Source organism: Aquarana catesbeiana, linkage group LG12 (assembly GCF_042186555.1).
Source record: "Aquarana catesbeiana isolate 2022-GZ linkage group LG12, ASM4218655v1, whole genome shotgun sequence".
Classification (NCBI taxonomy): Eukaryota; Metazoa; Chordata; class Amphibia; order Anura; family Ranidae; genus Aquarana; species Aquarana catesbeiana.
In genome coordinates this window covers 169,044,048-169,332,405 of record NC_133335.1, presented here as the reverse complement: position 1 = coordinate 169,332,405, position 288,358 = coordinate 169,044,048, and the positions used below count along the sequence as shown (strand labels likewise).

General features: G+C 44.2%; 1 protein-coding gene across 1 annotated transcript; it reads right to left on the bottom strand.

Moving 5' to 3' along the window:
- Positions 1–186,561: 186,561 nt before the first annotated feature.
- CYGB (cytoglobin) lies at positions 186,562–266,179 on the bottom strand. The gene is made up of 3 exons (XM_073606203.1): positions 265,795–266,179; positions 196,034–196,265; positions 186,562–187,729 (listed from the first exon to the last, which is right to left on the bottom strand). The coding sequence occupies exons 1-3, from the start codon at positions 265,938–265,940 to the stop codon at positions 187,565–187,567; spliced, it is 543 nt and encodes a 180-aa protein (XP_073462304.1). The 5' UTR covers positions 265,941–266,179; the 3' UTR covers positions 186,562–187,564.
- Between the last annotated feature and the right edge of the window lie 22,179 nt (positions 266,180–288,358).

Below are 288,358 nucleotides of genomic sequence, written 5' to 3'. Positions count from 1 at the left end.
ACTGGAGCACTAGTGTGGGACCCCAGAACACCCTTTTTATTAGGGGGCCACACAGGTGCTCCAGTGTATACTATAGGGGGGTCTCCATCTGTGAAGCTTGTACTAAACAGGTAAAGTATTGCAGCTTGACAAAGGCCAATAAAAAATATACATCTTGGAACTCTGCTAAAATTGACAATTGTACCCCACTTCCAAGCAATGTTTCCTATTTCTAGTTCTGCCATCAAATATCTGTGTGCTAAGTATACCATTTTTGTTTTACATAGGGGAGAAAAGACTCGGAGGACACCCCTCATCCCAGGAGACCAGAGACCCCCCACCTCTGGAAGAAGGTGAAAAACCGCAAACCCAAGAAGAAGAGCAGGAGGAAGAAGAAGATGTGGTGGAGATTGGCACCACAACAGGTGAGTGTCTGCGACCACAGGCTCAGGTAAAAGAGATGGATGGTGGCAGATTTTTGATACCTATTTTTGTTTTCTTTATCTCTTTTTAGGTGATCATGATGTGAGAGAGAGAGAACGCTATACTTCTGAAAGTGCCCAGATCCTGATCGGGGAGATCATGGGGTGTAATCTCGAATTGCACAGCATACAGCAACAAATCAGTGATGTTATTAAAAAAATAATAACATCATTGATGTTTTGGGGCGAATTTAAAAGGCCACAAAATCACCTTTTTGGATTGTGGTCCAATCTTTAAAATATTTTTGCAATGTTTTGAAAAGCCAAATTTGGAGGATGCACACAGTGTGCCAACATGTGCTATCTGCCATCACGGGAGATCAATGGACGCGTTTTGGGGGTGCAACACCTTCCTCAATTATAAAGTAGCGGTGAGGAAGGGCTTGCTCCCCCAAAACACGTCCCTTGATCCCCCCTGATGGCAGCTAGCACATGTTGACATTCTGAACTTGGTGTGCATCTTCCAAATTTGGCTTTTCCAGGGGTGATTTCCCCCCATCTGAACGCTATATCAAACACAGTTCCTAAATACTCATGTCTGATATAGCCTTCAGGTTTTACCATATGTGAACTTTGTAAGTTCAATTTTTTTGGCTTTCTTGTTGGTTTTACACAGGCCTGTTTTATCAGAAAAGGACATTTCAATTTTTGATAATGCTACAGCAAAAATTGTTATACAACAAACATGTTGGTTCGTTTTAAAAACCTTTGGTAAATGCACATGTGATTGTGCAGCTATAAAAAAGTTGGTTACTCAAGAATGTGTGGACTATTGTCTCAACGCTACAACACTTTTGGGGTGATGTAATTGCTGTTTTATGCAAACATGGGGGTTATTTCCTAAGGGCAAATACACTTTGCACTACAAGTGCAGTTTCAGTGCAGTTGCAAGTGCACTTGTAGTGAAATGTGTTTTTGCATTTAGGAAGTACCAGCCAACAGTGTTTTTTATAAGGTTACCCAATCACGACATTTTCTGCGCTCAACACATTTCTGTCAGGGTCAGCTAAAACAAACACAAGCAGTAAATGTCCACAAAGAATTTCTTTTGGTTGTTTTTTATTTGAAAAAGGTTTCACAGATTGTCTGGCATATTGATAGCCCCCCTACCCGCAAAGAACTCCAGGTATCGTAACCGGACATCACGGGCATTCAGGGAGGGCAAGCCAGGACGGCCACTTTCAAGCCCCATCAGTGTTGATGGATTTTGGATTCCGGCCTCAGGCCCAACTGAGCCAGCATAGTTGGCTGAATGTTTTCTTTAAAAATTATGGAGAACACAGCAGGCAAGTATTATATGGTTCAGTTTATACTCCCCCATATGGATGGGTGTCAGAAATAATCGGAACCGGCTGGCCAGGATTCCAAATGTGTTCTCCACCACTCTTCGGGCTCTGGCCAGCCGGTAATTAAAAACCCTCTGTTCCGGGGTGAGGGTCCTGACGGCCTATCTAATTTCTTGAGACCCTAACATGCCAGAAAAGTACAAATACCCCCCAAATGACCCCTTTTTGGAAAGAAGACATTCCAAGGTATTTAGAAAGATGCATGGTGAGTTTTTTGAAGTTGTCATTTTTTCCCACAATTCTTTGCAAAATCAAGGTTTTTTTTTTACTTTTTTTTTTTCCACAAAATTGTCGTATTAGCAGGTTATTTCTCACACACCGCACATGCATACCACAAATTACACCCCAAAACACATTCTGTTATTACTCCCGAGTACGGCAATACCACATGTGTGAGACTTTTACACAGCGTGGCCACATACAGAGGCCCAACATACACGGAGCGCCTTCAGGCGTTCTGGAGAACCCAGGCCAATTCTGACATTTCTCTCCTACATGTAAAAATCATCATTTATTAGCTAGAAAATTACATAGAACCCCAAAACATTATATATGTTTTTTTAGCAAAGACCCTAGAGAATACAATGGCGGTCGTTGCAACTTTTTATCCCGCACGGTATTTGCGTAGCAATTTTTTTAACGCGTTTTTTTTGTGCTTTACAAAAACCAAAACAGTAAAGTTAGCCCAATGTTTTTGCATAATGTGAAAGATGAAGTTACGCCGAGTAAATAGATACCCAACATGTCACCTTTCAAAATTGCACGCGCTTGTGGAATGGCGCCAAACTTTGATACTCAAAAATCCCCATAGGCAACGCTTTAAAAATGTTTACATTGACCACTTTTATTCCTATTACAAGGAATGTAAACATCCTTGTAATAGGAATATGGCATGACAGGTCCTCTTTACAGTGAGATATGGGGTCAATAAGACCCCACATCTCACCTCCAGGCTGGGAAGCCTGAAATTTAAAAAAAAAAACAAAAAAAACGTTCCTGGCTTCGATCGTAGCGGTGAGTCGGAAGAAGCGCGGGAGGGGGGGACATCCCCTCTCGCCTCCCGTAAGAACGTTCAAGCAGTGGAACAGCCGCTATGATCGTTCTTATGGTGTAGGGAATTGCCGGCTGAAAAAGCTGATATCTGAATGATGCCTGTAGCCGCACAAAGTCAAGGACGTTGTATGACGGCCGGCAGGCGGGAAGTGGTTAAAACGCTTTTTTTTTTTTTTAACACAAAGTTGTCCATTTATACAATATTTCTACCACATAACATGTACATACCAAAAATGACACCCCAAAATAGATTCTCCTACTCCTCCTGAGTATGGCAATACCACATGTGTGAGACTTCCACAGCCTGGCCACATACAGAGGCCGAGTACAGCCGAGCATGGCTCAGCATGGCAGGGTATGGCTGGGTATGGCGGGGTATTGCGGAGTATGGCAGGGTATTGCGGAGTATGGCGGGGTATTGCGGAGTGTGGCGGGGTATTGCGGGGTATTGCGGGGTATGGCGAGGTATTGCGGAGTATGGCGGGGTATTGCAAAGTATGGCGGGGTATTGCGGAGTATGGCGGGGTATTGCGGGGTATGGCGGGGTATTGCGGAGTATGGCGGAGTATGGCAGGGTATGGCGGAGTATGGCGGGGTATGGTGGGGTATGGCGGGGTATGGCGGGGTATGTCGGAGTATGGCAGGGTATGTCGGGGTATGGCGGGGTATGTCGGGGTATGTCGGAGTATGTCGGAGTATGGCGGGGTATGTCGGAGTATGGCGGGGTATGTCGGAGTATGTCGGAGTATGGCGGAGTATGGCGGGGTATGGCGGAGTATGGCGGGGTAATGCGTGGTATTCCAGGGTAATGTGGGGCTTTGCAGAGTATTGTGGGGGCATTGCAGAGTAATGTGGGGCTTTGCAGAGTAATGTGGGGTATTCCAGGGTAATGTGGGGCTTTGCCGAGTATTGCACAGCATTGCAGAGCATTATGGATGGCTAAGGATGGATGGATGGATGGCTGGATGTCTCAGTGCAGCGCTGTGGGCACTACACACCCAGCCCACAGCGCTGCAGCCATCCATCCATCCCCCTCTCCGCTCACAGTGTACCGATCGGTACACAGGAGGGGAGGAGAGGAACTGGCGTCATCAGATGACGCCGGTCTGTTTACATGTGATCGCGACGTCATTTGACGGCGCGATCACATGGTAAACGGCCGCGATCAGCGGCCATTTACCGGGATCCGTGATGCGCCGGGTCCTCTGGACCCGGCGGTCACGGATGTGTTCGGGTGGAATTCTGGGAGAACGTCATAGTACGCCCTCCCAGAGTTATCCAACCGCCCTGCAGCCATCATTCGGCTATGGGCCGGTTGGTAAGTGGTTAAAGTGTTTGTAAAGCCAACTTTTTTTTTAACCACTTGCTGACCGCACTATAGCCGAATGATAGCGCGGTCGGCTAGTTCTGGGAGGCCGTCATATTATGTCCTTCCGTGATTGAGCCTGCTGCAGGGCACGGGTGGCACGCTCTGTGATCACAGTATATGGAGGACACTGCTGATCACAGATTGAGGTAAAGAGACAATCATAGGCTCTTTACCATGTGATTAGCTGTGTCCAATCACAGCTGATCATGGATGTAAATAGAAGCTGGTTATGAGCACTCCGTTCCTAATGCTGACAGCATGAGGAAGAAGAGAGCCGTTAACCGATAATCAGGGCACTGGTTATCAGTGTACTGATTAGCAGTGCAAACCCTATAGTGCCCACCAGTGCTGCCAATCTGTGCCCACCAGTGCTGCCAATAAGTGCCCATACGTGACCCCTCATCAGTGTCACCTATCAGGGCCGCCTACCAGTGCTCATCAGTGCTGCCTATCAGTGCCCCTCATTGCCACCTATCAGTGCCGCTTATCAGTACCACCTATCAGTGCCCATCAGTGTCGCCTCATCAGTGCCCATCAGTGCAGCCTCATCAGTGCCCATCAGTGCAGCCTCATCAGTGCACATTTTATAATTTAAATTTTTTTTTGGTCTTTATTAGTTTATTTAGCAAAAAGCAGTAGTGATTAAATACCACCAAAAGAAAGCTCTATTGGTGTGGAAAAACAATGATATGGTGCATTACTGCGCAATTGTCATTCAAAGTGCGACAGTACTGAAAGCTGAAAAATTGGCCTGGTCAGGAAGGGGGCAGGCAAGTGGCTGAATAATAAACATGTCATACTTACCTGCTCTGTATATTGGTTTTGGAGCACCGAACCTCCTCTTTTTTGGCCCCTCGTTGGCTCTCTGGGCCCGTCCTCCCTGCTGAGTGCCCTTATAGGAAGCCTCTTTCTATGGGGGCACTTGTGCATGCTCGCTCAGCTTTCTGTGTCCATAAGACCCAGAGAGCATGGCTCAGCTCCGCTCTCGCTCCCTCCTCACTTGCTGTGATTGACAGCAGCAGGAGCCAGTGGTTCCTGCTGCTGCATCTCAGCCAGTGAAGAGGGAAAAACCCAGGAGAGCATCGGCTCTCATGCACATAGTTGGATCGGGATTGGGCTTAGGTAAGTATTAGGGGGAGCTGAGGGAAAAGCTGCCCACTGAAGGTTTTTTACTTTCATGTATAGAATGCATGAAAGTAAAAAAACATTTAGCCTTTAGAACCACTTTAAGATGAAATACATTAAAAAAAAAAAATCAAGGTATAACAAGAGAGATCACAACCGCTTGTATTCATATCCTTTAGTAGCAATGACAGGAGAACAAATGATCTAATCTTTAGGTTAACATCTGTTTAAATGCTTTTTTTTTTAAATTAAATTCAAACACACATATGATGAGAAACAAATCTTATGAAGTCTATCTGGAAGTTCTAAGCCCCTGAAGGCCTTCATATGGCTCCAAGCATATGCCCACTTCAAGGAAAAATGTGCTAAGCAAGGCACATCAAACATGTCATTTCCACAGAAGTGGTTGCTGCTTTTCTAACAATGAGCCAGGTTACAAACAAGTTACCCAGTGAAATTTCATGGCTCAGAATTGGAGTTCAGTAAGAGCTCTTATCATTTAAGCAGTAAAAATAATGGAATAAAGACACGATAGAATTTCAGGTGAAAAAAAACTCTTTGCCCGTCAAGCCCAATCACTCCCAATTTGGTTCTACTATATATATCAGTTTAAAGCCCTGTATACAAAAGTGAATCCTTGGAGTGTATTCCTTGTGCATAATAGGTGACACTTGGTTGCCAGAAAACAGAAAAATGTATAACCACCAACTATCCATCATTTGGCAGGACTTTCCTTCTTTTGTGTAGCCTGGTCTGCAGAACTGGCAGAAGAGTAAGTTCACGGACCCAGGGCTGGGACATGGGGTGGGCAGGAGAGACGGCTGCCCTGGGCACTGTGGTATCATATAGGTGGTAGGGCGTTGTGAGGAGATTGGGGGGGGGGGGTTGACAGAAGGGGGAATTTGGGGGGGGGTAAAGGGTAAGGATTGTTCTAGGAGGGGACATTTTGATGGTGTGTGCTAGGAGTAATTGGGGGAGTTTGTGCTGGGGGGGTTGTAGTGGGCGGAAAGGATGTTTTTTTGGGAGGGGGGCATTTGTGCAGGGGTTTTTGGGGAATGGGGGGGGCAAATATTTGTACTGGGAGATGGCATCTCAGCCAGAAGGGGATGGAGTTGTACTGGGAGGAGGGGCCATTTCTCTTTAGAGGTAATCATACAGATTAGTGCTCATTTTTTTTTGGGGGGGTGAATTTTTGCTGACACACAATGCTCAAGCTTCTTGAGTGGTGGTGGTGGGGGGGGGGGGGGGGCGCAGTTTGGCATCTTTGCCCTGGGGTCTAGATGACATTGTCCCAGCACTGCATGGACCTGACTGTCAGTTTACTGTTTACAATGCTGTTCTTGCTCATGACTGCAGCAGAAATGGCTGCTATTACAGGACATAGAGCAACCAGTGTTAAGCCTGCCCTCCATTCACTAGGGGGTGCACTAAGGATGTGGACTGCAAGAGAATCTAGAGGATTGTAGGAGTTGTAGTTTGTACAGACAGAGTTACCTTCAGACTCTAAGAGGAAAGGACTTCAGCTCCCACAGGCACTGGAGCGGAGAGTAGGAGGAACTGTGTCATTTTCCTGGGCTGAGAAGAGGGGATAACTTGTGGAGGAACTGGGGTTGCGAGTGAACCGTTGCACCTGAAAGAAATGTAGACATAGTGGCCAGGGCCAGATTAAAAGCAACATGGGCCTGGTGCTAAGGATTTTGGTGGGCCTTTTTATGAAAATAAATAAAATGAAAACGCAAACAATTTTTTGTTGAATTAAATTAAAGAGAGAGATGGGTGTGAGAGAGAGAGGGGGGGGGGGTGATAGCGAGATAGGGGGCTGAAAGAGAGGGGATGAGAGGGAGGGGAAAAGAGAGAGAAAGGCATTGAATGAGAGAGATGGGGACGAGAGAGAGGGGGTGAGAAAAAGGGGAATAGAGAGAGGGTGAAAGAGAGAGAGGGTGGTAGGAAAGAGGGGGTTGAAGGGGGCGAGAGAGAGAGAATGGGGGATGAAGGGGGTGAGAGAGAGAACAGGGTGAAAGAGAGGGGATGAGAGAGAGAGAGGGGGGTGAGAGTGAGGGGGTGAGTCTGTGGGGGGCACAGCATAGTACATTACACAGGGGGAATAGCACAGTACATTACATGGTTGGTACTACACATTACATGGTGGATACATGGATATAGTACATTTAATGGTGGGCGAAGCACAGCACATTACATGGCGGGCACAGCATATTACACTGTTGGCACTGCCCAATACAGCACATTACAAGGTAGGCATAGTACATTATATGGTGGACACAGCACATGACATGGTTGGTACTGCACAACATAGCACATTGCATGGTGGGCACAACACAGCACATGCACACGGTGGGCACAGGACCTTATATGGTGGGCACAGTACATGACATGGCGGGCACAGCTGAGCACATTACATGGTGGGCACTGCACATTACAAGTGGGCACTGCACAGCACATTATATGGTGGGCACAGCATATTATATGGTGGGTACTGCACATGGCATGGTGGGCACTGCACAGCACATGACAAGGTGGGCACTGCATGACACCACATGATATGGTGGGCACTGCATGACACAGCACAGCACATTACATTGTGAGCACAGCACATTAATTGGTGGACACCGCACATGACATGGTGAGCCCTGCATAGCGCATTTCATTGTGGGTACTGCACGGCACATGCCATGGTGGACAATGTACAGCACATTACATGCTGGGTACAGCACATTACATGGTAAGCACTGCATGGCGCAGCACATGACATGGTGGGCACAACACAGCACGACAGGGTGGGCACTGCACAGTAATTTACATGGTGGGCACTGCACATGACACGTTTGGCACTGCATGGCACAGCACATTACATGGTGGGTACAGCGCATTACATGGTGGGCACTGCATGGCACAGCACATGACGTGGTGGGCACAGCGCATTACATGGTGGGCACTGAATGGCACAACACATTACATGGTGGGCACTGCATGGCATAGCACATTTCATGGTGGGCAATGCAACTGCACATTACATGTTAGGAACTGCACATGACATGGTGGACACTGCTGAACAGCCCAGCACATTGCACAGTGGGCAAAACACACTACATGCTGGGCACAACACATGGCAGGGTGGGCACAGCACATGACATGGTGGGAACTGCACATGACATGGTGGGCACTGCTTGGCACATCACATTACATGGTGGGCACTGTACATTACTTGGTGGGATCACTGCATGGCACATCACATTACATGGTGGGCACTGTAAATTACTTGGTGGGATCACTGCATGGCACAGCACATTACATGGTGGGCACTGCCCATTACATGGTGGGCACTGCAATGTACAGCACATGACATGGTGGGCACTGCACATTACATAGTGAGCACTGCAATGCACAGCACATGACATAGTGGGCACAGCACATTACATGGGGCCACTGCAATGCACATGACATGGTGGGCACAGCACATTACATGGGGGCACTGCAATGCACATGACATGACATGGTGGGCACAGCACATTACATGGGGGCACTGCAATGCACATGACATGACATGGTGGGCACAGCACATTACATGGGGGCACTGCAATGCACATGACATGACATAGTGGGCACAGCACATTACATGGGGGCACTGCAATGCACATGACATGACATGGTGGGCACAGCACATTACATGGGGGCACTGCAATGCACATGACATGATATAGTGGGCACAGCACATTACATGAGGACACTGCAATGCACATGACATGGTGGGCACTGGGCACAAGAGAGCACATTACATGGGGGGAAGCAGCAGTCTTTCCCCTAGCACAATAAAACACCTCCCTAACAAATGTACTAACCTTATCTCAACAGCATGGGAGATGTCCTTCCTCCCGGGCTCCTGCTGGTTAGGACATCAGCGCCCCTCCCCCAGACAGCTCCCAGACACTGAGGATCTGTGTGAGTGTAACAGATCCTGTGATAGGAGTCAGGCATCGGCAGAGACAGGACTGGGCTGCAGTGACTAACACTTGTCTCTTCCATGTGTGCACAGAGGGCTCCTCTTCCTTCAGGAAAGCACACAGATATTAATAAGCCACTGCCATGGGCCTATATTGAGGGAGGGGCCTGGAGCTGCAGCTCCACCAGCCCCTATGTTAATCCGGCCCTGATAGTGGCAGCCATTCCAGAACATAGAAGGATACCCTGGATACTGATTGAGTTTACTGTTTAATTGAGGAGCTACTGGGGGATACTTTTCCCAGTAAGCAGTAGGAGATCTCCTGCTGATACAGAGTTGATGAGAGTCCACTGGCCAACCCAGCACTAAAAGGGGAGAAGAGATGTCTGTAAGAAACACAGTGTGAGTGTCTACATCAGTTCTTAACAGTGGCGTCACTAGGGTTGGTGTCACCCGGTGCCAAAAAAATTGGTGTCACCCCCCTCCACCAACTACCTCAGTACAGACCCCCCTCCACTAACTACAGACCCCACTCCATCAATATAGCCCCCCTCCCTCAGTACAGACCCCCTTCCATCAATTTAGACCCCCCCACTAAGTACAGACTCCCCTCCCTCAGTACAGACCCCCTCCATCAGTACAGACCCCCGCTCAGTGCAGACCCCCTTTCCTCAGTATAGACCCCCCACTAAGTACTGACCCCCTCCCTCAGCACAGACCTCCCATCAGTACAGAAACCCTCCCTCAGTACAGAGTCTGCAGACCCCCCCTCCATCAGTATCAACCTCCCACCTCAGTGCAGACCGCCCCATCAGTACATACACCCCCCCCCCAGTGCTGACCCCCATCAGTATAGAATCCCCCGTCAGTGCAGACTCCCCCATCAGTATAAAATCCCCCCCTCAGTGCAGAGCCCCCCATTAGTATAGAATCCCCCTCAGTGCAGCGCCCCCCATTAGTATAGAATCCCCCTCAGTGCAGAGCCCCCCATTAGTATAGAATCCCCCTCAGTGCAGCGCCCCCCATTAGTATAGAATCCCCCAGTGCAGAGCCCCCATTAGTATAGAATCCCCCTCAGTGCAGCGCCCCCCATTAGTATAGAATCCCCCCCAGTGCAGCGCCCCCCATTAGTATAGAATCCCCCTCAGTGCAGAGCCCCCATTAGTATAGAATCCCCCTCAGTGCAGCGCCCCCCATTAGTATAGAATCCCCCTCAGTGCAGCGCCCCCCATTAGTATAGAATCCCCCTCAGTGCAGCGCCCCCCATTAGTATAGAATCCCCCTCAGTGCAGCGCCCCCCATTAGTATAGAATCGCCCTCAGTGCAGAGCCCCCCATTAGTGTAGAATCCCCCTCAGTGCAGCACCCCCCATTAGTATAGAATCCCCCTCAGTGCAGCGCCCCCCATTAGTATAGAATCCCCCTCAGTGCAGCGCCCCCCATTAGTATAGAATCCCCCAGTGCAGCGCCCCCCATTAGTATAGAATCCCCCAGTGCAGCGCCCCCCATTAGTATAGAATCCCCCTGCACATGTCCACCCACATACTGTATGTATAAAGTTTACAGACCTCAGAACAGTGCGGACAGATGCACACAGCCGTGTGTGTCCCTCGGGCTCCTCCTCCTCCTGTGTGAAGTAAACAGAGAGGAGGGGGAGGCGGCTTCAGTCCGCTGTTCTGAGGGACACAGCACAAGCCGCAGCGGGCAGTGTATCGGTGTGTGCCGCTACCTACGGGTGTCACCCCTCTGGCGGGTGTCACGCGGTGCGGCCCGCACCCACCTAACAACGCCACTGGTTCTTAAAGAGACACTACCCTGAGTTCTCCAACAAAAAGGTTGGGCTTCAGCAAGCTGGCCAATAGAAGAAATAGAGTGGTATATTACTGACTGCTGAACTGTTATTGTGTTAGATTTTCTCCTAGTTAGGGTTGGCCAGTATAGGATTTAGAAGGAGTTGTGCTTTATAACAATTATTATTTGTGCAGTATATTTCTCCTGCTGTTTAATCAGTATTTCTCCCCTACTGTTTATCCAGTACTGTATATTTCTTCTATTGTTCACCTTATTACAATATACTCCTGCTATTGCTCAACCATTTGCTGTGTCATTCCGGCATTTATACACCTTAAAGACTGAGTAGTTGACTATATATATATATATATATATATATATATATATACCGTATTTATCGGCGTATAACACACACTTTTTTCCCCTTAAAATCAGGGGAAAATCGTGGGTGCGTGTTATACGCCGATCCCCCACGGATTGTGACACTTTTGGTTGTTCTCGGTGGCTTTTGGCCGTTCTCGGCGGCTCTCGGCCACTTTCGGCCACTCTCGGCGGCTTTCGCCGTCTCTCACAGTCCCGCTGCGTCTGAAAGCTGCCGAGAGCGGCCGAAAGGCGCCGAGTGCATCCAAAAGCCGCCGAGAATGGCCGAGTGCGTCCGAGAGCCGCCGAGAACGGCGGCGCCATTTTTAAACGACAAGTTTGAAAATGACACAGGGACAAGGCTACAGATGGACACTGACTACACTGACACAGGCTATAGATGGACACTGACACTGGCTACACTGACACTGGCTATAGATGGACACTGACCCTGGCTACACTGACACTGGCTACAGATGGACACTGAAAAGGCTGCATTGATGGGCATTTAAATGTAAGTTTTTTTCCCTAAATTTCCCTTCTAAAACTTTTTTTCCTTAAAATTCCCTCCTAAACTTGGGGTGCGTGTATTACGCCGGTGCGTGTTATACGCCAATAAATACGCAGTATATATATATATATATATATAGAGATATATATATATATATCTCTATATATATATATATCTCTATATATATATATATTGAGATATATATATCTATATATAGATCTCTCTCTCTCTCTCTCTCTCTCTCTCTCTCTATATATCTATATATATATATATATATATATAGATATATAGATATACATATATCTATATATAGATATATAGATATATGTATATGTAAAGTACAGCTTGCCTATGTACCAATTAATTAATAATGCACTTGCCTTTCAGAAATGAAAAAGCTTTCCCCATGTTCTAGGGCAGACTACACCTCAGCTTCCAGTTTCTTCTTTAGAAAGGTTATTGACGACTTCCTGGTATCAGTCCTGCAAGATGTGAAAATGTGCATCCTCAGAACCTGTGTTCAAACACCCCTCCTCCAACCCACTATTTAGCAGGGGTGCCAGAGTTTGTGGTGCTACTTACAGAGTTGTGGGCACAGGAACAGAGAGACCCGAGAAACAGCAGCTCCTTTGAGGGTAAGTAAATGTTATGTAAATGTTATTTACATCTGACCCAATTGCCTTGACCCCTATGTAATATAGATGAAGCGACATGGACCTTAGACAGGTGCAGAATGGAAAAATTTGTTCCGTTAATTTTGGATAGATTTGTTATGTTACTAATTTTGTTTCATTGATTAGTTTCGGAATTCATTTAGTTTAGTTATGTTTTGTTTAATTTTGTTTTGTTTATTAATTTTCTAACGAATTCCAAATCTTCTGAACAATTTGAATTCGGAATAGTCTAAAAATGATCAACCAATTTGATATCTGTGTAATGAATAGCTGGTTGTTAGGGTGCGGACCGGGAAGCCGGCCGTCATGTCCTTAACAACTGATGACTCATCAGCTGTCAGCGGGCTTCCCCACTGACAGCTGAAATGTAAACAAAAGAATACCAGGAATGAAAATTTCTGAAAAAAACAGCGTGGGGTCCCCCCCAATCCATACCAGGCCCATCTGGCCTGTGTTTTGCCTCAGACAAGAATGTTCTTATGGTCAGTCAAAATGAGGACCGTCACAGTGATACCCTCTGGGAGATGCCTCCATTTCTCTTTTTTCTTTTTTTTTTTTTTTTGCCACATCAGCGAGATATTTTTCCAGGAGTAGTCTTTCAATTATTTAGAATTCAGATTCTTCCCATCATTTCATCACATCATAGTGGCAGTTTTATCTGCATATTAGCATGACAGAGATAATCCAAACAATATTTGTTATACATATTTCCAATTAAGTCCCTCCCTAGACGCCTCCTCCTCCCCTATCCCGACCCCCCCCCCCCCAGCCCCGAGACCATACCTAACTTATTTCTCCCCCCCTCTTCCCCTCTAGACTCCTCTTATCTACATCCATTTCTGGTTCTCTATCCTCTTTCTCTCCACAGAACGACGACCCCTTCTCTAGGCTAAGTAGTCCATATCTCGGAGGCTCTTAGGGATTCCTTAAATTCTACTCATGCTTTCCACTTAGTTTCAAAGGCCACCATTTTCATTCCTTCACTAAACCTTAGGTATTCTAAGCTATAGATCTCATTAATGTTGTTAAACCAGTCTCTCAACTTGGGTCTTTCTTTCTTTTGCCATTACTTAGGTATTAGACTTTTGGCTGCATCGGTCAAATGTGGTAAGAGCGGTTTCAGATGTTTTAGTGGGCATTTCACTCATATGGAATAGGCAAACCCAAGGATCATCGGGTATGTCGATTATAGTGATATCTTTAATATATTCCCTCACTTCCCTCCAAAATATCTTGATTTCCGGGCAGAACCACCAAATATGGGCCATTGACCCTAGTTCTTTACAGCCCCTTCAGCAAAATTGTGGAGATTCGTTTTGAAATGTATGCATGCGATCCAGAGTCAGGTACATTCTAGCCAGACACTTAAAGTTTAACTCTAGTATTTTACAGTTAACCGAAGTAGCAGAAGCTCTCCTCAGTATCAGTGACACTTCTGGGACTGTGAGCTTTCTTTCTAATTCTTTCTCCCATTTCCCAATAAAAGCCGGGGCTTCTGTACTCCCCAGCCCTATTAACGCTTTGTAGATCCTAGAAAAAAACCCCCTCCTATCTTTATCAATACAAATTTTCTCCAGTGGGAGTAAGTTATCTGCTAATCTAATTGGTTGCGGTAAGGAATCTATTAAGTGGCTCAGTTGGTTATACCGCCATATATTGATGACTAACAGATTTTTTCTATCTTTGAGCTCCTGGAATGTACATATCTTATCCTGGCGCATTACATCTTTTAGTTGTATGTTCTCCTCCAATAACCACCTACCAAACCACTCCTCTTTCCCTGGTGCAAAATAGTCTGAGCCCTTAAGTGGAATTAAAGGTGAGTTGAACCCCCAGTGCTCCCTTTTGTGCAGGGTGTCCCATATGTTAAGTGCATGTCTGGTGATGTCGTGTGTTTCAGTGCTATATTTTCTTAAGTGGAGTGGGATCCATATTATTTTATTAAGTTTAGTGTCACTAATTTTATTTTCCATTTTTACCCAGTGTTTATCTACATTGTTTTTAACCCAATCTATTACCCTAGCAAGGGTGATAGCTTCGTAATATTTATGGACATCTGGTGCTCCCCATCCCCCTTTACCTTTAGGTTTTATCAGTTGCGTGAATTTTATTCGAGGTGCTTTTCCTCTCCAGATAAATCTTATTAACATTGAGTGTAATCTTCTAAGGTATGTTTGTGGGAGTGTTATTGGAAGCATTTGCATTTTGTATGTAATTTTTGGCAGTAATACCATTTTATAGATATTTATTCTCCCCGCCCAGGATAGCTGTCCATATGTAATTCTATTTAGTTCTTGCTTTATCTCATTTAATATGTAATTTGCTTGCAAAAGATTTTCTGTTGATGTAGTAATTTTGACCCCTAAATAATTTAATTCTTTTTTCCCCCACAAGAGAGGGAAATGCTTTTGATATGGGTGGTCTCTAGTTTTACTCATGTTAATTTCTAGTGTTTCAGATTTGGTCTGATTAACTTTGAAATTGGATAACTTCCCGTATTCTAATAAGGTAGACATAATATTCGGAAAGGGAGATCCTCGTGCGTGTTACATAAAGCGAGATATCGTCCGCAAAAGCAGCTAGTTTGTATTCATCTTTACCTATCGTTACCCCACTAATATCTGGATTCTGCCTGATCTTGGAGAGGAGGGATTCAAGGGCTAACACAAACAGCAAGGGGTAAAGTGGACACCCCTGTCTTGTGCCATTATACATATCAAAAGATTCTGGCAAAACCCCATTTATCCTCACTCTCACAGAAGGTCTAGAGTATAATGCCCCTATCCATCTGCGAATCCTATCCCTGAGGCCAATCTCCTCCAATGTGCCCTTCATGAAGTCCCAGTCTTCTCTGTCAAACGCTTTTTCCGCGTCGATTGACAGAAGTAGACCTGGGACTCCACTCTTTTTGATTTCCTGTACTGCTAAGAGGGTCTTGATACTGTTATCGCGTCCCCCCTGTCCCGATACAAACCCGACCTGGTCTGGGTGTATGGTTCTATTTATTATCTGTTTCAGTCTTTCCACTATCACTTTTGCGAATAGTTTTGTGTCCACATTTAAGAGGGAGATAGGCCTGTAGCTGGAGCATAATGTACAGTCTTTGTCTTCTTTAAGAATAAGAGTTATATTAGCTGCTAATGCTTCTCGCCTCATTACCCCTTTTTCCCCAATGTCGTTCATAAAGGAATACATTTTTGGTATTAGGTAGTCCTGATATTTTTTATAATACAGAGCCGTCAGTCCATCAGGGCCTGGGCTCTTTCCTACTTGTGTCTACTTAATCGCCTTTCTTACTTCGGCCTCGGTAATAGGGGCCTCTAAGGAGGTTTGTTCCCTTTTGGTAATTTTAACCATTCCAATATCTTTTAAATAATTTTTTATTTTCACTCGTTTTTGTTCCCTCTCCTCTATGGTGTCGTTTTTGTTTATAGCATATAGTCCCCCATAGAATTCCTTGAAAGTTGTTGCAATATCTGTATCTTTAAAACTGATCTCTCCTGTTTTGGTTTTAATTTTGTCGATATATTTGTTATTTTTCTTTTTGCTTAAAACTTTTGCCAGGAGTCTACCGGGTCTATTCCCGCCTAAGTATCTTTCTTTTTTTACGAGGCTGTATACCTTTCGATTTTCTTGTTCAATTAGCTCCCGCATAGCCTCTCTACTCCTATATAAGCCCACCAATATCTCTCCATCCCCTGTTAACTTATGCTGTTGTTCTACATCATGAATTTCTTTCTGTAGGGCAATTTTGTCTCTGAGCTGTTTTCTTTTTTTCTCCGACCCCACCATCATTATAATACCTCTGATATAAGCTTTGTGAGCCTCCCAGACTATAGCTTCTGATGTCTCACCCAACGTATTAGTTTTAAAGTAAAATTCCAGTTCCTCTTTAATGCGCTTGTCAGTTTCTTTATCCTGGAGAAGGTCTTCATTTAATCTCCAATTGTAACAAAGATTTTTACGTTTGCCTAATTTCATCTGTAAGCTCACAGGTGCGTGGTCCGAGAACGTCATTGAGCCTATATTTGTGCCCTCCACCTCCTCCAGGAGCCAATGCTCCACTAGAAAAAAATCTAGTCTAGAGTACGTCACGTGTACGGGGGAATAGAAGGTATAATCTCTTACATTAAAGTGTTGCCTCCTCCAGACATCCACCAATTGGCATTGGCGCAGCTTCTTTTTGAGTTTATTCATCCATACTCCTCCAGTCCCCCGGGCACGCAACATAGTATTTTTCCCTGGCTCAAGGCATATGTTGAAATCTCCTGCTATAATGGCCCTCCCCTTCTTAAAGACCTCAAATTTTGAAAGAATTCCCAATAGGTACCTGCCAGGGTTAATGTTTGGGCCATTACACATTTGCTAATGAACACTCCATCCCGTTAAGTTTACCCTTTAGGAACAGAAAACGTCCTTCTGGGTCAGTCATTCTTTCCTCCAACGTAAACCCAACATTCTTTGCGAAGCCAATCTCAACTCCTTTTGCTACCCTTGTCGGGGAGTCCCCGTAGACCCACGTCGGGTATTCTCTAGAAAATATTCTTTGGCTCTTACCAAGGTAGAGGTGCGTCTCCTGTAAGAAAACCACCTCTGCTTTAAGGAATTTCAATTCGCCCATTATGTTCGCTCATTTTATGGGAGAATTAAGACCCCTTACGTTGTATGAGATTAAATTCAACCCTGACATCTTGTTTTTTGTACCCTGAGGAGGGCTTTGCATATCTTTACATAGCTAAGAAATGGGGAACATAGGGGTATATACAGATCTCCCCCCCCACCCATCCCACCCCCCTGCATCTCTCTCTCTTCCTTTCCCTCCCCTTTCCCCTACCTGCCCTCCCCCCTCCCACCCCTTTGGGGGGTACTAGGCCAGCCCATGACCTAAAAAACCATGGCCCCACTCCCTCCACCTGACCCCTCGGTTAACCCCCTGGAGGTTGAGCTCAGAGGGGAAATCCCTGGCACCTATATCCTCTCCTGTGATTAGGATAAAAACCTGCCCGGCTCCTCCCATCTCCCCCCCCATCCCCACCGACCCCCACCCTGCCCCCGTGCTCCCCCCCAGCACTTCCGATCAATACTTTTTTATGGCACATAACCTATAAATTTTATAAGTCTCGTTGTGACAGATTATTCTTTTTATATGTGCCTTTCATCTTAAAGACTGGTTTCCAAGCAAGTGACTCCTCTGTCTGGTCCTGATTTACATTTCTTTCACACCATCCCAGAATTTCCACAAGTGGAACATCCAGGCGGTGACAAAATTTCAGCGTCTCTTGGGGAAATCTCAATGTAGCTGAGCAACCTTCTTTACGGCCAATTAGGCAGGCTGGGAAACCCCAGGAATATTGAACGTCATTAATTTTGAGTTGGGCCAGTAATGGTTTCAGGATTCTTCTCCTGGATAACGTCTCCGCTGCCAAATCAGGAAAAATCTGCAGATTTATCTCACCGAACCTCACAGGTTGATTATTTTTCATGTTAATCTTAATCTGTACCTTATCCTGGTAGTTATTGAATCTTACAATTACATCCCGTGGGGCATCTTCGCTAATCTCTACCGGCTTTCTTATCCTGTGTACTCTCTCCAGTTTGAGTTTAGGGTTGCTATCATGTGGCTTTAACAAACCTCCAAAGATTTGGTCAATTTTTTCTTGTAAGTTCTCATTTCCACCCTGTGTCTCTGGGAGGCCCCTGATCCGTAAATTCTTCCTTCTATTACGGTTCTCCTGGTCCTCCAGTCTGTACAGAAGGTTTCTCTGTTCTCGTTGAATTTCTTCGATCTGGTGTTTGAGACCCTTTATCTCTGCCCCTTGCCTATCCATCATTGTTTCAGCCTCTTCTACTCTTTTTAAGATATGGCTCATATCTTCCCGCACTGTTTTGATTTCTCCTTTTATCGATGTTTCCAGCTTTGCAAACATTTCTGCCATTTCACACTTTGTTGGGAGTTGTTTGCCTTGCTGGGGTTCCATTGGTAAAACCTCTATTATCTCAGTGCTTTGAATATACGTATCGATCTCGGCCAACTGACTTCTTGTAGCAATTTTAGGTGGGCACTCTGGAATTTTACTTTTAGTCCCGGCTGCTTTTCCCGGGGTTTCTTTGCCGCTATCATGGACCATGTATTTTTTAATCGCACCCGGGCTTACACTTGTTCTGGGAGGGTTTGCTGTGGCCCCTTTCCCTGACTTTCCCCTCATTTCCTTCCCCCTTCTCTTTTTCCTTTACGGGATTACGCAGAGTTGTCCAGAATTATTAGTCTCTTAGCAGGGTATACAAGTGCCGTTGTATGTTATATGATATAAGAGAGAAACTTGCACAAGTAGTTAGTGCCCAAGCTACCCGATGGCCTTATCAGAACTATTCGAGGATTAACAGCTACAGTCACACTTGTCCATTCAATCTGCATAAATAATCCTTGATATCAGTCAGCGGATTCCTAGAAGTTACTTCCCACTTTGGAGATATAAGGACTCGCAAAGGAGCTTGGCTACACTGTACAGGGAGGTCTTTCCCCTCGGTTACTATAGCCATGTGTGTTGGGCCATGTCCACCTTGCATATAATGTTCACTTTGTACATAGAGTGTGATTGTGTAGGAAGGTGCAGGGGCTTGAACAGGTTCCTAATAGTGGGGGGTTTTCACAAAATCTTTTGACCATTAATCGTCTGGATGTTCTAGGAGCGAGTATAAGGATAGGATGGAGAAAAAAATGAAGGATGCCGTAGGTCGCGTGATCCAGCAAACCCTCACAGGGTACCTCGGCCCCTAGGCTGTTTTACAATGTCTTGTCTGTGTGAGCAGATTTCAACACACCTGTAGACATACAGTGCTATGTACTTTGCACTGTGTGTCATATTATCATTTGTACCAAACCTTCAAAGCTCATTTTGTACTGTTTAAGGTATAATATAGGAAGAGAAGGGGCAGAAATACCCGTCAGTCCTCCTAGTACTTCTCCCACGGCAAACAGTTATATGGCACACTTACCCCCTCTGACGGACTTGCGCGCTTTAACAAACCTCTCGCTCATGCTTTACAGCTTTTGATTTACAGCTTTGCGCTCCTCCGGTTACTTCTTATACCTCCCACTACTATGGACGCTCAGTGGTTCAGGAGATGAGCGGGGTAGTGAGCCCCGCGTCGGCATCCAATGCTGGGTGTCTGTGCCCGTAGGTCCCGGTGTTAACCTTCGGGGCGTTAGGAGAGCAGAGTCGGGGCGTTCGTCCAGGGCTTGGGTCCGCTTAAGAGGTGTAGCTTCCTTGCCACTGATATATTCGCTTACTTCCATCACACAGGGGCCGCAGAGAGAAGCCAAACTTGGCCCGAGGGTGCCCAGGGGGGGCCGGAGGCAGCAGATCGTGGAGCCCGCAGGGAGGACAGGGAGGGAGGGTGGTCTGCGCCTAGGCAAACGCCAGGATCACGGAGGGAGAGGAGCCCCGCATCCCAGGCTCAGCACAGATCCCAGCTAGACACCCACATCCGGCTCCTGATGCCTCCATTTCTTAAGAGCTAAAATGATAGCTAACAATTTTCTGTCCCCAATATCTTTATTGCATTCTGCAGGAGACAATTTCTTAGAAAAGTAGCTACAAGGATGCATATCGCTCTCAGAGGTAGGACGTTGAGACAGAAGGGTGCCTACTCCAGTCTTAGACGGATCAACCTCAAGAATGAAGGTTAACATAGGATCAAGATATGCCAACACAGGACCTGAAACTAAGGCAGCTTTGAGAGACTCAAAGGCTTTAAGGGAATCCAGAGACCAATTCTATGGTTTACCATCCTTCCTGATCATATCAGTTAGGGGTTTGACCAGAGAAGTGAAATCACAAATACATTTCCAATAATTGGCAAAGCTAAGAAAACGTTGTAGCGGATGTAAACCTGGGTCAAGGCCAGAAATTTAACCTGTTTACGATGGAACTCACACTTTTCCAACTTACAATATAGGTCATTATCTCTCAACCTCTGTAGTACACAGGAGACATCTGTGTGGTGGCTCTCTAGGGATTTTGAATATATGAGAATATCATCGCGATAAACCACCACACATTGCTGCAACATATCTCGGAGGACATCATTGATGAATTTTTGAAAAACTGCAGGAGCGTTGCAGAGACCAAACGGCATTATGAGGTATTCGTAATGTCCGGTCCTGGTATTAAACTCAGTTTTCCATTCGTTGCCCTCCTTAATCCTCACGAGATTGTATGCTCCTCTCAAATCGAGCATAGTGAAAACCGTTGCTTCCTTGAGCCGCTCAAATAATTCCGTAATCAATGGAATTGGATAAGCGTTCTTAATTGTGATACAATTGAGACCCCTATAATCGATACAAGGTCTCAGTTCACCACTCTTCTTTTTCACAAAGAAGAAGCCAGCACTGACAGGAGACCATAATTTGTGAATGAACCCTTGAGAAAGTGAATCGGCAACATAGTCCTTCATGGCTTTATCTTCTGAGACAGACAAAGGGTAGACCCGGCCACAAGGGTGCAGGTCAGTTGCGCAATCGTACAACCTAAGTGTGGAGGCAAAATAGTGGCTTGACCTTTGTCAATGACATCGCTAAATTTGCAATACTCCTCTGGCATGGAGGAAGAGGTGTTTAGGACCTTAACCACTCTGAAAACATGTTTTACTGCACTGTGGCGACCAGGAAAGAACCTCAACACAATGCCAATCAAAAGAGGGGTTGCGCATCTGTAACCAAGGATAACCAATGACCATTGGGTAATGAGGTGAGGAAATTACTTGAAATTGGATTATCTCATGGTGAAGAGCCCCTACGGCCATGGCCAACAGAGCAGTCTCATGAGTCACATGGGCAGGTTGTAAAGGTCTCCCATCAATAGCCTCAATGGCAAGTGGAGTGGCACGAAGCTGCAGCGGAATCAAGTGCTGAGACACAAAGGCACTATCTATGAACAGGCCTGCAGCCCCAGAGTCGATTAGAGCCTGTGTATCGATGGACGATCCAGACCAAGAAAGGGTAACTGGAACTAGAGGCATAGGCTTATCCTTTAGGATAACTGGGGATGCAACAACGCCACCTAAAGTCTGTCCCCTACAGGACCTCAAGGTGCGGGCGCTAACTGGACGGGTAAGACAAGACTTCAAAAAGTGACCTGCCTGGCCACAATAAAGGCAAAATCTCTCCCTCCTCCTACAGGCCCTCTCCTCTGCAGAGGGACGTGTGAAGCCCAACTGCATGGGTTCTACTATACTGGCGGACTCGGTACCAGGAGGCATGGGAGGTGAGGGTAAAGCAAAGGTGGGAATGCAAAGCTTGGAGCCAAACGTACAGGAGGCTTCCGCAAGTGCTCCTTAAAGGAAGATCTTTCTTGGACTCTAGAGTCAATGAGAATGGCAAACGTGATTAACTTCTCCAGATCAGTAGGTATGTCTCGGGCTGCTATCTCATCTTTAATGTTATCGGAGAGACCATGAGAAAAAGCAGCCACGGGGGTCTCATTGTTCCAAGCAACCACTGCTGCCAGAGTACGGAATTCATGGCGTAATCAGCAACAGTTCTCGTACTCTTACTATGTGGCTGGGTGGTCCTCAATGTGATACAGCACCTCATCCCAAAAAATTTAATGATAAAGTCAGAGGAGGGGAATGTAGGGATTATGACGGTGCCAGGAAAAACACAGTATATTTTTTTAAAATAAGTAATTTTTATTAAGACATATCATGTATATAAAAAATATAAACAGAAAGATTACAAAATCAAGGTGTGCATAAATGCTAAAAACATATCTGTAGTGAACTTCACAGGGCTTGGCCTCATGGGTGTGACGGCCAATGCGAAGGGTAGGTATTTTAATTATCCGACATGTTTCGCCAGTGTTGGCTTCTTCAGGGATAGGTTGTTAATACCTAGAACGCTACAATAATTCTGTGAAAATAACATAACAATCAGTAGATGTAATCGAATAAATGATACAATAGAAAAAATATCATTTAAATATATATATATATATGTTTGCGAGCTGACAGTATAGACTGACCTCCACCACCACCCAAAGGGCACCAAGAGAAAGTCCCCACACAGCATCGGACAGCCCAGAGGTCCCCATCATGAAACAATCACCCAACCAGACATTCTATAGATGGAAATGAGATACCTGCAAGTCACCAGGGGGGGCCCCCACACACCTCCAGCACTAAACCTCCAGCCAAGATCACAATGGGTAGCTGCAGGGGGCAGTAAAAAGGACCTGGCCAAGTATGTATCTAAAGAGGTATAAATTATTTAGAATAAGATCATTTATCATAATGTCATTTTTTTATAAAGAAGTCATATAAGTTCCAATAGTTGGTGGAGAAAATTCATTGTATGGGACTAAAGAGTCTCCAATTAATGTACTTACAAAATAGTGCTCTTTAAAGTGAATGGCAGGACACCGATAAGTCCTTCAGCTTAGAGAGAAACTTTAAACAACAACAGGAGACGTATCTCTATGATTTGCATAAACAGGAGAAGAGTTTATGTGCCACTTGTAAGATTATCTAGGGGGGAAAAGGTATCCCCCCTGGTGACTTGCAGGTATCTCATTTCCATCTATAGAATGTCTGGTTGGGTGATTGTTTCATGATGGGGACCTCTGGGCTGTCCGATGCTGTGTGGGGACTTTTTCTTGGTGCCCTTTGGGTGGTGGTGGAGGTCAGTCTATACTGTCAGCTCGCAAACATATATATATATATATATATATATTTAAATGATATTTTTTCTATTGTATCATTTATTCGATTACATCTACTGATTGTTATGTTATTTTCACAGAATTATTGTAGCGTTCTAGGTATTAACAACCTATCCCTGAAGAAGCCAACACTGGCGAAACATGTTGGATAATTAAAATACCTACCCTTCGCATTGGCCGTCACACCCATGAGGCCAAGCCCTGTGAAGTTCACTACAGATATGTTTTTAGCATTTATGCACACCTTGATTTTGTAATCTTTCTGTTTATATTTTTTATATACATGATATGTCTTAATAAAAATTACTTATTTTAAAAAAATATACTGTGTTTTTCCTGGCACCGTCATAATCCCTACATTCCCCTCCTCTGACTTTATCAGTTCTCGTACTCTGTTTGATGGACATGAGGCTCTTGGCTGGAGAAGTGGAGCGAGCAGGAATGTCAAATATCCTTTTAAAGTATACCACAAGCTCAGGGTAACTCAAGACAATGGGTGTTTGCATCTCCCATAGAGGGTTTGCCCAGGCCAAGGCTCTATCAGAAAGCAAAGAAATGATGAAGCATACTATGCTTCTGTCCGTGGGGAACGCCTGGGGCAGCATCTCAAAGTATATCCCAACCTGGTTGAGTAACCGTCTGCATTGAACTGGGTCCCCCAAAATCGCTGGGGAAGCGGAGCAGAACCAGACATTCCTCTTACAGAGGTAATATTCGAGGTGGGTGCCTGCACAGAAACTGGAGCAGCAGCAGGGACAGCTGCAACACTGGTTGTACCGGAACAGCCACAGTGGGAGGATCCAGGTGAGCAGTGTGAATCAGGAGCTTCTGTAACAATATGGCAAACTGATCCATGTGGTAGTCCTGCTCATTCAATCTGGAAAAAATATTACCACTAGGTGGATTGCCTGCATCTTCTGAATTCATGGCCTTCGCCTAATGTTAGCAACCATGAATCAGACTGAGACAGAAAATTCAGTAAAAATCACACCTTTTAATGTAATGGTAAAAATGGTACAGATCAGTAAACATAGTCAAAATATAGCCAGGGATTGGAAGCCAATGCGGGTAGTCAGACAAGCAAGTAATCAGGAAACCAGAGATCAGAGTAGTCGAAGGCAGAAGAACAAAATCAACCAGAAGGGGATGGCTATAGCCAGGACTGACGAGCAGGAGGTGTAAATCCATCGCCAATCACGACGCCCGCTACACAGCTGGACCCGAAAAAAAGAAAAAAAGACTTCTGGTCTCGCGAAGGCTCCCGCCATCTACCTGCTCCGCTGTCTGACATTTCTTAAAAAAGGGGCTGGGTGATCGGTTACAACGCCCCTTGTGACGTCATCGACCCAGCATGCTCCGGTCGATGACGTCACAAGAAGGATGGCGGGGCCAACCGGTAAGAGTTTTCTCAGCTTCCCTCCCTTAGTGCAGCTCAGAGAGGCCACACTTGATGAAGTAGAGGTAGCTGGGCAAGTGCTCTACAACCAGGTGAGAGGACCTGCATTGTCAGAACCAGCATGTGGGAAGCTGGGCAGGATGGGCTGCTATGAGCAGCTACTATGGGCTGCTGCTTCCTGATTGGTAACAGACTATTGCATTTCCATTGGGGTTTTGCTTGGTCCTGGGATCCCTTCAGCTGTTAACCTGTGTTACCAGAGTTACCCTGGACTTCACTGAGAGGGATGCTGTCTCTCTGCATATCTCTTGTCAATCAACAGCTACAAAAAAATATTTTTACACACACAGTGACAGACTCCCCCAAGGGGAAGTGTGATGGATAAAATTGCAGCGCATGCACTGCTCTCACAGCCAGAGTGATGGGTCCTGGAGCAGCAGACTCATGGAGATAACTGTCCATCTATAAATATAAAAGGTCCAGTGCATTTAAGATATTTACGGGGGTTGTCCCATTCTCAGGCATACTCTTCTGCTGGTATGTCCCTAACCAAGGACATTTTTGCTCAGCAGTGTCATGTTTATGCTTTTTCCATGGAGACGGACAGGGAAGGTGCACTGCAGGCCCTTCCAGCGCAGGTATATCTTGTGGTAAACAATTGAAATTGGACAGGACTTCCAACTGACCACAATTTTTCCTAAACAGAGAAGTATTCCTGCCTTTAGTTCTACTTTAAGTATTCATTAAAAAAAGTGTACTTTTAAATTCAACTACGGTAAAAAAAAATACTTTTGTCATTTGCACAGACTTTAAGAAGGAGGAGAAGCACTAGTGTTGTATATATGTATACTGGCAAGGAACATGCAGGCAGGTGCAGTCTACTTTCTCCATTACAGGTGCACTCTTCCGCAGCGGCACGCAGCGGAGAGGAAGTCAAGAGGAACGTAGTTCCCCTATGTTTTCCTGGGTCACTGGGGAAGCATCCAATTGGATTCTGCCGCCTCATGTGACTCTGGCAGCCATCTTGGGTGAGACATAATCTATTTAAGGCCCTGACTCCCAGGTTTGGCGTGCTTTAGGCAAGTGGGCAGTGCAGGGAAAGGTACCCCATCTGTTAGGAACAGTGAGTAGGAAAGCGTAGGGTCGCATCTCTTCTGGACATCTTTCCCATTGGGCACAGATGGCCAGGCCGCATTCTGCCCCTCTCTACAGACGCTGTCATTCTTGCTGGGGCCTGCTCTGTGTCCGTTGTGGTAACCATGAGTGCAACTGGTTGGGCAGTCTTCCCACTGGGATTTTTGTAAACTGATTGTAGCGCCCCGGGGTTTAGTCAGAGAGCTCCTCACCAAATTCCTTGTCAGGGGTAGCTACCATAGTTAAACTGTTTGAGATCCATTGATTTCTCCTTAAGTTTGGCCTTGTTGTACTTTTCTCTTCTACCACTAGGTGGCTGGGCAGTAGGTGGCATTAGATTTTAGAAGGACAACTCAAAGTCATAGTTATGGGTATATGGGGTGTCTCAGGCCATGGGCAGGGGTTTTCTTGAATCCCTTGGCCTGCTGGAAGAGCCTATATATTTGGGTGGAGTCGGGTGATCTGTGTTCTGTGCCACCCGGACTGCCGTCTGGGTGGACATGTGTCGTCTGACCCAGGCTGCTAGGCTGAAAATTGGGCCTATCCTGGGGGCATCTGGCTGCCAGGCTGTGTGAGGGCCTATCAAGAAGTAAGAGGGCAGCGCAGGCTTTGGACTGTGACTTGCAGTCCAACTAAAAGTGACGGTTCTGCCGGCCGGAGAACCTGACGTGTTCGGAGGTAGAAGGGACCAACCACCTTTACCAGGGACCACAGTGAGTAACTGAAGCAAGTACCGGAGCAGTATTCTTACTGAACGGGCACGGTGGAGAATCGGGAAACCTTAGGCGGTAATCAAGTCAGGGACCCAACCAGCGGAGGTGACGCTTGCAGAGCAGCCTTGTGTGTCAAGATGGGAACCGAGCCGGTCAGCAGGGGTAAAGCTTGAAGGTGTCCGAAGTGCCAAGCTAGGGACCCAGCAGGGAAGCGTGGGTGACGCTTGAGGGAGATACCACTGCAAAAGCCTTGAGGAGCTCACAGGATTCAGAGTTAGTGAATCAGAGGGTCCAGTGAGAGACCAGGAGTTCAAGGGGCTGAAAACTACAAGTAGAAGTTGTAGTAAAGCTGAGAGAACTGTTACATTTGAATTAGAAACTGTTAAGTACTATAGCCATAGGGGACAGCAAACCTGCACGTGCAGAAGTGGCACCTTGCTGGGGCCTTTCCCTGTACGGCTGTCCTCCTATTTAAGTCTCTGAGTCTGCATATTGAAATTGCAACTACTTAAGGGTGTCCTGGCCCTAACCCTCTTTCCCTTGCAAAATATAAAAGGACTGTTAAAAGAAATAAAACCTCTTTTGCATCCAAGAAGTGTCTGGCGCTCCCAATGACTTTTTTGCCCCCACTATGCCTTACAACCCAGTACATATTGAAGGATGTCAGCGGTCTGTGGCCTCATTAGGTTCTCATTAGACTGGAAGAGGTTAGAGATTCTGCTACATGATGCTGCATAGCTTCAATACAAGTTTATTATTGCACCTGACTGCGTGAATTACTGTCACTGCACCACATTGGACCCCACCTACAAACATGCTGACAAGATAAAAAAGCAGAGAGATGACCTCATCAATCTTCTACTGCTCCTTCTCTGTACAAAGACAGGCTGGAAGTGGGCAGTGGGAGGAAGTGTGACCTAGCTGTAATAAGTAACTGGAGCAGGGAAACATAAGGTAATCACCCAGGCTGTACTGTCTGGTAGGATTTTGTATACCTCGGGACTAGGAGGACAGAAATGTAAAAAAAATAACTTTATATGTATTTTATTTCTGTATTTATCTGTTTGCATGGAGTTTTAACTTTAAATCTATTTCAGGCAATAAATATTCAGTTAAGAAAAAATGCTACCACGTGATAAACCATGGTAATTTTCATCCCAGAAGGCATTGCTGCTTATGTAACCTTTGTTCCAGTGACATGTAAAAGTTAATTATCTGGCTTCCGCACTGTTTTATCTACAGTCTTGTAAGGAAATTCCAGATGATGAAGGATTCATTACTGACTTTGCTGTGGCTGTTTGAAGTGCTTGTCCTGGGTTCTCTCTTATCTCAGAAATTGGCATTGACAGAGCTACATCGAGTGCCAGTCATCTCTGTGTAGAATTTCAGGGTCAAACTCTAGTACATACCAATGTGAGTGCAATATTACCTTTTATTACAGTATTACTATTCTACATGCAGACCATACAAGCACATCTCATTAATGAATACTTCTTTCTCTTGTACCAGGTTTAAATTATGTTTATTACTTTTTGTCACCATTTTTTGGTTTACTCTTAAGGCTGCATACACACTGGGTGTTTAGCCTGTGTGGAACCGGAGAATGTATTAACATTTCTGCAAAACAAGAGCTTGTGGTTGTGGCGCATAAGTCAGATTCAAAATTGCAGTCTTGCCTGAAATCATCATTAATCAATTAAAAAAAACAAAAAAGCAAACAGAAAAGAAGAGGCATTAAGGAGACTGCAAAATCACCTCCTAAATGCATTGAAACTACAGCTAAGCCACACTCTGAAATGCAATTTGCTTTTCAGATAACGTTGTGCTGTGAACCTAGCCCAATGGAGGAGACAAATTTTTGAGAAAAGGCACTTAAGAACTGAATGCTAAAGCTGGGCACAGATGACTATTTTTTTTTTTCGATCAGCCAGTGTTACCTCCGCAGGAGCTACTGATATTAACTGGTTCTTTCCCAAACAGTACAGGGGCTACCAGTCACCCCAGCAATAGTCACTTTTACTCCAATAAATAGCTTAGGGGTTGTCTTTTTGTAATTTATTGCTTGCAGAACTTGCAATAAGAGAGTGGTTAGGATGGTATAAGATACTCCAGGAACACTGAGTAGTAACAGGAGGACACACTTCACTAGGCCAGGCCACGCTGAACAGTCTTTATGCCAGAGACAAAAGTTAAAGTACAGCTATACACTTTCCAGCTTCCACTGGGCACATCTCTGTAAGCTCTCCAGACTAGATCCTTCGGTGAAGTCCCTTAGCTAGCCCCAAAGATACTTAGGAATAGGTCCACCAGCTCTGCCACATCTAGGACCTCAATGAACATCAGCAAAACTCCATTAGGGCTGCCTCAAAGAGGCTGCAGCCACTGAGGCTGTGGAGCTTCTCCAGCAGGACAAGACCCTGGCTTTTTCAGACCCCAGCCTATTTATATTCTCCTCATTCACCTTCTGGACACACCTCCCCAAGGATTGGCTGAAGCACAATAAATATTCATGCTGCCCGTCTGACTCTCCAAGGCTTATGTTTTGAAAAGAAATATTGGAGAATTGGAAAGAATGCACTTTATATGCATACTTTAAAGTAAGGTTTTTCCATATACAAATTTTATTTATAACAAATATATAGGACATAGACAAATAAAAAACATATAAATCAGTGAATGTGACTAAAACATGATCTTAGTGACCAACTGGAATCTTCCAGAAGGGAGGGGGAAGCAGTCAAACCTGTAAACTGTGAGATCTAGAACAGCCCAAAGAAGCCAATAGCTCATCCAATGAGTACAGAGGAGCCAAAAGAACTACTTTTTCCTGACATCCCAACAGCCTATCTAAGAGGCTGAGAGAAAGCCTTTAATACCTTATCCTGGCAAAAAAAATCAATTCACTCTGTGCATGTGGGGATTCAAAGAAACATTCTAAATTGAATAACAGCATGGTACTCAACCTCCTCCACTTCCACATGGTATAATCAGAGTTCCAATCCTCTCCATCGCTTACACTTACGCAACTACAAGGACATCAGGGGCCTACAGAGAGCAGGTTTAAACAATAAAATGTCACTTTTTGCTCATGACATCTTTTTCACTATTACCTCACATATCCTTGTCATGTCTCTTTGAATCCCATGAGAAATTTGCTGCCTTCTCTGGTCTAAAAATTAATCAACTGAAATCGGTGGCTATGGAGTTATCTCTGTACCCTTCCACTCTATCACACCTACAGAAGTCCTTTAGTTTCTCGTGGACTGCTCAACTCTTAAATCTTGGAATACATCTGACATCCACTTTTGCCACTTTATATCAGGCAAACTATCCTCAGCTCATTCGTAAAATTGCCACTCTTTTGCACACTTGAAGCCAATACTAAATCTCCTGGCTAGGTAGATTAAATGCCATCAAAATGGCATTTTTTCTGCAACACCAATATTTCTTGCAAATCTTACCCATAGTATTGTTCCTACGTTATTATTGAAATTTATATGGAATACGTCTTGAGTTAACACAACTGTCATCTACAGACATAAAACCAGCAGTGGTCTGGGTATACCTCTTCTACTTAATTAGCCGCTGATGACGTCATATGTGACAAAACGCATAGGGTGGAGCTAGGAAGTATGTCGCACCACACATGCGCGATATACTCATAACCATTTTGGAGACTGTCAATCGGAGCTTTCCTCTAGTGCATTGTATATATACTATTATACCCATATACTATTCTGAGAATTTTTCAGTTGTTCCTTGAACTTTGCCATTTACTTCTGTTTTTATGCACTATAATTTAACCACCTATATGTATATCATTTTTTGGGGTTTATTGTATGTGAATTTGTTTTTTTTCTATGAGGTTCATGTTATACATGTTCATCTTTGGAATCAATTTTTATTTTCACTGTGATATAATTTGTAGCACTGCACTTTTTGTTTTTCCACGCTGTTATACTTTATACCTCAGTATTGTGCTGGGAGCTTTTTCTAGGATCACGTCGCCATAGCGTGAAAGATTCTCTTTCTTTCTTCTACTTAATTACTATAGAGCTGCCCAACAGTGGCGGCTGGTGCTCCATTTTTTTAGGGGGGCGCAAACAAAATCCCAACCAACCCCCCCCCCCCCCTCCTTAACGTCACTCGCCCGTGATGGGGCCTATAGACAGACAGAGGGATAAGATAGATAGATAGATAGATAGATAGATAGATAGATAGATAGATAGATAGATAGATAGATAGATAGATAGATAGATATGCAGTTATACAGATAGAATAGAGAGAGAGAGAGAGAGAGAGAGATGAGATGATAGAATGCACAGCATGACTCTAGGACGCAGTGCTGGGAGCCCCCGTGATATATGAAGGCTCCAGCACATTTGTCGGGTGAAGGGCTGGAGCAGAGGTTGATTCCTGGCAGGGCAGAGGTGAAGCACGGCTCCCTCCACCCTCCGATCACAGACTGAGAAGAATATAATACAGACAGGCTGTCAGTAACACAGTACCTTGGCTTCTCCATTCACACAGAGCCGAAACAGGGAAGTGACACGCCGCCGGGAGACAGCACCGCCCAGACAAGAAGACATGAAGGAGAATACCCCAATCAGCGTGAAGAGGCGCACTGCACAGCGCCACAGGGCATCAAAAAACCCCGCAAATGAAGCATCTTGCCTGCAATCACGGGATTGCATTGGCATGACACTTCTGTAGTGCACCGTGTCCGGCGCCCGCCCGGAACACGGTGCACTTAAAGGAAGTTTTTTTTTTTAACCACTTCACTACCGTATAGTCATATGACGTCCACAGATGGGATCTCCCATCCTGGGTGGACGTCATATGATGGCTTCGGGTTCCCGGCCGTCTAGGGGGCGCGTGCGCCCGCCACATTGCTCGGGACCCGGTGCGTGTGCCCGGCTGCCGCAATGTCCACCGGGCACCTGCGATTGCCCGTTAACCGGGCCGGACCGTGGATCCACGTCCTGTCAGCTCAGAGGAGAGCGATCTGTGTTCCCAGACAGCGGAACACTGATTGGTCTCCGCCCCCTACAGTTAGAAGCATTCCCTAGGAAACACATTTAACCCCTTGTGTCCCCCTAGTGGTTAACCCCTTCACTGCCTGTCACATTTACACAGTAATCAATGCAATTTTATAGCATTGATCGCTGAATAAATGAATGGTCCCAAAAATGTGTCAAAAGTGTCCGATGTGTCCGCCATAATGTCGCAGTCACGAAAAAAAATCACGATCGCCGCTATTACTAGTAAAAATAAATAAATAGATAGTTTTTTTTAAAAAATACCATAAATCTATCCCGTATTTTGTAGACGCTATAACTTGAGCAAACCAATCAATGTACTCTTATTGCGATTTTTTTACCAAAAATATGTAGAAGAATACGTATCGGCCGAAAATGAGGAAAAAAATAGTTTTTTAAAAAAAAATTGGGATATTTATTATAGCAAAAAGTAAAAAATATTGTGTTTTTTTCAAAATTGTCGCTCTTCTTTTGTTTATAGCGCAAAAAATAAAAACCGCAGAGGTGATCAAATACCACCAAAAGAAAGCTCTATTTGTGGGGAAAAAAAGGACGTCAATTTTGTTTGGGTACAACGTTGCACGACCGCGCAATTGTCATTTAAAATGTGACAGTGCTGAAAACTAAAAATTGGTCTGGGAAGGAAGGGGGTGAAAATGCCCCTTATTGAACCGGTTAAAGGGACATTTTTTTTTTTTTGGGGGGGTGGCGCCCATGCGCCCCCTATACTGCTGCCCAAATAGCTCCCCTAACTCTCTTATTTGATGCTATCATTGTAATGGCACTGCTACCCCCACATTGATTTGGCTTACCCTTAACCTCAGATTGTCACATCTTAGCCCCTCCTTGGAGCATTCACTCAAAGTCTGGGAACTCAATAAACTACTTTGGTGGTCTCTTCTCCCCTCATTTACTATTATTAAATTTGGTAAGATGTCCAGTGTTCCCATCTGGACAGGAGACCCCACCCAAAATCGTGGACTGACATCTACTCGTTTCTCCTCTCCAATGATATAAAGTTGTTTGACTATATTCTGGAAAATATGGAACTTTTTTGTTATATACAGCTCCGACATTACGTTAACTCTCTCTTGCCAAACACGACTCCGTCAGTTCCTATGAGCTTTGAGAGCAGATGTTGTTATGCTTCCCAATCTCCTGGTCTCATTACCCTCATACAAGCATCTTTAAATTCCTCTAAGATAAGCCATAAAGTGTGGTATATTACATGCTGGGAAAAATAATTTAATATACAATCATCCCGGAAGAAGACTGGAAGGATCTATGCTCCTCCCAAAAGTTCTATAAACATCTTAGCATTAGTAAACTCCTATAAAATCCTCTTATTTTTGGTACTTAACCCTTTCTCATTTTTATATATGTCCCTGATTACTCTCCCATTTGCTTCTGAGGCTGTGGACAAGAAGGAACTATGTTACATACAGTTAGGTCCATATATATTTGGACACAGGCACAATTTTAGTTTTTTCAGGTGTTTACCAAAACATATTCAAGCTATAGTTATATAGGTTTAATTTGAGGGTATGTACATCCAAATCGGAGGAAAGGATTAGGAATTACAGCTCTTAAGAATAGCCAACCCCCTTTTTCAAGAGACCAAAAGTAATTGGATAATTGAATCAAAAGCTGCTTCATGGCCAGGTGTGGGCTACTTCTTCATTATTTCTTCATCAATTAAGCAGGTAAAAGGTCTGTAGTTTCTAAGTGTAGTATTTGCATTTGGAATTTATTGCTGTGAACCTACATCATGCCTTCAAAGGAGCTGTCCATGCAAGTGAAACAGGCCATTGTAAAGCTTCAAAAAGAAAACAAATCCATCAGAGAGATAGCAGCAACACTAGGAGTGGCCAAATAAACGTTTTATACATTCTAAGGAAAGAAGAACGCATTGGTGAGCTCAGCAACATAAAAAGACCTGGGCGTCCATGGAAGACAACAGTGGTGGATGATCGCAGAATCCTTTCTATATTAAAGAAAAACCCATTCACAACATCCAGACAAGTGGAGCACACTCTCCAGGAGGTGGGTGTATCATTGTCAAAGTCTACAATCAAGAGAAGACTTCACAAGAGCAAATACAGAGGGTTCACCACAAGGTGCAAACCATTCATAAGCCTGAAGAATAGAAAAGCCAGATTAGACTTTGCCAAAAAACATCTAAAAAGGTCAGACCAGTTCTGGAAAAGCATTCTTTGGATGGATGAAACTAAGATTAATCTGTACCAGAATGACAGGAAGAAAAAAGTGTGGGGAAGGCTTGGGACAGCTCATGATCCAAAGCAAACAACGTCATCTGTAAAACATGTTGGAGCTTGCAGTGTGATGGCATGGGCATGCATGGCTTCCAGGGGCACTGGGTCATATGTGTATATTAAAGATGTGACAGAAGACAGCGGCAGGATGAATTATGCAATGTTTAGAGATATACTGTCAGCCCAGATTCAGCCAAATGCAGCAAAGTTCATTGGACAGGGTAGGGATGAGCCCGATGTTCGAGTCCAACGTAAGTTCGACTCGTACATCGGGTGTTCGCCGAACAGCGAACAATATGCGGTGTTCGCGGCAAATTCAAAAGCCACCGGAACACCGTTAAAGTCTATGGGACACTAACATGAAAAATCAAAAGTGCTCATTTTAAAGGCTTATATGCAAGTTATTGTCATAAAAAGTGTTTGAGGACCTGGATCCTGCCCCAGGGGACATGTATTAATGCAAAATTTTTTTTGAAACAATAAAAATGAAATGTTGTGTCTGGGGGGTATATATAGTATGCCTGTAAAGTGGCGCAGTTTTCCCGTGTTTAGAACAGTACAACAGCAAAATTACATTTCTAAAGGAAAAATTGTCATTTAAAACCGATCGAGGCCCTTCAGGTCTGATATGGAAATTAAGGGGAACCCTGTGCCAAATTTTTAAAAATGGCGTAGAGGTCCCCTCAAAATCCATACCAGACCCTTATCCGAACATGCAACCTGGCAGGCAGGAAAAGAGGGGGATGAGAGAGCGCCCCCCTCCTGAACCGTACCAGGCCACATGCCCCCAACATGGGTAGGGTGCTTTGGGGTCTGACCCCAAAGCACCTTGTCCCCATGGTGATGGGGACAAGGGCCTCATCCCCACAACCCTTGCCCGGTGGTTGTGGGGGTATGCGGGTGGGGGGGTTATTGGAATCTGGAAGCCCCCTTTAACAAGGGGCCCCCCAGATCCTGGCCTCCCCCTGTGTGAATTGGTAATGGGGTATATCGTACCCCTACCATTTCACAAAAAAAGTGTCAAGAATGGTAAAAAAGACAAGAGACAGCTTGGGACAAGTCCTTTATTAAAAAATAAAAAAATGAAAATGTCCAGCGACGGACCGAGAAAGAAAAAAAAAAAAAGCCTCAACCGATCCGCCTCCATGGGAGGCTCCCGCCGACTGACGCGTCTTCTCTGTGACAGTTCTTATATAACTGAGGGCGGGGCCACCCGGTGACGTAAATGGGTGACCCCTGCCCCCTCTGATGCCAGGGGGAAACCCCTGTGGCGTCAGAGGGGGCGGGGTCACCTGTTTCTGTCACTGGGTTTGTGTGTTTGTGTGCTCTGCCGAATTTTTTGCCTGTTTGCATGTTCTGCTGCAAACCGAACTGGGTGGGTGTTCGGCTCATCCCTAGGACAGGGCTTCACAGTACAGATGGACAATGATCCAAAACACACTTTAAAAGCAACCCAGGAGCTTTTGAAGGAAAAGAAGTGGAATATTCTGCAATGACTGAGTCAATGAATGAATATATGAATGAATGATTTGTATAGCGCTGCAAATGCGAGCTGAATCGCCTCAAGGCGCTCGATCTCTCCTGTGTTGTCCAGCTTCTTAAAAGAGGTAGGTCTTGAGTTTCTTCCTGAAGGCCTGATGGTTTTCTTCCATGCGGATGGGAGTAGGTAGAGCGTTACATAACCATGGTCCTTGGACTGCGAATCTTCGTTCTCCTTTTGTTTTGTAGCGGGTTTTTGGAATAAGGAGGAGGTTTTGGTTTGAAGATCGAAGACTGCGATTGGGTGTATAGTGCTTTATTTTCTCATGTAGGTATTGAGGAGCGTTTCCTTGTATACATTTGTGAGTGAGGCAGAGGGTCTTGAAGGTAATTCGGTTCTTTACGGTTAGCCGATGTAGGCTCCTCAGGGAAGGGGAGATGGATTCCCATGGTTTTTTTCCTGTTAACAGTCTTGCCGCCGTGTTTTGGATGAGTTGCAAGCGCGCAAGCTGATATTGGGGTAGTCCTATGTAGAGGGAGTTTGCGTAGTCGAGTCTGGAATTGATGATTATTCCAAGAACTGCTGCTTTGTCCTCTTCTGGGACGAAGGGGATGAGTCTACGTAGCAGGCGGAGGAGATGGTGAGATTGGCTGACTACTGATCCTATTTGTGCATCCATTGACATTTTGGAGTCAAAAATGACTCCGAGACTCTTGGCTTTGGTGCTTGGAGAGATGGTCTGTCCAAAGATGGTGGGTGGTGTCCATGGGGGATCAATCACCTGATCTCAACCCAATTAAGCATGCATTTCACTTGCTGAATGCAAAACTAAAGGCAGATATACCCACAAATAAAGAACAACTGAAGACAGTTGCAGTTAGAGCCTGGCAAAGCATCAGAAAGGAGGAAACCCAGTCTTTGGTAATATTCATGGGTTCCAGACTTCAGCCAGTCATTGCCAGTAAAGAATTCTCAACAAAATATTAAAAATGAAAATTTTATTTATGATTATATTTATTTATCCAATTACATTTGAGCCCCTGAAAAAGGGGGGACCCTGTATAAAAATGGTTGTAGTTCCTAAGCTTTGTACTTGATATTTATGTTCAACCCCTTGAATTAAAGCTGAAAGTCTGCACTTCAAATTAATTTGTATTGTTTCTTTTTAATTTTATTCTGGTGACATACAGAGCCAAAAGTATGAAAATTGTGCCTGTGTATTTGGACCTAACTGTATATGGTGGATGTGCTGCAAACCATGCAAGACTTTGGATTAGGATATATTCCCTTTACGTATAGTTCTCAACTGCAATTTGCATAAAGACCCAATCAAAGTCTTATAATACAAACTGATCCCAAACATTAGTCCTAAAATGGTGAGAATGATTTATATTCCGTGCCGCTAATCAAACTATAGTCCAATCCTGGAAATCTCCTTCATTAAATTTTTTTATAAGTTAAAACCCTCCTAAACGACACAATGATTAATGACTAATTAATGACAGCCATTTGGGAGGATAAACATGATACATTTCTAAAGATATAGATACCACAGAGAACATACTCTCAAATCAACCAAAGCATATTGAACCTCTAATTTACAACCTCTCATGTGCAATAGAGCGTTGATCTACTCCTGGTGATAGGGACCTGTACCCATTTTCCTTTTCATTCAAGTGTCCTTTACCCAATTCCCCCACCCCTCTGTCTTACATCTCTTCTGCACTTCTTTTCTGTATACTTTTTTCTTTTTTTTAAACTTAAGTAAACACAACACATACTTACAATGATTTTACTCATAGCCTGCAACAAGCTAGTCTGTCACGTACCTGGTAGGTAGAGCCCGGAATGCAGGGAACGGCCTCTCGTATACCTCTGACTCGGGAACCCCTGGTAGTGATGACAGGGGCTCGGGAGTGTGAAGGGGCACAAGTGCCTGACTGGAAGGCTGGAGCAGAGAGCTGAATCAGGTAGTCAGCTGGGAGGTGTCCTGTAGTCCGGCAGCAGGATGTGGACAGCAGGGAGGTGTCTTGTAGTCCAGCAGCAGGATGTAGACAGCTGGGAGGTGTCTTGTAGTCCAGCAGCAGGATGCAGACAGCAGGGAGGTGTCTTGTAGTCCAGCAGCAGGATGCAGACAGCAGGGTGCAGGCAAGCCGGGTCAAACACAGACGGGCAGATCAGGTACAGAAGGTAAATCCGGGAGAATAGTCAAAGTCCAAAGCCGGAATCAGGGCAGGCAGAAACAGAGTAGTCAAAGTCCAAAAGCCGGGATCAGGGCAGGCAGCAAACAGAGTAGTCAGGAACAGTCCAACAGCTATCAGGTAGCAAATGCAAGTAACAGGGCACAAGGGGTCTTCAGGAACGCTGTAGACCAGACAGCAAGGCAGCAGTGGAACAGTCCTCTTTAAATAGCCCCTTTGGCGCCAAGTGCTGTCACAGGGCGCCGCTATTGGCGCTATTGCGCATGCGCGTACGCACGGTCGCGCTAGTGGCACTATTGCGCATGCGCGTACGCACGTTAGCGCAATTGGCGCTATTGGCGCTATTGCGCGCGCGCGAGCGCCGGATGGCGCTTCTGTGCACAGGCATTCCTTTAAACTTTAGTTTGCTGGGATATTTGCAAGAGGGCTTTTCCTGACATAGTCTCAGTCTTAAGTCTTGACGTTTTAAAAGCAGTTATTTAATAAAAACAAGTGTCAAGGCTTCTACACACTTTTTATGTAAATGTTGAAAAATATTTTGGAAATTCCTCTTTCTTAACGCAGACCTTATACTAATATACAGTCAGGTCCATAAATATTGGGACATCGACACAATTCTAATCTTTTTGGCTCTGTACACCACCACAATGGATTTAAAATGAAACGAACAAGATGTGATTTAACTGCAGACTTTCAGCTTTAATTTGAGGGTATTTACATCCAAATCAGGTGAACAGTGTAGGAATTACAACAGTTTGTATATGTGCCTCTCACTTTTTAAGGGACCAAAAGTAATGGGACAGATTAACAATCGTCCATGAAACTTTCACTTTTTAATACTTGGTTGCAAATTCTTTGCAGTCAATTACAGCCTGAAGTCTGGAACGCATAGACATCACCAGACACTGGGTTTCATCCCTGGTGATGCTCTGCCAGGCCCCTACTGCAACTGTCTTCAGTTCCTGCTTGTTCTTGGGGCATTTTCCCTTCAGTTTTGTCTTCAGCAAGTGAAATGCATGCTCAATTGGATTCAGGTCAGGTGATTGACTTGGCCATTGCATAACATTCCACTTCTTTCCCTTAAAAAACACTTTGGTTGGTGTTGCAATATGCTTTGGGTCATTGTCCATCTGCACTGCGAAGCGCCGTTCAATGAGTTCTAAAGCATTTTGCTGAATATGAGCAGATAATATTGCCCGAAACACTTCAGAATTCATCCTGCTGCTTTTGTCAGCAGTCACATCATCAATAAATACAAGAGAACCAGTTCCATTGGCAGCCATACATGCCCACGCCGTGAAACTACCACCACCATGCTTCACTGATGAGGTGGTATGCTTTGGATCATGAGCAGTTCCTTTCCTTCTCCATACTCTTCTCTTCCCATCACTCTGGTACAAGTTGATCTTGGTCTCATCTGTCCATAGCATGTTGTTCCAGAACTGTGAAGGCTTTTGTAGATGTTGTTTGGCAAACTCTAATCTGGCCTTCCTGTTTTTGAGGCTTACCAATGGTTTACATCTTGTGGTGAACCCTCTGTATTCACTCTGATGAAATCTTCTCTTGATTGTTGACTTTGACACACATACACCTACCTCCTGGAGAGTGTTCTTGATCTGGCCAACTGTTGTGAAGGGTGTTTTCTTCACCAGGGAAAGAATTCTTCGGTCATCCACCACAGTTGTTTTCCGTGGTCTTCCGGGTCTTTTGGTGTTGCTGAGCTCACGGTGCATTCTTTCTTTTTAAGGATGTTCCAAACAGTTGATTTGGCCACACCTATTTTTTTTGCTATCTCTCTGATGGGTTTGTTTTGTTTTTTCAGCCTAATGATGGCTTGTTTCACTGATAGTGACAGCTCTTTGGATCTCATATTGAGAGTTGACAGCAACAGATTCCAAATGCAAATAGCACACTTGAAATGATCTCTGGACCTTTTATCTGCTCTTTGTAAATGGGATAATGAGGGAATAACACACACCTGGCCATGGAACAGCTGAGCAGCCAATAGTCCCATTACTTTTGGTCCCTTAAAAAGTAGGAGGCACATATACAAACTGTTGTAATTCATATACCGTTCACCTGATTTGGATGTCAATACCCTCAAATTAAAGCTGAAAGTCTGCAGTTAAGGCATATCTTGTTCGTTTCATTTCAAATCCATTGTGGTGGTGTATAGAGCCAAAGAGATTAGAATTGTGTCAATGTTTTAATATTTATGGACCTGACTGTATATATACATGTACTGTATATTACATACTGTATATATTCTGTTTTGTATTGAAAATGCCAATAAAATACATTGAACAAGAAATTCTTAAGTGCTTTCGAACATTTGTCAAGTCATTGAATGTACTGAGAATTTTCGTACGTATATTTGTACATACAATCATTTGAAAATCTACAAGCTTAAGGCTAGCCAGTCAGTTGAGGTTTGAGGGAGGTGGCAAAAAACAGTTGGCCTAATGGTATGGGGAACAAGAAGTATAAGTGATAAGGTCATTATCATAAGCACCAGAAAAGCAAGAGGGTTATTGTGAACTGAAGAGAGATTGTAAGCCCTAACTCAGTAAAGAAAGTGTTAAAGTTGGTCACCCTTACCCCTTCTAGAACCCAACAACCATTTTAGATAAATAGGCAAAAATACATTGAGGCGCTGTTCTTAAAAAGCGTAAAGCTGATAAAAGATCAAGAGGCAGATGGTGGTAGAGATGATTTCTGTAACAACAAAGCCTTGCTTTGCACTGTGAACTGTTAACACAAGCTGCAGGCTACAGCTGACCTTCATCTCTATTTCTGCTGTAGAAACATTTAAAGATGTATCACATGTACTACGTGAGCTTCTATTTCTGTTTTGATTGAACCCTTTTGCTGCTGGAGCTATTTTAAAATTTTTTGCACATATGTTAATTAGACCTAAAGATTATGTAAAACCGCTCAAATCATTGTATATTTTCTGAAAGCAGGGGCCCTGTAGAATAAAATGGTCTTATATGAAATTTCTTATGTCACACAATATTAGAGCAACTGTTTATAAGACCATAGTGTAGTTAAAAATAAATAAAAATTTTGGTAAAATATAAAAGATGGGGTTGCATTGAGTAAATGGATGCCAAACATATCACACCTTAAAATTGTATGCACTGTGAAACAGCAAAAAAGTACCCAGAATTGTCCATAGGTGATGCTTTAAAAGCCTTTACAGTTCATCAAACAGGAGTTAGTGAATGATGGTCATAGAACTATTTCTCTCACTCTGGCCTACATGGCGATAGCTAATAGGTGTGGTGCAATAATAATTTTCCTATGCAAGCGCAACTATAGGCATGTTTGTGGGGATGGAGGGCTTTTAAAACTCATGCTGCTGGAGGACTGGGCTTTACAGTGAACTTGCTGCTTTGCCCTGCTTGGGCACAAGTTTGCTGTAAAGCCCAACTATTTTTTTGTTGTTGTTTAAACTTCTCCCATAAGGTTTTTTAAAAAAATCTGTAGCCCACAATATGGAAAGGTTCCAAACAGTACCTGTACTCTTAATGCATTGATATCATCCATTCAGGGCCACTCTCAGCATCATCCAGGGTAGCCCAGGACTCAGGATACCATGTGAACAATCTGAAGACATTAGGAAATGGTAGGTATGAAAGGCAAATGGGAAAGGATGACCTCTAGGGTGGGGACGGAGTTGGGCTTTAAGCCTAAACTTGAGACTTCTTTGACCAACTCACAGCTCTTATTGTAAAAAACATTTGTATGTACAGAAGAAAAACCTCTTTTCCTGCAGGTGCAGGAGTGCCCTTGTGGACAACTTGCCACCAAGTCTATTATATTAACTATATACTCTATGTACTGTAACAGACAGATAGTCTGTCATGGTACTTTGGTACTATGTGATCAGGTGCCCACAAATGCACTGCATTTGTAAACTGTGTTTAAGGTGCAATAACAATGTATTGGCACCCGCAGACAAGGCATTGTGTACACAGTGCAGAAAACTAACACAGAACGTGCCTTTTTTGAACCGCGTTATGGTGTGAACCGGCCCTTAGGGTTTATTCCTGCGGTGAGACCGTCATCGACCAGGTGTGGGACTGATTGGCAGGTGTGTGTTGGCCTACAAAAGGCCGTCCTTCTGTCTGGTCAGGAGACCGTTATGCTGCAAAAGTTCAAGTAAAGTGTGCATTTTATGCTAGGAATTACTTTAAACCCCCAAACAATTATATATTTTATAAAAGCAGAGGCACTTTAGAATAACTCAAAGTCACCAAATTCTAGTACCAAGTGACTTTACAGGGCATATACATAGTGGCACCATACACAAAAACCAATTATATAAAAAATATCAAGTTTATTATATAAATATTAAAACACATATGAATGCCATGTCTAATAACCAGGTTATCCTAGATGATCCGCATCAATATATGTTATAAAACTTCATGCTGATCGCATTTTGAATGATAATACATCTTCATCAGGAGAAAATGTGGATGAAATGGTAAACCCATTCACTAAAAACCAACAGTATATGTAATTTCTCCAGAATAAGGAGTAAAGACCAGCATTTCCCCAGCAAGGACAACATCAGAGAGTGACAAGAGACCAAAGAGCATCCAGCTTGTGCAAAAGTGATGCCAAGGGAGGGCCGCCAAGCCCAGGGGAGTAAAGGAAGGTGCCCAGGTTCCATCAATGCCAGTATATTAGATCATAGCACATTCCAAGAGGGGAGTCCCCTTCTTAAAGAACTGAGATTCAGGGCCCGAAAAATAAAATCTCCGTAGATGGTAGTTCTCATTGATCAAAAGCTACAGCCATGATGTCCCCCCAGCAGTCCCCTTGCAAAATTAAAAAACAAACCAGTTTATACTTACCTGCTCTGCCCCGAACCTCTTTTCTCGAGTCCCCCTGCCGGTTCTCCTGGCTCCACCTCTCCGGTGAGTGCACCCATAGGAAGCCGCTTCCTTTGGAGGAACTCATGAGGGCTTGCTCCCGAACCCCGCTGCCTGCATCTATAGACACAGACAGCAGGGCTTGGCCCTGCCCCCCACTCCCTCATTAATAGCTTTGATTAACAGCAGCAGGAGCAAATAGCCCCCACTGCCTCAGCAAAGCCTGTGAGACCAGAAAGCTGCTGCAGACGAGCACAGTGCTGGATCAAGTGAGGAGGGTAAGTATAAAAGTATAAAATTGACCACTTGCAGACCAGGCTTTAGCCGAATGACAGCTACAGCATGGCCGACTAGTTCTGGGATGCCACCATATGATGGTGTCCCGTGATCGCGCCCGCTGTGCTCTGTGATAGCAGTGTCCTCTGGACACTGCTGATCACAGATTGAGGTAAAGAGTCAATTAGCGGCTTTTTAACAAGTGATCAGCTGTGTCCAATCACAGCTCATCACGGATGTAAACAGAAGCTGGTTATTGACACTCCTTTCCTCATGCTGACAAAATGATGAGAGGAGAAGAGAGATAATAACTGGCTTCTCTATAAGGGACATGTACACTGATAATCAGTGCCCATCAGTGCTGCCAATCAGTGCCCATCAGTGCCTCCTCCTCAGTGCCGCCTACCAGTGCCCATCAGTGCCACCTATTAGTGCCCATCAGTGCTGCCTATCAGTGCAGCCTAATCAGTGCCTCCTCATCAGTGCCCACCAGTGCCGTCTTATCAGTGCCCATCAGGGCAGACTATCAGTGCAGCCTATCAGTGCCCATCAATGCAGCCTCATCAATGCCTCCTCATCAGTGCCCACCAGTGTCCCCTCATCAGTGCCCATCAGTGCAGCCTCATCAGTGCACATCTTGAAGAAGAAAAATTACCTGTTTGCAAAATTTTCTAACAAACTATGAAAAATTATCGGTCTTTTTTCATTTATTTAGCAAAACATTAAAAACCCAGTGGTGAATAAATATCACTAAACAAAAGCTCTATTTGTGTGGAAAAAAAGTTAAACATTTTGTTTGGGTACAGTGTTGCATGAACATGCAATTGTCATTTAAACTACGCCAGCACTAAAAGCTGAAGATTGGCCTGGGCAGGAAGGGGGTAAAAGTGCCCAGTATGCAAGTGGTTAAGGTCAAAAATGTTTAGGCTTTATAACCATTTGAAATCCTGTGAGATTTGAGCAGCCATCTTGACCCATAAGTGAATAAATGCAGGTTCTGCATCAATTGATGATCGCAAAGTGTGGGAGTAGGTCAGGGACAGAGCCCCACTAGGAAAGAGAAGGAGCAGTAATAGGGAGAAGTACCTGCCGAGGAGGGAAAAACGGAAAATTGTATACTCACCTTTCCGTAATTTTCCTTTCCTGACGCATCTTCATGGCAGCACACACTGGATTGTGACTCCGCCCCCACAACCTGACAGGATTGGTTAGCTATAAATTTGAAGGGGAGACACCCCGCTGCATTCTCTGTAAATATATCACCATAAAATGGGGTGGGAATCTGTGTGCTGCCATAAAGATGCGTCAGGAAAGGAAAATTACGGAAAGGTGAGTATACAATTTTCCGTTTTCCTGACGCCTTCATGGCAGCAAACACTGGGAAATAACTCTCCAGTCAGGTGGGTGCAAGAAAATAATATTTATTCCTTATAATGCGGAAGAATTGACTCTAACAACGGATCTACCGAAGTCTGCCATAGCCAAGTGAGCACAGTCCACTGTATAGTGAGAAATGAAAGTGTGTCTGGAGGACCAAGTCGCTGCTTTGCAAATCATCTCCTGTGAGACCCTGCAATATGCTGCCAAGAAGGTAGCCACTGCCCTGGTCGAGTGAGCCCTGATGCCTTCAGAAATTGCCAGATGGCGAATAGGGTATGCCTTCTTGATGAATTTGACTAACCAGGAGGCGATAGTATGTGAAGTAGCCTCTTGACCCCGTCTGTTTCCATGGGGAATGACCATGAGGGAATCCGTCTTCCTGAAAGGAGTTGTAGCCGCAAGGTAACTAATGATGGTTGTTTTAACATCCAGCGGATGAGGTTCACCTTGATCATTAGTAAAGGATGGTAAGACAATGTCTTGGTTGTAGTGGAAGGAAGTTGCTACCTTCGGGATGAAATGGTCTGAAGGTCTCAGTACCACTCTATCAGGGAAACATACTAAGTAAGTTTCCGATGCCATCAGTGCTTGGATTTCAGATACCTTCTTTGCTGATGTAATTGCAATGAGAAAAGACAATTTCAGAGATAGATCCCACAGTGAGATTGATTCAGATGGAGTAAAAGGAGGATTGGTGAAGGCATCGAGGACTACTGAGAGGTCCCATGATGGAAAAGCTGGTTTCTTGGGAGATTTGATCTTCAGACAGGTTCTCAGGAATTGGATTACCAGAGGATGTAATGCCCATCTAGTGCCTGTTTTGGCCGACAAAGCGGATACTTGTACCTTAAGGGTACTTGAACTTAAGCCTTTGTCAATTCCTGACTGGAGGAACTGTAAAATTTGAGGAGGTTCTGGAGAAATGGGGTTCCATCCCCTCTGCTGTGCCATGGAAAAGAACTTACTCCAAATTCTTGTATAGGTAGTGTTGGTGGTATTTGTCCTGGCTTGCATCAGGGTTGATATTACTTCCTGAGAACAGCCTTGTTCCCTTAACCTAGCCCTTTTAACTTCCAGGCCGTCAGATGCAACTTGTCCGGAGCTGGGTGTAGGAATTGGCCTTGAGATAGCAGATCCGGGGTTACAGGAAGAGGGATTGGAGGCTGAAGGCTGAGTTGCAATAGGGTCATGAACCACGGTCTTCTTGGTTGAAGATCTCCGGAGCCTGGACAGGAACCTTGCAATTAACGGGGTTGGAGGGAATTTGTACCCCAACTTGAAGTTCCATGGGTGAATTAGACAATCTATTCCCTCGGCTGATGGGAATGACGCTCTTGACAGGAACCTCCGACACTTGGTATTCGCAGGTGTAGCTGCTAAGTCGACCTCTGGCATTCCCCAAGTTTCCGTAAGAAGGGAAAAGGCCTGGAGGCTCAAGGACCATTCGTTGTTCGAGAGAGTCTCTGGACTCAGATAGTTGGCTAACATGTTCTGTGCCGCAGGGACATATACTGCCCTTAAGCCTGTTAGGTGTGCCTGTGCCCATTCCAAGATAGGATGGACTTCCTCCATCAGCGTGAGACTCTTGGTACCCCACTGCTTCTGGATATAGGACACTGCCACCCTGTTGTCCATCTGGATAAGCACATTCTTCCCTCTCAGGACTGGTGCAAATGCCGTGAGAGCCTGGAAAGCTGCCCTGAGCTCTAGTATATTCGATACTACACCCTGGGCCTGGAACTGCCATCGGCCCTGAGCTGCTTGATCTTGAAAGAGTGTACTCCAACTGCTCTGACAGGCATCCGAAGTGACTATTTCCAGGTTTGGAGGAACTATCGGCCTGTATCTTCTGAGGTTGCCCAGGTGTGTCCACCACCATACCGATTGCTTTATCGATCTGGAAATGGGAATGGTCTGATGCATCGATACTTCATCCCACTGCCTTAGAAAGGAGTTTTGCAGGACTCTCATGTGCCATTGTGACCACTGCACCATGGGTAGAGTTGCAGACATGGACCCTAGCACACTCAAACAGGTTCTGGCTGGTAGATGCCTTGCTGACAGTAATCTCTGCATCTTCTGTATTAGAGGCTGAATTTTCTCCTGAGGGAGTTCTACCCTGTTCAATTTGGTGTTCAGATCCGCTCCCAGAAATACCATATTTTGCGTGGGTTGCAGACTGCTCTTTTTCCAATTGACTAGCCAACCGAAATCCTGGAGAGTCGTGAGTAGAATCTTCCGATGACAGAGCAAAGTTTCCTGATTTTCTGCTAAAAGCAGGATATCGTCCAAATAATGGTGAATTCGAAGTCCCTTTCACCTGAGGAGTGCAACCAAGGGTAGCAGGACCTTGGTAAACGTCCTGGGAGCCCAAGAGATGCTGAAAGAGAGGCACTGGAATTGGAAGTGGCATTTGTTGATGGCGAATTGGAGGAACTTTTGAAAGGCGGGATGAATCGGGATATGTAGATAAGCATCTGATAAATCTACTGATAGCATCCAGTCGCCCAGGTTCACTGCCAGAAGTATGGACTGGAGGCTTTCCATCTTGAAAGCCTCTATTTTGATGTTCCTGTTGAAATTTTTTAAATCCAATACAGGGCGCAAGTTTCCTGTCTTCTTCTTTACCAAAAATAAGGGGGAATAGAAACCCCTCCCCTTTTGACATGATGGAACTTCTAGAATCGCTACTTTTTGCTTCAATTCTACTACATATTTTATTAGTAACCTCCTTTTGTTTAGCAAAGAAAAGGGAATTTGGGACTTTATATGAAGCAATTGAATAGTGGAGGAAGATTGGTATAAAGTATTTTATTGATCTCAAAACATTAAATCACAGTTCATTTCATATATATATATATATATACATATAGAGCGTGCAGAAGCTAAGCAATATAAATAAAAGCAGTACATACATAACAACGCATGATCAGAATTGTAGATGTATAAATAAGTAGAAAAGGGGAAGCTGGTACATACACGTGCCACAGGCACCATGCCCACCGCTAGCACATGCATCCACAGAATATCTGCCTATCTATAAATAAGTATAAAAACATCGTAGAGTAGACTGGTGATGTAAGATTGAGTATTGGTCCGTATGGAATGTAGCTGCGGCATCAAGTAAAGCTCTACGCGTTTCGTGGGTTTTCCCACTCGTCAGGAGCGGATGCGGTAAGTAATGCTATGGAAAATGTGTATAGAGATTGTAAGAAACTATATTTTAAAAGGAAAATATCTCAAAAAAAGTGTTGTTCGTAAGTATAGATGATTGTCCAGCAAACTCACCAACCCGGACAACAAATGCAACGCGGGGCAGTTGGCACAGGGCCGGCCGAGAACACGGGCCTCCCACGGGAGCTGAGGCAGCATAGTACAACGATGCAACATCAAAGGGTAAAGAGGGCGTACAAGAAATGGATAGGAACTCCATGTGGCAAAAAGTTGAGGTGTATTTCATAGAGCAGGAGTATCTAGGAGCGAAATATTAAATATATATATGATTATAACAACAATATACTCTGAGTAATAGTAGTAGTTGAGTATAAGTGAACCTAGAAAAGCTCCAGAAAAGATAATAATAATAAAGTGGGAATAGTGCCTAAAAGTATGGGAATATCTATAAAAAATGCATGGGTCTATAAAAGGGTGTGAAAAAACCTAAAATGAATAAGTGGCAAGTAGAAAAAATATTGAGCAAGAAATTAACTCAATTAACTTTATTATTATTATCTTTTCTGGAGCTTTTCTAGGTTCGCTTATACTCAACTACTACTATTACTCAGAGTATATTGTTGTTATAATCATATATATATTTAATATTTCGCTCCTAGATACTCCTGCTCTATGAAATACACCTCAACTTTTTGCCACATGGAGTTCCTATCCATTTCTTGTACGCCCTCTTTACACTTTGATGTTGCATCGTTGTACTATGCTGCCTCAGCTCCCGTGGGAAGCCCGTGTTCTCGGCCGGCCCTGTGCCAGCTGCCCCGCGTTGCATTTGTTGTCCGGGTTGGTGAGTTTGCTGGACAATCATCTATACTTACGAACAACACTTTTTTGAGATATTTTCCTTTTAAAGTATAGTTTCTTACAATCTCTATACACATTTTCCATAGCATTACTTACCGCATCCGCTCCTGACGAGTGGGAAAACCCACGAAACGCGTAGAGCTTTACTTGATGCCGCAGCTACATTCCATACGGACCAATACTCAATCTTACATCACCAGTCTACTCTACGATGTTTTTATACTTATTTATAGATACGCAGATATTCTGTGGATGCATGTGCTGGGCATGGTGCCTGCGGCACGTGTATGTACTAGCTTCCCCTTTTCTACTTATTTATACATCTACCATTCTGATCATGCGTTGTTATGTATGTACTGCTTTTATTTATATTGCTTAGCTTCTGCACGCTCTATATGTATATATATATGAAATGAACTGTGATTTAATGTTTTGAGATCAATAAAATACTTTATACCAATCTTCCTCCACTATTCAATTGCTTCATATAAAGTCCCAAATTCCCTTTTCTTTTGCATTGATTACCGGGATGGAGGCACCTTTGAGTGCTTCATCTTAAAGTCCCAACTCCCCCTCCATTGTACTTTGATACCGGGATGGAAGCAATTAAATATTTGGGATTGGCAGTGTTTCCCTACCATCCCTGCGTGAGGTTACCCTCATTTATAGGGTACCTTTGATTAAGGTTTATATACTTATATTTTGACAGTATTAACATTTTTTCATACTGTTTATTATTATCTGTGTCTATGAGTAGTGCACATAGGAGAAGTCACATGCATCATTCCCAACTCTGGTTCAAATATGCCCACACTAACTGCTTCCACCTAGATATCCAGCACACTTTCCCTGCCTTGGGCTGTCTGCTGTGTGTGGGTTGTTTAGGCGCAGGGCTTTGGCTGAGGTCCTGTCCTCATTGCGGGTGCTGCGATGCACCCAGTGGACCCTTCCCCCCCTCCCCTGGCATGTATTGTGCTCGGGAGGATCGGGCGGGTGCCCCTTCGTGCATCGGCGCCACGCCTGTCATGCTGCATGTGTGACGGCAGTTACGCCGTGCGCGTGACGTAAGTTGTGACGTCACGGCACCGACGTTCAGCCTTAACATCGGGTGTTCCTGTATGGGAGAGCTTTCGCGCCGGCGGCTGAGTGAATACTCGGGTCAGGTGTGGTTTCGTTCTCCCCATTGGTCCACTGGCGTGGCGTTGGCGGCATTTATGTACACTCCCCATTGCAGTGAGCTGATCTATTGACCAGTCTCCCTCTGGGGTCACTGCACACCAGTCACGTCCACCTCCTGGTGGAGCATCCATGCAGCATTAGGGTAAGGCCCCCCCTTTTTTGTTTCTAGTATTTTTTTCACCTTTACTCTTGGAGTTAATTTCTTGCTCAATATTTTTTCTACTTGCCACTTATTCATTTTAGGTTTTTTCACACCCTTTTATAGACCCATGCATTTTTTATAGATATTCCCATACTTTTAGGCACTATTCCCACTTTATTATTATTATCTTTTCTGGAGCTTTTCTAGGTTCACTTATACTCAACTACTACTATTACTCAGAGTATATTGTTGTTATAATCATATATATATTTAATATTTCGCTCCTAGATACTCCTGCTCTATGAAATACACCTCAACTTTTTGCCACATGGAGTTCCTATCCATTTCTTGTACGCCCTCTTTAGCCTTTGATGTTGCATCGTTGTACTATGCTGCCTCAGCTCCCGTGGGAGGCCCGTGTTCTCGGTCGGCCCTGTGCCAGCTGCCCCGCGTTGCATTTGTTGTCCGGGTTGGTGAGTTTGCAGAACAATCATCTATACTTACGAACAACACTTTTTTTGAGATATTTTCCTTTTAAAGTATAGTTTCTTACACTCTCTATACACATTTTCCATAGCATTACTTACCGCATCCGCTCCTGACGAGTGGGAAAACCCAAATGCGTAGAGCTTTACTTGATGCCGCAGCTACATTCCATACGGACCAATACTCAATCTTACATCACCAGTCTACACTATGATGTTTTTATACTTATTTATAGATACGCAGATATTCTGTGGATGCATGTGCTAGCGGTGGGCATGGTGCCTGTGGCACGTGTATGTACCAGCTTCCCCTTTTCTACTTATTTATACATCTACCATTCTGATCATGCGTTGTTATGTATGTACTGCTTTTATTTATATTGCTTAGCTTCTGCACGCTCTATATGTATATATATATGAAATGAACTGTGATTTAATGTTTTGAGATCAATAAAATACTTTATACCAATCTTCCTCCACTATTCAATTGCTTCATATAAAGTCCCAAATTTTCTTTTCTTTTGCATTGATTACCGGGATGGAGGCACCTTTGGGTGCTTCATCTTAAAGTCCCAACTCCCCCTCCATTGTACTTTGTTTAGCAAAGATGGCAGTCTGGTTAATTGGAAGTGATTTCCGAGAGTCTGCCCATAAACTTCCATTTGTGTTAAAATCTAAATGTGGATAGTGTCCACAGATCCTTTACATGGCTTGACCAGATCTGTACAAAGTTTTTGAGCCTGGCGCCCACCTGTGCCGGGTGGTCAGGCAAATCTTCAAAAGGACTTCTGCTGCTCCCCTGCCGGGGTAGTCTTGGACTTCTGCATCCTCATGAAGGAAGGTCTTGCATTTTTCCAGTCCCTTCTAAACTCCTTAGCGGGACGGTAGGATTTAGCTTCCTTGTATTTATCGGGAAGGTTGCGTCTGTAGGACGGACCCTTTTGGGCCTTGGGTCTCCTATCGGAGGGAATTAATTCCGACTGCCCTCCTGTTACCTTGGAGATGGCGGCGTCTAATTTAGACCCGAATAGGTTTGAGCCATCGTATGGGATTCTGCACCAGTTCGTTTTAGATGCAGTATCGGCCATCCACGGTTTCAGCCACAAGGCCCTTCTTGCCGTGACTGAGGCTAGCATTGATCTTGCTGAAGACCTTATAATATCGACTAAGGCTTCTGCCACAAAATCGTCTGCCAACTTAATTTCCTGAAGAGAGGAGATTATTTTCCCTAATTCAGTGCCGTCTTGAAGGTCTTTCTCCACCCTGGTTTCCCATCCTGAGATGGCTTTAGCTACTGCCGCTGTGGTAATCGCTGGCCTGCAAGCGCCCCCGGCCGTGTAATATGCTTTTTTCAATTCTAGATCCAATTTCCGATCAAGAGCGTCCCGAAAGGAAACTGCGTCCTCAATTGGCAGAGTGACATGCCGGGCAAAACGCATCAAGGAGAAGTCAACGACGGGAGTGTTAATCAATGAATTGACTTTAGACTCTTTCAAGGGGTACATCTTTGCCAGTCTGTTGGTGAGACTGGACCGCTTATCAGATCTTTCCCACTCATCTTTAATTAGATCTTCCAGTTCACCTATAAAAGGGAAGTATTCTGGATCTTTTTTTTAAATTTGGGAAATATTTTCGAACTTTCTGCGGTTCCACTTTATCTTCTTCCCAGCCGATCGCTTCCTTAACTGATTTTGCAAAAGGTTCAACTAGGGAAAAATCGAAGATGCTGACATCTCCTGATCCTCATCTCCGGAGGAAGAGTCTGACACCTGGGGTTGATGGAAGTCTGCTGATGATGTTCTGGGAGCAGGCCTATCCGTTAGTGGTGCCGTTGTCTCCATTATGGATTCTCGTACAGATTCTCTTATGAGCTCCGTAGCCACCCTTGCATCTAATTCTTTTTCCTTTGTTGCCTCATTGAAGCATGAGCAGCAGGCTAGTTTATCTGGCAAGGCCAGCGCGCCGCATACCCAGCAAGCGTTTGCTGCAGGACGGTTGTGGCGGCTCTGGCGGTGTGATGAAGGTGACCATCTGCGGTGTGAACTACTCTGACGGGAGCGGCTGTGGCGTAAGCGGCTATGTCTTCGGTGGCGGGAGGAAGATCTTGAACGGCTTCTGCAGGACCTCCTGCTTGAAGCATGACTTGATCTTCTTCCATGTCTGGAACTTGCGGCTCTTGACCTGGTAGGGCTGCCAAAATGCAGCGTTAGCGGTCCGGCTCTCTTTTTTCTCCCCTTCTTCAATACTGACCATGACGGACGGCCTCTTACCTAGTTTGTTGATGGTGGTCTGCGCGGGCAGTGGTCTCCATAGTAATAGTGACAGGCAGCTTGAAGGAGAATAAAAGAAAAAAAGGAAAGGCTGGAAAGAGCCTGGAGCAGTTGGTATGACTTACCTGAGTTGATAAGTAAGTTTTGCAAAGTAGGAGCAGAATTCAGTTTTCCTGGGTAGCTACAGCAAAAACACAGGAAAAGCTGTGTTTTTAAATCTGGTGCCGCTGTCGCGGCGCAGTAGCGTTCCGAGCGTCCCGCCGCCATCTTGGAGAAGGGCACAGCCTTACGTAGGCAATAACCTGACTCTGGACACGTGCAGAGCGAAGGAGGAGCGTACGGCGGCCAAGACGGCTCCCCAGGCGGGGGACAACAGGGACCAGCAATCCCCCAAGCAGGGGAAAAACACTAAACTGGAGAAAGAAAAGGACAGGCAGGATAGAGAGGAGACCACTGCAATATATGAAGCTTCTTTAAAGCTTACTGTGCCAGACATCCAGACACCCCCTGAGACCACCAGAACAGGGGTTCCCTCCATAGAAGGTCCTTTAGAGACTGTACAGGAGGGACTTCCAAACAGGAGAGGCTTGAACCTGCTGGGGCGAGTGCGGTAAGAGGCTTTTTCTTTGATCTTGTAAATAGGAGCAACCTTGTTCATCCCAGTCTGTCAGGTGAGGATAAAAAAGAGAATGCAGCGAGGTGTCTCCCCTTCAAATTTATAGCTAACCAATCCTGTCAGGTTGTGGGGGCGGAGTCACAACCCAGTGTGTGTGTGCTGCCATGAAGGCGTCAGGAAAAGTAGTTTTTCCCCTACAGCTTGTCCTTCCAGCTTCCTAGAACTGTCACCCATCAGCAGCCAGATAGCTGCAAAGATTCTGAGAATTGCAGGATGACCCACTAAACTTTTACCTTTTCCAGATGCTTCCTGGCCATTTTGTAGTCTGTAGGCTCATTTTATATCACTATTGAGTGATAAGTGCCTTGGTAACAAACATTATCTTTTCATGGCTGAAAACATGCCTTATTTCTGTGATCATTCAAATTCTACAATATAATCAACGTTTAACATATGTAGGTGAGATTGGTATATTGCATACATGAAAAGCAATAAGTGTGGATCAACACCTTTGACTTCTCATATCCTCCTTCCTCATAGTTGCCAACATTGCAAAAAAAATATGTGGGACACTTTTTTGGCTGTAGGCGGAGCCGTACAATAATTAGGGGGCGGGACATTCATTTGTAGGCATGGCTTCACAAAAAATCCAAGTGCAGGGCGCAGAGCGCGGCGCGGCAAAAAACGGGCGTGGCTTACGCGAAATAGCGGGCGTGGCTTAAATGGGCGTGGCTCAAGAGGGTGTGGTTAGAGTCTGAGATGAATGAGGGGGGGAGAGGCAAAGGGGGAGAGGGGAATGACGGGACAGCAGCCACAGATCCTACACAATAAAAATATGTGTATTCTAGAAAGTTTAACAAGCAGCAGATAAAGATACTCCAAACACCTGGTGTTAACGCTTCAATCATCCCGGCACCATGGTTGTTATGGTGTCAGGATGATTGAAGCGCATTATTTCTATTATTACATTGTAATATAAAATTAAATCATTCAACTCACCATAATGCCGAATCAGTGGGATCCCTGAGCGTGTCACTAGCCACGTCGCCGGCCACCAGCAGAGTCTGTCCTTGCATCAGGTGCCCCCAGCAGAGTCTGTCCTTGCATCAGGTGCCCCCAGCAGAGTCAGTATAGACCCCCTCAGTGCTGACCCCCCTCCATCAGTGCAGACCCCCTCAGTGCAGACCCCGTCCATCAGTGCAGACCCCCTCCATCAGTGCAGACCCCATCAGTGCAGACCCCCTCCATCAGTGCAGACCCCCTCTGTGCAGATCCCCTCAGTGCAGACCCCCTCCATCAGTGCAGACCCCCTCTATTAGTGCAGCCCCCCCTCTATTAGTGCAGACCCCCCCCTCAGTGCAGCCCCCCCTCTATTAGTGCAGACCCCCCCTCAGTGCAGCCCCCCTCTATTAGTGCAGACCCCCCTCAGTGCAGCCCCCCCTCTATTAGTGCAGCCCCCCCTCAGTGCAGCCCCCCCTATTAGTGCAGACCCCCCCTCAATTAGTGCAGCCCCCCCCTCAGTGCAGCCCCCCTCTATTAGTGCAGGCCCCCCTCAGTGCAGCCTCCCCCTAAGTGCAGAATCTCCCCTCGTCCAGGAGCGGCCGGTGTCGTGTTCTGCCGAGAAAGTTCCCCTCGGCAAGTAAGGACCCCCTGTACTGCGCAGGCGCCGCGCCTGCACAGTACGACTCAGCGGAAATAGCCGAGCTGGGGAACTTTTCGGCAAGACACGGCGGCGCCGTGTGTTCAGTGGAGAGGGGAGGGGCCGTGCAGCTATAGAAGCCGATTCATTGGCTGCACGGATCGAGCCCCCTTCCTCTCTCCACTGCACACTAGGGGGAAGATCGAGCGGCGACGCCGGCCGCCATTTTGCTGGAGCCAGCTGATCCAAAAATGAAAAAAAAACAACATTCCCGATTTTCCTGATGGAAATCCCGATTCGGGACAGCCTCTAATCGGGACGAGGGTCCCAAAATCGGGATTGTCCCGGGAAAATCGGGACTGTTGGCAACTATGCTTCCTTTTCCATGGACAGAGGGTAGAGTAAACTGGTTGAATTCTGCAACAAAAGGCATATCATCTTTTTCAAGAATTTTATCTGAAACAATCTCCTTTGTAAATACAGACTTGAGCTTGGCAGTGATGGTGTAAGACATTGATTGGTATTTCAAATATTTGTATGTTTCAATTTTTAAAAAACTCTACACTAAAGGGATTTTTTTTCTGAACATTCAAACATTTCTTATGCCATGGTATCTCAGGTATGTTATGGGATTGCAAAGCCTGCTTATTTGTAGGGATGGTCCCGATGTTCGAGTCGAACGTAAGTAGAACACACAAACATCTGGGGCACAAGTTCGCCCACCGAGGAGTGCCCCATAATGAACTGCGAGATTGCAGTGCATTGACGGCTGCTGATATGCCAAAGCATGCTCCTGACCTGTATGCTTTGGCCAATCACAGCGTGATGTGCTGCGATAGCCATGATTGGCCAAAGACAGGGTGCCTTTGGCCAATCATGGCTCAGGGACTAAGACCACGCCCCACACTATATAAGGCTGCTGTTTACAAGGCAGCCGTATATAGTGAATGAATAGAGATTAGGCAGGTAGTTAGTATAGTGTGCAGTTAGTGTAGTATATATAATACAGTTCAGAGTATATAGTGCAGTCAGTGTAGTATATATAATACAGTTCAGAGTATATAGTGCAGTCAGATTAGTATATATATATAATACAGTTCAGAGTATATTGTGCAGTCAGTGTAGTATATATAATACAGTTCATATTATATAGTGCAGTCCATGTAGTATATATAATACAGTTCAGAGTATATAGTGCAGTCAGTGTATTATATATAATACAGTTCAGAGTATATAGTGCAGTTAGTGTAGTATACATAATACAGTTCAGAGTATATAGTGCAGTTAGTGTAGTATATATAATACAGTTCAGAGTATATAGTGCAGTTAGTGTAGTATACATAATACAGTTCAGAGTATATAGTGCAGTCCCTGTAGTATATATAATACAGTTCAGAGTATATAGTGCAGTTAGTGTAGTATACATAATACAGTTCAGAGTAGTATATAGTGCAGTTAGTGTTGTATATATAATACAATTTAGAGTATATAGTGCAGTCTGTGTAGTATATATAATACAGTTCAGAGTATATAGTGCAGTCAGTGTAGTATATATAATACAGTTCAGAGTATATAGGGCAGTCCCTGTAGTATATATAATACAGTTCAGAGTACATAGTGCAGTCTGTGTAGTGTATATAATACAGTCCAGAGTATATAGTGCAGTCCGTGTATTATATATACTACATTGGAGAGTATATAGTGCCATCAGTGTAGTATATATAATACATTGCAGAGTATATCGTGCAGTCAATGTAGTATATATAATACAGTGGAGGATATATAGTGCAGTCCGTGTAGTATATATAATACAGTTCAGAGTATATAGTGCAGTCAGTGTAGACTATATAATACAGTTCAGCGTATATAGGGCAGTTCGTGTAGTGTATATATAATACATTGCAGAGTATATTGTGCAGTTAGTGTAGTATATATAATACAGTGGAGAGCATATAGTGCAGTCAGTGTAGTATTAATAATACAGTGCAGGGTATATAGTGCAGTGCAGGGTATATAGTGGTGCAGAGTATATAATACAGTGTATTGAAGTGGTTAAGGGGAACCCTATGACAGAATTAAGAAAAAAATGACGTGGCCCCCCCCAATCCATACCAGGCCCTTTGGGTGTGGTATAGATTTTAAGGGGAACTCCACGCCAACATTTTAAAAAAAACAGCGTGGGGTCCCCCCAAAATCCATACCAGACCCTTATCTGAGCATGCAGCCTGGCAGGCCAGGAAAGGGAGGGGACCAGCGAGCAAATCCCCCCCTCCTGAACCATACCGGGCCGCTGATTTAACCGAGTGACCCACCCCCTTTTGTCAGGAGCAGGGTCATCCGGTTATGTCAGCAGGTGGCCCCACCCTTGACTATATAAGAGCTGTCAAAGTCAAAAGACAGCAGTCGCCGGGATGCCTCCCATGGAGGCAGAGTTTTTTTATTTTTCTCTATTTTTCAGGTCCGTTGAGCGGCGTGACTGACAATGGATTTACATCGCGGGACATAGTTACATATAGTTACACAGTTAGTCAGGTTAAAAAAAGACACAAGTCCATCTAGTTCAACCATAAAAATAAATAAATAAATAAAAAATAATATCAAACAATACCCACAGTTGATCCAGAGGATGGCGAAAAACCCCAGCAAAGCAAGATCCAATTCGCTACAGCAGGGGAAAAAAATTCCTTCCTGACCCCCAAGAGGCAATCTGAATTTCCCTGGATCAACTTTACGTATAAATGCCAGTACCCACTTATATTGTGTACATTTAGGAAAGAATCCAGGCCTTTCTTAGAGCCCTTTCACACTGTGCCGCCCCGGGCGTCAGCGGTAAAGTGGCACTATTTTTAGCGCCGCTTTACTGACGTTTTAGCGGCGCTATTCATTAAATCCGCCTGCAAAACGCTGCTGCAGCGGCGTTTTGCCGGCGGTATAGCAGCGCTGCCCCATTGTTTTCAATGGGCAGGGGCGCTTTAGGAGCGGTGAGTTCACCGCTCCTAATGCGCTGCAAAGAAGCTGCTTGCAGGATTTTTTCTGACGCCCTGCCAGCACAGCACCCCAGTGTAAAAGCACTCAAGCTTTCACACTGGGTTTGCAGCTGAGGCTTCTTTTGGGTGCTTTACAGGCGCTATTTTTAGAGCTAAAGCACCTGAAAAACGCCTCAGTGTGAAAGGGGTCTTAAAGCAATCTACTGAGCCGGCCAGAACCACCTTTGGAGGGAGTCTATTCCACAATTTCACAGCTCTCATGATGAAGAAACCTTTCTGTATTTGGAGATGAAATCTCTTTTCCTCTAGGGACACCTTTTTTTCTTTTTTTTTAATAAAGGAATTGTCAAAAAAAAACTGTCTATTGTGGTTTTTACTTTTTGACACTTTTTTGTTGAATGGGTAGGGGCACAATGTACCTGATTCCCACTCACATAGGGGGCGGGATCTGAGGGCCCCCTTGTTAAAGGGGGCTTCCAGATTCCGATAAGTCCCCCGCCCGCAGACCCCGACAATCACAGCCCAGGGTTTTCAGGAAGAGGCCCTTGTCCTCATCAACATGGGAACAAGGTGCTTTGGGGTGGGGGGGCACAGAGCCCCCCTGCCCTAAAGCATCCACCCCCCATGTTGAGGGCATGTGGCCTGGTATGGTTCAGGGGGGGCACTCACTCGTCCCTTCCCTATCCTGACCTCCAGGCTGCATGCTTGGATAAGGGTCTGGTATGGATTTTGGGGGGACCCCACGCCAATTTTTTAAAATTTTGGCATGGAGGGCAATTTTTTTCTTTGATTTTTTCATCAACATTAAGCGAGAGCCGACAATACATTACAGCCGCGAGTTTAAATTACATTTGTTCCATTAGAAATTTCAATATTTCTGCGGTATGTTCTACACATCGCACAGATGCACCACTTTACAGGCAGACTAAGGGGACCCCCCAGGCACGATATTTAAAGGAATAGTTAATTTTTACTGTTTCACTTTAAGCATTATTAAAATCACTGCTCCTGAAAATACTATCTTTTTAAAAACTTTTTTTTTTGCATTGTCCCCTAGGGCAGTACCCGGGTCCCCATACAATTTTTATGGCAATAACTTGAATATGAGCCTCAAAATGAGGACTTTTGATCTTTCATGTTCCTGTCCCATAGACTTTAATATGTTTGCATGTTCGCTAGAACTTTTTGCCTGTTCGAGGTGTTCTGGTGCGAACCGAACCGGGGGGGGGGGTGTTAGGCCCATCCCTATTTATTTGGTTGACAGGTCTGTTTTCTTGACAGACATGACACAGAGTTTACACCAGTGGCGGTGTGTCCATAAGGGGGCACGGGCGCCGCCCCCTCTCTCCAGCCACCCCCTCTATCACCAATAGATATGCATTGCATGAATCTATCCATGGCCGCCACTGCCACCCCCTATTCAGGCGCCCGGCCCCTTTTTGGGCACCAGGTGCCTGAATTACAGAGGCAGGGGTGCTTTTGAACCACCTGATTAGAGCCATAGGCTCTAATAGGCGTCAAAAAAGGTAAACAGTGAGGCCATACTTGGTGCTCGCAGTTCACCCAGCTGTGTTAGAAAAGCAAATGAATATTCGCTTTCCTAACACTGAACCGCCTCTCTGCCAATCAGGTGCTCGGGTCTGTTACCCGTCACCTGATTGGCTGAAACGTCAGGTACTGTGATTGGAGGCCTATCAGGCATCCAATCATAGGAGAGGATGGGAGGAGAGGATGGGAGAAGAAATCAAGGACATAGAGGAGCATGGAGGACACCGTCCGCCGCCAGTGGCAGAATTCGATGGGCACAGTGGCAGCATTTGATGGCACAGTGGGACCATTTGATGGCACAGTGGGAGCATTTGGTGGCAGCATTTGTTGGCACAGTGGGAGCATTTGATGGCACAGTGGCAGCATTTGATGGGCACAGTGGGAGCATTTGATGGGCACAGTGACAGCATTTTATGGGCACAGTGGCAGCATTTGATGGCACAGTGGGAGCATTTGATGGCACAATGACAGCATTTGATGAGCACGGTGGCAGCATTTGATGGCACAGTGAGAGCATTTGATGGGCACAGTGGCAGCATTTGATGGGCACAGTGGCAGCATTTGATGGCACAGTGAGATCATTTGATGGGCACAGTGACAGCATTTTATGGGCACAGTGGCAGCATTTGATGGCACAGTGGGAGCATTTGATGGCACAGTGGGAGCATTTGATGGCACAATGGCAGCATGTGATGGGCACATTGGCAGCATTTGATGGCACAGTGAGAGCATTTGATGGGCACAGTGGCAGCATTTGATGGCACAGTGGCTGAGTTTGATGGTACAGTGGCTGCGTTTGATGGCACAGTGGCTGCGTTTGATGGCACAATGGCTGCGTTTGATGGGCACAGCGAGGCTGCAATTGATGTTTTTTTTTCAGTATTTTTCAGGTTGTTTGCGCCCCCCCAAAAATTTTGAGCACCAGCCGCCACTGGTTTACACTTTCCAAGAATCAGGCCATTCTCATTCTTGCTTTGAAACACTGCAACTCCTTAACTGGCTCTTTTTAGCATTGTATGTCAGTTTCCTTTTGAGATGATAGCCCCCATCCCCAGAAATAAGTACATAGAAGGAATAAATGAAGCAGTTGCCTAAATTCTTCTAAGTCGAAAGGGACTTGTTTTACTGAGTGGGCCATCCTTTCTTGTTCAGCTCCTTAACTGCTGCCAAATGACATTCTTTCAGGTTTCTGGTTTAAGATCTGTAACAGTTCAGAGCTTATTAGTTATCTTGACTGCACTGAGTAAATTGCAGTACTTTCATCAGAAAGTTCCTTTCTATCATCCATGGTTTTTGTTTCATCTACCATGGAGTGTGTTTGCAATGGCCATCAGTTTCCAGCTGTATACTGTGTGTTATGAATCCATGTGATCATGATTCTTGAATTGTATGATTCTCTGAAGATTCACACGTCACTGAAAACAGAAGTCCACTTTTAGTTTCTGATAGAAACCTCTATACTCTTGTGTGGGAATATAGCACATAAAGTAATAAATAGGTTATTAAATACATATTACACTAGCAATGTTGGGATAGAAAGCCAAAGGAAAGAGGAAAGGAAAGAATTAAGAGTCATTGATGATTTCAAGTAATTGTATATGACAGCAAACTAAAATCTGTTTATCATCTTCTGGGAAAACATTCATGAGATGCAACTACAGAATCAGGTTATTTTTTTAACTACAAAAAAAGGAAAAAAACAAATAACAGGCACATTTTAATAGTTGTGTTCAAAATGTATTCTGCCTAAAAAAAATTCTGTCTGTTTCTAAATGGACACATAAATGTTCAAAGTAGTCAGGGATTCAGGTGGAATGCTAGAAAATCTATTATGAATGGACATATCAGTGAAAGTTTCAGTCCACCTAAAAGTGATGTTTAGAGATGAGTGGATTGGTATAGCCAAAGTTAAAGTGATTTTAAAGCTTTAATGTATCTTTTAATTAAAATAATAAACATGTCATACTTGTTTAGCCCTGATCCACCTCTTCTAGGGTCCTCCGCCGTTGCTCCTGGCTCCTTCTATTCAGAGAGTGCCCACCGTAGAATGCTGTTTTCTAGGGGGGGGGGGGGGCACTTGTTCTGGCTCGATCCTGAGCTGTACTGTCTGCGTCTATAGACACACAAAGTGCAGCTTGGCCCCGCCCTACCTCCCTCATCCCCAAATTTTACTGACAGCAGCAGTAAAGAGCAGCTGCTCTCGTGCACAAGGCTGGATCGAGATTGGCCCAGGTAAGTATTAGGGGGATCTTTTGGCACAGAAGATTTTTTACCCTATTGTTACACAATCAGGTGGCTCCTCACCTATTCCAGTGGACCTCACACAAACCCATGTATAAACATCAGAATCATCCGTGGATTAGCACATAGGAACAAGGAGGAGCTTATAGTTTGTACCATTCATTTATTATAACAAATTAAATAAAACCACATTTACATTGCAACAATTAATATCAACTTGTAATACCCAAATATATCAGAATTAAATCAATCTGGTGGCTGCAGAGCCACTGTGTTTCTTCCCAGGTTGATGACATTACTAGTCCCGCCTCCCCGATGCATTGCGTCCCTATGGACTTTATCAAAGGATGTGAAAAAAGCTACCCTTTGATAAAGTTCATAAGGATGCAATGCATCAGAGAGGCGGGACTAGTGATATTTGTGTGAGAACCTCTGGAGCCAAGCTGAGAGCTTGCTGGGATGAGCATCACTGTTAAAGGATTATAATACTAAGCTGTTGTTGACCTTACCGATTAGTGAGGTCCACTGGAATAGGTGAGGATCCACCTGATTGGGTCACAGAGGTGTACAGTATGAAGTGTATGCACTTGGGATGGTGGGCTTCTTATACTGATATTTGATGCATGATATTGCATGGTATCAGTGTTGATCACTTTATTGTTTTGGACTTAAATGGACATTTTTTCAATATGCACGATTGAAGCACAAAGAAACTTTGTGGTTTATTAAATATATATTTATTTATTTATGATTATTATATATGCTGGTTTCAAAGAGCGCTGCATGTTGTTGTGTTTTAGTGATTTCACAGGGGTGTTTATCCGCTTTTTATACATATTTTTAAGATAAGTATTTATTCACATTTTTAGTAGTGTGGGGGTATTTAATTTAATAGTCTGATCACTGAGGGACACTTGCGGTTGGGATGGAGGGGGCAGTAAAAATAGGCAGTTGAGTCTTGTTTTTACTGCCAACTGCTCCGTCTTAAGCTGCAAAGGCAGCGGGATGTGGATGTACATACAGACAAAAAATAAACTCAGCGCTTGTTTGAGGAGAGACCCTGTAGGTGTACACAGATCAAATAAATGTGATTAAAAGAGTCTCTCAATAGGAGGGACAAAGTCCATAGCAACAGTCTCTAAGATGAAGAGGGAGAGGAATCTATGTACCAGCACTAAAGGCACCCAGTGTGAAGAGCTAGAAGCAGTCTCTGCAATGCAACAAAGGAAAAGAAATACAGTGCCTCTAAGTGCAGTATTGGTAAACCATTTAATGATGAGTCAAAAGTGAAACTACTCACAAAGGGAGCAAAAACACAAGCATGATAGTAATCCTGCAGCAAAATCCGGGGGTGGTTTTCTGGTGGATGAACATATGCCTTGATGCTTCGCATCGGGACACAGCAAAAATGATTCCGCTTGTCACATTCGGCAGGCATAAACATTGCCTAACACGACATATTCAAGTGAATAAAGCCATGGTGCAGCTGCAAGCCACAAGATAGGCTGATGTTTGTGGCTCAGTATTCTCATTCAAACAGCCTGTTCAGCTGTAAAAAAAAAAACCCAGGCATTCAGGAGGTGACAGTATTGCCTCCTGAATGCTGTCAGCTGAGCTTGCATCTATCTTAGGGCCCACTGCGGAATAAAACCCACCTAGGGACTGAGCCTGGAACCACATGTGTGAAGGCCTTGGGAATTAAGTGTAGTGGCTCCATTCTTTTCCTTCAGGCTGGGCACAATGAAGTGTACAGTGTAAAATGTGAGAAGAACTGGTGTCTCCGTAAAATTTCTCAATAGTCAGTGCTGGGATAGATGTCGCTGGCAAGGTAAAGTACGTTAGACTTCTATATGTTGGGTCCTGGTGATGTAGTTTGGCCTCCGGCCATGAGGTGGTTCTGACCCACATGTGAATTGCACAGAGCGGCCCCGAGCCTCCTCTTCTTGGGTGCCCCGCTGGCGCTGCTGGCTCCTACTCTCTGTCCAGTGCCCCCACGGGAAGCCTCTATTGACACAGACAGTGGGACTTGGCCCCGATCCCTCTTCTCTCGTGACTGGCTTTGATTGGCAGCACTGGGAGCCAATGGCTCCCGGTGCCCCAGCAAAGCCAGTGAGACATGGAAGTGAAGGGAGGGAACAGCCGCACACGTGCACAGCACTGGATCAAATGAGGGCTCAGGTAAGTATAAGGGGTTGAGGGGCCAAAAACAATGCTAAACATTCTTTACCTTTAAAGTGTTACTAAACCCAGGACCCTGCATTCACTATATATGGTCTCCTACAGTACACAGAACATAGAAATGCAATTATTTTAGTAAATATTAACTGCTTAATACCTTTTCTCCTCAGCAGTACATAGCAGTCTTGAGACTTGTAGGAGGAGTTTTTATTCTCCTCTGACTGTCCTATGAGGCTGCATGACCCTGACTTTCTGTCTGGAGAGTGCTGATTGGCCCTGTGATTATCACACGCACCCTCCCAAAAAATAAACTCTCTAGAAATACATACCAAACTGAGCATGTGAAGAGTGCATCCTACGGCTCTGTGCTATCAGGAGATGGATTGGGGACAGTAAAAGGAAGAGAGAATCAGAGTAGATCAAACAGCCTTTTTACACAATGTGAAGGATTAACTCCTTAGGTTCCACAGTGAGTGTACCAAGCATGCTTTACTGCATATACAAATGGATTTTACTGTTGTGGGTTTAGTAACACTTTAATGCAAGGAATGCATTAAAGAGGAAGTAAACCCCGATGGGTTTTACGTCCTCTTTTGCTCCCCGCAAGGCCTGCAAATTAAAAGCATAATGGGCTAGTATGCATCGTATACTAGCCCATTATATGACACTTACCTGCAAACGAAGCCCATGCTGTCCCCTGTGCAGCCCGCATCCATCATCGCCCATCTTCCTTCTGGGGCCGCGGACTCCGGCTCTGTGACCGGCTGGAGCCGCGTGACGTCACTCCCGTGCATGTGTGCCAGAGCCGTCAGTCACGGCACATGCTCCGGAAAGAAACAGCACAGTTGTCCGTTTATTCACAGCGCATGCGACGATGACGACATTGACACACTACAAGTTAAATATCTCCTAAACGGCGCACGTTTAGGAGATATTTCCACTATCTATAGGTAAGCCTTATTCTAGGCTTACCTATAGATAAAAGTAAAACAAAAGGGTTTACAACCACTTTAAGGTAAAAAAAAACAATTTTAGAACCAATTTAATCTGCCCTGCCTACAGGGAGACAATACTGCAGTGATTTTTCTTCAGAATGAACAGCGTTGTCACCCTGCCAAAGGAAGTTGAGAATCAAGTGATCTACTGGCAGGATCAAAATCTTGCAAAACTGTTATTGTCCTTTGGCTGTAGTTCTGAATCAAGGTCTACTGAAGGTCTTGTTTCTTTAAACGGGACTGAAAGGGTTTATTTCTAAGAACTGTCAAATGAATCCTGTAAAGAAACAGCACATGGGCCCTGTTTGTTCAGAAAAAAATCAGACTACATTAATAACCAGATTAGCAGACCTTGAAAGAAAGGCAGCAAGTCAGCAAACTTGAAAATGAATTTGGATCTGCTGAATGCACATATACTGTACATGGAAAATAGAATAATATTTTTTCATAAACAGAATAGTATACTTACCAAGCAACTATTATACTTTACATATAGAACCACTGTATGTGTATCAATATTTTATTAGGACATAAATCGTGTGTGTATAAGACAATGAAAACACTGTGTACTATGTTGGTAGAACTAGACATACAGTATATTGGTTTATAGGTGGAATGTAATGTACATTTAAATGGACATGTGCAGAACGGAAAAATTTGTTTAGTTTCGGATAGATTCGTTATGCTTCTACTTTCATTTCGTTGATTTATTTTGGAATTCGTTTAGTTTCGTTTAATTTCGTTTTGTTTATTATTTCTCTTTTCCTACTTTTATGAATTCCAAATTTTCGGAACAATTCGATGTCAGATCGATCGAAAAATGATGGACTGTTTCAAATTCTGTGTGAGGAATAGCTGATTGTTAAGGAGTGAGCCAGGAAGCCAGCCGCCGTGTCCTTAACAACCGATGACTCATCAGCTTCAGCAGGCTTCCCAACTGACAGCTGAAATGTAAAAAAAAGAATGCCAGGAATAATAAGTTCAGCGTGGGGTTCCCCCAAACCATACCAGGCCCTTTGGGTCTGGTATGGATTTTAAGGGGAACCCCTTGCCAAATTTTATTTTTAAAAATGCTTGGGTTTCCCCCCCAAAGTCCATACCAGACCCTTATTTGAGCATGTGAATGAGAATTGGGGAACGTAGTACTCCTACCCATTTACCAAAAAAAGTGTAAAACGTGAGTAAAGACACACTGATCGGACCCCCCCCCCCCCCGGTGCCATAGGCGGTCGGCTCTCGTTCGTGGGCGATGAGAGGTGAGGGGGAGGCCATCCATTGATGGCCACCCCCTCCCGATCGCTCCCAGCGAATCAAATGCTTCCTCTCCCTCTGTAATGTAAACAGAGGGAGAGGAAGTGATGTCATCTCTCCGCGAGCCGGTCTTTTCGATCCGGCGCCGAGGAGAGAAGACATCCAAGTAAGTTGCACCAACACTACACGTTCAGTAGAACACGCAGGCACACTTTTCACCCCCCGATCACCCCCCTGTACCCCCTGTCACACTGACACCAATAGCAGTTTTTTTTTTTTTTTTTTTGCATTGGTGTCAGTTTGCGACAGTTATAAGTGTTAGGGCAGTTAGGTTAGCCCCCTTTAGGTCTAGGGTACCCCCCTTTAGGTCCAGGGTACCCCCCTAACCCCCCCTAATAAAGGTTAACCCCGTGATCACCCCCGTCACCAGTGTCGCTAAGTGATCGTTTTTCTGATCGCTGTATTAGTGACACAGGTGACGCTAGTTAGGGAGGTAAGTATATAGGTTCGCTGTCAGTGTTTTATAGCGAAAGGGACCCCCATATACTACCTGCTAAAGGTTTTAACCCCTTGATTGTCCCCTAGTTAACCCTTTCTCCAGCGATCACCGTATAAGTGTTACGGGTGACGCTGGTTAGTTAGTTTGTTTTTTATAGTTTTTATAGTTTATTATAGTTTTAGGGCCGTTTATTACCTTATAAAGGTTTATCCCCTAATTGCCCGGCGATGATATAAGTTACGTTTTTAGGGTCAGATAAGGTCTGCGTCGCCCCAGGCAGCTTCAGGTTAGCGCCAGTACCGCTAAAACCCACGCACGCAGCATACACCTCCCTTAGTGCTATAGTATCTGAACGGATCGATATCTGATCCGATCAGATCTATACTCCCCAGCAGTTTAGGGTTCCCGGAAACGCAGTGTTAGTGGGATCAGCCCAGATACCTGCTAGCACCTGCGTTTTGCTCCTCGGCCCAGCCCAGGCCAGCCCAGCCCACCCAAGTGCAGTATCGATCGATAACTGTCACTTACAAAACACTAAGCACACATAACTGCAGCGTTCGCAGTGTCAGGCCTGATCCCTGCGATCGCTAACAGTTTTTTGGTAGCGTTTTGAATCAGTCGCTAACAGTCAGGAGCTTTTTTGCCTGTGAGTCTCACTAGTGTACCCCTAAATTTAGAGCCCAAAATGGCAAATCGAAGGTACACTAGTGAAGAGGCCTATACGTTTCTGAGCATGACAGATAGTGAAGAGGAAGTCACTCATGTGTCAGATTCAGGCTCAGAATACGATCCTGTAGAGGACAGCGGCTCCATGACAGATAGCTCTGACGACGGAGTTGTGGTCCCTGCTAAGGTCAGGCGTACCAGACCCCAATCTTCTTCTTCTGTCCTTGAAGTGCAAGAACCGCAGGGCTCTCGTATGGAGCAGAGAAGTACTAGTGCCGCTATTCCTTCTGGTGAACTGGCAAGCACCAGCGGCCTAGTACACCCTGGTCGTACATCCAGCACTGCAGTATCACGTGGTGACGTGGCAAGTCCCATAAGTGCAGTTCAAGCTGGCGAGGTGGCAAGCACTAGTAGTGTCCCGCTGCCACCAAGAAGATGAACACAGGCCCGTCGTGCCCATAGTGCCCTTCCTGCTGCATTTGCCAATCCGAATTGGGTACCCACCACTTCTGCAGCACCCGTACTTCCCCCTTTCACTGGCCAACCCGGAATTCAGGTGGAAACAGTTGACTTTATGCCACTGGATTTTTATTCGCTGTTTTTCACCGAAGATCTCTATAGATCTATTGTGGACCAAAGCAATTTGTATGCTGGTCAACACATCGCCGCTAATCCCCAGTCCTCCCTTGCCAGAGATTGAATAAAAAGAGTGAGTTGCGGTCATATTGGTCCACTGACCCAATTTACCATTCGCCCTTGTTCTCTGCTTCCATGGCCAGGGCACGATACGAGCAGATTTTGCGGTTCATGCACTTCAACGACAATGAACTCTGTCGTCCTCGTGGAGACCCTGGATGCGATCGGCTCTACAAAATTCGGCCCCTCGTAAACCACTTCAACCAACGTTTTGCAGACTTGTTTACTCCCCATCAAGTTGTCTGCGTTGATGAGTCCCTGATTACATTTTCTGCCCGCTTGTCATTCAAACTGTACCTTCCCAGCAAGCGTGCCAGATACGGGGTCAAGATGTATAAGCTCTGTGACAGGGCCACAGGCTATACATGTAGTTTTATGGTTTACGAGGGCAAAGATAGTCACGTAGAGCCGACAAACTGCCCTGACTACATAGGAAGCGCTGGCAAGATAGTGTGGGACTTGGTGTCACCCTTATTCGGAAAGGGGTACCACTTGTACGTGGACAATTATTACACGAGCGTGCCACTTTTTAGCCACCTTTTTGATCATCAGATTGGAGCATGTGGCACCGTGCGACCTAATCGCCGGGGCTTTCCCCAGCGGCTTGTAGATTCCCGTCTTAGGCTGGGGGAGAGAGCCTGCTTGCAGTGTAATAACTTGCTCGCTATGAAGTGGAGGGACAATAAGAATGTTTTCGTTCTTACCTCCCTTCATGCAGACAGGACGGTCCAAATTCCTACGGCGACTGGTGTTGTGGAGAAACCCCTCTGTGTCCAGGAATATAACCTTAATATGGGAGGGGTGGACCTCAACAACCAGTTGTTGGCGCCGTACCTAATTGCCCGTAAGGCCAGACGCTGGTACAAATAAGTGTCTGTTTATTTATTTCAATTGGCTTTGCTGAACGCTCATGTGCTATACAGAGCTTCAGGACAGACTGTATCCTTCCTTAAATTCCAGGAAGAGATCGTCAGAGCCCTTCTGTATCCAGACGGTGCTCCACCTCACCATCCCCAACCAAATGCAGTAAGCCGGCTGCATGAGAGTCATTTTATTTATGCCCTCCCGAGTACCCCTACCCAACGAACCCCCCAAAAAAGATGTCGTGTCTGCAGCAAGCGCGGATTTAGGCGTGACACCCGGTATTATTGTCCCCTCTGTCCTGGCAATCCTGGTCTTTGCATTGGTGAATGTTTTGAACGCTACCATACACTAGTGGAGTATTAGCGTAGGGTACAGCACTGCACAGACTAGGACACACTTTCACAGGGTCTCCCAAGATGCTGTCGCATTTTGAGAGACCCAAACCTGGTACCAGTTAAAAAAGTTAAAGTTACAAAAAAAAGTGTAAAAAAACAAAAAAAACAAAAAAAAGTAAAAAAAAAGAAAAAAACACAAAAAAAATATAAAATAAAAAAACCAAAAATAGTTGTTGTTTTATTGTTCTCTCTCTATTCTCTCTCTATTGTTCTGCATTCTATACTGCAATGTTTTATTGTTATGTTTTTATCATGTTTGCTTTATAGGTATGCAATTTTTTTATACTTTGTTTTTTTATTGTTAACCACTTTTTTGTTTTCTGGTACGCCATTCAGCTGCAGAGCGGATTTATTTATCTTGACAGCAACAGAGTTTGCTCCCACGATACATAAAGCCGTGACTCCAGCGCTGTCGGAGGTGATTTCACCACCACAGTTACATACTTCAGCATATATGCCGAAGCGTGGGGGCAGCAGTGGGTGGAGGAGCGATTTGCTCCTGCCTTTTGCGGGAGGATGCCCCCATGCTTCGGCATATATATATTTTAGGTAGGCACAGGTTGCGTTAAATGTTTTATTTTTTACTATGTTTTTTTTTGTATTTTGCTTTGCAGGTATGGTAAGTATTACTGTTATACTGTAATGTTACTTTGTTTTTTTGTAAACCATCATTTGCTTAGCAGGTACGCCATTCAGTTGCAGCGCGGATTTATTTATCTTGACAGCAACAGCGTTTGCTCCCACGATACATAAAGCCGTGACTCCAGCGCTGTCGGAGGTGATTTCACCACCACAGTTACATACTTCAGCATATATGCCGAAGTGTGGGGGCAGCAGTGGGTGGAGGAGCGATTTGCTCCTGCCTTTTGCGGGAGGATGCCCCCATGCTTCGGCATATATATATTTTAGGTAGGCACAGGTTGCGTTAAATGTTTTATTTTTTACTATGTTTTTTTTTGTATTTGCTTTGCAGGTATGGTAAGTATTACTGTTATACTGTAATGTTACTTTGTTTTTTTGTTAACCATCATTTGCTTAGCAGGTACGCCATTCAGTTGCAGCGCGGATTTATTTATCTTGACAGCAACAGCGTTTGCTCCCACGATATATAAAGCCGTGACTCCAGCGCTGTCGGAGGTGATTTCACCACCACAGTTACATACTTCAGCATATATGCCGAAGCGTGGGGGCAGCAGTGGGTGGAGGAGCGATTTGCTCCTAACTTTTGCGGGAGGATGCTCCCATGCTTTGGCATATATATACGGTGCATATATGCCCATCATTAGAAGTGGGTAGATGAAGGGAGGTATTCTAATGGTGGGCATACCCACCGATCAATATCTTTTTTTCGTTCAGCCCACAGGCTGCATGAAAAAAAAGTTTACAATGTATGCCCAACAAGGACCAGCAATGTACTGGTATGTTGCTGGACTTTGAGTGGTTATACCAGAATGATGTCTGCAGGTTTAGGTATCATCTTGGTATCATTCTTTTCAGCCAGCGGTCGGCTTTCATGTAAAAGCAATCCTAGCGGCTAATTAGCCTCTAGACTGCTTTTACAAGCAGTGGGAGGGAATGCCCCCCACACCGTCTTCCATGTTTTTCTCTGGCTCTCCTGTCCCAACAGCATAGGCGTGCGCACAGGGTGTGCCAGGTGTGCCTGGGCACACCCTAATGCCCAGGCACATCCAACACACCCCAGGGCTTTTTTGCTGCTAAAATGTGTATGTGTGAGAATTCTTTTTTTCTAAATGACACTGCTGCGAGTTAGACTATTTGTCATGGATGCGTACAACTCCTGTGGGAACTGCAGCCACTGGCTGCGGAGTAATCAGTCAGTCAGCCGCATTTTCCGATGCTGACTCTGTAGTTCCGGCTACAGCATCCCTGTCAGCTGAATATCACTCCGCCGCCAGCTGTCAGAGATAAAGCCTGTAAACTCCAGAGAGTAAGGATGAGCTCCGGCGTGTTCGCATGGTGCACGTGCCGAGCCCGCCAGGAAGTCGGCACGGCGCAGCGCTAATCACAGGCAGGGAGACATTTCCCGATCTCTGCAGCCGCACATCGGGAAATGTCTCACTGCTTGTGATTAGCGCTGCGCCGTGCCGACTTCCTGGCGGGCTCGGCACGTGCGCCATGCGAACACGCCGGAGCTCATCCCTACCAGAGAGCATCGGATAATTCCTGACTGCTTACTTTACAGCTGTGGCTGCAGTCCTTACAGGAGTCACCCACCATCCTATGCCCTGTGTGCCAGAAGACAGCTTGCCAAACTCCTCTCTGATACAGCATTTGGATTCCTATCTGGCTGAGTCGGGGCTTTCACAGCTCCAGTACAGGTGGGAGGAGCAGGAAGAGATCATCACAGAGTGCACCCTCGATCTCTTTCCTCCTGTCCAGCACACAGCACAGCTCTCCCTGGGGTTGATGGAAGAGCTCAGAGGACACATAGCAGCCTTTTACCTGTAAGACCTGTGAGTACTGACCTTCTCTGCCTTCCACTGTACAATTCTATGCACTTTGCAGAACAGGTTTACTGAAAGAGAAAATAACATTCTTGAACAGGTTAGGAATTCCTGGGACTTCTGAGGTGTTACATAAATGTATTCCACATACACATTATATCCTGTTAAAATGATTTTTTTTAATAACATATAATATGTGTGTGTGTGTGTATGGAATACATCTATGTAGCACCTCTGAAGTCCCAGAAATTCCTAACCTCAAATCAACCTCAACCTCAATCAAAAACTCTTATGCCGCGTACACACGAGCGGACTTTCTATCCTACTTGGTCCGGCACACTTTCCGACGGACTTTGTCCGCCAGGTGCGCCGGACTTTAAAACTGACGGACTTGCCCACACACGCCGGGACTTTCCGGCGGGCTAAGTCCGCCCGTCTTTCCGACGGACTTTCGCCGGAGTTCCGGCGGACTTTCAGAATGAACGGACTTGCCCACACACGGACAAGTCCGTTCATTTTGAACGTGACTCAGGTGCGACGGGACTAGAAAAGGATGTCAATCTTGCCGCTTTTATCGGCGAGATTGACACCTTACTAGCCCCGTCGCGGGGCATACCAGGCCCTTAGGTCTGGTATGGATTATAAAGGGGAACCCCGCTACGCCGAAAAAACGGCGTGGGGTCCCCCTAAAATCCATGCCAGACCCCGATCCGAGCACGCAGCCTGGCCGGTCAGGAAAGGGGGTGGGGACGAGCGAGCGCCCCCCCCCTCCTGAACCGTACCAGGCCGCATGCCCTCAACATGGGGGTGGGTGCTTTGGGGGAGGGGGGCGCCCTGCGCCCCCCCCCCCAAAGCACCTTGTCCCCATGTTGATGAGGACAAGGGCCTCTTCCCGACAACCCTGGCCGTTGGTTGTCGGGGTCTGCGGGCGGCGGCTTATCGGAATCTGGGAGCCCCCTTTAATAAGGGGGCCCCCAGATCCCGGCCCCCCACCCTATGTAAATGAGTATGGGGTACATGGTACCCCTACCCATTTACCTAGGAAAAAAGTGTAAGTAATAAAACACACTACACAGGTTTTTAAAATATTTTATTAAACAGCTCCGGGGGGGGGGGATCTTCCTCCGGCTTCGGGGGTCTTCTTCCGGCTTCGGGGGTCCCTCCGCTTCATCTTCTCCCGGTGTTCCTGTTCTTCGGCCGGCTCCTCTGCTGTCTTCAAGTAGCTCTCTTGCCAGCAGAGGTCCGGACTTCCGGACTTCTGGGCTTCTGGGCTTCTCTTCCCCAGATGTTGACACGACGCTCTCTCCTGCTGGACTGCTCTCCGAGGGCTGCGTTGTGACTTATATAGGTGGAGACCCCGCCCCCTTTTGATGTCACAGTCCCTGGGCATGCTGGGACTGTGACGTTTTAGGGGGCGTGGTCACTGGGTGATGTTGACCACGCCCCCTAAAACGTCACAGTCCCAGCATGCCCAGGGACTGTGACATCAAAAGGGGGTGGGGTCTCCGCCTATATAAGTCACAACGCAGCCCTCGGAGAGCAGTCCAGCCGGAGAGAGCGTCGTGTCAACATCTGGGGAAGAGAAGCCCAGAAGCCCAGAAGCCCAGAAGTCCGGACCTCTGCTGGCAAGAGAGCTACCTGAAGACAGCAGAGGAGCCGGCCGAAGAACTGGAACACCGGGAGAAGAACCAACCGGACGCCGGGAGAAGATGAAGCGGAGGGACCCCCGAAGCCGGAAGAAGACCCCCGAAGCCGGAGGAAGATCCCCCCCCCCGGAGCTGTTTAATAAAATATTTTAAAAACCTGTGTAGTGTGTTTTATTACTTACACTTTTTTCCTAGGTAAATGGGTAGGGGTACCATGTACCCCATACTCATTTACATAGGGTGGGGGGCCGGGATCTGGGGGCCCCCTTATTAAAGGGGGCTCCCAGATTCCGATAAGCCCCCGCCCGCAGACCCCGACAACCAACGGCCAGGGTTGTCGGGAAGAGGCCCTTGTCCTCATCAACATGGGGACAAGGTGCTTTGGGGGGGGGGCGCAGGGCGCCCCCCTCCCCCAAAGCACCCACCCCCATGTTGAGGGCATGCGGCCTGGTACGGTTCAGGGGGGGGGGGGCGCTCGCTCGTCCCCACCCCCTTTCCTGACCGGCCAGGCTGCGTGCTCGGATCGGGGTCTGGTATGGATTTTAGGGGGGACCCCACGCCGTTTTTTTCGGCGTAGGGGCTTCCCTTTATAATCCATACCAGACCTAAGGGCCTGGTATGCCCCGCGCTCGCCGCAATAGGAAAATGTGTTTTTCCTATTGCAGCGAGCGTGAGATGCAATACCCTGCCCTCGTGTTGTATCTGGTCCGTTGGACCAGCCCACACACGAGCGGGCTTTCCGTCGGACCAGCACACACACGAGCGGACTTTCCGCCCGAAACTGAGTCCGGCGGAAAGATTTAGAACTTTCTTCAAATCTAGGTCCGGCGGGCTTTTGGGAAAAAGTCCGCCGGAAAAGTCCGCCGGTGCCTACACACGGGCGGATTGTCCGGCACACTCTGGTCCGCCGGACCAAGTATGCCGGAAAGTCCGACCGTGTGTACGCGGCATTATCATAATAATACAGCCCAACTCCAGGACAGTAAAAAAGTCTCTCCTTGCAGTGTGTGGGGGGAGGGTAGGGGGGTAACCTCTTTCACTTACCTGACTCTAATGTCTCTTCCTTCACCCCAAAGCCATGACATCATCACATACCATACAGGGACATTAACCCTGTATGGTATGATAGGGAGGCTGGAGTGTGACCACAGCCAGTAACTTAAAGCGGAGCTCCACCTTAAAAAAAAATATTAAAAGCCAGCAGCTACAAATACTGCAGCTGCTGACTTTTAATAAATGGACACTTACCTGTCCAGGGCGCCCGCGATGTCGGCAGCAGATGACGAGCAATTGCTCGGTTTTCAGCTGCCCCCACCGCCATCCTCGGTCAGGGAATCAGGAAGTGAAGCGTTGCGGCTTTACTGTCGCCCTGCGCGTCTTCACTGGTCCCCATTGTGTTGTGGGAACTGTGTGTTTCCCAGACCACAACGGGTGGGGGGGGTCAGGCATCTGCAGCTAGCTATTCCCGAAAGTGGGTGCAGATACCTGTATTATACAGGTATCTGCACCCCCCTCCCCCCTGAAAGGTGCCAATTGTGGCACTGGAGGGGGGGAGGAATCAGATGAGTGGAAGTTCCACTTTAGGGTGGAACTCCGCTTTAAGACCCCTTTCACACTAGGGTATTTTTCAGGCGTTTTAGTGCTAAAAATAGCGCCTGTAAAGTGCCTGAAAACTGCCTCCTCAGTGTGAAAGCCTGAGTGCTTTCACACAGGGGCAGTGTGCTTGCAGGACGTTAGGAAAGGTCCCGCAAGCAGCATCTTTGGGGTGGTGTGGTAGCGCTGTATACACTGCTTCTAAACCGCCCAATGCCCATTGGAATGAATTGGCAGCGCTGGCACAGCGCCTGCAAAGAGCTTTGGCAGCACCGCAACATGGCCGGTTTTAACCCTTCAGCCGCTAGCAGGAGTTATACCTCTATGCATTTATTATTTTTTAATAAAAAGTTGAACAAAGGCACTTGGGTTAGGCAGGCACATAAATAGGTGGTTTTATGTACATATATGTGAGTATTTGTGTGTGTATAAACAGTATATGTGTGTGTGTGTGTGTGTGTGTGTGTGTGTGTGTATATATATATATATATATATATATATATATATATATATATATATTATCCACTTGCCGACCGCCGCACGACTATATACGTCGACAGAGCGGCACGGGCAGGCAAAAGGACTTACAGGTACGTCCTTGCCTGCCCGCGGGTGGGGGGTCCGATCGGACCCCCCCCCCCCGGTGCCTGCGGCGGTCGGCAAATCTCCCCCGGCGATCGGTGGTGAGGGGGAGGCCATCCATTCGTGGCCCCCCCCCTCGCGATCGCTCCCAGCCAATGGGATCATTTCCCTGCCTCTGTATTGTACACAGAGGCAGAGGAAATGATGTCATCTCTCCTCGGCTCGGTATTTTCCGTTCCGGGCCGAGGAGAGAAGACTGCAATGTGAGTGCACAACACACACACACACAGTAGAACATGCCAGGCACACAAAACACCCCGATCCCCCCCCCGATCGCCCCCCGATCCCCCCCCAATCACCCCCCCCCTGTCACAAACTGACACCAAGCAGGTTTTTTTTTTTTTTTTTTTTTTTTTTTTTCTGATTACTGTATTGGTGTCAGTTTGTGACAGTTACAGTGTTAGGGCAGTGAGTGTTAGGCCCCCTTTAGGTCTAGGATACCCCCCTAACCCCCCCTAATAAAGTTTTAACCCCTTGATCACCCCCCGTCACCAGTGTCGCTAAGCGATCATTTTTCTGATCGCTGTATTAGTGTCGCTGGTGACGCTAGTTAGTGAGGTAAATATTTAGGTTCGCCGTCAGCGTTTTATAGCGACAGGGACCCCTATATACTACCTAATAAATGTTTTAACCCCTTGATTGCCCCCTAGTTAACCCTTTCACCACTGATCACTGTATAACCGTTACGGGTGACGCTGGTTAGTTCGTTTATTTTTTATAGTGTCAGGGCAACCGCCGTTTATTACCGAATAAAGATTTAGCCCCCTGATCGCCCGGCGGTGATATGCGTCGCCCCAGGCAGCGTCAGATTAGCGCCAGTACTGCTAACACCCACGCACGCAGCATACGCCTCCCTTAGTGGTATAGTATCTGTACGGATCAATATCTGATCCGATCAGATCTATACTAGCGTCCCCAGCAGTTTAGGGTTCCCAAAAACGCAGTGTTAGCGGGATCAGCCCAGATACCTGCTAGCACCTGCGTTTTGCCCCTCCGCCCGGCTCGGCCCAGCCCACCCAAGTGCAGTATCGATCGATCACTGTCACTTACAAAACACTAAACGCATAACTGCAGCGTTCGCAGAGTCAGGCCTGATCCCTGCGATCGCTAACAGTTTTTTTGGTAGCGTTTTGGTGAACTGGCAAGCACCAGCCCCAGGCAGCGTCAGGTTAGTGCCAGTAGCGCTAACACCCACGCACGCACCGTACACCTCCCTTAGTGGTATAGTATCTGAACTGATCAATATCTGATCTGATCCGATCAGATCTATACTGGCGTCCCCAGCAGTTTAGGGTTCCCAAAAACGCACTGTTAGTGGGATCAGCCCAGATACCTGCTAGCACCTGCGTTTTGCCCCTCCGCCCGGCCCAGCCCAGCCCAGCCCACCCAAGTGCAGTATCGATCGATCACTGTCACTTACAAAACACTAAACGCATAACTGCAGCGTTCGCAGAGTCAGGCCTGATCCCTGCGATCGTTAACAGTTTTTTTGGTAGCGTTTTGGTGAACTGGCAAGCGCCAGCGGCCTAGTACACCCCGGTCGTAGTCAAACCAGCACTGCAGTAACACTTGGTGACGTGGCGAGTCCCATAAGTGCAGTTCAAGCTGGTGAGGTGGCAAGCACAAATAGTGTCCCGCTGCCACCAAAAAAACAAACACAGGCCCGTCGTGCCCATAATGCCCTTCCTGCTGCATTCGCCAATCCTAATTGGGAACCCACCACTTCTGCAGCGCCCGTACTTCCCCCATTCACATCCCCAACCAAATGCAGTCGGCTGCATGAGAGGCATTTTCTTTATGTCCTCCCGAGTACCCCTACCCAACGAACCCCCCCAAAAAAGATGTTGTGTCTGCAGCAAGTGCAGATATAGGCGTGACACCCGCTATTATTGTCCCTCCTGTCCTGACAATCCTGGTCTTTGCATTGGTGAATGTTTTGAACGCTACCATTCACTAGCTGAGTATTAGCGTAGGGTACAGCATTGCACAGACTAGGACACACTTTCACAGGGTCTCCCAAGATGCCATCGCATTTTGAGAAACCTGAACCTGGAACCGGTTACAGTTATAAAAGTTACAGTTACAAAAAAAGTGTAAAAAAACAAAAAAAAAAAACAAACAAAAATATAAAATAAAAAATAATAGTTGTTGTTTTATTGTTCTCTCTCTATTCTCTCTCTCTCTATTCTCTCTATTGTTCTGCTCTTTTTTACTGTATTCTATTCTGCAATGTTTTATTGTTATTATGTTTTATCATGTTTGCTTTTCAGGTATGCAATTTTTTATACTTTACCGTTTACTGTGCTTTATTGTTAACCATTTTTTTGTCTTCAGGTACAGCATTCACGACTTTGAGTGGTTATACCAGAAAGATGCTTGCAGGTTTAGGTATCATCTTGGTATCATTCTTTTCAGCCAGCGGTCGGCTTTCATGTAAAAGCAATCCTAGCGGCTAATTAGCCTCTAGACTGCTTTTACAAGCAGTGGGAGAGAATGCCCCCCCCCCCCATCGTCTTCCGTGTTTTTCTCTGGCTCTCCTGTCTCAACAGGGAACCTGAGAATGCAGCCGGTGATTCAGTCAGCTGACCATAGAGCTGATCAGAGACCAGAGTGGCTCCAAACATCTCTATGGCCTAAGAAACCGGAAGCTACGAGCATTTTATGACTTAGATTTCGCCAGATGTAAATAGCGCCATTGGGAAATTGGGGAAGCATTTTATCACACCGATCTTGGTGTGGTCAGATGCTTTGAGGGCAGAGGAGAAATCTAGGGTCTAATAGACCCCAATTTTTTCAAAAAAGAGTACCTGTCACTACCTATTGCTATCATAGGGGATATTTACATTCCCTGAGATAACAGTAAAAATGATTAAAAAAAAAAAAAAATGAAAGGAACAGTTTTAAAATAAGATAAAAAAGCAAAAAAATAATAAAGAAAAAAAAAAAAAAAAAAGGCACCCCTGTCCCCCCTGCTCTCGCGCTAAGGCGAACGCAAGCGTCGGTCTGGCGTCAAATGTAAACAGCAATTGCACCATGCATGTGAGGTATCACCGCGACGGTCAGATCGAGGGCAGTAATTTTAGCAGTAGACCTCCTCTATAAATCTAAAGTGGTAACCTGTAAAGGCTTTTAAAGGCTTTTAAAAATGTATTTATTTTGTTGCCACTGCACGTTTGTGCGCAATTGTAAAGCATGTCATGTTTGGTATCCATGTACTCGGCCTAAGATCGTCTTTTTTATTTCATTAAACATTTGGGCAATATAGTGTGTTTTAGTGCATTAAAATGTAAAAACGTGTGTTTTTTCCCCAAAAAATGCGTTTGAAAAATCGCTACGCAAATACTGTGTGAAAAAAAAAAATTAAACACCCACCATTTTAATCTGTAGGGCATTTGCTTTAAAAAAATATATAATGTGTGGGGGTTCAAAGCAATTTTCTTGCAAAAAAAAATAATTTTTTCATGTAATCAAAAAGTGTCAGAAAGGGCTTTGTCTTCAAGTGGTTAGAAGAGTGGGTGATGTGTGACATAAGCTTCTAAATGTTGTGCATAAAATGCCAGGACAGTTCAAACCCCCCCCAAATGACCCCATTTTGGAAAGTAGACACCCCAAGCTATTTGCTGAGAGGCATGTCGAGTCCATGGAATATTTTATATTGTGACACAAGTTGCGGGAAAGAGACAAATTTTTTTTTTTTTTTGCACAAAGTTGTCACTAAATTATATATTGCTCAAACATGCCATGGGAATATGTGAAATTACACCCCAAAAAACATTCTGTTGCTTCTCCTGAGTACGGGGATACCACATGTGTGAGACTTTTTGGGAGCCTAGCCGCGTATGGGACCCCGAAAACCAAGCACCGCCTTCAGGCTTTCTAAGGGCGTAAATTTTTGATTTCACTCTTCACTGCCTATCACAGTCTCGGAGGCCATGGAATGCCCAGGTGGCACAAACCCCCCCCAAATGACCCCATTTTGGAAAGTAGACACCCAAAGCTATTTGCTGAGCGGTATAGTGAGTATTTTGCAGACCTCACTTTTTGTCACAAAGTTTTGAAAATTAAAAAAAGAAAAAAAAAATTTTTTTTTTTGTCTTTCTTCATTTTCAAAAACAAATGAGAGCTACAAAATACTCACCATGCCTCTCAGCAAATAGCTTGGGGTGTCTACTTTCCAAAATGGGGTAATTTGGGGGGGTTTGTGCCACCTGGGCATTCCATGACCTCCGAAACTGTGATAGGCAGTGAAGAGTGAAATCAAAAATGTACACCCTTAGAAATCCTGAAGGCGGTGATTGGTTTTCGGGGTCCCGTACGCGGCTAGGCTCCTAAAAAGTCCCACACATGTGGTATTCCCGTACTCAAGAGAAGCAGCAGAATGTATTTTGGGGTGCAATTCCACATATGCCCATGACCTGTGTGAGCAATATATCATTTAGTGACAACTTTGTGCAAAAAAAAAAAAAATAAATAAATAAATTGTCACTTTCCCGCAACTTGTGTCAAAATATAAAATATTCCATGGACTCAACATGCCTCTCAGCAAATAGCTTGGGGTGTCTACTTTCCAAAATGGGGTCATTTGGGGGGGGTTTGTGCCATCTGGGCATTTTATGGCCTTCAAAACTGTGATAGGTAGTGAGGAGTAAAATCAAAAATGTACGCCCTTAGAAATCCTGAAGGCAGTGATTGGTTTTCGGGGCCCCGTATGCGGCTAGGCTCCCAAAAAGTCCCACACATGTGGTATCCCCGTACTCAGGAGAAGCAGCTAAATGTATTTTGGGGTGCAATTCCACATATGCCCTTGGCCTGTGTGAGCAATATATCATTTAGTGACAACTTTTTGTAATTTTTTTTTTTTTTTTGTCATTATTCAATCACTTGGGACAAAAAAAATGAATATTCAATGGGCTCAACATGCCTCTCAGCAATTTCCTTGGGGTGTCTACTTTCCAAAATGGGGTCATTTGGGGGGGTTTTGTACTGCCCTGCCATTTTAGCACCTCAAGAAACGACATAGGCAGTCATAAATTAAAGGCTGTGTAAATTCCAGAAAATGTACCCTAGATTGTAGGCGCTATAACTTTTGCGCAAACCAATAAATATACACTTATTGACATTTTTTTTACCAAAGACATGTGGCCAAATACATTTTGGCCTAAATGTATGACTAAAATTGAGTTTATTGGATTTTTTTTAGAACAAATAGTAGAAAATATCATTTTTTTTCAAAATTTTCGGTCTTTTTCCGTGTATAGCGCAAAAAATAAAAACGGCAGAGGTGATCAAATACCATCAAAAGAAAGCTCTATTTGTGGGAAGAAAAGGACGCAAATTTCGTTTGGTTACAGCATTGCATGACCGCGCAATTAGCAGTTAAAGCAACGCAGTGCCAAATTGTAAAAAGTACTCTGGTCAGGAAGGGGGTAAATTCGGGGCTGAAGTGGTTATACATACGCATGTGTGTTTGAGTTTTGGGGTGCACACCCTAATGCAATAGGCTGTGCACGCCTATGCCCAACAGGGAACCTGAGAATGCAGCCGGTGATTCAGCCAGCTGACGATAGAGCTGATCAGAGACCAGAATGGCTCCAAACATCTCTATGGCCTAAGAAACCGGAAGCTACGAGCATTTCATGACTTAGATTTCGCCGGATGTAAACAGCGCCATTGGGAAATTGGGAAAGCATTTTATCACACCGATCTTGGTGTGGTCAGATGCTTTGAGGGCAGAGGAGAGATCTAGGGTCTAATAGACCCCAATTTTTTCAAAAAAGAGTAACTGACACTACCTATTGCTATCATAGGGGATATTTACATTCCCTGAGATAACAATAAAAATGATTAAAAAAAATAAAAATGAAAGGAACAGTTTAAAAATAAGATAAAAAAGCAAAAAAATAATAAAGAAAAAAAAAAAGCACCCCTGTCCCCCCCTGCTCTCGCACAAAGGCGAACGCAAGCATCGGTCTGGCGTCAAATGTAAACAGCAATTGCACCATGCATGTGAGGTATCACCGCGAAGGTCAGATCGAGGGCAGTAATTTTAGCAGTAGACCTCCTCTGTAAATCTAAAGTGGTAACCTGTAAAGGCTTTTAAATATGTATTTAGTTTGTCGCCACTGCACGTTTGTGCGCAATTTTAAAGCATGTCATGTTTGGTATCCATGTACTCAGCCTAAGATCATCTTTTTTATTTCATCACACATTTGGGCAATATAGTGTGTTTTAGTGCATTAAAATTTTAAAAAGTGTGTTTTTTCCCCAAAAAATGCGTTTTCAAAAATCGCTGCGCAAATACTGTGTGAAAAAAAAAAAGAAACACCCACCATTTTAATCTGTAGGGCATTTGCTTTAAAAAAATATATAATGTTTGGGGGTTCAAAGTAATTTTCTTGCAAAAAAAATAATTTTTTCATGTAAACAGCCTAGCCGCGTACGGGACCCCGAAAACCAAGCACCGCCTTCAGGCTTTCTAAGGGCGTAAATTTTTGATTTCACTCTTCACTGCCTATCACAGTTTCGGAGGCCATGGAATGCCCAGATGGCACAAACCCCCCCCCCCCCAAATGACCCCATTTTGGAAAATAGACACCCAAAGCTATTTGCTGAGAGGTATAGTGAGTATTTTGCAGACCTCACTTTTTGTCACAAACTTTTGCAAATTGAAAAAAGAAAAAAAAAATACATTTTTCTTGTCTTTCTTCATTTTCAAAAACAAATGAGAGCTGCAAAATACTCACCATGCCTCTCAGCAAATAGCTTGGGGTGTCTACTTTCCAAAATGGGGTCATTTTGGGGGGTTTTGTGCTATCTTGGCATTTTATGGCCTTCGAAACTGTGATGGGTAGTGAGGAGTGAAATCAAAAATTTACGCCCTTAGAAATCCTGAAGGCGGTGATTGGATTTCGGGGCCCCGTATGAAGCTAGGCTCCCAAAAAGTGCCACTCATGTGGTATCCCCGTACTCAGGAGAAGCAGCAGAATGTATTTTGGGGTGTAATTCCACATATGCCCATGGCATGTTTGAGCAATATATCATTTAGTGACAACTTTGTGCAAAAAAAAAAAAATTGTCACTTTCCCGCAACTTGTGTCAAAATATAAAATATTCCATGGACTCAACATGCCTCTCAGCAAATAGCTTGGGGTGTCTACTTTCCAAAATGGGGTCATTGGGGGGGGGGGGGGGGTTTGTGCCATCTGGGCATTTTATGGCCTTCAAAAATGTGATAGGTAGTGAGGAGTGAAATCACAACTTTACGCCCTTAGAAATCCTGAAGGCGGTGCTGGGTTTTCGGGGCCCCGTACGCGGCTAGGCTCCCAAAAAGTCCCACACATGTGGTATCCCCGTACTCAGGAGAAGCAGCAGAATGTATTTTGGGGTGTAATTCCACATATGCCCATGGCATGTTTGAGCAATATATCATTTAGTGACAACTTTGTGCAAAAAAAAAAATTGTCACTTTCCCGCAACTTGTGTCAAAATATAAAATATTCCATGGACTCAACATGCCTCTCAGCAAATAGCTTGGGGTGTCTACTTTCCAAAATGGGGTCATTTGGGGGGGGGTTGTGCCATCTTGGCATTTTATGGCCTTCAAAACTGTGATAGGTAGTGAGGAGTGAAATCAAAAATGTATGCCCTTAGAAATCCTGAAGGCGGTGCTTGGTTTTCGGGGCCCCGTACGCGGCTAGGCTCCCAAAAAGTCCCACACATGTGGTATCCCCGTACTCAGGAGAAGCAGCAGAATGTATTTTGGGGTGTAATTCCACATATGCCCATGGCATGTTTGAGCAATATATCATTTAGTGACAACTTTGTGCAAAAAAAAAAATTGTCACTTTCCCGCAACTTGTGTCAAAATATAAAATATTCCATGGACTCAACATGCCTCTCAGCAAATAGCTTGGGGTGTCTACTTTCCAAAATTGGGTCATTTGGGGGGGGGTTTGTGCCATCTTGGCATTTTATGGCCTTCAAAACTGTGATAGGTAGTGAGGAGTGAAATCAAAAATTTATGCCCTTAGAAATCCTGAAGGCGGTGCTTGGTTTTCGGGGCCCCGTATGCAGCTAGGCTCCCAAAAAGTCCCACACATGTGGTATCCCCGTACTCAGGAGAAGCAGCAGAATGTATTTTGGGGTGTAATTCCACATATGCCCATGGCATGTTTGAGCAATATATCATTTAGTGACAACTTTGTGCAAAAAAAATGTGTCACTTTCCCGCAACTTGTGTCAAAATATAAAATATTCCACGGACTCAACATGCCTCTCAGCAAATAGCTTGGGGTGTCTACTTTCCAAAATGGGGTCATTTGGGGGGGGTTTGTGCCATCTGGGCATTTTATGGCCTTCACAAATGTGATAGGTAGTGAGGAGTGAATATACTCACATCCAGCAGCGGCCTTGGCCTCATCCATCCATTCCTTCCCGAACCTTTCCACAAAGGCCCCCCAACATCATTGTCCCCCCTCCTAACGGCTAATCGTGTTTTTTACACCATTATTCAGTGCTGATCAAGTTCTGTTGTCACTACAACCCATACATCCACTTAATCATTTGTCATCCTTCTTCCATGCTATTTGGACTTCCAGTAATGCTTTGCATATATGTTTTATGCCTTGATATCATGGTTGTTTATTTATTTATTTATAGTGAATGACTTGCATAATCTATCATGAGTGGTTGTTTGTGACCGGTGGTTGTCTGTGTCCGCACATGACTGTTAGGTCTTTTTAATGGTGATGGTACCTGAATTATCAGGATATTTTCTGGATTAGTATATATTGTGAGTCTTTTTTCATTAAATAGTATTTAAATTTACATTGACTCCTGCCTGTTCCCTACCTATGAATTCACTTTCCCTCCCTCTTTTTTTGGTATATGCTGTATTGAATTCTGGGGAACACACCTATTACTGATTGGTGCTAGCAGGTGTCTCAAATCATATGTAGACCTGTTTGGACCCAATCCTCAGTCTGCTATTAGCTATACTGAAATCACAGAGTGTTGTAGTTCTTTTATCTTACCCCCCTTTTTTTGCTCAGTGAGGAGTGAAATCACAACTTTACGCCCTTAGAAATCCTGAAGGCGGTGCTTGGTTTTCGGGGCCCCGTACGCAGCTAGGCTCCCAAAAAGTCCCACACATGTGGTATCCCCATACTCAGGAGAAGCAGCTAAATGTATTTTGGGGTGCAATTCCACATATGCCCATGGCCTGTGTGAGCAATATATCATTTAGTGACAACTTTTTGTAATTTTTTATTTTTTTATTTTTTTATTTTTTTTGTCATTATTCAATCACTTGGGACAAAAAAAAAAAAATATTCAATGGGTTCAACATGCCTCTTAGCAATTTCCTTGGGGTGTCTACTTTCCAAAATGGGGTCATTTGGGGGGGGGGGGGTTGTACTGCCCTGCCATTTTAGCACCTCAAGAAATGACATAGGCAGTCATAAACTAAAAGCTGTGTAAATTCCAGAAAATGTACCCTAGTTTTTAGACGCTATAACTTTTGCGCAAACCAATAAATATACGCTTATTGAGACATGTGGCCGAATACATTTTGGCCTAAATGTATGACTAAAATTGAGTTTATTGGATTTTTTTTATAACAAAAAGTAGAAAATATCATTTTTTTTCAAAATTTACGGTCTTTTTCCGTTTATAGCGCAAAAAATAAAAACGGCAGAGGTGATTAAATACCATCAAAAGAAAGCTCTATTTGTGGGAAGAAAAGGACGCAAATTTCGTTTGGGTACAGCATTGCATGACTGCGCAATTAGCAGTTAAAGAAGCGACGCAGTGCCAAATTGTAAAAAGTGCTCTGGTCAGGAAGGGGGTAAATCCTTCCGGGGCTGAAGTGGTTAAAAAAAATAAAAATCCCCCTGGTGTAGATCCATCATTAATTACGACGCCTGCCACTCTGCCAGACCCAAAAAAAAAACATCCGGCCTCGTAGAACGCTCCCGCCAACTGCCTACTCTGCCATCTGCCATTTCTTAAACAGCTAAGGGGCGGAGTCAGCTGATGACATCAGCAGGTCACCCCCGGCCTCTTGTGACTTCATCAACCCAGCATGTCCTGGTCAGTGATGTCACAAGGGGACGGTGTCAGCAGCTGATGTCATTGGGTACTAATGTTTATTACTTTCTTTACTCTGTTCAAGTTACTTCCTGTTATATGACATTGGGAAGCCTGCATTGTATTATGGATGCCTGAATTTGTCAACCCCACCAACTGGCAGGAGCTAGCTCTCTAATGCCGCGTACACACAACCGGACTTTCCAGCAGAAAGGTCTGACGGAACCATTCCGTCAGACATTCCGATCATGTGTGGGCTTCATCGGACCTTCTCTTTCGAAAATTCTGACGGACCTAGAAATAGAACATGTTTCAAATCTTTCCGAAGCACTCAGCTCAAATTGGGAAAACCGCTCGTCTGTATGCTATTCCGACGGACCAAGAACGACACAAGGGCAGCTATTGGCTATTGAACTTCCTTTTTCTAGTCCCGTCGTACATCATGGCGTTCTAAACGAACCGACTTTGGTGTGATCGTGTGTAGGCAAGTCAGTGCAGCGGAACTCCGTTGGAAAGACCATCAGAGTTCAGTCCGACGAGAAGTCCGCTCGTGTATACGCGGCATAAAGGTTTTATAATGAAGGGTGTTCAAAAATATCTAAGTCTGTGTATTGGAGAGGCACGTTTAAAGCAGGAAGAGGGGTAGAAGGATGTGGTCCCAAAAGTGTGACAATACATCCAAATGAGGGACTGCTTTTGTCAGGTATGTTATGAAAGACTGAGGTGATGAGGACATCCTTTCTTACTTCTACAGCCTTTCTGCAATGGAGGGACACAAGTGCCATGGGAAATGGTTATTTATTTTTCTTTTGTATCATTCAAACATTCCAGACAACTTACATGTTAGTGTGTATTTAAAAAAACCCAATATTTATGCTGCACATTGTAAGTCATTATCTAGCCAGTAATGGGTCTCTAGGGCAAGATTTCCTGGTAGGTCTATCACATTTATTATGATACTGGCTTCTTTCCCTTGTTTTTCTTCTCCTATTTCATATCTGGGTGAAGTGACATCTATTACCTTTTATGACTCCTCATAATTCTTACTGTCTCACTGCCCAGCTGCCTCTGATGTCTTCCACATTGTTAATTGCGATAAACTTGCTCTTCTGGTCTGTGTCCACCATACTTCTCTAGAAGCACAGGGGTCAGCAAACTGGGCTTCCCAAGTTCTACCTCTCTCTGGAAGTAGAGGAAATCACTTTGCACCTCTCCAGAGACTAACTGAACTTATTCCTGGCAATGTTCTTGTGACCGCAGTGAAAATTACTGTTTTAAATAAACGGCCCTTGCAAATTAAACTCATAAGATACCATGAGAATCTGAAAACTTACAAGGAACAGCTGGACAGTGGGGATACATGGGGGCAGTGGATGTTAAAGGCTGCAAGAAAGACATACTGAAATAATAGCTTAAGGCTATGTTAGCAGACTTGCTGGGATAGATAAATAAAGAGTAATCCAAGGCTGAAACACTTACCATATATACTTGAGTATAGGCCGACCCGAATATAAGCCGAGGCACCTAATTTTACCACAAAAAACTGGGAAAACATATTGACTCGAGTATAAGCCTAGGGTGGGAAAATGCAGCAGCTACTGGGTAAACAGTGTCCATTTGCAGTCTAATTGTGCCCATCTGTAGTCTCACTGTGCCCATCTGTAGTCTCACTGTGCCCATCGTTGTGTCGCTGTGCCCATCTGTAGTGTCACTGTGCCCATCTGCAACTGTACCTTTCATTACTAAAACAGCGTGTGCCTCTTGCTGTGTTATGCAGTCTGTTCGGCAGTCCATTGTAACAAAGCGCCGCCTCCTCCTCGTCTCTGATAGACGGAATGCTGATACAGTTTCCCGGCATTGTATCAGTGTTCCTCTATCACAGACGAGGAGGAGGTGGGGCTTTGTTACAATAGACAGCCGAACAGACTGCATAACACAGTGGGAGACACACGCTATTTTAGTAATGAAAGGTACGGCTCACTCGAGTATAAGCCGGGGGGGGGGGGTTTTCAGCTAAAAAAATGGGCTGAAAAACTTGGCTTATACTCGAGTATATACGGTATCTTTTCTGGAGTAAATGTGGCTGTAGGCTACCTTTAGCGCTGATAAGCGCCAAGCCAAAGCATTTGGTTACATGATTTTTGCATGCATTAATCCTCACCAAGTAAAAAGGGGAAATGCAGCGCTCAAAAAAGTGAAGTAGCAATGTAACCAGTCCATGAACATTACACCTAGTGATGAAAGATGAGTTCATAAAGTCCAAACTACTAGTATGCAAAGGAGTGTAATGAGTCCACACTATAGAAAGAAATCAATCCAAACTGGGTGTTGGGAAAGTCCTACAAGGACTGGCGTGGGTGATTTGAATCTGTGGGTGAAAAAACAAAATCAGTGATATGCGTTGTGAATCCGTGAAAGAAAAACAACATCAGGGGTATTGAACATCAATGGGTAGAGAAGGGTGGGTACTCTTACCGGATGGAGTGGACTCCCGTGTCTTATGACACGGAGTCAATGAAACATTGAGCCCCACCGAGGCGATGAAGAGATCTCCGGAAGGCTGGAACTTCTGCGGTACACTTCGACTCCACTGAAGCGATGATGGAATATCCAGAAGACTGGAGCCGGACCGGTATACTTCGACCAATGGGCATCAAACAATCATCTGGAAGGGTCATGGAACCAGGCTTTTCCAGGGCCTCGTGGTGAAACTGGCCAGTGGAATTTCTAAAAACCATACAAATAAAAAAGTGATCACTATAAAAACAAGCAAGGGCAGCGTGAGGAGGGGAAGATCGCCCAAACCAGCAGAAATCGTGTGATCTAAATGGTGGCACCCCCCTCACCCACTCTAGGTCAGTCAGTCAGCACTTACCCCATAGGTTGGCATAGGTAGGCCCTCCTGTGTCCTCTTCTCCTTTCCATCAAGGCGGCTTCCCCCGTGCATCTCCTCCCTCCTCCTAAGTGTCCAATAGGATCGCCTGTCCTTTAAGCCAATCGGGTGATGGGTCTCAAGACCCGCTTCCTGATTGGCCTGGAGGAGGATCAGTGTGGCAATAGCGAATATTCATTCTCTATTGTCACCCAACTGGATGGGCTCAGAGCGCAGTGCTCTGCGCCCTGAGCCCACCCTTTTTTAAAGCCTATTAGAGCCGCTGGCTCTAATCACGTGCTAAAAAAAAAAAAAAAAAACACCCCCTTGTTGGAATCCATGGTCCAGCGCCCTGCATGTAGATAAGGGGGCCAGATGCATGGATAGGTGGGGGCGGCTCCCATGCACCCCTAATGGACGGGCCGTACATTGAATCCAGTCGTATCATGCTCATGTCAAATCACCAGTACTAGGGGGAGTCTAAAATAGCATTTACTCTAGAAATAGTTAAGCATCCATTCTATTAAGCAAGTCAGCAATGTCTATTTCACCAAACTAAACTATTCATGCAACTTGAAGGTAACATTTGAGAAAAGGTCAGCTTTAAGACGAAAGGAGAATTGAGGCAGTTGAAAGTTTCAGAACAATTTAGCTGTAGCTCTACTCCCCTAGGAGCCACAGGAATACTGTGCAGGTCTCCCCACAATCTTCGCCCCACAGCTAGACACACAGGCTCATTCACACATTTCTTCAATGACCAGTCTAGGGCTGTTTTTGTTGTTTTTATTTCTGGAGAACTTGAATAGGGTTGAGGAAATTAGGTGGGATACTCCAAAAGCAAGAACTATGTACACTTGAGGAGTTATGTATTCTTCAGAACAAGTTATATTAAAGTCTGTGCATGTAGCAAACAGTAGACTTCAGCTTTAGGGTAGCAGTATTGTAGTAGTAGTTAACTGTAAATTTCCTATTTTAGAGCCACAAGAGCAGATTACTGTAGATGGACAAAGCTCTTCAGGACACCAGCTGGTGTCCTCTTTAACTAGACCCACAGCTGACTTTCTCTAGCACCAGAGGGGTAGCAGAAGCACAAAGGTCCCCAAGATCTCTCAAAGTGTCTGTACTTACACAAGGCCCGAGAAACAACTGGTTGCCTCCTTCCAACTTTCAAGCGACACCTTACTTTGGTGATACCAGACTAGATCTTGTACCAGGCTACATCCATAAAAGACAGATTAGTCCCAAGAGAATTTGTAGGACTGTATAGAAAAGATCCCTGTAAACGTTTAGGGACGTTCACATGTGGTGGTTGTACCATCTGCCAATACAGGAAGACTAAATCAAGAATTATATTACCAAATGGAAAAGTATTTAAGCCGCAACACTTTGCGAACTGTAATGCCCTGTACACACGGTCGGATTTTCCGACGGAAAATGTGTGGTAGGACCTTGTTGTTGGAAATTCCGACCGTGTGTGGGCTCCATCACACATTTTCCATCGGAATTTCCGACACACAAAGTTTGAGAGCTTGCTATAAAATTTTCTGGCAACAAAATCCGTTGTCGGAAATTCCGATCTTGTGTACACAAATCCCACGCACAAAGTGCCACGCATGCTCAGAATAAATTAAGAGATGAAAGCCATTGGCTACTCCCCCGTTTATAGTCCCAACGTACATGTTTTACATCACCGCGATCGGATATTCTGACAACTTTGTGTGACCGTGTGTATGCAAGACAAGTTTGAGCCAACGTCCGTCGGAAAAAATCCATGGATTTTGTTGTTGGAATGTCCGATCAATCTCCGACCGTGTGTACAGGGCATAAGACTGCAGGTGTGGTATAAATGCTAATACGTATACATTTGGGGTTACTAGCACCAAGTGGCCTCAAGATACAGGGCCCCAAAGTCGGTCAACTGTATCCATCTGCAGCAATGTCATTTCGGGACCCTTTGGGTCCAGAGACCCCAAATTTTGGCTGCAGCTAGGGGGCATCTAGGAACCCTTTACTATCGAGTTTGAAGTTCAGGGGACCTATGGCTGCAAATGGACACAGTGAGACATGCAGATGGGCATAGTGAGGCTGCAAATGGGAATTGTTGACCCTCTTTTCCACTTACAGTAGCTGCGCATTTCTCACCCTAGGCTTATACTCGAGTCAATAAGTTTTCCCAGTTTTTTGTGGTAAAATTAGGTGCCTCGGCTTATATTCGGGTCGGCTTATACTCAAGTATATACGGTATGTCAATGTTAGAGTTTTTATGTTGGAAAATCTAAGCTAGAATTTAGCAAAAGAGCAGGAAGGCATATTACAAGTATGTAAACGGCCAATCCAGAGCTCCCCCTTGGAAGACACATTAGGGTTAACCATAAAGGGAAAAACCCTAGAATTTGTTTTCTAATTTTAGTCCGGATTCATCCCAACACAAGAGGTGGAGACTGGAACAAACTCCTCCTCCAGCAAGAAACTTGCTGTATTATGGAGTTAGGGGCCACCAATACACCAGGTCTAAACAGCCAGCTTAGTTATGAACCATTTTTGGAGGGTTTTGCTTCAGGCGTCTGTGAAAAAGATATATGAACGAATATGTTCCATAATCCATAACTCTCTTTTCAATTCAAAATTCCTCCCATCTTTTCTCTTTTTTGTCATCTCCTGCTCTGTATATGGCCTATATGACCTTTGTAATATGTCCTTCCTGTGTTTTTTTTTTTTCTTTAAATCTATGAGCACAAATATGCCATCACATTTGTAAATATCGCAATAATGTGTTGTCTGTATGTGATTTACAGATTGTTTGTATTCTGTAACATATACCATCTCACCAATTGTGTGTAGGTGCCCATTGTAGTTGTTGTGTAATCCCTTGGAGATGGAACTGGAAAGCGCTCACGGATCTGTAAGTCAAACTGCACAAACATCGATTCATGTTTTATACACACTGCCATACAAATTCATCACACCGCTATATGACAGATACCTGACATGCTCGACATATACATACTCCTTTGCTGTGCTGGTGTAGTATATATGTGCCCCATCTGTGATCTTACCAATAACGGAATGCTATGTGCACATATATGTACGCATATATATGTATTTTTTGGTCCATCTAGGGACCTCATTTCTATGACATATGACATATACCCTTTATTTTTAATATCTGTCACGATCACACCTATACATCCCTTTGGGCATGTTTAAGATTATAATCTCCATGCCCTGGTGGGCGTGATGCTTTGCTTCTTTTCCTGATTACTAACCAGGCTCTGTGTTATGGTGACGATGCGATGTGGCTGCACCTCCCATCGCTTTATGTGGATGGAACATGGTTTTGACGGTGTTTTGGTTCTGTTCTATGCTCTGCACACATCTTGGACGTCTGACGTCAGCACTGTTTCTAATGCAGCCGCCGCCGCCCCGCACCGCACCAGCACTCGACTTATTACTCCCACATCCCGTATATCCAACATCCGTGTCGCCTCCAATGCGCATGCGCTGCCGCTCTACACTGTCACTAACACGCAGATGCCAATCCTTCTGATGTCTGACCCCATTGCGCAGGCACTGGTGTCTTGTGCTATATAAAATTTGTTTTTATGATCTCATTGCCACTGCCAGCAAGGACTCCTCGATGCGAACGAGATCCCAACATCAGGTAGTTATAAACCTAAAATACGCAGTAGATTTGGGTGTTTAATACACTGACAACTGTGAGATATGTTTTCTCCAAAATGTTCAGTTGTCTATCAATACACTCAACAAATGAGCATCAGTGACTTTGTTTGTTATTAGCCATACTAATCAAACTTTTTTACCAAACTGCTCTGATTTGATTGCTTATCATATAGATCACCTAATTATGGGATGTAACGATATTACACATCCACTAGTTTATTCAAATCTTGAAGATAGTCTAAGAAATTAAAACTAGAGCATTACTCTAATACATTTTTTTGATATGATGATAAGAGAATACACAAAAACTCCTCATTTTCCAAAGATGCATATATACATGGCTAGTTTGCATAGGTTTATTAGACCTGATATGAAGGCATTCTGTAGGTTGTGTGTGTATATATATATACACTACCGTTCAAAAGTTTGGGGTCACATTGAAATGTCCTTATTTTTGAAGGAAAAGCACTGTACTTTTAAATGAAGCTAACTTTAAACTAGTCCTAACTTTAAACAAATATACTCTATACATTGCTAATGTGGTAAATGACTATTCTAACTGCAAATGTCTAGTTTTTGGTGCAATATCTACATAGGTGTATAGAGGCCCATTTCCAGCAACTATCACTCCAGTGTTCTAATGGTACAATGTGTTTGCTCATTGGCTCAGAAGGCTAATTGATGATTAGCAAACCCTTGTGCAATCATGTTCACACATCTAAAAACAGTCTAGCTCCTTCCAGAAGCTACAAAACTGACCTTCCTGTGAGCAGATTGAGTTTCTGGAGCATCACATTTGTGGGGTCAATTAAACGCTCAAAATGGCCAGAAAAAGAGAACTTTCATCTGAAACTCGACAGTCTATTCTTGTTCTTAGAAATGAAGGCTATTCCATGCGAGAAATTGCAAAGAAATTGAAGATTTCATACAACGGTGTGTACTACTCCCTTCAGAGGACAGCACAAACAGGCTCTAACCAGAGTAGAAAAAGAAGTGGGAGGCCGCGTTGCACAACTAAGCAAGAAGATAAGCACATTAGAGTCTCTAGTTTGAGAAACAGACGCCTCACAGGTCCCCAACTGGCATCTTCATTAAATAGTACCCGCAAAACACCAGTGTCAACATCTACAGTGAAGAGGCGGCTGCGGGATTTTGGGCTTCAGGGCAGAGTGGCAAAGAAAAAGCCATATCTGAGACTGGCCAATAAAAGAAAAAGATTAAGATGGGCAAAAGAACACAGACATTGGACAGAGGAAGACTGGAAAAAAGTGTTGTGGACGGATGAATCCAAGTTTGAGGTGTTTGGATCACAAAGAAGAACGTTTGTGAGACGCAGAACAAATGAAAAGATGCTGGAAGAATGCCTGACGCCATCTGTTAAGCATGGTGGAGGTAATGTGATGGTCTGGGGTTGCTTTGGTGTTGGTAAGGTGGGAGCTTTGTACAGGGTAAAAGGGATTCTGAATAAGGAAGGCTATCACTCCATTTTGCAACGCCATGCCATACCCAGTGGACAGCGCTTGATTGGAGCCAATTTCATCCTACAACAGGACAATGACCCTAAACACACCTCCAAATTGTGCAAGAACTATTTACAGCAGAAGCAGGCAGCTGGTATTCTATCGGTAATGGAGTGGCCAGCACAGTCACCAGATCTGAACCCCATTGAGCTGTTGTGGGAGCAGCTTGACCGTATGGTACGTCAGAAGTGCCCATCCAACCAATCCAACTTGTGGGAGCTGCTTCTAGAAGCGTGGGGTGCAATTTCTCCAGCTTACCTCAATAAATTAACAGCTAGAATGCCAAAGGTGTGCAATGCTGTAATTGCTGCAAAAGGAGGATTCTTTGATGAAAGCAAAGTTTGATGTAAAAACAATGTTATTTCAAATACAAATCATTATTTCTAACCTTGTCAATGTCTTGACTCTATTTTCTATTCATTTCACAACGTATGGTGGTGAATAAGTGTGACTTTTCATGGAAAACACAAAATTGTTTGGGTGACCCCAAACTTTTGAACGGTAGTGTATATGTGTTCATATGCTTACATAGCACACATATTATCAGTACAGAACACTCGGACTGCCTTTAACGATAGGTACTTATCCCAATAAATCCTTATAACAATATATAAGTTAAATTAAAAATATTTTGGCACATGTGCACAAACATTATATCATTTCAGAGCTTTTGGGTATCTCAACATATCGTGTCGGTCCTGAGTCTAGCGACCCTGGGTCACTAGTGTAAAAGGAGGTAACATCCATTTGGGCCTGCCTAAAATTAAAAGCTTTGGAAGCTTCTAGAATTTCTGGGAGCCCTATAAATATGAAGAATTTACAGTGTTTTCTCACAGTTGGTCAAGCCTTGGCAAAAGAGCTATAATGCTTCTCTTTAAGGCTTGACCATGAAGACCCTCCTCAGGCAGATTCTGGAGAGAGCAGAGATCGGCGGGGGATATGACTGGCTGCAGAGATGCCTAGTGCTGGTGGAGGAAGAAGTTCCAGAACCCCTAGCCAAAGAGGGAGCTGAACAAGTGGAAGAGTTGCCTGGGAGAGCGTCGCCAGAAGCCCCCGCAGAAGACAGAGATGTTCGGTGCCGCAGACTGAGGAGCCGGGCGCCGGAGAGAAGAGGGATGGCGTTTGCGAGTCAAGAGGTGCAGAGGAGCCCAGCTGAGAGCGCGTCGGCGTCAAGACAGAATGAGCAGTGTGACGCGAACTCGGAGGCGGGACCAGAGGAGGAGCAGGAACCGGCACTGGAGGCAGGGCCGGAAAGACACGCTAGGAAGAAGCGCAGAAGTTATTCCCCTCCACTGACCAGCAGTTCTAATAGGAGGGCGAGACCGCGCATACAAGAGGGGCGGGTCTTGCATCAGTCCACGCCTGTGGCGGTAGCTAAGCAACTGGGGAACGCCACATCCGAGGGATCCTCTGAGCTGCTGTATTCAGCAGTCACCACTGGAGGCAACAGAAGCAATTTACCAGCTAGCAATGTCAGCAGCGCTGTTCTGCCTATTGTTTCACAGGCTGCTGAAGGCAATTATACTCCTGTGGTTACAGGTGAGTCTAATACTAAAGTACTAAATTAATTGATTGGTTCTTTATCTAATTTAGTACAAGTTTTGGTAAACAATTTGCAGTCTTCTTCTAAGGGCTCTGTCACACGGGCGGATCAGTGATGATCCGCCCCGTGAACACCCGCTTGCTCAGCAGGGATCGCTCCGTCGATCCCCGCTGAGCAGGAAAATGACAGGTCTGACGCTGCACACTGTGCAGCGACGGACCTGTCAGAGCGCCGCTCTCCCCTATGGGGGATCGGATGATGACGGACCGTAGAGTCCGTCGTCACCCGATCCGAAAACGGATGGAAAAGTAGGGTTTTCCTCCGTTGCACTTTTCGGATCGGAGCGGGTCGGATGTCAGCGGGCGTTCATCCGCTGACATCCGCTATTCCATAGGGATACATGTATGTCTGTTTTTCATCCCAAAACGGAAGGATGAAAAACGGACATACGGATCCTCCGTGTGAAAGAGCCCTAATACTTTAGCTTGTAATACTAATATTGTGGATAATTCATTATCACATTCAGAGGTTAGTAATACTATTAATACAGGAATTAATGAGTTGATATCTAATGTTCAGTCAGCCAATACAGCTGGAAACAAGAATATAGTTCCTGAGGCATTTTTTAAAGAAGTGATGCCGTGTGATATTTTACCGGTTTTCATTTACCTAGAGCATGTAAAGAAAAAACCTGGAAGGGAGAATTGATTGATGTTATGTCTCTTCTCCCGTCTGCGAAAGAATTTTCTTTTCGTCATGACAGAAAATCTGATGATAAACAGGAGGATCGTAAATTTATTCCTAGATCTTTCTTTAACTGGTTACAAGGATACTGTATTTTTTCTAGTGTGTTGGCTGAAAGGAAACCTGAATTATGTGGAGGTTTATTTCAACACCTTGAACAAGTAGATCTATAGGAATTTCAGCGGTATGGGCTGGTTCCAATACGATAAATCTTTCCACCAGAAATTGGCTATTCACCCCACTCTTAAATTAGGGATGAAAGGTTTAGGTTTATGGCTCAATTTAATTGTTCCACAGAAACCTTCTACTCCTAGACAAAGTACGGTAAGTAATTTAACTTCAGCATACAAGAAAGGTTTTTGCTTTTCTTTTAACGAATCTCAGTGTAAGTGGAACACATCATGTAGATACAGACATGAGTGTTCTTTTTGCACAGGATCACATCCAGTTGTCAAATGTTATAAAAGGAACATGGCCTTACAATCGCACAGAGAACATTCTAACAAAAGCTCACACTCTGGTGTACCTAGCAAATATGCTGCAGTGGTTGGGCAAATACCCAAACAAGGAGAAAGCTAGTTTTTTGACTCATGGTTTTTATTCAGGATTTCCTTTACCGTCATTTCAAGGTGAAGGTTGTTTGTTAGTAAAAAATTTAAAATCAGTTTCTAAGGCCCCAGATATAGTTTGGAAAAAATTACAGAATTAATTGACTGAAGGTAGGATTGCTGGCCCTTTTACTGCTCCTCCATTTAAAAATTTCAGGATATCTCCATTAGGTTCCCCAAAAAAGAACTGAATAGTTTCCAGTTAATTCATAATTTATCTTTTCCCAGTGGGAAATCATTGAATGATGACATAGAGGATTCGTTATGTTCTGTATCGTATGCTTCTTTTGAAGATGCGATTGACAAAATTAAACAAGTTGGACATGGGGCCTTATTGGCTAAGGCCAATATTAAATCAGCTTTTCGGCTTTTGCCAATAGCGCCAGAGGCTTTTAACTCTTTGGGTTTTTTCTTTGACGGTTTTTATTTTTTTGACAAATGTCTTCCGATGGGTTGTGCACTTTCTTGTGCTTATTTCGAGGAATTTTCATCCTTTTTGCAAGCAATTAAGAATTCGGTAGCTCCTCAAACTTGGAAAGAATATTCAAGATCTTGGGAAAAATGGGAACATTTTTGTTTTCTTAATAATAATGTGTCCTTGTTTCCATCCGAAAATCTTATTTTATCATTTTTTTAAATGTAATTTTATCGTTTTTGGAATCCTTAATGCGCCAGAATTTTTCTCCAAGTTACTTGGTCAAGTTATTAGCTGGTATTTCTTTCTTTTGCTGCCTACAACATATGCCTGCTTGTGGCATTTACTTTTCTGTTAAGCAGGCATTAAAAGGTTATAGGAGGGAAAAGTATAGGCCGGATGACAGGAGACCTATATCCATGGAACTTTTGGATAAAATCTGTAAGAGTGCCTACGCTATTTGTTTTTCTGAATTTGAAGTGTTACTTTTCAGATCCGCCTTTGTTTTATCTTTTTTTGGGGCATTAAGGATTTCTGAGTTATTACCTTCCAATAAGTATAGTTTGTCTGGTTTACAGAAAGATCACATTATTTTTAGTGATAATCTTATTAGGATTTTTATAAATAAATCTAAAACTGATCAATTGGGAAAAGGTCAGTGGTTGATTATCTCTCCTTGTGTTAGGGAGAGTATTTGTCCTTTAATTACTCTTCGTCAATATGCAGCCATTCTCCGTCAGTTTTCAGGGCAATTTTTGCTGCATATTGATGGTAGCCCTCTTACTATTTTTCAGTTCAATGCTGTGTTAAAGAAATGCCTTTGTGTGTTGGGTATGAAAAAATTCAAGTTCACTTCACATTATTTTCGCATTGGAGCAGCATCAGTGGCATTGCAGAATGGTATGTCCAATGAGGACATAAAGAAAATAGGTAGGTGGGGCTCCAAGTGCTTTAAATCTTACATTTGTCCTAATTTATTTATTTGATCTCTTTAGGGGTCAAGAAATGTGTCTGGATCGTGGGACACTCCTACATTTATTGGGCAAAGAAAAGAGCTGCACAGCGTATTTACTCTGAAAATCTGTTGATGCCTCCAAATGAATTCATTATGTGTTATTGAAAGGCATTTGAGGTTTTCAATGTGTTAGCTCGATAAATTTTAGATTGGCCTTTGCCTAATATTTTAATTGTTCATGTTGGAGGAAATGATCTGTGTAAGATGAGAACTTTAGATTTAATTTCTCTAATGAAACTGTGATCTTCAGAGATTTCCCCTAATACAACCATTATTTTTTCCGAAATTTTGCAGAGATTGCTCTGGTTTTCTTCTGGTCATAGTAAGGTCATGGAGAAGACTAGAAAAAGAGTAAATAGAGCGTTTTCTAAGTTCTTACCTATCGTTCGTGGTTTTGCATATCGGCATATTGATTTAGAAGGTGGTAGTCCAGGCTTTTATCGTCAGGACGGAATCCATCTGTCGGATATTGGCATCGACATTTTTAACTTTGGTTTACAAAATTGTGTTGAAATGGCCGCGGTGGTGGGTTAGGCCGATTTGTTGTTTTTTGCAAAAACAAAATACCGGCTTGTGGGGACATTTAATGTTAATTTAATTAAATATGGCTCGAGTTCTAATAACTGAGCTTATAGATAGATTCAGATTTTACTTGAATAATTTTTGTTTCAAGAAAAATGAAAAGTTTTGTAATATTTACGATTTATTGCGAACCAATAAAGTGCTGCAGCCATTTATATATGCCAATTATTTTGTCTTTGTGTTATTTCTTTAAGGCTGTATTTTGGGGTAATGTTAAGTTAATATATTTATTTTTGAGGTGTGGGCTGCATGCAATCCCATGTAAAAGGAGGGAACATCCATTTTGGCCCGCCTTCATGGGCTTGCTGCAGCCCCACCTCCTTCCCTCTCAAATTTCAGGCTATTTTGTGAGGTAATATAGACTACAGTGATTTAGGTTACTGTCTTTTTAAATTTATGAGACATGAAAATTTTAATCAATTAAAAGCTTTGGAAGCTTCTAGAATTTCTGGGAGCCCTCTAAATATGAAGAATTTACAGTGTTTTCTCACAGTTGGTTAAGCCTTGGCAAAAGAGCTACCCGCCCTTTCCAACCCCGTTGTCGCTGGCACTTATGTGGTTGGTCACCCTGGATTTCTAGTGGGGACATTTAATGTCAATTTAATTAAATATGGCTCGAGTTCTAATAACTGAGCTTATAAATAGATTCAGATTTTACTTGAATAATTTTTTGTTTGAATAAAAATGAAAAGTTTTGTAATATTTACGATTTATTGCAAACCAATAAAGTGCAGCGGCCATTTATATATGCCAATTATTTTGTCTTTGTGTTATTTCTTTAAGGCTGTATTTTTTGGGGAATGTTAAATTAATATATTTATTTTTGAGGTGTGGGCTGCATGCAATCCCATAAGCTGATCATCAACTTTGATCCACTCAAGCTTTGACACACTCTTCTGGGATTTTCACAGATCCAAACATCATACCCACAAAGTTCTTTGATCTGTCTGTTCGAGATATCACAGTGGGGCTTCTTCAGCACCGACCCATCTGTATGAGCTTTACATATCGGTGTACACTACATCTTTATATATATACTATAATATTGGCAGTGTGAAAGTGCAGAATCCGGTTGATTGGCGAGTGATCCTTTTTCCATCTCCAACGGTGATCATTTCCTGTCCATGGTCCGTTATACTCAAACTTTTATTGTGCTTTATTATAGACTGTCATTTCTCTTGAAAGAAATTCCCCTGATGAAGGGATTAACACTGAAATCCTGAAATACAAAGGAGATCAACAGTTTTTAACTGTCAACTGTATTGTTTTTATTTTCAATTTTATGTCCTATTTGGTGCATCTATTAGTTTTTAATACTACCTCAATAAATTTTGTTATTTCTTTCTACATATATTTTGATCTCTTTAATAAGTTGCCTCAAAAGTCCCTTGTTCCAGGGGGGCACTTTATTTTTGTATAATGGTCAACAAAAGGAATCATGCATCTTCCATATGTGGTCAGAGAGCAGAATAAAGCCCCTTACATTGGTGGTCAATAGGAAGAATGTGGAATTCTTTCCACTGACCATCAGTGTAAGGCGCATTCCTTATTCTACTGATCATCAATGTAAGAGGTATTCTTCCCTCTGACCCCCAACATAAGGGGACTTTTGTAAAGATATTTTTGCTTGCTGACCAATAATGTAACAGCAATTCTTTCTATCACTGACTACCAATGTGGAGGTGAATTCTGAATGTTGGTCAGTGGAAGACAGAATGTCCCCTACATTTGTGGTCAGTGTGAGAAAGCATGCCCTTATCATAGGAGATCTTTTTTTTTTTTTACTGCCATAATTATGTATATATATTTTTTTGTAAATTACACTTTATTGAGATTTATAACAGATGCATAAAACAGTGAACCGCACATCATGGAAACCAACAATCGGTTACAGTAAAAATTGTACCAGTCTACAACAAAAAAAAACATAAACAGAAAGAGAAAGGAAAAACAAAAAAAGCAAATATATAGCCAGCTCGCTTGATGATGCCCCTGTCAATCATATGGGATATTACATTTATTTCAGTTCTCAAACCCCTCTACCCCCCCATCAGGAGAATTAAGTTCCATAAAAGCACTCAATAGATCATAACTTTACAATGAGCTTAGTCAACAACTACCTTTCACCCTAGAAATGCACTCCCCCTGACCATGTATCCAGTATCAAGGACAATTTACAAAAATACTAATGGATTTAATCAAAAACCGTGTCTGTGGATGCCATCCAGCCCCCCCATACCTTATCAGATTTGGCTAGGACCCCTCTACTCAAAAATATGTTGCTTTGTAAAAAGGTACTGCTTTGTTAACCAGGGACCTCCAAGAAGCCGAATTCGGAGTAGAACACCTCTTCCATGACAGAATAATCAGTTTTTTGGCGTAGAACAACAGGAGGGTAAGAAGAGTGTGTATAGCCCTAGTAGTAGCCAAGGGCACAACTATGTTCAACAAGCATACTTCAACCGAGAGGGGGATCGAAATGGAAGTGACTGGCTGAATACATGCCATTATGTCTTGCCAGTAGGGCTTAATATTAGGACATTCCCAAAAAACGTGCATGAAGTTTGCAAGGGGTGGAAAACATCTCCAACATAGAGAGGGTTGGCCCCTAAACATCCTAGCTAGCCTGGCTGGGGTAAGATAGATTCTATGTAAAAATTTGTAATGGATCAGGCGAACTCTAGTAGAGACTAGGCATGTAAATGGGGCCCCCCAAATGTCACCCCAATCATCCCTGTCTAGACCAGGAGCTGCTGACTCCCAGGCCAACTTGCATGGCTCCATCAATAGGACAGTCTCTGAAAAGAGGTCTTTATAGACTGGATACTGGTTTGGATAAGGAGTTGCTGTGTGTCAGTAGTTCTAGGTCACTGGGCTCAAGGTCAAGAGGATTCTTACCAAATTGAGAACAAAAAGCATGTCTCAATTGAATATACCTAAAGAAGTGTGGGTTTGGTAGGCCACAGTGTTCTTTCAGATCATTGAAGGTCAGCAGAGTGCCATTGGGTACTATATGTTGTAAAGTCTTAATACCATATTTTGTCCAAACTACCGGATCAGGGTAGTTAAAAAAATGTGTTAAATTTGTGTTTCTCCACAGTGGTAGATTGGGGGGAAAGCTGGCTAGGACTAGGTGGCCTAAACCCCTGAGCCACAGACCATAACTTTATAACTGAGCGCATAGAAAGGGTGAGTGAATAGGGAGACTTTAAACCTCTGTACACTCAGTGGGAGAGCACCTCATATAATCCCACACAAGCATCCTCCAGGGATACAGAGGCATCATTCAAGGGAGTAGTAGGCAAGGAAATATTTGTAAATGTCAGGCACCGCTAGGACCCCTTCCCCCACGGCTGTTGTAGTATGGCCAGTTTAAGCTGGGGAATCCCTCCATGCCATAAAAAAGGAGATCATGCTGACAATTGACTTCAAAATTGATTTGGGGATCCACAGGATGTATTAGGATTAGGATGTATAAGAATAAGGGCAAAATTTTCATCTTAATCAAATTTACCTTACCAATGAGCGACAATGAAAGATTTTTCCAGGTGTGCAGTTTCCTATTTAAAATAGGGAGCAACGGGGAAATGTTGAGGCCTATGAAGTCAGTCATCGTGTTGGTTATTATGAGCCCCAAATATTTAATTTGGGTAACCCACTGTAGGGGATTGTTGGGGTCCACCTGTACAGGCATGGGATGGGAGTGTAAGGGAAGGATTTTGGTCCAGTTACCTGCCCAGAAGCAACAGTGCAGCCTGCAGGGAGGGTCCCGTGTCCTGAACAAATAATACCAGGTCATCCACATAAAGGGCGAGTACCCACGCTGATCCCCTGTATTCGGGGAAATGAGCACAACACAATTGCCAGAGGCTACATAGCTAGTGTGAATAGTCCTGGTGAAAGGGTGGCAGCCTTGTCTGGTGCCCCTGGACACCGGAAAGATGTCTGACACTCCACCATTAATGCGGAGGGCAGCCACTGGATGTTCATACAGTAGCGAAATCCACTTAAGGAACGTGGGGCCAAACCCCATGCATTGCAGTACGAGTGTCATATACATCCAATCAATGAAGTCAAATGCTTTTTCCAGGTCAAAAAACACCAGAGCCCTCCTAGATGATCTCTCAGCAGCCAACTGAGTGTGTGTATACACCCTCCGGATGTTAATGTCCGTGGCCTATTAAGGCATGAACCCTGTCTGATCTGGTGATTTCAGGTGGTGCAATACTTTAGTTAACCTGTTGCCGATCATTTTCGTAAGTATTTTGAGGTCCATGTTGAGTAGTGCTATGGCCCGGTAGGAGGAACAATATAGAGGGTCCTTATCCAGCTTGGGCAGCAATACAACATGAGCCTCCTCATAAAAGGATACCAGTAAAGTCCCAGTGTCAAAGCAGTCCCCATAAAGTTTTGGAAGCCTAGGAGATAGGAGATCTAAGTACTATTTGTATGATTCTGCGGGAATCCCGTCAGGGCCTGGCAATTTACCATTGGGAAAGGAGGCAACAGCAGTCGCCAGCTCTTTTTCAGTGAAAGGTGCATCCAGGCTAGCAGCCACTTCATCGGGTAACAACGGGGCCTGGAGGAAATCCAACAGGTCAATTAAGACCTGTGTGTCATACGGTGGGATAGGTGAGTATGGTCCAGAGTAGTAGGAGACAAACTCCTGCATGATACCCACCTTATCCTTCACTAGGGTGCCCTCTGATGAGTAAATGCAAGGCACCACTGTGTTTGCCCGAATGTCTGCTGTCAGGATGGCTAAGAGTTTCCCGTCTTTGTCTCCTTTCTCAAACAGTTCTTCAGCTCGATGTTTAAAAACATATTGAGTGAGACTCTGGAAATTAACTAACAGTGCCCACCTTGCCATCTGCAACTCGGTCAGGGAGGCAGGAGAGGGCGAATAAGCATGGGTTTGAGCACAATGCAGTTCATGAGCCCGAATCTCCTCAGATTTGGAAATTTTCCCCCCCAGTCAGCCTTACTGGCAGAGACATACACCCCCCACGTTGATGCCTTGAAGGCATCCCACACTACAGGCAAGGCTGTCTTGCCCTCATTAAACTCCCAGAACTCCTTCAGGTGTGGCGAGACCAAGGGCTCTACCAAGGCCTCCGCCATCCAGCCCGGGTGTAACCTCCAAACCCCGGTGCATCTTTTTTGCACTAGACCCAACATAACCTGTAAGGGGGTATGGTCAGAGATCCCCTTGGCTAAATAGCAAATATCCATAACCAGGGGTAACAGAGCTGAGTTGGCAAAGGCTAGGTCAATATGGGAGGAGGAGACTCTGATGTGGGAAAGATAGGAGTAACCCTTCTCCCCAGGGTGTTTCCAACGCCATAGCTCCACCAATGCGGCTGAGTCCACCCAGTGTCTAAGGTCAAGGTTCTGCACTCGAGTTGGGTTGGAGGTGTCTAAAACATAATTTAAAATGTTGTTGAAGTCACCAGCTACAAATAACTTCAATGGGCCAAAGGTGGTGACATTTTCCAGAACAGTGTACAAAACGTCACTTTGGAAAAGGGATGGGACATAGATGTTTGCTATGGCCAACAACTGGGTTTCAATGTCCAGCACCACAATCACATAGCGCTCTTGGGGATCCATGACCACATGCTCTATAGTGCAAGACAGTTTCTTATGGATTAAAATAGCAACACCCCTAGCATATGAGGAGTGGGTAAAGTGTATTGTTCTCTGTATTCAGTTTCTGTTTAGGGATAGTATTTTACTACCAGTCAAATGTGTCTCTTACAGGAAGACTATATGTGGGTTCTGGGATTTGAGGTATTGAAGGACCAAGGATCTTTGAAACTTTGAATTCAGCCCACGGACATTCCATGAGAGGATTTTAAAGTTACTCGTATAGTGGTGGTCTGTATTTTTTGGAGACAGGATAAGCGCAATTAGAGGGGGGGCAAGGGGGGTAGGAACCCGGATACAGAGAACTACAGCCCACCAGACAGCAGCATTATAGCAGTACAAATTGTGCAAGGCAAACGGAAAGTCCACTAGCCTGAACTTTTTGGGCAAGACAAAAAAACCCCAGAAAAATCAAAGTAAACAGTTTATGATCCCATCGCCCTGTTTGCTCCGGCCGAACAAACCTAAACAAATAGAAAAAGTTCCGGAGAAACTTTAATCCCAAAACTGGAAAAAACAATAGCAGTCTGTTTCAAGGGTTCATCCACTTGTAGAAGGGCCATAGAGACTGAAGAATGTAGAAATATCTAATATTCTACTATTCTTATATCTGAGAGACGTCTCTGGATGTGTAGCATTCCAACTTGTTAAAGTCTTTGTGTCTAATATGTCAGTGTCCTCTCTCCTAGAGGGTGTGTAATGGAGAAGCGTATCTGTCTTTATCCAAGGCTGCATTTCCAACATACTTTTAGGAATTTGTTTCTTAATAGAAATTGAAAAATCCTTTGTTTGTACAATACTTCCAGAAAGGTTGTTTATTGTTCAGACAGATAAGTAAAGACTTACATAATGACATCTGGTAACATATGGTATGGTGATGGCTTCAGAAGGAGGAAGAGATATCAGATGTTACATTCTCCAAAGTGTAGGGTTCCTTCCCTCTCTTCTCATCTCTCTTCCTTACTATCATTTCTATTCCTTACTTACCATTCGACCCTACTCCATTCTTATACTGTTTCATAATATTATGTCAGCATATCCTAGAGTAACACCCATTTTTGCATATATGCTTTATATGGCTGATAGTCTATAGATAAGTTGCGTAACTCCACCCATTGTCCTGACATTGTAACTCAGAATAGAAGTACCTACACAGCAAAACGATTTCTCTCTGTCCTCTGTTCTGTAACCTTCAGAGACTAACACTAATTACATTATAACATTCATGTGTTTCATGTATTTTTCAGAAACTTTTATCACTTAAAGTGGAGTTCCACCCCCCAAAAAAAAAAAAAATAGTAATGTGCTTAAAAAAAAATAAAAAAAAAACATTTGGAGAAAAATATTTTTTTACTCACCTCTAAATGCCTGTTGCTAGGGGGCCCCTCGTGGTCTGCCTCCTTCGGTGCCTGGGCTCCTGACATCACTTCCCTCGGCGCAGGAAGGGAGATCGCCTCTCCCCCCTTCCTCTTGTCAATCATCTGGGACAAGTGACCAGTCCCAGATGATTGCCTGGCCAGTGACGGCATGAGGCGCAGCTCACGCATGTGCAGTGGGTGCCCAGCTGTGAAGCCACAGCCAGGCACCCACAGTTAAATTGCCAGAGCCACCGAGCGGAGGGGGGACGAGCAGAGCTTCGATCCATCGCATTGCTGGACCCCGGGACAGGTAAGTGTCTGATTATTAAAAGTCAGCTGCAGTATTTGTAGCTGCTGACTTTTATTTTTTTTTAAATGGGAAACCCGCATTAAAATATTGATTAACTCAAAATCTTCTAACAGAGACATATGGTTAAGTCATATCACCCAAAAACAATACCTTAGCTTCCCGCAGTGAACAGATAGGAAGCCCCGGGCTCTCCAATATGGTGAACCTGCATAGGAGAACAAAAGTGTAAAGCATTTGCAACAACTCCTGGCACCATCCTGGGAAAGGGTAAGTTGAAGCGCCCACAGGCCACGGGCACAGGACCAGGCAGGCCAGACAACTGAACCACATTCCTAGGCAATGGAATCCAACCAGTCATCTGCATCAATCGAAGAACTTAGCAGAGCCATTGTGGATGATCTTCAGGCGACTGGTATACAGCATATTATAAACCAGGCCCTTCTCCCGCAGGCATCTGCGAACAACTGTGAAGGAGTGCCTTTTCTTTTGCAGATCAGGAGAAAAATCAGGGTACAGATGTAGCACTGCATTTTCATACCTCAGATCAGCATGTTTACGAGCCTCCGCCAGGATTAGGTCTCTATCCCTGAAATTGAACAGGCAGACCAGAAAAGCTTGCGGCATCAAACCAGCAGGACTCGGACCAGTAGGCACCCTGTGTGCACGTTTCACAATGTATACTGGAGATAGTTGTTGTAGGCCCAGGAGTTGCTTGAAGAAGGCCTCAGCAAACACTACAGGATTTGGGCCCTCCGCGGAGCCTGGCCACCCGGACATTATTACATCAGAGGGGATTTTCAGCGTCCTCCGAGCGGGCGATGAGGCCCTTGACCTTTTGCTGAAGATCAGCTAGTGTCTGAACAGCGGAGGCAGTGGTATTCTCCACTGCTGAGATGCGATGCTCTGCCTCTGTAAGGCGGCCTCTAAATTTGTCCATATCCTGTCTAATCAGCCCACATTTAGGGTCAGGGTATCTATCTTCCCCTCCACAGAGGACTTAATGCAGGCGATGGCTGCCAGGATTGCAGCAGTGGACTGGCCATGTAGCTCTGAAGTGGCCCGATGGATCGAGGAGGAGCCGATTAGGTCTGGAGCAATAGCTGCAGCCATCCAGGGGTCTGTCTGCACTGCCACCAAAGCTGGATGCGTGGATGTGTGCCACTACTTATATTGGCATGAGACGGGATCACCGGAGGCCCACCCCTTATGACATCACCACCCATCATGCCCCCGGGCAGTGACATCATAAGGGTGGGGCCTCCAGATGACGTCACATGGTGACCCCGCCCCATTCCAATATAAGAAGTGGCACACTGCGCACCCGGCATTAGAGCGGGAGAGAGCATTGAGTCAACATCGGAAGAAGAACAGAGGGAGAAGACAGAGGAGAAAACCCGGCAAAAGAGCGAGAAGACAGCTGACAAGACCCGGCAGAGGCTAAAGACAGCGGACAGAGGGAGAAGAACCGGAGAGAGAGCAGAGAAGAGCCGCAGAGGGGAGAAGAACCGGCAGAGGCAAAAGACATCAGTGGAGGAGGCAGAAGGAGAAGAAGCAGTCGGAAGAGATGCCGAAGCTGCCATAATAAATTAGTTTAACCCCTTTCCGACAGTAGGTCGCTGAGCACCTGTGTGTAACACACAAATCCTGGTTCTCTCAGGGAAGAGGAGACAGATCGTGTGCTCCTACTAAGTAGGAACACCAATCGGTCTCCTCCCCTAGTTAGTCCCATCCCCCCCACAGTTAAAACACACCTAGGGAACACAGTTAACCCCTTGATCGCCCCATAGTGTTAACCCCTTCCCTGCCAATGACATTTATGCAGTAATCAGTGGCTATTTTTAGATCTGATCGCTGTATAAATGTCAATGGTCCCAATAATGTGTCAAAAGTGTCCAAACTGTCCAGTAAAAAAACATAGGGTGGCGGGCCGGGATCTGGGGCCCTCCTTGTTAAAGGGGGCTTCCAGAATCTGATAAGCCCCCCGCCCGCAGACCCTGACAACCAACGACCAGGGTTTTCCGAAAGAGGCTCTTGTCCTCATCAACATAGGGACAAGGTGCTCTGGGGCAGGGAGGGTGCAGGGCATGTTGAGGGCATGCGGACTGGTACGGTTCAGGAGGGAGGGGGCCGCTCACTCGTCCCCACCCCCTTTCCTGACCTGCCATGGGGGTTCCTCTTAAAATCCATACCAGACCGAAGGGCCTGTTATGCTTTTTGAGGGGGAATGCATGGCGTTTTTTTTTACATTTTGCGTGGAGTTCCCCCTAGAGATTAAAAAAAAAGCCGCAGAGGGGAGAAGAAGTCAGAAGAGATGCCTTAATAAATTACGTTAACACCCTGTGTGCTGTGTTTTGTTTTTGATACTTTTTTCAGGTGAATGGATAGGGGTACAATGTACCCCATACTCATTCACATAGGGTGAGGGGCTGGGATCTGGGGGTAATAAGCCCCCCGCCTGCAGACTCCGACAACCAACTGCCAGGGTTGTCGGGAAGAGGCCCTTGTCCTCATCAACATGAGGACAAGGTACTTTGGGATGGGGGTGCAGGGCCCCCTAGCCCCAAAGCACCCCCATGTTGAGCACATGCGGCCTGGTACAGTTCAGGAGGGGGACTCGCTCGTCCCCACCCCCTTTCCTGACCTGCCGGGCTGTGTGCTTGGATAATGGTCTTTATGGATTTTGGGGGGCCCCCACGCTGTTTTTTCGACATGGGGGTTCCCCTTAAAATCCATACCAGACTGTAGGGCCTGGTATGCTCTTGGAGGGGGAAACCAATGCCGTTTTTCTTTTTAATTTGGTGTGGAGTTTCCCTTTAAGAGCATCAGAGCACAAGTCACATGCCAAAGTCGGATCAGTCAAGACGGCGATCTGACTTTGATCCGACTTCAGTGATATTCAATGGGCTGAAGTAGGATCAAAGTCAGACCAAAGTAGTGCAGGGAGCATTTTCAAAGTCGAACTGACTTGTGTCGGACCAGTTAAGATATAGGGAAACATTGATTTTCACTTGCCATGCGACACGAGCTCCCAATGTTGGAGCATTTGTCGTACCAGTGTGAACCCGGCCTCAGTCTGTAAGTTGCGAGGTGGGGCCTCCACTAATCAGATTTGTTTATCCAGCACATCTCACAGATGCTTGATTGGATTGAGTTCTGGAGAATTCATTGTTGCGGTCCTCAAACCATTCTCGAACCATTTTGGCAGGGAGCATTATCCTGCTGAAAGAGGACACTGCCATCAGGAAATACTGATTCAATAAAGGGTGTACTCAGTCAGCAACAATGTTTAGGTAGGTGATATGTGTCAAGTGTGTCAAGTAACATCCACATGAAGGGCAGGACCCAAGGTTTCCAAGCAGAACATTGCCCAAAGCCTCACACTGCCTCCACCAGCTTGCCTTCTTCAGATCGCATCCTGGTGTCATCTCTTCACCAGGTAAGTGACACACATACACCCAGCCATCCACATGATGTAAAAGAAAATGTAATTCATCAGACCAGGCCACCTTCTTCTATGGCTCTGTGGCCCAGTTTTGATACTCACATGCCCATTGTAGGTGCTTTTGGCTGTGTACATGGGTCAGGACGAACATCCTAAATGGTATGAGGCTATGCAGCCCCATAGACAACAAACTGCAATGACCATTTTTCTTTCAACACATCATCTTCAAGGACAGCATGTTCACTTTCTGCCTAACATATTTCACAACGTTCAGAAGCCAATAGTCAATGTTATTCCCTTTTCATCATTAACCGGTCAGTGGTCATAAAGTTATGGTTAATTGGTGTATAACATAATCGTTAAGTGTACACCTAAATTTAAAAGAGTTATGATTTGCTATGTTATAGCAAACATCTAGAAATGTTAATTGGGCATATGCAGTACACTAGAAAATTTATGTTTTTCTGGAATTCCTCCTGAAAAGTAGAAGTACACTTCATGTGTCTGTGCCTACTAGTCTCATGAGATTTGGTGCTGTTCAGTGTTTGGCTTGCGGGAGAGAAATCTGTAAGTGAAGACATGCACCGAGGTCCATTAAGTGAATCTCTAATTTCTGCATGCTTCCTGCTGCTTCTTGAATATGTCCCTAACGAGGCATCCAACCATGCATGCTGCTTCTGTTCCCTGCCGGCTCTAAGACTGAGAACCAAGCGTTTAAACACCACTGATCGCTTAGTGCACTGGGTTTTTGAGGAGGTGGGAGTGGCTGGTCAGCTGACAGCGGGCTTCAGAATGAACTGCACTCCTATGATCCAAAGGAGAATCACAGCAAAGCGAGCAATGGCTGTACTTCTCCTTCAACATTTTGAAATATCTCTATATTAACATTATTGAGATTTGTGTGGGATTGTTGGATTTGCAGGGGGCCTCCTGAATTTCCAGTATGGCTAATTTAACAAAGCTTAAAATTAATGTAGCAATGTGGACTACAATTGCACAGTACAGCGATTCCTGATCATCTCCATGTATCGTATTGTCCCTCTAGTGCCCAGTACCACTAACTGACATCATATTTGTGAGCCAAATCAAAAGGATTGTGGGATTGGTAGTTCTTCAGAATGGCAATTGCCTTGCATGCATATACACCCGTACTACATATCCCAGGGATCTTTGCTACCACCCGAAAGATTGCTGGGAAGAGCTATAAAAGAGGCCAGAGACCCACCTCACTCTCTCTTCTTCCCGGGCCTTGTGTGTGACGGACCTCTCCGTACAGGGGGAGTGGGGCCATGGCCTACCACACGGTGTACAACATCCGAACCCAGCCGAGAAGGGCCTAGCACCGCTTGCTGTTTGTCAGACATCTATCCAGCACCACCTTGGCAGTCCGATAATCTGCGCTTCATATTAGACGATCTTCGCAAGTGATCCACTGCAAGGACACCTCTTCGGGAGTCGCTGTTCAGAAGGCATTCTATCGGCCTGGTCATTGGTGAGAGGGCAATTGCCCACCTTTGCAAACCTTCCTTTATTGCTTTATTGGGACACTGTGTACAGACAGCTTTACCCTGGGGAAACACTTTACTGCACTTCTATTTGAACACTGTACATAGACACCTATAGCATCAACCATTCCAAGGAATGCCATTACCTTGTTACTGCACCTTATTGGATACAGTTTATGAGCTCGGACTGCTGGCGAAGTCCATCAAGCCTGCAACTGGGACATTGCTGTCATTACTACTTAAAGGTCCCTCATACCATTCCTGTTTGACTGATCTCTCATTAGGATTAAAGGTTAAATAGGGCAGCCTGGGTTCCCCCTTTAGAAGTCTTGCCAGGATTAATGCTTTACTCATCCTTGTCAATCAGTGGTACTCCATTGTACATAAGTGTATATAATATACTGTATTGCCAAATTGTCTTAACTTGTATTATTGTAGAAAAATTCTTCTGCTGAGCTAGGACTGTTATCCAAAGCTCAGCTTATCTATTACCTCCTCTGTGCTACAAGATCTTCTTTGAGTTATTTCAGTAAATGTTAATAGTGTATATACTCACTGTTTGACTTATTACTTTAAGGTGGTGCAAAGATGTCTGAACCCAAAGTGTCAGGTGTATTGGAATGTTCACAGGGTCATGGTGGTGCAGATGATCAGGTAAATCCAAGCAGTCCCCAAGGGGGTCGTGCTACATGAATAAGAATTTAAAGAAAGAGAAATAGGAAAATGGGGATAAGATTACAAGAAAAGGGTATGGAGGAAAAGGTGGACCAGGTCTGACACCAATTTAAGCTTCGATTTCCTTAGAACTGAGATGACTAAATTACAAAGATTAGATGACCCAAACTGAAGCCCTATCACCAATGGGCCACACATAATATTTTAGTATATGTAATGCTACAGACAGCATATACGGTACATTACAAGAAGTGAGCAGATACTAGGTATATGTTACATGAGTGATTAGAAACTAAGGGTACCACAGGGTCACATGTAGCCCTCAGACCGCAGGCTGGGCACCGGGGCCTTAGGCTGGGTTCACACCTCCGACGGCTTGCGGCTCGCAGCAGGGGTCCGGGGAGTCCCTGTTTTATATTTCAGGGATGATTTAGGACGGTCAGCAGCCTGTGGTCAAAAGTATCTGGTAGGTATTACTCTAACCAAGGTATCCAAATTTTTCCAACAATTTGAGTAATTTAAAGCAGCTCATATTTTCCCATTTATTAAGCGTCATGCCATTTTCTGTTCAACCTGGTCTATGGTAGCTTTATAAGGCTTTTGCTAGGGTTTGTTTAGCTGCAGTGTAGAGTTAATGATCAGTCTATATCACCCTTGCCACATGATCCTTCATAATGTTTCTCTTTTTATATAATATTATTATACGGTAAAGTATATGCTGTATGTGTGTAAAATATATATGAAAAATAATATATCTTTCTGAAAGGAATAGCTGTATTTCCCTTTGAAAAGTGTGTTGGTTTCCCCTACAGCCGAGCACTGAAAGGAGAGTGGGCCATATAGAGTCACCAAAAAGAGGGATGAATAGTGATTATACAGTACAAAGCTCTCTGTATACTAGGAAATATAACTGGAATCGGAGGATAAAAGGATAAAAGGGAAAGTGTTTTTGAAAGGAGAGGGGACTGAAATTATGAAAGGGAGAATATGATGTTTGATGTGCAGTTGCAATGCAGAGAACTTGAACAAATAAAGTCTATTGCTGCAGCTGTTCATGTCTGGCTTCCGACTGTAACATTACATTCCCAGAAACAGGGTGATGTAATACTCTGCATGAATCAATTTTGTAGGTGTAATGTGCTGCTGTGGAATTTCCTTGTGTTCTACAAACCCTGCTATATTGATCTCTATATCTTTAGCTCTCCAGGAAGGACACACAGTATATATCTCTGCCTATAATGCATGATTAGTATTCTGGACACAATTGCTAGATACTACAAACCATCTGAGGTCACATTGGCCCTCGGGACAAGATGCAATCATGGCTTGGTATGGAACTGATCGATATTTCATTCAGGCTGGTTAGCTCATAAATTGGACCTGAGAAAATGGTAACCGTATGCTTGCAACTTAGTTCTGTAAAGGGGAATGAATCATATCGCTAAACTAAATTATCAATCTATGAATTGTGACTTCGATAGGATGAAATCGTTATTTGGTCAATGACTGAACAGCGAATCTATGTATGTTATATAGGCAAATTCACACTTAAAGCGTATTTCCGCTTTTGTAGTCAAATTTGAGAAAACCCCACTATATGTTAAGTGTTCCAATTTGCACAGCATACTTAAAGTGGTTGTAAACCCTAGCAAAATAAACAAACAAAAAACAACCTGCAAGACAAAGGCATAATGAGCTAGTATGCATAGCATACCAAAATCTGACAACAACTGTCTAATGGAGCATACACACGGTCGGATTTTCCGCCAACAGCCTGTCATCACACATTTCCTGTCGGAAAATCCGATCGTGTGTACGCGGCTTAACTGAAGCAACAGCACGTACGTTAGGACAGATAGGGAGATTTACTAAAGACAGAGCGTGCAAAATCTGGTGCAGCTCTGCATAGAAACTAATCAGCTTTGTTGTCAAAGCTTATATAAACAAGCTGAAGTTAGAGGCTGATTGGCTACCAGGCTACACCAGATTCTGAGTGCTCAAGTTTTAGTAAATCTCCACAGTGTTCAAATCAAGTTTACAACTGATAATGAAGATCTGCCTGCATAGTATAGACAGGGCTAATTATGGCAAACACAGCTCTCTCACAAAGAGAACTAGTAGGATTTTTAAATGCTGCTATTTCCAGAAAAAAGGATCTAAAAAGGTAAGCTAAACTTTTTAAAAGTTGTGCTATGTGAATGAGAACATGTAATGAATATAAAGTAGGCGTTATCCCAATTTGGCTGCAAAAGTGAGAGTATACCATAGAGCCCTGCTCCAGGCTGGGCACCCCCTGGTCCTCTGACACCCCTGTATCACTGCATTGAAGCTGAAACGACAATGACAATTTTGCTTCACAGTTTTCCTTGACATGGTGGCCAGCGTGTCAGCACTGTTTTCTAATATGGTTGTATGGCAGCTGCAATAGAACGTCCACAATGGAAAGAAAGTGACAGCACCTGGACTGCTAAAATTGGTTGGATTTCAAGCAATTACCCTATTGCTGCCATGGAATGTCTTAAAGTGGAACTCCCCTTAAAAGTAAAAGCTCTGCTCATACTCCTCCTAACCCCTCACTGTAACATTATTGGTGGGTTTTTTTTTCTTCTCTGGAAGTGGGAACCTTTTTCTGACAGGTACCCCCTCCCAGTTCTGCCATTTCTGCCTTGATAGGACTCTTGGGCTGGTAAGTGTCTTTACTGTTTGTAGCTGCTGACTTAAATTTTTTTAAAAGGGGACTTTAACACAGACTGCTGTGTTTGTAAACATTTCCTAGGACCTCCTGCAGACTACAGAGTTGGTAATTTAGGACAAAAATATCCCATGACTACAATGACGCAACTTTGGACTGTCCAAAGATATCAAAGATAGCTGACATCAAGGTATGGAGTTTTTTGCTATTTGATTAAGGTTTCTACAGTTTTTAAATTATGTCTCTGAGAAAAGAAGCTTAAAACCCAGCTACAGGCAAATTATTGATACTACAGTCGGTAGAAAGTATCCTCAGTTATGCCGCGTACACACGGGCGGACTTTTCGACCTGACTGGTCCAACAAACTTTCCAGTGGACTTTTGACGGACTTTTGACGGACTTCCAACTGACTTTCTAACGAACGGACTTGGCTACACACGATCACACCAAAGTCCGACGGATTCGTACATGATGACATACACCGGACTAAAATAAGGAAGTTGATAGTCAGTAGCCAATAGCTGCCCTAGCGTCGGTTTTTGTCCGCCGGACTAGCATACAGACAAGCGGATTTCTGGGTCCGGCGGAGTTACGACGTAAAGATTTGAAGCCTGTTCCAAATCTAAAGTCCGTCAGATTTGTGACTGGAAAAGCCCGCTGAAGGTCCAGTGAAGCCCACACACGATCGGATTGTCCGCCAGATTTGGTCCGTCGGCGTCCATCAGACCAGTCCGGTCGAAAAATCCGACCGTGTGTACGCCCCATTACTGATATTTATCTTCTGTATATATAAATTAGACTTCTATTTTAAGCATGCCTTAAAAATTCCTTTTTAACCAGATTGCATTAAGTGGCCCAGAAAGTACTAATGCTAATATTTCAAATGCATACGGTTTAGCATGCTCTACAACTCGCATTATTGTTATAAAAAGTGCTATGAACCAGATAATATTCCACGTCCTGAGTAACTGGCTGTGCAGTGCATTGCATAATTTGTAATGGATTGTGCAATGCTCTGCAGGTCTCTAAGGGTCCAAGGCTTCCTTTCAGCTGTTCCATAGCTGGCTCCCTGCTCTTCCATGCGTGAGGAAGGGAGGGTGAGTCCTGTTTAGTGACCTCTTCTCTCTGGTGCTGGGGATGTGACAGCTCATACAGATGCTGCTTGTCACCTCTGGTTCTGCATGGTTCCACCAACTGTCACCCACGCACACATCACACAGGATGATGCCTTAACCCTTCCCCATCTCAATTTCTCTGGCAGTAAATGGGTTAACCCAGCACACAAGTTCCAAATCAAGTGAAGCTATCCAGTAAGCACTAGCTTGGGAATAAAAAATAAAATACCACAAATGATAAAATAAATTCCTTTATTAAAAGTTGCATTTTTTAAGCTTAATTATTCGTTTCCTCATCTAATCAAAAAACATCCTGTGTGTCCAACAAAGACCAGCTGTTTTTCCTGCTTGGTTATAGTGCTGGGTTTGCCTATGATTATGAATACACATTATCAACCATCTAATGAACAATAACATCTTGGCTGCACATTGCTATGGAATCCGACTGTGTTGTGCGCTTGTTTAAAGTATGGTATTCAGGGCCAGCTAGAAAATAATAACCCTCACTTAAGCAACTTCGCAGAATTTTCTCCGACATACAAAAAACACATTACAAATGTTGACTCCGTAACCCCTAGGCCACATAATATCAAGACATACTAAGACAGTGGTGGGTCTGTTCATAATATGCTGGGATTAATAAGTTTTATTGTTTGGAGTAGATTTGTTATCTGCTTGCCAGAAGTAGGGTTGTCACCTCTGATAGAGAACAAAAATGCTGGCTTTCACAGTGCCATCATAAACACATTACTGATTATGAGGTTAATAAATTTAATTTTGTAGCACCCAGCTATGCTGTTTTGGAACAAGCAATGACATGCATATAGAAGGAAACACAAAAAAAAAAAATTGTATAATCATTTCACTTAGATTGGATAGCTTGATTGTCTGACCTCCAGTCATGGCATGCATTAAAAAAAAAATATTTCTTGTTCATACATCATGGGACACAGAGCCTTTGATAATTACATACTGGGTTAGATAGTCACCATCAGGTGATTGGACACTGGCAACCCTAATTACAAAGCGAGTTACTCCCCTATATAACCCTTCCCATATGGAGAGTACCTCCGTTTTTTTCGCCAGTGTCTAAGGTGGTTGGTCACACTAAAGATGTGCTAAGAAGAAAGCTCTGTTTTAAGGTCTCTGGGGGGGCCTAGGAGCTATAAAACCAGATCCATGCCTCGGGCCTATAAATATGCCTAAGATGGACGGTACTCGGGCCTCGTGAAAGAAGAAATGAGGTTTTGCCTGTAATGTCTCTCTTTGAGGACTGGGCTCTGGGATCCAGCGCTTTGGTGCACAAATTTAAGTTGCGTGAAAAGTTTCTGGCAGAGTCTTCTACAGGTCCAGGGGAGAGAGGATCCTGTGAGTAGGAACCCAGAACCCTGAAGGTTGGCACAACGCTACCCGCCGTGATGGGTGAAGGTTGGGTCTGTCTGTTCTCAGCAGTTCCTGTGGCGGGGATAAGGTAAGTGAAGACAATCCTAAAGTATACACATTATGGATTATCTTCTTTTGAGTAGTTTGCATGTCTTACCTGGTTTCCGCCACTAGAGGGAGTAAGAGACATACCTGGTGTATACTTACATGCCATCCAGGATACACGCTCTGCCACATAAACTGAAAGGGGGGATCCCACGCAGTCTGGAGGTCCCGCGCAGTCCTCATGTGGTCTCCTTTCTCCCCCCTCACCCCCGGCCGCCACCATGATGATCCTACACGTGCACACGTGCAAGGGTTGCGCTTTTACGGTGGTTTCGGCGGGGAAGGAGGGGGCGTGGTTGTGGCGCTACGCACATGCGGCTTGCACGGCGCATCAATGCGCAGATGCAAAGCAGCTATGTTTAAAACCCAGTATACCAGGGCTCCTGTAAGTGGTGGGACACAGAGCTGTGGGCAGTAAGCATCTCAGTGGATTCGGATCCAGGCATACCTAAGACCCCTACTCAGCATCAGGTTGTGCAGACTGAGCCAATGTTTATATTGTAAGACTAAGGCACAACAGTGATTGCATTTGTACTAGTACATCTGCTTTGCAGCTTAGGGCTATGTCTCCCCGTAAAAGGGCTTCAGGGGGAGGTAAAAGAGGCACTAAGAAATCACTGCCTAGATCTGGGGGTTCTGAACATGCTTAAGGCAGCCTCACAGGATGAGTCTGTGCCCCTGTCAGGCTTTGCAGCCTCTCCCAATGTTACAGTCCCTGTATATGTCACTGAAGACACTATGAAGGCTGCATTGGATGGTTTAGAAGGAAGAATTACTACTTTTATCACAGCTTCCTTAAAGAGTAGCAGAAAAAGGGGAAGATCCCCTCCCTCTGCTCTTGGTTCCCTATCGAATGAGCATTCTGATAATGATGAGATATCCCTATCTGGGAATGGGGATCGGGAGCAGTCGGACGATTCAGGGGAAGAGGAGAAGCTCTCTTCTGCCTCCCAGGCCCTCAAAGTACAGATGCAATATTGTACTGAGTCGGTGTGTACCACATACAGATTAGCCTCTGCTGGGGCTGCCATATCCTCTGTTTCCATCTTGGGATCCTGGAAATCCCCACAGGCTGCGTATACCTTCCCAATTCATCCCTTGCTGGAGAAATTGTATGAAAGAAATGGGGGCTGCCAGCAATAGATGCGGCTATTTCTTGAATAAAAGCCTGACCTGTCCTGTGGACAATGCTCAGGGGTTCAAAGATCCAACTGATAAAAAGCTGGAAACTTTATTTAAAGCCTCCTTTTCTATGGCTGGCGCTGTGGTCCAGCCTGCGGTCACAGCAATTGGCATGTGCCAGTTCCTCAAGGAACAAATGAAACAGGTGCTAAACCTCCTTTCCACTGAGGAGGTCTAGGTTTATGCAGACCTTGTGTTTTGCGGTTAATGCCATTATGGATTCTGTTCAGCTAGCATCCCACCTTACTCTCCTGCTGGTACACATGTGCAGGGCCCTTTGGCTTAAGCATTGGGCAGCTGAGGCTTCATGCAAAAAATATTTGACTGGGATCCCGTTTTATGGGGAATGCCTATTTTGGGGATGATCTGGACAAATATATCCATAAGATTACCAGGGGTAAGACCACGTTGTTAACGGTTAAAAAGAAGAATAGACGTCCCTCATTTAGACGTTCTCTTTCCCCAGCCCCTGGAGCCTCGACCTCCAGGCAGTGGTGACGGCCTCCCCAGTCCAATACTAGGGGAAAGGTCCAAGGCCAAGGGCAAAAGAAGTCTTGGGGTCCAGAACCCCAAAGCCTCCCTATGAAGAGGCCCCCCCGCTCGGCTGAGTGGGGGAAAGGCTGCTGTAGTTTGCAGGTGCCTGGCGGGAAGAGATTGAGAACAAATGGGTAGCCTCCACGTTGTCTCTAGGCTACAAGCTGGAGTTCCGGGAGCTTCCGCCATCTCATTTCCTAAGGTCAAGAGTCTCCAAAGATCCAGAAAAGGGGAGGCCCTTGTTTCTGGCCTTAGAACATCTATTATCCCAAGGGGTAATTATAAAAGTGACCCTAGAAGAGCAAGGCTCAGGGTTCTACTCAAACCTCTTTACGGTTCCAAAACCGAACGGGGATGTCAGACCTATTCTAGATCTAAAAGACCTGAATCAGTTTCTAGGCATTCGTTCTTTCTGCATGGAGTCAACCGGCTCAGTAGTTTCCACCCTTCAGAATTCCTGGCATCAATAGACATCAAAGATGCATATTTACATTTTGCGGTAGATCAGCGCCACTTCCAATTCGTGGCCCTACCTTTCGTTCTTGCTACAGCACCTCGAGTGTTCATGAAAATTCTAGCCCCGCCCCTGACAAAACTAAGGGCTCGGGGCATAACAGTGACAGCTTATCTGGACGATCTGCTACTCGTAGAGCAGTCCGTAGCATGCTTAGACCACAATGTGCTCAGCACAGTAGAGTACTTAGAGTACCTAGGCTGGGTCCTCAATCTAGAAAAATCTTCCTTACAGCCCCTAAAAAGACTGGAGTATTTGGGCATGGTCATAGACACAGTCCAAAGCAGAGTATTTTTACCTGGGTCAAAAGCCAAAGCCATAAAGGATTTGGTCCGGGTAGTCATAGCAAGGAAAAATCCCTCCATTCGACTATGTATGAGACTATTAGGGAAAATGGTGGCCTCTTTCGAGGCTGTTTCTTACGCTCAGTTTTACTCAAGGCCTTTACAGAGCAGCATCCTCTCTGTCTGGAACAAGAGTTCAAGCCTTGGATCTTCCAATGTGCTTATCACCATGGGTACGCCAGAGTCGCAATTGGTGGTTGCTGACCAAGAATCTACTTAAAGGAAAATCCTTTGTTCCAGTTACTTGGAAAGTTGTAACCACAGATGCCAGCCTGTTAGGCTGGGGAGCGGTTCTGGAAGAAGCTTCCACCCAGGGAAGATGTTCCAGAGCTGAAAGGTTCTTGCCCATAAACATTCTGGAGATTCGGGCGATTCGTCTAGCCCTCAGGGTCTGGACTTACAGGTTGCAGGGTTGTCCTGTCCGGATACAGTCCGACAATGCTATGGCAGTGGCCTATAACAATCATCAAGGGGGCACCAGGAGTCTGAAAGCCCAAAAATAGGTGAATCACATTTTGTCTTGGGCAGAGAGGCATGTTCCTTACCTGTCTGCAGTCTTCATTCCAGGGGTAGAAAATTGGCAGGCGGATTTCCTAAGCCGCCAGCAGCTGTGTCCAGGAGAATGGTCTCTACACCCCAACATATTTCAGGCCATATGTCAAAAATGGGGTACCCCAGATGTCGACCTGTTGGCTTCCAGGTTCAACAAAAAACTGGACAGCTTTGTGCCAAGAGCAAAGGATCTGCTAGCACAAGGGTCAGATGCGCTCACGATTCCATGGGATCAGTACTCTCTGATCTATGCGTTCTCTCCAGTTCAGCTTCTCCCGAAATTCTTTCGGAGGGTCAAAAGGGAAAGAAAGCCGATAATTCTGGTGGCCCCGACTTGGCCCAGGCGACCTTGGTATGCGGAGATCGTAAAAATGGCAGAAGGAAGACCTTGGGTTCTTCTGCTGTGCCCAGATCTACTCTCACAGGGTCCAATATCCTTACAAAGTCTAAATTTGATGGTTTGGCGGTTGAGACCCACATTCTGAGGGGTCGTGGCCTCTCGGGGCTAGTCCTGTCCACTCTAGCTAAGGCTAGGAAGCCGGCCTCCAGGCTCATCTACTACAGAATCTGGAAGGCATATGTTTCCTGGTGTGAATCCAGGGGTGACATCCTAGAAAGTATGCCATTAGCAGGATTCTTGCCTTTCTTCAATTAGGTGTAGAAATTAAGCTGGCCTTGAACACTATCAAGGGCCAGATCTCGGCCTTGTCGATATTCTTTCAAAGACTGCTTGCCTCTCATTCCCTGGTCCGGCCTTTGTTCAGGGGGCACTACGGTTGAATCCGCCTTTTAAGCCTCCTGTGTGCCTATGGAATTTGAATTTGGTTTTGTCTGTTTTACAGGAACAACCTTTTGAACCATTGCACCATGCTTCTTTAGTTCTTTTGACAAAGAAATATTTTTTTCTGGTAGCCATATCCTCGGCTAGAAGGGTATTGGAGTTAGCAGCTCTTCCTTGTAAAGAACCATATTCAAAAAGACAGGGTGGTGTTGCGTCCTCACCCGACTTTTTTTGCCTAAAGTGGTTTCAGGATTCCATCTGAATCAAGATGTGGTCCTACCATCCTTTTTTCCAGATCCGCAGTCCACGGAGAAGAAGTTGTTGCACTCTTTAGATGTTGTAAGAGCAGTCAGAATCTATCTGCAGGCAACGGTTCAGATACGAAAGACTGATTGTCTATTTATTCTGCCAGAAGGCTACAAAAAGGGCCAGGCAGCGCCAAAATCCACTATCTCTAGATGGATTTGTCAGGTTATTGTTCAGGCTTATGGTGTAAAGAAGAAGATTCCTCCTTTTCAGGTTAAAGCGCACTCAACTAGAGCAGTTAGTGCTTCATGGGCAGTGCATCACCAGACCTCTATGGCTCAGATCTGCAAGGCTGCAACTTGGTCTTCAGTCCATACATTCACTAGATTCTATCAGGTGGATGTAAGAGGGCATGAGGATGCCACTTTCGGGCGCAGTGTGCTGCAGGCAGCAGTCTAGGTCCTCTTGTCCGTTGGCGGTCTATGTTTTCTAATATGTGTCTCCCTCCCCTCAAATTTGGGCATTGCAGTAAGTAATTATCAAAGACTCTGTGTCCCGTGATGTATGAACAAGAAAATAGGATTTTTTAAAAACAGCTTACCTGTAAAATCCTTTTCTTGGGAATACATCACGGGACACAGAGCTTCACCCCCCTTCGGGATTATACGTTGGGATACTTATTGCTTTGCTACAAAACTGAGGTACTCTCCATATGGGAGGAGTTATATAGGGGAGGAACTTGCCTTGCAAATAGGGTTGCCAGTGTCCAATCACCTGATGGTGACTATCTAACCCACTAAGTAATTATAAAAGGCTCTGTGTCCCGTGATGTATTCCCAAGAAAAGGACTTTACAGGTAAGCTGTTTTTAAAAAATCCTATTTTTTTATCAAGCTGGGCCATAGCAAATAGTTGGATGAGAGGTGTACTAGACACTGAACGGTTGGTAAGGTGGATGAGTCTGGCAGCCTCATTCATGATGGTCTGAAGGGGGGGATAGCCTATATACAGGTAATCCAATGAGGAGGGAGTTGCATTAGTCGATGCAAGAGATAACCAGGGAGTGAATTCAAAGCTTAGTGGTGTCCTTTTTTGAGGAGGAAGAACAGACAGGCTGTCTACTTGCAAAAACTGTGAAGTCTTCCCAGACCTCCCCATCTATAGGTGCTCTACGCACCAAACAGGGGAGGATGGTGAACACTTCTACCAAAATTATACAGGAGCTGGTGGAGTATTAGGCCCCTTTCACACGAGGCAGACTCCGTTTCTACGGAGCCAGCCTCGGTCCGCCGTTGATCTCTGCTGAGCCGGCGGATGACAGGTCCCTCTCTGCTCACTGAGCGGGGAGGGGCTTGTCAGGCGCCGCTGCCGCCTATGGAGGGATCGGATGAAAACGGACAGCATGTCCGTTTTCATCAGATCTCACCCGATCCGATCCGCCAGCGACGGGCCTGGACGTAGAGCCATCCGTCTGCTTTTAGCTGATCGGACCGGGTCGGATGTCAGTGGACATGTCTTCGCTGACATCCGACGCTCCATAGACTAACATGGAGTGCCCGTTCAGGTCTGCCGTCAAAACTGACAGGAGGACCTGAACGGTGCGATTGTGTGAAAGGGGCCTTATTCTGATCTCTACCAGTCTTGTGCGGGCTACTCTGAGACGGAATTGCAGACCTGCTTACAAGCCGTAGATCTGCCCTGTCTCTCCGCAACCCAAAGAGCGCTTCTGGACGCTCTCATAAAAATAGAGGAATTACAGGAGGCGATTATCCTCTCCCCTAATTCTATGGCCCCGGGGGATGATGGCCTCCCAATAGAAATTTATAAGCCATATGGGGGTCCCATTCTACCACAGCTACTTAAAGTGCTCAATTTAGCCAGGGACTGTTATGCCCCGTACACACGGTCAGATTTTCCGACGGAAAATATGCGATCGGAGCTTGTTATTGGAAATTCCGACCATGTGTGGGCACCATCGGACCATTCCGACCGTGTGTGGACAATTCCGACGCACAAAGTGCAACGCATGCTCAAAATAAATTCCGAGACGGAACTGCTTGGTCTGGTAAAATTAGCGTTCGGAATGGATATAGCACTTTCGTCACGCTGCAATGTTTTAAATTGTTTAATGCAGCGCACTCTCTTCTCCTTTATAATGCTAGGAGAATGAAGTTGTTTTGCTGCTCATATTTACACAGACTTCTCACAAACTTCTTTCTTTATTATTTGGACATCGGAAGCCTCAGCAGGGGTGGAAGATAGGGTGGAAGGAAGAGTGGAAGGAAGAGTGGAGAGGGATTCCCTGACTTCAGTCTGGTCTGACAGAAATCGCAGTCTCTCATAGTACCACAGCCTGGGGACATAAATGTCATCTGCTGCAGCTCTGGATCTCTGGGAATCCTGGACCTTCTTGCGCTCCCTAAGCTAAGTGCTCCTCAGGCCACCAATTTTGGCTTTTAAATAGGGGATGGTTGCCGCGGCTTCACCAACTCCAGCAGTTTCTCCAGCACTGCCTGCCTCTTTTGTTTATGATTATAATGAGGATGTTTCACCTGCCACAGACAGGGCAGCTCCCTGTACTTGTCTATGAACAGGGGGAAAAAGTTGTGGTCATTGAAGCCATCCATTTTATCTGCAATACACAAGACAAACCCTAATGTCAGGCTAATCTTGTCCCAATATAGGCCTCAATCTATAAGCAGTATAGGCCCAAGTTTAAATGTTACCTTCGTTATCACGATTGGCGCTTCCGATACTCCTTCCTCCGCTCACAGATCGTACGTACTACGCATGCGTGTTACGCTTTATATACACTGCGCATGCGTGAAACTCCGCCCGCCCCTGACGTTCTTTCTAGTCTATTCCCCGCCCCTTCTCAATCAGCGCAGTGGGGAAGAGCACATGGCGGAGACACAACAGGTGCGTGCTAATTACAGCAACGAGGAGGAGGAGGAAAAGCCGGAGCAAAAAACGTCACGATCCCGGAGGAGACGATTTAAGGCATCAAATATGTCCTTTGTTGAGATGGTGGACATACTGAAGAGGACCCACTATGACAGGAAGTATGGACCTTACCCCAACCCCAGTGTCAGAAAGGCCAAGATCATGGCGAAAGTTGTGAAGAGTCTGCACCGAAATTTTGGGGTACGTCGATCCAAGGATCAACTCAGGAAGCTGTGGTCTGACCTCAAATTAAGGGAGCATGATCAGTATAGAAGGATCAGGAGAGTGCTGCAAAAAAGTAGTTATCCTGTGTTCCTATTCTTTATTTTTATAACGTTCGTGCTGCTCTATGTGCTTTTCTTTACTGTTGTACAGTTTAAAATGGCAACTTTCATGTTCATGGACACATTATTCGTTCGTAGGAAACATTGTTCGTTCGGCCAATAAAACACCATGTTTTGTCCAGATGCATTTCAATACATTTTTTCTGGCCTACTTCTCTTAAATTAATTTTGGTGTCTAGATGGGTTTGTAACTAGAATGAAATGCAAACTAGATTCTGTGTAAGGAGAGGACACTCAGCAGCTGTTTACACATAGTGAAGGGCCTATATTACCATAAGAATTTTAATAGGTACCAGTACCATCATCCCAAAATATCAAGGTCAAAAGAGGTAAGAGGGCAGAGCAGTAGCCGCAGTTGCTGCTACTGTCAGCTAGTGTCTCCACCCCCACCGAAGGAAGAAAGGGGGACTATTACGGTACTTAATATCAATATACAATGGTAGGTATAAGACAGAAGGAAATATAAAATATTTTTGTAAAAGTTTACTTTTAATAGAAAAAATGTTTATAAAAATACAATTCCGCATACAATTGCGATTATACACAACAACGTTACATATAACCATAAAAAAGGAGATACCACATAGTCTAAGCCAGTGGATTCCGCACAGTTTTAAATGGCAAGTGTGTGTCAACTTTTATTCTCGACCGGTTTCGCGGTTAGCACCGCTTCTTCAGGAGAACCATATCTACAACGTGACATAAAGTAGTTTTAATTTTAACATAGATATATGTGTATATCAGATTGTTGCAGCACAGTTCATAACAAAATATCAAAACACTTCATACAGAACATATACAAATAAGGACAAGCTCACCCATTCAGGAGATTCCTGTGGGCATGCAGGACCCCATATAATTCCCCCCGCGGTGGACACAGGGGATGACAGACAGCCTCTGATGGATAAATGTTTGATTAGTTGATTATAAATATCACCATATTGTGATATCAAGGAGAGGTGTGCCCATGCCATGCAATTAAAATAACCCAAGGTAGTGGTGTGTGGAGGAGAATGGAAATCCGTGGGAAAAGGATAGGGCAGAGAGACGGGAAGGGGGGAAACAAGGAGAAAGGGGGGGGAGAGAGGGGAGGAAAAAGGAAGGAAGGGGGAAGAGCGTGCAGAAGGTGAGGGGACAGAGAGTGGGGAATAGGAAGAGAGAGGAGGGCAGGGGGAAAGAAGAGGAGAGGCAACGAGGGAAAGGGCAGGGTGAGGGGATGCCAGGAGAGAAGATAGGGAAGGGTGGGGAGGGAAGTCAGGGGGAAGGGGGGAGCAGCCTAATAGGGAAGGAGGGGAGGGGAGAGGAAAACAAGGGAAGGGGAAAGGGGGGGGGGAGGGAAAGGAGGGGAGGGGGTAGGGGGGGAGAAAGGAAGGAAAAAGGGGGAGGGGGAAAAGGGAAGGAAAAGGGGGGGGTAAACGGGACTGGGGGAGGAGGGAAAGGAGAGGAAGGGAAGGGGGGGAGGGAGAGGGGGAAGGAAAGAAGAGAGAGGGGGGGGGGAAGGGGGGAAAAAGGAGAAGACCCAACAGACCACCATCCATGCAGATACTGAGGATTGTGAAGATTATAGGAAAAAACTGCACACTGACAGTGGCAGGGCTGGCACTCACCAACTGAAAATTAAAGTAATGTATGACACATGAGCTGGAATTAGATGTAGGGGTTCACCTTATAGAGATCGTGGGTCAACGGGATCATAAGACACCGTGAGGAACATAATAACTTCAAGCACCCCTGTAGCTAGAGCCGTGGGTGCGTCCCAGAGAGATCACTATAGCCAAAGGGAAAATTGATAAATAAGGAGGGGGGCAGGAAGGGAAGAATAGGGGAAAGGGGGGGAACGTTCCTCCCCCTTTCCCCTACTCTTTCCTTCCTGCCCCCCTCCCTCATGGTGCTATTACTGATTTTATTTTAGGATGCTTCAATACGTAACATGTTTACCTGCCTGTGACCACCCTTGATATTGTTGGGACAAAAGGTCCTTAGTGACATGGGTAATTACTACACATTGTAATTATATGTTTTGGCTTTTTGTGTTAATAGTTGTTATTATTATTGTTTTTTTTTTAAATTGCTGTAAAAGGACAATCTCCCCCGCTCCTATCAGGACCTGTTGGTATTTGTCGGGTCCTGGTTCTCCTCCTCGCGGCGGACACATGTTTGCCCTGGCAGCTGCTTGTGTCTCCGTGTCTGGGAACTTGTTTCCCTTTGACAGGAGCACGCGCTTGCGCAGTAGCACACTCACGTGAACCTGCGCAGTGCGGGCGAACAGACCTGGTAACGTCAGGGACCGCCTACATTGGCGTGCCCTGACTTCCAGGTTGGGGAGCTCTTATAGCGGCCAGCAATGGCCGCTGTACGAGCCGGACAGCTTCCTGACGCGGAGCCAGCTCTGGATTACCTTACACAAGGTCAGTGTTCTCTCCCCCTCTGTATGCTATTTGACTGCCTGCTATCCTGTCCCGTGGCTCTGCATGACTGTGGCGCTTGACGCCCACTCTATTACCCTGTATGTTCATAGTACCTGACATTCAACTTACTTCTACATCCATGGTTATGTAATCTTTAATATCCTATGGATGTGCCCTCCCAGTTTTGAGAGGGAACCGTTATACTTATCTGATCGATCTCATTACTCTCTCCCCTATGACTTTTTATTTCTCTATGTCAGTATCCTGGTTCAACATGAGACTGATTTCTGCAGTATCTGTCTGTTTCACTACTGACATCTGTATAACAACCCTCTCTGTTGTAATGTGCTGAGTAATCTTTATTTATCAATTTTCCCTTTGGCTATAGTGATCTCTCTGGGACGCACCCACGGCTCTAGCTACAGGGGTGCTTGAAGTTATTATGTTCCTCACGGTGTCTTATGATCCCGTTGACCCACGGTCTCTATAAGGTGAACCCCTACATCTAATTCCAGCTCATGCGTCATACATTACTTTAATTTTCAGTTGGTGAGTGCCAGCCCTGCCACTGTCAGTGTGCAGTTTTTTCCTATAATCTTCACAACCCTCAGTATCTGCATGGATGGTGGTCTGTTGGGTCTTCTCCCCCCCTTTTTTCCCCCCTCTCTCTTCTTTCCTTCCCCCTCTCCCTCCCCCCCTTCCCTTCTCTTCCTCTCCTTTCCCTCCTCCCCCAGTCCCGTTTACCCCCCCTTTTCCCCCTTTTTCCCTCCTTTTTCCCCCCTTCCCCCCCTTTTTCCTTCCTTCCCCCCCCTCCCCCCTCCCCTCCTTCCCTCTCCATTCCCCCCCTCCCCCTTTTCCCCTTCCCTTGTTTTCCTCTCCCCTCCCCTCCTTCCCTACTAGGCTGCTCCCCCCTTCCCCCTGACTTCCCTCCCCACCCTTCCCTATCTTCCCTCCTGGCATCCCCTCACCCTGCCCTTTCCCTCGTTGCCTCTCCTCTTCTCCTTCTTTCCCCCTGCCCTCCTCTCTCTTCCTATTCCCCACTCTCTGTCCCCTCACCTTCTGCACGCTCTTCCCCCTTCCTTCCTTTTTCCTCCCCTCTCCCCCCCCCCTTTCTCCTTTTTTCCCCCCTTCCCGTCTCTCTGCCCTATCCTTTTCCCACGGATTTCCATTCTCCTCCACACACCACTACCTTGGGTTATTTTAATTGCATGGCATGGGCATACCTCTCCTTGATATCACAATATGGTGATATTTATAATCAACTAATCAAATATTTATCCATCAGAGGCTGTGTGTCATCCCCTGTGTCCGCCGCGGGGGGAATTGTATGGGGTCCTGCATGCCCACAGGAATCTCCTGAATGGGTGAGCTTGTCCTTATTTTTATATGTTCTGTATGAAGTGTTTTGATATTTTGTTATGAACTGTGCTGCAACAATCTGATATACACATATATCTATGTTAAAATTAAAACTACTTTATGTCACGTTGTAGATATGGTTCTCCTGAAGAAGCGGTGCTAACCGCGAAACCGGTCGAGAATAAAAGTTGACACACACTTTCCATTTAAAACTGTGCGGAATCCACTGGCTTAGACTATGTGGTATCGCCTTTTTTATGGTTATATGTAGTGTTGTTGTGTATAATCGCAATTGTATGCGGAATTGTATTTTTATAAACATTTTTTCTATTAAAAGTAAACTTTTACAAAAATATTTTATATTTCCTTCTGTCTTATACCTACCATTGTATATTGATATTAAGTACCGTAATAGTCCCCCTTTCTTCCTTCGGTGGGGGTGGAGACACTAGCTGACAGTAGCAGCAACTGCGGCTACTGCTCTGCCCTCTTACCTCTTTTGAGCTGTTTACACATCAGGTGCTCCAGTGTATACTATAGGGGTGACTCCATCTGTGAAGCTTGTACAAAACAGGTAAGTATTCAAGCTTGACAAAGGAAAACAATATTTCTTCATCTTGGAACTCTGCCAAAACAGACAATTGTACCCCACTTCCAAGCAATGTTTCATATTCCTATTTCTGCCATCAATTATCTGTGCTAAGTATACCTATTTTTTTTCACATGGGGAGAAAAGACTTGGAGGACACCACTCATCAGAGGAGACAGACCCCCCACCTCAGGACGAAGTGGAAATCCCCCAAAGCCAAGCAGAGGAGGAGGAGGGAGACGTTGTGGAAATTGTCACCACAACAGGTGAGTGTCTGCGACCACATGCTCAGGTAAGAGATGGATGCCTGCATATTTATAATACATGGTGTTTTTTTTCTCTATATTTTTAGGTGATCGTGATGTTGTGGATGAAGGTCATTTCACTAGTGAAAGTGCCCAGATCCTGATCGGGGAGATCATGGGGTGTAATAGGGACTTGGAAAACATCAAGAAAAACATCAATGATGTTCAAAACAAAATTAAGAACATCATTGATGTTTTAGGGAGTGTTTAAAACCCCTCGAAATCCCTTACTTCTTTCTGCTTTATTTTTCAAAAAAAATTTTGCACATTTTTTGGCATATTCTAGAAAAGCCAAATTTTGAAGATGCACACAGTGTGTCAACATGTGCTATCTGCCATCACGGGAGATCAATGTACACGTTTTGGGGGTGCAACCCCTTCCTCAATAATAAAGTAGCTGAGAAGTAGGGGTTGCACCCACAAAACATGTCCATTGATCCCCCATGATGACAGGTAGCACATGTTGACATTCAGCAATTTGTCTGCATCTTCAAAATTTGGCTTTTCCAGGGGTGACTTCACCCCATCTGAACGCAATATAAATACACATGTCTGATATTGCCTTCAATTCCTACAAAAGTTGAACTTTGTAAGTTCCAGATTTGTGCATTTCTTGTTGGTTTTAAACATGCCTGTTTTACCTTAAAAGGACATTTCTACTTTTTATGTCACCTAAAAAATTGTTATACAACAAACATGTTGGTTTGTTTTAAAAACCTTTTATAAATGCACATGTGATTGTGCTTTGATTAAAAAGATTGAGAGTCAACAATGTGTGGCTTCTTCTTTCAATGCTCAAAAGCATTTCTGGGTTGTAAAGTTGGTGTTTTCAGTGACAATGGGGGTTATTTACTAAAGGCAAATCCACTTTGCACTACAAGTGCAGTTTCAGTGCAGTCTCAAGTGCACTTGTAGTGCAAAGTGTCTTTGCCTTTAGTAAATAACACACAACAGTGCTTTTTATTTTTACACAATCATGCCATTTTCAGGACTCCCCAAATTTCAGTCAGGGTCAGCTAAAAGAAAGACAAGCAGTAAATCTAAGCAAATATTTGTTCAGTTTAACAATTTTTTTTATTTAAAAAATGTCTCAGACATTGTCTGGCATATTGATGGCCCCCCTACCCGCAAAGTATTCCATGTATCTTAGACGGACCTCGCAGGCACTCTGGGGGGGCAAGCCAGGACGGCCAGCTTCAAGCGCTGTCAGGGTTGGTTCATTTAGATTAATTCCGGCTTCAGGCCCAACTGAGCCAGCATAGTTCACAGAATTTCTCCTTAAAAAGTTGTGGAGAACACAGCAAGCCAGGATGATGTGATTGAGTTTATATTCTGCCATGTGTATTGGTGTAAGAAATAGCCGGTAATTAAAAACCCTCTGGTCCGGGGTGAGGATCCTCATAGGGAATGGCCGCATAAGATGGTCCCCCAGTGCAAACGCTTCATCTGCAACAAAGACGAATGGGAGTCCTTCCGCATTGTCTTCTGGAGGTGGCAAGTCCAAGCTGCCATTCTGGAGACGCCTGTAGAACTCCGTGTGGGCGATGACTACACCATCTGACATCCGGCCATTCTTCCCCACGTCCACATACAGGAACTCGTAAGTAGCAGACACCACCACAATACTATTGAACCCCTTGTAGTTGTAATAGCATGACCCCGAGTTGGGTGGTGGGATGATGTGGACGTGTTTCCCATCAATTGCCCCTCCGCAGTTAGGAAAGTCCAGCTGCTGGGCAAAGTGGGAGGCCACAGTCTGCCATTCCTGTGGGTTGGAAGGAAACTGTGGAGTCAAACAAGAAAAAAATTAATCATTTTGCAAATAAGCATGGAAAGCATATTAGACACAAACATTCTTGGCCAACATCAGTATAACATTTATATTAGGCAGTATTTAAAGACAAAGGTCTAAGGTCCACCTATCAGATTCCCCCCCCCCCCATGGGCCATTTTAGAAATCTTATGGGGGGGTTTGGACAGGTAACCCTCTCCACTTCATTGAGAGCTGAATGCATAAATAATGTATATTACTTTGGCCAGCCCCTCCTTAATTACACTATTGGCAGCCCACTGGACAGGTAAGAAGTGTCATAATACAAAGATATAAATACACACTGTACACATTTTAGCACATTTTTACATTCTGCTATTACCTATCAAGATAATAATAGGATACAAAAACTTTTAACATTACCATTTGAAAGTATTCAGGCAGGCCCTTGCACTACATGCTTTGGGGAATTCATCCATAAATATGACCACAAATGAGGTGAGTATAGTGTGTATGGGTTTGGCAAAGTCAGCAGATAGAAGATTGAGGATAGATAGAGGATTGGTATCAGCTGAGTTAGCAGTTGGGGTGAGGGAGGGTATCCAAATGATTTTGGGACCCAAAAAAAAGCCTCTGGCACTCTGCCTGAATTTAAAGCACAAATCACAATTTTACACATTAGGAGGTGTTTAGGATAAAGCACTACTATGGAGCTGACAAAATACATTGTTAAGTGACTACACGAGGTGGATATAGGGCCAGGAGAGCATGTTGGGGAGGTAAGTGAAGGCAAATATGTATGAAGGACAAAAAAAAAAAAAAATCCAGCATGCATGAGGACAAAGGGGACATTCACAGCATATTACAATCATGGTAATTAGGGAATGAGGAAAGAAATACAATATATTAACAAACATTAAATACAATAAAATGTGATGTTAAAGGATAAAAATCTTACCTTAATATAGTCCTTCTGAAGGACCTGGATGATGGCAGAACAGGTCTCCGGGACAATGATCCCCAGAGCCTGGGGGGAGATGCCTATCAAGAACTTAAGGTCCTGCAGGCTTCTCCCCATCGTCAAGTACCGCAACGTGGTGACTAACCTCTGCTACGGAGTGATGGCTTGCCTCATGCAGGTATCCTGCCTGTTAATATAAGGGGTCAGCAAAGCCAACAAACAGTGAAAAAGGGGTCCGTCATCCTGAGAAAGTTCCTGAAATCGTCAGGATTATTCTCACGGATCTCACGGAGCAAAGGCATGTGACAGAATTGGTCACGCTGGAGCAACCAATTCTTGGTCCATGAACTTCTCCTCGCCCTGTTCATGGACTGGGCTTGTGTCAAAGTAAGGACCCCAACACCAAGCCCCCGCACAGCACGAACTCTACGATGAGTACGTACATGCAACATGGCTAGAAAACAGTCGGCTGCTCAAAACGAACAGAATGCACTGAAGAACAGCAAGGCCTGTGAAGAGCGACCTAAAAATCAGTAACAAACGAACAAGAACACAATGACAAAGTCAATGGTAACTCGCTGCACGTACTGAAGAACAGATACAAACCCACAAGCACAAACTGAACACCAGAAAAAATGGCTGAAAACCTTGAGTCTGAAAAAGCGCAAATCGTCTCTCACCAAACTTTTACTAACACGAGATTAGCAAATCTCGAAAAAAAACAAGCTCAGTCGGATAATGTAGTGGATGACAGGGCGCTGCTGTCACTAGATGCCTATAAGGCTTTCGACAGCATAGAGTGGCAATACCTCTGGGCGGTTATGGGCACGTTCGGCTTTGGGCACATGTTTTTGTCCTGGATCCAGCTGCTGTATGGCTCCCCACAGGCAGTTATTAGAGAAGCGGGCCACATCTTCTTACCTTTCCATCTCCACAGGGGTACTCGACAGGGCTGTCCATTATCCACATTAGTCTTTGCCCTCACTATTGAGCCCATGGCCACCCTGATCAGGTCTAATCCGTCTATCTGTGGTTTCAAATACGGGGGGCTTCACGAAAAACGTATGCTATGATACTCCTGGGAGACACTGCTGACTCCCTGAGGACAGTGATGTTGGTTATAGTGAACTTTGGAGTATACTCTGGCCTGGTGATCAACTGGACCAAATCCTCAATAATGCCAATAGATGCGGTATCTGACAGCCAGGGTCCTGGGCTACACAATGTGCTGGTGACCTTGAGCTTTAAATATCTGGGAGTGTATGTCACCCAAGAGACACGAGATTATATCTCACTCAATCTGTCACCCCTGGGTCGCATTCGGGATAGAATTAATGTTCAAGATTAAAACTTTCCCTGGTAGGTAAAGTAAATCTAATAAAAATGATTTACTTAATACCCCAAAAATACCCCAATGGTAGTTCCCCTTAAAATATTTTGTATTGTCAATTCCATCTTTAGGTCCTTCCTATGGCATGATAGACCCCCAAGAGTTAAGCTGGAACAACTACAGAAACCTAAGGATGCGGGAGGCCTGGCCTTGCCTAATCCGTGGCTTTACTATTTAACGGCCCAATTACAGCATATTGCTCGGGGAAACTCTGAAGTAGACCTCATTAAGTTCCTTATGTGTCAAGTAACGGGGGTTAATGACATAGCAGAGGGATTGGAGGGCTTGGTCTATGCGAAATCTAATAAGCGGTTCCCTACATTTGCCCTGACTCAAAAGGTGTGGAACAAGGTCAAACACTTACAGGCTGTTGAAGGCTTTACTAGATAAAGTCCAATTTGGGACAATGGATACTTTGTGGAACTGCAGTCCTTGATATGTGGGGCTCGGTGGAGGAAACAAGGAGTCATGCGCCTGAAGCACATTTTTGCAGAAGGCAAATTGAGCTCTTTCTCTGATTTGCGGGAGCGATTTAGACTCCCGCAGATTATGTACTTTTATTATATGCAGCTGCAACATGCTGTCAGGGCTCAATCCAGCGTGACTCTGTGGGAGTTATCCCCAACTCCCATATTTCATTACATGGAGAAAGTATCCTATTTTAAGGGCTTTATTTCTAGCTGTTATTCAATGCTATTGTCGGTATTCATAGCTGGCTTTCCTTTAGGGGTGGCGAGCAAGTAGGAAAATGATGTAGGCATGTTTGAGGAAGAACAGTAGGAAGAGGCCCTACAGGCTGTCCAGCTGTCCTTTCTCAATGTAGCGCAACGCCTGTCCCCGTACATTTCACGCCCGCAAGGTTATTTTATTTATTTATTTATTAAGCTACTTCAGCGAATTCTTTTGGGAGACCTAATTCACCATTATAGTTCATTTTTGTCCCGTCTCATTGTCACATCATAGTAGCTTCTGTCTTTTCTTTCTTTTTTTCCCCCATTTAAACTTTATTCAATTTTCTTTCCCTTCCCCTTCTCTTTCTCCAAGAGTTAACAAATCAGTTAAAAAATAAGTACACAAATGTTCTTCTTCACAATAAGATTAATAAAACATCAAGAAGTGAAGGCACATTGTACTAAGAAACAGTAAAGTGAGAGACCAAAGGAATCAAAACGCTCATTCCATCCCGCTCGCTTCACCTATTTCCAGTGTTATGAGCCTAGTGTTACACCTTGTTCTCTCCCTCCCAGTACCCCTCAGGTTGTCTCATAATAGGTTCATAAATCACTCCATTTCCATAATTTCACCTTTTTGGCAAAAAAAATCTTATTGCATCTAATTTATCTAGTAATCCTTATCCTGTCAATAAATCTATTTTTTTATGTTATTCTCTAATCTTTTATTCATTTTTCACTCTATGGGGGAGAACCCATTTTTTCCAACCAACGCCTCCACATCGCATCAAATTCCTTAAGATTGCCTCTCTTTGTATACACTGCTCTTTCTTTACATATAGTCTCATTTATTTCCCTAATCCAGTCCCTCGCTGTAGGGGTTGTTTTAGATTGCCATCTAAATGCAATAATTTTCCTGACTTGGAACAAGCATCTTAATATTGCAATTGTGGTGCTCTTCCTCTCCCCCCGTTCCTTCCTATACCCCAATATGCATACCACAGCATCCATCTTCAGTGTTATTTCAGATATATCACTTATGATTTTAAGCACTTCCTCCCAGTACCGGTACAGTTTGGGGCACCTCCACACCATGTGTATGAGATCACCATTTCCCTGACATCTAGGGCATTTGTCATCTACGCTTCTGCCAAACTTAAACAACCTCTTAAGGGTATAATAAGCTCTATTTATCAACATCAGGTGGGATATCTTCTGCGGAGGTGAGACCGATACCCTCGGGCCCCTTTCTAGGATTGTTCTCCACTGCTCCTGTGTTATTGCCCCTATATCCTCTTCCCATTTTTTTTTCGTTACAGAGTTTCCCCTCAGCATTGGCTTCTTTACTTATCTGTTCATATAATTCAGATATAAGACCCTTAGAGGAGCCTATCTGGAGTATTCTATGAAAAATGGGCATTTTGTTCCACACTAGAGGCTGTTTCTTAAATTGGGCTTCAAGGGCATGCCTCAGCTGTAAGTAGGTATAAAATGAGCATTGTGATATATTAAACTCTCATCTTAAATCTGAGAATTTTTAAAAAAATATTACCCTCATACAGTTGACTCAGACTTTTGATGCCATGTATTTCCCATTCTCTCGCTTTTCCTATCGGGAGGGTTTCCCGCAAATTATAGTTATTCCAAAGTGGAGTGTATTCAGTTAGCCCATTATATCCCATCTGTTTTTTAACAGTTTTCCATATTTTAGTCATCATTTTTAATGTTGGAGACCTATAAACAAAGGAATCCGCCTCTAGTGCTTCAATAATTGTATTATGTAAAGCGCCAGTTAATATTATTCTCCTATTGGGGGTACCTCCACCCAGAGTGTCGCATCCCATTAGGTGCTGCAACTGTGACGACAGATAGTAACGCTCAGGGTGAGGTAATGCCAGACCTCCTTCCCCCACCGGTAGCGGTAGAGTTCGAAGTCGAATCCTGGCTTGTCCTCCCTTCCATATTAGTTCCCTAAAAAGGGACTCAATTTTGTTGAACCATTTCTTATATATCAAAACTGGGGAGTTATGCAGAAGGTACAATAATTGGGGCATCCAGATCATCTTTATAAGGCTGCATCTGCCTACCACCGACAGTGGAAGTCGTTTCCAAATGCCTATTTTTTGTTTAAAATTGGCCAGCAGTGGTATAAGGTTTTTACATATAAATTGATTAGGGTTTTTCGTCAGGGCAATCCCCAAATATTTCAATGTGTCCACTACTACCAACTGAGGCATTCCTGGTATTGTTACCTCAGTAATGGAATCCAGAGGTAGGAGTTCAGATTTCTCCCAGTTTATCTCTAACCCTGAGAAGCTTCCAAATTTCTCAACTAAGCTTATTGCTTTTGTCAGTGATTTCCCCGTGTCACCCAGGTAGAGAAGGATATCATCTGCATATAACGCGATTCTTTCATCTCCCGTCTTTCTCTTAAACCCAATTATTTCAGAGCTTGATCTTATAGAAATGGCAAGAGGTTCCATTGTTAGGGCGAAGAGCAGGGGTGACAAGGGGCATCCCTGTCTCGTCCCCCTCTCGAGCTCAATCTTATACGAGAGTTCATTATTAATTCTAAGCCTAGAACTGGGCCTATGGTAAAGCATCTTTATCCACCCAATAAAGGAGGGGCCAAATCCAAATTTTCCAAAACCCTCCAAATATATCCCCATTCTATGCTGTCAAAAGCTTTAGTCACATCAAGTGACAGCACGGCTCTTGAACCCACATTCTCCGTTGGAGTCTGTATATTTAAGTATGTCCTTCTGATATTCATACTTGTCGATCTATTAGCTATAAATTTGAAAAAAATTTAAATAAATCTGTTCAGTCTAGTTGCCAGAACCTTGGCTAGAATTTTAGCATCTGAGCATAAAAGAGAAATTGGTCTATACGCCGCTACGTCCAGAGGGTTCTTCCCTTCTTTTTGTATAAGTATAATAGTTGCTTCTAGCATTGAAGCAGGCAGTCTTCCCTCCTTGAATGCTCCCTCCAAAGCTTTTAGAAGCTCCGGGAGTAGTATTTCTCCATAATATTTATATGCCTCAGTCGGAAGACCATCTGGACCAGGGGACTTGCTTGATTTGCCATGCTTGTCACTGCCTGTTGAAGTTCTACTAAAGTTATTGTGGATTCCAACTCTTCTCTTTCCTCTTGCGTAATCGACGGGACTTCCAGGTCGCCTAAGAAGCCCTCCATTACGTCCTCTATCCCCACCTTTTGGACTCTGTAAAGATTTTTATAGTAAGCCCTAAATGTCTGCAATATTTTTATGGTGTCAGATAAAATCTCTCCTCCTGGGGACCTGATAGTAGAGATAGAGGAAGGTGAGGAGTTGGACTTCACTAGCTGCGCTAACATCTTGCCCACGCTTTCACTCTCTGCAAAGGAGGATTGCTGCAAGAAGAGACGTCTGGTCTCAACCCTCCGCATAATCGCAATCTTATATTCTTGTTGCTTACCCAACCATATTTTTTCCCTTTCGGATGATGGATCCTTTACATAGTTATTCTCTGCCTCTACTACCTCTCTTTGGAAATGTTCTTCCCATACCTTAGCCTCCTTATTAAATTTGGCTACCTGCTGATTCAGGACCCCTCTAAGGTATGCCTTCAGGGTATCCCACAAAATCCCAGCTGTTGCTGAACCTTCATTACATACTATAAATTCTCTTAAATGACGCAGGACTTATTTTCCACTCCTTCTGGGCACTTTTCCCTCCTAATGTCAATGTAAGGATTAATGGAGAGTGATCTGATATTCCTCTTGGCATATATACAATCTTCTCTGTAATTTGGGGTGCTCTATCGTTACGCAATGCCATATCTATCCTAGAAAATGTGGAATATGAGGTTGAATAGCAGGAATACTGTTGGACCCCTGGGTTCCGCATCATCCAAATATCCATCAGCCCCACTTCATCCAAAAATTGACTCAATCGGCTCCTCCCCGTGGGCTCCGAGTGTATCCGTATGGGGAACCTATCCAACTTTTTATCTAGGATCTCATTGAAGTCCCCTAGTACTATAACCGGTTGTTCTTCTTTATCTAACAAAAATTCGTTTAATCTGAACATAACATCAATTTTAAATGGCGGAGGTATATAGAGGTTTGCCACTACATACTTTCCAATTGAGCAGTACAAAAAAATATATCGGCCATTTTCATCTATGCTGGTCTGACTGCAGGTAAAAGCGACCCCAGATTTCACCATAAAACTTACCCCCCTACAGTAAGAGGAATACACCGAATGAAACTGAAATTGGTATTTCCTATTCCACAGTTGCTGGGCTGTGTGTTTAGGAAGGTGTGTTTCCTGCAAGCAGACCAGCTCAACTCCATATTTCTCCAACATGGTGAACACTGCTGCTTTTTTGGCCGGTGTCCCCAAACCCCTAACGTTCCAGGATCCTATATCGAGTATTTTAGCTTGCATATAAAGGTAGGGAATATATAAAAAACTTTTGTAAGTTCCTATTCCAAAATAAATGTATGCTGAGTTCATATCTAATCTCTACGCTAAAATCAAATATTTTGTGATAATATCCCGGTGCACACAACTCTTTTGCATTACCGTTTATAATTTTAAACAGTGCTTCTAATATAAATAAATTCACCTTCCAAAGTAGTGCATGTGAGTTTCTAATAGTGTTTTCCTGTGCCAAGAACTTTTACTTTGTGTATTAACTTACAAAAACAACCATATTTTCCTATAAAATTCTTCGGTGATATACCCTTGGCGTTTTGACTCTCATTTAATCCACCCTTCCCCCGTGTTGATAGTCGATCATTACCTATCTTACCTCCCCCACTTCCCCCCACCACCTATCTAGGTATACCCTAAGGGGCCTTATAGTGACCTTTTCCTACACCACCTGTTCCTCATATACCCTTCCATCCATCACTCTACATACCTCATCCATGTGTATCTGACCCCCCTCCACCCCTTTCTTCAAAAAGAAAACGAAAAAGAGAAAGAAAAGAAAAAAAAAATGATCATTTCTAACTTTACAACCGAATCCCTTCTCCAATTCCCTCCTTCCTTGGTTTAACTACAGTTTCTCCTTGTTCTCTTCCAGCCTCTTCTCCACGTCGGCTGGGGAGTCAAAAATCCGGTTTCCTCCCCAAAGCTGTTACACGTAGCCTAGCTGGGTAAAGAAGGGCATAAGACAGCTTAAATTTCTGTAAGGTACGCTTGATCTGTATAAACTCTGCTCTATGCCTCTGAAGTTCTGGCGAGAAGTCAGAGTATAATGATATCTTAGTGCCATTAAAAAAAAATATTTCCCGCCTCCCTTGCTTTCCGCAGCAATGTCACTTTATCTTTATAGTTGAGAAACTTAATCAAAAGTGGCCTGGGATACCCACCTGCTGGTGGGGCCCTAAACGGGACTCTATGTGCTCTTACAATAGTAAACATTATTGAGAATGACTCTCTTCCAAAAAGTTCAACAAGCCATTTTTCCAGGAACCCTCGCTCTTTTCCGGCAGCCCCACCATCCTCACATTGTCTCTTCGGTGCCTATTTTCCAACTCGTCCATTTTTTACGTTTATCTAGCCATCTGTTCTTTCATACTTTTCACCTCTTTCATTAATGGGAGTATATCATCTTCTAATTGACTTGTCCTCCCCTCCAAGGCTGTTGTTCTTTCCACTGTTTTTTGTAGGTCCTGTCTGACCAGTATCAAATCTTCCTTTACCCCTTTCATTTGATCACAGAGTTCTTTTAGTGATTCCTTACAAGCACTCACTGCCAAAAATACGTCCTTCAATGTTGGCTCTTTCTCTAGAGGTAAACATGGATTAATTGTTACTTCTTCAACTTGCTCAACTGGTTCTGAGCTCTTATTACTCAGTTATTTGTTATCGTGGCCTGTGGCACTGAAGCCGTTGACTGGCCCTGACTTTTTCTATTTGTCGTAGCCCCTTGTTGTGCTTTAGTCTGAGTCCCCTTCTTTGGTGGTGTCTGAGCAGGGGCATGGGCATATTGCTCCAGTTTTGCTGCCGCTGACATCTGTTGGGTAATTTTCTCCTTTGAAGAGCGTAGCTGTTGCATCCTGTATTCTGCAATTAATGAGATGCTTTCCAAGTATATTTTATCTCAAAAAAAAAAAAAAAAAAAAGGGGAAAGAGGGGGAAAGGGTGGGAAAGGGGTATCAGTGATCACCTGGTATCACAGGGATTAATAGGCCCCTACTTAGTGTATCAACCTTTCACTATTATCCTCCAGCAGGTCAACCACAGATGGAGAAGGAGCCGCAGGAAATTGATGTCTGTGACTTCCAAACACACCAAAGTCGCAATAGATTGCTAAGGGGCTATGGATGAATAACCCTTTTTATTTTAGTCCAAAATCAAATGTGTAAGATTAGGTCAGCATAGAGGAGGGGTACTAAATCAGCATAGAGGGAGGTATTTATGGGCATCTATAGTGTGCATGTATGACAGTCCTCAAGCTAGCTTTATTACATGTACACATCCAGGTTACTACCACCTCTCCAGCCCAGGCTTTAGGCTCTAACCCAACATATGGCACGTCCTGCTGTTCACCCCTTTACTTATGTGTCCTTAAAACAATTTAGAGGGTACCAGGCTCCAGAATAGCCATTACTCACATATCCACTGGGGGGAATTCAGGCTTGCAGCTCTCTCAAGGCACAGGGCTCTGCATTAAGGTCACTGCCTTCCCACCCTTCCCCTTCTGTCAGCTGTTTCCAGGTAGTACAAGCGGCTTGTGGGTCAAAGCACTCCTCTCAATCCCTGCTGTCTGCTGCTATCATCACCTCTTCTCCACTCACAACGCAGCCCTGCAAGCGTCAGCAGGAGCGGCTCTCACTCCACTCCACCGCACAGCTGATCATCCAGTCAGCCAGACCAAGAGGGGGAAAGAGCACTCTGCGTGTTTGACAGCCACCCCGACCGAGATTCAGCGCTTAGCAATCAGGCCCTCCGTGGCCAGCAGTGGCAACTGTCAGCAGGCATCAAGTGAACGGGACAGGCATCACGTGGAGGGGAGACGATACACACACATTACTCCTAGCGCACACTCACACGCCGCTCCATCCGGTCACGCCCCCACCTGTCGCCACTCCTAAACCTTGTAGACCTGCAAGGTTATTTAGAATGGGAGTGAGAACGGACTCTGGCTGTCCTTGGTGCGCTAGAGACCATGGGGATCTAATTCACATGATGTGGCACTACCCCAAGCTACACCTATACTGGTCAGAGGTTCAGAACACTATTAATAAGGCCTTTTCAGTTAATATCCCGACAGACCCCAAGCCATGCATAGTGGACATTTTGGATGACCTCCCCCTGAGAGTAACTCTAAACCAGCTATTGCTAGAGCCCTTTTTCAGGCTCGCTTGATCATTCTTAGACGGTGGAAGGCAGTTAACCCTCCCACGTTAAAGGAATTGATCGTCCAAATAAAAGACACTTTACGGCTGGAGAGGTTTATCTTCCAACATAGAGGGCGCCCTGGTAAATTCGATACATTGTGGTTATCCTGGCTGAATACCCCAGTGGATCTAGAAGTGGACAGATTATTAATCTAGAATGGTTGCAAAAGCCTTATGGACTCTACTGTTACCTGTTGCTGGAAAGCATAGCTGGCCCCGATGGGCATTGTGATGGGTGTGCAGTAAGGATATGACTTTTTATGCACTGGTGTAGAGTGATGATAAGTATATTGATTGTAATCTGAAACTTGCTAAAAAAAAAAGGAATCTATGCCCTATTTGTAATTTCTTTCCCTTTAATAAACTTCTTTGAGAAAAAAAGAGTAACGCAACTGGAGCAAAGTCTTTGTCCTGGACTGTCCTTGGACTTGCTAGCCATTCCCTGGATGAACACTTTTCAATGCCCCCATTAGGGTTTCCTCCTTTTCTGGCTGTTCCTCATTTGTTGACATGGGACTGGTTCATCCTAACCAAAAAACTGTCCCCAGACCTGGCCCTCTGTCATGGTTATGCAGTAATCTTTCTCTGTCAGCTTCTCCTCATGTGTTCAGACTAAGAGGCCAGCCACTCACACCTGGCCGGTTTTATAACCTCTCCTCTAAGCATGGCCTCACCCCAGGCCCTGTCATATTAACCTGTGCACTGCAAGCCAGCAGTGCTGATCAACCATTGTGTGTAAGCTTTCGTGTGTACTTGTTGTGTTTCCTACGTCTGATTCCAGTTACCAACTTTGGCCTGTTCTCGACTTTCCCTATCTGCTTGTGACCCTGACCTTTGGCGTGTTATGTTTATCCTTGTCTGCTAGTCGCCCTGACATTTGGCTTATCCCTTACTTTCCTTGTTGTTCCAGCCTGCTGCCTCCTTCCTTTTCTCCTGTAGTCTACTGTGAGCGTGAGCTGTGAGACCCTGGGGGCCGCGACCTGGAGCCAGACTGCAGCTCAGTCCATCCTCACCACTAGAGGCTCTGGTGTACACCTGCTGGCTCTTAGACTCTGCGCCCTGGGGAATCTATGCTCTAGCTCCCAGTGGGATCTGTGTTAGTGATCCAGTAGACCTGCTTCCTGAACCTCCCAGGGTTCAATCCGCAGCAGTCAGTCCTAGGGTCCACTACCTAGCGGTGCACTTCCGACTCCTACAGAGTGCATCTGTCACCTGGTCTCAGGTGACCTGACACCCTCTCACTCCCCTATGTGATAATTCTGCATTTTGCCGAGAAATTTAGGTTTCTGAACTATTGGACTTTTCAAAGACTTCATGGCTCCAACTTTGCAGTGTAATATCTACAGTATGTTACTTATGATCCAGACAAGACTTCAGCCTGGTTTAACACAATACCACTTTGTAGCTTCATTCACAAACCCAACCCCTTCCCCAGCTTCCCCTTAAAAAAGTTCTGAATGTCCAGGGGCTGTCACAGTGGTCACATGATCCACCAGCTACTGATCTTTAGTTCAGACCAAGAGCTGTCTTTAACAGCTTGGTCTTTGTCCTGGGACTGTCAATGCACTCTCGGTGTGCGGTCAGTGAGCGCGTTTTCAGCATCTGAACATCGACCACCCAATGTATGGCAAATGTGCAGCATGTGGGCATTAAAGCCCATTCTTTTGCAGTCCCACATATGTGGTAAGCGGTCATAAAGGGGAATAGCAACACTTGCCAATATCACTTACACCCTCCCTACTTGAAGCCCTATTTTCTGACACCTCATAACCTACCCATATGGTTTTACAGGGACTTCTTGAGGTAGACTACCTTTCCTTTCCAAGTATGAATACTAGCTAGACCAAACTTCCTCTGATGATGATTAAAGGAAATAATTTGCTCTTGTGCATAAATTATCCAGGTCTTCAAATTTTAAGGAAAAAAGGCCACAAGATTGTCTCCCTATGGTACCAAACTCCCATTATAAGTAAACCATATATACCCTACAATCTCCAGCCAGTGCTGAAGATGTTCTAAAGGGCCTGGCACCCACCTACACATTTGGTGAGGTTGTCACCTAATATCCCCCTTTTAGGAAACTACTCCAAGAGAATGTGCGTCTCAAATGCAACAGCCTCCCCAAGGTGACTCTCTTGTCGATGGTACCTGGGTCCCTCTCTAAAGCAAAGAAGGGCATCTTGAGCACTGCCTATTAGCAGTACAGGTTGCAGTCCCACAGCACTGGAAATCAACAATACGCTATCATATAGTGGAATGGGCACAAATCTTAAAAGATAATATGATCATGAAGACCTTGGTTTTCATTGACAAGAATGATCCTGAAGAAACCTGCCAAACTTGGACTTGGCTGTGTGGCACATAGAGATTCTAACTAATTTAAAGCACTGGCAGGCCAATACAATGTAAGACTCCCCAAAGAGTTACCTCTTACTAATGACAAAAGGCAAAGTTCTTGTGAAGCAGCTATCTGAACGATTCTGAGCCCAGTCTTTACGGTGGTACATATGAGTGCAGTTCCAGTTAAGTCTGCATGCAGTAAATAATGCTGCTAGTTAGATGGCCAGTACCTATGTGCTCAGTCTTTGCTATCAGCAACAGGTTAATGGCAGCAGTGTTCTCTCACCAATTCCAGCGATACAGCAACAGAGGTCCCGCTGTTCAGATGTCAGCTCACTTTTGGATCTGCCTGGAATTTTGCCAAGCCTTAGCACATTTCCTTTGTTTAGTGAGTTTGCCAATGCTATCCAGCCACAGCATCCAGAGGAGGTGGTGGACTGGCTTACTAAACTTTCCTCATCCTCCTCATCTTCTGTCATGCAAGCAGAGACAAGTGTGCAGTCCCCTGCAGCTGCCAGAGTGGATAAACCTGCCTCCTTGTCCACATCTATTCCTGCCATGGAAGAGTCAGCTGAGTTATTAGACCACAGCGTCAGCCACTTGCTCCATGATGATGCCCAGCCATTACTGGATGCAGATGTTGGTTCTGAGGTTGAGGATGAAGGAACATGAGCCTAGAGAGAGGGGAGAACACTGGTAGACAAATTGGCATTCATGTTCCGCCAGCCGCAGCGTATTGCCAAGTTGTCTCCAGTGATAATAATGATGATGAAGATGGAGGAGATGGAGATGATGATGATGATGATGAGGTCACTGATGCGACTTGGGTGACAGATAGAGCAGAGGAGGAAACTGAAGGTGAGGCGGCACAACCCCAAGAGGCCGACATCAAGAAAGAGTAGAGAGCAGCCACCCTATTCCATCACATTCTACAGCTGTTATCTCCAGGCCCCTCTCCCCAAATCTCAGCTGTCTGGGCCTTCATCACATCTGCAGCAGATCGCACCGTTGCTATCTTCAAACTGTGTCTCGGGCACCTCAAACGTGGCAAGAAAACCAGCCATTTGGGTACCACATGCTTACAAGGCATTTAACGTCCAACCACTCAGCCCGTTGGCAAGAGCACCTAAAAGCCACACAAAAGGGGCACAAATCTGTCCCTCCTCCTCCTTACCCACTTCAGTCTGCCCCTGCTATACCGAGTCATTACCTCTCAGCAGCCTCCACTGACAGGGATGATGGTATAGCACAGGGTGTCTCAGGTCCTAGCAGCACATCTGCCGGCAGCACGCCACTAGCTGTAGACTGTAGCCGGCAAATTTCTCTGCCCCATCTGCTGCAGCGGGAAAAAAAATACAGTCCCTGCCACCCACATGCCCAGCGTCTAAATGCAAGCTTGTCAAAGCTTTTGGCTCTCCAGCTTCTGCCTTTCAGCCTGGTGGATTCTGCCCCCTTTCGTGAATTCGCACAATGTGCTGTACCACAATGGCAGGTTCCCAGTCGCTACTACTTTTCACGTAAGGTCATTCCATCTCCCTACCATCACGTGGAAGGGAATGTTCTTGCATCGTTGGGCAAGGCAGTTAGCTGTAAAATCCACCTTACTGCTGATACGTAGTCCAGCAAGCATGGGCAGGGATGATATATTTCGTTCACAGCACACTGGGTAACGCTGCTTGCAACTCAAAGGGATGCAGGACAAGGCTCGGTGCTGCAGCTTGTTGTGCCCCCACATTTCCATACAGCTGGTGGTGATGATGCCAGACCTGTGAGCTCTACCCCCTCCTCCTCCTCTTCCGCCACTTCCATGCCCTCCTCTGCAGAATTGTCTTATGAACATCAGGTACCCCGTAAGCGTTCAAAGGGCTATTCCATGAGTCAGGCTAAAAGGTGCCATGCAATGCTTCAGCTGGTGTGTTTAGGGGACAGGAACCGCACTGGAGCAGAGATTCTTGCAGCTCTGTAGGGACAGGCCCAGAGGTGGTTCACACCACACCAGCTGGAGCCAGGAATAGTGGTGTACGATAATGGCTCAAACCTCCTGTCTGCCCTTAGACAGGGAAAGTTGACACATGTGCCATGCCTGGCACATGTCCTTAATTTGGTGGTGCAGCATTTCCTAAATACATACCCAGGGTTGCAAGATGTGCTAAAGCTGGCCAAAAGAGTCTGTAGCCATTTCAGGTCATACACAGCCAGTGCTCGGTTGGCTGAAATTCAGCGGGAATTCCACCTGCCCGTAAACTGCCTGATTTGTGACATGCCCACCAGGTGGAACTCGACTTTGGCAATGCCGCAGCTGCTATACATACAGCAGAGGGCCGTCAACGAGTACCTGTGCAAGTACGGCTCGACGAAAGGCTCAGGCCGCCTCTGCTTTTTTTCCCCACGCCAATGGCTGATCATTAAGGATGCATGCTGTCAGGGCTGGGCTCAGTCCTTCCTTTTCTGAGCTGGCCTCTCAGCTGTCGGCTAATTGCCAGCTTCTATCTCTCCACAGCTACTCACCTATTGATGATATCCTGCTTGTCAGACCTGCCTACTTAAGCTGTCCAGCCCAGAGGATCTCTGCCTTTGCCTTGGTCAACATCACAGAGACTATCTCCTGCGTTCCTGTTTAAAGACTTGCTTGGCTGACATCCCTTCTGGCTCCAGATGCTGCTTGCTGTTCCACTACACTGATCCCTGACTCTTTGGCTTGGCTGACTATCCGCTCCGGTTACCGAACTTTGGCTAAGTTTTGACTACGTTTGTTCTATTTACTTTTATTATTAAACAAGTGTGATTTAACTGTACTTCTGTCTCGGTCTGATTTCATGGTTTCTGACAGTAGTCGAAGGCCATGAATTCAGAAGATACAGTCAATCCACTTGTTAGTAATATTTTTTCCAGATTGGATGAGCAGGATCACTGCATGGATCAGTTTGCCATGGCATTACAAACACTCTTGAGTCACATGGATCACCTGGAATCTCCCACTGTGGCTGCTCCGGTATAACCTTGCAGGCCATCCCTGCTGCTGCTCCAGTCTCTGTGCAGGCACCCGCCTCGAGTATTACCTCTATAAGAGGTATGTCTGGTTCCGCTCCACTTCCCCAGCGATTTGGAGGCGATCCAGTCCAATGCAGAGGGTTTCTCAATCAGGTTGAGATATACTTTGAGATGCTGCCCCAGGCATTTCCCACGGACAGAAGCAAAGTAGGTTTTGTGATATCTTTGCTTTCTGAGAGAGCCTTGACCTGGGCAAACCCTCTATGGGAGACGCAAAAACTTGAGTTACCCTGAGTTTGTGGCCTCCTTTAAAAGGGTATTTGACGTTCCTGCACGCTCCGCTTCTGCTGCCAAGTGCCTCATGTCCATTAAACAGAGTAAGAGAACTGTTGCTGATTACGCCCTTGAATTCCGTACTCTGGCAGCAGATGTTGCTTGGAACAATGAGGCCCCCGTGGCTGCTTTTTCTCATGGTCTATCGGATACCATCAAGGATGAGATAGCAGCCCAAGATACACCCACTGAGCTGGAGAAGTTGATCACGTTTGCCATCCTCATTGACTCCAGGCTCAGAAAAAGACACTCTTTTAACCTCCCTGGCGGTATGATTATTTCGGATTTTAAGTGCTGAAAGCGGTACAATTATTTTGCATGGAAATTTGGCCTTTTATATTGTAGGCCTGTAATTCTTAACAATAACACACTTAAATCTGTCCAAACAAGAGTCTAGTAAATATCCCGGGTATGATGAAGTTTGAAACACAAAAACATAAATTATAATATAATAAATAAATATAAATAATTTTAAAAAATAATATAATAATAATAAAATAAATTTCCCCACGATTCACTATCGCTCAATTCTGCAAATGTTCTAATATACTATCGCTGTTTTCTAGCTGGTCTAAAGCCACTTTTGACGTAAAGGGACACTTTTTGGTTGCTATGGACAATCTTCTGTTTCCAGGCAGAAAGAACAGTATATATAACATAAAACTGCATGCAGGGCATGGGCCAAAGCACTGGGGACAAAAGGGATGTGAAATAATTTCATACAGTACTGTAATCTGTAAGATTACAGTACTGTATGTGTTATGGTTTGTACATTTTTTTGAATTTGCCGCCAGGCTCCGCCCCCGTGCTTCGCAATGCTCGCAGGGAACGGAGCCTGGCACGGAGAGGCTTCAGAGGAGACAGAGCCCGCAGACACAGCGGGGGACATTGCAGGATCCTGGGAACGAGGTAAGTAACTCCGCACCAGGATCCTGCAATGTAATCCCGAGTGTGGCTAGGGTTACCGCTAATGGGACTGAAATTTAACCCCGAGCCACACTCAGGAATACCATCAGGGAGGTTAAGGAGCACTTGCGTAAGCCTCCTGTACGTTTGTCTCCGAGCTTTGCAGTCCCACCCATGCCTCCCTCACCTCCCATGCCTCCTGGAACCGAGTCGGTCAGTGAAGGTGAACCCATGCACTTGCATCTCTCTGCGAATGAGAGAACCTTTAAGAGGAGGGAGAGATTGTGCCTTTATTGTGGCCAGGCAGGTCACTTTTTGAAGTCTTGTCCTACCCATCCAGGGAACGCCCGAACCTTGAGGTCCTGTCATGGACAGAACTTAGGTGGCGTTGTTTTGTCCCCAGTTATCCAGAAGGATAAGCCCCTGGTTTCGGTCACCCTTTCTTGGCCTGAGTCGTCCGTCGAGATACAGGCTCTAATCGACTCTGGGGCTGCAGGCCTGTTCATTGATGCTGTCTTTGTATCGAAGCACTCAGTTCCACTGCAGCTGCATGACACTCCACTTGCCATTGAGGCTCTTGACAAGAGACCTCTACAGCCTGCCCATGTGACTCATGAAACTGTTCTGTTGTCCATGGCCGTAGGGGCCCTTCACCATGAGATAATCCAATTCCAAGTTATTTCCTCACCTAAGTTTCTGCTGGTTATTGATTATCCTTGGTTAAAGAGGCACAACCCATCTTTTGATTGGCTCCGTGCTGAGGTTCTCTCCTGGTCGCCACAATGCAGTAAGACATGCTTCCAGAAGGTAGCCAAGGTCCTGTGCACCTCTTCACTCTTCTGCCTGCTGAAGGAGTACCGTGATTTTAGCAATGTCTTTGACAAAGGACAAGCCGGTAGTTTGCCTCCACACTGGTCGTATGATTGCGCAATTGACCTTAAACCTGGTGCCATACCCCCTCGTGGCCAGGTTTACCCTTTGTCGGTCTTGGAGGATAAGGCCATGGAGGAGTATTTTGCAGACCCACTTTCTCGAGGTTTCATCCGCAAATCTGGTAAACTGAGACCTTGTATTGATTATAGGGGTACCAGTTGTTTCACGATTAAGAATGCCTGTCCGATTTTGTTGATTATGGAGTTATTTGACTGCCTCAAGGGAGCAACGTTTTTCACGAAGCTTGATTTGAGAGGGGCATACAATCTCGTGAGGATTAAGGGTGGAAAACTGCGTTTATTACCAGAACAGGCCATTATGAGTACCTCGTAATGCCTTTTGGCCTTTGTAACGCCCAGGCAGTTTTCCAGGAATTTATTAACGATGTCCTCCTGTTGCAGTTATGTGTGGTGGTTTATCTCGATGATATCCTCATATTTTCCAAGTCCCTGGAGAGCCACCACACAGATGTCTGCCGTGTGCTTCAGAAACTAAGAGAGAACAATCTCTATTGTAAATTGGAGAAGTGCGAATTCCATCGTGAACAGGTTAAATTCCTGGGTTATGTAATTTCCACTGCTGGTTTTTCAATAGTCCCAGAGAAACTTTCAGCAGTCCTACAGTGGCCCATTGCAGGATCCTGGGAACGAGGTAAGTAACTCCGCACCAGGATCCTGCAATGAAATCCCGAGTGTGGCTAGGGTTACCGCTAATGGGACTGAAATTTAACCCCGAGCCACACTCGGGAATACCATCAGGGAGGTTAAGGAGCACTTGCGTAAGCCTCCTGTACGTTTGTCTCCGAGCTTTGCAGTCCCACCCATGCCTCCCTCACCTCCCATGCCTCCTGGTACCGAGTCGGTCAGTGAAGGTGAACCCATGCACTTACATCTCTCTGCGAATGAGAGAACCTTTAAGAGGAGGGAGAGATTGTGCCTTTATTGTGGCCAGGCAGGTCACTTTTTGAAGTCTTGTCCTACCCATCCAGGGAACGCCCGAACCTTGAGGTCCTGTCATGGACAGAACTTAGGTGGCGTTGTTTTGTCCCCAGTTATCCAGAAGGATAAGCCCCTGGTTTCGGTCACCCTTTCTTGGCCTGAGTCGTCCGTCGAGATACAGGCTCTAATCGACTCTGGGGCTGCAGGCCTGTTCATTGATGCTGTCTTTGTATCGAAGCACTCAATTCCACTGCAGCTGCATGACACTCCACTTGCCATTGAGGCTCTTGACAAGAGACCTCTACAGCCTGCCCATGTGACTCATGAAACTGTTCTGTTGTCCATGGCCGTAGGGGCCCTTCACCATGAGATAATCCAATTCCAAGTTATTTCCTCACCTAAGTTTCTGCTGGTTATTGATTATCCTTGGTTAAAGAGGCACAACCCATCTTTTGATTGGCTCCGTGCTGAGGTTCTCTCCTGGTCGCCACAATGCAGTAAGACATGCTTCCAGAAGGTAGCCAAGGTCCTGTGCACCTCTTCACTCTTCTGCCTGCTGGAGGAGTACCGTGATTTTAGCGATGTCTTTGACAAAGGACAAGCCGGTAGTTTGCCTCCACACTGGTCGTATGATTGCGCAATTGACCTTCAACCTGGTGCCATACCCCCTCGTGGCCAGGTTTACCCTTTGTCGGTCTTGGAGGATAAGGCCATGGAGGAGTATTTTGCAGACCCACTTTCTCGAGGTTTCATCCGCAAATCTGGTAAACTGAGACCTTGTATTGATTATAGGGGTATCAGTTGTTTCACGATTAAGAATGCCTGTCCGATTTTGTTGATTATGGAGTTATTTGACTGCCTCAAGGGAGCAACGTTTTTCACGAAGCTTGATTTGAGAGGGGCATACAATCTCGTGAGGATTAAGGGTGGAAAACTGCGTTTATTACCAGAACAGGCCATTATGAGTACCTCGTAATGCCTTTTGGCCTTTGTAACGCCCAGGCAGTTTTCCAGGAATTTATTAACGATGTCCTCCTGTTGCAGTTATGTGTGGTGGTTTATCTCGATGATATCCTCATATTTTCCAAGTCCCTGGAGAGCCACCACACAGATGTCTGCCGTGTGCTTCAGAAACTAAGAGAGAACAATCTCTATTGTAAATTGGAGAAGTGCGAATTCCATCGTGAACAGGTTAAATTCCTGGGTTATGTAATTTCCACTGCTGGTTTTTCAATAGTCCCAGAGAAACTTTCAGCAGTCCTACAGTGGCCCTGACCCATGGGTTTACATCCTCTGCAGTGTTTTCTGGGCTTTGCCAACTATTGTTGGAAGTTTATTTGTAACTTCTTGTCTCTGGTCAAGCCCCTGACTGATATCACCAGAAAGGACGGTAACCCACAGAGTTGGTCTCTGGAGTCCGTTAAGGCCTTTAACAGCTTCAGATCCGGGCCATTGCCAAATGACGGCAACAGCGCGGATCTAAATTGCCGGGACGACGTCTATTGACGTCGTCCCGTGCATGAGCAGCCTGCGCGCCCCCTGCAGGGCGCGCGCAGCGCGCTCGGTGATCAGCGAGTCTATGAGACTCGCCTGATCACAGATCAGAGTAAGGGGTTGGTCCCGACCCCTTACCACATGATCAGCTGTCAGCCAATGACAGCTGATCATGTGATGTAAACAGAGCCGGTAATCGGCTATTTTTCCTCCTCGCGCTGACAGCGCGAGGAGGAAAAAAAAAACCCGATCACCGGCGATCTTCTAACACAAGGCAATAGGCAGCAGTGCTGCCTACCAGTGCCCACCAGCGTCACCCATCAGTGCCCACAGTGCCAACAATCAGCGCCACCCATCAGTGCCCACAGTGCTACCCATTAGTGCCCACAGTGCTACCCATCAGTGCCCACAGTGCCGCCCACAGTGCCACCCATCAGTACCACCCATCAGTGCCACCCATCAGCACCCACATCAGTGCCACCCATCAGCACCCACATCAGTGCAACCTATCAGTGCCCATCAGTGTCACCTACCAGTGCCCATAAGTGCCCATCAGTGCCACCCATCAGTGCCCCCCCATCCGTGGTACCTATCCGTGCCACCCATCCGTGCCACCCATTCGTGCCACCCATTCATGCCACCCATCCGTGCCACCCATCCGTGCCACCCATCTGTGCCACCCATCTGTGCCACCCATCTGTGCCACCCATCCGTGGCCATCAGTGCCGCCTTATCTGTCCCCATCAGTGCCGCCTTATCTGTCCCCATCAGTGCCGCCTTAACTGTGCCTATCAGTGCCGCCTTAACTGTGCCCATCAGTGCCGCCTTATCTGTGCCTATCCGTGCCCATCAGTGCAGCCTATTAGTGCCCACCAGTGCTGCCTCATCAGCGCATATCAATGAAGGAGAAAAATTACCTGTTTGCAAAATTTTATAACAAACTATTAAACATGATTTTTTTTTTTTTCAAAAATGTCCATCTTTTTTTGTTTGTTTAGCAAAAAATAAAAATCCCAGATGTGATCAAATACCACCAAAAGAAAGCTCTATTTGTGGGAAAAAAATGATAAAAATTTCATTTGGGTACAGTGTTGTATGACCGCGCAATTGTCATTCAAAGTGCGACAGTGCTGAAAGCTCAAAATTGGTCTGGGCAGGAGGGGGGTTGAAGTGCCCAGTAAGCAAGTGGTTAAAAGTCTTAAGGCTGCCTTTGTTTCTGCTCCTGTGTTGGTACATTCTGATCCTACGTTACCTTTTATCCTTGAGGCTGATGCTTCTGAGACTGGTGTTGGCACCCTTCTGTATTAATGTCCTACCTCTGAGAGTGCTATGCATCCTTGTGGCTACTTTTCCAAGAAATTGTCACCTGCGGAGTGCAATTACGAGATTGGTGACAGAGAGCTGCTAGCAATCATTTTAGCCCTGAAAGAATGGAGAGATCTCCTTGAAGGTACCAGTGTACCAGTTCTCATTCTTACTGACCATAAGAATGTCACATTCTTGTCTGAGGCTAAACGCCTCTCTCCAAGAAGGATGCGATGGGCTCTTTTCTTGTCAAGTCTCAACTACATTGTCTCATTCTTACCCGGTACTAAGAATGTAAGGGCTAACGCTTTGTCATGACAATTTTCCTCCACTTCCAAGATGGAGTCGGTTACAGTTCCTGTGATTCCTCCTGATCATATTATGGCTACGGTTCGCACCAGTCTCACTTCTTCTTTGGGTGACAAAATTCTTGCTGCTCAGGTCCATTCTCTTCCTGAGAAACCTTGTGACTGCTGCTTTGTCCCAAAGAGTCTCCGTACTGCCGTGCTCCAGACTTACCATTCTCCCAAGGCTTCTGGCCACCCTGGGAAGAATCATCTCTTTTGGGCCAGTTCCCAAAAATTCTGGTGGCCTAGTCTACATGCTGATGTAACCACCTTCGTAGCTGCCTGTTCCGTGTGTGCTCAGAGTAAGACTCCATGACACCTTCCAGTGGGCCTCCTACAACCCATACACAATGTAGAGAGATCCCTGGACCCACCTGCCTATAGATTTCATTGTGGAGTTATCCAACTCCCAGGGCAACACAGTTATCCTTATGGTGGTTGACCGGTTCTCAAAAATGTCTCATTGTATTCCACTTAAGAAGTTTCCCACTTCTAAGGAACTGGCTTCCATTTTTGCTCGGGAGATATTTCGCTTACATGGGCTACCCAAGGTGATTGTCTCGGATAGGGGTAGTCAGTTTGTGTCCCAGTTCTGGCGAGCCTTTTGTGCACAGTTGGGAATTCAACTTGCTTTCTCCTCTGCATATCACCCGCAGTCTAATGGGGCCACAGAACGAGCCAATCAGTCCTTGGAGCAATTCCTATGTTGCTATATTTCTGACCATCAAAACAACTGGTCAGACCTATTACCGTGGGCAGAGTTTGCTCACAATAGTGCCTTGAATTCTGCTTCCCAATTGTCCCTGTTTATGGCGAACTATGGTTTCCAACCTTCCATGTTGCCTGACTTATTTGTTCCGCAGAGTATTCCTGCGTTAGAGAAGCATCTCCGTGGTCTTCGTTCCACTTGGGCACAAGTCCAGGAGGCTTTGTGACATGCTAATGATAGGTACAGACTCCATGCCAATCGCAGATGCCTGCCTGTGCCTTCCTACCAGGTTGGGCACAGGGTTTGGCTGTCATCTCGCAACCTCCGACTTCGTGTTCCTTCTCTGAAGTTCGCAACTCGGTTTATTAGGCCTTTCCGTATTCTTCGCAGGATTAACCCAGTGGCTTACGCATTAGACCTTCCTTCTAATATGCGTATATAAGGACCAATTTTTCTGCACCTGTTTGACAGGTGCATATTATTGCAATTTTTTACAGCACGGACAATTCTTGCTTTCATCATGAGTACCTCTATAGGGTTACGATGGGAAGGCGCCATGACACCCAAAGACCAATTTTTTAACGCACCCGTTACTTCAACCCAAAGTCAAAGTGACACCAGAATGTATCCAAAAAATCTCTAATCTTGTTCCCAGTACACTTCATTGTGGCCTCATCATACACACTGGCTCACTATCTGTTGCTGAGCAAAATAAAGGCAGCTTGCAGGAAAAATGACATTTTTTTGTGCTTTATAAATGCAATTATTGCTGCAGCAGATTCTAGACATGGTACAGATCTGCCACTTTACAGGTAAACTAAGGGGACCTCCCAGGCACTATATTGGAAGAAATTTTTCATTCTTATTCTTTCACTCTAAAAATCAAAAAAATCACTGCTCATTTTAAAATGGCGTTTTTCATAAACTTTTTTTTTATTGATATATGTCCCCCAGGGCAGGACCCTGACCCCTATAACCATTGTATGCCCAATTACTTGCATATAAGCCTTCAAAATGGGCACTTTTGATTTTTGACGTCCCATTGACTTTAATGGGGTTCGTAATTCGGGTCCGAACTTTCGCGGTGTTCGAAAGTTCTGGTTCAAACTGAACAGGGGTCCATTCGGCCCATCCCTAGACACAACCCCAGTATAGAATTTTAGCAATAGGACCCCTATTTAAATATTTGTCCAGGGACCAATTTTGGCCCTAACTGGGAAAACAAGGACAGAGCTTTGCCACCCTATAACAAGAAGCATCTTACAAGGACTTCATAGCAGAATCACCAAGTATTATTTAATTGAAAACCTCAGATCTAGAAAAGCTGAAAATGGCCTTTGAAATTAAATTAATGTATTTACATATGATATTTTAGTGCAGTATTTCTGAACCTTTTTCCAGTCAGGGCGTCCTTGAAAAGTTTTTTTAGGGAAGGTATAACTTTCTGGCTTCTGGGTGGGGTTAAAGCCCTCTTGCACATCAGAGGGTTTATGGGATAGTCCCCCCCCCTTTTTATATATATATATATTCTTTATTTATTTTAGACCCCCGGACTTTATTTTTATATACGAACATAGGTCAATCTAGGTATTGCATAGTATTTGTTATACAATGATTATATGATTATTCCTGAACTACTGCTTGCTTAGCGTACTTTCTAGGCTTTGATTATTGTAAGCTACATGGTTCGTTATTTTCCTACAGACCGTAAAGGTACCGGGGCATCCTCACCTGGTTACCTTTCGTCTTTGTTTGTAGTGAAGGAATGGTACCAGCTGATTGGAGAAAAGCCAATGTAGCACCAATATTTAAAATGGGCCCAAAATACATCCCTGGGAATTACAGACCAGTTAGCCTAACATCAATAGTATGTAAACTCTTGGAGGGGATGATAAGGGACTATATACAAGATTTTAGTAATGAGAACGGTATTATTAGCAGTAATCAACATGGATTCATGAAGAATCGTTCTTGCCAAACCAATCTATTAACCCTCTATGAGGAGGTGAGTTGCCATCTAGATAAAGGAAGGACTGTAGACGTGGTGTATCTGGATTTTGCAAAAGGTTATGACACAGTTCCTCATAAACGATTACTGTACAAAATAAGGTCCGTTGGCATGGACCATAGGGTGAGTACATGGATTGAAAACTCGCTACAAGGGCGAGTTCGGAGGGTGGTGATAAATGGGGAGTACTCGGAATGGTCAGAGGTGGGTAGTGGGGTCCCCCAGGGTTCTGTGTTGGAACCAATCCTGTTTAATTTGTTCATAATCGACCTGGAGCATGGGGTAAACAGTTCAATCTCTGTATTTGTGGACGATGCTAAGCTAAGCAGGGCAATAACTTCTCCGCAGGATGTGGAAACCTTGTAAAAAAGATCTGAACAAATTAATGGGGTGGGCAAGTACATGGCAAATGAGGTTGAATGTAGACAAATGTAAAATAATGCATTTGGGTGGCAAAAATATGAATGCAATCTATACACTGGGAGGAGAACCTCTGGGGGAATCTAGGATGGAAAAGGACCTGGGGTCCTAGTAGATGATAGGCTTAGCAATGGCATGCAATGCCAAGCTGCTGCTAACAAAGCAAACAGAATATTGGCATGCATTAAAAAGGGGATCAACTCCAGAGATAAAACGATAATTCTCCACTCTACAAGACCCTGGTCCGGCCGCACCTTGAGTATGCTGTCCAGTTCTGGGCACCAGTCCTCAGTAAGGATGTACTGGAAATGGAGCAAGTACAAAGAAGAGGAACAAAGCTAATAAAAGGTCTGGAGGATATTAGTTATGAGGAAAGGTTGCGAGCACTGAACTTATTCTCTCTGGAGAAGAGACGCTTGAGAGGGGATATGATTTCAATATACAAATACTGGTGACCCCACAATAGGGATAAAACTTTTTTGCGGAAGGGAGTTTAACAAGACTCGTGGCCACTCATTAAAATTAGAAGAAAAGAGGTTTAACCTTAAACTGCGTAGAGGGTTCTTTACTGTAAGAGCAAGGATGTGGAATTCCCTTCCACAGGCGGTGGTCTCAGCGGGGGGGTGGGGTGGGGGGGGCATCAATAGTTTTAAGAAACTATTAGATAAGCACCTGAACGACCGCAACATACAGGGATATCCAATGTAATACTGACATATAATCACACACATAGGTTGGACTTGATGGACTTGTGTCTTTTTTCGACCTCACCTGCTATGCAACTATGTAACTAACTATGTAGTTACTATCTATACCATATAAGAGGCCTACTTATCTGTGGTATATATGTTATCATTCTCAAATCCCTTTCTGCCACTGGCCTTGGTGTCTGTTTACTGTTTTGTGAGTTTGTCTTTTTTCAATAAAAATATTGTGAAAGAAAAGTATTTTCAGTCTTGAGGCACCCCAGTCTAAGGCTTGGTTCACATTACTGCGTGTCACAGCATGCACGCAAAATTGATACACAGGGGTGTCATTAATTCTTCATGGTACCCCTACGCATTGGCAAAAAAATTGTGCATTTTCCTGCAGCACAATTAAAAAACAAAATAAGGGAAATCTTTCCCCGTGTTTCTGCGGGGCAGTTCATTGAAAATAATTTGTTGCTCTATACGCAGCATGCAGCTGTACAGATGTAAACCAAGGGCTTCACATGTGAGGTTGAGGGGTGGTAAAACCACATGCTTTAACTGCTCCCCCTTTAGCTACAAATGAAGCAGCTGGGGGTGTACACATACTGTGGATGTGGCTGGAAGTATATCCCCAGATGAATAGGGCTGTGCTGCAACCACCCTGCATTGCACACAGTTGTAGCATAGTGATAATACCTTTAGGGGGTTAAAACAGGAGGTGAGGAGGCAACATATTGCCCTTTCACTGCCTGTCAAATTATTCTGAAAAGTGATGGGTCACTTTTTAGAGGAACCACATTTTCGTGCTTGTATTATAAACAAGCTGTAAAAAAAAATCGGTTCTGGTCATACAGAAAAAGGGGGTCAGGATTAAAATTAATGTGCATACATACACACGCATGTGAACACCCATGCACACACACATACATACATGCACATATGTAAACACAAACACACACATACATGCACTCACACACAAACACATACAGTATCTTACAAAAGTGAGTACACCCCTCACATTTTTGCAAATATTTTATTATATCTTTTCATGTGACAACACTGAAGAAATTACACTTTGCTACAATGTAAAGTAGTGAGTGTACAGCTTGTATAACAGTGTAAATTTGCTGTCCACTCAAATAGCTTAACACACAGCCATTAATGTCTAAACCGCTGGCAACAAAAGTGGGTACACCCCTAAGTGAAAATGTCCAAATTGGGCCCAATTAGACATTTTCCCTCCCTGGTGTCATGTGACTCGTTAGTGTTACAAGGTCTCAGGTGTGAATGGGGAGCAGGTGTGTTAAATTTGGTGTTATTGCTCTCACTCTCTCATACTGGTCACTGGAAGTTCAACATGGCACCTCATCGCAAAGAACTCTGAGGATCTGAAAAAAAGAATTGTTGCTCTACATAAAGATGGCCTAGGCTATAAGAAGATTGCCAAGACCTTGAAACTGAGCTGCAGCATGGTGGTCAAGACCATACAGCAGTTTAAAAGGACAGGTTCCTCTCAGAACAGGCCTCTCCATGGTCGACCAAAGAAGTTGAGTGCATGTGCTCAGCGTTATATCCAGATGTTGTCTTTCAGAAATAGACGTATGAGTGCTGCCAGCTTTGCTGCAGAGGTTGAAGGGATGGGAGGTCAGCCTGTCAGTGCTCAGACCATACGCCGCACACTGCATCAAACAGCATGGCTGTCGTCCCAGAAGGAAACCTCTCCTAAAGATGATACACAAGAAAGCCTGCAAACAGTTTGCTGAAGACAAGCAGACTAAGGACATGGATTACTGAAACCATGTCCTGTGATCTGATGAGACCAAGATAAACTTATTTGGTTCAGATAGTGTCAAGCGTGTGTGGCGGCAACCAGGTGAGGAGTACAAAGAAAAGTGTGTCTTGCCTACAGTCAAGAATGGTGGTGGGCGTGTCATGGTCTGGGGCTGCATGAGTGCTGCCGGCACTGGGGAGCTACAGTTCATTGAGGTAACCACGAATGCCAACATGTACTGTGACATACTGAAGCAGAGCATGATCCCCTTCCTTCGGAGACTAAACTCCATGCCCAAGAGGGTTAAGGCAGTGCTGGAAAATAATGGTGGCTACACAAAATATTGACACTTTGGGCCCAATGTGGACATTTTCACTTAGGGGTGTACTCACTTTTGTTGCCAGTGGTTTAGACATTAATGGCTGTGTGTTGAGTTATTTTGAGGAGACAGCAAATTTACACTGTTATACAAGCTGTACACTCACTACTTTACATTGTAGAAAAGTGTAATTTCTTCAGTGTTGTCACATGAAAAGATATAATAAAATGTTTACAAAAATGTGAGGGGTGTACTCACTTTTGTGAAATACTGTATATAACACACACATACATATATATTAACAAACACATATATATATATATACACACACACACTTTGTTGTGAGTGTGTTATGTAATTTTAATGATAATAAGTATGGGGAATTTTAAATAAATAAAGTGTTTTGACGAACGGTTTGTGGAAAAAAAAAGGGCAATGTCTGAATATATGTATAATGAATCACTTATGGCATTTAATAAAAAAATGTGAACTTGGTTCAGACAATCAGTAATATACCACAATAATTTCCTGAGATCGTTAAAGGGGTTGTAAAGGTAAAAATGTTTTCACCTTAATGCATTCTATGCATTAAGGTGAAAAAACTTCCGACAATACCGCCGCCCCCAGCCCCCCCGTTTTACTTACCTGACAACTCGAAAGTCAGCCGCTCGCTCCCGACATCCATTTCGCCGCTCAGCCTGGCCGCTGATTGGCTACAGTGGATGGATTGAAAGCAGCGCAGCCATTGGCTCGCGCTGCTGTCAATCACATCCAATGATGCGGCGCGCCGGGGGGCGGGGCCGAGTGATACACTGAGCGGCTATAGCCGCTGGCTGTATCACGGGAGCGCGCCCGCAAGAAATAACCACCATGTGAGGGAGCTCGCATTAAGGTGGTTAGTTCTTGTGGGGAGGAGCTGAAACAGCCGCCGAGGGACCTCAGAAGACCAGGTTCGGGGCCACTCTGTGCAGAACGAGCTGCACAGTGGAGGTAAGTATAACATGTTTGTTATTTATTTATTTTTTTTAATTACCTTTACAACCCCTTTAATCTATGGGGAATTCTTACCAATGTATAATTATCTCCCAATTATTTTAATAAGTAAATAAATTTTATTAATATACAAGTATAATTATACAACTTCACACAAAACCGGAATTTCTGGTGATTAATATTTCATACACATTACCAAAGACATCAACACAGCAATAAAACAATTTTCCTTAATATTTGAAAAGTAACCCTAGGGTAGCCCCAACCGACTATGTTAAAAGGCTGTGGTTAAAAGGCGCCTTAAATTCAAAAACACAATGGGGGTTATTTACTAAAGGCAAATCCACTTTGCACAAGTGCACGTGTAGTGCACTCGGAAGTGCAGTCGCTGTAGATCTGAGGGGGACATGCAAGGAAAATAAAAAACAGCATTTTAGCTTGTACATGATTGGATATTAAAATCAGCAGAGCTTCCCCTCATTTCAGATCTTCTCCTCAGATCTACAGCGACTGCACTTCCAAGTGCACTTTTAAATACACTTGCAGTGCACTTGTAGTGAGAGTGGATTTGCCTTTAGTATATAAACTCCATTATCTCTTGCCACGAGGAAGACAATCTTCTGACTATCTCCGGCCGAAAAAAAGGCCAAAAATATGTCTTGAGGAGCCAAGAAATAGATATTATCAATTTGAAAGAAGTCTTAATTTAACAGGGCTACCAGATTTGATTGGGCAATACATAATTTCCCTGGGACCACAATAGCCAAATTAGTTGCAATACAGTTTGATCTTAATTACACCTACACACGGCTTCAACACACGGCAAGACAAATAATGTGGGACAATTATTAAATACTAAACTACTCTTTACGCAGTACTTGATAAGATTAAATTATAAACAGTAAAATACAATTCCTATAAATTAGGGACAGAAAAAATTGTTTAATATTTATATGGTCAGTATCTCACTACTGTTTAAAAGGGAAGGATGTAAATTTGATTCGTCCTAACAGCAATGGCCAACGAGATGGGTCACTTATCACCAAGCTTGTGTTTGTCCAGAGAGAGCATGTCAGCGTGTGGATGTGGGGCAGCACAGTGGCGCAGTGGGTAGCACTCTCGCCTAGCAGTAAGAAGGGTCGCTGGTTCGAATCCCGACCACGACACTACCTGCCTGGAGTTTGCATGTTCTCCCTGTGTCTGCGTGGGTTTCCTCCGGGTACTCCGGTTTCCTCCCACACTCCAAAGACATGCTGGTAGGTTAATTGGATCCTGTCTAAATCGGCCCTAGTATAGGTATGAATGTGAGTTAGGGACCTTAGATTGTAAGCTCCTTGAGGGTATAGGGACTGATGTGAATGTATAATATATATATGTAAAGCGCTGCGTAAATTGACGGCGCTATATAAGTACCTGAAATAAATAAAATAATAAAATAAAATGTGTGTTCCTCGGCCCCCTAAATCATGTGTGTTTCTGCTTTTGTAGGGTGCAATGTCATTGTTGAGTTGTTACCTCCCTCTCCCCATGTTTACCATCTCGTGATTGGTTGGTTCCAAATATAGGAGGTAACTGCCCTAATTCTCACCCGCCCGTCTATGATCATGGTAAAGGTGTAATCAGAATATGATGTCTAGTTTTATGATGAAATGTATTTTAATATGTTTCATGTTAAGATAATGTGGTGATCGCTTGCCTTCGTGTCCGGTTGTATGCTGTCCCCATCTCGTGTACTTTGCTGGCTATAGGAATTTTAAACAATTATATTGAGATTGACAGAGAATCAAACAACACAACTTTTAACCATAAAAGACTGGTGTAAAGTCCTTGTCCAATATGTGGATGACTCCAGTATACATTGATTCTTACAAAATGCAACATAGTAAATTAATATACATACCGTACTTATCAGCGTATAACACGCACCCCAAATTTAGGAGGAAATTTTAAAGAAAAAAACTTTTAGGAGTAAAGTTTAAGGAAGAAAAACTTACATTAAAATGCCCATCAATGCAGCGTTATCGGTGTCCATCTGCAGCCTTGTCAGTGTCAGTGCAGCCTTGCTCCAGTGTCTATTGCAGCCTTGTCAGTGCAGCTTTGCCCCAGTGCAGAATTGTCAGTGCAGCCTTGTCAGTGCAGCTTTGCCCCAGTGCAGAATTGTCAGTGCAGCCTTGCCCCAGTGTCCATTGCAGCCTTGTCAGTGCAGCTTTGCCCCAGTGCAGCCATGTCAGTGCAGCTTTGACCCAGTGCAGCCTTGTCAGTGCAGCCTTGCCCCAGTGTCCATTGCAGCCTTGTCAGTGCAGCCTTGCCCCAGTGTCCATTGCAGCCTTGTCAGTGCAGCTTTGCCCCAGTGCAGCCATGTCAGTGCAGCCTTGTCAGTGCAGCCATGTCAGTGCAGCTTTGCCCCAGTGCAGCTTTGCCCCAGTGCAGCCTTGCCCCAGTGCAGCCTTGTGTGAACGCCGTGAATCGATCCCTGCCGACATACACAGCCGTGTGTAAATTCAAATATGGCGCCGAGACTGCAGGGACTCGGCGGAGCCGAGATACACATACCCGAAAGTCCTCGGCTTTTCTCGGCGCCACTTACAGGACTGTAAGCGGCGCCGAGAAAAGCCGAGGACTCTTGGGTATGTGTATCTCGGCTCCGCCGAGTCCATGCAGTGTCGGCGCCATATTTGAATTTGCACACAGCTGTGTATATCGGCGGCGATCGAGGCAGTCGCCGCGATCGCTCCGATCACACAAAATTGGCGGGGATCGGCCTATAACACGCACCCACGATTTTCCCCTGATTTTCAGGGGAAAAAAGTGCGTGTTATAGGCCGATAAATATGGTATATATTTTTTTGTAGTTTCTGTTTGAGAGTCTACACCAGCCTTTCTCAACCTTTTCAACACAGAGGAACCTTTGAAATAGTTCTCCAGTCTCAGGGAACCCCTGCTAAAAATTAGAAATCTACAACTCATGATACATTAGTATTAGTATCATTAGATAGTTAAAAAGATCAATGGTGTCAGTAGGAACTTATCTGAGAGGCAGAATTTGCCCAATGCTGAAGGAACCCCTAGCAACCTCTGGAGGAACCCTGGGGTTCCACGGAACCCTCGTTGAGAATCACTGGTCTACACCATTGTTCTGGGCAAAAGCTGAGTCAACACTAGGTTCTTACTGAAGAGACGATCTCACCATTTGAAACAATGGGGCTATTTAACCTGGCTTTTCCTTCATCAAAGGCCTTGATATCTGGGCTCAAAACACCAGTTTCACCATTGTCAGTTGGTTATGTGTAAAGTGGCACCATTGTTCAGGTTATTCTGTTTCAACATAAGGCTTGTATATTGATCTTCACCCTCCACTGGAGAGGATAATCCAATCAACCGTTCCTCTGGCGGGGGGGGGGACGCTCCCCTGGTATGACAACTCCTTGGCTGAGTAAATTTTTTATGTATCCCGGACATGACAACATACATGCACACGCATGCATACTGTATATAGATACACACACACACACACACATATATAAACACAAACATACAGATAGCCTTTTTAAAAATTAGCAGTACAGTACCTTCACGCTCCCTGCCGGGTACTGCACTGTAGGGGGAGGCAGAGAGCACAGCACACACTATACAAGACACCTCTCCCTTGCTTTCACTATCTTAGGTGTAAACACAAAGTGCCAATTTACAGTTTGGCTGAGCATCGGGGAGCTCAGTTTCATGTGACAGCTTTTCTCTACCAGGATGCCGCAGAACCCCTGGTGACCTCAAACTGCACCCTGGGGTACCGCTGCACACCAGTTGAAAAATGCTGTTTTACTGAATGGGTGTACATAGTCTGTATTTTTCTTTTGTTTACAAACGATTTTTATTATGTAAAAGGTCAAGGTATAAAACAATTACAATGATGGTACAGGTATGTATACAAATATCTTTAACAGTGAATGTTGTACGGGAAATAAAAAAGGGTTATGGTTAGTCAGATGAAATAATGCACAGTGTCATAAATATGCCAGTTATCATGGAGGGAAGAAGGAAGGACAATTACGTATGTGTTAAGGAGAGGAGGTGAGGAAAATAAAATAGACATTTTTCTAAATTAAAGAGGTGGTGTCCCAGAGGGTCCATTTTTTTTTGATAAAGTGACATAGAGTCATATAACGTGTGGTGAATTTTTTCAGAAAGTTTGACATTCCTCATGCGGTTGAGAATTTGTGACCAAGGTACCGTAGTGGAGCGCCAATTGAAGCCTATAGCCCAATGAATGGAGCTGAGAAATGTGTGGATTAGTGCTAGTCATTGGAATATCCTGTATAGGGGAGTATAGAAGACAGATTTGGGGTGTAAGAGAAATCTTCCTACCGGATATTTTTTCAATGATTATGCTAGCCTTATGCCAGGTGTTTTTAATATGGGGGAAATCCCAAAAGATATGTAAAAGTGTACCCTGAGAGGGGCAACCCCTAAAGCAAAGTGGGGATAGTGAGGGATAAAATGAGTTAAGTTTAGCGGGGGTCTATCACGTATCTAGGGGTTAAAATCACGAATAATATCCACGATTATATGAAATTAAATCTCCTTCCGTTGGTGACCAGGTTAAAGCAAAAAACGCAAATATGGAAAAAGTTACCCCTCTCGCTAATGGGAAGAGTTAGTCTGATTAAAATGAAATTCCTATCCGTTATTTTGTATTTTTTACGCCACTCCCCTACGTGGATTTCAAAGGTGTTTTGTTCCACCCTTGATGGAATAATAGGATCTTTCATCTGGTATCCAAAGTCACCCAGAATTAATATAAAAACCTTGCAGGAGCCGTGGGGACAGGGAGGGTTGGCACTCCCAGACTCGCATAAATATTATCTGGCTGGTCAGATGGTGTTTGCCAGACGCTGGCTGACGGCTGATGCTGGAGACTCTGCTACTGTGCTGGAGGCGGCGCACATGGGCTCATACAAAGGCTTGAGACTGGCCCTCTACAGAGGTCCAAAATCAATCTTTCTTATAACAGTCTCAATGAAAGCCACCATAAGGGCATGGGATATTACTACTACCCTGGTATCGCCTAATTATCTGGGAGTCTCACCATCAACACCATTATGGTTTAACCCAAATTTATCGCACTTCTATCCCGGATCCTACAGTATGGGCAGATAAGGGCATTAAAAAACTGGAGGATATTGCACGTGAAGGAGAGCTTCTAACCTTTGATCAACTCAAAGAAAGACATAGTCTTCTGAATTCCGCCTTCTTCCGGTACCTACAGCTGCGTCATGCCTTTAGGGCGCAGTTTGGTGACAGAAGGGTGGAATATCTCCCCTCAACACTTGAGGGCATTTTAACGGAGGAGGAGCTAACTAAACCGTTATCAACAATATAAAAAGCCCTTTTTAAGAAAGCTCCACAGGGGGTATCCAGATGCAGGGGGAAATGGGAGATTCCTGATATTCAGGGAGAAGATTGGGATGATATGTGGGACCACCCGTTTAAACATTTAGTATCAGCCAGGGATCGTTTAATCCATTTCAAATTTTTTGCATCGAATCTATCTTACCCCAGCTAGGCTTTCGCGCATATATCCATCAATAGACGGCAAATGTTGGAGATGTGTGCACTCTCCAGCAGATGCTGAGCATATATTCTGGGGATGTCCAGCAATTAAAAACTTTTGGTCAAAGGTCACGGGTTGTCTGTCGGAGGTACTTAGTATCCCAGTACCATTAACTCCTAGGGTATGTCTCATTGGTTTAGTGGAAGAAGTGGTGCCTTCATTGGCACATCGCACACTATTGAATATAGGGCTATTTTATGGCAGGAAAGCCATACTGTTGCGATGGAAAAGCTCAGCTGCACCCACAATATCCTTTTGGAAGGATTTGGTAAACTCAGCAATCCCTTTATATAAAGCTACATATAGAGCCAGAGGTTGTCCTAAAAAATTTACTAAAGTATGGCAAGCATGGTTGGACTCATCGGAAACGGTGGGCTAAATCTTTCCAAATGTATACTGATAGAGGTGTTTTAATTGAGTTAAAGGGAGAATTCCCAGGTTAGCTGGTACTTTGTCATGCCTCAGGGGTCGCTGCTTTCTGATATAATTCTATGGGCAAGGAAGGATGACTAAACTATGAAGGTTGAGGACAGTGCACAAATATTTGGCAAATATGTCTGGATATTCATTATAAATAAACTCACCAGGTCATGGCAGTGGGTCGGGATGGGGAGGGGGGGAGAGGCTGAGTAGTTGAACTATGTTAGTTCTCAAATGGTTTGGGCCCTGCGTGGCCATATCGAGGACGGGTATGTTGCCCGTCTGGTTTGAGTTATTGTAAATGTATAGTTTTTTCAGTGCAAAAATTCAATAAAAAGATTGTTTAAAAAAAAAAAGTTTAGCGGGGGTAAGATACCATCCATAGAGCAATTTGATGGTTGATTCTCTGATCGAGGTTGTTTTGGTACAATTATGGAGATTTGTAAAAATAGTATCCAATTGATCAAGAGTAAATGAGGTATTTAAATCTGATTTCCATTGTAGCATGGGGTGTGATTTCTCAGGCATGTTGGTCTCATTTAAACTTTTATATAATCTGGAGATTAAACCACTATCACGGGGGGAGGAGATACAAATTTGTTCAAATTGTGTATAGGGGGGATGGAGTGTAAGTGAATGATATTTCTGATAGAATTGTCTTATATTTGTATAGTTCTCTAGTTCAGTAGGTGGGAAATCATATTTAATTTGTAGACTGGAGAAAGTGAGGAATGAATTGTTGTGGGAGAGCGATTTTAAATGTGTTAGGTTATTTGACTTCCAATTCGTTAGAGAGTTTTGATCTTGAGCTCTATCTGGGAGGGGAAAACGAGGGTCACCTAGAAAGGAAGCCAAGGGGGGAATGTCAGAGGATAACTTGAATTTAGAGACTTGTCTGTTCCATAGTTGAAGAGTGTGAGTGACGATGAGGTTTAGGGGTCTTATTTTTTGTGGTGGGATAGTCTTGGACCAGAGAAGTCCTTGTAGATTATAGGGTAGGACAGATTCTTCTTTGAACCGGAGCCAAGGGATTTGAAGTGAAGGGGCATACCATTAGGCTAATTGGGTAAATCTGGCCGATAGATAATAAAGCCAAAGGTTAGGAATGCTGAGGCCTCCTTTTATTTGGGCTCTAAACATAAGGGAATAGCTAAATCTGGGTTTCTTGTTTAGCCATATGAATTTGCTGATCTCTCTATGTAAAGAGTCTAATGTATTTTTATGTAGAATAAGAGGAAGGGCTCTAAAAAAAATAAGAGTTTGGGTAATATCATAACTCTTATGGCCACTACCACTATTCTACCCGAGAATGAAATCTTGTATGATGACCAAAGTTTAAAGCGGAGTTCCACACAAAAATGGAACTTCCGCTTTTCGGAACCTTCCCCCCCTCCGGTGTCACATTTGGCACCTTTCAGGGGGGAGGAGGGTGCAGATACCTGTCTAAGACAGGTATTTGCATCCACTTCCGGCATAGACTCCCACGGGAGTCTATGCCTCTTCCTGTCCCTCCGCGCTGTCTCCTGTGAAACACACAGGTCCCAGGAGATAGTGGGGACCAGTTACAATGCGCAGCGCGACTCGCGCATGCGCAGTAGGGAACCGGGAAGTGAAGCCGCAACGCTTCACTTCCTGATTCCCTCACCTAGGATGGCGGCGGCAGCTGCCGAGAATCGAGCGGGTTATCGGCGTCGGCTGCCGACATCGTTGGACCCTGGGACAGGTAAGTGGCCATGTATTAAAAGTCAGCAGCTGCAGTATTTGTAGCTGCTGGCTTTTAATATTTTTTTTTTTAGTTGATGTAGGTGGACTCCCTCTTTAAGTAGATTTTTAATACTATTAAATAAAGGAGGATAGTTTGCTTGGTAAAACGTTTTATACGAGGATGTAATTTTGATGCCTAGATATCTAAATGAATCCACATTCCAATTAAATGAGAGTTTGTCCTTAAGTGAAGCTATTAAAGCTGGGGCAATGTTGATTGGTAAAGCTGAGCATTTAGATAGATTTACACTCAGACCTGTCAGGTTGTGGAAGATGGCAAGGGTTTTAGTTAGGTTGGGTAGGGAGATAAGAGGGTCAGTTATAAACAGAAGCATGTCATCTGCGTAGAGACTCAGCTTATATTCCTTGGGTCCCTTGAAATATCTTTTAATGTCTATGTTATTTCTAATAGCGCAGGCAAGGGGTTCTATTGCGAGGGCGAAAAGTAGAGGGGAGAGGGGGCAACCCTGTCTGGTACCTTTGGTCACGGGGAAAAAGTCAAAGTTGTTGCCTGGGAGTTTGATACGTGTTTGTGGGTTGTGATAGAGAGCCTTAAAACCATGTAAGAATTAATTGTTGATGCCATATTTGGGGAGTAGAGTGTCAAGATATGACCAGGAAATGCTGTCAAAAGCTTTGCGTATGTCAAGACTGAGTAGTAATGTGGATTTGGAATTTATGTTGGAGTCTCGAATGATATTTGTGGTCAGTCGTATGTTGTCTGTTATTTGTCTGTTAGGAATGAAACCTGTTTGATCAGGATCAACTAATGGGGAGATAACAGCCGATAGATAATCTGTCTGCCAAAATTCGTCCAAATATTTTTAGGTCGTTATCAATAACTGATATTGGGCGGTAGTTTTGAGGGGTGGAGTGGTCTTTATTTGGTTTGGGAAGAAGAGACATGTTGGCTAATAGCATTTCAGATGGGAATTGGCCGCCTTGTAAGATATTATTATATAGTTTAGTAAGGTGTGGGTTAATGGTAGGGGCAAATTTTTTATAGTAGGACGTGGAATAGCCGTCTGGGCCTGGGGCTGTTGATATCTTTAAAGTTCTGATTCTGCAAACTTCTATGTCTGTACAAGGGGCATTCATATTCTGTATTTTAATAAAAGTCACAGAGGAGAATGGATTAACGAACAGAGAGGAGTATATTAATTAATCTGAGGACAAAGGGTTGCATAAAGAATGGAATGAGTAATGCACAAATAAGAAAACAGAAATATGTTAGAAGTCTGTTTAACTGAAATCTTCAACATTCTGAATGACATATAAATACACTGTTTCAGCTTGAAGAATCCATGCATAAAGTATATATGTATACATAGATTTAAAACTGGATTTAAAGAGTTTTTGTTTTTCTCAATTAGGGGAACTAGTAGAAATTCCAGACCCTTGCATCACCAATGAAAAACTGCCTATGTCAAAAATAACTTAAGAAAGTAAATCACTAAAAAATATATATATTCATAGAACAGATGGTTAGCATATACATATGTCAGATTGGCGCTTGAATACTGAGTGAGGGCCAAACAATCTTTGAGATGGCATCACATACAGTGGAGAAATACCATTTGGAGTTACAATAATATTACAGTTAATTTATTGACTTAACTCAGGCTATGTCTATTATCTTAATATTTGTGTTTGAGAAGTAATGCTGAACTCTAGAATTTGTATTTTTTGCATATTTACATTGGACCAGCTTGGCTTGTAAATTTACAGTACATTTGTAAGAATTCAAAGGCCTGCTGTGGATGCTGTAAATTTAAATGTAGTCGCCACATACAGTGATAGATGCAATCTTCCAGGTTCTGTGTTTGTGGCTTTCCCTCTGTACACTAACCATGGGGAGGGGGCGATTGCACGCTCAGCACCTCCTCCGATTATAGATTGCATTGTATTTTTTTCAATGAATACAAGGTGTTCTCTGATTGGACAAAGTGGAGATTGTGAAGCCACTGCCCCTTCTCTCCAACTTGTCCAATCAGAGAATGCCTTGTATTCATTTAAAACAATTATTAAGTTTACCGTGAATGGCAGAGGAGTCTATCTATCTATCTATCTATCTATCTATCTATCTATCTATCTATCTATCTATCTATCTATCTATCTATCTTATACCGGTTATACTATATAAGTAAGTCTCTTCCCTGCAGGCAGCATTCTCTTTTTTTTTCCTCACTGCTCAGCCAGGCCAAGCCAAGCCGCACAGGTTAAAGCCTCTCCTGTGGCATAGCTCCCCGCTGTACAGGCTGTAAATCTACTATATGGTGGAGACCTCCCCCCCCTCAGGATCCAGGATGAGGGGGGTGCAGGCATCTGGTCTAGGAGAGCCATCAGAAGACAAGCAGCCACGGACAAGCTAACATGTAAGGTCTGCCAATCCTGAAGATGGCGGCAGGGTGACTTCTGGGGGCTAAAACAGCCTCTACAGGTCGCCAGGAGACTTCCGGGTGGAGCAAGATGGTGGAACACCACTTCTGGAGGCCGGAACAGCGCTAGAGAGAGTCAGAACAACTTCCGGGTGAAGCAAGATGGCATCCGAGACACTTCCGGGCGCCAAAAGAACAGGACTGGTGGCTCAGAAGTTCAGAGGAGGGGACTCACCCCCCCCAGCAGTTATCTATCAGGGAAAGCACAGAGTGCAACAGGAAGAACTGAAGGCACGGGGGGGGTGCCAGGCAAGCCGTGGTCAGTATGACCGATGAGGAAAGTCTACACAGCTATGTGCCACTAACCATTTTTTCCCTCTACAGCGTGATCCTGTCAAGCGCCACAAGAATCAAGGCAGGCAGACAGGTAGGAGACATACAAGACCAGATTTCCAGTATCAATGCTACTGTATAAGACTGAGTGATTGTTATTTATAAATCCTAGATCCAAGATGAGCTCTCCTAGAGACCAGCCACGTAAACTAAGCTGAGGGCAGGTGGGTATATGTGTCTATATGACTTCATAAAAAAGAGTGCATGCACAACTGACAGGCTGTAACCTGTTTCAGTCCTCATCAGCCACAACTTCCTTTCAAGAGCAAGGATATGCAACAGCACCATGGCTCACACTCTGAGAGGTCAGCTAAACACTCTAAAGCCCGCCAAGAGAGCTGGCACAGAGTAGAATACACACAGCAAGAAGAGGCCCCCAGACACAATCTGTGTTTGGCTGCAGGCAAATGGCCTTTAAAGGGAAAATGCTGTGTAGAAATTGCCTGCTGAAAGCAGCAGGGGAAAAGGAAGCGGAGAGAGCTGATATGGCCCAGCTAATCAGACAGATGGTCAAGGAGTCCCTACAGGACTTGTCGACCATAATCAGTCAACCTGGGGGGGAGCAACAGAGGCCCGACCTTGGGCCAGGAAACAAGCATCCCTAAGGTCCATTTCGGGAGAAGACTGCCAGGAGAAGGACAACCTAGTCCTAGGATTCAGCTTTTCCCTAATACAGCCTCTGGTGAAGGTGGTAAGGGAGGCACTCGAGTGGGAGGAAGAGGTGGTACAACCTGCCAAACCAAGGACGTATTACCCCCATTTGAAGAGGCCCTTATAGAAGAGGTGAAAGATGTCATTCAAGAGGAATGGGAGAAGGTGGACAAGAAGGGATCACTGATTAACAGATTTAACAAGATGTACCCTTTCAAAACAGAGGAAATTCGCTAATTAGAGACACCTCCTCTAGTGGACACAGTAATCATGAGAGACCCCTGGGTCACGGATGTGGTCCAGTCAGGACATTGTTGGAGATTTCTGTCTCTTCCCGCAATTCCCCATTTTACTCCCACATGGTTACCATGGTTATACACTATATTCAAGTCCGTTCAAACGCTACTACAGAAGGGCGCGAAAGAACCAGTACCAGCGCAAGAGCAAAGGCAAGGGTTCTATTCGCCACTTTCTTAATTCAGAAAAAAACAGGTGACTTAAGGCCCGTTCTGGATCTAAGACGCTTGAACAAGACAATCTCGGTCCAGAGCTTCAGGATGGAGTCCTTACAATCAGTGGCGCAGGCCCTCACACAGGGCGACTGGATGTTGTCACTCGACCTGAAGGATGCATATTTGCACGTCTCGGTGCATCCGCATTTCCACAAATATTTTCTGTTTGCAGTGTCAGACCAGCACTTCCAGTTTGGGTGCCTACCATTTGGCCTGTACACCTCGACCAGAACGTTTTCCAAAATTTTGCTGTCAGTAATAGCCATTGTGCACAGGCAAGGCTTACAAGCCTTTCACTACTTGGACGACATTCTGCTGGTAACGCAGAGTCCATAGGTCTTGTTAGACCATCAACAGATTCTAATCTACACATTAGAAGGATTTGGTTGGCTTATCAGTTGGGAGAAGAACCCACACAGAGACTACTGTTTCTAGGTGCAATTCTCGACTCCAACAGAAACATGATAGAACTTCAAAGGGAAAAGATGGCAGTCCTCTTGATCAAGTTGGAAGAGACATCAAAAAGGACTTACCTCTTGGCATCACCTTGCCTCAGTCTCCTGAGGACGATTTCGGCCACAATCCCAATGGTCAAATGGGCCCATTGGAGGATGAGGATATTCCAGAAGGGCTTCCTCAACAAAGGCAGAGATCCTCTGGGCTGGATGGCTTAAGTAGGCAGGACTGACGAGCAGGATATCATCAACAGCTGAGTAACTGTGGAGAGATAGGAGCTGGCAATTAGCCGACAGCTGAGCGGCCAGCTCAGAGAAGGAAAGGCTGAGCCCAGCCCTGACAGGTGCACATTACAATGGTCTCTTAGCCCAGGGCAGATGGGGCCACAGGCAAAAGGTCCCAAATGTGATAGAGCATAAGGGCAGCCCTTTGTGCGCTGAAAGCATTTCACACGCAGATTCAAGGGGCAAAGGTGGTTCTCCAGCTAGGCAACAGAGCGGCAGTCACTTATGTGAAGAGACAAGGCGGAACACGAAGTCAGCCAAGATAAGGCCTATAATGAATTGCGCTCAATGGAATTTAGCCCACCTCCCAGCAGTCTATATTCCAGAACTTTGTAGCAGACACCCTGAGTCGGAAATCACTGGACCCCAACGAGTGGTCTCTGAACCAGTCGTTCTTCCACTGGATATGCAAACAGTGGGGGTACCCAGACTTGGACTGGCAACCACAGACAATGCGAAATGCAGGCGATTTATGTCTAGAGTGAAATTCCAAGAAGCAGAAGCAGTGGATGCACGCAACTCCAGATGGAAGTGCAGACTAGTATATGTTTTCCCCCCGATTGCCCTATTCTTCAGACTACTCAACAGAATAAGGGCACACCCAGGACTGGTGATAGCAATAATACCAATATGGCCAAGCAGACCATGGTTTCCGCTACTGCAGTCCTTAGCAGTGGAACCACCAATGCCGCTTCCGGACATACCGGATCTCCTACAACAGGGTCAGGTAGTACATGCAGACCCAGGAGTATTGCACTTAGCAAGAGCATCCACCACTAACCAGACCTATTCGAGGGTCTAGGAGAAGTTCAAATCCTTTGTGGAAGCCCAGGAATTTGATCCTAGAGTGCCACAGGAACCGAAAGTACTGGACTTTCTACAAACGGGCTGGTTAAGGGCTTTACGGTAAAGAGGATGAGGGTGGAAATTTCAGCCCTGACAGCGCTAACAGGGGTCAAGTGGGACCCGAGGTGCCTAATCCATCAATTCTTGAAGGCATGTGCAAGAATTCGTCCCACAGAGCCATCATATGTTCCACAGTGAGATTTTCAAACAGTGTTAGACTTATGCCCTGTACACACGATCGGACATTGATCGACATTCCGACAACAAAATCCATGGATTTTTTCTGAAGGATGTTGGCTCAAACTTGTCTTGCATACACACGGTCACACAAAGTTGTCGGAAAATCCGATCGTCCTGAACGTGGTGACGTAAAACACGTACGTCAGGACTATAAACGGGGCAGTAGCCAATAGCTTTCGTCTCTTAATTTATTCTGAGCATGCGTGGCACTTTGTGTGTCGGATTTGTGTACACACGATCGGAATTTCCGACAACGGATTTTGTTGGCGGAAAATTTTATAGCAAGCTCTCAAACTTTGTGTGTCGGAAATTCCTGTGGAAAATGTGTGATGGAGCCTACACACGGTCGGAATTTCCAACAACAAGATCCTATCACAAATTTTCCATCGGAAAATCCTATCGTGTGTACAGGGCATTACTGTCACAAGCCCCCTTCGGGGGGGCAGACCATATCATTATGGGATGTCTTCTCGAAGGCGGTGTTCCTTACGGCAATCACCTCAAAAAGGAGGGTGTCAGACATACAAGCCGTAGGCTACAAGCCACCAAACTGCTGCCACCTACAGACAGAGTGGTATTGCGGACCCTTCCACACTACTGGCCCAAGGTCAATACAACAGCCTTTCATCGAAATCAGGAAATAGTCCTCCCAACATTTCAGGCAGAAGTATCGGCAGCGCCTCACAGTCTGGACGTCGGATCCATCCTAAAAACCTATATAGAGATGACAACCTCCTTCAGAAGAACAGAGAATCTGTTCGTCATTCCAGGAGGAAGCAGAAAAGGGCTGGCGGCGTCCACAAGCAGGTTAGCATCGTGGCTGATCAAGGTCATATGAAAAGCTTATGTCGCAAAGGGTCTGGAACCCCCAGCAGAGCTGAGAGTGCACTCCACCAGGGGGATGGCGACATCATGGGCTGAATTCTGAGGGGTTACCCCTAAATTGATCTGCAGAGTTGAAATTTGGGCAACCTTCAGTATGTTCCTGAGTCACTATAAGGTTGACCACGCAGGCCGCTCGGTATTGGAGGGAACTACCTAAAAAAAAAATTATAATGTAAGAAATAATATATACAGTGGTGGATATATAATATATACAGTGGTGGATATAAAAAGTCTACACACCCCTGTTAAAATGTCAGGTTTCTGTGGTGTAAAAAAATGAGACAAAGATAAATCATTTCAGAACTTTTTCCACCTTAATGTGACCTATAAACTGTACAACTCAGTTGAAAAATAACCTGAAATCTTTTAGGGGGGAAGTAAAACCAAAAAACTAAAATAATGTGGTTGCATACGTGTGCATACTCTCTTCTAACTGGGGATGTAGCTGTGTTCAGAATTCAGCAATCACATTCAAACTCAGTACACACCTGTCAGTACACACCTGCCATCATTTAAGGTGCCTATGGTTGCATAAATGTGCACACTCTTAAACTAATACTTTGTTGAAGCACCCTTTGATTTTTTTTACAGCGCTCAGTTTTTTTGAGTATGAGTCTATCAGCATGACACATCTTGACTTAGCAATATTTGCCCATTCTTCTTTGTACGAACACTCTGATGTGCCTCTGATTAACCCCAAATAAAGTTCAGCTGTTCTAATAGGTCTTTAGTAAATCAACCCCCATGTATTGTTCTTGGTTATCCTGAGAAGACAGCCTTTCATTATGAAAGAGGAATAGTAAAAGAAATCCACTGTTCTACAGTACTAAGCAGAAAGCACAGCAAGTGTATAAAAGTGAACAAAAATCGCTGCATCTGTGTATATACAGTATATAACAACTACATGTAAAAAGTGGCTTTTATGCATTAAAATATAATTTGCAAAGAATAAATCATACTCGTGCACATTTTAAAAAGGCTTTATAAAACATATATATTCTTTTTAAGAAATTTTATTATAGAAACATATTATTCAACCTGAAAGAAGGGACATTGTTTTCTTTATCAGATGACTCAGCTATGACCTCCTTCCCATCCTTACCAATTTACATTGTAGTACTTCCAAGCTGGTTGGCTTCTCTCCAGGTGGGTCCAGAGCTATGAGATTGGATGAAATTATCTTACAATAAGAATTAGTGCAATGCATCTCTGTAACTGTCAGTTTTAGGAGTATATATGGCATATTTTTACACCACAATCAGCATATAAAGAAGGGCGTAAATAACAGCGGAAAATGGCAGCTGCTCAGATCAATTTATAGAACAGGAAAGGTGCACATGGGCAGGGCAGTACACTGAACAATACAAACAATTTCCAGCAATGAGCCACATGCCTTGATATGTACAACATTCAGCAAACTGTTTGCTTCACTTTATTTAGCATTAAAATGGGCCTGTTGTCGCCATAGCCTACATTCACTACCATGTTCTGAAGAGTAACCCCAGGTGGTGAGCATTGGAATAAACAGTGGGTGAAGCCTGAAAGCTGGGTGAGCATAGCATCCAGCACCTGTGCATACTCAGCCTCAAGTCTTTCTCCAGGAAAGAGTTAATATCTTTCCAATTACACACAAAGGGGGACTGTTCATGATTTACATCCCTCAGCTCATTAACGTACATGGGAGAACTGGGGGTTGTTTGATGTCTAAGTCCTTATCTTTGATCAGTCTTCTAAAAAGATTGATTATTAGAGGAAGTTCTGCTAAAAATAAATCATAGAACTAAGTGGGTAGCCTCTTTGAAGGAATCACATTTTTGGAAAACAATTGTATAGATATAATATACATCTACAAGAGATCAGCTTTATGTGTACACTCTTTCAGGGTTAATGTGTTACAATACATTGTTTCTGAGCCATATTTGCTCATTACATATATTACTGTATATTACAGTGCTAGACAAGGGTTCAGGCCTACCATCTCTTCTAGCAATGCAAGCCTATGAGTTGGCTAACCTTCTCAAAAACAATACACTTCCCGTGTAGCTCATATATAATCTTAACAGTTGCTAAAGAGATTCTGTTGCATCTCTAGCAATCGACCCGGGATGGCCCAGTGCTGGCCAGGATGACTAGAAGCTATGAAAGCAATAAATCTACTCTCAAGCCCAGTACACACTGTAAGTTTTTTTTCCTTCTATGCAGCGGGCTGAGCAAAAAAAAATGACAGATCGCCGTACCAACACAAGCAATGTTTGGTACAGTGATCCCCCCCACTGTGAATTTGTATTCTAACAGGGGGACTCTCCCCCCGCCAGAATACACTGATTAGGGCTTGCAGCCATTGGTTGTGAGCTCTGACTGGATGCCTGTTTTCCAGCATGTCCCTTCGACAAAAGCTAGTCATTAGACTGGCTTCTGTTGGACAGTTGTACACACTGACCAAAAGTCGGCCAGTTCCTGCTGAACCCTCCGATTTTCAGCCAGTGAGTACCCAGCTTCAGATGGGGTGAAGGACTGGACTGTACTGCTACTTGCTGCACAGAGAAAGCTAGGGATAGCTGTAACCAGCAACAGTAATCTTGAAGACTGCAACTGCAACCTTTCCAACCTTTAATGATACAGTTCTGGGTCTGTGCTCTTTTCACTATCACATTTTCTGTTGAATTTGCCTCAACAGCTTCCCTACAGCAAATTATTTTTTCAGACCCCCATCCAAATGAAACATCACCTGATGAGTGGTATATAGGCTTGCATCAGCAGAGCAGCCAGGGGGCATATGAACCTGTTGCATGGTAGACAAAGTAAGAGTAGCTTCTATGCCTTGTATGCAGACAGTTTAAAGAGAATGTCTGTGTTCACGTACTGTAGGTCAATTTGAACATAAAATTGACCCAAAGTAGACAAGTGAATGTTTTTAAAGAAAAAAGATAAATCCTCCACTAGACCTCTGTTCCTCCAGATGGTCAGCTCTGTGGTAGGCTCCCTGTTCCCAGTGATACTTAGAGAGTGTTCCAAACATAAGAAACATTCTTCTTTATAACAGCCAACTCAAACTGAGTGCACATCTGGAAAGGAGGAAAATCCTAACTGCGGAGGACCACAGAATTTTCCTAGGGGCAATCATAATTGTAAGAACAACTGGGAGGTGCAGACCCAAAATCATTTACTGGGCTAAGTGAATTTATTATTATTACATATCCTGGCAATTCATGGCAATTCCATATTCATTCAAAATAAGCACAGAGTGTTTTTTTGCAAAAATAGGATTTTTTAAATACAGCTTACCTGTAAAATCCTTTTCTTGGGAATACATAACAGGACACAGAGACTTTTATAATTACTTAGTGGGTTAGATAGTCACCATCAGGTGATTGGACACTGGCAACCCTAATTACAAGGCGAGTTCCTCCCCTATATAACCCTTCCCATATGGAGAGTACCTCAGTTTTGTAGCAAAGCAATAAGTATCCCAACGTATAATCCCGAAGAGGGGCAGGAGCTCTGTGTCCTGTGATGTATTCCCAAGAAAAGGATTTTACAGGTAAGCTGTATTTAAAAAATCCTATTTTTTAAATACAGAGACTTTGATAATTACTTAGTGGGATGTCCCATAGCAATGCCCAACTTGAGGGGAGGGAGACACAGATCAGAAAACGTAGACCGCCAATGGACCAGAGGAACTATACTGCTGCCTGCAGCACACTTCGCCCGAAAGCGGCATCCTCATGCCCTCTTACATCCACCTGATAGAATCTAGTGAATGTATGGACTGAAAACCAAGTTGTAGCCTTGCAGATCTGAGCCATGGAGGCCTGGTGATGCACTGTCCATGAAGCACTAACTGCTCTAGTTGAGTGCGCTTTAACCTGAAAAGGAGAAATATTCTTTACACCATAAGCCAGAACAATAACCTGTCAAATCCATCTAGAGATAGTGGATTTCGACGCTGCCTGGGGCCTTCCGGCAGAATAAATAGACAATCAGTCTTTCGTATCTGAGCGGTTGCCTGCAGATAGATACTGACTGCTCTTACAACATCTAAAGAGTGTAACAACTTCTCTGCGGACTTCGGATATGGAAAAAAGGACGGTAGGACAACATCTTGATTCAGATGGAATCCCGAAATTACTTTAGGCAAAAAAGTCGGGTGAGGACGCAACACCACCCTGTCTTTGTGAATAATCAAATATGGCTCTTTACAAGAAAGAGCTGCTAACTCCGATACCCTTCTAGCCGAGGATATGGCTACCAGAAAAAACTATTTTTTTGTCAAAAGATCTAAAGAAGCATGGTGCAATGGTTCAAAAGGTTTTCCTGTAAAACAGACAAAACCAAATTCAAATCCCATGGGCACACAGGAGGCTTAACCTGCGGATTCAAGCGTAAAGCCCCCTGAACAAAGGCCCGGACGAGGGAATGAGAGGCAAGCGGTCTTTGAAAGGATACTGACAAGGCCGAGATCTTGCCCTTGATAGTACTCAAGGCCAGATTAATTTCTATACCTAATTGAAGAAAGGCAAGAATCCTGCTAATGGCATACTTTCTAGGATGCCACCCCCTGAATTCACACCAGGAAACATATGCCTTCCAGATTCTGTAGTAGATGAGCCTGGAAGCTGGCTTCCTAGCATTAACTGGCGTGGACAGGACTGGCCCCGAGAGGCCACGACACTTCAGAATGTGGGTCTCAACTGCCAAACCGTCAAATTCAGACTTCGTAAGGCAGGATAGAATATTGGACCTTGTGAGAGTAGATCTGGGCACAGCGGAAGAACCCAAGGTCTTCCTTCTGCCATCTTTATGATCTCCGCAAAACCAAGGTTGCCTGGGCCAAGCCGGAGCCACCAGAATTACAGGCTTTTCTTCACTTTTGACTCTCCGTAGGGAGAAGCGGAACTGGAGGGAACGCATAGATCAGAGAGTACTGACCCCATGGAATCGTTAAGGCATCTGACCCTTGTGCTAGTGGATCCTTTGTTCTTGACACAAAGTTGTCCAGTTTCTTATTGAACCTGGAAGCCAACAGGTCTACATCCGGGGTACCCCATCTTCGACATATGGCCTGAAAAATATTGAGGTGTAGAGACCATTCTCTTGGGCACAGCTGCTGTCGACTCAGGAAATCCGCCTGCCAATTTTCCACCCCTGGAATGAAGACCGCAGACAGGCAAGGAACATGCCTCTCTGCCCACGAAAAAATGTGATTCACCTCTTTTTAGGCATCCAGACTCCTGGTGCCCCCCTGGTGATTGATATAGGCCACTGCCATAGCATTGTCGGACTGTATCCGGACAGGAGAACCCTGCAACCTGGAAGACCCTGAGGGCTAGACGAATTGCCTGAATCTCCAGAATGTTGATGGGCAAGAGCCTTTCGGCTCTGGACCATTTTTCCTGGGTGGAAGCTACTTCCAGAACCACTCCCCAGCCTATTAGGCTGGCATCTGTGGTTACCACTTTCCAAGTAACTGAAACAAAGGATTTTCCTTTTAGCAGATTCTTGGTTAGCAACCACCAATTGAGGCTCTGGCGTACTTATGGTGATAGGCACATTGGAAGATCCAAGGCTTGTACTCTTTTGCTCCAGGCAGAGAGGATGCAGCTCTTCAGAGGCCTTGAGTAAAACTGGGCGTAAGGAACAGCCTCGAAAGAGGCCACCATTTTCCCTAATAGTCTCATACATAGTCGAATGGAGGGATTTTTCCTTGCTATGACTACCCGGACAAAATTCTTTATGGCTTTGGCTTTTGACCCGGGTAAAAATACTCTGCTTTGGACTGTGTCTATGACCATGCCCAAATACTCCAGCCTTTTTAGGGGCTGTAAGGAAGACTTTTCTAGTTTGAGGACCCAGCCTAGGTACTCTAAGTATTCTACTGTGCTGAGCACACTGCGGTCTAAGCGTGCTACGGACTGTTCTACAAGTAGCAAATCGTCCAGATAAGCTGTCACTGTTATGCCCTGAGCCCTTAGTTTTGCCAAGGGTAGGACTAGAATTTTTGTGAACACTCGAGGTGCTGTAGCAAGCCCGAAAGATAGAGCCACGAATTGGAAGTGGCGCTGATCCACTGCAAACCTTAGAAATCTTTGGTGAGTGGGAAATATTGGCACATGTAAATATGCATCCTTGATGTCTATTGATGCCAAGAATTCTCCCCCTAAAGGGTGGAAACTACTGAGCGGATTGACTCCATGGGGAAAGAACGAATGTCTAAAAACTGATTCAGGTCTTATAGATAGACCTGAATCAGAATAGGTCTGACATCTCCGTTTGGTCTGGAACCGTAAAGAGGTTTGAGTAGAACCCTGAGCCTTGCTCTTTGGGGGTCACTTTTATAATTAAACCCTTGGGATAGTAGACATTCTAAGGCCAGAAACAAGGGTCTTCTTTTTTCTGGATCTTTGGAGACTCTTGGCCTTAGGAAGCGAGATGGTGGAAACTCCTGGAACTCCAGGTTGTAGCTCAGAGATGCGTGCGGACTAAACCCCTGTTTTTAACGCGTACTGTTAGACAGGTCAATTTGGTTGTCTGCGAGCTGGTGGTAAGTAGGTTTTGTTTTTTTCCTGGGCATTCCCCAGGCTTTGTTTGCATTTGAAGCTCAGAGACACCGTGGAGGTCATCCATTTGTCCTGAATCTCTTCAAACTGCAAACTGCAGCAGCCTTCCCCCCACTCGGCCCAGCGGGGGCGCCCCTTCATAGGGAGGCTTTGGGGTTCTGTTTAACAGATCTTGGACCCCAAGACTTCTTTTACCCTTGGGCTTGGCCCTGGACCTTTCCCCTAGTATTGGACTGGGCAGGTTGTCGCCACTGCCTGGAGGTCGAGGCTCCAGGGGCTGGGGACAGAGAATGTCTAAATGAGGGACGTTTACTCTTCTTTTTAACTGGTAACAACGTGGTCTTACCCCCAGTAATCTTCTGTATATATTTGTCCAGATCATCCCCAAACAGGCGTTCCCCATAAAACGGGAACCCAGTCAAATACTTTTTACCCGAAGCTTCAGCTGCCGAATGCTTAAGCCAAAGGGCTCTGTGCAAGTGTACCAGCAGGAGGAAAAGATGGGATGCTTGCTGAACAGAATCCATAATGGCATCAACTGTAAAACACAAGGTCTGCATAAACCTCAGTGGAGAGGAGGTTAAGCACCTGCTTCATTTGTTCCTTGAGGAACTGGCACATGCTGCGACCGCAGGCTGGACTACAGTGCCAGCCATAGAAAAGGATGCTTTAAATAAAGTTTCCTGCTTCTTATCAGTTGGATCTTTGAACCCCTGAGCATTGTCCACAGGACAGGTCAGGTTTTTATTCACACAAGAAATAGCCACATCTATTGCTGGCACCCCCCATTTTTTGGTGAACTTTTCCTCCACCGTATAAAGCATGGAAAAACCTCTTAGGAGGAGAAAATAGTTTATCTGGGTGACCCAAGTCATCATACAACAATTTCTCCAGCAAGGGAAGAATTGGGAAGGTATACGCAGCCTGTGGGGATTTCCGGGATTCCAAGGAGGAAACAGAGGACATGGCAGCCTCAGCAGAGGGCAATCTATATGTGGTACACACCAACTCAGTATAATATTGCACCTGTACTTTGAGGGCCTGGGAGGCAGAAGAGAGCTTCTCCTCTTCCCCTGAATTGTCCGACTGCTCCTGATCCCCATCCCCAGATAGGGATATCTCATCATTATCAGAATGCCAATCCGATAGGGAACCCAGAGCAGAGGGAGGGGATCTACCCCTTTTTCTGCTACTCCTTAAGGAAGCTGTGATAAAAGTAGTAATCCTTCCTTCTAAACCATCCAATGCAGCCTTCATAGTGTCTTCAGTGACATATACAGGGACTGTAACATTGGGAGAGGCTGCAAAACCTGACAGGGGCACAGACTCATCCTGTGAGGCTGTCTCCAGTCTTTTAGGGGGGATGGAATCCTGCAGGCATGCCCAGAACCCCTAGATGTAGGCGGTGATTTCTTAGTGACTCTTTTACCTCCCCCTGAAGCCCTCTTACGAGGAGACATAGTCCTAAGCTGCAAAGCAGAGGTACTAGTACAAATGCAACCACTGTTGTGCCTAGTCTTACAATATAAACATTAGCTTAGTCTGCACAACCTGGTGCTAAGTAGGTGTCTTAGGTATGCCTGGATCCGAATCAACTGAGATGCTTACTGCCCACAGCTTTGTGTCCCACTGCTTAAAGGAGCTCTGGCGTACTGGGCATTAAACATATCCGCTTTGCGCCTGCGCACTAGTGTGCCGTGCATGCCGCAACCACGCCGCCCTCCTTCCCTACCAAAATCCGCCGTAAAAACACGCCCCCTGCACGCGCGCACGAGTAGGACTGTCATGGCGGCGGAAGGGGGCGAAGTGGGAGAAATGAGACCCCCTGAGAATTGTACGGGTCTTCCGGACTGCGTGGGATCCCCCCTTTCAGGTTATGTGGCACAGCCTGCAGTGGAGGAGGTGAGCGGCTTTTTAGACCAGCTTCACTGAGCGTGTATCCTGGATGGCATGTAAGTATACACCAGGTATGTCTCTTACTCCCTCTAGTGGCGGAAACCAGGTAAGAAATGCAAACTACTCAAAAGAAGATAATCGATATGTGTTTACTTTAGGATTGTCTTCACTTACCTTATCCTCGCCGCAGGAACTGCTGAAAACAGACAGATCCAACCTTCACCCATCACGGCAGGTAGCATTGTGCCAACTTTCAGGGTTCTGGGTTCCTACTGACAGGATCCTCTTCCCTGGACCTGTAGAAGGCTCTGCCAGAAAAACTTTTTGCGCAACTTAAATTGTGCACCAAAGTGCTGGATCCTAGAGCCCAGTCCCCAAAGTGAGACATTACAGGCAAAACCTCGTTTCTTCTTTCACGAGGCCTAGGTACCATCAATCTTAGGCGTATTTATTGGCCCGAGGTATGGATCCGAGGTATGGACCGCAGAGACCATCAAGCAGAGCTTTCTTCTTAGCACATCTTTAGCGTGACCAACCACCTTAGACACTGGCGAAAAAACTGAGGTACTCTCCGTATGGGAGGAGTTATATAGGGGAGGAACTCGCCTTGTAGTTAGGGTTGCCAGTGTCCAATCATCTGATGGTGACTATCTAACCCACTAAGTAATTATCAAAGTCTCTGTGTCCTGTGATGTATGAACAAGAAAGAGAGGTTTTCTATTTTAAATGCTCTATGGCTATGCAGCTAAAACAAGTGCTGGAAATATACCTTGTAGCTTTGTCAATACACTCTCGCTGATATAACCTCCAAAGACTATGAATTGTAATAGTACAGTGGGGAAAGTATTCATTTTTCACTCTTTGTTATATTGCAGCCATTTGCTAAAATCATTTCAGTTCATTTTTTTTCCTCATTAATGTACACACAGCACCCCATATTGACAGAAAAACACAAATATCTTGATATTTTTGCAGATTTATTAAAAAAGAAAAACTGAAATATTACATGGTCCTAAGTATTCAGACCCTTTGCTCAGTATTTAGTAGAAGCACCCTTTTGATCTAATACAGCCATGAGTCTTTTTGGGAAAGATGCAACAAGTTTTTCACACCTGGATTTGGGGATCCTCTGCCATTCCTCCTTGCAGATCCTCTCCAGTTCTGTCAGGTTGGATGGTAAACGTTGGTGGTCAGCCATTTTTGCTCTGGTCTTATAGACAGGTGTGTGGCTTTCCTAATCAAGTCCAATCAGCATAATCAAACACAGCTGGACTCAAATCAAGGTGTAGAACCATCTCAAGGATGATCAGAAGAAATGGATAGCACCTGAGTTAAATATATGAGTGTCTCCACTGTATATAGTAGACAGTTCTGTGCTGCTGCTCATTACTATGTACAAGTAGTTTTCAAACTTTTATTACAGGGACATAACCCTACCTTCATTTTTTTTTTTAAATAAGCAAGTTCATTTTTCCCACATAGTAAGATGAAAATCTTGTTTTGGGAACTTTGACATTGAAAAAAAAACGATTAGGCTCTTATTATTATTATTCAGGTACTTATATAGCGCCGTCAATTTACGCAGCGCTTTACATATACATTGTACATTCACATCAGTCCCTACCCTCAAGGAGCTTACAATCTAAGGTCCCTAACTCACATTCATACATACTAGGGACAATTTAAACAGGATCCAATTAACCTACCAGCATGTCTTTGGAGTGTGGGAGGAAACTATCTCTTTTTCTGGCCAGATACAGCAACACAACTAATTCAGTAAATTTTGTAGAAGTTGGTCACATTTAGTTTATCTTGCTTAGTGACTAACTAGTTTGAGTAACTACTACTAGATATATAATAAGCTGAATAAATTAAAAAACTCATACATAACATCTGCAATGCCACCTCCTGGATCTTATTGTATAAGAGAACTTCTTTGTACTGGAAGATGGTTCTACCACATACGAAGATTTAAGAGTTTTGCTCACAGCAACACCAAATGGAGAAAAGAGGGACAACACCACTTAGATGTACCTCTTAACAAGTATACTACTATGCAAAAGTGTTAGGCAGGTGTGAATAAATGATGTAAATTAAGAATGCTTTTTAGAAATAGAAGTGGTAACAGTTTATTTTTATCAATTAACAAATTCAAAAGGAAATGAACAGAAGAGAAATCCAAATCAAATCAATATTTGGTGTGGCTAGCTTTCAAAACAGCATCATTTCTTCTAGGTACTTTTTCACCAGCTTTTAAAGTAATTCGGCAGATAGGTTGTTCCAAACATCCTGGACAACTAACCACAGATCTTCTGTGAATGTAGGCTGCCTCAAATCCTTCTGCCTGTTCATGTAATCCCGAACAGACCTGATGATGTTGACATCAGGATTTTGTTGGGACCAAACCACCACTTCCAGGACAAGGATCTGTCTGTATTTCTCAGCATTGAGGACACCAAAGATCCTGACCAAATCTCCAACTCCATTTGCACAAATGCAGCCCCAAACTTGCAAGGAAGCTCCACCATGCTTCTCTGTTGCCTGCAGACACTTAGGGGTTGGTTTACTAAAACTGGAGAGAGTAAATTCTGGTGCAGCTATAAATGGTAGCCAATCAGCTTCTTCAATTAAGCTTTGACTAAAAACCTGGAAGCTCATTGGTTTCTATGCCCCAGATTTTGCACTCCCCAGGTTTAGTAAATCAACCCCTTATTGTTGTACCACTCTCCAGCCCTTCGACGAACAAACTGCCTCCTGCTACAACCAAATATTTCACATTTTGACTTATCAGTCCAGAGCACCTGATGTCATTTTTCTACACCCCAGTTCCTATGTTTTCCTGCATAGTTAAGTCGTTTAGCCTTGTTTCCATGTCAGAGGTATGGGCTTTTTGCCCACAATTCTTCCATGAAGACCACTTCTGATTTCTCTGGACAGCAGATGGGTGTACTTGGGTCCCACTGGTTTCTGCCAGTTCTGTGCTGATGGCACTGCTGGACATCTTCTGATGTTAAAGGTAAGTACGCATGATTTGTCTTCCATCTGCTACATTAAGTCACCTTGGCTGACCACTACGTATATGATCCTTAATGTTGCCCGTTTCTTTGTGCTTCTTCAAAGGAGCTTGAACAGCACATCATGAAACCTTAGTCTGCTTTGAAATCTTTGCCTGGGAGAGACCTTGCTAATACAGTATAACTACCTTGTGTCTTGTTGTTGTGCTCAGTATTGCCATGGTGTATGACCTGTGACATGAAATGGTCTTCCACAACCTCAACTTAGTAGCAGCGTTTGGCTGTTCTTCATCCAGTTTCCAGCCTTCTACACAGCGGTTAATAACTGTGCTTCAGCCTACGTATGAAATTAATGATCATTAGCACCTGCTAGGTATAATTAATGAATCATGCACCTGACTTTTTGTTCAAAGTGTGCACGTGTAAGAATTGATGCCGTGAACACCAGGCCTCTTCAGTGGTATGAAGGTTTAAATCCTGCTCACAATGATATCTCTAAGAAAGTAAAATGAATGTTTAAAATGTTATGTTATACATTCTGGATACCATACAATATCTTTAGATAAATGATGTCATTTGTGGTTTCTATACAGGAGGCATTTGGGACAAGAGAGGGAGAAAATCTTACATTCTGGTCTCTTGTTGGCCACACCTTCACAGTACGGGGAAATGTTGACACACAGATCTAGTGGTGTAACAACGAGAGAAGAAGAAGACCCTTCACAGTAGGATCTGTTAGAGAAAGATAAGCAGGGCTGGCATGCAGGAATTATGGAAATCATGGATACAAAACTCCCTTGCAAATATAAAGGGAATGTATACCATTGTTTTAACTGACTATACAAGCAAAAATGATCACAAGGGTGTACCCCTATTGTGTTTTATTGTGTTTTTCTGGTCAGTGAAAATAGATCAATGGTTGAGGAAAAAAAAAAAACTTTATAGCTAGGGGTTGAAGTAAAATTGTAATAGGCTGGTTGAAGACTAGAGAACTGTATTTGGACTTCAGGATGACTAACACCACCTCCTCCACCACTCTACCAGCAGAATTGAGGCATAGTGACCCCTGTGAATTAGGACCCTCACAGACATAAAATGACAGTCACCTAATCTGGTTAAATTGATCGAGTAATAATCTTGGGTGATCACAAGTCTACCAGCTAACTGCTTTTGGAAAGATCAAATAATGGGGCATAATTTTCCCCTCTGAACAGCCAAAATCACGCATTATGCCTCCAATAACAGAGTCCATGATGGATTTTTTTTTTAATTGTAAAATTTAAAAAATCATTTTAATCTCCCTTTATATATATGTTAACGTTATTCAAACACTGCTGGGCACACACAACAAGAGTAAGCAATGATGGCATGACACAATGAGGCAAAAACAGATTCCAGTACAGATCCAATAGTATGATTTTATTTCTATATCACAGTAAAACAGTATATTGTATGGACAGACACATTTTGACACAAAATTTCACAGGCCAGGAACGTATATATCTCTATTCCACAATACAGCTCAAAAAAACCATCCAAAATATTCTGCCTCTGTGTCTTTTTCGTGGTTCATTAGCCTGCCGTCTTCCTGGCCAGGGTAAAGATTCCCAGCTGATATACTGTAATATTAAGTAGATACTTTCTTTATATCATATACTCTAAAATCATTAATATTCTCTTATATTTGGTCCCATAGAAAGTTTCTGATAATCAGGCATAAAATTAAACGGTGGGCAAAACTGATTGAACCCTTTGCATGCCGGTCTCATGACAACATTTCATCAAATGAGAACCAGCCAAGCTAATGATTATGGGAAATGAAGACGGATCGCCATATATAAGTGCATGCCAAGCAAAACTGTTGGGTTTAGGGTGGGGTTGTATCTGAGCCATGAAGACCTGCTAACCCCTTCACTTGTAGGGGTCCATTTTGTACTAGGAAGTGTTCAAGAACCATCTGTTTCTCATGCCTGATAGTACTTGGAACACGTGGAAAATATGGGACAGAGAAGAACAGGGCAAGGACAATCTCAAAAAAGCCTGGCTTACAATGCTAGATTTTTCCGCTGGTATAATACTACATGGATGTTCAGAGCAGCCACACAGTAAAACGTTAGCTCCTCTGTCTGATATGTCTCTGTTCCCTTCCTGTTCCTCATGCTGTTATATAACCTGCATTTTAGAAGTTTGAGGCTAGTTCAAATACACCATACTTTACTGCCATATTAAAAAGCCCATCCCACCCTGGTTGTAGTGACCCTGTAGTTATAACCGCATGCCCACCCAATTACCCACCCCGTATTCCCAACACCCGTACTCCCTCGCTGCCCCAGGTTCAGGAGGCCTGAGACAGCCAGGAGCTGAAGTCCTTGGCTGGGCCCTCTCAGTAAGATGGATGGGCTCACACTGAGTTACTGGGGTACTGTGTCCAGCCCACCTCCTTGTATGTTGCTTGTATATGACTGCATATGAGGCTCCGTAATTTGCTCCAAGCTAGCTGTACTTCTGGGGTAAATTCTTTGGCAAATGCTTCTTTTATGACTTCCAGTATCACCCCAGTCAGGATCTAGTGTAAAACAAAATCAAAGCAATTAATAGCAGACAGCGATCTTAATGAACAGCATTATACAATCATAAAATGTGTATCTACAATGATAAACTTCAATATTAAGTTATCTACAGATCTCTTTATACTATTGCTCTTTCACAAGAAAGGTCATTCTATAAATATACATGTTCTCATCTATGCAGATGGACATGTCTGCCCATTGAGAAGGGAGGAGGGAGGAACTGGGATTCTGACTTTTAGCTCCTGGAAGAACAATAGCTGATCAACTTAGTTGGTCACTTCATGACCTGAAAGTGCTTGACCAGGAGATGTCTGCTTAGGTCAGGATTGGGTGAATGTTCTGTTGTTTCTGTTGGCACATTCATTGACACTGATGTTCATAAGCATTATAATACAGTTTCTCTAAGTCCTCACCCAGATGGCACATAGCAGGGGCTAGAAGGACCCTACTAGAGTAGATCCGTCTAGTTCACCAAATTTCTAACGTTTTTTTTTACATCATCACTGACATCTGTAAGAATACAGAATCTAGGGATAACTGCCATGCAATAGAGGAAGCGCAGAGCAATAGATTCGAAATATAAGCATCTATGGCCTGTCATAACCATTTTCCCTGACCATAAACTTATACTCTGGAGGGAGGAGAAGCAAACAACTGAGGGAATGTACAGCAAAGGAGAATGCAGTGAGAGAAAACAGAAGAAGACAGAAAGAGGTGGCTGCAAAGTCAAAAGAGGTACACAACTCCGCAATTACAGCAGGAAGCTATGACAGAGTACAAAGGTGGTATATGATGGCCAGATAGCTCAATCCAAAATGTAGGCATAAACAACATTATGGATAGTGTGTTGACATTAGTCATTATTTTGACCTACCACCAACCAAAGCATTGGAAATGCTACAAAACAGCAAATACTATACTAAAGCTTCAAATATAATTAATTTATAACATTTCTGTTAAAACTTCTGTCTTTAGCTTTAGATTTTCCAGATGTCCCCTTTGTTTTCAGCATTAAAGCTGTTGAATACCTGTCATTAATTATGCTTTTTAATTATGCCACACATTAATGTGTTGTGTGAAGACAGACAATTTTTTTGAATAGGTTGCCTAACTCACGGAACTGCATCAAAAAAAGTGCGTGTACCATAGCTGGCATCTCAGCACAAAGCACAATAATGCAAGGTGGGTTGGAATGAATGGCACCGCAGTGAGGAAAAGATACTGTATGTAACATAAGTTGCCGCGAGCTGCAATGCAATACTGTGAATGGACCAAGCCTTCATTCACCTCCAAATCTATAAGCATTGCGAACAAATACATTTTAGGTGTTTCAAAACACAGGCACTGTTTGTTTTTTTGTTTTTTTGTGAAAGCAGATCATGGCAGGCTACTAGCCCTCCAGTGTAAACCACCAACGGGTGTTTTTAAAGTGTTTGAAACACACCATAACCCAAGTGTCTGTTTTTTTATCTTTGAAGATCTTTAAGAATGAGTTAGAAAAATAAATAAACCCCGCTAAGTAAAAGTTAGTATACAGTTGGTAAGGTGGGGGTTTTTACTGCCACACACAAATATTATATGAACAACAACAACAACAAAAAAATATAAAAATTCAATATTTAGACACAAAGGAAAAAGAAAAAGTCCAGATATTTCTTGAAATGGGATCAATCTTCAAAATAGCAGAACGTTCAACTTAATATGGGTAACGGTCCGAAAAATATGAGCTATGATTGCCCTTACCAGAACATCAGTGACAATGAGCGGATGGCATTAAACCCAGCCAGGGCCTTTGGGGTGAAAACCAATCTGCACCGTCCGTTTTCAAAATGCTAGTTCCCTCAAAGGATACAGGAGAAAAACAACACAAAAAACTGGCCATAGTGTAGTATAATCAGATGTTTACCATGGACATGCAGACATACCAACACCCTGGTGAGCACACAAAAACAAAAAGAAAAAAGGGGGGGGGTGAAAACCCACCACCGTGGCTGTAGATTGCGCTTACCGACTCACGGTGGTAACCAGGCTCTATATCAAACTAGGAACTGATCGATGGTTGACAGGGGACACTTGATTCATCCACATTAGCCAGGAATCCATACCATCAGTACATAACCCAGAATATAAATAATAAACTCTCCATGGTGAAATACGTTTAAAACCAGATTTAATGAATAAAGTAATGCACTTACAGAATAAAAGAACTTGTATGGCATAGAATACGAATCGGCCCCTCCTTCATTCACAGAATGTGATGCATTGTGAGACGGGATTTGTAGTAGTGGAAGGCAGAGAGGGCAGGCAAGCAGCACAATGTTTCTCAAGAACAGCCGCTGCTTGCCTTGACAAAGCCCTAAGGAGGCGGAGGAGACTCCGGGACAGTGGTCGCCAGATACTGTCCTGAGCAGCTTTCTTGGGGCTTTGTCAAGGCAAGCAGCGGCTGTTCTTGAGAAACATTGTTTCTCAACATTGAGAGCGAACTGTCACTGAGAGTTCTTGGTCTGGACCTCACGGGTCCTATAAGATATTAAGGGGCTATTATGTAAAAAGTTTTATGTCAATCATCGTGGCACAGGAGCATTTTACGGTTATTCTAAGAAAAGGTTACTTTGCAGCGATTCTACTGTGTATATATACAGTATATATTGTACATATATACATAATCTCCCTTTCTGCGTCTTTTCACTTTATACTTACACAGAATATTTGCAATATAAAGTTAAAGTGTATGTTACCCCAAAATTGCATGCCTGATATGTGTTTATCGTACCATATACAGTGCATGTGTTAGAAGATATCCTGTTCGCTTTGTATTGCTTCCTTTGTATGAAAGACCTGGTGATCCTGTCAGTCCCCTTGCTTTCCTATTTAAAACTGACCAAGCTAGGCATAGAAACACATCCACACATTCATCGCAGCTGTCAATTTCCTAGTTGTGCTGGAAGCACAGCCTGCCTGACCTCCAATGGTCAGACTTGTGCTGACACACCGCCTGCACAGCTCTTCACTGAGAGGTTCAGTGTACTACGGTTTCTCTGTCTCCTGCTGACACACCGCCCTGCAGTCTCCACCCTCAACACCATCGCTTATGCAGCCGAGAACAGAGGCCATGTAATCACTTATTAACCACTTCACGCAAATCGCTGTACCGGTACATCAGTACTTTGGCGCTAAACACCCTTGTTATGGCAGCAGCTAGCTGCCATAACCCCTGTATTTTCAGGGCCAGCATGCGTTTCTCCTTAAGATAAAAGTGGTCTCTGCAGCGGATTCGCCGCAAGATCACTTTTATCGGTGGTGGGAGAGAGGCACCCTTCCGCCATGCTCTGTTCATCTCCACCGCTTACCGTAGCCGTCAGTAGCGGCAGAGACGATCGCGTCCGCTCCCCTCACTGCCTGGATGCCGAGTGAGGGAAAGATGGCCCCCGCTCGGCTCCATAGCATTGGAGGCCCGAAGCGATGTCAAACATCACTTTCTGCCCAATGCTCTTAAAGGGGAAACATTTTTATTTTTTAAATGACATTTAATTTTTTTTTTTTTTTTTTATTGCATTTTAGTGCAAAGTCCTGCGGAGCTCGCGCGCAGAAGCGAACGCATACCTATGTCGCGCCCGCATATGAAAACAGTGTTCAAACCACACATATGAGATACCACCACGATCGTTAGAGTAAAAGCAATAATTCTATCACTAGACCTCTGTAACTCAAAACTGGTAACCTGTAGACATGTTTTAACTTCGCCAATAGAGATTTTTAAGTGCCAAAGTTTGTCACCATTCCACAAGCGGGCGCAATTTTGAAGCTTGACATGTTACACAGTTGATGAGGTTGAAAAAAGACACAAGTCCATCAAGTCCAGCCTATATGTGTGATTATATGTTAGCATTATATTGTATATCCCTGGATGTTGCGGTCGTTCATATGTTTATCTAATTAATAGTTTCTTGAAACTATCAAAGCCCCCCCGCTGAGACCACTGCCTTTGGAAGGGAATTCCACATCCTTGCTGCTCTTACAGTAAAGAACCCTCTACGTAGTTTAACGTTAAACCTCTTTTCTTCTAATTTTAATGAGTGGCCACGAGTCTTGTTAAACTCCCTTCTGCAAAAAAGTTTTATCCCTACTGTGGGGTCACCAGTACAGTATTTGTATATTAAAATCATATCCCCTCTCAAGCATCTCTTCTTCAGAGAGAATAAGTTCAGTGCTCGCAACCTTTCCTCATAACTAATATCCTCCAGACCCTTTATTAGCTTTGTTGCCCTTCTTTGTACTTGCTCCATTTCCAGTACATCTTTCCTGAGGACTGGTGCCCAGAACTGGACAGCATACTCTAGATGTGGCCGGACCAGAGTCTTGTAGAGCGGGAGAATTATCGTTTTATCTCTGGAGTTGATCCCCTTTTTAATGCATGCCAATATTCTGTTTGCTTTGTTAGCAGCAGCTTGGCATTGCATGCCATTGCTGAGCCTATCATCTACTAGGACCCCCAGGTCCTTTTCCATCCTAGATTCCCCGAGGTTCTCCCCCCAGTGTATAGATTGCATTCATATTTTTGCCACCCAAATGCATTATTTTACATTTGAATACATTGAACCTCATTTGCCATGTAGTTGCCCACCCCATTAATTTGTTCAGATCTTTTTGCAAGGTTTCCATATCCTGCAGAGAAGTTATTGCCCTGCTTAGCTAAGTATCGTCCGCAAATACAGAGATTGAACTGTTTACCCCATCCTCCAGGTCGTTTATGAACAAATTAAATAGGGTTGGTCCCAGCACAGAACCCTGGGGGACCCCACTACCCACCCCTGACCATACCGAGTACTCCCCATTTATCACCACCCTCTGAACTCGCCCTTGTAGCCAGTTTTCAATCCATGTGCTCACTCTATGGTCCATGCCAATGGACCTTATTTTGTACAGTAAAGGTTTATGGGGAACTGTGTCAAATGCTTTTGCAAAATCCAGATACACCACGTCTACTGGCCTTCCTTTATCTAAATGGCAACTCACCTCCTCATAGAAGGTTAATAGATTGGTTTGGCAAGAACGATTCTTCATGAATCCATGCTGATTACTGCTAATGATACCGTTCTCATTACTAAAATCTTGTATATAGTCCCTTATCATCCCCTCCAAGAGTTTACATACTATTGATGTTAGGCTAACTGCTCTGTAATTCCCAGGGATGTATTTTGGGCCCTTTTTAAATATTGGTGCTACATTGACTTTTCTCCAATCAGCTGGTACCATTCCAGTCAGTAGACTGTCAGTAAAAATTAGGAACAATCATCTGGCAATTACTTGACTGAGTTCCCTAAGTACCCTTGGATGCAAGCCATCTGGTCCCAGTGATTTATTAATGTTAAGTTTCCCAAGTCTAATTTTAATTCTGTCCTCTGTTAACCATGGAGGTGCTTCCTGTGATGTGTCATGAGGATAAACAATGCAGTTTTGGTTACTGAAGCCCCCGATTCCCTCATGAAGACTGAGGAGAAGGATAAATTCAATACCTGTTGGGAATCAATTTACTTGGTGTAACATTATCTTTCACAATATAGAAAAAAATTGGGCTAACTTTACTGTTGTCTTATTTTTTAACTCAAATAAGTGTATTTTTTCCAAAAAAAGTGTATTTTTTCCCAAAAAAATGTGCTTGTAAGACCACTGCGCAAATTCGGTGTGACAAAGTATTGCAATGACCGCCATTTTATTCTCTAGGGTGTCTGAAAAAAATATATATAAAATGTTTGGGGGTTCTAAGTAGTTTTCTAGCAAAAAAAAATATTTAAACTTGTAAACAAGTGTCAAAAAGAAAAAAAGTACTTATAATTTTATATACTGTGCATCAGGAAAGTATTCACAGCGCTTCACTTTTTCCACATTTTGTTATGTTACAGCCTTACTCCAAAATGTATTAAATTCATTATTTTCCTCAAAATTCTACTAACAAAACCCCATAATGACAATGTGAAAGAATTTTGTTTGAAATCTTTGCAAATTTATAAAAAAAAAAAAAACAAAAAAAAAAATCACATGTACATAAGTATTCACAGCCTTTGCTCAATACTTTGTTGAAGCACCTTTGCCACCAATGACAGACTCAAGTCTTTTTGAGTATGATTCTACAAGCTTGGCACACCTATTTTTGGGCAGTTTCTACCAAGCTTCTTTGCAGGACCTCTCAAGTTCCATCAGGTTGGATGGGGAGTGTTGGTGCACAGCCATTTTCAGATCTCTCCAGAGATGTTCAATCGGGTTCAAGTCTGGGCTCTGGCTGAGCCACTCAAGGACATTCACAGAGTTGTCCTGTAGCCACTCCTTTGTTATCTTGGCTGTGTGCTTAGGGTCGTTGTCCTGTTGGAAGATGAACCTTCACCCCAGTCTGAGGTCCAGAGCGCTCTGGAGCAGGTTTTGATCAAGGATGTCTCTGTACATTGCTGCATTCATCTTTCCCTCGATCCTGACTAGTCTCCCAGTTCCTGCTTCTGAAAAACATCCCCGCAGCATGGATGCTGCCACCACCATGCTTCACTGTAGGTATGGTATTGGCCAGGTGATGAGCAGTGCCTGGTTTCCTCCAGACATGATGCTTGCCGTTCAGGCCAAAGAGTTCAATCTTTGTTTCATCAGACCAGAGAATTTTGTTTCTCAGGGTCTGAGAGTCCTTCAGGTGCCTTTTGGCAAACTCCAGGCGGGCTGCTATGTGCCTTTTACTGAGGAGTGGCTTCTGTCTGGCCACTCTACCATACAGGCCTGATTGGTGGAGTGCTGCAGAGATGGTTGTTCTTCTGGAAGGTTCTCCTCTTTCCACAGAGAAACGCTGTTGCAAATTGGATGCGGCTTACACCACATCCAACTCGCAGAACATTTGCAAACATGTGCTTTTCAATGGATATGGTTCAGGTATGTGCGTTGCATCCGCACTCCGCAATGCACAAAAATCCTGTGCATTTTCTAGGCAGTGAGGTGCGAATTGCAAGCACATAATCTTCAATGGGAATGCATCTGCATCTGATTCGTAGATGTGTTCCGTTCTGAAGAGGAATTCTCGTCCCCTCCCCCCCCCCTCCCTGGTCAGCTGATCCACAGCTACAATGGAGGGGAACCGCTGAATGAATACATTTTCTCTTCACAAATAAAAAAAAAAACGGAGCTGCAATTCGCACCGGACTAGTGTGAACCCAGCTTAAGGCCCTTCTCCTCCGATCACTCAGTTTTGCCGAGTGGCCCGCTCTAGGAAGAGTCCTGGTGATTCTAAATTTCTCCCATTTACAGATGATGGAGGCCACTGTGCTCATTGGGACCTTCAATGCTGCAGACATTTTTCTGTAACCTTCCCCAGATCTGTGTCTTGGTACAATCCTGTCTCGGAGGTCTAAAGACAATTCCTTAGATCTCATGGCTTGGTTTGTGCTCTGACAAGCACTGGACCTTATATAGACAGGTGTGTGCCTTTCTAAATCATGTCCAATCAACTGAATTTATCACAGGTGGACTCCAATCAAGTTGTAAAAACATCTCAAGGATGATCAGTGGAAACACGTTACACCTGAGGTCAATTTTGAGTGTCATGGCAAATGCTGTAAATACTTATGTAAATGTGATTTTTTTTTTATTTTGAATGAATTTGCAAAGGTTTGAAACAAACTTCTTTCACGTTTTCATGTTCAGGTATTGTTTGTAGAATTTTGAGGAAAATAATTTAATCCATTTTGGAATAAGGCTGTAACATAACAAAATGTGGAAAAAGTGAAGCGCTGTGAATACTTTCTGGATGCACTGTACTGTGTATGTATATATATATATATATATACACACACACACACAAACACACACGAATTGCCTTGCGTTTTTGTTTTAAACTGAATGTCGGTTGGGAGTTGGGCCACTTTGAAGCCACCCTTGTGTGAACCCTTTATAGGCATTTTTTTTACCACATCCAAAATTTGCGGATTTTTACAATGCTCAAAGAACCTAACCCCTGAAAATTTTGGGGGTCAACTGTATACAGAAAATGTATAAATCATAAAGTGAGAAGCAACTCCCAGGCAGATTTGACTGATATTTTCAAAAAACAGTAGACATGGACTAAACATTTTTTTTTCTGTTCTCTGAAAAAATACTGAGAGTCCTACTTACCTGCTTTTTTCATCTGATCACACACACAGTAGTTGCCTGTTGTGCCATTGATTACAAAGCCTGTCTATACATAGGGGCTTTGGGAACTCCCATACATATGTAACGTAAGGGGTATATGCATTTTAACCAAGCATTATGAATTTGAGTCTACACACCTTAAAGAATACAGGGTCCACTTTATGTTTCACCGCATGGCTTTTCCCGACAATTCCCAGGACAGTTGCCACCTTTTCGGGGTCACCAAGGTTTTCCACCACACTGTTGATAGCCCCCATTACCCTTCGACCATGTTTGCGCAACTGAGCGCTTTGTTCCATCTTCACAGGGTCTTCCATGTCCTTAAACTGGCTGAAGTACTGCTTAGCTTTTGGAAAATTGACAAAGAACCTTTTGGAGAAAGAAGAGGAAGAGGTAAAAGAAAGATGTTAGTGTAATTTGTGCTAAACAATGTTACACAGTGTAGCAACTGGCTATAGACACTCAGGTTTAATAAGACAAAACAGTGAAGATGATTTGGAAAGTTTAGAGTGGTTTAAATAATTAAAGATGTCTGCTGATTTGTAGAGGATCATGTTCCTTATACCTTTAGGCTAGCCATGCATGGCTAGATTTCTCTTGTTCAGCCTAATCAATAGATTCTGTACTGCCAGCCATTGCATTTAAGCAGCTTTAGCACTTGTGGCTGCTTGAATACCCAACCAGTGACTGCATCTGCCTGGATGCAGTCACTGAACGACCAAACAAATTTTCCATTTGGCACCATTGACTTTTCAATTGAGTCTTGTCAAGCCAGGTGGTGTGGACAGGGGCACCCATAGCTTGAATTTCTGCTAATTAAAGGATAGATTCACCTTTTGGAGTATTTTACACCCATATTTAGGGTAACATGTAACATGTTCTAGCTCCTGTCCTCCTCACCCCCTGCTGATAAGTGCCTTTGCAGCATTGCAGCAACTCAAAATGGTACTCAGTAGTTTGTATGGCCCCCAGGTGCTTGTAGGCATGCCTGACAACGTCAGGCATGCTCCTAATGAGACAACGAATGGTGTCCTGGTGTATTTCCTCCCAGATCTGGACCAAGGCATCACTGAGCTCCTGAACAGACTGAGGTGCAACCTGGCGGCGGCGGATGGACCGAAACATAATGTCCCAGTGCTGTTCTATTGGATTTAGGTCAGGCGAACATAGGGGCCATTCAATGATATTAATTCCTTCATCCTCCAGGAACTGGCTGCATACTCTCGCCACATGCGGCCGGGCATTGTTGTGCGTCAGGAGGAACTCTGGGCTCAATGTACCAGAGTAGGGTTTGACAATGGGTTCAGGGATTTTATCCTGATACCTAATGGCAGTCAGGGTGCCATTGTCTAGTCTGTAGAGGTCTGTGCATCCTTCCATGGATAAGCCCCCCCAGACCATCATTGACCCACTACCCAACCGGTAATGCTGAACGATGTTACAGGCACTTCTGTCACATGTGCTCAGGGTGAACCTGCTCTCATCTGTGAAAAACACAGGGTACCAGTGGTGGACCTGCCAAGTCTGGTGTTCAATGGCAAATGCCAATTGATCTCCATGATGCCGGACAGTGAGCACAGGGCCCACTAGAGGACTTTGGGTGCCCTCAGGCCACCCTTATGAAGTCTGTTTAATGATTGTTTGGTCAGAGACATTGACACCAGTGCCCTGCTGGAGGTCTCGGTAAAACTGGTAGTATTTTCATATAGATATTGATATATAATCAATCATGCAAGCATGTCCCACTGCCTTGGCCAACCGGGGAAAGTCCAAAATGCTAAACTAAAAGAAGAAAGAGAAGGCACGTGGCCTGATGGATGAGTACTTTTAAAACGTTTATTAAAACAAACTGGTGTGTACAGAAAATAAAAATACTATGTATTCATAAGAGTGGGTGAGTTACAATGTAAGTACCCCCTAGTCAACTGAGTTAAATATGAAATTTTAAAAAATGTGGTGCCCATATATGGGGTAAAAATTAAACAATCAGCTAACGCATTTCAAGGGTTATCCTCTTCCTCAGAGTCTTGATATACCAGGTCTGGTCTGTATCTTTAAAATGTAGAGGACTGGATGTGTGGTACAAAAACTGGACAGGTGGTCCCCTCAAATGCGTGGATTCCCCTTCACTGTAGGTCAGTTTCCTCTACATCCCAGCGCTCTCAGCACCGTGAAGGGGTCAGATTGTCCGTCTGTCTTGGAGACCCAGTAGTTATTGCTGATATTGTAACCACTCTCCCATAAAGGTTCCTGGCTGAACGTCCAAGTGGAGGACAGGGATATCCTGACAACGATCCTTAGTAGAGCTGTGGGTATTCCCCTGTAGTGTTGCAGCTGTGCGGCACTCTGCAGCGTATTCCCTCGCTGTGTGTGTGTCCTGGCCACACAGGGAATATGCTGCAGAGTGACGCACCCCTTCACGGTGCTGAGAGCGCTGGGATGTAGAGGGAACTGACCTACAGTGAAGGAGAATCAACACATTTGAGTGGACCACCTGTCCAGTTTTTGTACCACACATCCAGTCCTCTACATTTTAAAGATACAGACCAGACCTGGTATATCAAGGCTCTGAGGAAGAGGATAACCCTCGAAATGCGTTAGAAGATTGTTTAAGTTTTATCCCGTATATGGGCACCACATTTTTATTTTATTTTATATTTAACTTAGTTGACTAGGGGGTACTTACATTGTAACTCACCCACTCTTATGAATACGTAGTATTTTTATTTTCTGTACAGACCAGTTTGTTTTAATAAACGTTTTAAAAGTACTCAAGCATCAGGCCACGCGCCTTCTCTTTCTTCTTTTAGTTTAGCCCTGCTGGAGGTCATTTTGTAGATCTCTGGCAGTGCTCATCTTATTCCTCCTTGCACAAAGGAGCAGATACCAGTTCTGCTAATGGGTTAAGGACCTTCAACGGCCCCGTCCAGCTCTCCTAGAGTAACTGCCTGTCTCCTGGAATCTCCTCCATGCTTTTGCTGTGCTGGGAGACACAGCAAACCTTCTGGCAATGGCACGTATTGATGTGCCATCCTGGAGGAGTTGGACTGCCTGTGCAACCTCTAAGGCAGGGATATGCAATTAGCAGGCCTCCAGCTGTTTCAGAAGTACAAGTCCCATGAGGCATAGCAAGACTCTGACAGCCACAAGCATGACACCCAGAGGCAGAGGCATGATGGGATTTGTAGTTTTGCAACAGCTGGAGGTCCGCTAATTGCCTATCCCTGCTCTATGGGGTCCAGATATCGCCTCATGCTACCAGTAGTGACACTGACCCTAGCCAAATGCAAAACTAGTGAAAAACAATCAAAAATTGTCAGTGGCCTCCACCTGTAAAACCATTCCTGTTTTGGAGGTCATCTCATTGTTGCCCATCTAGTGCACCTCTTAATTTCATTAACAACAAAGCAGCTGAAACTGATTAATAACCCCATCTGCTACTTAACTGACCAGATCAATATCCCAGGAGTTTAATTGACTTGATGCTATACTCTGATTTAAAAGTGTTCCTTTAATTTTTTTGAGCAGTGATATTGCATGCTATAATTAAGTCAATCAAAGGAAATGTTTCCAAAAAAAGGAAATGTTTATTTAGGACACCTCAGTATGGTAATATGGAAGGGGACCCTGTCAGTAGAGCTGCTGTAATAGAATGCCATTTTACTACTGTCAACAGGTGGAATCTGGCACTGCTTTGTGACCATAACGGATAGTGGTTTATTATTTAAATCGCTGTGTCCCCCTGGTTGGGTTCCAGTACAGGATCTAAGGATGTGATAGCAGGGGATTGTTCCATGCCACTGAACTAAGAGGCTCTAATAAACTGGATTGAATAGCTTTTGGGGTTTAAATATGGGTAGTTGCCAGCTATATTCTGCCACTGGCAGTAAGGAAAGGAAGCTCTGTGTAAATTATGAGTAGGTTAATCAGAGCTAACACAGGGTTGAGGACTGTCCCCTCTGACCACGTAACAGAGCTGCGTCAGTGACCAAATATCAATGTGGTCACGTGTCACATGAGAGTCCTGGTCCTACATACCAGAAAGTACACAGTGCCTGAACAAAGCAGCAAGAAATGATGGAAAGGTAAGTACTGTATATGTTGCTGGGTAGTAGTGCAGTAAAGCAAACCTTTTGTTTTGTCCTGCACAGACGAACAAACAGGTTTGCTTTAATTCTGTGAAAAGAAGAATCTTCTAGATACCGGCAGTACTTTTCCCCTGCAAAACTGTAACATAAGAACATTGCTTATTTGCACTACTTTAAATAACCTCTTGGGAATGTTAACCATAGGTTGTATTTTTAATGGCAGTATATATTTTCCACTTTGAATTTAAAGTCTACTTGTTCTGGAAATCTGACAATCAGCTCTGCCCCAGTATCAATTAAATGCCAACTCTTGTTACCATAATGAAGCCCTAAATTCACATCCTGACTTTAGGCCCATTGCTTTAAAAGCCTTAAGCAGGCCATAGATTATGCAATTTTCTTTCCTGCAGCCACCACTGACTGTGTTGATGGGGGAATCTCTCCCGCTGAGCTATTGTGTTCTCCCTAGTAGCCATAGCCACTGGCAATAAACGTATGCTAAAAATTCAACATGCTGGTTGTACCCAAGTCAATTGATAGACTGACTGACCCAGGTCGATCGATGGATCAATGGATCAATGGGTGCAACCAGCCTGTCCATAGATGGATCTATTCTCAGCTGGTCCCTGCTGAACTGGCTGAGATTCCATACATCTATGGCCAACTTTATTACAAAATCCACCTTTCCATTGCTAAAATAGTTATCTGTCAGCACCATCTGAGGCCTACCACTCTCTGTCTGTTTTTCTACTTCTGTCTAAGTAAGAAGACATCAGCTGATAGGGCAGATAGATCCAGCCCCAGCTGACATCTGCATTAGTGCTACTAGGAGGACACAGGGACTAGGGAATTTTCTCATGTATTGTATATTACATTGTTTCCACTAAACACCAATGAAAAGAGTGACATAGGATTGACCTGCAGAAAGGGGGCACTTCTGCACTGACCTGCAAAAAGGGGGCACTTGTCCAATGACCAGCACAAAGGGGTGTCAGGTCTTTCCATTTACATTTTTAAAACTTTAAACTGGTGTGCCTCAACATATTGCATGCTTTTAAACTGGGTGCCATGGCTGACAAATGGTTGAAGATGTAGACAACCATTGGGCATAGGCGTGCGCACGGGGTGTACCGGATGTGCCTGGGCTGTCTCCTGAGATCTACCCCAAAATGTTGCATCCAAGAGCCTGTGTAACCCGCGCTGCCTGTGAAACTGTTTCACATGCAGCCGATCGTGAGGCTTGCCAGAGCCTCTCAGTTTATGAAACTGTCATGTAATGTCACTGCTTGCAGGCAGAGAGACCAGCTGTCAAAACTTAGCGGTGATGTCAGAGGTGGGCACGAACAGCTATCAAACACCAGCCAATGGGATGGGGTCTGGGCGGACCGCTATATTTGTTTGGCTCCGTCCCTTCTATCTTAAACAGCCCAATCATTTGGCTGGTGTTGATAGCTGCTTGGTCCCACCCATCCCAGACATTGCAGCTGAGTTGTGACAGCTGGTCTTTCTCCCAGTAAACAGTTACATTATCTGACAGTTTCACACACTGAGCAGCTCTTGCAAGCCTCACTATCTGCTGCAAGTGAAACTCCCCCTCTTCCCTATCAGTGCCAACCAATGCTGCCTATCATTGCTGCCAATCAGTGCCAATCAATGCTGCCTATCAGTGCCTATCAATGCTGTCTATCAGTGCCCATCAGTATTGCCAATCAGTGCCCATCAGTACTGTCAATCAGTGCCCATCAGTGCTGCCTATCAGTGCCAATCAGTGCTTATCAGTGCCAATCAATGCCCATAAGTGCTGCCTATCAGTGCCCATCAGTGCTGCCAGTCAGTGCCGCCTATCAGTGCCAAAAAGTGCTGCCTATTAGGGCCACCGCTCAGTGCTACCAATTACTGCCAATCAGTGCAGCCTATTAGTGCCCATCAGTGCTGCCTATCAGTGCCAATCAGTGCCAAGTGCTGCCAATCAGTGCCCATCAGTGCTGCCAATCAGTGCCCAAAAGTGCTGCCAATCCATGGACAGCCAGGCTGCCTATCAGTGCCAATTAGTGCTGACAATCAGTGCCCATCAGTGCTGCCAATCAGTGGCAATCATTGCTGCTTAACAGTGCCCACCAGTGCTTCCAATCAGTGCCAATCAGTGCTGCCAATCAGTGCCACCTATCAGTGCCAATCAGTGCCCATCAGTGCTGCCAATCAGTGCACATCAGTGCACTGAGTGCAGGGATGGGGAGATGAACTCAGCAGCCAGGCACATTGTCAATGGGGGGGGGGGGGGCGGCACAACTTAAATCCATGATGTTTATTAATGCCACATGCCAATCTTTAGTAGAATAGGTCAGCCCCCAAAAATTCCACTCACCTGCTCGTATTTTGCGAGTGGATTTTGAGGGCTGGCGAGAAGGGCTGCCTGGGAACTGGGGGGGGGGGGGAGTGCCGTCGATCACAGAGAGGAATAGAGGATAGCCGCTGGCTGGATGATCAGAGCGCGGGGGAACATAACAGCTTTCATTTCAATAGCTGTGTGTTCCCCCGCCGTGCGCCATCACATACAGTCCCTCCTCATTTTCTGGGACTTTGATAGACAGATCACCCGTCCAATCCTAGGACGGGGGGGGGGGGCTTATTTCGAACGGAGGGGGAACACACAATTGAAATGAAAGCTGTGATGTTCCCTGCTCTGATCATCTGGCTGGCGGCTCCCCTCTCTTTCCCTCCACAGGTAGGCTGCATGGTGGGCAAAGACTGCATTGGACACAAGCTGCATTGGACATATGCTGCATGGTGGGCACAGGCTGCATTGCACGCAGGCTGCATGGTGGGCACAGGCTGCATTGGAAGCAAACAACAAATAGGACAAAATAACAGAAAAACTCAATGTGCATAACTATTCACCCCCCTTAAGTCAATACTTTGTAGAGCCACGTTTTGCGGCTATCACAGCTCCAAGTCACTTTGGATAAGTCTCTATGAGCTTGCCACATCTTACCACTGGGATTTTGCCCATTCCTCCTTGCAAAACTGCTCCAGCTCCTTCAAGTTTGGTGGTTTGCGCTTGTGAACAGCAATCTTTAAGTCTGACCACAAACTTTCTATTGGATTGAGGTCTGGGCTTTGACTAGGCCATTCCAACACATTTACATGTTTTCCCTTAAACCACTCAAGTGTTGCTTTAGCTGTGTGTTTGGGGTCCTGCTGGAAGGTGAACCTCCGTCCTAGCCTCAAATCATACACAGAGTGGTACAGGTTTTGCTTAAGAATATCCCTGTATTTAGCACCATCCATCTTTCCCTCAACCCTGACCAGTTTCCCAGTCCCGACTGCTGAAAAACATCGCCACAGCATGATGCTGCCACCACCATGTTTTACTGTGGGGATGGTGTTCTTTGGGTGATGTGATGTGTTGGGTTTGCGCCAGACATAGCATTTTCTTTGATGGACAAAAGGTTAAATTTTAGTCTCATCAGACCAGAGCACCTTCCTCCATACATTTTGGGAGTCTCCCACATGCCTTTTTGCAAACTCAAAATGTGCAATTTAGTTTTTTGCTAAAAGTAATGGCTTTCTTCTGGCCATTCTGCCATAAATCCCAACTCTATGGAGCGTACGGCTTATTGTCGTCCTATGTACAGATACTCCAGTCTCTGCTGTGGAACTCTGCAGCTCCTCCAGGGTTACCTTAGGTCTCTGTGCTGCCTCTCTGATTAATACCCCCTTTGCCCGGTCCATGAGTTTTGGTGCCATCTCTTGGCAGGTTTGCTGTTGTGCCATGTTCTTTCCATTTGGTTATGATAGATTTGATGGAGCTCCTAGGGATCATCAAAGATTTGGATATTTTTTTATAACCTAACCCTGACTTGTACTTCTCAACAACATTGTTCCTTACTTGTTTGGAGAGTTCCTTGATCTTCATGGCAGTGTTTGGTTAGTGGTGCCTCTTGCTTAGGTGTTGCAGCCTCTGGGGCCTTTAAAAAAGGTGTGTATATGTAATGACAGATCATGTGACACTTAGATTGCACACAGGTGGACATCAGTTCACTAATTATGTGACTTCTGAAGGTAATTGGTTGCACCAGAGCTTTTTATGGGCTTCATAACAAAGGGGGTGAATACATACGCACATGCCAATTATCAGTTTTTTATTTCTGAAAAATAGTTTTATGTATATATTTTTCTAATTTTACTTCACCAACTTAGACTATTGTGTTCTGATCCATCACATATAATTCAGATTAAAAAAACATTGACCCAAAGGCTGTAATGTAACAAAATAGGTAAAAAGCTAAGGGGGTGAATACTTTTGCAAGGCACTGTGTATATATATATATATATATATATATATATATATATACACACACACACACACACACACATACACATGTATGTGTGTTTGAGCTTTGGGTACTGCAATAGGCTGCTCACGCCCATGCACTTATGCAGGTGTTTCTCAGCACATGTGAGCATATATGTTTGTATACACATATGAGTATGTTTATATACAGTAAATTTCAGTATGTTTATATACATATGGAGTATTCATGTTTATATACATATGAGTATTCACATTTATAAACATATGAGTATGCATGTTTATTCTCATATTTTTTCCCCCCAAAAAATAAATAAATTGATTTGTGCATGCACAAACCACTTTCTAATTTATATTCCTTATTTTCTTTAGTAGTTGACAATTGACCTCATGCGTGTTTATGAATAAGACGATTTATGATCAAAACATTTGCAAGTATTTACTTAGATTAATTACCAAGTTGGTCTGGTGAACTTACTGTTTTTTCCATACAATTATAGTATTATTCACACTGCATTTCTAACAAGTTTGCACTTCTACACACACAATAACTTCTGTATATGAGACTACAAGGACAAACACTTCTCATGAACTTTGTTCACTTAACCAGAAAATTGTGCAGCTAAACGCGTACAAGTCAGGGTTGCCAACCGTCAGCAAATTTACTGACAGTTTGTAAAAATCAGTGATTTTTTTACATCTGTCTTTAAATATCAGGGGCTAATAATTTTGTCATGCTGTGTTGAACCCCCAATGCCGCCAGTACACACATTCCAACAACAAAATCCATGGATTTTTTCCGACGGATGTTGGCTTAAACTTGTCTTGCATACACACGGTCACACAAATCTTGTCGTAAATTCTGAACATCAAGAAAGCGGTGACGTACAACACGTACGACGAGCCGAGAAAAATGAAGTTCAATAGCCAGTACGGCTCATCTGCTTGATTCCGAGCATGCGTGGAACTTTGTGCGTTGGAATTGTGTACACACGATCGGAATTTACGACAACGGATTTTGTTGTCGGAAAATTTGAGAACCAGCCCTCAAATTTTGTGTGACGGAAATTCCGATGGAAAATGTCTGATGGAGCCTACACACGTTCGGAATGTCTGACAAAGAGCTCCCATCGAACATTTTCGGTCAGAAAATCTGACCGTGTGCATGGGGCATTAGTGTAAAGCAGGCAAATGACTTTTTAGGGGTATTTTCAGTGTTTCCATATTGTGTTTTGAAGACAATTGAAGAATACTGCTCCGATGAAGGCTCCTTTACACAAGTTCTATCTAAAACATACAACCTCTTAAACACCCTGGCCAAGCAGCCACATTTACCATACCTGAGAAAATGGGAAAAGGAATTGAATTGTACATTCACGCCAACCAAACAACAACATATCCTCAGATTCTCCCTAAAATCATCAGTCTGTACGAAAATCCAAGGGACTAACTATAAACTTTTGATAAGGTGGTACCTTACTCCTCATTTGCTACACAAATACTATCCCTCTACAACTGATCGTTCCTGGAGATGCCAGGGGGACAGAGGGACGCTGCTCCACATATTTTGGTCATGCCTTACGTTAACTCACTTCTGGGCAACAGTCAGAGGAATCACTCAAAAATTCACAGAATATAAGATTCCTGATGACCCGGCCTTCTTCCTGCTACATGTCTCCACCATTTCAGCCAAACTTTATAAAAAATCAATTGTGTGACACCTCTTGAACGCTTTTGCTGTAGGATGCAACTAAGAAAATGTCAGGAAAGACCTACTAGAACAGCTGAATTTTATTTGGGGTTAATCTGAGGCACTTTAAATGATGGCAGGTGTGTACTGACTCTTATTTAACATGAGTTTGAATATGATTGCTTAATTATGAACATAGCTATTGCTAGTTGGCTTCACAAGTTGGAGGATATCAATAAAATGGAGGAGCTGATACTTACTGCGCAACATCAGCAGGAAAAATACTCTAAAACATGGGATTTGGAACCAGTTTGTCCTTTCTGCAGAGGGAACGGCCCTTCTCAGAACAATTATCCACTTGCGCGCACGCGCTGCACAGCGGGGGTGCTGATGCTCCTGACCAGCGGTCGCGATGACCACCAACCACGAGCAATCACAGGCACGAGAGGTAGAACAGGGACGTGCGTGTGTATACACACACATCCCAGTTCTGTGAGGAGAGGAGAGAGAGATCATGAGTTCCTACGAGCAGGGAACCACGATCTCTCATCTCCTATAGTCAGTCCCATCTCCCACAGTTAGAACACACACATAGGGAACAGTTAACCCCTTCCCTGCCAGTGACATTTATACAGTAATCCGTGAATTTTTTATAGCACTGATTGCTGTATAATTGTCAATCGACCCAAAAATGTGTCAAAAGTGTCCGCCATAATGTCGCAGTCTCGATAAAAATCGCAGATCGCCATCATTACTAGTAAATATAATAATAATAAAAATGCCATAAATCTATCCCCTATTTTGTAGACGCTATAACTTTTGCGCAAACCAATCATTATACGCTTTTTGCAATTTTTATTACCAAAAATATGTAGAATACGTATCGGCCTAAACTGAGGAAAAAATTAGCTTTCTTTTAAAAAAAATTGGGGCTATTTATTACAGCAAAAAGTACAAAATATTGATTTTTTTCAAAAATTGTCGCTGTTTTTTCGTTTATAGCGCAAAAAATAAAAACTGCAGAGATGATCAAATACCACCAAAAGAAAGCTCTATTTGTGGGAAAAAAAAACATCAATTTTGTTTGGGTACAGCATTGCACGAACACAAAATTGTCAGTTAAAGCGACGCAGTGCCGTATCGCAAAAAAAGGCCTGGTCATTGAGCAGCCAATTCTTCTGGGGCTGAAGTGGTTAACCTGAACCAACACCATCTCAGACTTTACAAGTCGCCATGAATACATTCCTGACATGTCACAATATAAAGCAACAGTATCATTTTCCATGTTGTATTCTTTATGTAAAAAGCAGTCATTAGCCTGCTGGAGTCTCCTCTCCCCCCACGATCACACAGACTGCAACATTGTACGTTTGTAGCAAGTCACAAAATGAGAGGATAAAGTAAGGGCTGACCTGTGTTAAACATTTGTGAGCCTGGGTTCACACTTGTGCGATTTAGACACCACATGTGATTCGCACAGGAATCGCACCATATTCCTGTGCACATCACATGCAATGTCTGTGCCATGCGATTTCGGCCATACATTTTGTATGGCTGAAATCAAATCACATCTACACCAAAATGGTGCAGGACCCTTTTTTCCCCCGCACCTGAATTGCATTGCATGGGTGTTCTGGCAATCGCACTGTGTTTTGCGATCTGTTTTGAGGTGTTGTTAGGATAACATTGCAATGTAGTGCAGGAAATGCACAGGATTCACTGCGTTTCCTGCATCGCTTAAGTGTGAACCTGGGCTTAACTGTACAAGGATTTATATAATTGAATCTCAGAATCTCAGTCCAGAAACCAGATTCAGATGCTGGGTGATGCCTGAGCCAAGATGACTTTGTCCTCTTATAGAAAAAAAGCAGAAAAAGGCATTGTCTTGGAGGTATGGAGGTATGGGGGGATGGGACCTGGATATCACTGAAATTTGCCTAGCCCCCCCGATATTTGCCTAGCCAAAAATGCCTGATATGGTGGAGGATGTGGTCTCCTCCCATGTGACAGTGCTCAGCTCTAGCAGCCAATCACTAGGCCCAAACACTGTCACATGCCTGGGGCAGTCAAGTCACGGATCCACCTAGCGATATGTATTTTTTAAACACAAAACAAAAAGGACATATAAAGTTCTTATTTGGTACAACTCTTTTAATAAAAACAATACCTGCTATGATTTATTATAGGCTGATAATTCCTTTACCACTTCAATACCAGGCACTTAGACACCTTCCCGCCCAGGCCAATTTTCAGCTTTCAGTGCTGTCGCAATTTGAATGACAATTGCGCGGTCATCCATCACTGTACCCAAACAATTTTTTTATCATTTTGTTCCCACAAATAGAGCTTTCTTTTGGTGGTATTTGATCACCTCTGCGGTTTTTATTTTTTGCGCAAAAAAATAAAAAAAGACCGAAAGTTTCGAAAAAAAAAACAAGTTTTTCTTTGTTTCTGTTAGAATATTTACATCAGTATTCACCCCCCCTTAGAACTATAGTCCCCTTTCACATTAGGATTCGCCCATACATCAGGAGTCCCCATTTACATTAGGAGCTCTGTACTGAGCATCAATGGACCCTGAATTAGATCAGAGTCCCCCTTTACATCAGGAGCTGCCCCCCCCCCCACACACACACACACACACTTCAGATCAGAGTCCTCCCTCACTCATCAGCAGTAGCCCTTTATATCAGTAACTCCTCTTATATTAAGGGCCCCTTTACATCAGGAGCTCTCCTTAAAGAGGAGGGCCCATGAAAAAAAAAAAAAAAATTAAAAGTCAGCAGCTACAAATACTGCAGCTGCTGACTTTTAATTGGACACTTACCTGTCCCAGGGTCCAGCGATGCGGGGGATCGAAGCCCCGCTCGACTCCCCCTCCGTTCGGCAGCGCTGGCATTGCAACTGTGGGCGCCGGGCTGTGGCTTCACTGCCTGGCACCCACTGCGCATGCGCGAGCGGCACCACGCTCCGTGATTGGCCGCTCAGTCACCTGGGACCTGTAATGGGTCCCAGATGATTGACAAGAGGGAGGGAGCAGAGCCAAGTCCTTCCTGTGCCGAGGGGGAAGTGATGTCACCAGCCCAGGCACTGGAAGAGGCAGACTACGAGGGACCACCTAGCAACAGGCATTTAGAGGTAAGTAAAAGAAAAAAATTTCAAATTTTTTTTTTAATTTTTTTTTTTAGACACAGTCATGCATTTTTTTTTTTTTTTTTAGGGTGGAACACCACTTTAAATCAAGAGTCCCTCTTTCAAATCTCCCTTTACATTAGTAGTCTTCTTTACATCAGTATCCCAGTGTGACAGTAGGGGGGCAGAGTGTGCTGGGGCAGTGTGACATGAGGGGGCAGTGTGACTTGAAGGGGCAGTGTGATGGGGCAGTGTAACAGGGGGGCAGAGTGAGACAGGAGGGGACAGAATGTGACAGGAGGGGGCAGAATGCGACAGGAGGGGGCAGAGTGTGACAGGAGGGGACAGAGTGTGACAGGAGGGGGCAGAGTGTGACAGGAGGGGACAGAGTGTGACAGGAGGGGGCAGAGTGTGACAGGAGGGGGCAGAATGTGACAGGAGGGGGCAGAGTGTGACAGGAGGGGTCAGAGTGTGACAGGAGGGGGCAGAATGTGACAGGAGGGGCAGAGTGTGACAGGAGGGGGCAGAATGTGACAGAGAAGGCAGAATGTGACAGGAGGGGCAGAGTGTGACAGGAGGGGGCAGAATGTGACAGGAGGGGGCAGAGTGTGACAGGGGGGGCAGAGTGTGACAGGGCACAGTAGCTGCGTTTGATGGCACAGTGGCTGCAATTGATGGGCACAGTGGCTGCGTTTGATGGCACAGTGGCTGCAATTGATGGGGCACAGTGGCTGCGTTTGATGGCACAGTGGCTGTGTTTGGTGTGCACAGTGGCTGCGTTTGGTGGGCACAGTGGCTGCATTTGATGGGGCACAGTGGCTGCATTTGATGGGGCACAGTGGCTGCATCTGATGGTACAGTGGCTGCGTTGGTGGGCACAGTGGCTGCAATTGATGGGCACAGTGGCTGCTATTGGTGGGCACAGTGGCTGCGTTTGGTGGGCACAGTGGCTGCGTTTGATGGCCCAGTGGCTACAATTGATGGGCACAGTGGCTGCGTTTGATGGCCCAGTGGCTACAATTGATGGGCACAGTGGCTGCGTTTGATGGAACAGTGGCTGCGTTTGATGGGGCACAGTGGCTACAATTGATGGAACAGTGGCTACAATTGATGGGCACAGTGAGGCTGCAATTGATGTCTTTTTTTCAGAATTTTTTAGTTTGTTTGCACCCCCCCCCCAAAATTTGGAGCACCAGCAGCCACTGGCATGTGCAAAGTGCTCCATGCATGCTAAAATCAATGCAAACCCTTTAAACAGTCCACATTTATTGAAAGTGCATTAATATGCAGATCATGATATTGCAATAAAGTGCTCTATCAATGCTGAAATCAATGCAAACTCATTAAAGAGGAGTTCCGCCCCCACCCCGTGAAAACATTAAAACTCAGCAGCTACAAATACTTACCTGTCCAGGGATCCCGCGATGTCGACACCTCAGCCGATTTTCGGATTGGCTCTCTGGTTTTGCCATCATCATTCATGGTAAGGGAAATCGGACGGTTCACTACTGCACGTGTGTGCGAAGCACGTTGCACTTTCTGAATGCCCCAGTGGAGGAAGGAGGAGGGGGGCCGAACTTCAGAGGGGGCAGCGCAGTCTCCAGGGAGTGGGGAAGGGTACCTGTCAAAAACAGGTACCTGTTCCCCCCTCTCCCCTGAAAGGTGCCAAATGATCCTAAAGAGGAAGGGGTGTGGTTTACAGATGATAGGGTGGGTCTTAAACAGGAAGGGGTGTGGCCTCAGCAGCAAGGGGTGGGTCGTATTTAAATTAGGGGAGGTGCATGAGTTTAGTCAGGCCTAGGGCAGCACAAAACCTAAATACACCACTGTATATAGTTCTGGTTACCAGGCGGGAGCTGCCTAAGAGCAGCAGGGGACTCTTACCTTGCAAGCTCGACCGAAACAGCATGGCTGAAGGCAAGACGTGGGAGCCGGATTTGGGAGGCGGAGCAGCTTTGCACGGAGGTGCAGAAGATGAGAGGAGCTGTCTAGCAGACAGAAACAGCATGGCTGAAGGCAAGACATGGAAGCCGAAGTCAGGGGCGGAGATGGGAGGCAGAGGTGCAGTGTGTAGAGAATATGCTGCCCACTAAGTATCGAATAGGGTGAAGCGCTTACACAGTATAGAAAAGCGTCACCCATACAAACTACCCAATTCTCACCCACCTTTCATCATCCAGCAGAATGGCACTTTCCCCACTTCCCCTCCCCACTGACAGCCGTGTGTCCGGGTGTCGGGCACACTGAAAACCGGACATGTGTGTCAAAACCCGGACTGAAAACCGGACAGGTGGCAACCCTATGATCGTTAGTGTAAAAAAAATGCCTATAAGCCTGCATGTGATCACTATATTGGAGCTGACATAGCAATCATATGATCAAGCCACACTCTGATTTGTTCCTAATCGTTCGTGGAAAAACCTGGCTGCCAGTGACAGCTGGTATTGAAGGCCAGCAGGTGTGCGAAACAACAAGACCCCAGTTGGGATAAAATTTTCACCCCCTAACAGGCAGTGTCTGAACATTTTGCATTGTATACAATTAATGTTTGGGGTTGGATCTAGCATCTAAGCATTGCTCCTGCATAAGCCCCTTGCCTGATACAGAGTTGTTGTTGATGCAATGTTGTGGTTACATTTGAGGATTATGTTACAACTGTGCTGGTTTTGGATTATTCTCAGTTCTGACTAATGTCTCTTCATTTGCTTCTGATGCCCAGCATGACTGACCACACTGATTTGAACTGAAACTTGCATAGTGACCCCAACTCTTCCGACCCCTTGGTATTGCATCTGCCTATTTAGTAGAGTTGCCACCTCATCCCTTTAAAATCGAACATATATTAATTACATTTAACATATGTTCGGGTTTAAAGGGATGAGGTAGCAACTCTACTATTAAGCCTGTCTTTACTAGTTCTAGTACAGCCCTGTAACCTGTACAGGGAAAGTTTCTATTACTTAGGCCAGCCATACACGGTTTGAATCTTGGCCGGCAAGAACTGGACGAGATTCAAACCATTAATGGGCAAGCTGAATGTACCAAGTTGAACGATCGATCAACTTGGGTACAACCAGCCTGCCAGATTCGCTTGCAATTGCCGCTAGCGATAATCACTATGGGATGGCTTCTCCGGCCCACTCCCGTTCCACCGCCAGGAGAAGACAATGTCTCGGCAGGAGGGTTTCCTGTCAACGCCAGCTATGGGCGGCACAGTGGTCTAGTGGGTAGCACTCTCACCTAGCAGTAAGAAGGGTCGCTGGTTCGGATCCCAACCACGACACTACCTGCCTGGAGTTTGCATGTTCTCCCTGTGTCTGCGTGGGTTTCCTCCGGGTACTCCGGTTTCCTCCCACACTCCAAAGACATGCTGGTAGGTTAATTGGATCCTGTCTAAATTGTCCCTAGTATGTATGAATGTGAGTTAGGGATCTTAGATTGTAAGCTCCTTGAGGGTAGGGACTGATGTGAATGTACAATGAATATGTAAAGCGCTGCGTAAATTGACGGCGCTATATAAGTACCTGAAATAAATAAATAAATAAATATTGATGGGGGAATCATGTTAAATTCTTTTGTGTAACCACCATCTATGGCCTGCTTTAGACATAGAAAATCCAGACCCAGGGGCATGCAGATACAAAACACACAGGTTCCAAAAAGGGTGGTTGATAAAAGGTACAACACTGCATCAGTGGTTACAGTTCTATGATTGGACCCACAGTGTCAAAAGAAATAGATAGTGGTAGAGTACATTCCTCTGTTTGGTCATTTTTGTAATTAAAGAGGTTATAAACCCTTACAACACACTTTTTGCTACAGGTAAGCCTATAATAAGGTTTACCTGTAGCTACCCTGGAAATCTCCTAAACCTGAATGGTTTAGGAGATAATCCCTGTATTTGCATGTGCCAACGTCACCGTCACATGCACACTGAAGCAAACTGAAGCAATGGTACGTACGTGCCGTTGCTTCAGTGAGTAAGCCGTTACCGGCAGTTCCCATGCGCATGCGCGGGAGTGATGTCATTGCGGTTCCGGCCAATCACAGTGCCGGAGCCCGCTATACTCGGAAGTAACTCCAGGAACAATGTTGGCTGCCAGAGCGGTGTACGAGGATGGCTGCAGAGGCTTCGATCTCAGGTAAGTAATTCATAATGAGCTAGTATGCTATGCATACTAGCTCATTAAGCCTTTGTCCTGCAGGTTTTTTGTTTTTTTTTTTTGTTCTATGGTTTACAACCACTTTAAAGGCCCATGCCACTCTAGCTGTTGCTAGTGAGTATCCATCAGTGACAGCATTGCTAGAGAATACCTTTGTATGTGTTGCTCCCCTGCCAGCTTCAGCAATGGGGTGAGGCTCCCTTGCTGCTACAAACACTGAAAAACCTGAGTGGCTGGTGAGAAAGTGATGCCTCATTCTTCCAGCTGGCAAGGGGACAACACCTGCATGTAGGATAGTGTTTTCACTCCTTGTAGAAGCGTAAAATCCCCATGCGTTTTGCCCAAGTGTTTCCTGGAGCCCCTCTAGGATTTGGACATCTTCCCTTTCATAGAGCACGGGAGGGAGGCTGGACCCCAGTGAAAGCCTGTGCACAAACCAGGGAAAAGGCGTCAAAAACGTTAACCCCCTTCCCCCTGACCTGGGCAGCTGGGTGCTAACTACACATACAGTAGGCTACCTGCCTACATGCTGTGTCCTCCAAATCGGTCCTGTCTCACAAGCAACTGGGTGACCAGTGTGACATCCAAGGAAAACAGGTGTATAGGCGCTGCAACCTTCCCACATAAAAGCTCCGCCTGGTGCTCAGACCTCGAGGCCAGAATAAGGTACCAGAATAAGGAAAGGGATGGTCGGCACTCAGGATGACGTCCAAAGTAGTATTTCTTTATTAAATGCATGTACAAAGCTGTACAACAGCCTATGCGTTTCGGACATTAGTCCTGGCTGATAAAAAACGAAATAAGTAACACTTAAATAGTATATACAAAGGTCACATGATTAACAAACACAGGTGAATTAAAAATGCAAAAGGGAAAACCCAGCATGACTCCGTGCAATGGAACACATCACAAAAAGTAGACATATAAATAAAACAGGCGTATAAAAAGTGACCCATAATAGCATGCGTAGTTTGTATTTTTTCCAAAATGGAACATCATAAAAATAGTGGGTGCTACAAGCCCAACATGACATGCAATGAAACACATCACAGAAAGTGTAGACATAGGAAAATCCAGGCATATAAAAAGCAACCCACAATAACATGCAGGGTTTATATGATTATAAAACAGGACATAGTTACATTGGTGGGGGCTACATAAAGATGATTCTGCCTGGACACTAAATTGATAAAAATCATTTAAGAAATAGATCTACATCCCATCCGGGGTTCAGTCCCTGTGGGGTGCGGGTGTGAATCCTGTGTATCCAGTAAACTTCACGTTCTAAAAGTCTACTGACCCCACAGCGAAATGATCCTGGATAAGAAAGCCAGGTTTTGTTGGTGACATGGGAACTGACATGACTCGGTACCAAAATTGAACACAAAGTGGGGGCCCTACGGGTACTGAAGCCAATACCTTTGGATAAGAGGTTATGTAATGCCCTATCAGTGTACAAAATAGGTATGTTCTTTTTCATTAAACTCAGTATTTTATTATACTCTACAGAATAGGTTGTAACAAAACTTAACCTCCCAGTGTGACATGGCCCAAAAGCTAGCTGAAAGTGATTGAATTTGCTGAAAAATGTACATGCATAAAGCTGCCAGTATCCCTATTTTCTAAATGCTGCTGACTCTGAAACTGAAAAAGCAGGTTAACGGTTCCTAGTATTCTGGGTAGGACCTACTTTAATTCTCAAACAGGGATGTGAATCATGTGATAAGTGGCTGCAGCGCTACCAAGATGCAAAATCCAGCTGTAATGGATAATATGAAATTCCCACCCAGCCATCATTTGACAATAGGCTGGGTGGGAGGTGGTTAAAGCTAAACTATGGACAGGCCCACAATATAAAATCTGTCTGTCTCCCTCCTCCAGTATACAGTGTAAAGAGTCACACCTCAAACAATATCTATAAAAATATGAAAAATGTACAGTATTTAACATACATTTAAAAACATATACTGCACAATATATGAACAAGAATAATGTTACATAGAAATCACATGAAAAAACTTTATATGTGGGACCCAGAGGCACCATATAGATACCACCATCGGTCTGGAGCAACTGTGTGACTTGTTCTCAACACGTTTCGCAAGAAAGATCTTGCTTCCTCAGATGTAGCACAGGAAAGTATCTGGAGATAAGAATGAATCAATGAATAAGAAAAAAAAAAGGAAATGGGGGAGGGGAGGGAGACAGCCATATATATATGTATATGTCCAAATGTGTACAATTTACAGTTAATGCCAAATGTTGGCCAGCTCACACCCAATTGGTGATCAAGGGTAAGTCTAACTGGGAGGTTCACTTTTTGGGTGGTGTTTTTACTTCATGGTGGATATTGATTTCTGGCAGGGAATGCCAGTTGGATGTTTTTTGTGCAAAGTGCTTTATACACATTGATGTTGTTTGGACATTTTTGATCACATTGGCTCACACATAAAGGACAAGTACTTATGTACCTTCACCAATTTGCACATTAATCTATTTTAATACATATGTATAATATTTCAATTACATCCAATATTTTATGGTATTTTATTTATTATTTATACATTCACATTTGCATATTTGCATATATCTTTTTTCACAGGCATTGGTCATGCAGCTGAGGTCAGCACTATCATCACATACCCTTTACGAAAATGGAGATGTTTTTTGGTGTTATCGATTTATAGTTTTTTCAATATGAACGCTATCAGTCACTAGTAATTCAATCCACAGTTTCACTCACAGCCCACACCTCTATAATATAACTGTCTAATTCACACACAACTCATAGTACTTCACCAACACGGAGCACACACAGACATCGCATGTTGTTGTTTGATTGATGTTTCTTTATATCCACTATCTCTACATCATAGAGCATTATCATTATTTCAGGTGTCAGGCGTTTTCACTTTCCTTGTTGGATTCTACATTGACCGCTAGGAGTTCTGTGTTGTGCGCATATCACAGTTGTATCATCTCCCCGCCCCTTCACAGCTCCCAGGGGGAAGAATCAGTGGACCTCTGGGCATGCCTCGCGGAGACCATTTGTATGTCATCATGTATACTGCTATATAGGAGTGCAATATTCACTTTACAGCTTGATCACCAATTGGGTGTAAGCTGGCCAACATTTGGCATTAACGGTAAATTGTACACATTTGGACACATACGTATATATGGCTCTCTCCCGCCCCCCCCCCCTTCCCCAGTTTCCTTTTTTTTTTTTTATTATTATTCATTGAGTCATTCTTATCTCTAGATACTTTCCTGTGTTTCTCCTGAGGAAGCGAGATCTATGTAACATTATTCTTGTTCATCTATTGTGCAGTATATGTTTTTAAATGTATGTTAAATAAATTTTTCATATTTTTATAGATATTGTTTGAAGTGTGACTCTTTAAAAGTCCTGTGGGCAAACTAGTTTGGGACTGAGACACTACCTCAGCCCATTCCACATCAGCTCTACTTTTTTGTCTATGGTATTTTTGGAACACCGTGCTCATTTTGTCTAGGTGTATCTAAAATGTACCTTTCTTCATGGCCCCATGGCAACTGGCCACCATGTCTTCTTCTCTCCTGCAAGGGAATGTGTGCAAGCCTGGTCCTGCAACGAACGTGATGACATCAGCGAGAAGGGCAGAAACACAATTGGCAGTGGACCGATTATCACTACTGCAACCAGCAGGAAGGAATCCTTAAAGGACAACATCAACTTTGGAAAGTTTTTTCTTTATTAAATAAATACCCTCGCCACCCTGAGTTCAAAAATCCAGAGATTATACCTACCTTCAGCTCTGATCCATTAATCTTGTCTTTGACATGGCCCTAGCCAGTTGGCCATCTTCTCTTCATTCTGCGCATGTACGCTGCAGGACCATTCATACCTCTGGGTAGCCGTACTCATAGCAGCCTCCAGTGGTCGCCCAGAGTATGGATTTCCATATAGAAGAAAGAGGCAGGAGCACACATGTACAGAATAAAGAGAAGTCAGCCAGGACTGTGTTGTTGGATTGTGTCTGAAGGTAAGTATAATCCCCAACTCCTGCAGGGAAGTGAAGGGATTTAGTAAAAGACAAAAGGTGAAATTGACCTTCAAGTATTTTTCCTAATCTCTTTATTGGAACCCCCTTATAAAAAGCAAGCATTATATCATTAATATGTTGGGGAAAGGAGTGGGCTGGTCAGTCCGATTTTTTTTTTTTTGGGAAGGGGGGGTTTAATGGTAATTTGAGCAAACATTCCCATTTTATCACAGTTCCAATTTTTTGAGCATTATAAGTTCATTAATTAGTTCTTAGTTACTTATGTGGAATAATATCTGGTTTAACCTATTTTACAAAATTGTAATGCCAAAATAATGCACTTGGCGTAAACTATACTCATTGGTCATTTTGATAGCATATTACTCATGATCGGACATTTTTATACATTACATCATATACATATCCCAAGTCAGATGTAAAAATATTTTTTTTCTCTGTATGAGGCTTGTAAAACACATGGAACTAGTTTATTGTCAAAGAGAACATCCACTCTGTGAAGAGAATTTGGGGTGAGTCCATAATGTTCAACCTTTCACAGATCCCAAAGTCTACTGTCACTGAGCCAGAAGACAGAACAACAAGACTAAAGCCTTTCCAGCCCAGCCTGAGGAAAGGAAGAATTCTTTCCTGACTCCTTCAAATTAGCTATGAGAATACATTCTACATTAATAAATTATGAGCTGACAGTAAAATACTATCTTTTAAAGTTTAAAGACAAAATGGTGTCCATTTATAGTACATACATATACATTGTATATTGTGAAATTAAATATATATGCGAGTGACTTAGTGAACCTTTTCTTTGCCCATGCATGGCCAAAGAACAGGTTTCGACCACAGGTTTCTGTAATGACAGAAGTTTTTTTCTACCTTTTTACCTTACTGCATTCTATGCAGTAAGATAAAAAACTTCTGCATGACCGTCATATCCAATTCAAAATAGTACATTGCGCTTATTATTATAAGGCATTTAGAGTGCATAACATGGTTCCTAATGCACAGTCTGATTGCTGGAGATGCTCTCACTCTGGAGGACACTTCATCCCAATTCTTTTGGTCATGCCCAGCCATAATAAAATACTGGGAGGCAGTGGCTCGGATCATACAGAGGGTCTCTGGTTGGAACCTTTCTCCCTCCCCACATATCTGCCTATTGGGTCTGGTTGCAGAATTGCTCCCTACAGTGGCAGAACAGATGATCCCGGGTCTCCAATTTTTTTATGCTAGGAAGGCAATAATACTAGCATGGAAAAAAACTGAGCCTCCTACAGTTTCAGCCTGGATGAAGCTGGTCAATTATGCTATCCCTTTCTATAAAGATACCTAGTATAATAGAGGCTGCCCGAAGAAGTTCAATAAAGTCTGGGATAAATGGCTTAAAGTGGTTGTTAAGCCACTCTAACCTGTATACACCATCAGCACTGACTCCTATTGTAGTATCCCCCTCTGTGTGTGATTTATAAAAAAAAATGCTGCAAATACCTCATTTCACTGCCGAGATAGCGATCACATGACTGGCCAGCTTTCTTCTTTCCTCCTCTGAGAGATGCAGTGGGCGGGGCTGAGATTCCTCTTCTGATGTCAGTCTGGAGGGGAGGAGGAGGGGAGGAGAGAGCTGGCTGGTCATGTGATCACAATCTCGGCTCTTAAATTAGGTATTTACAGCATTTATATTTATAAATCATTCACAGAGGGGGACACTGCAATAGGAGGCAGTGCTGATGGTGTACACAATACAGGTTAGAGCAGCAGGAGGGGGGAGGGGCGGCTCACACACAGACAGAGGGGGGAGGACACAGGAGCTGAGAGGAGAGCAGATAGCAGGCTGCTGATGACAGAGGCACATAAACTGACCACAGTGTCTGGTCTCAGCAGCCATGATACACAGTGGTCAGTTTACAGAGGGTGGGGAGAAACTGGCAGGATCTGCCAGGTTCTTTAGGTGTTACAGGGGCCCAAATTACACAGAACAAGCACTGTGTCATATACCTTGCTTTAAAGGAGCAGGATCCTTTTTTTTTTTTTTTGGGGGGGGGTTAACAAACGCTTTAAGGATGACTCTACGGCAAATATGTCTAACGCTTCTCATTCTATGGGGGTACTTGGCAGCGGGGAGGAGCCAGCAGCATCAGCAGAGGACCCGAGATGAGGAGGATCTGGGCTGCTTTGTGCAAAACCACTGCACAGAGCAGGTATGTATAACATGTTTGTTATTTTAACCAAAAAAAAACAAACTGAGACTTTACAATCACCTGTGGCCAGGCTATGGACAGTTAAGTATTTACATATCCTATAAGTGACCCTGAACAATATCCTTTTTCTCTATAAATAAATTCATACACATCCACTACTTAATGGCCATGTAATTTATTTTTCATTAAATTGTTTGTTAGCGCTCCTTGACATGGAGCAGGGTCCACTCTGATCACAAGGGGATCTATGAGCAGAGAAACGGTAAGGATTGTGGGGAAATGGGCATTTAATTGGTGATTCCCTGATGATATAGCATACACATAAATTTGTTAAAACAAACATTTATTAGAATATATACAAAAAATTACATATACAAATACACAGAAGGGGCTACCAAATGTGCCCCTACATGGATAAAATTACCAAATGTGCAAACAAACATCAAATGGTATAACATATAGCTTGTCACAGCATAATATCAGACAGGTGTTATATGGAGCTTGCCAACATGTTTCCCGTCGCAATGGCCGCTTCTTCAGGCCTTCTTTCCATAGAGTCTAGCTCCACACCTATGCTGTGTATAGAGAAATATAAACATGATCAACATGCATAGTTATGCAGAATGCTATATAGCTACCTATTCCTCAAACAATGGAGATGAAAACATACAGGGAAAGGAGGGGAAAAGGGAAGAGGGGAGAAGGGGAGGAAGAAGGGAGAGGGAAGAGAGAGCGGGAAAAAACAAACAAAAAAAAAACCACACTAACCACCACAACACATAACAACAAAGTCTGTAAGTGTGTTGTGGTGGTTAGTGTGTTTTTTTTTCTCTCTCTCCCTCTTCCCTCTCCCTTCTTCCTCCCCTTATCCCCTCTTCCCTTTTCCCCTCCTTTCCCTGTCTTTTTTCATCTCCATTGTTTGAGGGATAGGTAGCTTTATAGCATTTTGCATAACTATGTATGTTGATCATGTTTATATTTCTCTATACAAAGCATAGGTGTGTAAAAAAGCCCTGAAGAAGCGACCATTGCACCGGGAAACATGTTGGCAAGCTCCATATAACACCTGTCTGATATTATGCTGTGACAAGCTATATATTATTCCATTTGATGTCTGTTTGCACATTTGGTAGTTTTATCCATGTAGGGGAACAGTTGATAGCCCATTCTGTGTATTTGTATATGTAATTTTTTGTATATATTCTAATAAACATTTGTTTTAACAAATTTATGTGTATGCTATATCATCAGGGAATCACCACTTAATGCCAATTTCCCCACAATCCTTACTGTTTCTTTGCAAATATTCTGGGCCGTTGTTTCCTGCTAGCAAGCTAGCCTTTCTTGGGCTTGGGGCTCTGACTATCTATCTTTACAGCACTTGGAGCAGATTTTCTGCTGAATCGAAGCCAAATGGGACAGCTTTTTTTACATCTGTGCATGTTCAGTTTGTGTCCGCCAAACACCGGTGGACCCATGCTGGTTCTACGGGAGGCCGGATGTTAACGGACTCCAGTGTCCGTTTACATGAAGCTACCTCTGATCCATCACATTTAGGCTCAGAAAAACAAAAAAGGAAGCAGTCCTTTTTGGGGTTTTTTTCTGGACTTGGATAGACACAAGTCTATCTGCCTGTACACAGAGCTGCTCTGAACTTCCGACCAGGTTTGTCTGAAAAATTGAAAGGTCGTGTGAGAGGGTTTCCTTACTGAACTACTCCTATTTGTCCTCGCTTCCACTTGTTTGGAACAAACAGTGCCCCTTAGTTTGCTCTATGCACACTACAAATCCCATCGTCCATAGTGCCAAGCCATCTTGGAAGCGCGCAAGAGAGGATGACTACATTCCTACAGACCATGAACAAGGAATATAGGCTCCCTCTAACAGGAAGTTAGATTGCAGCAGCAAAAAAAGAAAAAAAAGGCTTTTTAGATTGGGCGGAGGTTAAGAGAAATAGAAGAATAGAAGGTACTTTTTTGAACTAAGAATACATACTTGAATAGAATATATTTTTATACCACTTTAGTGTTTAACTAGAAAGAACAAGCTTTCACCCTCACTAACCTCTGTAGCTGCAGGCACTCTGGAGTAACTGATCCTCAAAATTCACTGTTTGCTATGTTTTTAGGCTAAAGTAGAATCCTAGGCAAACAGCTAAAAACAAAGCTGAAATTTACTGTATATTTGGGAAATAATTTACCTACCTAGTGATTCTTACGATCCAAACACCCTTGCAACTATGTATAACCAAGTCCTGGACCCCCGCAAAAAATAAGTTTGGTCAAGGACTAGCCTGCTAATTGGAAAATGACTAAGCTGCGGCACACTGATAAGGTCATCCCTGTGCCCTTCTCTCCTGGAAGAATGTTCACGGGGTTTGACTAACAGCACTGTGCAAAACAGAAAAGCTTTAATTGGATCAGGGTATTCCACCTCCTATTCAGATATTAAGACTTGCCATATTTAGAAATACATTTAAGGATTTAGTAATAACGCTGGATTAAATGGTATTTTATTACAACTGCCTAGAGTTCACTTTAATAGATTATCAATTGCAGTACTGTAAATTTTATGGCATCACAACTGTCTTCCAGGATGGACTGTGATGCTAAATGTAAACCTAGAGCTAATAGCCACTTTCTTTTCACTCTTGTAATTGAAAGATTAATAAAACATTCAATACTGCTGATCAACTTTTCATTTTCTCTCCCTACTGAGACTCATATGCTGTATACTTAATCTTGTGTATAAGCAACATATATTGTGGCAATGAGCACTGATCATATAACTGCTTTTTTTTTTCTCTTGAAACACAATGAAAAATAATGGATTTTTCCTTTAGCAAAATAATTCCCTACCGTCTCACTGCTTGTTTTCAAATTACTTTGAAAAACCTGTAATCACAGCACGGCAGACCAGCAATCCTGTACAATGCACATTACATTTACTCATTTTAAAATGCAATAAGTCCACTGGGATATTCCCAGAAAGCCTATAAATGGAAGTACTAGAGGATGAGATCAAAGTAAGCGTTTAAAGGCAAACAGCACTTTCATTATAATACTGGCACAACATATACAGCTACTACACAAGTAACGGTATTAACTGCTTTTAACCCCCTCTTACCTTTATCGCTGGCTTATGCGCAATAAACATAAACAAGACTGGGATGCTATTAAAGTTCATGTGTGTGTAATGGCAGACGTCCCAATACTTTTGGTAATATAGTGTAAGTGCACTGTGGAATTGCATTGGGGTTCCATTAAAAATGAATGATATAACAAGTAAGGCACAACACAGTGGTGTGAATCCAGCCTTAAGGAGAACCGTTTGTGAAATAAGAGAACAGGTGTGGAAATAAATGGGGATTCCCTATGTAAGTAAACTGTAGCAGTAAGGAAAATACTGGATGTCTACTGTGAAATTCAGATTTACTATTACCACCTATCCTGGGGTGCTGTAGGCTTCTTTTTCATATGTTTATCAGGTTAACTCTAACTGTTTTCCTGAAAATGTTGTTTACAGACCAGGATGACTGAAGATTTAATGAAATGCTCTGTTAAATGAATTATGGGAGGGACTCATCTCTCTTCCATCCCTCCTTTGTAGAGTTCCATACAGAATTTCAGTTAGAGAGAGACAGTCTGAAAGGAAACAGGTACTGCTGTGATCTCTCTTTAGAAAATTCACATTGCTCTGCAAAACCTGCATTATTGCTGCACCCTGAATTAAAAGTTTATAGAACTAAATATTTTATATAATTAATAAAAAAATATAAAATTTCAAAAACATGTAAACAAATACATAAATAAATAAAATTTAGCTAAATTTTGGGCTGCCGCGTCCCATGCACAACAAACGCACCAGGGATGGGCTTTATAGTTTCCCTAAACCCAATACCTAAACCCAAGAATAAAAAAGTAATATATTGCAGTATACCAGACCTAACATGTGGTGGCTGCTATTGAAGCACCGAAATTTCGGCCGCCGAAACATAGCATACTCAAGTACAAGAGTGGGCACTGTCCCTCCTGCATGGCTACCATTACTACTATTCGCCGGTGAGCATTTTGCCTTATTTAAACTGACAGAAACAATCAAACTAGTAGTATTATTTTATTTTATTATAGTACTGAAACTAAAATGATGATCTTTCTGTCTATAGCAATCAAACACCATGTATTACTTACTACTTGGCCTTTGTTAAACAACAAGCCAGCACTCTTGCCATGCAATACTAGTATTTAAAATTTCTGTCTGTCTGCACTGCAGTAGATCTGACTTGTAGTAAAAAGATTTTATATAATTGAACTGATTAAATATGATTTGAAATGGAATGGAATGGATTGCAATTGCAAGCTATTCATTTTTTGAGCTATTCTGTAGCTATAAAATGTATGCGCTTGTGGTTGTCCTTGAGTATAGTTATACTATACATGACAGCAAGCGCATGAATTTTTTAAACATGACATGACAGTATGCAATAAATATAATATAGTTATTTAGTATAACTATAATACTAGTATACTACGCTGACAAAGTGTCAAATTCAATGACAAGCACAAGTTTATAGTATACTACAGAATAGCTCAAAAAAATAAAATAGCATGCAATTGCAAACTGCAAGCAATCCATTCCATTTCAAATCCAATTTAATCAGTTCAATTATCTTTTTGGTACAAGTCAGATGTACTGCAGTGCAGACATTACTTTGCATGGCAAGAGCTGCACCGTAAAAAAAAAAAAAAAGATTGGTTATTTATTTTTTAAAGGCGCCTTCTGGGGTTTAGCTTTTAAATTGATTTTTTCCTTTTTTTCTCCCCTCAGATTTCACTCCCACTATAAAAAAATCATTCTATGCTATTATTCTGCGCTACCAGCAAAGGTGGACCATGTCTGCAGTGTGGAAATATTTTAAAGTTTCTGATAAAGACCCCAAATTTGCAATCTGTAGTCTTTGCTCAGCAGAAATTTCAAGAGGGGGTACAGTGCCAAGGCATTTTTCAACAACAGGTTTGATACACCACCTGAAAACACATCATCCAGTTCAGCATGCAGATTATAAGAAAACAGCGCCATTTTCAAAAAGTGCCTTAGGCTTAACACCATCTGTGGCCACAGTCTTTGAAAAGGTTAAAAAACTTACAAGTGACAGCCCCAAAGCTCGTGCCATTACAGATAAAATTATGCCGACCAGCCATTCTCTGTTGTGGAGGACGTTGGATTCCAAAGGCTCATGCAACATATTGAGCCGCGTTACTCACTACCAAGCAGACGCTACTTTGCAGATACCTGTCTACCTGAATTGTTTTGCAGTGTTAGAAAACATGTTCATGAGCTCATGATTACCGACATCGTAGCAATCAATTTTACTACCGACATTTGGAGTTCAGACGTCAAACACACTCCCTCCAAATCTGATATGTTTGAAGAAATTTTTACACGAATGCACCCCATAGCGGTGCCACAACAAGTGCAGCTACCCAACAGCTGGACATTTATTCAGCTGAACAGCCTATTGCCAGAAGCGACAATCCCCTTGAGTACTGGTGCATCAACAAAGAACGTTTTCCCTTGCTTGCACAGATTGCACGCAGATATTTATCTGCCCCAAGCACCAGTACAGAATGTGAGAGACTATTCAGTCTAGCATCTCATATTCTTGGTGAGAAGAGAAACCGTCTCTCCTGTGAAAAAGCTGAACAGCTTTTGTTCTTAAAGTGAAATCTGCCACTTTTACTGAAATAGATTTAAAAATCCGTAGCATGGACCAATTCATTTACCATGTTGAACATAGTAAATGAATTGGTATTGGACTGTGCTATTGGACAATTGGAACATACAACATAGTATGACTGACTACCTGGTATGTTCCAATTGTCTAGTTGTGCCATTTGTTGGTTGTTCATTGTAGTTCTTCTACAGTTTTTTGCACTTCAATTTAAGAGAGAACACCAGCTTTTGAACTACTGTACCATAGTTTGTTGCTGTTGGGCTAAACTATGTCTCTCCCTAAGCTGTCAGCCCGCTGCATGTGCAAATGCAAAACTGTATGTTCTGTATCTGTGGCTGTCTACATACTACAGTACTATACCACACTGTGTTCCGGGTATGGGCGGTGACTTCCATAAACACAGACTAGTCTACATTGCTTGCTGTGATTGGCTGAGCAACGCTGCTGTAGACTAGTCTGTGTTCCACTTCCAGGATCCGCACATACCCGGGCCAAAACACAGTGCGGTCTACTGTATGACTGGTATGTATCTAACCTGCAGCTACATACATACACTTTTATATTGCACATCCAGCCGCTGACACCTTAGGTAGAGAACTTGGGGAAAAAACTACTAGTTCTCATTTAAGTTGAAAGAAAATAATAAATAAAAATGTTAATATAGCATAGCAGATAGCACTGTACTATGTTATATTTACAGAAACTATGAAACAGAATAACGGCCTTCTGCCATATTTCTGTTATGGTTGAGAGAGTTGTTCTTTAAAGTACTACAATACATACTTATACATAGTTTGTTCTGTTGTTGGGCCAAACTATGTCATTGTCTCTCCCTAAGCTGTCAGCCCGCTGCATGTGCAAAACTGTATGTTCTGTATCTGTGGCTGTCTACATACTACAGTACCGCACTGTAATCCGGGTATGGGCGGTGACTTCCATAAACACAGACTAGTCTACATTGCTTGCTGTGATTGGCTGAGCACCGCTGCTGTAAGACTAGTCTGTGTTCCAGGATGTCTCCGCCCATACCCGGGGTCGGAACACAATGTGGTCTACTGTATGACTATGTATGTAACACGCAGCTATGTACACACACTTATCGCACATCCAGCCGCTGAAACCTTAGGGAGAGAGAACTGAATTACTAGTTCTGATGTAAGTTGGAAATTAATAAAATATAAAAAGTCAGTCTTTGGCATTTTTATATTATTATTATATTAATAATTATTATTATTATTAATATTATTTATTTTATTTTTTTTTATGCCTGTTTTATTTGGTTTGGTGGTGCAATGTGCACTAACTGCAGTCTTATTTTATTTTTATCTTCTGTGTCCACTGTCCAATTTTATGTGGGTTACTTTTTGACATTACTGGATTGTAGTATTCTTTTCTTCATAAAATTAATGATTAAGTTGAATATAAATAATATAACGAATACGAATGTAACACAATTTTGTATATCCAATAATTTTTTTGTGTAATATATTAAAAAAAAGCCTATTTCGGTTTTGGTTTTCGGGATCAAGGAAGATTTATTTTCGGTATCTCTGCCTCCAACCATCCCAAATACATCTGACTCTAGTCAGACCAGATCCAATGCTGTAGGAGACCAGATCGTACTCACCCCCCAGCCTCAGCTTAACATACAGGACCTCAGATTGATTGCTGAAGACATCAAGGACACTTTATCCGCCGCCATCGCGGAGCTGCGGCTGGATTTTCGCGCCTTGAACGAGCGAGTCCTGAGAGTGGAGACAGTGACTGAACGCCACGACACCGCCATTCATTCAGTCACCGAACGCATAGACTCACACACGCTGCAGATGCGCGACATGCAGCAACACTTGGAGGACCTCGACAACAGGGGTCGTAGGCATAATCTCCGTGTCAGAGGCCTTCCGGAGGCCATCGAGGGGGAACAGGTCTCTCAAGAAGTAGTCAGCATTTTCAACGGCCTTCTCCACAGACCCCCGCAAACCCCCATCCAAATGGAGAGGATACATCGCGCACTGTGTCCCAAGGAACGGGAGACAGATCCCCCACGGGACATAATATGCTGCATAGTCGATTACAAACTAAAAGAGGACATCCTAAAACAAGCCAGGGGCAGCCAGCAAATCATACACGCGGGTGCCCATATCCAAATATACCAAGACCTATCTGGGATCACGCTTCAACATAGAAGAGACCTGAGGCCACTCCTGGATGTCTTAAGGGAGAAACGTATTCTCTACAAATGGAAATTTCCCTTCTGCCTCTCAGCTTCCAATAACGGCCGCACAGCACTACTCAAAGTACCAGAAGATCTGCCTCATTTCTGCGCCACACTTGGGATTGCCACAGTGCCGGTGCCTAATTGGTATGCCGCCTTTCGCATGGTCCCATCACACCTTGATCAACCTAGAGATGAACCCATGGATGTTCAAGAATCCAGACACCGTAGAAGACGCTCGCCTTCCACCCATAGGAACCAGCCCAACTACCGGAGCGGTCCTGGAGCTGACTACATCACCACCTCCCCACGGTCCAGGCGGAGGCGCAGGGACCGCTAATATCTGGGCACAGGGATTCTCCCTCTCTGGTACACGTTTATTTTTACTTTTATTTTTGTTGAGTTTTGTTCAGTGCCTTATCTGAAGACCTTTCGTTCTGGGACCCAATTTCTGACTCTCATATGTCACTACAGATGTGAGGACACTAATGGCTATATGCTGTCTTTTCAATTACATCCGTTCATGCCCGCTGGGTCGCACGATCTCCACAGGGCACCCATGCTTGCTGTCACACCTTCCTGTCTGTCTACAGATCAGCATGCGGCTTGCTGCCCACTTCATCGCTCAGAACTCCTTAGTTACGGCCTCAGGACACAATACTGAACTACTCCTAACCTAGCACTACAACTCCCACAAGTCTGAGCGCCCTCAGACACCGCCCGGCAACACTAGCGGAGTCTCCTAAACCATGCCTCCTGCAGCGGACACACTGGGATCTATCGACCACGCAGACGCCAGCATGACACTCCCATCCGAAGGGACAGGATCCGCTCCTCTTCACTCAACAACACTGCGTGCGCCCTGCTAAACGAAGAACTCCCACTTTGACCGCCTGTCCTGCCTGAGGCTCCAGACACCTCGTCCTCAAAGGAACTGACCGGCCAGTACACCACGACGGACGCACACCTACTTAATTCGGCAAGTTATTTAAGGACTCACGCCTACACTGTCCCGGTAACATCACAGCCGTTAATACATGTTTCTAAGTGTGAGTTTTATCTTTTGGATTTTTCGTTTTTACTTTATATCTTCCTTTTCAGCATAGCGGTCTGTTGGCTACATAGCTGACCTGCACCAGTTTGTTTTCCTAGCAGCTCAGTGTAAAGTAAGAGTTTTTAGAGGTTAATTATGCTGTTAAGATAGTTAAAGTATATGCTGATATACACAAGTAACTTCCCCAAGACTGGACAAATCTCCAAGTGTCTTTGGGGGCTGCAAAGCTTAATTTTTGTCGGATGCCACCGCCCCTTCCCCGCCTTCACGGAACCTGAGGTAGGTGTGGGGGGTGGGGAAGGGCCGGTTTGACGCCCTTTCCCCTGAATGGGGAGCATTGCAGACCTGTAAGCCTCTCTACTGCTCACCTGTACAATACCCATAGCTAGGGTCACCTCTCACCTCTACACCAATATCGGAGCACCGTCTTGTTACTGCTTTACCAACTGGGACGTTGACCCACCCACTATGGGTGCTCCATTAGGTATACCTACCCCTCTCACGCTACAAACCATCCCGTGGTGGCGGCTCACATTCCGTTCATTGAACGTCACCCTCATTTAGTCCCTCACTGCCAGGATACTCGGCCAACCCCCACACGGACTCGGTTAGGGGTATTGTCCCACCTGTCGGGACTCTCTCCCTACACGTGTTCCGTTCTACACCGATTGCCACCCACGAGGTTGTTGGATAAGTACTTCCACACCTCTTCGGATACTCTCCGGGTACACGCTCACCTGACTCTCTTACACCCTCAGCTCCCCGGATTTCTCCCCTCCCCCTTATCTATTCTCTTCTTACCCCCTCCCTCCACCTATGGCGGGCACACAGGACACCAATTCTCCTACGGACACAACTTCACAACAACTACACTCACTCAAACTATACTCCATAAACATTCGGGGCCTCAATGTTCCGGAAAAGCGATCTAAACTTCTCCATTCTCTACAACAAGCCCATGCCCACATCGCACTCATACAGGAGACCCACTTTCGGTCGGATTCTATCCCTAAACTTAAAAATCACTACTTCCCCACAGCCTTCCATTCCTCCAACCCGGAAGCCAAATCGAAGGGGGTCACCATACTCATCTCCAAAAATTGCCCACTCCAAGTAACGGACGTACAAACAGACCCAACGGGACGTTTTCTTTTTATTAAAGGCACCCTGAACCAAATACCTCTCACCATTGCGAATATTTACGCTCCTAATACTGGCCAGGTAACCTTCTTCCGTAATACTCTACAGCAACTTTCCGGCTTCCAATCGGGAACCCTCATCGTGGGCGGCGACCTTAACGTTTCCCTATCCCCCTCCATTGATACTTCAAATGGAGCCTCCTCCCTTTCCTACAGGGCCCTGAAGTCGATCAAGCAACAATTTCATAACCTTTTACTCCATGACACGTGGCGCACGCTACACCCCAAGGACAAAGATTATACCTTCTTCTCTCCCCCACACAACAAGTACTCCAGACTTGACCACTTCTTTCTCTCCCAGACAGATCTCTCACACCTAGCCAATGCAACCATTGACCCGGCCATCCTCTCGGACCACAATCCCATCTCCATGACTTTACGACTGCAATCACCCACCAGGAAACCACGTATCTGGCGCCTAGACAGCTCCCTATTGACAGACGAGATATATGTTCAGAGACTGACCACTTGCCTCTCCAACTTCTTTCAGGATAACTTGTCCCCAGACGTGGCTCCAACGGTTACATGGGCAGCTCATAAATGTGTCGTCCGCGGGGAATTGATGAACATAGCTGCACACCATAACAAACTCAAGAACTCTCGCCTGGCGGAGTTGATGGCTCGCATTCGTACACTAGAGCAGACACACAAGGCCTCCCTCGCCAAGTCCACACTTGCTGAACTCTCTCAAGCTAGGGAAGAACTCTTAGACACGCTGACGACAGCGGTCAAACGCAAGTACACCTTATCACATAAGCTATATTACGAATTCGGCAATAAAGCCGGTAAACTACTGGCGAGAGCCCTTCAATCCAAAAAAGCCTCTCATACCATTCATAAGCTTACTACTCCCAAGGGAGAGGCAGTGGTCACGAACGAGGGCATCTCTGCGCAATTCGTACAATACTTCACCAAGCTATACAACCTTCCGAATGCCCAAAGTACGGATGCAGCAGCTAACCGTAGGAAGACCCTAACTGATTTCTTAGCACGATTTGGCCCCACTCCACTTACCCCAGAGGACTCACAGACTCTAGACCTCCCAATAACATCGGACGAAATCCTCTTTGCTCTCAAACATATGAAGACAGGCAAAAGCCCGGGACCGGACGGCCTCACGGCAGCACATTACAAATCGTTTCCGAAAATTCTCCTACCACATTTAACCAAAGCACTTAATGACCTTACAACAACCTCGGAAGCCCACAGAGACCTATTGGAAGCTCACATTACCCTCATCCCGAAACAGGGTAAAGACCCCTCCTTGGTACCCAACTATCGCCCCACATCGCTCCTTAATGTCGATCTGAAACTATACGCGAAAGTTTTGGCCAATCGTATCATCCCCTTCATCCCATCTCTGGTTTCCCTAGATCAGGTCGCGGCCCGGGACAACACCAATAAGGCCCTCAACATTCATCACTGGCTTACTAAAACTGCCTCACCAGGATTCTTTCTCCCGCTGGATGCTGAGAAGGCTTTGGACCGGGTCGCTTGGGACTACATGGAGGCTACTTTGCAGGCAGCTGGCCTGCCACCGCGCATGCTAAACATGATTTTAGCACTATATGCCTCCTCGACCGCTAGACTCCAGATCAATGGTGGCTTGTCGGACGCCTTCTCTGTATCCAATGGGACGCGACAGGGGTGCCCCCTGTCACCCCTTATTTTCATTCTGACGTTAGAACCCCTACTCCGTAAACTGAGAACAAATTCAGCTATCAAGGGAATTACCATCCAACAAAAACAATATAAACTGGCAGCATACGCTGACGACATTCTACTTTTTTTGACAGATCCTATCACGACCATACCTAACCTTCTGGCGGACTTTACCCTTTTCAAGACTTTATCCAATCTCCAAATTAATTTTAGTAAATCCAAGGCCCTTAATATCACTTTACCAAGGGAGACGGTGAAGCTATGTCGTAGTAATTTTCCATTCGTTTGGGAGAAATCCGAAATACTATATCTAGGGATCAAAATCACAACTGACCTAAAAGACCTCTACGCCAAAAATTTCCTCCCCTTACTCCGCTCCATCAAGGGCGACCTGCAGAAATGGAATCTAGGTTCCTTTTCCTGGTTGGGTAGAATAGCAATATTAAAAATGAACATTCTACCCAGAATCCTCTACCTCCTTCAAGACCTCCTGATCTCGTTACCTGCTTCCTTCTTTACCTCCTATAAACTCCTTTCCCGAACCTTTGTGTGGGCCTCCAAAACTCAGCGTATTGGCTGGGACAGACTTGTTCTCCCTAAAAGATTGGGGGGTCTGGGTCTCCCAGATCTCCAAAAATATCCCTGGGCCTGCCACCTGACCAGATTGGTGGATTGGCATATACACCGTCCCTCCAAGGACTGGATTGCACTAGAAGCATCATTCGCACACCTGCCCTTAGCTAACACACCGTGGATGACCCACACCAATGTTCCCAAGGAATTCACCACTCACCCCCTCATCGGGACCACACTTTCATTGTTCAAAAGAGCATGCAAACTACTGGCCTTCACACCCTCACCAGGCCCCATGACCCCTCTGGACGATAACCCAGCCTTTCCCCCGGGTCTTTTCCTAAAAGATCCTGCTCTGGATACCCTCAGTTCCCCAGCTAGAGCACAGAAATTCTTCCTAAATGGGTCTCTCCTCTCTTTCCCTACACTTGTAACTACTCTGCCTAATTACGACATACCCTTTTACAAATACTTGCAAATAAGACATTTCCTCCAACCCTCCATCCAACACTCTCACTGGCACAGAGATCTCACGCCGTTTGAATTTCTTTGTACTTCAACAGAACCGCAAGGCCATCTCATTTCCTCAAATTACGCCCTACTGTTCACAGGCCACAAGATTAAAGATGACACCCTTACACAACAATGGGAAAAGGACCTAGCCCTAGATCTCACCCCCACAGAGTGGGACCACATATTTACCCTCATGCACAAGGGGTCCATCAATGTCACGACTCAGGAGAATAGATACAAAATTTTCTCGAAATGGTACCGGACCCCCGACAAAATCCACCACTTTCACCCTTCTGTTCCTTCTACCTGCTGGAGGTGTAATAACGCTAGAGGTACTCTACTTCACATCTGGTGGGAATGCCCCCTTCTCCAACCCTTCTGGTCAGACATCCATAAACTAATCTCTCAAATCACCACATATACTCCAGACTTCTCCCCCCGCCCGATATTTACTGCACCACAGACAAGGGTCCTCCACCTCATACAAAAAATCCCTAACTATTCACCTGATCAATGCAGCCAACCTCTGCATCCCTGCACGTTGGAGAAACCCCTCCCCCCCCACAGTTCAAGACTGGATTTGCAGGGTAGACCGAATAGCGGAAATGGAGCAACTCATCTCCCAAGCAGCGGATACTCCTACCAAATTTCAGGCCACTTGGGCCTGTTGGACTCATTATAGAAGCTCACAAACACAACAGGCCTTGACCCAACCACCCCCTCAGACTCTCTGAGGAGCTCACGCGACATGTTCACTCGTGTTCACCTTTGATAACACACCTGCCCCCCCTGTCCCCCCTCTCCCCTTACCCTCCAGCACAAACAATACAGACCTGACATTTTCAGGAAGCCTAAAGCTTGCCGTATCCATGCATATCACACGTGCCTTTACTCAATATCGGCTTCATATAGTCCCCCTCCGAGCGACCGCCTCACCCTCGGTCCGCCCTACACTTTGGACGACTTCACTTCTTCGTACAAGTTCTAAATTTCAGTCGCCATGCCGTTATATTACATGCTACATATGCCTTGTCAGGTATCCCGTTTTCGTTCACAGCTAAGATCCCGTCGAGGGTGAGCGGAAACGGGATTGCTCATAACGCGGTTTGGCCTTGCTCCGCAGACCACACCCGCCCTCTCTGAATCTGCATCCATAGCTGTAAGTGGCGACACCTACTTTATTATACTGTTGAGCCTCATGCATAACTACATATGCCTATTTTTGCTCATGTTCTTACTCTGCTGATCTATATGTGCATATTGCCCATTGATTGTTTATTTCTCTACAATGTATGGCAAACTTTGCATGTTAACCTTTTGGAAATATTTTCGGTATCAGTTTCGGCACCAAAAAACCCATTCGGTATATCCCTAGTGGCTGCACTTTCTGACTTAGGGTAATCACACACAATATAATCACACACATAGGTTGGACTTGATGGACTTGTGTCTTTTTTCGACCTCACCTACTATGTAACTACCGTATATACTCGAGTATAAGCCGAGTTTTTCAGCACATTTTTTGTGCTGAAAGTGCCCCCCTCGGCTTATACTCGAGTCAAGCACTGTATCTCGGGGATCTCCAAATTTGGTGTGCAAACCCAGTGGAGCTAGCACTACAACATATCCAAAGCTGGGGTCCCTAGCACTAAGTGGCCCCGAGATACGGGGCCCCAAAATCGTTTTGGAAAATGTCATTCTCTGCTGCAGAAAACTGCTCGACATTTTCCGAACCCGAATTTTGGGTCCCATATCTCGGGGCCACTTGGTGCTAGGAACCCCAGCTTTGAATATATGGTGTAGTGCTAGTTCCACTGGGTTTGCACACCAAATGTGGGGTTCCTAGCACCAAGTGGCCCTGAGATACGGGGCCCCAAAGTTGGTCAACTGTGTCCATCTGCAGCAATGTCATTTCGGGACTCCTTGGGTCCAGAGACCCCAAATTTTGGCTGCAGCTAGGGGCATCTAAGAACCCTTACCTACCAAGTTTGAAGTTCGGGGGACCTATGGCTGCAAATGGGCACAGTGAGGCTGCAGATGGGCATTGTTGACCCTCTTTTCCACTTACAATAGCTGCGCATTTCTCACCCTAGGCTTATACTCGAGTCAATAATTTTTCCCAGTTTTTTGTGGTAAAATTAGGTGCCTCGGCTTATATTCGGGTGGGCTTATACTCGAGTATATATATGGTATGTAGGGTGACAACACTCCCTCTATGAAGGAGCAGTGTTTACACCTTAGGACAGGAAGTGTTCTACTTAGGGGGAGGCGCTCTGTAGTTCACAGAGAGAAATAGGAACAATGTTAACTGATAATAATCAGTGGATGCTGAGTCCACAAGTAGCCATGAAAAGATTTCTGGCAGGATCAAGAGGTAATTTTTTATACCTGGACCCCTTTCACATGGGCATTCTGGCCCCCCCGTTTTTGACACGTGATTACATTGATCAAAAATGGAATGCAATATATCCCTCTGGGTGGCTAGATGTACGTGGACTATACCCGCCCAAATATGGGTCTGTTCACGTTCATCAGATCAAATTCCAGTTTGGGTCTAGGTCGGCTTTTACTGACCTAGGCAGATATAGGCGGACCCAAGTCCGACTGCATCCAGCTACCCATAAGGATTACATGAATCACTTATTCGTACTTCGCAAGATGGAAAAAAAATCAGAATGAATAAAGATGTCACATATGTGAAATCTGTTTCTGTTTTGATCCGATTTTACTGACCTGAGCAGATGTGGGCAAATATTTGTGGACACACATCTGCCTATATATGGCCACCCAAAGGGACTGCATGGATCTCTTTTTCCTTCACCACGATAAAGGAAAAATCAGAACAGAAATAGATGTCACATATAAGACTTTGTTCCATTCTGATCCGACACAGCAGGGAATCATTCCAGGATCCCCTGCTGAGATGGAACAAAGGGCATCCAAGTGAAAGGGCCTTATTGAACAGATATAATAAAACACTTCCAATGGTATATTTAACAGACCAAAAGGGAGAAAATGAAAGAAGTTCATCATTTGGGTTTACATACACTTTAGGGTTCTAGGAATTCCTATGCATGTCAAATATATATATTTTTTTTATCGTGAAATGCAGAAAAGAAGTTTCATTGGAGAGAAGAACTTATGTTTGGCGTGTAATGGCCCTTTAATTTGATTTCCATCACGTCTCTGTGAACACGTCCTGTGCTGATGAATATGTAACTGGGTCTGCTGGCACAAACACTGTGTAGTAGTCAGTGTCAATGTGTGCATTCATGTCTGTTCTGATGTATTGATGGTGCTGCTTTGCAATAAGAGTACTCCCGCCCCATGCTGTGCAAATCTAATGTGCATCACAATCTACGAATGACCCAGGGAGACACTGCCGGTGGTCTGCTTAAGACCCTGGTGTAATGCGGGTTGAATATCAACAACGAAAGGTACAGAAACACTTTACTGGGGGGAAAAAAAAAAAACACCTCGGAAAGGGTTAACGCTTCTCAATGCCACAGGGCCTAGAATTCATTAATTGCATGAATACCCACAAGTATATACGTTATATAAACACATTATATATTAATACATCTGCACAGTGGCAGGGCCTGGCCCCTCGCAGACAGCATGTAATTCCAATTTAATGAGCAGATGCTAATTAACTATGTAATTATAACAGCCGCCCTCGGCTAATTCACAAATGGTCCAGGAGATGCTAGGGAAGCAGCAGGAGGCAGCTAAAGAAGAGGAGGAGAAAAGGGACCAAGAGAAAACAGAGTAGGAGGAGGGAACAGGTACTGAAGCAAGGAAAGAGACCGAGGAGAATGGCTGAGGTAATAAGAAAACCCAATTCTACAAAGGATTCCTCGTTTTCCTGTGAATCCTACTTCTCTCCACATTAAATGCGTGACTTATTCTGGTCACATGTGGCTCAGGTGACTGGCTAGATCTGATGAAGATTTGCATGGCACTTAAGACAATTATTACATGCATATGAGTTAGCTAGATGAGATAAGCTGTTCTTCAATGGGGTCTCGCCAGGTTTTTATGGATATTCTTCCCTTTGGGGGGCAAAATTAGACATAATGGGGTAGATTTACTAAAACTGATGCACTAAGAATCTGGTGCAGCTCCACATGGGAGCCAATCAGCTTTTAACCTCAGCTTGTCCAATTAAGCTTTGGCAATAAAACTGAGTTTGCACTCTGCAGATTTAGTAAATAAACCCCAATGAGGCTTCAAAAATAATCAATATACTTATGTCAGTATTTTGTTGGACCGCGTTTTGCTTTAATTACAGCCTTTAGTCTGTTGGGATATGTCTCTTCTAATTTTGCACATCTTGACTGCAATCTTCTTTGCAGAACTGCTCAAGTTCAGTTAAATTTGATGGTGACTGTTTGTGGACTGCAGTCTTCAGGTCATTGGACAGATTTTCAATGGGGTTTAAGTCTGGGCTCTGACTAGGCCATGCAAGGACATTCACCTTTTTTCTCCTTCAACCACTGTGTGGTCATTTTTGCTGTGTGCTTGGGTCATTGTCATATTGGAAGGTAAACCTTCTTCCCATTGACAACTGTTTGGCAGAAAAGCAACAGCAGATTTTTCTCAAGAATTTGATGGTATTTTGCCCCATCCATTTTTCTTCTGTGCTGACAAGTGCTCCAGTCCGTGATGCAGAGAAACTCTCTCATAACAGGATATTACCACCTCCACGCTTTACTGTAGGAATGGTGTTATTTGGATGGTGAGCTGTACTGGATTTCCGCCAGACATATCGTTTGGTGTTGAGGCCAAATAATTATATTATAGTCTCATCTGACCACCTTAAAGGCACCTTGAAGATTTGGAGGCCATAGAAAAAGGTGTTATGTTTAGATGAGACTAAAATTGAATTATTCCTACAGTAAAACACGCAGGTAGTAATATCCTGTTATGGGGGTGTTTCTCTGCAGCAGGGACTGGAGCACTTGTCAGGATAGAAGAAAATGGATGGGGCAAAATACCATCAAATTCTTGAGAAAAATCTGCTGCCCTCTGCCAGAAAGTTGTCAATGGGAACAAGGTTTGCTTCCAACATGACAATGACCCAAAGCACACAGCAAAAATGACCACACAGTGGTCGAAGGAGAAAAAGTCCAGACGTAAATCCCATTGATAATCTGCAGAATGACTTAAAGATTTCAGTCCACAAACGGATACCATCAAATTTAACTGGACTTAAGCAGTTCTGCAAAGAAGAGTGGGCAAAAATTGCAGTCTAGATGTACAAAGTTAGTAGAGACATATCCCAACAGACTAAAGGCTTTAATTAAAGCAAAATGTGGTCAAACAAAATACTGACATAAGGGGGTGATCCTTTTTCCAACTCAGTGATTCTGTTTTTGAAGGCTTTAATTAAAGCAAAATGTGGTCAAACAAAATACTGACATAAGGGGGTGATCCTTTTTCCAACTCAGTGATTCTGTTTTTGAATTATTTTTTATTTTTTTCTGACATGTAGGTGTTGTATTTTTCACTTGGATGTTATAAGTTGCACTAGTAAATAAACAAAATACTGACATAAGGGGGTGATCCTTTTTCCAACTCAGTGATTCTGTTTTTGAATTATTTTTTATTTTTTTCTGACATGTAGGTGTTGTATTTTTCACTTGCATGTTATAAGTTGCACTAGTAAATACAGCTGGATAAAAAAAAACTGTGTCTCTCTTTATTTCAGGCTACAAAGCAACAAAATTTGATTATTTTAAAGGGGAGTGATTATTTTCTATACCCACTGTATATCCAGAAACAACACCACTTGGCAGAACCAGCAGCATAACATCAGAGATCTTTTTAGCTGTCTGTAAGGGTGGCATTCTGACCTCCACTGTAAGGAAAGCATTCCTCCTACATACTTCCAATGTAGGTGGCAATGGTTCCATTGCAGTATGGTGCACAAATTGAGCTTAATTGAAAAGGCTGATGATATGATAAACAGCAAAATCTAAATATGAGAATTAAAAAAAATATATAATAAAAAATATATAGTATATATATATATATATATATACACACACACACACACACACACACACACACACACACACACACACTTGTATAAAATATTACATAGATTTTGCTGTTTATCATATCATCAGGATTTTCAATTAGGCTCAATTTGTGCTCCATACTACATTCAATAATAACTCTTATACATCATACTGTTGCTAGACCTTTGTATGCCCCAAATTTTACTATCCAAAAGTTTTTTAATCCCTCTGGGTCCGCTGACCGTTGTAGTTCTACGGCCGTAGACGCTTTGCTTCTGAGAGTGTATTTATGGATGCTCTCCTCCAGAGAGCAACAGGCCAGTAGAAGGAGCTGTGAGCTCCGAGTGCGTAGCCTATTCTTCATAAAGGCAGTCCTGATCCCTTCCTTCCACCCGTGCTGGTGACGTCATTTCCGCTTCTACGGTTCAAGCTGGTCAGCGTGGAGCTTTCGACTTCCTGGTTCTCCTGAAGCACAGCCATCCAGCAAAATATCCACCAGACGCCCTTCACCAGCAATCCAAAACGTGTGTGGAGCTAGTGGGACGCATTAGAACTACCAGGACTGCACACCTTTCGATGAGCACGACTTCAACTTACACCCAACTTAATCTTGTGCAATAAAGGTTTCAATTTTAATACTACACTCAGAGTGGCACCTCCCCCCCCCTGTTTCTTTTCCATGTTTTACTGACTTGCTAGACACACTCTGAGGACTGCCTCTTTTGAAACAACCCCTTTTTTCCCTTCGGTACAACTTATGATCATTTTTATGACTGTCCAATTAAATGTACATTATCCTATTTCAAGGGCATTACCTCCTGGAGCGCCGGATACCCAATTAACCATTTCTAAAATTGCTTTGGACTGCTAAATCTTTTGCAGATTATGCTGATCACTGACAAGAAATTTGGGGCATTAGGTCTGCCTGCTCATGAGTAAAAGCACACCTCCCAACTTTTTGAGATGGGAATGAGGGACAACTATCAGCAAAAGTATTCTGGCATAGGACACACCCCTTGCCACGCCCCCTTACGGGAGAATTGTACAAGATAACAAGATTGGTTAAACCCACAAGTGCTTTTTTTTACCACTACTATTCCTTTCTATTGGCTTTTGGAATTTACAAATGCAGCAATTTAGAAATCAGATGAAAGGTTTAGCACTGGAAAACACTTTTTGATAAATAAAAAATGCATTTTATATACAACTATATAGATCAGACCAAAATGAAGGACGAATGAGGAGGAATGAGGGACAGAGGGACATTGCTCCAAATCAGGGACAGTCCCTCGAAATCAGGGACAGTCCCTTGAAATCAGGGACAGTTGGGAGCTATGGTAAAAGTAAAAGGAAACATTTAGGAGGAAAGCCACTGACTGATCTCTATCTATAAACCACTGATTCTATCTGTCAAGGTGATAGGTATAGGGTCCCATCTCACTGTCTGCAGGTTTGAAGGTGTTACTATGGTGAACGTCTTTCAAAGGCCAGAAGAAGAAGCATCAAGCAGCAGAAGGCGGGTTGGGGCAATTGGCAATTTTAAAGATAAGCTCATGTTTGTAGGACAGTTTATTAGTGGAAAGTGTTTTAATGCATACTTGGTCCACCATCACACAGAATGAATGCTTATTAAAAAAAATCTTTTAGCTCTGTCAAAGTGTACCACAATGACCACTTAAAGTAGAACTATAGGCAAAACTTTTTTTTTTTTGTGGATAGAGGGAGAATTATTACCCCCTTCAGATTTTTTTGCCATCTGTGTCCTCTCAGAGTTTGACAGTCTGCCGGCAGTAGGGCTGGATGGCACGCCTCTGCTCTCCAGTCATAATTAAACATCGGAGCCTCATGCACTGGGGCTAAACACCCAGTGTGCAGGAAGCCTATGAAATATCAATTAAAGAGAGGCGGGCCAAGAGTGACTAGCTGGTGCTGGACTGTCTTATTAAAGCGACTTTAAAGGCACCCAGCGCCTGATGAATGAATCCCTTTTGATGGATAACATGCAGATAAAGATCTGCAATTGTGAGACCTATGAAATGAAATGTGGCTGGAAAGCAGCAGAGCAAAATTCTGTGTCTATGGGAATGTATGACCATTCTTCCAGAAGCGCATTTGTGAGGTCAGGCACTGATGTGGACGAGAAGGCCTGGCTTGCAGTCTCTGCTTTAATTCATCCCAAAAGGTGTTCTATTGGGTTGAGGTCAGGACTCTGTGCAGGCCAGTCAAGTTCCTCCACCCCAAACTCGCTCATCCATGTCTTTATGGACCTTGTTTTTGCACTGGTGTGCAGTCATGTTGGAACAGGAAGGGGCCATTCCCAACTGTTCCCACAAAGTTGGGAGCATGAGATTGTCCCAAATGTCTTGGTATGCTGACGCCTTAAGAGTTCCCTTCACTGGGACTAAAGGGCCAAGCCCAACCCCTGAAAAACAACCCCAAACCATAATCCCCCCTCCACCAAATGATTTGGACCAGTGCACAAAGCAAGGTCCATAAAGACATGGATGAGCGGGTTTGGGGTGGAGGAACTTGACTGGCCTGCACAGAGTCCTGACCTCAACCCAATAGAAGACCTTTAGGATGAATTAGAGTGAAGACTGTGAGCCAGGCCTTCTCATCCACATCAGTGCCTGATCTCAAAAATGCGCTTCTGGAAGAATGGTCAAATATTCCCATAGACACACTCCTAAACCTTGTGGACAGCCTTCCCAGAAGTGTTGAACCTGTTATAGCTGCAATGGGTGGGGCAACTCAATATTAAACCCTACGGACTAATGCCCCGTACACACGATCTGAAAATCAGGCGACAGATCGTTTTTTTTTTTTTCTTTTTTGCATGCTAGTTGTATGTCGAACCTGAAGAGTTTACTAAAGTTACGAAAATTCTTGTACGACAGAATAAAAAAATCGGAAGTGATGTCATGTGTTGTAATGTATTTGTATTGTATTTTTGGATGACAACTGTACTGATTAAACGAAAGTCCGATCAAATAATATTGGATGAACTGTCCTGATCGGCTCTCAAAAGCTCTGTATTAACGATTCGATTATCATACAATAGCGTAGAAAATGATATATTTTTTTTTTATTAAAGTTCATGTGCATGTAAAGACAGGCGTCCCAATACTTTTGGTAATATAGTGTATATGAACATAGTAAGACTTTCTGTTGCACATGTAACAAATGCCCAGTTGTAATTTTTTTTTCCTCTTATTTTTCCCCTACAGAAATGATGTCAGGATAGAATGGGACCTGGATAATAATATTTGTTTTAGGTGAACTAAAGAACAAACATTTCAAAAACTTTAAAAAGTTAGCAATTCTGCCCCAATAGCCATTGAACTTTTCATTTAGTTATAGGTTATAGTTTTCATAGATAAATTAAACATGAAAGTCTAATGCCCCGTACACACGGTCGGACTTTGTTCGGACATTCCGACAACAAAATCCTAGGATTTTTTCCGACGGATGTTGGCTCAAACTTGTCTTGCATACACACGGTCACACAAAGTTGTCGGAAAATCAGATCGTTCTGAACGTGGTGACATAAAACACGTACGTCGGGACTATAAACGGGGCAGTGGCCAATAGCTTTCATCTCTTTATTTATTCTGAGCATGCGTGGCACTTTGTCCGTCGGATTTGTGTACACACGATCGGAATTTCCGACAACGGATTTTGTTGTCGGAAAATTTTATCTCCTGCTCTCCAACTTTGTGTGTCGGAAAATCCGATGGAAAATGTCCGATGGAGCCCACACACGGTCGGAATTTTCCGACAACACGCTCCGATCGGACATTTTCCATCGGAAAATCCGACCGTGTGTACGGGGCATAAGAGGCCATTTCCAGCTATGTGGCTTTATAACACACGCGCATTATGTCAACATATTAATGTGTATTGCGTTAAGGCAGCTTGTTCATTTGAATTGGCTGCTTAACGTACCAAAACATGCAATAGAGGTGCATGCATTATTTCTTAGCAATGCAGTGCACCATAACACATGTTAGTGGTAGAGCTTGAGATTTGCCATTCAGAATGAAATAACACATACAAAATGCATTACGGTAAATTCGGCCTAAGATCTGCTATATACAGCCTGGTATATAAAAGCAATGCAACCAATTTAAGTATTGTTGCAACAGTTCCAAGCCAACCAGTAAGTCATCTATTAAATGATACTGAACATTACAGAGTAACAAAAGTGTTTGATTTGACACATGGAGATTGTCCAGTAAGTAGAAATCTCTGCTATTTACATTTGGTGATGGATGGACTTCCTTATGCCTCGTTTCCACTGAGCAGAACGGTTCGGGTCGGTTTGGTACGCTATTTTGAGTGTTTCCATTATGAAAGCGGCCCATACAACCGAACCATACCGCACTATTCATGGTCCTGCTTTAGATGTGGGGCCGTAGAAAATGGCACAGTACGGTTAGGGCGGAGCTACGATACGTTGCACTGATTGGCGGACGTGTGACGCCACGCTAGGCATTATTTCTAAACCCACGTATGGCCCCTGGCGGTCCAACTTGCAGTGAAAATGCTCACCTGAATAGGCTGGACCATTTTAACCCTTCCAAACTGTACCGACCCGAACCGTTCCGCTCAGTGGAAACGAGGCATAGGACACACCTTAAGGAAGTTATACAAACTATTCTGACACAGTGCTGGTGGTGTAAGCTGGAACACTCTGCACAATTCATTTTACTGCGAACCTGAGAGAGGGAGCTGTAGTTCCAGTGCTGTGCTGTAGCTCATCCATATGAATGTCCATAAATAGGGCTTCAGCCTGGGGTGGAGTTACGGTCAGCATAAGCAGGGCCACTGGTCAAATGCTAAATGTAGTTGGTCTCCTGGGGGATTCAACAAGGATGTTTTATGTTGTAGTCAGGGCTTTTTTTTCCCTCAGAGAATAGGTACAGGTACTCCCACCTTCCAAGTTACCCCTTGTCTCAGTCCCCTGACCACCTCTAACCCCCCCCTCAATTTAACCCCCTACCTACCTCCCAGTAACACCCCTTTTAAAGAGTACAGAACCAAGTATCATTTATGGTACTCAGTAATTTGTATGAAATTTGCTAGTGAGAACAATAAAAGCAGTTAAATAGATCCCTTGTAGCCAGCAACAATAGACCCCCACAGCAAAAATAGACCCCCCCACAGCAAAAATAGACCCACAGCAACAATAGACCCCTCCAGCAATAACAGACCCCCAGAAAATATAGCTCTCCCCCCAGCAATAATAGACCTCCCCGCAACATTAGTCCCCACCCCCAGCCATAATAGACCTCCTGCAATAAATGAATCCCCCAGCATCAATAGACCCCTCCCACAACAGTAGATTCCTCCCCACAACTGCCCCCTCCAGCAACAATAGACCCCCACCAGCAACAATAGACCCCCCACCAGCAATAATAGACCCCCTGCAACAAAATTTAACCTCCAACATCTATAGACCCCTCACTCAACAGTAGAAAACACTCCAGCAATAATAGACTCCCTGCAACAGAATACTCCCCCAGCATCAACAGACCCCTCCCTCAACAGTAAAACTCTCCAAACAACAACTGACCCCTCTCCAGCAACAATAGATCCCCACCAGCAATAATATACCTCCCTAGCACCAATAGAAACCCTGCAACAAAATACTCCCTCAGCATCACATGGACCCCCTCACTCAACAGTAGATCCCTCCCAACAACAACTGACCCCCCCCCCCCAGCAACTCTTATCATTACCTACATTCAGTGCTGCATTCCCCCTAAAAAAAAAAAAAAAAACCCTGGTTGTAGTGATAATTATTCTTTAATGTAAACTGAATGCATCTCAAATTTAAATAACATGCTCTGGACAAGGACAAAATCTTTTTGATAAAAAGTGGTTATTTAGGCAATTGCTCGTCAGCATATTGAAACAAGAACATTCAACCACGGTGACAGTGACATTTCTGATCTGTCTAGAATGGTGGACAATTATGAACACGTTTGTGTTCTATTTCCAAACGTTGCATCATGCCAATATGCATAGGCGTGCGCACGGGGTGTGCCGGGTGTGCCTGGGCACACCCTAATCACCCCCTGCTGTGTCCAGAGATTTGCCCCAAAATGCTGCATCCAAGAGAGTGTGTGGCCCGCGCTGCCTGTGAAACAGTTTCACAGGCAGCAGAGCGTGAGAATTGCCAGAGCTGTTCAGTGTATGAAATTGTCAGATAATGACACTGCATGCAGGGAGAGACACCAGCTGTCAAAATGTCGGGGTGATGTCGGGGTGGGCGGGACAGAACGGCCATCAAACACCAGCCAATGGGATGGTTTCTGGGCGGGCCGCTACATTTATGTGGCCCCGCCCCCTCTCTGAAGCAGCTCAAACATTGGCTGGTGTTTATAGCGCTTGGTCCCGCCCACTCCCGACATCGCGGCTGAGTTGTAAGTCATCACAACTCAGCGCGATGTCGGGGGTGGGCGGGATCAAGCGCCAACACCAGCCAATGATTGGGCTGCTTCAGAGAGGGGGCGGAGCCAGAGAAATGTAGCCGCCCGCCCAGACCCATCCTATTGGCTGGTGTTTGGTAACTGTTCAGTCCCGCCCACCACCAACATCACCGTTGACTTTTAACAGCTGGTCTCTCTCCCTGCATGCAGTGTCATTATCTGACAGTTTCATACACTGAACAGCTCTGGCAATTCTCACCATCTCGTGAATGTGAAACTCCCCCTCTCTCCTATCTGTGCCACCCAATGCTGCCAATCAGTGCCACCCAATGCTGCCAATCAGTGCCAACCAATGCTGCCTATCAGTGCCAACCAATGCTGCCAATCAGTGCAAGCCAATGCTGCCAATCAGTGCCAACTAATGCTGTCTATCAGTGCCAACCAATGCTGTCAATCAGTGCAAACCAATGCTGCCTATCAGTGCCAACCAGTACTGCCTATCTGTGCCAGTGCTGCTTATCAGTGCCAACCAATTCTGCCTATCAGTGCCAACCATTGTAAACCAGTGCTGCCTATCAGTGCAAACCAGTGCCGCCTATCAGTGCCAACCAATGCTGCCTATCAGTGCCAGTGCTGCTTATCAGTGCCAACCAATGCTGCCTATCAGTGCCAGTGTTGCCTATCAGTGCCAACCAATGTTGCCTATCAATGCCAACCAGTACTGCCTATCTGTGCCAGTGCTGCTTATCAGTGCCAACCAATTCTGCCTATCAGTGCCAACCAGTGCTGCCTATCAGTGCAAACCAGTGCTGCCTATCAGTGCCAACCAATGCTGCCTATCAGTGCCAACCAATGCTGTAAATCAGTGTCAACCAATGCTGTCAATCAGTGCCAATCAATGCTGCCTATCAGTGCTGCCTATCAGTGCCCATAAGTGCTGCCCATCAGTGCTGCATATCAGTGCCCATCAGTGCTGCCTATCAGTTCCAATCAGTGCTGACAATTAGTGCCCATCAGTGCTGCCAGTCAGTACCCATCAGTGCTGCCAATCAGTGCCAACCAATGCTGCCAATCAGTGCCAACAAATGCCAATCAGTGCCAACCAATGCTGCCTATCAGTGCCAACCAGTACTGCCTATCCGTGCCAGTGCTGCTTATCAGTGCCAACCAATTCTGCCTATCAGTGCCAACCATTGCAAACCAGTGCTGCCTATCAGTGCAAACCAGTGCTGCCTATCAGTGCCAACCAATGCTGCCTATCAGTGCCAGTGCTGCTTATCAGTGTCAACCAATGCTGCCTATCAGTGCCAACCAGTACTGCCTATCTGTGCCAGTGCTGCTTATCAGTGCCAACCAATTCTGCCTATCAGTGACAACCAGTGCTGACTATCAGTGCCAACCAGTGCTGCCTATCAGTGCCAACCAATGCTGCCTATCAGTGCTGCATATCAGTGCCCATCGGTGCTGCCTATCAGTGCCCATAAGTGCTGCCCATCAGTGCTGCCAATCAGTGCACATCAGTGCTGCATATCAGTGCCCATCAGTGCTGCATATTAGTGCCCATCAGTGCTGCCTATCAGTGCCAATCAGTGCTGACAATTAGTGCCCATCAGTGCTGCCTATCAGTGCCACCTACCAGTGCCCATCAGTGCTGCCAGTCAGTGCCCATCAGTGCTGCCTATCAGTGCCCATCAGTGCTTCCAGTCAGTGCTGCCTATCAGTGTCCATCAGTGCTGCCAATCAGTGCTGCCAATCAGTGCTGCGAATCAGAGCCTATCAGTGCCCATAAGTGCTACCAATAAGAGCCCATCAGTGATGCATATCAGTGCCCATCAGTGCCACCTATCAGTGCCAATCAGTGCCCATTAGTGCCAATAAGTGCTGCCTATCAGTGCCACCTATCAGTGCACATCGGTGCTACCAATTAGTGCCCATCAACACTGCCAATCAGTGCTGCCTATCAGTGCCCATCAGTGCTGCCTTAGCAGGGATGGTGGAAACCCCTCTACAGATAATTGCAATACAAATTACCTTCAAGTGCAACAACTTTTTAGTTGGGAGGTTCACACCATTATAGCACTTTGGATTTTTGATTTTTTAGAGTGTTACACTTAATTGTATATGTTTTAGTTACAGTTATAATGTGAATTTTTTGCACTTGAAGTTAATTTCCCACCACCCCTGCTAAGTCCATGTCTTTATGGACCTTGCTTTGTGCTCTGGTGCGCAGTCATTTTGAAAGGGGCCATCCCCAAACTGTTCCCTCAAAGTTGAGAGCATGAAATTGTCCAAAATGTCTTGGTATGCTGACGCCTTAAGAGTTCCCTTTTCTGGAACTAAGGGGCCAAGCCCAACCCCTGAAAAACACCCCCACACCATAATCCCCCCTCCCCCAAATGATTTGGACCAGTACACAAAGCAAGGTACATAAAGACATGGATGAGCGCATTTGGGGTGGAGGAACTTGACTGACCTGCAAAGAGTCCTGACCTCAACCCGATAGAACACCTTTGGGATGAATTCGAGTGGAGACTGTGAGCCAGGCCTTCTTGTCCAACATCAGTGCCTGACCTCACAAATGCCCTTCTGGAAGAATGGTCAAACATTCCCATAGACACACTCCTAAACCTTGTGGACAGCCTTCCCAGAAGAGTTGATACTTTTATAGCTGCAAAGGGTGGGCCAACTCAATATTGAACCCTACGGACTAAGACGGCATTAAAGTTCATGTGCGTGTAAAGGCAGGTGTCCCAATACTTTTGACAATATATATGTATGTATGTGTGCTTGAGCTTTCGGGTGCACACCCTAATGCAATAGGCTGCGCACGCCTATGCCAATATGTGCAAATGATTTGCAGTTTATTTTCTACCTGTCACGGCTGAACTTTTGAGTGCCGCTCCACTTCCTGTTTTGCAAATATTTGCATCCAATCTGTGAATGTCTGCCTGTTTTCACACATTTGTCATAAATGCCATGTGTTATGTTTTTTTTTTACTTATTTTTAGGCAAATTTGAACAAGTTGAAAAATCTATAGAAAATTTGCCACACTTTTGCATAATGCAAGTGAGAACTATGCAACACGACACATTTATTACAGTGAGGAAAAAAAGTATTTGATCCCCTGCTGATTTTGTACATTTGCCCACTGACAAAGAAAATGATCAGTCTATAATTTTAACGGTAGGTTTATTTTAACAGTGAGAGACAGAACAACAAAAATATCCAGAGAAATGAATTTCAAAAAAGTTGTTATTTGATTTGCATTTTAATGAGTGAAATAAGTATTTGATCCCCTATTAATCAGCAAGATTTCTGGCTCCCAGGTGTCTTCTATACAGGTAACAAGTGGAGATTAGAAGCACTCTCTTAAAGGGAGTGCTCCAAATCTCAGCTTGTTACCTGTATAAAAGACACCTGTCCACAGAAGCAATCAATTTAGATTCCTATCTCTCCACCATGGCCAAGACCAAAGTGTTATCCAAAAATGTCAAGGACAAGATTGTAGACCAACACAAGGCTGGAATGGGCTACAAGACCATCACCAAGCAGCTTGGTGAGAGGATGACAACAGTTGGTGCGAGGAGTGCAGTTCGTTCTGGCTAAAACCCGCTGTCAGATGACATCACAAAGCCAGTCCACGCTCTGAAAAGGTTCTGGATATTTGGTTGGGATCCTGGACTGGCAGCTGGCCAGAGCCAGTCACTCCCATTGAGAGCCTAAGCCAGTCACTCCGCCCACAGCGCAGTGCTCCAGTGAGCGCTGGAGGAGCAGAACAGAGAGCAGTGACTGACTGTCACTGAAAGCTGAGAACTGAGCGATCAAATGATCAAATCAAATCTGACTTCTCAGTCTTAGAAACAGCAGGGGACACATGCTGCATCCATCTAGGTGAGGACCATTTGAAACCCATATTTCTCTTTAATTGGATGCAACTTCATCCATACACATCCCTTAATGTGTTTACATGTCATGACTTCCAATACAAATTCAAAGCACAAGGTATTTGGCCCCTACAGTGTAAAATCCCAGTCTTTTTGGGACCAAGGGAACCTGTCAAAATCAATGATAGGCTGAAATAAGTAGCACACTGGATGCTGTCTAGAGCAGAACTTGCTTTTAGGGCTGCATGCCCCAAATGCAGGAAATCCTTGTTCAGGACATACAGTATGTCACAAAAGTGAGTACACCCCTCACATTTTTGTAAATATTTTATTCTATCTTTTCATGTGACAACACTGAAGAAATGACACTTTGTTACTATGTAAAGTAGTGAGCTGTACAGCTTGTATAACAGTGTAAATTTGCTGTCCCCTCAAAATAACTCAACACACAGCCATTAATGTCTAAAACGCTGGCAACAAAAGTGAAGTACACCCCTAAGTAAAAATGTCCGAATTGGGCCCAATTAGCCATTTTCCCTCTCTGGTGTCATGTGACTCATGTTACAAGGTCTCAGGTGTGAAGGGGGAGCAGGTGTGTTATACTTGGTGTTATCGCTCTCACTCTCTCATACTGGTCACTGGGAGATCAACATGGCACCTCATGGCAAAGAACTCTCTGAGGATCTGAAAAAAAGAATTGTTGCTCTACATAAAGATTGCCTAGGCTATAAGAAGATTGCCAAGACCCTGAAACTGAGCTGCAGCATGGTGGCCAATACCATACAGCAGTTTAACAGGACAGGTTCCACTCAGAACAGGCCTTGCCATGGTCCACCAAAGAAGTTGAGTGCACGTTCTCAGCATCATATCCAGAGGTTGTCTTTGGGAAATAGATGTTTGAGTGCTGCCAGCATTGCTGCAGAAGTTAAAGGTGTGGGGGGTCTGCCTGTCAGTGCTCAGACCATACGCCGCACACTGCATCAAATTGGTCTGCATGGGTGTCGTTCCAGAAGGAAGCCTCTTCTAAAGATGATGTACAAGAAAGCCTGCAAACAGTTTGCTGAAGACAAGCAGATTAAGGACATTTGTTACTGTCCTGTGATGAGACCAAGATAAACTTATTTGGTTCAGATGGTGTCAAGCGTGGTTGATCTGCAACCAATGCCTGCAGGCTCTGATCGGTAAAGATCGGTAAAGGACATTTGTCAAGAATCTTACTAAAAAGGTATTTGAGTTTTCTTCTGCAGTTTCCCTTCTGCCTCTTTCCTGCTACTTCCTTCGTTGATGGTTTAATAAAGCATTGAAAACGTACTCAAGTGTTAGTGCATGTATCGTCCAGAGGTAAACTCAATGGAACCCTAGACCCGGTGCCGGTGAAACAGAGGGAAGGAGAGTGAAGGTAACAAGCCCGTTTAAACCAGCAGCTCCACAGAGAGTAATTGCTACACACTTAATAAAAGAGTTGCCTAAAGCAGCATTTCCCAACCTTTTGTCAGCCATGGCACCCTTTAATATCACACAAAAGCTTGAGGCACCTCAGTCTAAAATGTAAAAAAACATAAATGATACTTATCAATGGGAGAGGATTAACAACTAAACTCTAGCTAATCGCCTACATTGCCAGATGTTTTTAAAGTATAAGTTCACCTTTATTCGCCTTTTTTTTTACCTCTAAATTCCAGCTCCCCTATGTAACAATACAGCATTAATGTACTTCTGCAAAAATAAAACAGCTTTCCATTTATTCTACACATATCTTACTGATATGGATGTTTCAAAACACTGCTCCTTTACTTCTGCCTTACTTCCTGCCTTCTTTTACAGGGAGGAGTTGACCAGCTGATGTAATTAGCACACACCCTGCATCATCTACCCTCAGTTGGTCAACTCCTTCCTGTGTCATGACCTAAAGTCTGTCCAGGAAGTAAGGCATAAGTAATCGAGCAGTGTTCTGAAACAGCCATAAAGAGAGTGAGGTAAGCGTGCGTAGAATAAATGGAAAGCTGTTTTATTTTTGCAAAAGAAGTACATTAATGCTATATTGGCACATAAAGGAGCTGGAATTTAGAGAGAAAAAGGTGAACAAAGGTGAACTTAGCCTTTAATTTAAACCTACGTTGATTGATCTTCTTTACTTATCAGCATGTATTTGCTGACTTTCATTTTTATATATGCGGACAATTACTTTAACAAGCTTCTATATTTAACAGATTTTATCCCTGGGCAGCTTGGCATCACCCTCATCACTATCCCTACTAACAATGACACTGACCCCCCCATTTATTTCTAACAGTCCTCATGCCTTTCTTCGGACCCATCTGGCAGTCAATCAGAGCCCCTCTATCTGCCACATGCAGAAATCATCTGCTTGATGAATGGGTCCCTACTTGCCCCTCACCCATTGGCGGTCAATGAGTAGATGAGCTGGCAGGGAAGTGTCTTGCAGGGTGAATGTGTATCGCTGGCAGCATCCGGTGTGTACAGCGCTCTTTACCGATCAGAGCCTGCAGGCAGCATCCATGACAAACCCATACGGCACCCTGGTTGAGAAAAGCTGGCTTGGAGCAACAGAACTAACACTGTAACAATCTGCATGGCTGCTGAAGAGTACAGGGTTTTAATACCACCTTAAAATGAACATTAACATATATACGTATTCTTTATGTAAAGTGTATTTAAACCAAAAAACAAATAAAGCAATAGAATACAGTTTTCCAGTCCTTAGATTTCATCTGTATAAGTTTTATTTTTTCAGGCATTTTTTTTCACCTGGTAATCCTGTCAGTAATCCTTCCTTATCTACAATTATTTCTCAATTGTATCTATTGGGAAAGCCATAACTGTCATACAGACTGCACGTTCAACATCTGTTTATGTCACACATACATAGTAAATTGATGGGACTAGTAGTTTACATTATAAAGTTAAGCTTCTATCTTCTATGTTCTTTTATGTTCACAAAAAAATACAAGGGCACTGCATTTTTGGTGAGATCATTAGGGCTTTTCTGTACTTGACAGTAATGTTTTTAGCCTGAAAATTGAAAATGAATGTAGCCACCACACCTAAGGACTGGTGAGCTGCAATATATTACATTCTTGTATTTAGTTTTAGATACACTATAATAAGCAGTAAATGAGCTTTAACTCTTTAAAACTCAGTGGGGTAGCATAAAATTCCCTTGCAGTGGGGCTCCAGCAATGGTTATGCCCAGTGTACCAGTAAAAAGGATTTTTGCTTACCTAATCCCTACGTTCCCCAGCAATCAGCATTCAGCATTTTCTCTGGTGCTCCAGGTGTTGGGTTATGCCTACATTACCAGTAAAAAGGACCTAATCCCTCGCTTCCCCAGAAGTCGGCATTCAACATTTCTTCCTGGCGTTCCAGGTTGTGGGCAGTCCCTCAGCATCCTCACAATGCAGGGTAATTGGCTCTGCATTTTACTTGATGATGTCAGAGTACCTGTGACTGTCAGGGTACCTTAGAGGGAGAAGAGGCTCTGGTCTTATAGCATGGAGGGAGTCTGGGATAAAGTAGGTAAAAGTCCTTTTTCACTGGCACCCTAGAAATAAATGAGCATTTAATCCTTGCAGTGTGGGGAGAACCTCACTGCAAGGGAATTTTTTTTGTTTTCTATAGAGTCCAGCCATTACTTACCTCTAGCACTGTGGGGAATTCATCCTCTAATGTTGTCAAAAGAAGCACTATAAACTATGGGGATTTGTGGGTTTTTTATTAAAAAGATACTGGAACTGTCCTTACATTTGACAACGGTTAAAACACTCTCTCCCTTAAACTCAGTGGCAGCTGGTGCTCCATATTTTGGTGGGGGGCAAACAAACCAGCCCCTTCACTCGCACCAGCCGCCACACCACCACCCATGGGAGGCGGACGGGAATCAGAGGCGTTACGGGCTCCTGAAAGCTGCCCCTGGCCCCCTCACTCGCACTACCACCGCCCAGACGGGTTGGACGGCATCCATGTCCAGCCATAACCCCCCCCCCACGGGAGATGGATGTAAATCGGAGGTAGTGTGGGCTCCTGGAAGCTGCCCCTGGCCCCCTTGCTTGCACTAGGCCCCCCCCCCCATGCGCACGGACGGGTCGGATGCCATCCATGTCCTTACCTTAGGAGGTGGTGCTTGTGATCTGGGGTAGGGCTCCTGGAAGCTTGCCCCCCCACCTGCAGCAGCTTGCCATGACACCAGGCTGTTGCTTCTCCTCCCAGCCCAATAGGAAGTGGGTCCTGAGACCCAACCCGAATAGGAAGTGAGTCCTAAAACTCCCTGGCCAATCAGACTCGCTAACTGATTGGCTTGGAGGAGAATCATGAAGACAATAGTGATTATTCACTATTGTCACACAACTGGGTGGGCTCAGGGCGCAGTGCTCTGCGCCCCGATCCCACCCTTTTTTGAAACCAACTAAACCATCGGGCTCTAAACACATGCTTCAAAAAAAAACCCAGTTGAAATTCATGCGTCCGGCGCCCTGCATGTAGATAAGGGGCCGGGCGCATAGATTAGGGGGGCGGCGCCCCCTGAGCTCCTTATGGAGCAGCCGCCACTGCTTAAGCTGGTCATACACCAGTAGAATTTCATTCAAACATTCACACAGAAATTCTGAAAAATTATTCATCAGAGCATTTGATCTTGCCATCACTGATTCAATGAATTTTGTTCGAAAGCCCTTAAAGTTTCCTTTAAACCTGCTACTAAAATGGAATTTCAGATGTATTAAATAGGTTTCTTTTGTGCCTAGAACATGAAGAATACAATATGTGCAATTTTTCCTGAACAAAAACCACATTCACAGTGTTCATAAAGAAAAAAAATTCCCATCCTGCTCCTTTGAATTTTTTCGCCACTACAGTTGAAAACTATTGTCAATTTAAGTCCACTAACCACTAGAAAAGCAAACGAACGTTCCAAAAATAGAGTTTCTTTAACAACATTCTAAGGGTCTTTTTATGCCACGGAGCACACCTTATACTCTGTATAATGCGTGTCAGCTGGTGCGCATTTTCTAGGGGCCCTGCCAACTGTCAACCCTTTTTTTTAGTTAACTTTATTGAAATGTAATACTCTAGACACCACAGCGTGTTGCAATGCAGTGCAGTGCATCACAACAGACTGCAAACAAATGCAACCTACCCTACTTTTTTTTTATGCACACAATGTAGTGCATTTAAGTGAACTGAAATAATAGGACATAGCGAAAAATTGCTTTGTCTATGCGTTGGGACTGAATTGGGCAACTATGTCCTATAGAACCCAACTGGGCTGGTGTGTAGGAACCCTAAGGGCGCACAATTTTCATTTTCATTAGTGTTCCTGTACCATGCTATTGGTTAACACCATCACAATTATATGCAAAACATATACACCTTTACAGTCTATGGATTTATGGTCTGGTTGTTCTGTGGGATTTTGCTTGTGATATATTGATTTGTGCAGCTGCCATTTTTGCTTAGACGGTTTTGTAGAAAATGCATAGTAACGTGTTAAAATACACATACACGTAATAACATATGCAAGAAAATACAACAAACTGCATACCAACTAAGCAAAAGCAAACGTATTAATTTTCTTCCCTTGCCATGCTTCTAGATGCTGAAAAAAAAACACTCCCATGTGAACCTATGATAGAAAGTCTGCTGATAAGACAAACCCATTTGTTTGTTCATGGAATTATAGATCAGAATCCCCTACTTACACAAGGAGCCATGGGTTACCATCTTTCATGTAGCATTGTGCCACAAGAGAGCCCCTGAGGTTGTGGGGAGGGGGAGTATGATATTATCACACTGATATTACTATAGTGCCTATTATTTTTACATGTGGAACTAAAGAAACCCCATTTTAACTACTGATATGTGTGATTCAGGGAGTTCAAGATAAAATTTAAATACCTTCAGGCAGTGGCGTCGTTAGGGGGTGGCTTTTGGGGCTATAGCCCTGAATCTGGAGCCCATAGCCACCGAGTCTCTGCAGGGGTCCCCAAGGGGAGGGAAGGCTCTCTGGGGACCCTGATTTAAGTGGGGGGATCTCTTGGGACCCTGATTTAAGTGGGGGGCTCTCTAAGGACCCTGATGTAAGGGGGAGGCTCTCTGGGGACCCTGATTTTAAGGGGAAGGCTCTCTGGGTATCCTGATCTAAGGGTAAGGCTCTCTGGGGACCCTGATTTTAAGGGGGAGGCTCTCTGGGTATCCTGATCTAAGGGGGAGGCTCTCTGGGGACCCTGATTTAAGGGAGAGGCTCTCTGGGGACCCTAATGTAAGTGAGGCTCTCTGGGAACCCTGATGTAAGTGGGGGGCTCTCTGGGAACCCTGATGCAAGGAGGAGGCTTTCAAGGGACCCTGATGTAAGGGGGGGTTCTCTGGGGACCCTGATAAAAGGGGGATTCTCTGGGGACCCTGATGTAAGTGGGGGGCTCTCTAGGGATATATACACAAACACAAGTATATTGCTGTATATACATGTGTATGCCTGCCCAAGCGTATGACTCTCTTTACTACGCTGCTATGGACTCTAGCCCCAGATCTTTTGTAGACCTAGCAACGCCCCTGCCTTCAGGAACACTATAGAAGTTTTTTTTTTGCCTTTCTATTTTGTGCATTTTTTACGTATATCCTTTTTAAGGATTTACAATATCTTGGACTCACAAGCCCTACTTACGCCATAGAGCCAGTAAAGACATATTTTGCACTTATGAGGGCTAAGAAGCCTGAAACAGCTGTATGCAAGTTGGTAATACTTGCTCTGTAAAATGATGGCTGTATCTGTTCTATACATCAGAAGTTAGGGATGCACAGATGGCTAAAAGAGACAAAAAGAAATGATTTGCATCATTCCACCCACTTACCCATAAGCAGAGAAAAAGCTCATTGAGTTTGGGTTTTGTGCTGGAAATGAGAATGCGTTGTTTTTGTTATAAGAAGACAATGCTGTATATCTATATTCCATTTACTGATTTCTAAACATCCATTCTTTATTCCTGTCTTCTTATTCTAAGGTCACATGAGACAACTGTCATCAATTATGGTCAAACTGGGAAATGACTATAGGTCCACTGTCAGTCTAGAACTTTCTCAGGCACCCCCAGGCCGATCGATCTCAGTGAAAGAGTCCAAACTCTGCACTTGTTGTTTTAACTTTGGATAGTAAAACTTTTTTTTCTGCCAGTAAATACCTTTTATACAGCCCTCTTCCTGTTTCTTGTCTGGTAAAAAGCCTAGGCTTATGACATCATGCACAGATATCTCGTTCACTCTTGTGAGAGTTTGCCAGGAAGGGAGGGGGGGATGAGTCATAAAAGGGCCAACGAGAGCTGCAGAGCTGGAGGTATGCCTCTGTGTGTCTGTGTAAATCCAGGAAGTGAACAGACAGCAGCTTCAGCTGCCCACAGTTAAAATGGTTGTAGCCAGACTCAGTGGAGGGAGATTTCTGAAGCATATTTGGCAAGTACAGAATCACAGTACTGTATATATAAAATAATATGCAAAGTGGTTGGAAGGAAGCTTCAGAATGGCAAAGATGTTGATTTTTTTACAAATTATGTGAGCAGACGGCAGTTCCTCTTTAATGTGGCAATTGTTCTATAGAGCAAGCATATAGAACAGATTTTTTTTCTACTACCATTTAATGTTTATGGGCACCTTCAATTTTCTCTTTTCTTTCTAAACCTTCATCATACCCTCATCATCCTTGTTCAGACTCTAGGTGTTATGTATCCCCATTGGCCAATGAAAAACTGAACAGGTAGCAAGATCACATCTTGCTGTAATACTATGTTACATTTCTTAGCAAAAAAAAGAAAAACAGTATTGAACTTATTGATAAAGCAAACAGCTATGGTATTAGCAAAGTGCAGTAACCCACAGAGAATGAATAACATTTGATTGGCTGGTATGGGTTCTTATTAACCACTTCCCATCCCAGCCATCATCAAATGACGTCCGCAGGAGGGATCTCCCATCCTGGGCGGGCGTCATATGACGTCCTTGGCTTCCTGGCTGTCTAGGGGGCACGCGCGCACCGCGTCATTTGGGAGCCGATGCGCGTGCCCGGCGATTGCTCCATCGTGCCCCGGCGGTTGCACCCACGATTGCCCGATAACGGAGCAGGAACGTGGATCTGTGTGTGTAAACACACAGATCCACATCCTGTCAGGTGAGAGGAGACCGATCATGTGTTCCCAGTACAGAGGAACACCAATCAGTCTCCTCCTCTTGTGAGTCCCATCCCCCTACAGTTAGAATCACTCCTAGGTAACACATTTAACCCCTTGATCGCCCCCTAGTGTTAACCCCTTCCCTGCCAGTAACATTTATACAATAATCAGTGCATTTTTATAGTGCTGATCGATGTATAAATGTGAATGGTCCCAAAATAGTGTCAAAAGTGTCCAATATGTCCGCCGCAATGTCACAGTCATGATAAAAATCGCAGATTGCCGCAATTACTGGTAAAAAAAAAAAAGTAAATAATAGAAATGTTATTAATCTATAACCTATTTTGCAGACACTATAACTTTTGTGAAAACCAATCAATATGCGCTTATTGCGTTTTTTTTTTTACCAAAAATATGTAGAAGAATACATATCGGCCTAAATTGAGGAAATTTTTTTTTTTTAAATTGGGATATTTATTATAGCAAAAAGTAAAAAATATTGTGTTTTTTTCAAACTTGTCACTGTTCTTTTGTTTATAGTGCAAGAAATAAAATCCGCAGAGGTGATCAAATACCACCAAAAGAAAGCTCTATTTGTGAGGAAAAAAATTATAAAAATTTCATTTGGGTACAGTGTTGCATGACCGCACAATTGACATTAAAAGTGCGACAGTGCTGAAAACTGAAAATTGGCCTGGGCAGGATTTTTTTTTTATATATTTTATAATGTTACTACTATAAAAGCGAACTAAATGTTAGAACTGTTGAAGATCATATTTTTAAATTAACATCCACCTCTAAGACTGTAAATTTAAACAAATCATTGCGATATATAAGTGTAAGAGCAGCCAAGAAAACTGTCCCAGCATGCTCTTCCCTGCTTTTGCCAATAATAGCACTATTGGGATGACTGATTAAAACATCTATAAGGGGAGTCAGGATTGAAGCTTTCCTATATGGACCCTATTTCAATACCAAAGAAATAGTGGTACAGTAACCCCTGTTATCCAATCAAAATCCAGCTTTTAGCAACTGCAGACAGGCAGGTTTCTAATAAGTTTTGATTCAAGCTTGGACATCCCTGATGTTTATACCTAATAAACATGCTCAAATGGTCTTCTTAGCGTTCAGGTATCTGTTATTTCCTTATGGTTCTTTTTTTTTTTTTTTTTTTTTTAATGCTTTGACAATATCTACATTTCCTGTACATTTAATACAAAATGTCAGTATTACTTTCAACTAAATAAGCTGAATTCCTCGACCTTCAACAGGATCTTTATTTTAGCCATGTTACTGTAGTTTTCAAAAAATTTCAAAATTACATAAATCAACTGCAAACGACCATTACTAACTTGTTTAGTTGTTATATATTTCTCTATTTTCCATCTACTAAATTCTAAACTTCCATTCTCAGATTGTTTTAAGGGTGCTTATTTGCATGAGAAGATTGTCACCTATTCTGGACAATTATGGTCTTGATGGAAAATGAGTAAAAGTCCTTTGTCAGTCTGCTACCTGTACAGGCAACCCCAGGCTAAGCACTTTTGGTGCAAGCGTCCATGTTAGCTGGCTTTTCCTTGTCAGTTGATAATGCCCCCTTAATATTATGGTGTTTTGTAGGGTTGGCTCTTTAGGGCAAAAACGTGCACACTTGGTCTGCACTAAAATGCATGTTAATGTTGCAATCTATAGAGCGAGCATTTGACAGTGAGATATTTTGATTATCATCTTATATCCATAGGCAACTTTAGTTTTCTCTTTTCTTATCTAGGTGCCATGTATCTACATTGATAAATTAAAAACAATACTTTTAAACAGCAGGTATGTCCTACTTTCGCAACCAGTTTACCCTAGGGCAGTGATGGCGACCCTCGGCACCCCAGATGTTTTGGAACTACATTTCCCATGATGCTCAACTACACTAGCATCATGGGAAATGTAGTTCCAAAACACCTGGGGTGCCGAGGGTCGCCATCACTGCCCTAGAGGAACTCGTGAAATAATTTAGTGAAATAATTTAGTCTCAGTAATCCTTTGCTGAAAATACTTACATCTACAGCTCATGGTACATTGGTATGATCAACAAGATTTAGATATAGTAATAATAAGCAAAAAGTTAAAGAATGTGACACACCTAGAGTTTAAATATTTGGCGTCCCTAGAGTTTAAATACCTGTAATAAATAATAATTAATATTCAAGGTGGATAATTATTCAACATCCCCCTTGTACGAACAAAAGTATTTTCAGTAATATTTATTAAATCAAAATTAATCTAATAATAATGGCAAGAGAGGAAATTAAAACAGACCCTCAGACTTTTGTCATTGACATTGGTGATCTGTTGAGACACGACCCCTTGCATTGGTGGTCAGTGTGAAGAATGCTTTGTGACATTGCTGGCCACTGGAAAGAATTCTCTGTTACATTGTTATTCAATGGGAAGAATCCATCCCTTGCTGGTAAGGGTAACTTATCTGAGACATATGAGGGGAGGATCCACTGGTGCCATGTAGTTGGTTCTACCAAGTGACATAGTCCCCAGCAATGGGAGGTCAACCCAGCAAAGCTCAAAGATTTCCTAGCAACCTCTACAGTACAGCAGCCTTCCTCAACCTTTTCAACACAAAGGAACCCTTGAAATAAATTTCTGGTCTCAGGGAACCCCTGCTAAAAATTACTATATCTACAACTCATGATACATTAGTGTGATGGTCAGTGGGAAGAATGCTCCTTACACTTGTGGTCATTGGGAAGAATTACCCCCTTACAGATAGCTAAAAACATCAATGGTGTTAGTGGGAACTAATCTGAGAGGCAGAAAATGCTCATTGCTCAAGGAGCACCTAACAATCTCTGGAGGAACCCTAGGATTCCATGGAATGTTGGTTGAAAAACCCTGCTTTAGAGGAACGCTAGGGCTGATTCACAGAAGCCTGGTTGAGAAAGGCTGTTCTAAACTATTTTGCTACATCTAATTTTTTTATGAAATAAATGCAAAATGTCAACAATGCTTAAAATTTTAAATTGTAAATACTATTTTTTTTTTTTTAAATAACAAACCTGTTTATACTTATCTGCAGTGGAATTGCACAGAGTGGCCCCAAACCTCCTTTTCTCGGGTCCCCCACAGGCCCTCCTGGCTCCTCCTCTTCTTAGTGTGCCCCCATAGCAACCCACTTGCTATGGGAGTGCACCTGCAGGCTGGCTTCCAAGCCGCGCTGACTGAGTCCATACACGCAAAGAGCACAGCTCGGCCCATCCCCCTCATCACAGGATATGACTGACAGCAGAGGGAGCCAATGGCTCCTGCTGCCTCAGCAAAGCCTGGGAGAGTGGAGAAAGCCACTACAGACAGGCACTGGATAGAGTGAGGAGTCAGGTAAGTATAAGGGGGGTTAAGGGGCATACTACTACCAAAACATTTTTTACCTTAAAAAGTGACACTAAAGCTTCGTTTTTTTTTTTAAATAACAAACATATCATACTTACCTCCACTGTGCAGCTCGTTTTGCACAGAGTGGCCCCAAACATCCTCTTCTGAGGTCCCCTGGTGGCTCTCGCAGCTCCTCCCCGCATTAGATAACCCCCTAGGAGAAGTGCTCTCCCGAGGGGGTTACCTTGCGGGTGCGCTCCCGAGTCATTCATTCGGCGTCCATAGAAGCCGAATGTATGACTCAGCCCCGTCCCCGGGTCATTGGATTTGATTGACAGCAGCGGGAGCCAATGGCTGCGCTGCTATCAATCCATCCAATCAGGACCCGAGACACCAGCTTTTCCTGGTGTGCTCGTCTCCGGGACAAGATAGAGGGGGTACAGGTAAGTAAAACAGGGGCTCGGGGAGGGGGGGGGGGGGGCTGCAGAATTACAGGAGGTTTTTCACCTCAATGCATAGAATGCATCGAGGTGAAAAACCTCAAAGGTTTACAACCCCTTTAGTGCAGGGAATGTATCAAAGTAAAAAAAATGTTTAGGATTAGCTGAATTCACAACCTTTAACACAAGGATAAGGATCTTTCTTTTCGCCACGTGAATGTCATTTTCAAATCCTGAGAACAACTGTCACTTTTTAAAAACAAATCTTTTTATCCTGGTGTGTTAGCTTTGTCAGTTGATCTTGTAGAAGTAAGTAAGAAAAACAAGAAAATATTTCTCATAACAAACAGAAAAGGTTAAACAAATATAGGAAGTGGAGCTAGGCATAATAGATAATAGAGAGGAAGGATGATCAGATCCAGCAGTGAAATGATGTTACCATTGAGCTGTCCTCATTGTCCCTACACACACTTGTCAGAATCCCCCTGCTGGAACATGCCAAGGACGAGTAAAAAATAGAAAATGTAACATAAACAGAGCAGTCACAGGATGACTTTGCCCAGGATATTATGACATCAGGATCCCCGGGGTGATCTCAAGTCATTCACTGTGTTCAGGTCCCCATGGGTCACCATACACGTGACAATTGGACCGCACAAGCTTTGTACAATCAACTTTAAATATACCAAAACCATGTAATATGAGGACTTAGCTAAAAGATGCAATCCATTTGTATACAACTAGGCAGGTCCTTGTATTACATAGCTGTTGGTAGTTCTTAAACTCACTGCATACACTACAATCGGATTGTACAATTTGCACAGCTATGTAGTGCCTGATTGAATACAGATCCATTGGATAGATGAGGTAGGTCCTCATTTTACATAGTTTTGGTAAAGCTGTATGGTTTGATTTTATTATCTGATTAATGTGGAATTTGGTCAAAACAATCGAACCAGAAAATGATCAAATAGTCATAACTTCCCTTGCAATTGATTCAGACCAAACCAGGTTGAGAGGCCTGGGAGGAAATTGGCAGCCATAAATCCATTAAGATTTTGACTGATAAGATTAGGAGGCTGCCTAGTGATTGTACAGTCAGATTGGCTGAAACTTATACAGGATACAAACACCAACCGGATACAAACCTGTAAGGAAATCAGGACAGACTGCCAGGCAGGGGAACTCCTATTTGTAACTGTGGCACAGAACAATTGGTGGGCCCCCATTCTGTGAAGATGGTATGCACACATTTATTTTCTGATCACTCTCTTCTGATAGTTGATAACTCATTCAATTCACATCACACATACATGGAAGTAGATTTTCGAACGATAGTTGGATGATATGATCATAAATGATTAATTGCATCTCCTTTTTTTCTTGTAATTTTTTTTGTAATCTGAGAATCTGATTGATTGAAATAAAATCGAATTCAATTAATGAAAAAAGCATCTCAGTACATGATCAATGCAACATAATTGATCATTTTCCACCCTGGCCAATCATTTGATTGAATCCAATCGAATTCAATAGGAAGGGAAGTAATGTCTATTCGACAGTTTGCTTGTTTTGATTGAATCGCACATCAATTTCATAGTAATATTGAAGTGTGTGGCCACCGTTACATGTATTTGTTCATGGGGAGTGTTGTGGCTGTGCAAAGTAGATAGAGAGTAAGAGATGGTGCTGTGGGCATGGTAGGTAGGTAGAGACTGAGTGATGGTGCTATGTGCATATTGGCAGTGCATTGTAGGTAGGGGGAATTGTACTCCATGTATGGTGGCAGTGCATGGTAGATAGGTACAGAGTGTAGGTGCTGTGTGACAGTGTGCATGGTGGCAAAGCATAGTAGGTTAATAGTGAGAGATGGTGCTGTGTACATTATGGCAGTGCATGGTAGGTAGGTAGGTGGAAAGTGATCGTGCCGTGTACATGGTGGCAGTGCATGGTAGGTAGAGAGTGATGGTGCTCTATGCATGGTGGCAGTGCACAGTAGATAGGTAGCGAGTGATTATGCTGTGTACATAGTGGCGGTGCATGGTAGGTAGGTAGATAGTGATCATGCTGTGTACATGGTGGCAGTGCATGATAAGTCGGTAGGTGGAGAGAAACTGTGCTGTGTACATGGTGGCAGTGCATGGTAGGTAGGTAGGTAGAGAGTGATCATGCTGTGTACATGGTGGCAGTGCATGATAGGTAGGTATGTAGAGAGTGATTGTGCTGTGTAGTACATGGTGGCAGTGCATGATAGGTAGGTATGTAGAGAGTGATTAGGCTGTGTAGTACATGGTGGCAGTGCATGATTGGTCGATAGGTAGGTAGTGACCATGCTGTGTACATGGTGGCAGTACAGGGTAAGTAGGTAGGTAGTGATGGTGCTGTTTAGATGGTGGCAGTGCAGGGTGGGTAGGTAGATGGTAATTGTGCTTATAGTACATGCTGGCAGTGCAGGGTAGGTAGATAGTTATTGTAATGTAGTAGATGGTGGCAGTGCAGGGTAGGTAAGTAGGTAGGTAGTGATGGTGCTGTGTAATAGATGGTGGCAATGCAGGGTGGGTAAGTAGGTAGGTAGGGATCGTGCTATGTAGTAGATGGTGGCAGTGCAGTGTAGGTAGGTAAGTAATGATGGTGCTATGTAGTAGAAGGTAGCAGTTCAGTGTAGGTAGGTAGGTAATGATGGTGCTGTGTAATAGAAGGTAGCAGTGCAGGGTAGGTAGGTGGTTATCGTAATGTAGTAGATGGTGGCAGTGCAGGGTAGGCAAGTAGGTAGGTAGTGATGGTGCTGTGTAGTAGATGGTGGCAATGCAGGGTGGGTAAGTAGGTAGGTAGGGATCGTGCTATGTAGTAGATGGTGGCAGTAGGTGGGTAGGTTGTGATGGTGCTGTGTAGTAGAAGGTGGCAGTGCAGGGTAGGTAAGTAGGTAGGTAGTGATGGTGTTGTGTAGTAGATAGTGGCAATACAGGGTAGGTAAGTAGGTAGGTAGTGATGGTGTTGTGTAGTAGATAGTGGCAATGCAGGGTAGGTAAGTAGGTAGGTAGTGATCATGCTATGTAGTAGATGGTGGCAGTGCAGTGTAGGTAGGTAAGTAATGAGGGTGCTATGTAGTAGAAGGTAGCAGTTCAGTGTAGGTAGGTAGGTAATGATGGTGCTGTGTAATAGAAGGTAGCAGTGCAGGGTTGGTAGGTATGTAGGTAGTGATGGTGCTGTGTAGTAGATGGTGGCAGTGCAGGTTAGGTAGGTAGGTAGTGATGGTGCTGTGTAGTAGATGGTGGCAATGCAGGTTAGGTAGGTAGTAATCATGCTGTGTAGTAGATGGTGGCAGTGCAGTGCAGGGTAGGTAGGTAGTAATGGTGCTGTGTAGTAGAAGGTAGCAGTGCAGGGTAGGTAGGTAGTGATTGTGCTATGTTGTAGAAGGTAGCAGTGCAGTGTATGTAGGTAGGTAATGATGGTGCTGTGTAGTAGAAGGTAGCAGTGCAGGGTAGGTAGGTAGTGATGGCGCTGTGTAGTAGAAGGTAGCAGTGCAGGGTAGGTAGGTAGTGATGGTGCTGTGTAGTAGAAGGTAGCAGTGCAGTGTATGTAGGTAGGTAGTGATGGTGCTGTGTAGTAGAAGGTAGCAGTGCAGTGTTCCGTAGGTAGTTGGTGATGGTGCTGTGTAGAAGGTAGCAGTGCAGGGTAGGTAGGTAGGTAGTGATGGTACTATGTAGTAGAAGGTAGCAGTGCAGGGTAGGTAGGTAGGTAGTGATGGTGCTATGTAGTAGAAGGTAGCAGTGCAGTGCAGGGTAGGTAGGTAGTGATGGTGCTATGTAGTAGAAGGTAGCAGTGCAGTGTTCAGTAGGTAGTTGGTGATGGTGCTGTGTAGAAGGTAGCAGTTCAGGGTAGGTAGGTAGGTAGTGATGGTAGTATGTAGTAGAAGGTAGCAGTGCAGGGTAGGTAGGTAGTGATGGTACTATGTAGTAGAAGGTAGCAGTGCAGGGTAGGTAGGTAGTGATGGTGCTATGTAGTAGAAGGTAGCAGTGTAGGGTAGGTAGGTAGGTAGTGATGGTGCCCCGTGCTGGCAGTGCAGTGCAGGGTGGGTAGGTAGTGATGGTACTATGTAGTAGAAGGTAGCAGTGTAGGGTAGGTAGGTAGTGATGGTGCCCTGTGCTGGCAGTGCAGGGTAGGTAGGTAGGTAGTGATGGTACTATATAGTAGAAGGTAGCAGTGCAGTGTAGGGTAGGTAGGTAGTGACGGTGCCCCGTGCTGGCAGTGTAGGGTAGGTAGGTAGGTAGTGATGGTGCCCCGTGCTGGCAGTGTAGGGTAGGTAGGTAGGTAGGTAGGTAGGTAGGTAGGTAGTGACGGTGCCCCGTGCTGGCAGTGCAGGGTAGGTAGGTAGTGATGGTGCTCAGTGGCAGTGCAGTGTAGGGTAGGTAGGTAGTGACGGTGCTGAGTGGCAGTGCAGTGTAGGGTAGGTAGGTAGTGATGGTGCCCCGTGCTGGCAGTGTAGGGTAGGTAGGTAGTGATGGTGCTCAGTGGCAGTGCAGTGTAGGGTAGGTAGGTAGTGACGGTGCTCAGTGGTAGTGCAGTGTAGGGTAGGTAGGTAGTGATGGTGCCCCGTGCTGGCAGTGTAGGGTAGGTAGGTAGTGATGGTGCCCCGTGCTGGCAGTGTAGGGTAGGTAGGTAGTGATGGTGCTCAGTGGCAGTGCAGTGTAGGGTAGGTAGGTAGTGATGGTGCTCAGTGGCAGTGCAGTGTAGGGTAGGTAGGTAGTGATGGTGCCCCGTGCTGGCAGTGTAGGGTAGGTAGTGATGGTGCTCAGTGGCAGTGCAGTGTAGGGTAGGTAGGTAGTGACGGTGCTGAGTGGCAGTGCAGTGTAGGGTAGGTAGGTAGTGACGGTGCTCAGTGGCAGTGCAGTGTAGGGTAGGTAGGTAGTGACGGTGCCGAGTGGCAGTGCAGTGTAGGGTAGGTAGGTAGTGACGGTGCCGAGTGGCAGTGCCAGGCGGAGGGGGTATGTGATTACCTGATGAGTATGGAGACCCCGGCGTCCTCACAGTTGGCATAGATCCTCTCCCAGGTCTCCTTGATGATGCCCCTGTCGGTGTCCGTTATGTCCTCGGCTTTCCCCCAGCGCTCGGTGGTGTCATTCTCCTCTTTGGCTTTCTCCATGGACCCGGCTCGGGATGGGAGGACACACACACACACACACACGGAGAGGTCGGAGATGGAAGGTCGGTGTGTCCGGGCTGCGCACAGAGCCGTCTAATAGTCGGAGCTCAGCGCTCTGTCCATATTACGCTGCGTGTGAATGGCAGCCCGCAGATAAACTGAGCAAAAGTAAGATATTTCAAGGCATTGTCAGAATGCTGAGAGCCAATCTCCCGTCCCACCTCTCCCCCCTCCTCTCCTTCTCTTTCCTTCTGTCCCTGCCTTCTTCCCTCCCCTTTTCACCTTCTCTTTCTTAACTCTTTCTTCTTGTCCTCCCTTCTCCCCCCATCTGCCAGCATGCTCACAGTGTTCCCCCCCCCCTTTATTCACTTTCACCCCTTCTGCATCGCTCCTGTAGGTTCTGATCACCCCATTCCTCCCCTGCATTGGTTTGTCATGTCTATGCTGCTCACCTGTCAACTACTTTCCAATCCCAGGCTGCCCTGTTCTGTACACATCCCCTCCATTCCAAACATCTACCTGATAAATGAGAGAACACCAAATGATGGTCTCAAGAGTTCCAGATCCTTTATTGTTATTATTACAGGAAGATAAAAGACAACCAGCGCCTATCACAGAGTCAATGTGGGAAGAAAGAGCACCAAACAACTGTCCAAAATCCTTTACTGGTGCTATCATAGAAAGATAACACTGGTCTACAAATTTTGGGAAATTATCCACCTCTGAGATAAAATATTTAAATTCTTACACATTTGAATTAGATGTCTTAGAAAACAGGTGATAAAGGTGCTGGTTGTCTAAAGTTTTAAAGATATTTTTGACAATAAAGATTCATATACAGGTGACTACATTTGCCTTCAAGCGAGGGAGATGTCTGATAATCATGATGCCTGGTAACCTCTCTACAGAGTACAGTAGAACAATGAAAATGGTACCACATGGAAGTGTATAAATTTATCTTCACTTTAAGACTAAAGATTATTACCTACCTGTAATTTATTGTTCTTTTATTGCAAGGTACATTTGTCTTGGTCAGATCTATGCATGATACAGTTATATCTGGTGACTTGTGAAAGTGTCATTGCCTAACATTTCCAAGGAACAGAAGTGTGATAGTTTCACTCAGAAGCCAAGATGCCTCTAAACTGTGTAAAAAAACGCAGATAACATCATGACGGTAGTGGTAAAAAAGGCTATAGTTTTGATGCAAAATAGGAGATCAGTACAAGAGTTGGGCCCCTCATTATTGTTGCATTACATGTGCAACTTATCTGCGCCATTGGCTAAACAAGAAGAAAAATCCATGCCTTTCGCAGTGTCAATGGTGTGGAGAGAACCCACTTATCAAAGTATCAATTCTTTTTTTGTATGGTTTCCCCAATTGCAAAAGGGATCTTAAGAATAAAGAAGTGGACCATGGAATATCCAAATATTCCATCTGCACTGCGTCCTTTACCCCATGGTGAGGATATGCCAATTCCAGATCCACCAGAATCCTACTCTCTAGATTCAGATGATGACAAAGACGATGAGCAGGATGCAGCTGATCGGGGGCCCTCGATGTCAGCGGACCCAAGCTTTAACTTTAAGTATCAATAAAAAGATACATTTAGACTACTTTCACACTGGGGCGGGCAGGCGTCGGTGGTAAAGCGGTGCTATTTTTAGCGCCGCTTTACTGTCCTTTTAGCAGCACTATTCGGCCGCTAGCGGGGCGGTTTTAACCCCTATTCGGCTGCAGCGGCGGTTTGGCGGCGCTGCCCTATTGTTTTCAAAGTCCGCTCATCTATATGCTAGTCCGACGGACGAAAACCGACGCTAGGGCAGCTATTGGCTACTGGCTATCAACTTCCTTATTTTAGTCTGGTCGTACGTCATCACGTACAAATCCGTCAGACTTTGGTGTGATCGTGTGTAGCCAAGTCTGTTCGTTGGGAAAGTCTGTCGGAAGTCCGCCGAAAGTCTGTCGGATAGACCGTCGGACCAGTCCAGTCGAAAAGTCCGCTTGTGTGTACGCGGCATTACAGGTTTTTTCTGAGATTGCCCTCTATCCATCTTCCCATCAACTCTGACCAGCTTCTTTGTCCCTGCTGAAGAAAAGCATCCCCACAACATGATGCTGCCACCACCATGTTTCATGGTGGGGATGGTGTGATCAGGGTGATGTGCAGTGTTAGTTTTCTGCCACAAATAGCATTTTGCTTTTAGGCCAAAAAGTTCAACTTTGGTCTCATCTGGCCAAAGCACCTTCTTCCACATGTTTGCTGTGTCCTCCACATGGCTTCTTGCAAACTGCAAACAGGACTTCTTATGGCTTTCTTTCAACAATGGCTTTCTTCTTTCCTCTTCCATAAAGGAAAGATTTGTGGAGCTCATGACGAATAGTTGTCCTGTGGACCGATTCTCCCACCTGAGCTGTAGATCTCAGAAGCTCCTCCAGAGTTACCATGGACCTCTTGGCAGCTTCTCTGCTCTCCTTGCCCAGCCTGTCAGTTTAGGTGGACGGCCATGTTTTGGTAGGTCTGCAGTTGTGCCATACTCTTACCATTTTCGAATGATGGATTGAACAGTGCTCTGTGAGATGTTCAAAACTTGGAATTTTTTTATAACCTAACCCTGCTTTAAACTTCTACACAACTTTATCCCTGACCTGTCTGGTGTGTTCCTTGGCCTTCATGATGCTTTTTATTCAATACAGATTTCTAAAACAAACCTCTGAGGGCTTCACAGAACAGGTGTATTTATACTGAGAATAAATTACACACAAGTGGACTCTATTTACTAATTAGGTAACTTCTGAAGGCAATTGGTTTTAAATTTAGTTACGGGTATCAGAGAAAAGGAGGCTGAATACAAATGCACGCCACACTTTACAGATATTTATTTGCAAAAAAATTTGAAAACCATTTATCATTTTCCTTTCACTTCACAATTGTGTGGCACTTTGTGTTGGTCGATCACAAAAAATCCCAATAAAATACATTTACGTTTTTGGTTGTAACATGACAATAGGAGGAAAATTTCAAGGGGTATGAATACTTTTTCAAGGCACTGTATCAGGGGACCATTGATAATAGAGAGAGTGCCAAACGATTGTCTCAAGAGTCCAAAACCTATTATTGTTATTTTCACAGAATGGTAATTGGCGGAGAGGCGATTCAGTGTTAGAATAGCGATTATTTATTCGCTATTCTGACACATGTGGGTGGGCTCTGAGTGCAATGCTCTGTGTCCGGAGACCACCCTATTTTGAAGCCTTTTAGAGCCTCTGGCTCTAATAAGGTGCTTAAAAAAAACCCAGCCCTTGTAATTCATGCACCCGGCATCCTGAAAGGGGCCGGACGCATGAATAGGGGTGGCGCCGGTGATGGAAAGGAGAGGCGGCGCCCGTGCGCCCTTAATGTACGGGACACCCCTGCCACCACTAGATCTGGGGTCCCAGGGATCTACAAGCAGCCTTTACACTTAGAACCTCTATGTGAAATCTCTGATTAATGCCAGGATTTGTATACACAAGCACCAAATTAGGATAAAAGATGCACATTACTGCCATCACCGAGTGCTCTCCGGAGCTGCGAGGATTAGGGAATGTATATCGATGTGTACAGCTCAATACACACAAGTGTTCATTGAATGCAGTACATTTTAATGCAGAGCGATCCTCAATCACTTCCGTAACCCCCCCCGCTGGAGTGTATGTGGATAGCTCTCTTGAGTGGGCCCCTAACAGGGAATGTCTTTAATGCTGGAACAAACTAAGGCATTTATGAGGCCCTATAGTTGGTATATATAGTTGGTATCCATGTTTAATGGCATTGACTCACTATGCAAATTTATGTAACACTGTTTATGTGAGTTTGTATTATCATACTTGCTGGCCTCCGGTCTCACAAAAGGCTTCCTGAAAGGGGGGGGATGTTCACTTGTTTTTAGCTATACATGTGAACGTGATGATTTTAATGTTAATCAGTGCATGGTAATGTATTACAAACCTTGTTTTTTGCACTTAGCATACTTTCCACTTTTACATACTAGCAAGGTTGCCAACCTCCCGCAGAAATTTTTACTGACAAAACATGGAAAATTTACTGGCGGAGCACATTTTTTACTGGTAACCTGAGAAATTACAGAACTCCTATTGAAAACTAACACAGTGAATGTTTGAACAGTATAAACATGATATGGAAACACTGACAATACCTATAACAAAGTAATTTGCTTGATTTACACTTAAAAAGGTCAACACATCATGAAATTATCAGCCCTTGATATTTACTGGCAGTTGTAAAAAAATTACAGATTTTTTACAAACTGTCAGTAAATTCACTGGCGCTTGGCAACCCTGCATACTAGCCACACTCTTTGTCCCAGTCGCAGGGATACTGTCACCCCTGGCCACACAAAAAGAGTGATTCTGTGACCTCTAGATACAGCCCAAACATAGCATCACTGGGACAGAGCACATAGCTGTGGGGCTGTCCTGGCAAATTCAGGACAGTTGCCATCTATAAATAGTTTTTATTTAACCCTGTACATGGGGGCATCTATATTTGCACCTTAGATATGAAGGATCTGTTTGCGATGTGTCTCACTGCTTTTCTTATCTCACTGCACATATTCCACACATTGGATGCCTTGTACTTCTCTCAGGAAGTGAAAGGGAAATCTTGCCAAAGTGCTACAGAAAGCAAAATGTAGAGGTTTTAATGAGCTACCTTTACTTATAATTGTTTTTATTTCAAATGCTGGCGATTATGTATCAGTTCCAATCAGCTATTTTGAAACAAAACTTAGAAACGATCAAAACAATTAATCATTGATGAAAGGTTGACTAGATCAGAATTTCCCAATTGGGGTTCCGTAGCACCCTAGTGTACCATCTGGGGTTATCAATGGTGCCATGCTGCTTCTGGTATTTTTGCACTTGCGTTACCATGATGCACACGGGCCGACCACAAGCACCATGGACCACCATATAACCAATATAACAAAAGAAAAAGTTATGAATTAGATTGAGTTTTCTGATGGATTATTGATCGAATTGGCCTTTTGGTATAACATTATTTCTAAAATATAAGATTGAATTAAAACATTCATTATATCAAACAACAATTTCTTTATATGTATGGCCAGCCTTCTTTACTAATACGGAAATCATTTTAAACCGCAAGGAGGACGTTTCTTGAATTGATCACAGGTTTTTGTTTGCTTTTTTAACTCTTTTTATTGACGATTGTGCAGTACATTAACATATTCCATATATTGCTCAACATGAGCACCATAGCATATAAAGCAGTGGCGGCTGGTGCTCAAAATATTTTTTTTTTGGGGGGGGGGGGGGGGGCGCAAACAAACTGAAAAATACTGAAAAAAAAAACCCCATCAATTGCAACCTCACTGTGCCCATCAAATGCAGCCATTGTGCCCATCAAATGCAGCCACTGTACCCATCAAATGCAGCCACTGTGCCCAACATATGCAGCCACTTGTGCCCATCAAATGCAGCCATTTGTGCCCATCATATCCAGTCACTTGTGCCCATCAAATGCAGCCACTTGTGCCCCATCAAATGCAGCCACTCCTGCCCATCATATGCAGCCACTTGTGCCCATCATATGCAACCACTTGTGCCCATCAAATGCAGCTACTGTGCCTGTCAAATGCAGCCACATGTGCCCATCATATTCAGCAACTTGTGCCCATCAAATGCAGCCACTTGTGCCCGTTAAATGCAGCCACTTGTGCCCGTCAAATGCAGCCACTTGTGCCCATCAAATGCAGCCACTTGTGCCCATAAAATGCAGCCACTTGTGCCCATCAAATGCAGCCACTGTGCCCATCAAATGCCGCCACTGTGGCCCCGCCTGCCTGCCTGCTGTCTGCCCGGAACTTACCCCATCTTAGTGGCGGGTCAGGCAGCGGGCGATGGCGGCGAGCTGTGGGATGGCTCCTGTGTCCTCCATGCTTGCCCCTCCTCTGTTGTTCCATTATTGATAGTCCACCTTTTTTGTAGCCTATTAGAGCCTATGGCGCTTATCAGGTGCTTCAAAAAAACACCCCCGCCGCAGGAATTCAGGCGCCCGACGTCCGAAAAGGGTCCGGATGCCTGAATAGGGGGTGGCAGCAATGGCCATGGATAGATTCACGCAATGCATGAATCTATCCATTAGTCATGGGGGGGGGGGGGCTGGAGAGAGGAGGCAGCGCCCGTGCGCCCTTTATATCAGGGCCGCCCCTGATATAAAGTGCACTTAAACCGACATGTATGAAATTATTTGAAAATACATATACAGCTTTGCTTGGATCACAAAAGCCAAAAGAAACATAAAATAATTCACAGCTTTACCCCTGGGTATATGAAATCTGCATTAAGAGGACTGGGTTCTGATAATTACTGTACCTTACCCCTGAGTCAGTGAGCCAAGTAATTTGTGCTTTCTTAAAGCAGGGGTCCACCTACATCAACCTAAAAAAAAAAAATATTAAAAGCCAGCAGCTACAAATACTGCAGCTGCTGACTTTTAATACATGGCCACTTACCTGTCCCAGGGTCCAGCGATGTCGGCAGGCGACGCCGAGAACCCGCTCAGTTCTCGGCAGCTGCCGCCGCCATCCTAGGTGAGGGAATCAGGAAGTGAAGCGTTGCGGCTTCACTTCCCGGTTCCCTACTGCGCATGCGCAAGTAGCGCTGCGCATCGTAACTGGTCCCCGCTATCTCCTGGGAGCTGTGTGTTTCCCAGGAGACAGCGCGGAGGGACAGGAAGAGCCATAGACTCCCATGGGAGTCTATGCCGGAAGTGGGTGCAAATACCTGTCTTAGACAGGTATCTGCACCCCCCTCCCCCCTGAAAGGTGCCAAATGTGACACCGGAGGGGGGGAGGGTTCCGAAAAGTGGAAGTTCCATTTTTGTGTGGAACTCCGCTTTAATTACTGGAAATAGTAAGGGTAGAGTCGAACACCATACATACCAAATTTTATTGTATTTCTTAGGACAACCTCTATGTTCATATACAAGTTTTTAATACGTCAATATTTGATTCACCATCTTTATTCACGTACGAGCAGATGGAGGATTGGGTTGAATCCACTTGAGTGCAATAGCCTTCCTAGACAGAAACAGTGGGGTTGATTTACTAAAGGCAAATTCACTCTGCACTACAAGTTCACCGCAAGTGCACTTGGAAGTGCAGTCGCTGTAGATCTGAGGGGAAGATCTGAAATGAGGGGAAGCTCCGCTGATTTTATCACCCAATCATGTGCAAGCAAAAATGCTGTTTTTTATTTTCCTTGCATGTCCCCTTCAGATCTACAGCGACTGCACTTGCAAGTGCACTTGTAGTGCAATGTGGATTTGCCTTTAGTAAATAACCCCCAGTGTCTCTTTCGGTGGAACTCTGTGATACCTCTGCCACTGTTCCTCATCCAAAATACCCAAAAGCCATATCCTAAGAGTGCATGGTACAGTTAATGATAACCTTGGGGACAGAAGATCTGTTACCTGCTTCCAGTAGCGAGCTATAACAGGGCATACCCAGATTACATGTGAAAAGATCACAGGTTTTTAGAAGACGATAAGGGCCAATTCCAGTTTAATAAAAAATTAAAATGAAATACAAACACAGGTCAGCGCTTGTTAAAATAAAAATAAAAACTGCAACTTGCCGAATTAAATCCAGAAATATAGGAAAACTAAAAAGTCAATGCGAGGCTTTATGAGGTTTGGATAAAAAATATTTATTTGTAGCCAAAACTGAATAAAAATATACAGTTTTTACACTATATTTTTATACTGTTTTGGCAACAAAGAAACAGTTTTTTTTACTCAACCTGTTTGGTTTTCCCATATATATATATATATATTTGGTTTCTTTTTGCAAGAGTAGCTTTTGTTTGTAGAGATGTACATCTGAGAATTGCTCTGTTGGTAAGTCAGTGAGTTACTTGAAGTATAAAAAATCCCAAGATTTTATCCTTTTGTCTTTGTCAGCATTTGCTGCAATATTCACCTTCTTCTGCTACTCTCCCTTGTACACTCATAGCTGTGTGGTTCAGCCCTTGTCCTTTTTTAGGTTACCTACAATTCAAGGTAACTACAAACAAGTACGACAAGTATAAAAGGAAGTAAGGACAAGATATAATCTGTGCTGCACAGGGTGGTTAGGGTGTACCAGGGCACACCTGGTACACTCTGTATGCATGCCTATTATAGCAAGTATATATAGTCAAGCTAGTCAGATAATACCTCCTTAATGTAATACTAAAGTCTTGTTTGTTTTTGCTTAAAAATAAGAAACATGTTATACTTAACCTGCTCTGTGCAGTAGTTCTGCACAGAGCAGCCCAGATCCTCCTCTTCTCGGGTCCCTCTTTGGCGCTCCTGGCCTCTCCCTCCTGACGAGTGCCCCCACAGCAAGCAGCTCCCCACAGCAAGCAGCTTGTTATGGGGCACCCGAGCCGCAGCTCAGTGTGTCCATTCAGACATGAAGCTATGGCTAGGCCCCTCCCCCTCTCTCTCCTCATTGGCTCACTAACTTTGATTGACAGCAGCAGAAGCCAGGGGAGAGTCCCGGGCAGCCTAGTCTCTCCTGCAGAATCGCTTTATAGAGATGGGCTCAGGTAGGTATTAGCGGGAGCTGGGCGGGCCGCTGCACACAGTCACTTTAAGCAAGTATCCATAAAGTTGTGTAGACAGATATAACTTCATACATACATGTTCTTCCAGATAGCAAGGCATGAGACCATAGACCTATCATAGAGCGAAAACACCCTCAGGCAGATACAAAAGAGATCCAACTGTTTAGGTAGCCATCCCCAAGGTGGTAAGCCAAGGGGACCAAATAATATTAAATTGTTTTGGACACCCCTGGTAAGTACGCTTTTCCCTACCCAGAACAGCATTTACTGTAGTGCACCACTGTGCAATAGTTGGTGGGTTAGGGGGCAGCCAGCATTGGGGTAGCTGAAGCTTTTTTAGTTCAAAGTTGAATTCCAAGTATGAATAGTTTTGCTAGATTTCATTGGTTCAGCTTGGACCACTGTAGTAGGCATTGCTGCTTCAGTGATCTCTTCTAGCTCCCAGGTCCCAGGTGCAGTTTACAATTTCTCAATGAATGCAAAGTGCTCTCTGGTTGGATGAGGTGGAGATTGTAATTTCATCACCCCACCTCTCCACCTCGCCCAATTAAAGAACACTTTGCATTCATTGAGAAAATGCAAAGTGTTCTTTGAATGACACCCGTGCCAAGCAAGCAACGTCCTGTGTTCAATAATCAGCAGGGAAGCCACCTGCTACTGGACCTGGAAGCTATCAGCACAAAATGTGTGTTCAGGGCCACTCACCTGCACCACCACTTAAAGAGGAGCTGCACCTTAAAAAAAATTATTAAAAGCCAGCAGCTACAAATACTGCAGCTGCTGACTTTTAATAAATGGACACTTACCTGTCCCAGGGTGCAGCGATGTCGGCAGCCGAAGCCGATCAATCGCTCAGCTCTCGGCTGCCCCCGCCGCCATCCTCGGCCAGGGAATCGGGAAGTGAAGCGCTGCGTCTTCACTGCCCGGTTCCCTACTGCGAATGCGCAAGTCACACTGCGCCTCTACACTGGTCCCCGTTGTGTGCTGGGAACTGTGTGTTTCCCAGAACACAACGGGGGGGGGCATCTGTGGGGGGGGGGGGGCATCTGCGGATATTCTGCGGCTGTCTAAGCCCGGAAGTGGCTGCAGATACCTGTATTAGACAGGTATCTGCACCCCCCTCCCCCCTGAAAGGTGCCAATTGTGGCACCGGAGGGGGGGAGGAATCTGATGAGCGGGAGTTCCACTTTAGGGTGGAACTCCGCTTTAAGAATAAGCAGCCTTCGTATTTTTTAATATACAGTGCATCTGGAAAGTATTCACATCGCTTCACTTTTTCCACACTTTGTTACGTTACAGACTTTTTCCAAAATTGATTAAATTCATTATTTTCCTGAAAATTCTGCAAACAATACCCCATAATGACAACGTGAAAGAAAGTTTGTTTGAAATCTTTGCAAATTTATTAGAAAGGAAAAAAGAAAAAATCACATGCACACAAGTATTCACAGCATTTGCCATGACACTCAAAGTTGAGCTCAGGTGCATCCTGTTTCCACTGATCATCCTTGAGATGTTTCTACAACTTGATTGGAGTCAACCTGTAGTAAATTCAGTTGATTGGACATGATTTGGAAAGGCACACACATGTCTATATAATGTCCCTCAGTTAACAGTGCATGTCAGAGCACAGATCAAGCCATGAAGTCCAAGGAATTGTCTGTAGACCTTCAAGACAGGATTGTACCAAGCCACAGATCTGGGGAAGGGTACAGAAAAGTTTCTGCTGCATTGAAGGTCCCAATGAGCACAGTGGCCTCCATCATCCATATATGGAAGAAGTTTGGAGCCACCAGGGCTCTTCCTAGAATTGGCCAAACTGAGCGATGGGGGGAGAAGGGTCTTAGTCAGGGAGATGACCAAGAACCCGATGGTCACTTTGACAGAGCTCCAGCATTTTTCTGTGGAGGGAGGAGAACCTTCCAGACGAAGAACCATCTCTGCAGCACTCCACCAATCAGGCCTGTATGGTACAGTGGCCAGACAGAAGCCACTTCTCAGTAAAAGGTATATGACAGCCCGCTTGGAGTTTACCAAAGGCACCTGAAGGACTCTCAGATCATGAGAAACAACATTTTCTGGTCTGATGAAACAAGGCTTGAACTCTTTGGCCTGAATGGCAAGCGTAATTTCCGGAGGAAACCAGACACCGCTCATCACCTGGCTAATATCATCCCTACAGTGAAGCATTGTGGTGGTCGCATCATGCTGTGGGGATGTTTTTCAGCAGCAGGAACTGGGAGACTAGTCAGATTTGAGGGAAAGATGAATGCAGCAATGTACAGAGACATGCTTGATGAAAACCTGCTCCAGAACGCTCTGGACCTCATACTGGGGTGAAGATTCATCTTCCAACAGGACAACAACCCTAAGCACACAGCCAAGATAACAAAGGAGTGACTACGGGACAACTCTGTGAATGTTCTTGAGTGGCCCAGCCAGAGCCCAGACTTGAACCCGATTGAACATCTTTGGAGAGATCTGAAAATGGCGGTGAACTGACACTCCCCATCCAACCTGATGGAGCTTGAGAGGTCCTGCAAAGAAGAATGGGAGAAACTGCCCAAAAATAGGTGTGCCAAGCTTGCAGCATCATACTCAAAAAGGATGTACTGTATTTATTGGCGTATAACACTCACTTTTTCACCATGAAAATTGGGTGCAAATAGCGTGTGCGTGTTATACGCCAATACTTCAATTTTAGCTGCCTCGGAGGGGACAGGGAAGGGGGCGGGACGAGCGCCGTCAGATTACATACAGTGAGAAACTTCTGTTTACTTGGTGGCCTCTGTAATAGGAAGTCACGTCTCCTTGGCCGCCATTAGACCACTGTTCTGTCTATCATAGGAGATTCTCACTGTATGTAATCTGTCGGCGCTCGTCCCACCCCCCTCCCTGTCCCCTCTAGGCTGCAGATGGGCATCGATCAGGCTGCACTGATGACAATGGTGAAGCTGCATTGATGTGGACTGGTGAGGCTGCATTGATGGCACTTGTGAGGCTGCAGATGGGCATTGATCAGGCTGCATTGATGGCAATGGTTAGGCTGCAGATGGGCACTGACCCTTATTTTGCCTCAAAGTTCCTTATTTAAAATTTAAGGTTTTTTCCTGAAAATTCCCCCTTAAAATGAATGTGCGTGTTATACGCCTGTGCGTGTTATACGCCGATAAATACGGTAATTGGTGCCAAAGGTGCTTCAACAAAGTATTGAGCAAAGGCTGTGAATACTTATGTACATGGGATTTTTTTCCTTTTTTATTTTTAATTAATTTGCATAGATTTCAAGCAAACTTCTTTCACATTGTCATTATGGGATATTGTTTGCAAAATTCTGAGAAAAATAACAAATTTATTCCTTTTTGGATTAAGGCTGTAACATAACAAAATGTGGAAAAAGGGAAGGGCTGTGAATACTTTCCGGATGCACTGTAAACACAGAGTAGGTATACAGGAAAAAAACAGAAGATTTAACTTGAACAACTTTACTGCTTCTTTAGTGCACTTGCACAAGATGAATTGCTCCACAATGGCTGTAACTAAAAAGGTCACTGAGTACTTATTTTAAACGCTTCTGATATGAATATGTAAATATTTCAATGTCCATAACCTGGCTACTGTTAAATTTTAAGAACCTGACCTGCTATACAACGCCTATGCCATGTACACACGATCGGAATTGCGGCCCGCAAAAGACCGACGAGAGTTTTACGTCGGAAAATGCGACCGTGTGTATGCTCCATCTGTCTTTTGCTGGCCGAATTCCAGCCAGCAAAAGATTGAGAGCATGCTCTCAATTTTTCGGTCGGGAAAAGTTCCTATCCGAAAATGTGATCGTCTGTGGCAATTCCCCTACGCATGCTCAGAAACAATTCGACGCATACTCGGAAGCATTGAACGTCATTTTCTCGGCTCATCGTAGTGTTGTACATCACCGCGTTCTTGACGGTGGTAATTTAAGCGAACTTTCGCGTGACCGTGTGTAAGCAAGGCAAGCTTGAGCGTAATCCCATCGGAAAAGCTGTCATATCTTTTTCCGACGAGAAATCCGCTCTTGTGTACGCGGCATTAGGAACCTAAGAAACACTTGTGGTTTGGTGTTGTTGTCAGTGTTAACAGTAGGTGGAATAAGCCAGGTTTTCATGTATTAAAAGTTGAAGGAGAATAGTGCCAAGTCATGGCTACCCAGTAGCACAAAAGAAGATTTTCCCATGTAGCAATGCTCTTACCTGAAACCAAATTCTTAGTCCCCCTTTAAATCTATGTAGGCCTTTTTATTCCACTGCACTGCAATAAGATTCTCATCATTACTTACATTGTTTTGTTTTTTTATCTTGCACTAAACTCAGCATTTCCATTTGTCACTGTCTGCCTGTAATCTTGCTCCAATGGATCTTTTTCCCCTTTATTTCCTCTTCTTTTTTTCCCTCTGTCCTCTCCCTCCCCCTTGGCTGATCTTATTCTCCTTCAGACATGACCCTTCTCTGTGTTGTCAGGCCACACATAACTCCTCTTTCATTCAGCCATATCAGTCTTGTAGAGTCCTCTGCACTGGGAATATTTCGTAACAGTAACATGCCGGCTCATTGGCGCACACTACAACATATATATAAAATTACTAATGTCTGTAATCACACTTGACTTAATGACTTCATGTTCCTTGTTCTCACAATGCTGGGTGGCTACAAGAGAACCTGCAGGATTGTCTCCCCAACACTCATAAATCTGATCTTTCCTTCCATCTGGTCTCTAGGGTAAAATGGATTTATTTCTTTTTTTTTTTATGTTTTATTTCTCAGCATTCTTTAGCCTTTTTTTTTTTTTTTTTCGCTTGAAAACTATAATTATAGCCTTTGCTCTTTCAATTTCCGTTCATTTGCTCTGCCTGATTGGCTAACATTGACTATTATTCCAGTACTCCCTTTCATACTCAATCTTCTTTACCTCCCTCCCTCTGGCCTCCACTTTTTGTTTATCGTCTGTCTTTTTTCCCCCATTGCTTTAACAACCTCCCTTTTTTATTAATCGCCCTCCTACTCTGTTTGTCCTACCTTTGCCCTACTTGTTTCTTGTTCTCATGATGATTTTTGATCATTAGTTTCACTCTTTTAATCAACAAAAATTAAGTTAATGCAACATCTATATTATCTACAAAACCACATACAGGCTACTAAATAAAAGAAAAACAATGGATGTGTAATAAAATAATATAATTTCCTGTATGCTTTTGTAATTTATTTAAAGGCACAATCCACCCCAAACTGACAGTCAAAAAAACCTGATTATTTCATATATTTCTGAAAGATTCCCATTGGTAAGATATGTGTTTGGATTTCCAGGTTTACACATCTACTGTGGCCATCTTTCATTTTTTTTTAATATATATGTATATATATATATATATATATATATATATATATATATATATATATATATATATTGTGCAGAAAGCAAATGGAGTTGCTGGAATATACAAAACTCCCCGGAGGACAAGAACAGATATCGCTTTTGTAACATCAATGACATGCAAATGTCTAGGGCTGCCTCAGCCCACTAGACTCCACCTGTAATAAAATTATTACTCTTGAGTGGATGGACCCTTTACAACTGTACTAAGAGAAGCTGTGTACACGGGCTGCTATTGCTGACCAAATTCTGTAAGTGCTAGTTTCTGGGGTATTCCTGGCTTTAAGGGCTCATTCACACCATTGGCCATGCATCCTGTTGCTGTAGTGCGTGAATTACCAAAACATGTGGCAAAGCACGTTAAACATGTTGATGCAATGTGCCTTGCCTAATCTACATTGCAGTATAGTGCCCTGCCAAAAATGGTGCATGTGCTATTTTTTGTCAGCATGCTGCAACATATGTAGATTAATGTGTTGCATGCCTTATGTTGCAATAAATGTCCATCGCACCTCCCTCAGCAAGTTGCACTGAGGTGCCTCATTGCACCACCACATAAAATGCACCATCACCATAGTGTGACTAATACTTTGAGTCATTGCTTTTTTATTCCTCTGCTTTTCCCATAAGAAATTCATTTTAGGACAGGTTACAAGGGTAAGCCATTGATGCAGCTTTTTAAAAGTGTATTTAAACCCTAACAATGAATTACTCTTATTTGGTCATTTTTTTTCTGTTAAAGTGTTTGTTAACCCAAACTTTGAAATCACTGCCAGCCCTCTATTATAGCCAGGCTGTACTACACTGTATATGCGTTTTATTAAAACGAGGCATGTGAATCTATCTTCAGGCCGGTCACGTGACTCACGGCCGCTGTACACCTCTGATCCATGGCTACTGCAGGAGGGGCCGAGCTCTCCCTCTGATGTCAGCTGAGGAGGTCATATGGCCGCTCAGCCCCTCCCGCTTTATCCCTGTATAAGAGGTGTAGAGCGGACGCGAGTCACGTGACCGGCCTGAAGATAGCGCTAAAAAGGTATTTACATGCCTCATTTTAATAAAACGCATATACAGTGTAGTATGCCTGGCTATAATAGAGGAGCTGGCAGTGACAATCTCTAATATTAGCGGAAAGGAGGGGGAGGGGCAGAGACACAGACACGGAGCAGACAGGCAGGGAGGAGGGGGTGAGGAAGAGAGAGGAGAGCAGAGTGGAGAGCTGTGAATGATGGAGGGACGTACGCTGACCACTATAGTCAGGGCTCAGCAGCCCTGAATATCATGGTCAGTGCAGAGAGAGGGATACAGGAAGTGGCAGGATCAGACTGTTTTTTTTACAGTTTAGAGAGGGGCAGATTAGGCAGCACAAGCACTGTGCTGTTTAATCTGCTTAGGCCCCTTTCACACTACCACGACTTCAAAGTCACGCGATTTTGCCATGATTTCAAGAAATGCCTGTGTAACTCGCATCAAAGTCTGACCAAAGTAGTGCAGGGACTACTTTGAAGTTGGCACGACTTGAAGTCGTACTAATATGAATGGTTGTCATTGGAAATCATGGGGAACGACTTGTCATGCGACTTTGCAGTTCCAAATCGTAGCACAAGTCGTACAAGTGTGAAATGGGCCTTAACCATGTACCGACCAGCCGTCGTCGTTATACGGCGGCAGGTCGGCTCTGCTGTGCAAATCGCCGTACCTGTACGGCGGCTCGGTCGGCGCACTCTTGCACACTGCAGGAGCATGCCCGCGGGTTGGGCGGACTTGATGTCTAGTTGATCGCCTAGTACAGAGGCAGAATGGGGAGCTGCCATTGTAAACAAACGGATCCCCGTTCTGCCAGATGATATGACAGACACCTACTATTCCCAGTGACCGGGAACAGTGATCTCATGTCATGTCATGTCCCAGTGAGCCCATCCCCCCTACAGTTAGAACACACATAGGAAACACACTTAACCCCTTGATCGACCCTAGTGTTAACCCCTTCCATGCCAGTGTCATTTTTACATTGATCAGTGCATTTTTATAGCACTGGTCAATGTAATAATGTTACTGGTCCCCAAAAAGTGTCATTTGGGGTCAGATTTGTCCGCCGCAATGTCGCAGTCCAACTAAAAATTGCAGATCGCCGCCGTTACTACTAAAAACAATTTAAAAAAATGAAAGTCCCTAAATCTATCCCATAGTTTGTAATTTTCAATTCACGCCTATTGCGATTTTTTATTTTTTTCCAAAAAATATGTAGAAGAATATATGTCGACCTAAACCGATGAATAAATTAGTTTTTTTATATATTTGTTTGGATATGATTATTTTTTTCAAAATTGACGCTTTTTGTTTGTTTATAGTGCAAAAAATAGAAACCGCAGAGGTGATCAAATACCACAAAAAGAAAGCTCTATTTGTGGGAAAAAAAAGGACATAAATTTTGTTTGGGTACAGCATCGCACGACTGCGCAATTGTCAGTTAAAGCGATGCAGTGCCGTATCGCAAAAAATGGCCTGGTCAAATCCTTCCGGTCCTTAAGTGGTTAAGGGAACAGGATCACTATTTTTTTTTTATGTTAACAAACACTTTAACCACTTGCCGACTGCCTAACACAGATATACTGCGGCAGAATGGCACGGGCAGGCAAAATCACGTACCTGGTACGTGATCTGCCTCCCGCGGGCCCTGTGCCCGAGGCGGTCAGCTTCATTAGGAGAGCGATCCAGGCTGAGGGGGAGACCACTCATTCGTGGCCACCCCCTCGCGATCGCTCCCAATGAATGAGAATCTTCCTCTGCTGCTGTATAGTAAACAGCGGCAGAGGAAGTGATGTCATCTCTCCTCGGGTCGGTAATTTCCGTTCCGGCGCCGAGGAGAGAAGACATCTGAGTAAGTGCATAAACACTACACTTACAGTAAAACACACTAGGCACACTTTTCACCCCCCCCGTCACAGTGACACCAATAGCAGTTTTTTTTTTTCTGATTACTGCATTGGTGTCAGTTTGTGACAGTTAGAAGTGGTAGGGCAGTTAGTGTTAGGCCCCTTTAGGTCTAGGGTACCCCCCAACCCCCCCTAATAAAGTTTTAACCCCTTGATCACCCCCCGTCGCCAGTGTCACTAAGCGATGATCGTTTTTCTGATCGCTGTATTAGTGTCACTGATGACGCTAGTTAGGGACATAAGTATTTAGGTTCGCCGTCAGCGTTTTATAGCGTCAGGGACCCCCATAAACTACCTAATAAAGGTTTTAACCCCTTGATTGTCCCCTAGTTAACAATTTCACCAGTGATCACCGTATAACTGTTACGGGTGATGCTGGTTAGTTAGTTAGTTTTTTATAGTGTCAGGGCACCCGCCGTTTATTACCTAATAAAGGTTTAGCCCCCTGATCGCCCGGCGGTGATATAAGTTAAGTTTTAGGGTCAGATACGGTCTGTGTCGCCCCAGGCAGTGCCAGGTTAGTGCCAGTACCGCTAACACCCACACACGCAGCATACACCTCCCTTAGTGGTATAGTATCTGAACGGATCAATATCTGATCCGATTAGATCTATACTAGCGTCCCCAGCAGTTTAGGGTTCCCAAAAACGCAGTGTTAGCGGGATCAGCCCAGATACCTGCTAGCACCTGCGTTTTGCCCCTCCGCCCAGCCTAGCCCAGCCCACCCAAGTGCAGTATCAATCGATCACTGTCACTTACAAAACACTGTAAATATGTAAAATACTGTGCCAACCTTTGGTACAGAAGCAGCCAACACAACAATAAGACTAATTGTGATGAAAATGAAAGAATAATAGTGTGGCGCTAAAAATAAGTGGAGGCTGCCTGAAACAAGTAGCCTATCTCTAGTACAAACATATGCAAATGTTATGTAAACACCATGAGACAAAGTGAAAATAGTAGTATCATGCGACTGTATGTCACTCACTGCAAACTACCATAAAATGTCACATATATTATAAATAAGTGCAAAAAAATATCATTCAATGAAATGAAGTGCAAAACAATAAATGAAGTGACTATAAAAACAAATAACAAAACATAAAAATGTGAAGGTGAGTGATGAATAACAATATATAAGTCCCAAGGGTGGTAATATTGAGAGGAATGAAATGAGGAAACAACTTCAACTAAGATCAAACAGTCTCTGGAATGGATGAATTCAGTGGTAGATATACACCCGGGAGTGCTGACACCATCGAAGGTACAAGGGGAGAAAGAGGTACCCTTACCAGGAGCGGTGGACCCAGCTCACCGTACGGCGTTGGGTCAGTAAGGCGTAGTATAGGAGACCTGAAGCGGAACTCACAAGCTGAACTGCACGGTGACCCCTCCAGTGGGTAGCTGGATCTCAAAAGCGCCAAACGAGGGAGATAGATGGAAGATGGCAGCGCCCGCCAAACCGCTATCAGCTTACTGGGAGCTTTCCTCCAGCTCAAAGGGATATTAAAAAGCATGTGGGGAAAAGAAAGAGTCTCCACATAGTGTAAATCCGTATGTTGGGATTTATTGGTAACAGATAAAACGGATATCCAAAAATATACAAATAAAATGTTCAAATAAAAACAGCAACAAAGTAGAAAAAGCGCAGTAAAAGTGACCAAGGCCGGCGTATTAACCCTACGCATTTCATCTTAAGAGACTTCAACTGTACTTACAAAACACTAAATGCACATAACTGCAGCGTTCGCAGAGTCAGGCCTGATCCCTGCGATCGCTAACAGTTTTTTTTTGTAGCATATTGGTGAACTGGCAAGCACCAGCGGCCTAGTACACCCCGGTCGTAGTCAAACCAGCACTGCAGTAACACTTGGTGACGTGGCGAGTCCCATAAGTGCAGTTCAAGCTGGTGAGGTGGCAAGCACAAGTAGTGTCCCGCTGCCACCAAGAAGAAGGCAAACACAGGCCTGTCGTGCCCATAATGCCCTTCCTGCTGCATTCACCAATCCTAATTGGGAACCCACCACTTCTGCAGCGCCCGTACTTCCCCCATTCACATCCCCAACCAAATGCAGTCGGCTGCATGAGAGGCATTTTCTTTATGTCCTTCCGAGTACCCCTACCCAACGAACCCCCCCCAAAAAGATGTTGTGTCTGCAGCAAGCGCGGATATAGGCGTGACACTCGCTATTATTGTCCCTCCTGTCCTGACAATCCTGGTCTTTGCATTGGTGAATGTTTTGAACGCTACCATACACTAGTTGAGTATTAGCGTAGGGTACAGCATTGCACAGACTAGACACACTTTCACAGGGTCTCCCAAGATGCCATCGCATTTTGAGAGACCCGAACCTGGAACCTGTTACAGTTATAAAAGTTACAATTACAAAAAAAAGTGTAAAAAAACCCACAAAAAAATATATAAAATAAAAAAAAATAGTTGTAGTTTTATTGTTCTCTCTCTCTCTATTCTCTCTCTATTGTTCTGCTCTTTTTTACTGTATTCTATTCTGCAATGTTTTATTGTTATTATGTTTTATCATGTTTGCTTTTCATGTTTGCAATTTTTTATACTTTACTGTTTACTGTGGTTTATTAACCATTTTTTTGTCTTCAGGTACGCCATTCAGCTGCAGCGCGAATTTATTTATCTTGACAGCAACAGCGTTTGCTCCCACGATTCATAAAGCCGTGACTCCAGCACTGTCAGAGGTGATATATGCCAAAGCATGGGGGCAGCAGGGGCGGAGGAGCGATTTGCTCCTAACTTTTGGGGTGGATGCTCCCATGCTTCGGCATATATAAATGGTGCATGTATGCCCATCATTAGAAGTGGGTGGATGAAGGGAGGTATTCTAATAGTGGGCATACCCACCAATCAATCTCTTTTTTTTGTTCAACCCACAGGCTGCATGAAAAAAAAGATTACAATATATGCCCAACAAGGACCAGCAACGTACTGGTATGTTGCTGGACTTTGAGTGGTTATACCAGAATGATGCCTGCAGGTTTAGGTATCATCTTGGTATCATTCTTTTCAGCCAGCGGTTGGCTTTCATGTAAAAGCAATCCTAGTGGTTAATTAGCCTCTAGACTACTTTTACAAGCAGTGGGAGGGAATGTCCCCCCCTCCCACCGTCTTCTATGTTTTTCTCTGGCTCTCCTGTCCCAACAGGGAACCTGAGAATGCAGCCGGTGATTCGACCAGCTGACCATAGAGCTGATCAGAGACCAGAATGGCTCCAATCATCTCTATGGCCTAAGAAACCGGAAGCTATGAGCATTTCATGACTTAGATTTTGCCTGATGTAAACAGCCATTGGGAAATTGGGAAAGCATTTTATCACACTGATCTTGGTGTGGTCAGATGCTTTGAGGGCAGAGGAGAGATCTAGGGTCTAATAAACCCCATTTATTTAAAAAAAGAGTACTTGTCACTACCTATTGCTATCATAGGGGATATTTACATTCCCTGACATAACAATAAAAATGATTAAAAAAAATGAAAGGAACAGTTTAAAAATAAGATAAAAAAATCAAAAAAAATAATAAAGAAAAAAAAAAAAAACAAAAAAGCACCCCTGTCCCCCCCTGCTCTCGCGCAAAGGCGAACGCAAGCGTTGGTCTGGCGTCAAATGTAAACAGCAATTGCACCATGCATGTGAGGTATGACCGCGAAGGTCAGATTGAGGGCAGTAATTTTAGCAGTAGACCTCCTCTGTAAATCTAAAGTTGTAACCTGTAAAGGCTTTTAAAGGCTTTTAAAAATGTATATAGTTTGTCGCCACTGCACGTTTGTGCGCAATTTTAAAGCATGTCATGTTTGGTATCCATGTACTCGGCCTAAGATCATCTTTTTTATATCATCAAACATTTGGGCAATATAGTGTGTTTTAGTGCATTAAAAGTACAAAAAAGTGTGTTTTTTCCCCGAAAAATGCATTTGAAAAATCGATGCGCAAATACTGTGTGAAAAAAAAATGAAACACCCACCATTTTAATCTGTAGGGCCTTTGCTTTAAAAAAATATATATAATATATATTATATAATATAATATAATGTTTGGGGGTTCAAAGTAATTTTCTTGCAAAAAAAAATTTTTTTCATGTAAACAAATAGTGTCAGAAAGGGCTTTGTCTTCAAGTGGTTAGAAGAGTGGGTGATGTGTGACATAAGCTTTTAAATGTTGTGCATAAAATGCCAGGACAGTTCAAAACCCCCCAAATGACCCCATTTTGGAAAGTAGACAGCCCAAGCTATTTGCTGAGAGGCATGTTGAGTCCATGGGATATTTTATATTGTGACACAAGTTGCGGGAAAAAGACAATTTTTTTTTTTTTTTTTGCACAAAGTTGTCACTAAATGATATATTGCTCAAACATGCAATGGGAATATGTGAAATTACACCCCAAAATACATTCTGTTGCTTCTCCTGAGTACGGGATGCCACATTTGTGAGACTTTTTGGGAGCCTAGCCCCATACGGGACCCCAAAAACCAAGCACCGCCTTCAGGGTTTCTAAGGGTGTAAATTTTTGATTTCACTCCTCACTGCCTATCACAGTTTCGGAGGCCATGGAATGTCCAGATGGCAACCCCCCCCCATGACCCCATTTTGGAAAGTAGACACCCCAAGCTATTTGCTGAGAGGTATGGTGAGTATTTTGCAGACCTCGCTTTTTGTCACAAAGTTTTGAAAATTGAAAAAAGAAAAAGAAAATACATTTTTCTTTTCATTCTTCATTTTCAAGAACAAAGGAGAGCTGCAAAATACTCACCATGCCTCTCAGCAAATAGCTTGGGGTGTCTACTTTCCAAAATGGGGTCATTTGAGGGGGAGTTTGTGACATCTTGGCATTTTATGGCTTTCGAAACTGTGATAGGTAGTGAGGAGTGAGATCAAAAATTTACGCCCTTAGAAATCCTGAAGGCGGTGATTGGTTTTCGGGGGCCTCGTACGCAGCTAGGCTCCCAAAAAGTCCCACACATGTGGTATCCCCGTACTCAGGAGAAGCAGCAGAATGTATTTTGGGGTGTAATTCCACATATTCCCATGGCATGTTTGAGCAATATATCATTTAGTGACAACTTTGTGCAAAAAAAAAAAAAAAAAAAAGTTTGTCATTTTCCCGCAACTTGTGGCAAAATATAAAATATTCCATGGACTCAGCATGCCTCTCAGCAAATAGCTTGGGGTGTCTACTTTCCAAAATGGGGTCATTTGGGGGGGGATTGAACTGTCCTGGCATTTTATGGCCTTCAAAACTGTGATAGGTAGTGAGGAGTGAAATCAAAAATTTACGCCTTTAGAAATCCTGAAGGCGGTGCTTGGTTTTCGTGGCCCCGTACGCGGCTAGGCTCCCAAAAAGTCCCACACATGTGGTATCCCCATACTCAGGAGAAGCAGCTAAATGTATTTTGGGGTGCAATTCCACATATG

Excerpts from the sequence above, each read along its gene's own strand:
- CYGB (XM_073606203.1), bottom strand. The coding sequence starts at position 265,940 with ATGGAGAAAGCCAAAGAGGAGAATGACACCACCGAGCGCTGGGGGAAA. Across the intron at positions 196,266-265,794 it reads GGGGTCTCCATACTCATCAG|GTTCTTTGTCAATTTTCCAA; the intron begins GTAATCACATAC and ends TTTCTCCAAAAG. Across the intron at positions 187,730-196,033 it reads TGGACCCTGTATTCTTTAAG|ATCCTGACTGGGGTGATACT; the intron begins GTGTGTAGACTC and ends GTTTTACACTAG.